The following is a 261,970-nucleotide window of genomic DNA, read 5'->3' as shown; positions in this document are numbered from 1 at the left end:
AAGTCCAAATCACTAGGGCCAGTCTCAGATGAGCCTCTGAGGTCTTTGTAGTATGGCAGCAGTGCACTAGGAAGGATGTAATCAGCAAGGAACACAGCAAGCTCTGGTGATCTTATAGAATGCCCTGAAGGAAGCCAGTGGGATTCTGGGGTTCAGGAACACATTATCCAGGAAAATATAACAGCAAAAAGAATCCTGCTCCAGTAATTCTTAAAAAGAAGCAAGGCTCTGAAATATATATATGCAGGAACCATCAGCTACCAAAAATAACTGGGGACATGGGAAGCCTTTGTTTATTTTTCAGTTTGTTTTAGTTGCCACCACCCCCAAGCACATGCAATTGCACTGTTCTTAAATCATGCTCCTGCTTGTTTCCCAAGTAAAGCCAGACGGTTCATTACTCCTATGGTAACAAGCCCTTCTCCTCCTTGGTCCCAGTACTGCCAGTTTCCCTGAGCTCCTTCATGAGCAATACAATAAAAATCAGAGGAAAAAAATATTAACAAAAAATCCTGCATGGGGTCTTCTGAGAGCACAGCAATTTCCTTGACAGAGCAATTCAAACACTGAGGCTACCCAGGCCTTCTCCAGTGTCCTGTTCAAGCCCTGTGACACGATACAAAGCTAAACTCTGTAGTCTCCTCGGCAGCTGCAGAATTCCTGTGCCAGGTTCACCTCTGCCTCTGGGCTGAGCCTGGAGCATGGAGATAACCTGGGTCACCTCAGTTCTTTCAACAGCTGAGCCTCCCAAATAGGAAACTCCCTTTTCCTGGTGACTGCCTAACCCGTGCTGGAGTAGCCCAGAACAGCACGTTCTTGAAGGTGGGAGAGGCAACAGAAAACCAAGTCAGTCTCCCCAGACAGCAGGTCCTGCTCAAGAGTTACCTCCTTGCAGGGTCAAACTGCTTTGAGATCACTTTTTTTAAGGTTGGTGCTAACTTTTACCACCAGATGACAGCTACTTCCACCATGCAGATCAGGAAATAAAGCCTTCTCTTTGCTACTTCTGACAACATAGCAGCTTATCTGAAGCCTATCTGTCAGCTCTCCTTCACTACCCAGCATGGACTGCCACCTGCAATTAGCCAGAGACATCAGCCTCCATCACCTACTTCTGAAGTATTTCTAACCTTCAGGCTGATTTGTCTCATCCTTAGGAGAAGCTCCACCCACCGAGTCTCCTAGGTCCTTCATTATCCATTGCCAGATCTCCCTAGAAACTGTTTTTGCCTTGATGTCCACAAGACACAGCAGGAGTCCCAGCACACACCAAAGCCACCATGTCCCCAGGCTGACCTCCATCTCCTCCTTTCTCAACACTCACCCTTCCCTTATGCTTAGACTGTAAAACTCCTAAAGGAAGGGACTAATAGGTACTAATGCCCCCCACCCTGATGCAGCAAGGCTGCTTCAGCACTGCCGAAAAACAGCATTATTCAAATCTTAAGTAAATAGCACCATCCTAATGAAGGTGTTTTTATCGTGCTCAGCATGTTTGCAAAGGTCTCCTCCAAGCTGGGTCAGGGCCTTCTGCAGAACCTCCAGGCACTAGGACATATCTTTGAAATATAACATGCTGATATACCAAGCACAAAATCACTTCTCCGCTCTCTTCTCCCCACAGCATCTGCTCCATACTGCATTCAAAACTGAGGCATAACAGAACTTTGCACCCAGCTACACCTCCTATTAAATAAGTGACTCATTCGCATTTTACAGGTATATTTACAGCTTTAGTAGCTAACAGCTGTATCCATGTAAAGACCCAGCGAACTGCACAAATCAAAGCAGGGGTGCCACCATCAGTCAAACCACCCCCAAGGTAGATGTTTGATTTCCACTGGGGAAAGAAATACAAACTCCCGCTCAGTGCAAGATGGATGCTTTGCCACCATTCTTTCCTTTCAAAAGGCTAGAAGCTGGTCTAATATGGAATACCCTGGCTGGCCAGATTTGCTCCTGTCCCATCCGGCATGCTTGAATCTGACCCCTGAAACAAGCCCATTCCTATTGCAAGCCAAGGCCTATTTCAGGGATGAGATCTCTCCAGCCTCAACCAGTCTAACTTGGAGACTGATGCTCTGGAGACATAGCTGGAAGGACAAAGTCAGGCTGCTAGATTGACACCCTGGGGTTTCTAGACTGCTCCAGGAGTTGAAATGCCTCCCCAAAATCAGTCAGGACAGATCAACAGCTCATCTCCTTGCTGCAGCAAAGAATTTTTGCCATGCATGCTGAAGAGATAGACCTGTTGCTGAGGTGTGGGGCAGCAACAAGAGTGATTGCATGGGCTTGGTGAGGGGGCCTGTCCAGAAAAAGCTGGGGGCCTGTCCCAGTACATCAGGACAAAGAGACCTAGCAAGGCCAGAGCCTGTTTCAAAGCCTTGATGAATATCTATCTTTGAAGAACTTCAGCCTGCTGCCTTGCAAGTGTTCAGAACAGTACCCAAGGCTCTAGCTGGACCTTCTTCACAGAATCGTTGAGGTTGGAAGGGACCTCTGCAGATCACCTAGTCCAACTCCCCTGCTCAAGCAGGGTCACCTAGAGCACCTTGCCCAGGACTGTGTCCAGATGGCATCTGAATATCACCAAGGAAGGAGACTCCACAGCCTCTCTGGGCAACCTGGTCCAGTGCTCAGTCACCCTCTCAGGAAAGCAGCTTTTCTTCATGTTCAGATGGAGCTTCCTGTGCTTCAGTTTGTGCCCGTTGCCTCTTGTCCTATCACTGGGCACCATGGAGAAGAGCCTGGCCCCCATCCTCTTGATATCTTTCCTTTAGATACTTACACACATTGATCAGATTCTTATGAGAGAGCTGCTCTGCCACTATTCTTTGCCACTAGGCAAGACAAAGATCGCCACCCCATTACCCACTTGAACCCTACATCTACCTGGTGCATGCTTGTTATTTCACATTGCTTGTGAGATGGCATATTCCCAACCAGCTTGGCAGCTCCTTGTCTGGGCCACAGCTCTTCCCTTTTGCGCTATCATAGATACATGCACTAGTGGGTTGCCCATCTTGTAAGCAGATCCAGCCCTGAGGTTTCCCGGCTCTCCCTTGTTAGGTGAGACCGCCTTTCTAGTCACAGAGTTGCTTTCTCTTGGGCACTGCTTTGCAAGGATCCCCACCTTCTGCAAGCAGTCTCTGACACCATGAGCCAGGGCAGCACATGCCTTTACGATGTTGCGGGTTCACTTTCGGCATATAGTAAATATATACATGTGTACATGTGTTTATTTTACTTTTTCTAGGCGTTTTGTCAAGGCCAATTTCCCCCTCAGGTTGCATTTGGTAATTCAGCACAGCCCTTGCTGCTAATTATTCCAAGCACAAACTCATCCTTCCGCTGCTTTTCTAACTTTGTGCCAGATCTAACTATGGAAGCCAAGCCTCAAAGACTTGCTCTAAATCCCTCCAGCACTCCCTCCCATGAACCTTATCTAGCATTATGCAAAAATGTAGCTCTTCAGCCCCCAAATTTCTTGCTGGTAAATAATCATCTCCACTGAGGGTGAACGTTAAATTACTTTGCAGCAGTGAAAGGACTGTATTGAAAAGTTTGGTTAGCAGTGCTCAGGGCCTTTTTCCTACCCATTAGCAACAGGTGGCCTTTCTTCATTAGACACAAGTGAGGTGAGTGGTTAAAGCAGTGCTCCAAGCTTTAGTACCTCTGCCATCAGCTCCTACCTCCGTTTCACAGTTCCTCTTGGACCTTGAACAAACCTCTTGATCTCAGCAAATGATTCCTAGAGGCTCAGAGGCAAGACAACAATTGCAAGCCCACAAGCTCATGATTCTGGGGACCTGACTCATGATTTTTTGTTTACAGCGCTGGCAATCCAGCAGAGGCTGCACCTTCATTACAACACTGCCCAATTCAGGTGTGATAACATATAATTTTCTTCATCTGCTCGACCTCCTTGAATTCCTGCGTGCTCTCTTATTTCTCCTCACCACCTACCTTTCAAATGCCCTTGGCTCTATCCTCATTGCAAAACCTCCTTTGGAAGAAGAGCTCTAGCCCAGAAATGAATCAGGATATTTAGCAAGAGCTTTAGGAACGTGGGATGAATTCACCCCCACAAACAGGAGAGCTGGCCTTTTCCCAGGACTCTGCAGGACTCGTTCAGGTTGCACTAATACAGCTTCCATGCAGAAAAACACTAGCCAAGTTATCAAATCATGAAAAATTACCTCATGGGATGACAGAGAATGAGCTGTTTCCCAATTCCTAGTGGCTTGTTAACCTCCTGCTATGGGAATCACTGTAGCAGGGTAGGAAAGTTTACAGTTCAGCTATGTTGTGCCTGTCAGCACTTGGTCTGAGGAACACAGAAGCATCTTAGGTGGGCCCAAGAGCCAGCTTTGTTTTTTCCACCATGTACACAGGCCATGGGGACACTTCCCATCTGAACTGATGTTCCCCCGATGGAGGGGAAATGAAGAGAGAAATGGTCTTAGGCTAGCTCAGCATTTGACTCTTTCTCACCAAGCAGCACCTGCTGCCTCCCAGACTCCCTAGGAAGCAAGGAGGGCAGCAAACACCACTGTCCGATTCAGAGGCTGCACAGAGGATGCAGACACTGTGCAGAGGATGCCACTCCTCCCCATTTACCGTGTCTCTAGCCATCAGTCAGACGCAATTTAAAAGCAGCAGCTGGAGCCAGGACACTTGGATAATTTTATTAGGCCAATTGCACTACCATTTATGTTTGCTTTGGAACCTGAGCAGGGTTTACTGTGCTTATTTCTGGAGGTGATTCTTAACAGGGCTTAGGCAGGTGTGCTGAACCAAAAGGTTTCAAATAAAGGATTCCTCCTCTCTGGCTCTTTCTGGCTCCTTTCCCACACTGTTCACACCAGGCTGCAGAACAATCCCTCAGTTCTCTAGGACCTCAAAGACCTTTCTAAATACACTTGGCTTTAGTCCAGCTCTGAACTGACAGAGAGGGAGTCTCTGCTCTTGACTGGAGAACATGCTTCCCATTAAAATCCTAATTCTCTCAACATTATTGGTTTTAGCACAGATCCTCCACATAGCTGCGCACAGAGGCGTTGGGATCACATCCACTCAAGCAGAAGGGAGAGGAAGCTAGGGACAAAGTAGAGGTTTCTATGAAGACTGGTATCCTGGAATAATTATCCTACAAAAAAGTTCCCAGTTTTCTATTGCAGATAGCAGTTCCCTTTTGTACAAGCCTATGAGCAACAAAATGATATCACATCCGCCCTCCCTCAGAAATGCAGGTTATTGGGGACTTACAGCAGCAACAGAGACAGATCACCACTGTGCCTTGAGTCTCCAAAATGATCTCGGTTCTTCTAAGACATGAGAGACCTGGTGGGTCTGTCCCCCAGACCTCTCTGGCAAAGCCCTGTTATGCAGCAGTGAGAGATGCAAAGCAGTGTTTGGTATTACAGTGTGCCAATAGCCTTATTCTTGTCCCCAAGGCTTGAAGCAGCCCAGCTGAGATATTTGTGTCCAGGTGGCCTCTAGGAGATGCCCTCACTGGCCAGAACCCATTTCTGCTGGGAGAGGAGCAACAAAACCCAAGGTGTTGCTTCCTCATGCACCTTTGGGTGCAACCATGGCATTGGGAAATGATGCAAAGAGCCATAAGCAGCAAGCCTCCTGCAGGGAAGGTGAAGCAACAAGGCTGTCAAGGCTGATGTGCTGCATCTCAAAGGATGCAGGATTCCTCTGCCAGTTCTTTGCCTCGTGCCAGGAAGCAGATACAGCATGAGGCAGGGTGAGTCTGAACAGACAACGCTGAAAATCCAAGTGCTCAGCTGTATCAGCTCTGCTCAGAGCAGGGGCAGAGATGATAGGTGTGCAAGTTGCTGGCCACCTCCGTGTTGAGAGGATGAGACTGTGACCACACAGAGCCTCTAGCTGTACCCTGTTCACTTCAGTTGCTGTAGATCAAGCTGTTTTGTTCTGGAAGTCACCAGTTCTGTACCTACACCATTAGCCAAAACAGCAGCCATCAAATTAACACATACGCACAGCTCCAGTTCCACCTTTCCGGTCCTTACCTTCCAAAGCCGCTTCCCAAGAATTATTATTTAAATTTATACCCTACTGCAGCAGCAGACAGCCAAATGGGTCAGAGCCCAGCTGTGCTGCAGAGACATGAGTAGTGCCAATTCATATTACCAGACCTGTGCATACTGGAAAACAAGACACAGCCTGAGGAGGCAGCAATTGGATCAAGATGAGGCCAAGGGAGAGGGAACTGGAAAAGAACAGGCTATAAGGAAATACTCAGCAACTCAGAAATCACCTGGTACCCAGGCAGGCAGGAACAGCAACCAGAACCTGCCCAGAATGTGAGCAAACACAGAGCCCATCAAAACATAAACACGGATGTTCCCTGCGCGGGAGAGTGTTGGGTTTCTAGGTAAAGAAACTGTGCAATACTGACAAACGGAAGGGATCCAGAGAGCCAGACACAAGAGAACGAAGGAAAATGAGAGAGGGTCTGACGGTCAGGATCTGCTTTAGATACCTAATGAACAAGAGGAAAAGGACCAGTGGTTGCTAAGGGAAATGGGACAGATGGCTGGCACAGAGAACTTACTGACTCTTGGAGACTCAAAACTCTGATTTGGGCGGGGGGGGGGGAAGGTGCATGTGAGGAGAACAGGCAAAGACAGCAGCAAAAGTAAGACCACCACCCTCGCTCCCCTCTGCCTCTAAGTGTCAGGATTGATCTTTTTTTAATGAAAAGGTCACACAAGCAGCGGGAGAGGAGATGGACTTAGCACTTTAGCTCATCAAGAATTCTACCTCCAGCCTGTTTGCCCTTCATCACACTCTCCTTTTCACAAGAGATGGATAGGGAAACCAGCAACATCCCCACCTCCCAGACCTGGCAACTGAGGAGCAGTGGGTATGCCACATGCAAATCACAGCACTGCCATGCAACAGCAGGCCCTGGGACAGTGACAGGGCAAAGTCACAGCTCCAAGAGAGAGAAAAGCCAAGGGGATGCTGGCTCTGGAGATCAGACTGTCTGTAAAATACCATAGCTCCTGGACATACTGTCTCTGAGACACATTTACACCTCTCTGACATTTAAAACCATCTGAGCCTTTTGGCTTCTGCTGCTTTCATCCCTGTGCCAGGTCTTTTCTGGCTCCAGAAGTCTCCAACTTGGTTTCCCTGCAAATGCAGCCCTCCCAACAGGTCTCAAATCTTGGTGGCAGAGCAAAGGGAAGCAGGGAGACGGCGGGAGTTTCTGCTATCATGTAATTTGCTGAGGGTGGGAAGGGTGCCAAGAGTCTGTCAAATCCTGATGGCCATAAACAAATCTCTGAAGGAGAGAGATAAAAAGGAGGGGGGGAAAACAACTTGGCAGCAAAGCAGAGCTCACAAACCAAGATATGTTCCACTGTGTAAGGCTGAACAGAGGGTCTCTGTGCTGGGGTTTGATGGATATGACATCTAACAGGCAAAGCTCTAAGTCTGGGGAACCTGTTCCCAGCTCTGCCCTGGCCTCTTCTGTCACCTTGGACGAGACCAGGCTGCCTCCTATCATAACCCCCAGAACTGGCAGTGCTGCACTGCCAGCAAGGACCTAAAAAACAGAGAAACCTGCAAATTAAGAGAGGGCCCCAGGGGCAATGAGCACTGCACCATTATCAAAACCACTGTTAGAGATGCCGCTTGGACTTGAAGTCACCCCAGAGGGTTAATGAGGACCTGCAAATCTTAGCAGTTCAGTGAGCAAGTGCCCAAATGGGATCCTTGCCAGGCACACTTGTTCTCAGCAGACCCGTGTAAGCACACATACACACACATTGAATGCTCAGGGGAGTCCTGAACAGCAGGGACAAGAGTAACCACTTTGCAGGATTGCTCTGTTCATGCTGCCAAGCAAGAGATGAATAATTTGCTCTGGCCGTCTTGGTGCTATACAGATCCAGCCACAGAGCACCTTCAGCTTTCCTCCCACACGGACCTGCAGCTGCACTAGGACCCATGCAACCAATCCAGGAATAACAGCAGACAATGCTATGGAAAACACCGTGGGATATTGTAAGGCAGCTGATGCTCAGCAGAAGGAAGACGCACCACTGACAAGGCAGGAGGTGGAACATGCCACCATCACTCTTCAGCTTTGCTCTGCCTAGTGTGAGATATCCTCGGGCCACCACGGATTAACAGGGCCTGTAGCGGGGAGGGGAAAGATGACATTAAGTGTGAGAGCCAGCTAGGAGCCGACTCACTGGGACTGTCAGTTACTGTTCAGTAACTGTTCAGTTAGCTGTGTAGGCAGCTACATCTTGGAGCTGTGCTTGAAGAAGCTGCATGTGTTGCCATCTACCATACTGGGTGCCAAACTGCCACGGCTGCTGTTGAGATGAACCCACACAAACAAACAGACGTTTAAACAAGCCAAGAAGATATATTATATCAGCATTGTTACCATGCCATGGGCTGTCCCTGGACTGGCTGCTCTCCGGCTTGTCCTGGCAATCCTGTAGGGGCAGAGCAATCATCAGCACATCTTGTCCCAGTACATCAGGGCAATGGGAGATTTGCCAGGGGCACAGCCTCCTTCCTTGAGCGCCCTTTCTTTTGCGCCTGCATAACACCAGCTTTAATTCAAGTTCAGGCCTGCAGTAGCAAATGCAGAGCCAGGCAAAGGCTTTGGGTGGCAGAGCTAGAAGAGAGAAGAGCTCTGCAGCCAGGCCAGCTGGGACTACCCTTTTCCTCTGGCCCCTAGAGAGTGGCAAGGGAGCCAGGGGAGCGAGCCCCATGTATGCAAGACTCCAACCACACCTAACTCACAGATGTCAGTCACATGAAACCTGCCAACTACAGCAAGACTGATTTACACCACTGAGGATTTGGTCTACAGACTCCCAGTTGCTTGCTGGAGGAAAATCCTCCACACAGGATCAGGGTAACACTTCCCATCCTGGTTTGGTGTCACCAGCACAGCAGAGACCTGCCTTCACAAGGCTGTGATTTCCTCCTTTCTGTCCCAGCCATGAAGAGTCAGTGCCTTGCCTGCAGGACTAGGAATTGCCCAGCACTGTGGCTAGGTGCCCACCAGCCCACATTTCCTGCTGGCTCTTGTCCAGCCAGAGGCACGTATTCAGGGATGATGCTCTCCATAAAAAGAGGGTGCCATTGAGGCTGTTTCCACCTACTCCTCCCAAAGCAGCCCCTTCAGCCCTGCCAGGTGGCCAGTGCTGCCTGCTTGGTAAGGAGGCACCTGCTTGACAAGGGAGCCTGGATGCTTCTGGAGCAGACGCTGCTCCGAGGAACTCTGCAAGGAACAAGGCCTTAGTTCAGGGCCACTGTCCTGACAGAGACTAAGAGGTAGAGCAGCAGGCAGCCCCCTAGTTGCTCACTCCTTCCAGAGCTCTCCACTGGGCTCACCGTGTCCTTCCACACACCAGGAAGGTCAAATGTTGCCTCTTGTTCAGGGGCTGCCAACTGACCAGCCAGGCCTGGCTGAGGCCAACGCAGCCTCATCTGGAGGAAGCCAGCACACAGCAACAGGTGCCTGCATAGTAAGACCCACCCCCCCACACTCACCCCTGAAACCTCAGCCCAGGGATCTGGGGCCAAGTGGATGAGATGTGCTTTTCTTGCATGCCCTCACTCCACCTCCTTCCAAGCAGGACAGCTCCGTGTGATGGGGGCGATGTTTACAGGGACCAGAAAGGCCTGCTAACTTGCGGGAAACAATGTCACTGAGAGCCACAGCCCAGCTTTTGTGCCACCAGCCACAGCCATGCTCGGCCTTCATATTGACAGTCAAAAGTACCCTGCCTCTGCCCAATTGATGATTGCTCCGGGAAGGCAGGGCTGCAACACCAGTGGAGTAGCTTGGATAAGTGCAGCACAGAGACAGAGGGTGCCAACCCCCAACCTCTCACTGGCAGGGAACTGCCTTAAAAATAAGGTCATAAGTATTTCAGAAGACCCTAGGAAAGCCCATGCATGACTGGCTGGGCATTCAAGCACGGTAGAAGTTCACTCAAGCACAGAAAGGCTCAAGTCTCTTTTCTGAATTCTTTCCCTTCACCCCATTACCACCAAGATACCAAAGACACCCACAAAAATAAGCGCAGAGTGGGCACAAAAAGGTGCTTTCCCAAGCCTTCTGCTTTCCTCCGCCCACATGTCCCAGAGCCATCCCCTGTACCCACAAGGACTTCAATGCCCTCCATCCCCTTCTGCCTGTCAAGCTCATCCCCTGCCAGCTGCCTGGGTGGTCTTTTGGGCACCTCTTCCCCACTATGCATGGCAGCAGGAAGTAAAATCCTCTCTTTCCAGGCAGAGGGGCAGGCAGTTGTGCCTTATCCATCTCTGGTGGCCGCATCCCCAGGGGCCAATAGGGACGACAGCAGGGCTGCCAGCTGTCTGGATATCAGCACAGCAACTCAGGCTGTGACTGGGCTGTCCTGCAAATGAGCCTGGCAAGACATTAAGAGCCTGATTTTCAAAATTAGGCTTATGTAATTACTCATCCAAAAACCACCACCCTCAGCTGCTCACAGTGACACCAGTTATACACCCAGCTCTGCACAGTTCTAGCTTGCTAGAACTCTAGCTTGCTGACTCGTCACCTGAATATCCTGTTGCGACAGCCGTTCACAAAAATGTGGAGCACAGCACAAGCCCTCCTGGCCTCTACCTTAATAACCAGGTACTAATGTTTGCCAAGGTCTTTTCAACAGCATAGCTTGCTGCTGTCAGCCTGGGACCCAGCACAGGCACAAGGTGATACCGCAAGGTGCTGTGAGGGCTTCTAGTCTAGCTGCTGCATCGCAGGGGGACAGCCTTGCTACACACCTCATCCCATATGACACAGGGGCACAGGCACACCGAGGACACGTGCATCCCAGGACACCCTCCCTGTGCTGCCTACCGAGGAGCTGTGCAGCAACGGGGAACCAGGCTGGGGAGAGAGAAGGGTCAGCCCCTCCTGCGATCGCTCCACTGATGTGGCCCACAGCACTGCACAGGAACCAGAGCTGTAACAGTCTCCTTGGAACAGTTTTTGCCTGGTCACCGGCCCCATTACCAGTGACACTGACTCATTCTCAGCACTCCTGCTGCCAGTCTCACTCCAGATCTTATCTACCAGTAATGTGATCACATTTCTTTGCCTCCTACCCCACCGCTCTCTCCCAGCCCCCTGGGAAGCCAGAGCTGGGAACATCACTCTTTCTGTAAGCTGGCTGCATGCACCTCCCAGCTGGAGGCTGGCCTGGGGTACCAGAGATGAGTCCCAGGGCCACACGCACTCAACGAGTCCTCTCCTCAAGTCAGAAAAGCACTCTCCTGATGGCAGGGCCACAACCTACCTGTAGAGGTAACATTGCAATAGGGCTCCAGGCAGCACAGCAGCCCTATGCCATGATTTGGTGTTTGGCCACAAAAGGCATCAGCAAACAAGAGCAAAAAAAAAAAAAAATTACACCCACCCCCAAAGAGGAGCAAGAGGAGCACACTGAATGCTCTCTCATCAGTGGGACTCCACCCCAGCACTCATCTGTACCAGGTGAGATGCTTGGTGCACACGTGGGCTAGCAAGAAAGGGCAGCTGGCTCTCTGCCATCCCTTTTATGCACCACCAGCAACAGCAGAGGGGAAAACTCTTTAGGGAAGGTTTACTGACAGTCTGTGCAGAAGTGAAATTTAGAGTGAGGAATTCCCTGTCCTGTGGCTGCCAGACATGCTGGGTTTGGGAAAGGCTACACAGCTAGCCAGTGCCACAGACAGACACCAAACATTCACATACAGCTGCTGATTGCTCTGGCCTATGTGGGGACAGTTGCAATATGCAAGGAAGCCCCAAAACCAAGGACAATTTGAGGATACCAGAGCCTGCACTAAGTGTGTGCCCATATGACCCCCCCCCCCCAATGCCCTCCATCCATTCTCTGTGTGTTTTCCCTCCCTTACCACACTGGTGTAGCATTAGCTCCCCATGTTTAGGCTTGCTCCAATCTCATTGTGATAATGGGCCCATCTGTTTTTCCTTCCCACTCAGGGGTTTATAAATCCCCTCGTCATCAGGGCAGGTTTCATTCATGGTCAACAACAAACTCCAAGCCCTTTTCGAGAGGTGTTCAAAGGCCAGGGTGAGGGCCTGGAACCTCTCTGCAGAGGGGGGGCCATGTCATCCCTGTCAGGTTGCAAACCGAGCAGCATGTCCCCTGCTCTGTGCGGAGACAGGGCTCAGCTACAGCGCTTGGAGGCTAATTTGCACGCCGCCACCCCAGCCCCGCGTAGGTGCAATGCAGAGACAGAGGCAGCTAATGAGGAAGCTCATGTAGCTGCTCACATCTGTGACCTAGATATGCCAGCACGCGCTGCTCCCCCGTTTTTCTGCCTGCGTAATCTAGAGGGCATGAGTGGGCTGAGGGCTTTCTGCAGAGGGACGGTAGGGGACAGCGCCTCTCTTTCTCCAGACTGTCCCCATGGCCCAGAGACCTTGCAGGGACCCCCCTCCCTGAGGGGATGCTCCATCCAGTGCCCGATGCTGGTGCTCTCCGCAGGGCTGGGCTTGGATGGCAGCAAAGGGGAGTACGGCAGCCCTCCCTCAACCCACCTGGGGTTGCCCCACTCCTGGCAGGGGACAAAGTTGCCTGGGATCAGCCTGGCCTTGCCTGTAGGGATGGAAGAATGCGGGAGCGGGTCTGGAGGCAGCGGCGGCAAAGGCCGAGGTGGGCTATGGTGGAATATTCCAGCGCAGCCAACCTCAGCTCCCTGTCTTTGGCTGCTGCTTTTTAAAGCACTTTTCCCTCGGGACGACACGGCTAATTTAGCCAGAGGTCAGTCTCTCTGGGTTAGGGCGGAGGAAGGATGCAAATGGGACAGCTTTCTATAAAAAGAGACTCACGGCTGTCTTTTTTGTAGCCAGGTATTGATTTTTCCTTGCGTATTTATAACTGGAGGGTACAGTGCTGGAGAGTGGCCAGCTCTGCCCACGTGGGAACCAGCTCCCCTTGCCCATGCCTGGGCACGAGCCCATGGTCAGCGCTCGTATCAGGTGGCAAGGGTGAAGAAAGGCAGCAAGGCCACGCTGCCAGATATCTGCCAACTGAACGGGCCCCCGCCTCCGTCCTCCTCCTCCTCGCTTCATTAGCCAGCCGTGCCTGAGGCAGAGCCCAGACCCTGCTCCCTCCACCAAGGCTTGCGGGGAGAAGGGTGGGCTGTAGTCAGGGCTAGGAATCACTTCAGGAGGCTCAGAGTGTTTCGGCCAGCCCCTCGGGTATTGCCGTGGGCTGAGTGAGCTCAGGCCTTGCCAGCTGGGGGAGCAGCCTTGTTTTGTGCCTCCTGCAGAGGAATGGAAACCTGCTGGGCTACAAGGGCTTCACCGTGGAAGAGCCATGGTGCTATGAGGTCTCCAACTCCTGGGCTGAGGTTTTCTTCTCAAAGAAGGATCCAGTCCACTGACCTGGGCAGGGAGGAGGACAGGCAGTGGCACAGAGCGTGCTCAGGACAGCCTGGCCAGGCCTCCACTCTACAGCGTGAGGAAAGGGGCACAGCACTCTGGAAATGCAACTGTGCACAGCCTTGAGGGTCCCAGTTACTCATGTTCCTCCTCCTCTCCCCCTCTTGTTTTGAAAAGCCTTTGCCAGCAAGAGAGAGAAAAAAAAAGAAACTGCTGCCACTAGCAGAAGGGATTTTCCACTCTCACTCCTCCTGCCTAACTCCCCACACACATATCCAACCAGGGACTATGGCCTGAAATTATATTTCATGCATTAGCTTAATGCCTTACTGGAAGCCGGCAGAAATCCTACCCTGATGACATACCACGTGGGGGGGGGGGGGGCTATTTTGGGGTGGCTGTTGGCTCCATTTAGAAAGTGGCCCTTTCTGGGCCCTTGCAGGAAGTGAACCTGGATGCAGCTATGGCCCCATCCCCAGCAGCAGGGGCAAGGCAGCTGGGAGCAGCCAGTCCTGGGGAAACTGTGCCAGTGCAAAGCTCTCCCAGGACAACCCCCAGCAGCCTCTCCACAACCTGCACTGGGACCAAACATGCAGGCAGACAGCTGCTGGGGCCTGAATGAAGGAGCAAGTGCCAGCAGCTCTGCTGCGGTGTTGTTGGGTAACCACCCTCCTTTCCCAGGACATCAGGGTGCCAAGAGTTCATCTGGACTCCCTGAAGTCTTGGAGAACAACTCATGAAGGGCTGCTAAGGGCAAAGGGAGATGCAACCCCCGGCTGCAGGAAGGGCCTGAATCAAAGCTGCCGGAGGCCGGAAAAGCACAGAGCAGACATGCCCTATTCCTGTGCCTCCGCTCTGGGCTGCTGTGGGAGATGGCTACAGAGGCTACGCTGCTTTCTGGTCCGACCCCAGACAGCTGCTGCCCCCTGCTAAGCCAGCACAGTCAGGGCGGCACGCATGGGGCTCCAGAATCGGAGCGGGGCCGGGGGGCCGGGGGGCGGGGGGGGGGGGGGAGGCACCTCCTTCCTCCTCCTTCCTCCTCCTCCCTCGTCCCTCAGCCCCCATAGCCGGGAATTCCCCGCGGAAGCCGCCAGGAGGCGCTTTCAGACCGCGCCGCCTCCCGGCGCTCCGCACCGCCGCCGGGGTGCTCCCCCGGGGCTGCGGCTGCCCGGGGCCGGCGGGTGCTGGGCTCCCGTCCCCGCCCCACGCTCCCCCCTCGGCTCCCGACGCTTCCCGCCAGAAGCCCCCGGGAAAGGTCGGACTCAGGCAAGGGCTTGCTCTCCCAGAGCCCTTCGGGAGCCTCTCGGGATTATGCAGCTTGGGGTTACATTTCCCGGGGCTGCGCCTCACCATGCTGCTCCCCTGCAGGCTCCTGTGCTGCCAGCAGGATTGCGGGGAGATGCAAGGGATCGCGGGGAAGAAACAGCGCGCGTTGGATGCACAAGCAGCCCCAGCAGAGGTCCTCGGGTCTGCGCTTGTGTCTGGTCCCACCATCACAGGGCTGGGAATACCCTGGGCATGGGGCAAGCCCAGCCCTTCACCTGGCCTCGTGGTGCTGCCAGTGGGAGATGCTGGGACCAGTGGGGCTGGAGGACGGTCCTTGCTATGCCACAAAGATGCACGCAGGTATTGGTGTTAGCTGGTGCAAGGACCTTGCCCCTGCTGTTTAAGCAAGCTATTCAGAACAGCTCGCCACCTTCTTCAATGCCTTAAGTGCGGTGCCAGCCCCAGGTGTGGAAATGTGTCCTGGATCTGCCGCAGCGTGGTCTAGCGAGCATTGCCTCCTCCTCGCTGCCAGCAAGCACCCGGCCCAGCAACTACCCATCTAAAGAGTAAGCAAGACTGCCTCCGGCTTTTGTGCCTTGCCCTAAAGAGGCTGCTGGCCCTGCAGGAGCCTGAGCTGGCCGGGTGGGACGGCCAGGGCCTGCTGTGTCTCGTGGCCCTGTGTGTGGGCACCTCATTGTGCCTGGGCTCTCCAGCGCAAAAGTGCTACTCGGCAGGCGGAGGGAACAGGGCTAATTATGGCTGTCACTGGCTTTGCCAGCTCCCCATGAGCAAGTGAGAGGCGGGTAATCTGCCCTGTGGGAGAGGAGCCTGCGCGGGGGCACAAGTCTGCCTCCCCCCGCCATGCTGCGCCTCCCTGCCTGCAGCCCCCAGCCCCTCTCGCACATCCATGCCCCTAGCTAACACCTCCAGTGCCCGCTCTGCCTGGCACAGAGAGAAGGACAGGCCCTGTCACTCATGGGATTGATTAGCAGGCAAGGGGTGGCAGCTAGAGAGCAGCTATTCCCTGCTGCGGGGACCCAGCTGGGGTGCTGGGAGCCCCTGCGGGTTCCTGGCTGCCTGTACCACACCGCTCAGCTCCTGCAAGGAGGCAGGGGTTGGAGGGACAACCGAGATGCTGCAGAGCTGGTTCCTGCTCAAGCCCGGACTCTGAGCTCTCCCAAAGGCCCACCACAGCCTTGCACCAGCATTACCAGGGGGCGCTGGGCAGCGGTGGGACCCTGCGTGTGTACACACCCAGCCCCTGCAGCTGCGGGAGGTGAATTCGCAACCTGCCTGTCAGGGAAGCGTGTCTGACATCTTCAAGGGACGTGCAATGGTTCCCAGCCCCACCGGCACGTCCTGAGGCCTCCTGCTCCTGCTGCTGTCCCCCCACCGTGCGGGGAGCACGGGACACCTGCACACCAGCTGAAGCATCACAAAGCGACATGGCAGCCCCTCTCCCAGCAGCTGGGGGTGTCTGATTTCTCCCTGGCACTGTCAATAAAGCCCTGCTAAATCCAGCACCCGGCTTTTGGGGGGTGGGAGGATTTGCGTCAGCGGGTGACACTTTTAGCCGGGGAGGGGGACTCTGGGAGGGGAAGCAGCTGCTGGCTGAGTCATGCATGGAGAGGGCTCCCCGAGGCGGCCGGGGACTGCCGGCAGCCCCGAGATGGGCCCGCAGACCCTGCCCCGGCAGCCAGGTACGTGCAGGGGAGAGGACGAGGATGGGAAGGACAGGAGCATGGGGAGCTTCTCGGAGCCTTTTGCCGAGCTCCCTGCCACCGCCAGCGGCGCTTTGCCAGCTTCTGGCTTTGAAATGGGAGCTGCCAGGCTGAAGCGGCGCGTGCCGCGGGCTGCGCCGAGCCGTCCGGCCCCCGCCTTGCTCAGCCAGCTCTGTGGCAAGCGCAGGGAGCCTCAGCAATGCGCTCCTGGCCACCCCCAACCAGGGCACCCCAGGCCGATTCCCCCCTCCGTGCCACTGAGCAGGGAGAGCGAACCCCAGCACTCGTTTCTGCTACCAATGAGGTTTGGAAGGGAGTTGATGAAAATCCTGGACATCCCAAACCATATGTTTGGTCTGATTATGCTTCGCGGAATCTCCTGGTTCAGCGTGGGGGCACAGCTCCTCGGCAGCAGTGGCCCCGAAATTACAGCTCCCTTCCCCTCCCACCCCTCCCATCCTCTTCCATTCCGTCCCATCCCCCCCCTCCATATCCCCTCCCTTCCCCTCTCCTTTCATCGCATCCCATCCCATATCCTATCCCTTCCCATCCCCTCCCATCTCATATGCTGTCCTCTCCCTTCCCATCCCCTCTCATCCCATATCACACCCCCTCCTGAGCCCTCCCCTCTGCTCCCCTCCCCTCCCTTCCCTTCCCATCCCCTTTCATCCCATATCCCCTCTCCTTCCTTTCCCTCCCATCTCATCTCATGCCATCCTCTTCCATCCCAACCCATCCCATATTCCCTTCCCTCTCCTCCCCCTTCCCCTCCTCTCCCCTCCTCTCCCCTTCCCTCCCTTCCCATCCCATGTCTCATCCCCTCCTCTCCCCTCTCATTCCATCCTGTCCCCTGCCATGTTACCCCATATCCTGTCCTATATCCCATCCCCTTCCCACCCCTCTCCCCTCATCCCATCCCTATCCCCATCCACTTCCCATCCTATTCCTTCCCTTCCCTTCCCTTCCTATCCCACCTCACATCACCTTCTTCCATCCCATCCCCTCCTATATCCCATCCCACTGCCTGCCAGGAGGGCTTTCTTCTGAGCTGGTGGAGAAAAATGGTCTCGTGGCCAACCAGTCCAGAGGGGTAGATACAAACCCCTGGTCTCTGTCCCCCAAAACGGAGAGGATTATTCTTCCTTCCCTCTCCTTTCCTAACTGTGAGTTTGGGGACAGGCTGCCTCTAATGAGGGCAAGGCACTGCAGAGCCCAATTAAATGCTGGCACTGCCCCAATACATACACATCAGAGGCCTAAAGTGCCTTCCTTAGGATGAAGTCAAGAGCTCAGAAATCAGGAAATGGCAAATAGTCATGCTGCTTTAATTCATTCCTGCTCCCTCCTCCAGTTCCTGCATATGCTTTACAATACAGCGGTTAACTGTGTGATCACATACCGTCTTCTCCTGCTGGCTTGCTGGCTTGCCTGGGATGCCGTCAAGCACGGCTGCTTCGTCCCGGCTGAGGACAGCCCGGGAGCTGCGGGGAGCGCCAGGACCTGACCCGCTGGTGTCCATCAATTTGATGGGGAAGTGGGGAGAGTCACAGACAGTGCCAGGGCGGGCGCTGCTCAGATGCTGCAAATCTGTGTTTAGGTAATTAAACGAATGGGCTGTTCTCAACACACACTACAGACTCACAAATCCGGTGGAAGTCAGCAGGTGCTCAGCGGTGCTGACAGTCAGACACTGTCCCTTAAAGCGTATTTTAGAAGTTAGGCAGTCTGCTATGGAGTGAAATGGGTGCCCGGACCCATTTGCCAGAGATGCACGAGGACAACAGATTAGTTCAGAAATGCTGGGGGCAGAAGGCACTGTGAGAGCATCTCAGCCGACTCGCACGGCGCTGGCGGTAAAGCCTCACCCCGCACTTCCTGCCGTGCGGGGAATTGGTTTTCTCTGCCATGCGAGAGCCTGTCAGGCCCGCTCACTGGTGGCCCATATGGTTCAATCCGCGCGAGGCAGCGAGGCGCAGGCGGAGCGGCAGGGACGCGGGAGCGTGCTGCGAAAGCCAAAGGAGCAGGGATGCTGGACATCTGTTAGGAGCCACGGGGACCGGCGGGGAACGAGCATAACGGTGTCACAGACCAGCTCATGATACTTGGAGCAGCAGGTTGCTGAAAGCATGCAGGGCATTAACAGCCCTAGCATCTGGCGGGAAGCGGCTCAGCCTCTGGAACTGCAGGAGCAATACCATCGCCGTGTCCCGACCACGGCTGGGGCCTCAGCGGAGAGACAGCAGCTGGGGAGCCCTCTGGGAGGGAAGGAGCTGCCAGCACCTGGCTGCCTGCGGTTCTCCTCTCACTCCCCCACGGTGAAGGCAGCATCCAGAGCAGGTATAGGGGGAGAGCCCCCTCCCTTACCTCGCGTTTGGGGCTGCCGGCAGTCCCCGGCCGCCTCGGGGAGCCCTCTCCATGCATGACTCAGCCAGCAGCTGCTTCCCCTCCCAGAGTCCCCCTCCCCGGCTAAAAGTGTCACCCGCTGACGCAAATCCTCCCACCCCCCAAAAGCCGGGTGCTGGATTTAGCAGGGCTTTATTGACAGTGCCAGGGAGAAATCAGACACCCCCAGCTGCTGGGAGAGGGGCTGCCATGTCGCTTTGTGATGCCATCCCCAGAGTAGAGGGGATGGGGAGCAAAGAGCCCCCTGCAAGGTGGGGGATGGCCTTTGGAGAAGGCCCCCGGCCCAGAGGGTGGCAGGGAGCTGTGGGACATGGTGACACATGGGGCAGGGTCCCTGCAGCTGGGCACCCCTGTTCCCTGCCAGGGCAGGACTGCAGGGCTGGAGGATGTCCACCTGGCCTTGGGCACCGGGCCAGCCCGACAAGGAGGACATGCTGCAATGAGCAAGGCACATGGGCTCTGCGAAAGCTCCTGCAGGTCTCCGTGGCAGGCAAGGGGCCCTTGGCTAACCTGGCGCTCGCTGGCTCTTTGCAGCATGCACCTGGAGGTCATCCCCACAGTGCTGCTGCCCAGCGAGCAGGCAGCCAGTGATAACGGGTTATTACAGCTGTGTGAAGTGTCCGCTTCCCTGCGATTGCGTTGATTGTAGTCATTTCCATTTAATAACTGCTAATCCCCTCATTACCAGCTATCTCTGCTCGCTAGCTGCTCAGGCATGGTGCAAAGCTGTGGTCCCATCCTCCTCTCTGCCCCAGAGGCTGCAGACAGATAACCGTCCCCAGCCCACTGCGGGGACTCTTGCCTCTGCCAGCTCAGGACATTCCCATCCTGTCCGTTCCCAAACCATATGGGTTAAGCCAGGCACAGCAGCACAAGGCTGCAGGCTATCAACGCCTCTCCTCCCCTCTGGCTTTGCCCGCAGCTATGGCCATGCTCTCCATCCACTCCAAGCCCAGGTGCCCTTGGGCTCTTTTCTATCCAGCTCCCCTCATTCCCTGTGTGCTTGCTGCAACTAGTTGGGATGCTGTTGGCAAGTCTCTGTGCTTTCAAATCCCATTGTTCCCCAGGTAGCTGGGGACAACACGAAGTTGCAGGCGTCCTGGCAGCCCCTCGACAGGCTTGCCCCACCTGCAGCCTCTCCTGGGCTGATGAGCACTCCTGGCTCCGCCACCAGTTGCTAATACATGCAGAGGCATCTTTATCTGCTTGGTAAGAGTCCAGTTTCTTAATGTCTGTGCTACGGCACTAGAGCAACTGCCTGGCTGAAATGTAGAGAGCCTCTTTGCCCTGTGCTCCCTAATCTCCTTCATCAGTGATTACATTTAAGGAGGCTATTAGACGGGTTTGGCACAACCTGTTCTTAATAAACCTGTGTTGCTTGTCAGCTATTAGAAACCTTTCTCATAAGCACTTTCATTAGTGAGTATGCTCTTCCACAGATGGTTATTTTTTGCTGGGGCTGGATGTCAAGCTAAACATCTTGGCTAATTTCCTACCTTTATCTTCCTGTACCTGGGACAGAGTGCCTTTCCTTCGCCCTCACTATTTACTGTTTCTCCCTTCCTTCCAGGGCTGTGGCTTCCTGGATATATGTTTCCCTTTTCCAGGCTGATGCTGGAGGCTTCTCCTGCCAGATCTGTTTCAAAACTTGCAGGGACTCTGATCATCCTGGACTTTGGTCCAGCATCTGCAGCAATGTTCAATTTACACACAGATTTGGTGGCACCCAGCTGCAGATGGCCACCCCTTGCAGCTCTGCTAGCCAAAGGAATTACGTGAGCCCTCCCTAGTCTGCTCCCGTGCAAAGTCAGAGAGAAGTGCTCAGGCTGCCAAAGAAGGTGCAGGCCCTGCTCTGCCTGCTCAGACGCACCAATCCCTCCTCTACCAACCCAGCCTGAGCTGCTTTTCCACTGTGGGGGTATTCTCCATGTTAGTGAGTTTTCAGTGTGCCAACAGGTAGGTTTGGAGCTCAAACTGTGAGCAGCGCCTGCTGGATGAATACTGATTGCTACAGCAGCATATGCAGACTTCAGCACAGTGGCTCTAAGCCACAGCACAGCGTGTCCAGCTGAGACTCCTCTGCTTTGCTTTTCCAAGTGTCTCACCTTGTGCAACACTCAGCTGGGCAGCCTAGTCCAGTCACTTCAGCCCTGTAAATATCCTGGGTGGTTCAGTTTCTGTCAGACATCCCACAGCTCAGGAGACGCTCTGAGGAGCCTAGGTCTTACCAAGCTCCTGTACACTGGGACTGGGCCTTCTTGCCCGCAGGCCTCTGCAGGACACCTCTGTGGTGGGGAGGACAGGCACAGAGCAGGTAGGAAGCAAAGAGGGACTGCCTCCCAGGCGGCTCGCACCTGTCTGCCTTGCAGCATTGTGAAGGCAGGCTTGTCTTGGACCTCTTCTCCCTGAGCTCCGTAGTCTTCAGTTCACTTGGGGTCCAAGGTCTCACCCAGCTTTTGCAAGTGGAAGCTGCCTGCCGTTGTAGCAAGAAGCGTCTCAGCTCTCAGACTGCCCTGGAGGAGCACTGCCCCCAGCCCCAAATCTCCCACTGTGTCACTTTGCACATGCTTGTCGCTCCAGACTTTGTAACCACCCAAGTCCCAGTGTGAAGGCTCCTCAGCCACACATGAAACGTCCTCAGCAGGAAACACAGTTTTAGGCCAAAAGCTCAGGGCTGGTTCTGCCCATCAGGCTACTGCTTTGAAAAGAGATTTCTTTGATGCTGGTGCAAAGCCGTGATGGATTGACACTGTTTGGCTGTCTCATGAGGCTCTGGGGAGAGGACTCACCCCCCTCTAAGTGTGTGCTGCTTTACCCCTGCTAGTGTTGCTGCTGGAATAAGTCTCCAAGTCCCCCGGTGTCACTTCTCCCACTCTGTGCCAGCAGCTGCCTCCTCTCTGTCCCAACAGTGTGTCCCCCCCACAATGAGGACCCATGGCTTGCAGGACCAGGGTTTTTCACACCATGGCCAGCTCCTGGAGGCTTGAGGGTGAGCTGTGAACCAGGGTGCCTGGTGCCAAGGCCATGCTGGTGCCGTGGGAGAAATGGCCGGTGACAACTGACCTACTCCTAGTGGGCTGGGCTGCAATGACTTTGGGTGGTGTCAAGGCCTTAGTAATGATAAAAGACATTATCACTCAAGTTGTGCATGCTCCAGGTGTGCGTATGTGGGAGAGAAGAGGGAGAGGTTCTGCTAGTTCAGGTGTAATAGTGATTTTTCTCTCTGGCCCTTGGAAAGGGAGGTGGAAAAACCTACAGCAGCACAACTGTCATAAAGCAAAGCAAAACTTGCGTTCTCTGCAATGGATGAGATGCCCCTGCCTGGCACAGGAAATGAGGTGATACGACATGCTCAGGCTGGACATCTTATGGGGCAAAGCAGGGGAGCTGTTCCCAAATGACCTTAACACTACCCTTGCAGTGATGCCGTGGCTGAAAACAAAAACAAGACGAAATTGCGAGTCACCCCCATCCACTGCCACTGGTTTCAATTAATCAGTGACTGCAGTCACGGCAATGATTTATTCCTAATTGTACAGTTGCTCAGCAGAACCTGACTGCCTTTACATCTACCAAAAGAAACAACAATGTGCTTTAGGAGCTCCTGATGAGACTAATAGCATACCTAATAGAGGTCACCACTCATTACGGCTCCGTGTACCACAAATGATATAAGCATCAGGATGCAAAGAGCTATTGTTTTTTGCGCGGACCAACCTCTTAGGCCCAGATTGGCCAAGTAAGAGCACTTAGGGGTCCTGTAGGAAGGGCAATGCGGTTATGGAACAGCAAGCACCACGCTCTCACCTGGCACGCCTGTACGGGCTGTGCAAGGGCAGCGTCTGCTTCCAGCAGAGACATCGACTGCAAACATCTCCCAGGGCTCATGAAAAAAAGATAACCAGGGACCAGCCCTGAAGGGCTTTGCAAGCAGCAGGAGGGAGGCCAGGGTTTCAACAGGCTCTGGGTGCACGCCAGCGGGAGGAGCAGGGCCCCAGGCTATGTAAGCTACTCGGAGGCTGAGCCCATCACAGAAGAGCAGTTTGTCCCACTGGCTCCTGGCAAGAACAGGAAAAGCCGAGAGCACAGGGCAAGGCCACTGCAGACACCTCCACGGCCACCTCCAGGAGACCCGGCACTGCCCCAGAGACTCACAGGGCCATCAGTGTCCGGACCTGATGGCAACGTCCCGGGTCCTGCCCTGCTGAGTCAGGTCAGCGGGGTGGGAGCGAGCGCTTCCTGCCATCTCATTGATCGAAACCTGACTCCTGAACCATTGCACTTATAACATGAAAGCCCTCCGTGACCGATGGCCGCATGTTTGCTGCATCACTTCTCTGTCCCCTCTAGACCCTGCCACCCTGCAGTGCTCAAGGTGGATGCAATTATTTGGGGAAGTATTAATACCAGCCAGCACCTGCGGACCAGGGGGGTGAGAGATGGTGGGTGAATGACACGTTTTTCATTTCAGGCTAAGTGCTGGAGCAATTAAGTATCCCTTTATTTAATGGCAACTAAAATATGAGAAGACACCGGCTGCGGCGAGCTCGGTGCCGGTGGGGAGGGCCTCTGTGCAAGTCCCACCAGCTGAGCAGCTGGTCCCAGGCAGGATGGGGGCAAAGTCTGACACACGACCTTCAGCCTCTGCCTCCACCTGCTGCCTCTCCCTGCTGTTGCTGCTGCCTTATGGCCACCTGGGGAGCTGGTAGCCCTCCTCCCCGTGCCAGGCATCGAGCTGCCTCCCCCCACGGCACCACATTTCCCCATGGCCGTGTCGAGGTGGTGCAGGAGGGCAGTTTCACCTCTCAGTCCCATTTGAAGCCCCTCGGCGAGCGCCAAGGAAGACAGTCATCTCCAGGCAAGTAGAGAGCGTAGCAATAAGCATTTTTACAATTGCTCCTGAAAAGACAACCAAGTGCTTGTTAACCTGGAAGCAAAGAGGTGCAAAGCCCCACTGTGCCTGGGGCTGCAAGGGAGCAGGAGCACCAAAGGGAGGAGTGGGGATGACAGGCAAATGCAGCAGGGGGTTGGCTGGGAGCAGGCATGGTTTCAGGTGCCCCCATGCACAGTTGCCTCTGCCTCTATCATCTCACTCATCCGCCCTTGCATCACATATATGTGCCCTGGCTCGAAGGGACCTGGGGGCTTTGCTTGGACATGGGGGCATAGTTTGGGGTAGGAGGGCTCCCCTGCCCCTAGCTCAGGTGCGTGGCTGGCCAAGGGGCTCGATTGGGCCATGGGAAACAGCCCCGTGACCGCCCCAGAGTGCATCTTGCTAGCCATGCCAGTGTCTCCAGCGTTCACATTATCATTCGCACTTCTGGTTGGGTTTCTTCTGTTCTTTTAATAACATTTTTCTGCCTGGGAGAGGAGAAATAATGCATTTTTACAATGGCGAGCACCAGGGCTGGAGGAACCAGGCTGAAGAGCCCCTGAGTCCTTCCTCTCTGAGCTCTTCCTTTTTGGTAATGCTGGCTCTACCTGGCTGAGCTGGGTGCCCTGGTTGTCTCGGCATTGCCCCAATCACACGTTGCGCTCCTCTTCCTAACCTTGATCCTTGTCTCCAAGTCCTTTCCCCAGACCTTCTCCCCAAGGGGTCTGCCAGGGAGGCTTGGGTCACCTCTTGGCCCTGGGTATGGGAAAAAGCCTCAGCTGAAGACAGACTGGAGGAGAGTCTTGGAAAAATGCAGAAACGGGTCTCCAAGGCAGGTCTGTGGAGGGGGCATGTGGGCCCAGCAGGCGGGGAGGCATGAGAACCACCTCCATGCATGGGGGATCGGTTGTGCCAGCTAGGACATTCCCCTTTAATGCCAGGAAGAGCCCAAACGCCTCCCTTTTGCAGCAAGGACATCAGTGCCCGCTCCGGAGGCAGGCGATGCCGAGGACCCTCTGGAGCCAGCAGCAATGCTTGGTGGGGGCCGTTCACAGCCCCAGGCCGGGAGCCCATGCCGCTCGGTCACTGCGGAGACACGGCTAAGTGCTCTGGTACAGAGCCAGTGCAATAAAGCAAACGGTGTGGTCGTGATGGGCAGCCTCCCGGCAGCCGGCCGGCTCCATACGAGAACCTCCCGGCTCACGGCACCAATGCCAAGGCTTCAGGCTATAGCTTAAGCGAGGGGGTTGTGGCATCGCTGGTGCACCTTCTTGGAGAGCAACCACACCTCGGGCCCCTGCTGCCTCCCTGGCTGGTGCCCAGGGACACACTGTCTCTTTGCACTGGCGTGGCCGGTGCAGCACAGCCCTGCGTGGAAAGCCTGCGCCTGGGCGGCGTGCAGCCGGTGAGGGCTGGCCTCGCTGCGACAGTCAGGCAAAGCAAACAGGCAGGCCCGCACTATCCCCACGGCAAACAGCACCCAATGGCAGCGGAAATCTCCCTCCGAGCCCAAAGCAGAAACCTTTGGTGATAATCAAATATGCCCAGGCAAATGCCGTGCAAAACAGCTGCGCCAAGGGAGTGGCACATGACGGATGCTCTCTCAGTAATTAAAATACGTGCCAGGGTGTTCAGCCACCACCAGCCCAATTATTCACACACCAGCCTCCAAGTGAAAAGCACACCTCATTGCCAAGGGTGGAGGCTGATGGCTGCGGCTCCCCAGGCTCCTTCTCCCACTGCTCATTTAGCTCAAGGCCAGACGATCCCCTCTGCTTGGCGTCGCCCCACATCCTGCGTGGGGCTGCAGGAGGGGCCCCACTAGCATGGCGCTGGGTGCCTGCGCTAATGCATGTGTGCGTCCAAGGAGGATAGGCAGGTCTGAAGGGTGCGTGGGGGATCACCCTCGGGTGAAACCGCGGCATTTGGGTGCCACCGGTGGTCCCAGGGCGCTCAGTGCAGAGCAGGGGCTCAGGAGGTGTTCTGGGTGACCCCGCTTGAGCAGGGGCGTTGGATTAGATGGTCTCCACAGGTCCTGTCCAACCTCAACCCTTCTGTGATTCTCTGCCATGGCGTGACGGACAAGGGACCGACTCGCCGGCAGGGATGGATACGCCACTTGTCTGCTGGGCCACTCGGGTGAGTTTCCAGCTGACCCGCCTTTGCTGGGTAAGTTGCCAGAGCTTGTGCATGAAGACAGTAGCTGTGTTTTAGTGGCACATAGCTTGATGGACTTGTCAATCAGGGCTATTCATACACCGAAATAATTCATTGAAGGGATGGGCATCCTCCTGAAGCGAATCGCTTGGCAGCTGTTTGCTTCCCTACATGCGCATGGCACATCCTGAGGGCTGGCGGCCAGGTGAGCCCACAGGGTGCATCCTTCTGGGTAGCTGGGCTGGGCTCAGGGTGCCCTCGGTCTCCTAGGACCCACGCAAACACACAAACACCCACGCGCTGAGCCGCTCATGCAAGCTCAGAGAGCTGCTAATCCCGCTTTGCTACCCGACCGGTTCTGCCCCCTGGGCAACGTTTGCACAGAAAGACAAACACGACACCGTGTCACTGGGCTGCGTGGCCACCACCGTCAGCAGATGAGGACTGGCAGGGCCGGCCCTGCGCTCTGCGCTGCTCGCAGCCCCCTCCCCCGTCCCACAGCTTGCTCAAATGCCGGCCCGCACCGCACCAGTGAGCTCCGCCGTCTGCCAAAAGGGGCCCCAACCATCCCCTCCTGCCGTCAGACCCAGCTACCAGAATGGGGAGAAATGATGGAAAGCTGGGACGCCTGGAAGAGAAGGAAAAGAATGGGAGGAATCCGAGCGCTGCATTGTTATTGCTGCTTCATTAACATTTTTATTAGCTGTAACAAGTGCCAGGTCACATTCTGCTCTTGTTAAAGTCGCAAAAGAGTTTGCTTCCTTACCCCCTATAATTACTCCCGTTAGGCTTGAAAATTTCATCATTTTAGATGAAATTTCCCCAGGCTTGGCCTCAGCCCAAAGATTAATTTGTATGAAAGGCCTGAGCAAGGTGCGGGGGGAGGGGGAAGGAAAGGTTTCTCCCCTTTTGGTATGAAGGGAGAATGAGAAATACCCATTTTCTCCCCATCGTCAAAATAAAAAAGAAAGAAGTGTAATGGCCCTTTTTTTTGAACAGTGTGAAAGGCAAAGTGGCTGGGAACTAACATTGTGATTTGGCAGGGAAATTAGCCTTTGCTGGGGAGCCACGCGCAGGCGCCTCCTGAGGAAATTCATCCTGATGTGGTCAAACTCTGGCCTTTTGGAGAGCATCTGCTGAGTGTCCCCAGCAGCCCTTCATGGGCAAGCTGTGCTGGCAGCCCACAATGAGAGCCACAAGGGTGACGTGGGCTCCGTGATGGGAAGCTCGGCGAGGAGCTGTGGTTGCCGGAGAGGTTTGCAGCTGGCATTAGGAACCAGAGCTGCTCTCCCACCACACCAATGTTGCTTTCCTTCAGACGTCCACTCCAGGGAGCACTCCAGCCCTGTGGACACGTGTCTGGTGGTGCAGCATGGGGAACGGCTGCAGGGGCGATGCTTGGGGCCTGACCCCTGCATGGCTCTGGCATCATCCCAGCCACAGGAGAAGTCCTTCACTATGCTCTGGCCCAGGGTGCAGGCAAGAGCTGCCACCGCAGCGTTTCCACCAGTGTGTCCAGGCTGCACAAGCACCAGCCACTCCAGCTCGCGGGTGCAATGTGGCACATGGAAAGATGCTCTCCGCTGGGGTTGCACCGAGCTGGCTCATGCTCCAGGCATGGTCAATGTGCCAGCTCTTCCTTCTTCCCGGGCACTTTCTAAACCCACGGAATTGCTTCCCCCGCTGACTCACCTCCCACATTGCTCCGGTTGGCTTTAGCATGGACAGGGGTTTTTCTGCCTGGGTGGTGTCCGCTCCACCCGTGTGCACGGCATGCCTGGCCCCAGCATGAGTCAGCAGCGTTTACACCCACCTGGCCCCGATGGAAGTGACGGCGAACGTGGCTGTGTGGGTGCGGGAGGTTGCGGCGCTGCTGGGATGCCTGTGCATGTGGGGAACGGGGATTTTAGAGCTTACTGAAGGGTGTGTGGGAAGCGAGTGGAGAAAAGCAGTGCGAAAGCAATGGTTTGTGCCAAGGGTTTAATGAGAAGGTTCCCACAAAGCAAAAAAAATCAAAATAAAGCTACACTGCTCCATCAGCCTGGGATGAGGCTTTGCCTGCCCCCAGCACACTGGCACGTGCAGCAGGGCAGAGGGCCGCGCTGGCTGTTCCCTCCATCGTGCACCGGGTCCTCACAGGCCCCGAGAGCCAGATGAGCCCAGAGGCACACTTGCACCACAGCCCCTCGCCGGGAGAGTTTTGCCCAGGTGCACACGCGCAGAAGTTTGCCTGCCACACTGCTGCCAGCCGGGAGCATGAGCAAACAGCGCTCCTGCTCCGCTCTGAGGTGTGCAGCTGCAGCCTGCACGCATGCACCGGCCATCCCAGCACGGACCTGGCCCAGGGTCACGCTCAGGGACCACCAAGGAGCAGGCCACTGGGGAGCTGGCCAAGTGAGTCAGGCACACGAGACCAGGCGCTTATCGCCCCGCAGGAAGAGGCAGTGCTGGTTGCATGGCTCCCTTTCTCTGGGGCAGCCACGCAAGCATACTGGCACGGATGCACCACACAGCCCAGGCTCCTGGCAGGGCCTCAGCTTGCAGAGACTGTCCACTCTTCCATGAGGCCCCCAGCTGTGTCTGTCGGGCCAGACGTGCAGTACCAGCAGGGAAACCCAGGCTTTCTGCAGGGATAGCTCCTCCAGGGCCTCAGACCTGGAGGGCTATCACAAGCCTGTCTGGAAAGCTCTGCATCTCTGTCCTTCCTGTTAAGCACCAGGGGGAACCTCTGCAGGCACCAGCTTCTTGCCCAGGAGGTTGAGGCCACATGGAGACCCACCCCCGGCGCCGGATGCAGCACACATGGTGCATGAACTTGTCTGCATGAAAGCTGGATCCCCGATCCCTAAATGTAGTCACTGCTGTTTCAGGGTGGCCTCCATTCTGCATTAAATGGTTGATACAGGAGGAATTTACTGCTTGAAATGCAGCCTGTGGCCAAGGAAAGTGTAGGATGGTGGGCTGGGGTGCAGATAATTCCAAAAGCCTCTGAATCACTATGGGGGTGGTTTTCTGGCTTCCTCCTGTCCAGGCAGGTGCCCAGGAAAACTCTAGAGAGTTTGCACACTAATCCTTTGATCTCACAAGGAGCACAAGGTTGTGCTCTGCTCCTTAGAGCTCCCACAAGACCCAGACCGCTCACGTGAGTATCCCATCTCTGTTACTCTGTGGTAGGATAAGTGTCTGACCCCACAGGACCACAGAGACATGCGTGGCCAGGTGAATGCACCAGCCTCCCTCAAGCCCTGTTGTTTGTACACCACGAGCATCCAGGTGCCACTCTGCAGAGCAGCTTTCCCATTTGTTTGTTTTTCCCCTGGATCTCTTTAGCAAATGTTAAACAGGCAGTAAAAGCAGGGACAGAAATTGCCCTTGCCTGTTGGACAAATAATGGGAGGGAGCACATGGCTCGGATCCGTTCCACAGGTGGTTATCCGAGCCGTGTTTTTCCGCCGCTCGTGGCGGCCGGCGGAGACGCGGTCCCTGCAGTGCCAGGGCAGCGGCCCACCGCGCCGCCCCTGGCACCAGGAAAACCCGGAACGGATTTGGTCCAGGGAGCAGGGCGCCTCCCCGGGCGCCGCATGCCACCGTGTGCAACCCTGTGTGTGCTACCCTGGTGTGTGTGTGTGTGCACGCAACGGGTGTATGCTACCCTGAGTATATGTGTGTGAGTGGGTGTAATCCTGTGAGTGCCACCCTCTGTGGGTGTGTTTGCATGTGCAACCCGGTGTGTGCTACCCGATGTGTGTGTGCAACCCTGCGTGTTACCACAGATGTATGCGTGGCAACCCGTGTTAAGTTACCGTGTGGGCATGCGCGGGTGCGCTGTCCCCCATGTACACTACCGTATGCGTGTGCACTATCTAAGTGTTACCGTGTCCATGTGCAGTACCCCACGTGTACCTGCGTGTGCATGCGTGCCTATGAGCTTGTGCATGCTTGTGCGTGTGTGTGTTTGCATGGGACCCCACGTGAGCTGCGACGTGTGCGTGACACCCTGCGTGTGTTACGGCGCGTGTATGTGCGTGGCAACCCCGTACGTTTGGCGTGTGTGTGTGTGTGTGTGCGCGCGCGCGCGCGCGCGCGGCGCCGCGTGTTCCCGCGCGTGTCCGTGCCGGGCTGCGCGCAGGCGAGGCTCGGAGCATCCCTTCTCGCCGCGGAGGCTGCAGTTTCCTCTCCCACCAGCAGCGAGCAGCAAGTGGATGTGCGATCGGGCGCGCGCGCACACACACACACACACAGACACACACAGACACACACACACACGCGCACAAACACACACACACACACACACACACACACACACACACACGCACACGCACGCACACCCGCCCCGCCGGCGGCAGCAGCAGCCGGTCGGCAGCTCGGGCTCCGCCGCCCCCCGCCGCATGCGGGCGGGCCCCCGCCGCCGCGCCGCCGCCGCCGCCGCCCGCCGCTGCCGCCGTCTGATGAGCCCCGGCCCCGCCGCCCCCCGCCGCCATGTACCTCCACCCGGAGGCTGCCAGCGGAGGTGAGCGCCCCTGCAGCGCCGAGCACCGGCGGAGGAGGGGGAGGGCGTGGGGTGGGGGGGGGGATGCCCACGAAGGGGCCGCCCGCAGCCCCCCGCCGGCCCCGCGGCCCCGCCGGAGTTGCCGGCCGGGAGTTACGGCAGTTTGGGGAGAAAGTCGCCGCCGCGGCTTTCAAATGAGTCACCGCCCTGCGGAAGCCGCCGGCGCCGGGGCGCCCCGCTCTTCCCAGGGCAGCGGCCGGCCCCCCGGGGGGGCCCCCGGCGCCGGCCCCGGGGCCAGCACCTGCTCCTCGGGGCAGCCCCCAGCCCCTCGGCGAGCGCCCAGCACCAGCCCCCCCCCCCCCCCGGGGCGAGCACCGGGTCCCAGGTGAGCCCGCAGCCCCGGGGAAAGCCCCCAGCTTGCAGGCGAGCATCTTTCCCCAAGCCCCGAGGCAAGCGCCGGGTCCCTGGGCAAATACCCAGCTCCCAGGAGAGCACCCAGCACGAGCACCCTGTCCCCTGGCAAGCACCCAGCCCCTGGGCAGGCACCCAGCACTAGACCCAGGGCGAGCTCCCGGCAGCCGCGAGGGCACCTGGGGGGAAGCATCCAGTGTGGACCCCAAGGAAAGCCCACGGATGTGGGTGAGCACCCAGCCCTGGGCAGAGCATCACCACCCATCTCAGCCCTTTGCTTCCGGGGCTCCCCCAAGCCCTGATCCCCCCCCCTCAACATCAGCCCACTGCACCTCTGCCCACTGAGGATGGTTTGGGAAGGTGCTTTAGCCAGTGCTGTTTTGCTGATCTCATGCTCTGAAGGCATCAGTCAGCCCTGTATCGAAGAATCTGGGATGCTGATCAGGAGGGTTTGGGGTATGCAGCAGCACAGCAGGGGCTGCCTGAGCTCGCGGCAGCCCGATCCCAGTGCCGGCGCGACGAGGAGGTGGAGGGGAAGGGATGCTGTCGGAGGCAACATGGCTCGCCGGGGCCTGGCAGCCGCTTACCTGCGGGGTCCCAGGGCCGAGGGAGCGGCTGGCGCCAGGCTCAGCAGGGAGAAGGACGGCGTGTCCTGCGGTAGCGTGGGGACGTGCCGGCAGGAGAGGTGGAGGAGCACCAGTGCTCGGAGAGCAGGCGCTGCCGACGCCAGCGTGCCCGGGGCGCTCGGCGGAGCGCGGCCTGCAGGAGCTGGCGGGCTGGGGCAGTGCTGGGGACCGCGTTACTCTGGCACCTGTTTCTGGTAGTGCTGGTGCTGCCCCGGAGTTGGCAGCTCAGGAATAGCTGCCTGTGATGGGACATTTCTCCCTCCCTGGATGCTCAGCAGTCCCTCTTGCTGCAGCGTCAGGGTAGCTGGGTCTCACACCCCTGCCGAGGTGCCCTTCCGGACAGGGAAACGCGGCACAGCCTTGCTGAGTGCCTGGCCCAAGGTCACCCAGCGGGTCCGTGGCAGAGTGGGGCCATGAGCCCGTTCCCAGCTGGCAGCATCATGGCTGGGCTGCCCTTCCTGCAGCCCGAGGGAGGTGAGCGCCTCCTGCCACAGCGCCTGAGCTTATCTCCCCTGCAAACTGTGTGCCTGCCCCCGGTTTGCCCCCCGGCCTCCACCTGGTGGTCTCCTTACCCACATGCTGCATGCTGCTGACAGCACCGTCTGTGCTCACGGCGCCTTTGCCGCTCCCCGGGCTCGCTGGCAAGGTTAAACAGCAGAGCCTGCGCCGTCCCGAGCCACTGGGTTTCAAACCAGGGGCAGATCCCTTCTCCTCTCCTTTTCCCAAACCGAACGTCCCACCAAATGGGAGTTTTCTCACGTCTCCAGTGACCTGGTTGTCATCTGTGCCATCGAGCTCAGTGCCGTCGGCAGCAGCGTGCCTTGGCAGGGTCTAGGGACGCGCGGTATGGCTGTGCTGGGCAGCTCACAGCTGGCACCAGGACGCTGCCTGCTTAATTCACCATTTCCCTTTTGTCCTTTCCTTCCGCGCTGCTGCTTCACCGAGGTGTGGCCGTGCTGTCTGCGGACGCCCCAGGCTTTCCTCCGCTGGCGAAGGCCAGGAGCAATGTCGGCGGGGGCCTTTTGTCCGACGACGTCCCCCGCGAGCTGTTGGCCCTGCTGCACTGCCCGGTGTGGGAAACGTGTCAACGTGTCCCCGGGCTACTGCGCTGGACGGGAGCTGGCGGCACCCTTGTGCCGTGCGTCCTCGCTGTCGTGCCTGCCCCACGCGTTGCTCGTGGCTGGATGCAGGGTGTGCCATGGGGCAGCCCAGGTGTCTCAGCCTGCCCCGGTCAGACCCGCAGGACAGAGCTCAGCCCCCTGCTCCCCTGCCTTGCTGGGCAGAGAAAGAGCCAGACGTTTGTCACACCAAGCCCTTGGGTGCAGCTGGGTGTTGGGGAGAGCGGGAGCCCACGCGCCTGTGATAGCCAGGTGAGGACATGGGGTGTCCTCTGGTTTTGGCAGGGGAGAGGCTCTTCCTTGGCTGGAGGAGGGAACAGCGCTGGTGGTGCTGAGCTGACGGAGAGAGGCACTTTTGAACACGGTGCTGTGCTCCTCTGCAGGCAAATCCCGGGCAAGATTTGTGCGCGATATATCCACACCCTGGTGAAAACTCACTGCCTCGTGCTTCTTGCCGACAGGAATTCCCGTGGCCCTTTGGCCAGACATAGCGCTGGCCTTGTCTGCTGCTCTTTGCGACCGTGCTGGGGACAGTGGTTGTGGCTTCTCAGGACCAGCTGCATTTCATGGCAGGGAGAAAGATATCTCATGGGGTAATTTGGGAAACTTTGTTTGCTGCCATCTGCAAAGTGCTTTATGATCCAGGGCGAAGGAGGCCTTGCAGCCCAGGGTGTAGGTTTTAGTTAATTATAGGGAATGTGAAGCCCAGCTCTGCTAGGAACGGGGAGATGTTGCAAGGGAGCGAGGCCTTGGGTGGGGAGAGATGTTTTAGCCTAGTTGAGATTGGGAGCAGACCAAGGTGCTTTGCAGAGCATCTCCCCGCAGCCGGATGCAGGCAGGGTTCGGAAGGGGGTGCCGTGGGCAGACTGTGCTGTTCGTAGCACCATTGTCTGCAGTACCCGCAGACGTGGGTCTGTGACGTGTTAGAAAACCCCTGATTGAGGGCGAAACAGAGATGGGCTTTGGAGCAGAAGGTGCCCTCCCTGTCACGGAGATGGATCTCCCCCACGCCATGCTGGCTTCTCTGGTGCCAGATCCCTCCCTCCTCTCCCGTGTGATGTGAGACCTCCCGTCCTTCCCCTTCCTCATGCCAATGCCAGCTGTCCCCTCTCCTGGGAGGCAGTTTGATCCCTGCTGCTTCATCTCCTCTGTGCAACAAGCAGGTGCTGGGGTGCTGAGCCTTGCACCTGGTCCCGCACCCGTCGGCCGCTGCCGCGCGTCCCGGCCTTCCCCTCCCTCCCAGGCTCCGTTTCTGCTGGCAGCATCCCCGCTCGCAGCCGGAGGGAGTGGAGAGCGGAGCCACCATGGCCCCTCCGGAGGTGGTGAATGAATAACCAGGCGGCTGTGTGTTTTCCCCAAGCGTTGTCTCCGGGCGGGCGGCGGGGAGCGGCGGAGAGGTCCGTGCGCCCGCGCGCGGCAGGTGTCGGGGAGGGGGGGGACGGCGATGTGGATCCCGAGGGCTGGGAGAAAAGCCGGGAGCTGGGTTAAAAATCAGATGAAACGCTGTCGGAGCCGGGTCGCACGATGCAGCCCAGGTGAATAGATAGGGAGGAAGGGGGGGACAAGCTGGGGGAAGGCAGACAAAGAGCGAAAGGCTGGCAGCTGCCGGGCAGCACGCATGGCTGTGGGCCGGGCCGCCTTGCTGGCAGCGCGGGGCTGGCATGGGGGGTTCGTCCCTTACTGTGCCATGGAGCATCCCCCTGGGGCCTCACGCCATCCCGTTGTCCCCAGGTCTGGCAGCGCCCGCGTCCTCCCAGCGCCCCGCAGCTCCGCTCCACCGCGTCCCTTGCAGCGACGGTGCGTGCAGGCGGCTAAGCCCCTCAGGCTCTTTCTCGCCCGCTCCGCCTGTCCCTCTCCTGTGTGTCCTGCCAGCTTTAGCTTTCTCTCCGCCACCTCGGCAGCAGTCCCCCTCCAACGCGCTCGGGGCTGCCACCTCCCAGAATAGCTCCAGTGCCCGCAGGGGGCCGTGCACCGGCGTGTGACACGCGTGCCCCAGGTCCCAGCGCCTGGCCTGGGGCTGGGGGGTGCAGCGGCCGGGGGCAGCAGCGATGGGGATGGGGGCTGTCGTCGGGCAGGGCGGCCAGACCCTGGGTTTGGGCCTCGGGGAGGGAGGTCTGGCCGATTTCCCCCGTGCCGAGGAGCAGGAGAGGAGCCGGAGGCGGCTTTGCGCCGCCTGATCTCGCGGCTTTTCAGCCTGCCAGGGAAGGGCGGGGGAGAGGGGAATGAAGACAGATGCAGATAATATCGCTGCCACCCCCCGGCCCCTGGGGGCTCAGCTACAATATCTATTATAGATGAATTCAGCAGGGGAAGGGCTTTCGGCGAGCAGACGGCGGGGCGGGCGCGCAGGGACTGTGTGCAAAGGCAGAGCACTAGGGAAAGCGTAGAGCGGGGCGTCTGCAGGGGGCTTGGGCTGCCCCGGGTGGGATGCGGTGCCGGTTGCCTGCGTGGGATCAGGGCCAGCTCAGGGGATGGGGGCTGCTCGGTCCCGGGCGGCTGGTCTTGGATGTCCAAGGGGCTTGTCAAGGTGCAGAAAGCTGGGCAGAAGGGCATGCTGGCGAGCTGGGTACCAGCACGGCAGGAGGGCCAGCGAGCCGGGGAGAGGGTCACCTTGGGGGGAGTTAATGAGGTCTGAAAGGGAAGCAGCCCATCTCACTGATAGAGATGAAGCTGGGGTGGTGGAGGACACCAGGGTGGCAGAGGAGGGACAGCGCAGACACCCTTCTCCCTTCGTGTGCCAGCCACTCCTGGCCTGGGGGATGCTGCTGGGAGAGCCCTGGGGCTGCAGCTTGGGGGTCCTGCATGCCCCCATTGGGAGCTGCACGTGCTCCTTCCCCTCTGGCTGGGTCCGTGGGACACCAGCGATGGCAGTGGGGGCAGGTGTCCCTGCTTGGGCCCAGCTTGGTGAAATCCCTTGGTGGCTGGGGATCAGCACCCATGGGCATGCAGGAGGATTTGCACCGGCAGTGGGTCCTCAAGGCTCTGGCCCCTGCCTGGAGCGAGAGTCCAGGCAGTGTCAGCAAGTACCGCGGAGCGGTGGCGCGAGAGCCGGCAGCGATGATCCCGCTGGGCTAGAGCAGCACCGGGAGCCAGCGCCGTGCTGGGTGCTTGCCGCTTGCGCTGGATGCCTGGCATGTGTCACTGCCGACGTGGGCAGCAGGGCTGAAGTATGTCTGCAAGCTCCTCTGTACCTTCCAGCCCTCATCTCTGCGAGCAGCGGTTTTATGAGCGCAACCCTCCCTGCTTCATCCTCAGAGCCTTCCTCTTCCTCCCACTGTCGCTCAGCTTATCCAGCTGTCACCAGGCAAGGATCTCCCAGCACTGGAGCTGCCCCTGGGTGAGATGCTTCTGCAATTGCCCCCTTCCCAGGGAAGGGGGCTTCTGGCAGGGGCTGTGTGCATGGGAGATGAGCCCCATGGTCCACGTCCACGTTTTGGGGCAGAGACAGCCTTCATGGCGTCAGGAGTTGGCTAGAGAGGGCAAAAAGGCTGCCCCAAAGCTGAGTGGGAGAAGGGCGTCAAAGACATCCCTCTTGTGAAGTATGAGGCATCAAAGGGAGCTGTTAGGAGCCAGGTTCAAAGTAAGGAAGGCGGTTCTTCATAGGATGGACAAAAACCCCATGGGACTTGCTGCAAAAGGATGGCAGGCTGCAGAAAGTCCTGTGAGTTCATGGGGTAGCAGACACTCACTGGGAAGAGAGATCCCGTGGGGACCACCGAGCAGAGAAACCACATAGTCTCAGGAAATCTTGAGCCACAGATAATCAGGGACTGGGAGAGCATTGGGGAAAGGGTCATATACACTTGCTAAATTCTTCTTCCACCACAAGTTCCTCCTCCTGGACCCTCTGGAGAGTGGAACACGTGCTGGCTGACCCTTGCCTGCGCGTGGCACAGGCCTGATGTGACTGTTGTGGAGAAGTGTCCACGTGTTCCCAGCCGTGGGAGTAGCCACACGGGGCTGCCGTGGGCGCGTGTAAATCGTGCCCTGTGGCTCTGTCCCATGCTAGGATGAGGGGAAGAGGCCAGGCAGGTTTTGTCCCAGCTCTGGGTGCTGCTGCTTGGAGAGGGGGCCCGGTAGAGGGAAAGAAGGAGCAGAGGCGCTGCACCCCTCTGCGGGCCGTGCTGCCGGGAGACCTGCGCACCCTGTGGCATCGTTGGCGTCGGGATCCAGCCCAACCGCCCTGCGCCGGCGACCATCTCCAGGACGTTGCTTGGATGTTATCTGACAGTAGGAGATATGTGACCAGGCTGGCATGCCCCAGCACATGGGGACAGGTGCGGGTGACTGCAGGTGGCTGCGCCGCGTGGGGCCGGCTGTGTGCATGCGGGTGGTGCGTCCCAAGGACCCTGATGAGTTTGCTCTGCAGCGGTGCCTGTGGCTTGCGTGCGCGCGTTGAGCTGGGCCGTGCAGCCTGGCTGAGCAGCACGTGAACGTGTTGTGCATGCAGCTTGCGCGCCGGCCGCATACCGGCACAGGGCAGCGGCGCGGCTGCGGCATGCCGGCTGGCATTTAAGGATGCAGGCTTGCTGGGAGGGCCAGGGAGGGGGGATGCTGCGGGGCAGTGCTGCCCGGTGCGGGGCTCGGTGGGCTGCAGGGGGCTGTGAGCATCCTCTCCCCATTACGGGGTCGATTTTGGGGCTGGCTGCTGAGAGCAGCAGCAGGTTGTCGAGAGGCTCTGGCTCGGCTCTGCCCGGCGGGTCGCGGTCTGGCAGGAGGTCAGGAGCGAGGACCTGAGGTCCTACATCTCCTCCTGGCGTCCCACCCCAGGTGGGTGCCGGGGGCTGGAGCCGCCACTGCTGGCTGCGTGGCTCGTCCCTGCTAGGTCCCCAGCACAGTGGGGACCGTCGCTGAGTGGGAATTTGAGAGCCCTGAGACAAAGCGACCCGGGGCAGCGCGGACAGCCAGCCAGCACTGTACGGGGGAGGCAGAGACGGACAGATTGACAGCTCCGGGGGATGGACAGATGGCTGGATGGATAAACAGATGTGTATGAGGGATGGATGGATGGATGGATGGAGAGATTGATGGATGTATTTGAGAGGGGGATGCATGGATAGACAGACAGATGCACAGATGGAGAGCAGGCGCCTGTTCCCTTCCCTCTCGCCCCGTGCACACCTGATGTGTTTGGATGCAGTGCACCTCAGGCTTTCTCTGGAGAGGGTCAACTGTTTCGTGTAATGATGTTGGCCAGGCACCCGCCAGGGTGACAGCAGCGTCACAGGGCTGCCTGGCACCATCCCCATCTCCTCCCAGGCAGGCCCCTGCTGGCTGGCCATGGCCGCCCGGCAGGGCAAGGTCGCTGCCCAGCTGCAAGCCTCGCTCCCCTGGCCGGGCCTGCAGCCAGCTCTGCCCCACGGCGCGTCAGGCCAGCTCCTCACAGCCAGCCAAATGCGCCACGGGTCGTTTCTGGAGGCAGTCGAATACCCTGCACGGGCCCGTCAGGTTTAGTGCTGAGAAAATGGCAGTGGGAAGTCAGGGAATGGGGAGATTGCATGCAGCGGCAGGATCTGAACCCAGGACTGGCCTCCCCGGCGAGGCGCGTGGCCGTGCTCTGCCTGGTGTGCCAGCTGGTGCAGGGCTGCTCCATCGGCGCCCCCGGCTCGGGGGCCACGCCGCTCCCCGCCGTGGTGTCTGGCTGTGTCCCAGCACCCGCGGCCAGGCGCCTTGTCCTCCTGCCTTTGGAGTTTCCTGTGCCGGCCCTCTCCCCGCCGCCCCTGGTTTCTCCTGCCTGCCCCCGGCTGGGGTTTGGGAGCCCTGCTCCGGGTCCTGCCGCGGCTCCCACCCGCACTGCGCTCGGCATCCCGCTCAGGAGCGAAAGCCGCACGTTCGCAGCTTTTCAGCTGCAACCTAAAAATAAGAGGTTGGGGAAATATCTAGCAAACGAGTGGGAGGAGGCGAAGAGGAGGACTTAACGGCCCGGCGCCAGGCAAACAGCATCTGGGAAGCCCCAGCATGGCAGCGCGGCCGCCGCGCTCCCCGCCGCGCGGTGCCTGCCGCCGGCGGCCTGCCCCGCGGTGCCGCAGGCGCGGCGAGCCCCGGGCAGCTCTTTCGGCTCTCTCCGGCCCCCGGCCCTGGGGAAGAGGGCTCCCCTCCGCCGGCGCGCCCGTCAGCGCCCGGCTCGGCAGCTCCGCGAGCGGTGTGGGCTGGCACGCTCCCCGCCGGCGCCGCAGCGGAAGGCGAGCTGGCACGCGGAGAAGTTTCCCTGCGTGGATCTGTAGCATCCTGGCTCGGGAGCAGCTTTGATCGCTGCTTCCAGGGAGCGCAGCAGGCGGGCTGGGTGTTTTCGGCGCAGGGTTGGGGGGAAGGCTCTGCGTGGCTTTGATCGCTCCCTGGGAGCGTTCGTGCCGGTGGGTCTGGCTGCTGGCGGCGCCGAGGCCGGGGCAGAAGGTGACGCCGGAGGGGAGCGTGTTCGCCTGGAGCCGGGGGGGCTCGGCCGCGGGCGCGCGAGCAGGGTGGGAGGGTGCGCTCGGAGGGGACGGGGCTGGAAGAGCGAGCAGCGGAGGGGCGGCCGCCCTGAGCGGACCCCTGTGCCCACCGCTGGCACCGCAGCCAGGGCCGGTCCCCCACGGCGCCTCCCCACGCTGCCGCTTGCTCCCGTGCAGCGGGATGAGTGCCTGTTGCATGCTGAAGGGTTTTCATCGGTGGGGGTTTCGCTCCATTCCCGGTGTCCTTTGCAGTGCCGGAGAGCCAAGGAGCTGCTCCTTGTAAAGCCTTTATAGACGCATGGAAACTGCCCGATACGTGGCTGCAGCCCTGGAGTATATCGGTTACAGGCTGCTTGGGTCTGAGCCGCTCGAGGACGGTTGCAGCCTCCTGGGATCCCTCCCAGCTGGGTCTAGGTTGGGCTTTTTCATGCCCTGGACCCAAAAGTAGGGCTCTAGGGACCAAGCTGAGGAGGCTTGTACAGCTGTGACTGGGAAATTTCCGCAGCGGCTCCCTGGGGGCTGTGGGGATTTGTGGTTGCCCTGTTTGCCTAGCTGAGGGGCTTGGACTGTTGCGGCCAGTCCCGGGGTCTTTGGGGGGAAGGGGGAGCTTTCCCTTGCACCCAAGTCCCGGACAGAGCCGGGGAGGGCAGGGTGTCCCTCCGGCATGGGGCAGCTGCGTGCCCAGTCCATTCACATCACTGCTCAGCCCTGGCGCTGTCCAGAGGCAGCTTGCACGGGATCACTGGCTTATGCAGTGCTCAGAAAATAGTAATCCGTGTTGGATTCCTTGGAACATCGCGGCTGCGCTTGGGTCGGGTTTGGAGAGTTTCCCTCGCTGCCGCCGTGCCTGCAAACTTGCTCTTGGAGGCAGAGGCACCCTGGCCTGCAGCCGCCAGGGATCAGTGCGAGGCGTCGCGAACCACCAATGCCGACGGAGAGGGGGTGGTGTCCCTGTCTGCCTCCCGGCCCCTTGGAGGGCCCCTCTCCCCCATCCTTGGGACCCTCTCCCCCAGCGCAGGGACCCTCTTCCTGCATCGCAGGGACCTTCTTCCCCATTGCAGGGACCCTCTCCTCCCATCACAGGGACCCTCTCTCCCGGTGCAGCCAGCTGGCTGCTGCTCATGCGGTGCCGAGCAAATCCCACATGACGAGCCGCAGCGCTAACGAGGCAGGTAATCCCATCATCAATAAGTGGCAGTAAAAATGGAGTTGTATCCCATCGATTCGCATCGAATCCTGATGCAAGAGCTGCGAGGAAGCACCATGCTGCCCTGCTCCCCACCACCACCTCCTTCCCCCTCCCTCGCCCCCGGGGCCCTGGCGATGCCCTGCCGTGCTTGGCACGGGGACGCTGCCAGGCAGGGGATGCCCAAGCTCCGGCACACGGGTTCGTGTCACCCAGCTTCGGTCACGTCACACAGCCGCCGCTAAGCCTGCTGGCAGCACGTGCGGGTCCTTGCGGGCTCCCAGCCGCTGTCTCGCCTGCACCGCATGCCTGGCTCTGTTTGCACCAGCAGATAAAAGAGATTTATGGAGAGCGCTGGGGAAGGAAAGGGGCAGCGAGGAGAGTAAACAAGCGCCGGTATTTATCATGCAATCTCGTCTCCGCGGGCCTCGTGCACACTGCCTCCTGCCAGCAGCAATTGCCAGCCGAGAGGCGAGCGCTGGCTTGCGCGGGAACTGCTGGGTACCGCTGTCTGCAGAGCCATGCTCCTGCAGGGTACAGGGCTGCCCCATCCCTCGGACCCGCCAGCCGCACTTCGTTAAGGCGAGGAGATAATTCGGTGCTGGAGCAAGGCTGCTCGTTGCCTGGGGCTGCTCAGGGCTGGGGCCAACGGAGGCGCTCAGCCCCATGCCAGAGAGCCTCAGCTCCGCTTTATAATTAACAGATGCTAATTGCCCGGAAAACAAGTCATTTAAACTGGAGCTGAAAGCAGCCGGTGGACTTTGCAGCCCAGCAGCCGGTGTTTCTCCATCAGCACTGGGGACATGGCAAGCAGGGCCAGCGCGGGCTGTGGGATGGGGTGTCCCCAGTGCAGGGCAGAAGGCTGATGCGAGCGGGGAGGGCTGAGGTGCGCACGTGCACGCCAGGGTCGGTGTGCATGCATGTACACGGGCATGCACGTGTGTGCACGTGTGTGCATGTGCCTGCTGCCGTGGACACATGTCGTAGAGCAGTTCGTCCCACTGCGCCAGGCGTTGCTCCTTGGAGAGGGCTAGTGAAGGCGGGAAGCGGCCACAAATTGGTTCAGAGAAGCGGTGCATGGTCCTGGCTGGCCCAGAGCCCTCTGGCCGGCCCCCAGGGCCTGGCTCTGTCCCAGACGCTGCAAACCACCCCGACCCCATGTGGGTGTGTGTGCGCGCACGCGCATCCGTTCATCCCACCACCCCGGCAGCTTGGCTTCTCTGCGTCAAACGCAGGATGCCCGTCAGGCTGGACACGCGTCAGCCGGTGTTGGAGACACCGAGGACATGGAGACTTGAATGTCTTCACAATGCTGCAGGAGGAGGCAAGGTTGTTTCCCATGCATGCCAGGCTGGGAAAAGCTGCTGTGGCAGCGGCCTGGTTTGCGCTGGGGATTGCCACCCCCCCACTCCCCCCCAGCGCAGCATGGCCAGGAGCAGGCATCGAGTATGGGCACAACTCTGTCTCGCCAGTTGGAGGAGCGTGCTCAGCACCGCCACATCCCTGGTGGGGCCATGGCATGCACTGGCATCCCTCTTGTCCCCCTTTGGCCCCTGCTCTGGCTCCGCCATCTGGCTAGCAGCTCGGGGGATGATGACTCCAGGGACACCCCGGTCCTCCCCGCGCCCGGAGGAGCGCTGCCATGCCCCCTGCATAGGCAGGGCTCGGGGGGGCTCTGCTCTGAGCACGCCACCAAAACGAACCGAGGGCTGTTTTCCTTTGCACTCCGCGTCGCCGAGCAGCGGCAGTCCTGGGGGGTCTGCACGGAGCAGGCTGCGTCCCTGGCGAGGGTGCCCCTCGCCGTGAGGGCTGGCGGTGCAGCCCCAGGCGCAAGAGCCCTGAGCGGGATTTCTCCCTCCTAAGCAGGGATCATCCTTCACTTGAGTCGCGCTACTCCAGTGCCTCTCTGCAGGCAGCGCACATTGCTCCTCTCTTTTTCTCGCTCTCCTTTTATTTAGCTTTTACCAGATTATGCTTAAGATGAGCTTGACCCTGAAAGGACTGAGGCGCCTCTGGAAAGTCCGGCTGAAGCCCAGCGGCGGTTGCAGCAGCCTCCGGCGCGGGGTCACGCTCACTGTATTCGTTAGCGTGCCGCTTCTGGAGTGGCTGAGCTGGCACTTTCCAGGCAGTTCCTGGAGCGAGCTGATGCCTCTCCAAGGCCGTTGCCTGTCCTGCCGGGCTGTCTCCTGCCTGGCCACCTTCTGCCCTGACCCTCCCCACAAAGCCCACCAGCACGGCTGCATCGCATCCGCGTCTCTCCCCCCTGCTGCTTATCTGCCTTTCTTTTTATAAACGTTTGAAATTAAGGGCTGGTCCCAAATTCCCTCCTAGGCAACAGTTGCTAAGTGAGCTTTATACACAGGCTCCTCGTGACGGTGCCGTCGAGCACCCCCAACGCACACCCCGCCAATCCGTTTCTGGGTTTGGGAAGAGGGAAGCACAGGCGAGCGTTTGCCCATGCGGCGCTGAGGCTGCCACTGGCGCTGGCCGGGGTCGGGGCCGGCGTCCCGGGGGGTTGGCTGGGAGCACCCAGCCCCGCTCCCTCGCGTCCCACGGCAGGCGGCGTGGCCCTGGTGCGCCCCTTTTTAAACTCCTTTTTATCGTCCGTTGTCGTCTTTGCTGCTTTTTTGGTTTTTCCCCTTTTTTTTCTGCCTCCTTTCAATTACGGGCAGTGCGCTTCCTGCGCCTGATTTATGCCCGTTCACAAAAGGGGCTGTTTCTCTGCCTGCCGAGTAGCTGGCGACGTGGAGATGAGTTACGGGGCCGGCTCGTGGCAGGGCTGGCGGCGAGAGAGCAGCTGTGGGGCCGCGGGACCAATATCCGCCCGGGCAGCTGCAGAGGAAGCAGGAGGGGTTATCTGATGCCGTGCGCCGGACGCGCCAATTAAAAGCAGGCTGCGGAGTCAGCCTCCTTGAAACAGGGACCTGCTGGGGGACATTAAAAGACGGACCATGAAAGAGGAGCACAAAAGCGATGTCGAGCACCAGCCTTTTGTGGTGGGCACGCGGAGCAGACACAGACCAGCCCCAGTGCCGGCGCTTGGGAAGACACGTGCTGCCACCCGTGCGGGGGTCTGTGGGCCGTTCCCCTCTTGCCCTGCCCCAAACTGGGGAGAAACCCTCTAGGCTCCCGCTGGTGCATCTCCAAGGTGTCCCAAGCTGGCAGCAGGATGCTCCATCCTGATCCACAGCCTCCTTGGAGGGGTGTCCAGGCATCCCACACTGGGCTTTGCACCCATGCGGCACGGTGGAGGGGTCCAGCACCCAGATTTTGGCTCAGAGGGGCAAAGGAAGGTATTTTGCCAGCCTCACCCTGGGGTCAGAGCCTAGCAGGGGCTGCTGGAGGCCTTGGGGTCCCCCAGGAGCTGCATCCTAAGTGCCACTGCAGCTCAGTGGGGAAGCGGCTCTGCAGAGAAGACCTGGGGGTCCTGGTGGACAACAAGTAAAGCATGAGCCAGCAATGTGATGTCAATGGCATCCTGGGCTGCATTAGGCAGAGCATTGCCAGCAGGTGGAGGGCGGTGCTCCTCCCCTTCTCCTCAGCCCTGGTGAGGCCACATCTGGAGTGCTGTGTCCAGTTCTGGGCTCCCCAATACAAGAGAGACATGGCACTACTGGAGTGAGTCCAGCGAAGGGCTGCTAAGATGATGAAGGGACTGGAGCACCTCTCCTCTGAGGAAAGGCTGCGAGAGCTGGGTTGGGTCTGTTCAGCCTGGAGAGGAGGAGACTGAGAGGCGATCTGATCAAAGTGTCTGAAGGGAGGGTGTCAAGAGGATAGGGCCAGACTCTTCTCAATGACACAACGAGAGGCAACGGGCACCAACTGAACCACAGGAAGCTCCACCTGAACATGAGGAGAAACTTCTTTCCTGAGAGGGTGACTGAGCACTGGAGCAGGTTGCCCGGAGAGGTTGTGGCATCTCCGTCCTTGGAGATGTTCAAACGCCGTCTGGACACAGTCCTGGGCAAGGTGCTCTAGGACCCAGCTTGCTTGGGTGCTGGGCTGGGGCATCAGCTCCTGGAGACACAAGAAGAGGGCATGTGTGGCCAGTCCCTGCTAAACTACCCCCAGGCCGCCCCAACGCACCCGTCGCCCCAGTCCCTGTGGCAGAGATGGGCACCACCAGCTGGAGGACCCCTCCGTGCCCTGGCTCCGGCCGCCCGGGCTGCTCTGACTCACTCGAGCATCTGCGCTGCCGGCAAATTTCATTACAATAACAAGGTCTGCGGGTGAATTAATTATTAACGATTATTGTTTAATATTTATACTGCAATACAGCCGTGGGCGGGCTCGCTCCAGCCTTGCTGCTCGCCGCCGGGGGTCGCGGCACGAGGGACGGCCCGGCAAGCCGAGCTGCGTCCCGGCATGTGACGCAGACCGCAGGGGCCCTGTGGAGAGCGGGGTGCCGACGGCAACCAGTTTTTGGGTTGCTCATGGAGCTGAGGAGTCGGGAGCAGTTTAGGTGGAAGAAGCCTGCCTTTGGCGCCGTGGGTTTTCCGGCCCCACAACCTTTCCCAGCACCCGCATGGGGTGATGCCAGAGCTGCTCCGAGCAGCGGAGGGCCCTCTTGCTCCAGGGCCATGAACGGGGATGCAGGGCCGGCATGCACTTTTGGGAGGAGCTGGAGGAGCTGGAGAGGATCTCGCTACCCCCTCTCGCCCTGCCAAGCTCCCACACTGCCATTCGGGGTGAATTTGCATGGTTTTGGCTAAACCGAAGAGAGGGCTGCTAAGGCAGGGATGGCTGTGGTGGGAGCGGGCTGCTGGACACAGGTCGAAAGGGCCCGGATTGGACTGGGCCAGCGTAGCGTCCCTCATGCGATGCATCAGCCGCCAGGCCTCCGCAAAGCCCCACGGCCTTGGGGCACCCCTGCGGCAGCAGAGCCAGCGGCACTGCCGGCACAGAGCGTGGGGACGCGGGGCACCGTGGGCGCAGCAGGGCAGCCTGTGTTCGCTGGCTGCTGGGTTGGGCTCTGTGCCAGGTGCTGTGTGCTCGGTGCTGGGTGCTGTGGGGTCAGGGCTGGGTGCTGCGTGCAGGGTGCCGTGGGGTCCCGCGCTCAGCCGTGGCTCCGCTCTGCTCTTCCTGCAGGCGCTCCCTCCCGCGACGTCATCCTCGTCTCCGCCATCATCACCATCAGCCTTAGCGTCACCATCGTCCTCTGTGGGATCTGCCAGTGGTGCCAGCGCAAACTGGTGAGTGTCCCCATGGGACGGGATGTGACAGGATGGAAGGGTCCCCTGTGGGGAGCGGGGGAACATCCCGCTGCGCCCCCTGCCCTGGGGCATTGCATCCATCTGCACCTGCTGCACCAGCTTCTCAGTACTGGTTCATTAAAGGGTGTTAATTAAGCAGCAGAGGCAAGTGCAGCCCTGCAATGCCCTGCAGCAGGGTGAGCGGGTGCCGAGGGTCCACACCGGGGCAGGACGGTGCATGTGGCCGGGCAGCTGGGCTCGCAGCAGGCAGAGGCAACCACCGCGCACCGTTTGTGGCACTGCCGGCTGCGGCTTTTAGTCTGCTTTTCAGGAGATGTGATAATTAAGTGTTTGCGTGAAACTGTTTGTGTGGCATGAAGGGAAGTTTCCAAAGACATATATGTCTATATTTGCGGCGAGCGGCGATGACGTGGCCCCCTGTCTGGCTACACAGCCCCTGGGCAGCCCCCATCCTGCTGCCTCCCCAGAGCATCCCAAGTGCCGGCAGCTCCCGGAGCCGCCTCGAAAGGCTTAGCTGCGATCCGGACGGCGGATCAGCATGCCGGAGGGGTAAGCACCAGGGAGGAGCAGGGCCATTTGTGCTGAAGGATGAAGTAAAAATCAGCTGTGAACACATTCAGGCTGGGAACTGGGAGACGCTTCCCGACTGAGCAGCTTCCCAGGATCTGCGGCCTGAGCCGCCAGGCTGGACACGGTCACCGCTTCCCCGGGTGATGCTCTGCTCTGCCAGGCGCCAGTGGAGCTCTTTGACAAAGCAAGGTCCTCCCTGCGGGTCAGGTGTCCCCACGCCTGCCTCCCGTGTCAGCCCGTGGCCACCCTGGGACATGCGCGTGCCAGTGATGCAGGGCATCCCTTGGCACAGCGCTGATGATGAGACAGCTCCTCGGAGAGGTTGAAGAGACTACGGGGAAGGAGAAAGGGAGGGAAAAAACTCTCTTCTGAGCAGTTTGTGCTGTAGCTGGGAAGGCCAGTTTGGGTGCTAGCCTGTGCCACCAGCTCCATGCCAGCCCTGCTTCCCTCCTACCTTAGCCTCCCTGCACCTGTGCAGAGCAGCCTCTTCTCCTAATTGTTTGCTAATTGGCATTAATTGCCTGCCCTGGAATGGAGCAGCACGTTGAACCTGCCATCGGAAATCACAACAAAGTGCCCTGATTACAAGTCCCAGTTAGGAGCAAGCACTGGCTTCATTATCGTGCAGCAATTCTCCCCTTTCAGTAGGGAAGGTGAACTCAATTAATTCAGGTACAATGAATCCTAAAATTACCTGCTCCTCCCCTGTCGTGGTGGTGATGGGGTAGCACAGGAGGCAGCTGTGTGTGGAGGCAGGTGCTCTTCCCCTGCCCTTGAAGCCACGTGGGGCACGTGCCCTACATCTGCCCTCCAACCTGTAGAGGAGCCCAGCCTGAAGGCCAGGCAAAGGGATGGTGCTTTCCCAGTGCTCTTGCCCCTTCCCGAGGACCCAGGGAAGAAGCGTCGAGAATTTTCCTGTCCTGCCCAGTGGGATGCAGCCTGGCCACCAGACAGCAGCTGCAGTGAGTGACAAACTGGCGGCTGCAAGGGCGAGGGCAAAATCTAGGTCAGCTCCAAACTTTCCTGCTGATCGAGGGCATGAGGCGTAGCCGCAGCCCACGGTGAGCAATGTCTCTGGGAAGCCAGCGTTGTTGCCACCCAGGTGTCCCCCCTGCTGGCCGTGGGGCTGGGTGCCCTCAGAGGGCTCGGAGGAGCCGAGCACAGCTCCAGCCATGACTGTGCATTTCCTCTCCCTGCAGGGTAAGCGTTACAAGACGTCCCTGGAGACGGTGGGGACCCCAGACTCCAGTCGAGGCCGCAGCGAAAAGAAAACCATCAAGTAGGTGCCAGGCTGGAGGGGAGAGGGACGGGGGGCTGTGGCTGCCTGCCCCACTGCTGCCTCAGGCCTCTTGCGCATGCCTTGTGCCTGCTGCAAGCACCTACGGGTGTCCTGCCTGCACAGGGACATGTGCTAACATACGTGGGTCTCTGATGGGGGCACCCTGTTCCCCCAGGTAGCCGGAAGGTCCCTCCTTGTGGACAGATGCAACTGTCCCCTTTGCTCAGGGCTCCCGAAGGCCTGGGAGCACTAATGTGCCCCTTGCTGCAGTTAGTCCTTCCCACTGGCATCTTCCCCCTTGCCGTCCCCTTTGCCAGGGTGGAAGTGTCCCCAGGTCCCCTCTGCCCCAGCAGCAGATGTGCTCTGGGGGGGCTGCTGCTTGGTCTGGCACCAAGACAGGGCGTCACCACTCTCTCCTGTGTCTTCCCAGTGCCTCTCCCCAGCTCGTGCGTGCTGAGCTCCCGAGGCTGCCGGGACAGAGCTGCAGGGGTGCCTCTGAGCAGGGCCTGTCTCATCCCAAGGATGAGCCAAGAGCTGGCACCACTCCCCGAGGCACGTGGGGATGGGAAGGGGGGCAGGCGACGATGCAAAGCCATGGTACTGTGGGGCTGGGCTGGGAGCGTGTATGTGGGGGTGATGTACGGAAAGCGGGGGGGTTCTGTGGGGCGAAGGAGGGCTCCAGCCCTTCCTCCCGTGCACCCTGTTGTGTGACATGCCCCTTCTACACCAAGCCACATGCTGGCCGGTGTGCCGAGTGCTGGCACCGGGGGAGCAGGGACGTGCCCACCCAAGGCACAAGCCAAGGGTGCCTGTAGCTCCAGGCACTGCAAGAGGCTCTGCACGGTGCTCCATAATGCTGGAGCTGTAGGAGGGCCTGAGTGAGGGGTGCAAGGGCCAAGTGTACACACACAGCCTGCCAGCAGCCGTTGGGAGTCCCCGAGCCGCTTGCTGCAGACACGTTTGGCTTCAAAGCCTGTGGTTTGTCGGCTCTCGGGGCGCCAGGTTGGCCACAGGGCTGCTGAAGTCAGGAGGCAACATGGATGGAGATCAGCTCCTGCTTGATCTCTCCGCGCTGTCAAGGGACCTGTTTAGAGCGGGAAGGGACTCGGCCAGAGGGCACCTCTGCCCTGGGGCAGGAGGGCTCACGCCTGCGTCGGAGCAGGCACCGGCAGGGCAGTGACCCATTTGGACACCAGAGTGGCAAGACGGGGGCTGCACATCTTGGGGCAACAGGAGCAGCACATCTGGAGCAGCCTCCTGCAAGCGTCGGAGCCCGCCGGGAGGAGCGGGGAGGAAGCAGGCCTGCCTCTGGATGCTGGATCCCGCAGGAAACAGCCCTGTGCCCGGAGGGATTAATTCGGCTGCTTGGGAAGGGCTCCCGGGGCTAGACCGTGCTGTCCGGATGAAGCTTCCTCCTGCATCGCCTTGGGTCTCAAATTGTTGCTCGACTGCCTGGTGGTAGATGCTGACCCCAGGAATCCTGCTGGAGGCGGCTCTCAGAGAGGTGACCCAAGCGTGCCTGACCCAACGCGCTCCCAAAGGCACCCTGGAGATCCCAGTGACACCAGTGCCAGCCAGCCTGGAGGGCTGGGTCCTGCCGGGCTGTTTGCATCCCATTGCAGCGTCGGCGAGGGAGGCGGATAGCCCTGGGAGGGGGCCGGGCGGGGAGGGGGGCTCGCTGCCATCTCTAACCTGTGCTCCATCCTTCTCTCCTTCCCAGCTGGCAGAGGCGCCTGCTCCTGTCTCCCCGCCGCCCTCCCCGCTCTGTTCCCCTCCGTGTGTGCGTGGTTGTGTGTGTGTACGTGTCCGAGGGCTGTGCACACGCGTGTGAGCGTGCCTGGGGCGGCCGGGCACCGCCACTTCTCTTTGCAGGAGGACTCGGCTCTGGGCCGGCGGCGCCCCGGCGGTCTCTCTGGACGGGGGAGGAGGGCTGCTGGGCGCTTGCTCCTTCCTCCCCTCGCAGGCATTCAGATTCTCTCTCTTGTTATTTCCCTTTTCTTTCCTCCTTGGTCTCCGGCCGCCGCCGTAGCGATCTAGACAGAGACTTTTGGAATAACAATGACAACACAGTGCAGCAGAAATGGAGCTCCTACCCTCCCAAGGAGTTTATTCTAAACATTTCACCCTACGCCCCGTACGGTGATCCACGGCTTTCCCTCAAGTGAGTCTCTCTTTGCCTGCTCCGGTCGCGCCTAGTGAGTCACGCGAGCAGCCCCCGCCGGGGCTGCCCCGCTCCCGGCCGTCCCCGCGCCCACCCCATGGGTGCCGAGCAACCCCATGGAGACGAGCAACCCCTCCAGGGTGCCGCCGGCGCGGTGGCCCCGCCGCCGGCCGGGGTTGCGCGTTGGGGCCCCCCCGCGCCGCCACCGTCGACTCACTAACACGGCTTTTCTCTCCCCGGCGCCTCTCCTGAGCAGCTCTCTCCACCGTTTGCCCAGGCTGGGATGAGCGAGGACCTTTTATTTACGTCCCCTCCTCCCCATACCTTGATTTTGGGGGTTTTTTGGTTGTTTTTTGGTTTGTTTTTTTTTTTCTTTTCTTTCGGTTTTGCCACCATCACGACCTCCCCACCAGGCCGAGGTGCCGCCCCGTCAAGGCCCTCTCCTTTTGCAGTGCTGACGTCTCTTTCTCTCTCTCTTTCTCTCTCTGTCTGTCTCTTGTCCGTCCGTCCGTCTGTCCGTCCGCCTCCTCCTTTGGCTCTTCCCCCCCCGCCTCGCCCCGCCATGGCTCCTCGCCACCCCCTCCGTGTCTGCCTGGGGGGTCCGGCCCGGCGGCCCGGCCCAGTGGCTCTCTGTTGTCAGGGGCCAAGCTGACGGCGTCGGCCGCGGCGGGGCTGGCAGGCGAGCGGGACGGCCGCCCCGGCGAGAAGCAGCGCCTCGGCGAGGACGGCATGAAGAGCAGCGTCTCTGCCCACAGCGAGCCCAGCATGGGGAAGGCAGGCAGAGGCCGCTGGCACACGGTGCAGAGCCACTTGGCCGCGGGGAAGCTCAGCCTCTCCAAGTGAGTGAGCACGCGTGGCCCCCGGCACGGCCCCCGCCGTGGCCACCGCGGCCCAGGAGGACTCACAGGGCTGGGGTGATGGTGACAACCGGGCCCCAGGGAGAAGAGTGGCCCGCTGGGGCTCAGCACCTCCGTGGCATCCCACAGGCTCCTCTGGTGCCTCGCTGGCTGCTCCCCCGACCCAATTCCCTGGGGGAACTTTGGGGGAAAGCCTGAGGTTTGTGAGATTTAGGGAACATGTGGAGCTTTTGTGGTTTCTGCAGGACTCATAGCTCAAGCAGGTTGGGTAAAGACCATGGACGAGATCCTCAGCTTGGGGGAATCGATGTTGTTCCGCTGAGTTAGGCGGAGTTAATTTATCCGCTGGGGCTGTGGGCTCTGTCCTGCGTTTCTGATCTCCACTCAGGTTCCCCGCGTTGAGGTGCGGTGGACTCGGTAGTTAATTGAAACACTGTGTTGCCCTATAATTCCCTGAATAGCAAGTGCGCTTCGGCATCTTATCTAGGGATCCAGCGAAGCAGTCCCTTGGAAAGGGCAGTGAGCTGTCGCACGCTGCTGCAGCGAAGCCCCGTTGTAAAAGCTTTTTCTACAGAAATGTCAAGGCAAGATCTGAAGTACCTCTCGCACCAGTCTTCTTCCAACTGTGCTATTAGAGGCAAAAAACAGCGTGAAAGGCAGGGGCTTGTCAGATAAAGCTTCCTTGTCAGATAAAGCTTCCCGGGCCCAACTTCCCTGGCTCACGTGTGTGGGGGGGTCCTACTTGGTACATCTCATGGACCTCAAAGTGCCGCCTTCCTCTCCCGCTTTCCCTCCCCAGCCTGGGCTCCCTGCTCGCAGAGGTGTCGCTCGTGTGCTCCAGCCCGGCGGGTGGGAGGTGTGCGCGAGCGAGGGGAGAGCACGAGGAGGAGAAGGAAGACTTGCGCTGAGGCTTTGCGTCAAAATGGGACGTCTCCCTCCCCTACGTCAGTAGGGATCTGAAACCTGCCGGGGGTCCGCATCGCTTCTGTGGGATGTGGGAAGCAGGGCTAAGAAAAGGCAGTCCGCAGATGCTGTGCAGACATCCGCATATGGGCAACTTGGAGCGTTTCTGCACCTTCACTTGCTGTGACTCAAAGCCAGGCTGAAATCCCCTGGGCTGCAGTGTGTGGTTTCGGGCCCCGCCAGCAGGTGCAAAGGCATCCGACTTGGAAAAGGCTCTTTCCGTTCCTAACTTGTAACGCGTTGCTGCCGAGGGGCTAAGAGCCGGACGGACGGACAGACAGACAGACGGAGCTGACGTGCTGTGCTCAGCTCGTGCAGCCCAGCTGGCCCCGGTCATGTGAATGGCGTGTTTTGGAGGGGGCTGGAGAGCAGAGTTAAGAGGACTGGGGAGACTGCCCTCAAAGCCTCCTGACTTGCAGCGTTTGTTGCCTGTGGGATCTCTTTTAGGCTTGATTTCTGCGGCTTTGGGGCTTTTCTGGTGTTCATCTTCATGCCCCGTGACCTGGTCTAGATCTGTGCCAGGGGAGCAGGTCTGAGGTACCCCTCCCCGTGCCTTTGCGCAGGGCTGTCGCACGGTGGCTTGCGGCACGGTGGTGGCGGCCGGGGCACAGGCGGTGCCGGTGGCTGGGCCAGGACAGGGTGAGCTATGGGCTGGGCACCCTAGGCTCCAGCCCAGCTCCCGCGCAGCACTGACTGCCGCTAGGAGCTCGCGTCTCCAGCTGGCTCTGGGCCGAGAGGAGCCAGATTTAGTTTCCTGTGACTGAGAGGTTGTAAATTGAACTAATTTAGGATTTGATAGAAAACCGAAACAAGGTCGGCAGCAGGCAGAGGGGAGGCGAGGGGGGGTGGCACAGCGCCTGGGCAAGGCCTCGCGTTGACCAGGGGTGCTGGCTGCGCTCGTTCACCCGATGCCTCGGGATCCCAGCCCTAGCCCAGGCCCAGGTCCGTGGGGCAGGAGGGCTCTCTGCTCCTCTGAACTTCCCTCCTTTCTCACTTTCATTCTCTCACTCTTTTTTTCTCTTTCTTCACCTTCTTTTTTTTTTTTTCCCCCTCCTTCTCCCTCTCTCTCTCTCCCTGCTGTTTGCCATGCACAACAGCACAGCTTCACCATTCGGTTTCAGCCATCATCCCGGCCTGGCCCCAGGGGCAGCACGAGGAGAGTGGGCTCGTGCTGGTGAAGGTGATTTCCCCCCCCCCCCCCCATGCTGGGCAGGGATGGTGGTCCCGGGAGGGTCCGTGACTCCAGGGTTGCAGCTACATGGCTGTCCTCATACATAGAGGACCCCCAAGAGCCTTGGACATGGGGGCTGGGCTGGACCTCCCTGGGTCTCATGGCCCAGGTGGTTGTTGGAGGAGCTTCCTAACAATGCCGTACCATGTTTGCAACATGGCCAGCTCTGCACACCCCAGCGTGGCCTGGCAGGCTCCTGGTAGTGCATTTTATCACAGGCCCCATCTTGCCACCCCCAGGGGCTGCGCTGCACCCCCAGCTGGGTTTAAGTGGTAGTGCCACACGCCAACTGGTTGTAAGCTTGCATGCTGAGCTTTGGCCACACATGTGGGACATATGGCTTGTGTCTGGCTTTGTGATTAGCCATGAGCTTTGTGGGCCATATCGAGCGACCTTCCCCCATGTGCTGCTGCACGGGTTGGTGGGGCGCTGGCCCCAGGCCCGGCTGCTCCCTCTGGGACCTGGCCTGTGCCTGTCTGGAGGTGCCGCGTGGGGCGCTTTCCCAGGGGTGCTCGTGCCTGGCTGCACAGGCCTGTCACGCATGTGCTTGGTGTGGCCGCAGGGCTAGCTGCGTGACTAGCTCTTGGTGCCGCCGCTCTCCTTGCCGTGGCCACGACCTCTCCTGCTCTCTGCACACTCCCTGCCTGCTGCCCAGGTGAAGCCTGTCCGGGGCTCTGATGTGCGGCCATGGGTTTCTTCACGCTCCCCAGGGCCTGTCCCACTGTAGCTGGAAGACTGCTGTGGCCAGGGCTGAGACCCCATCACCACCCTTGCTCCTGCAAGTGGAGGTCCGGGCTGGGAGCTTCCCACCCTAGTGGGAGCCCCGCTCTGCTTGTGGCCAGCCTCCGCCCTGTACCCTCACCACTCGGCAGCGTCTTGGCATGTGGGACCTGACTTGGCCCCCAGGGAGACCCCCACTTGCTGTCCCGCCCAGCTTGCTGCAGCCGAGGAGCCATGGGGCTTGGGCCCCCTTGCTCCAGGTCTGCAGGGAAGGCCCCATCCTGCACAGCACCCATCCCACCAGCCTCTCGCCCCCATCGGGGAACGGGGAAGGCTGAGACCCGACACCGCAGGCAATGGAGGGCTGGGCGCCAGGAAGGGAGGGACGGTGGGGGGCGGGCTGGCTGTCGGCACGTGAGAGGGAGCTGCGTGGCCACCAAGGGATTCGTCTTCACGCAGCAGCCTAGTTAGCTCTCAGACGAGGTCGGCTGGCGTACTGGGAAGGCGCCGGGTGTGCGCCAGCCGTGGGAGTGGGAGGGCGCCGAGACGGACGGGCGCAGCGGTGCCGCGGCCCCGGCCTGCCAGGATCGGACGGTGCCCGGGAGGCGCAGGCAGGGCGGACAGGCGAGATGGCTGTGGCGCAAGAGCGTCGTGCTTCTGGAGAGGCCGAGACGGGGCCGAGAGCCAGAGAGACCGATCGCTGCATCCGCTGGCCCCTGTCGGAGCGCTCCCTGCGCTGGGGCATCTTCTCTCTAACGCTCTTCTTTTCCTTCCTCCAATTTTGCCCCTTCACCTTCTTCTCCTTTCTCTCCTCTCCTTTGCCCTTCCTTTCCCTAAGTTTCGAGGACTCCACCTTGTCCACAGCCACTACCCTTGAGTATATCCCCACCTCAGCAGGCGACCCCAAATGCCAGAGGCCCCGCACGCTCATACGCCAGCAAAGTCTGCAACAGCCCCTCAGCCAGCACCAGCGGGCCAACCACAGCCAGCCCACCACCAGCCAGAGCCTGGGCCACCTCCAGGCTCACAGTGGCTCCTCCTCTGGCACTGGCAACCCCCGGGGCTACCGTGGTGGCCAGGCGCGCCAAGGCATCGCTGCTGGCTCCAAGCATCGGACGGCAGGAGGCCGGAGCCGCTCCAATCCCGGCAGCTGGGACCATGTGGTGGGGCAAATTCGGAACCGAGGCTTGGACATGAAGTCCTTTCTGTAAGTCTTCTCTTGTTTCTCTGTCCTTTGCTCTCTCCTCCTGCTGTTTGCTCTCTTGGCTAGCAGCAGCGCCCCGTGCAGTGCCATGCTGCGTGTGGCCCTTGGGAGTATGGTCATGGGAAGATCCAGATCCCCTCCGGCTCTATCACCTCCTCTCGAGCAGCTGAAGGCAGGCAGAGGGATGGGTGTCCCCCACCATCGGTGGTTTGGGAGATGTTTCGTACGCTCCCCGAGTTAGCCGGGCCACGTTTGCTTTGCATGAGAGCTTCGCTGCGAGTCACCTGCCGCATCGCTGACCAACACAGCTGCCTTTGCAGAAGGGGCTTGGTGCTCCCAGGGTCCCTTTTGGTCTATGGTGGGGTCAGGGGAGTCTCCTGGACTGCAGGACATAATATGGAGTCCTCACCCCATGGGCATAGCGGGAAAGGTCTTGCCTGACCCTCATAAAATACCGGGAGGCTCAGATCTGTCCTCAGGCTCCTTGGCTGCCTTGCTAATGTGAAAATGGCATGAATCGCAGCCTGGTAGGATGTTTGGGTTGCGCACCCAAGAAGCTGGGCCATCGTTAGGTGCTCTCCCCACAGCCTTGCCTGCAGGTGGTGAGACATTGCCCCGGGGACGAATTTTCCACCTTGTGGAGCAGCTGCCGGGCATGTGTCCCCGGGATTGTGGAAGCGATGTCCCCTGAGGAGGAGGGGGAGGCAGCCTTGCTGACAGTGCCCCTCGCGCTGGGGTGACTGTCTGTTCAGCCCCGATATCGTCTGCCTATCAGTCTCTGCTCTGCCTCTGCTGTGATCTGCAAATGCAGCTTTGTTGGAGCCGCTTGAAGCGTGTGATCTTTAATCTGTCTTAAATGTATCTCCTATCAGTGGTGGCTTTTAATCTCAAATGCTGCACATGACATTGTCACTCCTTCTTAGAGCAAGTCCTCTGCTCCCCACCCTCCATGGTGTCCTCACCCGTCCCTGCCAGCCTCCATTCACTCCGCAGGATCCCAGGAAAGGGGATGCCCCAGGTCACGGTTGCCCTCCTTGCAAAGGGGGACAGCAGGCCAGATCCCATCCTTGTGTCAGTCCGCACAGCTCCTTTGGCATCAGGGTTAAGTCAGAAAGACCAGGCCCTGGGAGATGTGAGTTTGGTTACCCGCTCTGCTACCAACTCCTCTGGGCAGCCCTGGTAAAATCATTTAATCTGCCTCCTATCTGCAGGGGCAGCCCAAATTATCCTGCACTGGAGCCTCTACCATCTTCACCCAGCAGACACAAGCCGTTGCTCCAGCCTTGCTAACCCTGGTAGCCACCTTCCTCGTTGTTGGCCGATGCGTGATTAACCACAGCCCGTTCCCAGAGTGTTCCCACCCTTTCTCCACGTGCGCATCGCTGGGGAGTCTCTGCCTCCTGGCCTCTCCCTGAGAGATGTTCATAGCAAGCTCCATTTGCTGCCTTCCTGATTTATAGATGAATCTCATTAGCTATCCTGAGGGTCATATTCCTCTCTGTTTACTCAGCATCATTACTGGTTCCAGCCTTAATTGGCAGGGGCGAGAGTATCCGCAGAGCAGGGATGTGCAGAGCAATTGTGCTGTTTCCCCATGGAGGAGTTGCTGCCATTTACCACCGTTGCTTTTCAAAGCCATTAACTTTGCTTTTGCTCTTTATTCTGTTTACCATCCTACCTCACTCCCCTGTGCTGCAATGCAAATGCAGCCACGAGCCTGGGGAGGCCGTGCTAACTGGGTGGCGTCATCTGCTAGGCGCCCCTTAGGGGAAAGACTGCGTCCCAGAGCCTCTGGAGGGTGAAAATAAGGCAGCGAATGCTCCTGGAGTGAGGAGGGAGCCAGGTGTCTTGAGCCCTGCCCCATACTCCATCCATGGGAGGAAGAGGATCAGACGCAGCCCCGGCACTTTTTATGCCCCCAAAGCAATCCCTTCACTAGCGGGCCTGGCATTTGGCCTCCAAAGGCAGGCAGCGAGGATTCATAAAGGAGAAGGGAGAGCATTTGGGAGGTGACTGTCCCTGATATGCTCGGCTCTGCTTCCCTCTAGAGCTGGGGGCAGGGAGGTGTCTCTGCCCAGGGCTTTGCTTGCTGCTGGTAGCCATCTCCGCCAGGAGTTTCTCTAGTCTCACTGTACTGGTGCCTCTGAGCCCTCTGCAGCACCTGTGGTGGGGGATCCCCGGTTCTCCTGGGTGCCATACAGCAAACCCCTGTCTGTCCATTGCTGCTGCTTCACGCTGCTCTGCCTTCACGTCTCCCAGGTCTTCCCACATCTCCTCTCAGGAGGCAGGCTCCTGTCCCTCCTCTGTTTTCATGCGGACATCATCCGTCATCGCTCGTCATGCTCCCTGCCTCTCTTGGCACCTTTTTCCCCCCTGGGTAGCACTTTGACATCTCCTCATCCCAGTGACGTCTCCAAGCAGGGCAGAGCCCACAAGTGCTGTTCCAGGGCTGAGGAACGTGGTGTGCAGCCTTTCCAAGGAGCAGGACGGCGCCTGGCTGGGTCCCAGCCTGGACTCACCTCCCGCCATGGATACCGTGGGAAGGGGAGAGGGGTGGCCACAGCCGCATGAGACCACAAAACGTTGTGGGGGCTTGCTGTGCCAGGGCCAGCAGCCTCTGGCCATGCAGCCCCGTCCGTCTTCCAACCAAGGTCAAAGAGCCCTTTGGAGTCAGCCCTCTGTTCAGCAGCAGGCACCAGCCTCCGATCAGAGCTGACACTGTGCCCAGCAGCCTGGTCCTCAGTGTGACAGGCAACACGTGTCCCCTGCTTCATCTGGCCAGCCCAGCTTGAGAGGTGAGCAGCCCCGGGCAGCTCTGGGGGCGCTGCACACTCCCAGCATGATCCAGCTGGGTCCCCGGCTCCCGAGCATCCTCTCCTTGGGGGCAGAAGAAGGAATGTGGTTGGCCTGGGCCCATAACGCTCCTTTCTGGGAGCCTCCAGCCTTTCTCCCCATCCAGCCTCCGAACCCCAATGCCTTTGTACGCTTTCCCTTTCTCTCTCTGCGGTGAGGCTTTGGTGCTGTTTCTCCTCCAGCTTCCCTGTCTGATGCTTTGTTCTCCTCTCTCTCTTTCTCTCCTGTTTTGCGTCCTCCTCCCCACATGTGGGACCACCTGGGCAGGGAAGGCCGGATGGTCGTGTTATCCCTGGTTTTGGGACTCTCAGAGCAAGATGACTTTGCCAATATCCCCGACCTGCAGCCCGCTGGGACAGAGCCGAACCAGCCGAACGCTCAGGGGGACAAGAGGTATGAGTAAGGAAGAGGGCAGTCCTGCAGGAGGAGGCGACGAGGGCCTCACCCAGGGTTGGAGGAGGAGGAGGCTGGCCTCATGGAGCGTGAAGGTTGGAGCGGCACAGGGTGGCACATCAGGCAGCCCGGGCACCGGGCACGGTGACGTTTGCAGACGCTGGCAGCTCCCCCCCACCTCCGGTGCCCACGAGGGGGAGGTGCTCCTCCCCCTGGAGTCGCTACACTGAGCGGACCCCCAACCCTTTCTGTCTCCCTCCCTGCCTTCCCGCCTTCCCTCCTTCCCTTCCCCATCCTCATCCACCTCCATCTCGTCCCGCGCTGTGTGCATGCTGGTGGGATGCGTGCTTGGGGGGCAGCTGGGCTCACGGCCTTGGCCATAGCCCATGGAGGGAGGGAGTGGGACAGGAGAGAGATCCCTGGCCTGGGAGAAGGGACAACTCGGCCACGGGCTGGCTGGTCTTGCAGGAGACTCCCAGAAGTTGCCACGTTTGCAGAGACAGCATCTCCCCCCCGCCTCGAGGGTTATTCGTGCATTGCCCCCAGGCTTTGCGCTGTGCTGCTGAAACCTGGAGCCCAGTAGAGGCCGTTTGCCGTTGCCCCTGTATGGGGCCAGGTCTCCTTCAGCCCCACAGACCTGCCCGTGGCAGCTGCTTGTCAGCCAGCTGGGTGGTGGGCAGCCGCCAAGCCCCACGGCTCGTCCTTAGGGTGCTACGAGCCCCCGGGCTGTTCTGGCCGCCGCTGTGACTTGCAACTGGGAACCCCCCACCCCGAGCAGCAGAGCGGCCGGTGCCGGCGGCAGAGCCCGGGGAGCCCAGAGCTGCTGCTGCTGTGAGAGGCTGGCGGGAGCCGAGGGGCCACGAGCCAGGGGGAAGCGGGTGTTAATCCCATCTCGAGCAGGGAGGAGGTGTGAAGCAGGCGGTCGCGGGCTCGCCGCGTGATTGGCGTGTTAATGAACTGGCACCGTTCTCGCCCGCCGGCTATTTTTACCTTTGCTCGGGTTGCGTTTTGCTCCATGTTTTAGCAGTTCCCTCCCTGGCGTCACATTGCACAGCCTGTCCCTGCTGGGAGCACGGGGAGCCTGCGGCGCAGAGTCCCGTCTGCCAGCCCAGCCGGGCCTCCCCTGCGCCCATATCTGGTCACGCAGCACCTCCCCGGCACTCAGGGAGGGACAGGGGCTGGACGGTGGTGGCTGATGGCTGCAGCCAGGCCGTACTCTCCTTCTCCTCCGCCAGCCCTGATCTCTGGTTTGAAAGACCCCATCCCCATGTGGACCCTCAGCATCTCAGTGTCCTCTCCCACCTTCCCCAGTGAAAGCTTGTCCTCATGCCTCCATCTCCCTCCCTGGTCCCCGCCACCCTGTCCCCCTCCGGCCTGGCGGGACGCAGGTGGGATTCAGCTGGTGGCGGAGGGGTGGGCTGAGCTCCAAGGACATGGGGCAGGTTTCAGCATCCTTCGCGCTCTCGCCTCCCTGCCCGGCGCTCCTGGTCACCGTGTGCTGCTCTGCCGTGAAATGTCTCCTCTGTCCCCACGTCTCTGCTTCTTCCTTGCAGCCCGGCCCCGCCGGCTCCGGCAGCTCCAGCCACGCGCCTCGTTCTGTCTGTCCTCCATCGACTAACTTCTTTCTGTCCGCTCTGCTCCTCTCCTTCCTCCCTTCCCTCCCCGCAGGCAGCGGGCTGGTGGTCCTGCGGTGGAAGACACGGCACCTCCTCTCTCTTGCTCTCTTTCTTGCTCTCTCTCCCGCTGTCCCATGACCTCTGCCGACACGCGCCATTTCCCAGGCCGCTTCGCAGACAAATCGTCGAGCGGTCCCCGCCGCTGACCGTCGTCTCCTCCGCGTTTGCTCTCACTCTGTTTCTAACCTGACTTTGCCTCTCCAGCTATCTCGGTCTCCTTCTTTATCTCTGTGCACCATCCCGCCTGCGCGGGCAAGCTGTGTGCGTGCGTGTGCGTGGGTGTGTGTGCGTGTGCACGTGTGTGGGGGCATTGCCACCGGGCCTGGCTCCTGCGAGCATCTCGCCGCGTGGGTCACCCTGCCTGTGTGCATCTTGGGGGCTCTGCGTGTGCTGCTGTCCCCATGGCGCTGAGGTTTTTGGCGCATCTCCACCCGCGTGTGCACGCATCCAGCGTGTGCGTGGCTGCAGGTGTTTTGCGCATCTCGAGCTCGCTGTGGGAGTCTCTGCGCGTCCCGTGTGTCTGGATCCGTGTGCGTGCATGTCGATCTGAGGCAGTACCCAATGCTCAGTACGGTGTGTGTTGCACCAGCAGTGCATCTGCATTGCTCTGCCATGCCATGACTTGGGGTGCATGGATCCTGTTGGTGCACCTATCTGTTGACTTATCACCGTGTCTTGGCTTGTGCGGGAATGTCAGCTTACAGCTGTCCGAGTACCAGAGTGAGTGCACATGTGAGTGTGGGCAGCTCTCCTGCATCTGTGCATTGGGTGGGGGGGGCGGAGGTGGTCCGTGCCAGCTGTGTCTGCGTGCACCACGTGTCCTCTCTGGGGTGAGTTTAGGTCTGTCTCTGCCATGGGAACCCGTGAGGGCTTTCCGCTGCCTCTCTCTCTGCTGGTGTGTGCCTGTGTGTCCCATCGTCCCCACGCCTTGTGGGAGCACGGCCCCGGTGTGTGCCTGCTCGTCTCCATCGCCGCTCTGTTACGTGGGCCAGTGTGTGTCCCCTCTCTGCCAACCCCTCTCCCGCCAGGCTGCTCCCCGCCCCCCCTCAGCACATTGCACACAGTCTTCCCGCAGTGCCGGGGCTGCTGGGCTCCCGTCCCCACTCCATGGGGCTGTGAGCCGGGGGAGCAGCCAGGACAGGCACCGTCTGCCTCTGCCAGCCCCAAGACCCGGCTCCAGCAGTGGGGTGACGCTGGGCGATGCTGGGGGCTGAAATGCATGGGAAAGGGGAGACAGCCTTGTCTCCCCTCCTCTTCCTTGGAGCAAGGAAGGAAGCAGGGAAGTGTTTTTAGCCATGCATTGAGCCACCGCTGCAGCAGGCAGCACCCAAGGATCAGGGATGGATAGGTGGATGCAGCCCAGAGCCGAGCATGGGAAAGGGTCGGTGTGTTGGTGAGCCACAGCCAGGCCGCCAAAGGAGAGCCAATGGGTCAAGGTAGCCCCGTGGCTTCCCCCAGCGTCACCTGTGAGAGCAGCAGAGCCCTGCAGCTGCAATATGGCACCACCAAGGGTGATGCGGCTGCCGGGAGGTGAGGTGGTAGGAAGTGGACATGGTTATAGGCTGCGTTGGACCTGCTGTGCTGGCATGGAGGTTTGCAGGCTGTAGCGGCTCCACTGTGAGCCAGCTGGTTGGTTTGGGGTTGTGCTGGACCTGTTGTTGGGTGCCGTCGCAGCTCCCAGCCAGCGTGCCCTGGACACTGGGCACAGCCAGGCTGGCAGATAGGCACCCAGCCGCACCTTTGGCAAAGCGAACAGCAGCGGCTGGGGAGATGCAGTCTGAAGGCCAAAGGTATAGAGGTTCCTCGGACGTGTGAAGGCTGCTCAGAGCTCTCAGCTGGGTGGGTGTGAGCCGAAGCCTCTGCTGGGCTCCAGGTGCCTGGGGGAGACCCTCACTGTCTCGCTAACTGTGCTCAGCCCCTCTCTAAGGTGCTGCATCTCTTTCCCCAGGTTACCGGCCGGTGGCAAGGCAGTAAACACAGCCCCCGTGCCTGGGCAGACGCAGCACGATGAGTCTGACCGCAAGACTGAGCCACGCTCCTCTGTCTCGGACCTCGTCAACTCCCTGACCAGTGAGATGCTCATGGTGAGTGATGTCTGGAGGCCTCGCTGCTGGTCCCAGCACAGCCAGACCACCCACGCCCCACACACCCATACAATCCCACCAACTGCCCTGGCTGTCCTGGGGAGCAGGGCAGCCTATTCCTGCTGCTTGCTTCCTTTCTGATTTGTGTTGGAGATGTTTTAGGATGACTCTGCTTTAGTGAGGAGTGGGCAGCTTCTCCCAGGGTTCTTGCTTCATCCTTGGTCATCACTGAGCCCTTCTGGGCTATGGCTCAGCGTGGAGTGGGGAGCAGGCTCTCGGAGCAGGCTGTTTTGCTTCATGGCAGGTCATTGCCATGATGATGTTCTGGGTTGCTTCAGCTCCCTGTGCCATCCTGGTTGGTTTGATGTGATAGTCTAGACTGGCAGTGCTGCTGGAGCAAGTTGTGAATCTTGGCTTCTGGGTCACTCTGGGATGCTGGTAGCGTGTTCTGAGCACCTATGCTCTGTGGGGTGGCTGCATCCTAGACTCCACCCCTGTGAGTTGGTGCCAGGATGGTTTAAGCTCTCCCTCTCTGTGCACAAGCCTAGCATCTCGCCGCACTCTCCCTCAGCTCTTCCCTGCTCCCACCCTCTGCCGCAAGAGGCTCAGCACGTTCTAGCCCCACTCTGATGAGCCCCCAGGCCCCCCCTCGCACCCAGGTGCTGCGACCAGTGTGCCCCTGGGTCGACTGAGTCCCCTGCGAGGTGACACAGCCCGTCCCCCCAGGTCGGCATGAGGGAGCCGACTCTGGAGACGTGACGGACGGGCTGTCAGCAGGAATTTGGCTAATTGGTGCTCCCAATCCCCGGGAAGCGAATGCACGGAGCAGAAGCAGGAGTCGTCTAAGGAGACGCCCATGGCAGGGAGACAGGGAGAAGCTGATCCCCTCTGACAGCTCCCCAGACAGCTGCAAGGGCCTGAGGCCATGGATCTGGAGATTAGTTATTTGTCCAAATAGAGCAAAGGGTGCAGGGCCCTGTGTCTGCTGGCAGTGGTGTGGTGAAGACATGGCCACTGCCCGCAGGCGCTGAGAGGGGGACCAGAGGGCAGCAGGAGGTGGTGGAGCCTGATGGCTCTGCTGAGGGGCTGCTTTCGCATCTGTGCAGCAGAGGAGGCCAGGAGGGCTGGGGGCAGCCCCATGGGATGCCAGCATCCCTCTCAGCAGGGGGGTTGCCGGTCCTGATGTGGGTTTCCAGCACCAGTCAGTCACTCCAGAGGTCACTCCAGAGTAGGTTGGGACGGGCTTATTTCTTCCACAGAGCAGAAAGTGAGGCATGACACTGACTGCCCTGTGGCACAGGCAGCGCAGCCCTCTGCCACGGCATGCCTTGCTGGCAGAGGAGCCACGTCTGCGATGACAGCCCTGTGCTCACAGCCCATTCTCTCCGTGCCACAGCTCTCCCCAGGCTCCGAGGACGACGAGGGACACGACAGCTCCAGCCGGGAGAACCTGGGTCGCATCCAGTTCAGCGTTGGCTACAACTTCCAGGAGTCCACCCTCACTGTCAAGATCATGAAGGCCCAGGAGCTGCCAGCCAAGGACTTCAGTGGCACAAGTGACCCCTTTGTCAAGATCTACCTGCTCCCCGACAAGAAGCACAAGCTGGAAACCAAGGTGAAGCGGAAGAACCTGAACCCGCATTGGAATGAGACCTTCCTCTTTGAAGGTAAGGGCAGGCTGAGTTGGGCTGGACTGGGCTTGTCCTCATGGCCTGGGGCAGACCCTCCACACTGCCATTTCCCCTCCCCTGGGTGCCCCCAGCCAGCCTCCACCACGCACCCTGGACTGGAGAGCCCAGCAGGGACAAAGTGATCAGGGCAGGACTGGCGCAGCCTGAGCTGCCAATGCAGTGGCCACCAGTGATGAGCAGAGTTTTCAGAGCCACAGAGGCCAGGCTGTCGCTGAAGGTGTTTGCTCTGTGTCCAGCCAGCGCTGGATGAGAGGCTCCTTCCCAACCCGGGTAGGGCCTGATGCATGCCTGAGGCCACGCAGGCACCTGCGGGAGCACATGGGTGACTTTTACTCTCTTGTGAAGCGCTAGAGCAATGGCTTGAAGCCGTGCAGCTCCTCCAAAGCATGGTGAATGCCCAGGGCCACAGTCTGTTCTTCATCCACTGTCAGACACGAACATTCCCCTCCTCAGTGCTGGAGGGAGGGGAATGCTCCCCTGGTGTTGGTGCTGGACAGCCCTATGGGCACCAGCACACACATAGGCTGCGCAGTTTGGCTGGGCTTGCTCTCCAGCCCTTTGGCAAGTTCCCTCCTCATCTTCTCTGCCTCCATCTCTGGTGCAGGTTTCCCCTATGAGAAGGTGGTGCAGCGAGTGCTGTACCTCCAGGTCCTGGACTATGACCGCTTCAGCCGTAATGACCCCATTGGGGAGGTGTCCATCCCCCTCAACAAAGTGGACCTCACCCAGATGCAGACCTTCTGGAAGGACCTGAAGCCCTGCAGCGATGGCAGCGTAAGGCCCTTGCTTGTCTGCCACAGTCTCCCAGGCCAAGGATGTGGCAGGAATTAACTATGCCTTTCATCCTACCCCACAGTCCTGGGGGACAGTCCTTGAGGAAGAAATACCCCAGGTTGCTGTGATATCCCAGCAGATATCCCTGGCCCCTGCAGAGCCAGGCCTTCTGGCCCGACCAGGGATGGGTGCTGGCAAGGGTGGCCCTGTGGGGTTCCCAGATGGGAGTGCTCTGACCAGATCCCCAGTACCCAGAGGCCTCATCAGTCCAGGAATGGGTCACTGGTGAGCTGACCTGCCTGACATGCTGTCAGCTGGCAGGAACCCCTGCAAAAGGCAGCTCTGAGGGAGCAAATCCACCTGAGCTTGGGTGACTTCACTCTGTAGAAACACATGCTGGAGCGCAAAGGGATTGCATGCTGTCCCCTAGCGTTTGCTGTCCTGTCTGTGTCAGCTGCTTGTTATCAGGACAAAGCAGGTTTCTGTTTTACTGTTTCTTGAAGGAAAAGGTTTGACTTTTAAGGGGGAGCTGGGGAGCTTGTGTTTTTCTTCCCAAATCTATAAGTTAAATAAAGGGTTTAAATATCCCAAATAGCCTGTCCGGGTACTGGGCTGTGCCCTAATGGCCTCTCCATCTCACAGGGAAGCCGAGGAGAGCTGCTCCTGTCCCTGTGCTACAACCCCTCTGCCAACTCCATCATTGTGAACATCATCAAAGCACGGAACCTCAAAGCCATGGACATCGGAGGGACATCAGGTATGAGCACCCAGTCCCCATCTCTGGGCATGGCCAGCGTCCTGCTGGCTCAGGCAGTGACTGCCCCGATGTCTCCCAGGCGGAAGGGAAGCCGTCCTGCTCACTTGCACATTGCAGGAATCAAGGAAGGGCCTAGCTGAAGTCCTAAGAGCAGTGTACTGTCCCCCCAGACCCCTACGTGAAGGTGTGGCTGATGTACAAAGACAAGCGGGTGGAGAAGAAGAAGACAGTAGTCATGAAGCGGTGCCTGAACCCCGTCTTCAATGAGTCCTTCGCCTTCGACATCCCCACTGAGCGGCTGCGTGAGACGACCATCGTCATCACCGTCATGGACAAGGACAGGCTGAGCCGGAATGATGTCATCGGCAAGGTGGGTCCTGCTGTCACACGGGCCAGGGCTTGTCCTCCTGCGCGCAGGGTGAGGGCACAGGCAAGGGGGCCATGGAGGGGAGGCAGGAGCTGATGGCCCAGCTGCCACCGAAGCCAGACACCAGGAAGGCAGGAGAGACTGCAGCTGGCTGCCACCCGAGTTCTCACGTTGGGGGTGCAGGGAACGGGCTTTGAAACATGATAGTTGTTTGCAGCGGGGTTGTTAGTACAAGCTAGAGAGAGGCCCGCTGCCCTCCCTGCACGCCACGTACAGCACAGGTCCACGGTAGCATTGCTGCTGGCTGCAGAGCCTTGTCTCCCCTGCCAAGCAGCACCGACTCAGGCCACAGGCACCTGATTCCTTCCGCGCATGCCCACATCTCATGCCATTCCTCTACCAAAGCACCTCGGCTTCACACCATGACCACAGGCCATGCGCCTCTGCCACGCTCCAGAGCACACGCCACAGACATGGGCAGCGGCCCTCAGCCGGACCTGCCACTGCCAATGGACACAGGTATTGCAGTGCCACCAGCATATGGTGGGATGGGAGGTCTGAGCCTGGTGCAACACGATGGTTATAGTGACCTAATTTGCCAAGCATCTTTTTCTCAACCTCTCTGCACCTGGGCACACTCAGCATCAGTTTGGCTGTTCATCCACGTGGTCTCCAAGCAGGGATTGCATGGACAGCAGGACTCAGCACACTGCAGTCTTCCTGCAGGCTGCAGAGAAATCTCACAGGTCCAGAGAGACAACACCAGGCACCACCAGCTCAGCATAGAAGTCCAAGCCCCTAGGCAATATGTATCCTGCCAAGGGGCAGCATCTGGGGAACATCCAAGACCATACATTGACCTGAAGAGTGCAGCCATCTCTGTTGGATACAACTGGTGCTGTCTCTGTGGGCTCAGCATCACCTGAGTGAGGCAGCGTGGTCTGGAGTGCATCTGCCAAGAGGAAGAAAAAGAGCAACAGATAGTTCCTGTGTCTTCCCAGCACTATTTCTGCATGGCCTTTCCCCATGCTGACCCTTGCTTGGAGTCTGGATGGGGATTTAAAGTGCCACTCATGCTAATCTAGGTGTTCTTCCAACTTTCTCATGGCCATCACTGCAGGATTTCGGACCCAAGTGTTGGGTTAGGAGCTGCATTGGATTTTGCTAGCAGTCTGGCTGAGAGAGGAGCTCTCACTCCGTGGTGAAGTCTGGAGCAATTGTTTCTCAGCCAAGAAGCAGAAGGAATTGTCATGCTGGTGCTCTGGACGAAGGTTTCTGCAAAGGACCGAGGCTGCAGGTAGCAGCTGCAAGCCTGGGCAGGCATTAGAGTCTCCACTGCTGTGCTCTGTCCCCATCCCACTTCTCTGGAGAAGGCAAGCTAGAGAGGAAGATGGAGCCCATATGGATCTCTTTTTGATTGGACTTTCTCTTCCATATCTGGCCCAGGCTGAGACTCTTCTGAGACCCCTACCACCAGCTGTGATGTCTGGAGTGAGGACTGATTCATCAGAAGTGAGACTGAGGCCACCAACCAAATCTCTGGTGGGAGTTAGCTGCCATTCCTGGCCAGACGAGGGCTGGTTCAAATCCTGGTGGAGACAGGCCGTGGAGCTTGTTAGCACAAATAACAGTTTGTCAGCCAGCTGGCAAAAGTGAGCTGAGAAGTGTCAGGAGCCAGCAACAAACTTCAGCCCCTCCATTTCCTGACAGCAGTGCGAGCGGGGTGAGGGGCTGCACGCCCACCTGAGAGGAATGGCCCCAGCTCACCTGGGCCAGTGGGGCACCCAGCACCACCTGACCAAAGCAAACCCAGCCGGGATCCAAGGCTGAACCCGTGCTGGTGTTGCGCTCTTCTTGTGCTTCAGCCCCTCCGATTAGTTTCTGGCTGGAAATGATGCCGGAGGTGCCGCGCACCTCCCTCCGCCCAGTCTCCCCGCAGCATGCTTCACACCGCTCTACAGCACAACCTGCTCCAGGGTGAACTTGGATCTGATGACAGTCTATTTATAGCGAGGCAAAAATCAAAGCCCCAGATTGCTTCCTTAGGCTGCGGCTCCAGGTGGAGCGCCAGATCCCCCGCTGCAGCAGCACCAGCCCCAGGTGTGGGGCTGCATGGTGGGCACGCTGGAACCTGGGCACTCGCGTGCCTGAGTAAAGAGCTTGCAAGGCTGGTTGCTGCAGGTTTGTCCTTTTAGGGGGTGACAGAGCTCCCCACGAGCCACGTGCAGCAGAGCCTCGTGGTTGCAGCATCCAGCGAGCAGGGACCTGCGGCCAGGCCCAGGCAGTGTGGGTGCTGCTGCGGCACCGTGTCTCAGCCCCACAGCTCCCAGCGAGGGCCCCGGCCCCGTTCTCAGTGGTGACAGGATTACTTGGTGTGTCCCAGTAACAATAACAACAGAAAAATTAATCCGCTCTCAATTTGATTTACGTTAAATCCATACAGCTCTCCACTCATTATGGTAACGATGATAAACGAGTGCAGTAATCTCCGTTATTACTGCTCACCGCAGAGAGTCAATTATTCCCAAATGCAGCGTTGTAATAAAGCAAACATGTACATTGAATTAAACCCAGGAGGCAGCCAGAGCGTTTCGGCACAGACGAGGTGAGGGCGCGGGTTAGGGGCAGAGGTCCTGGCTCTGCCATGGGCGCAGCCCCAGAGGGGACATCGCCGGGGGGACCGCAGGGCTGAGCCAGCCCAGGCAGTCGCCACCAGGAGGTATTTCTAGCACCAAGCTGAGCATGACACCGTGGCTGCGAGGACAGACGGACAGCGTCTGTGCTGCCTTGGCTTTGCATTAACCCTGTTGGCAGCGACGCAGCGACAGAGCAGAGCGCCGCTGCGAACGGCTGAGTGCGGCAAGCGGGAAGGAGAGGAGAGTGCCCTTCACGGGCCCGGCCACGGTGCCGTGGCTGGCAACGTGCTAATAATTTTTGATTGACTAATTACCAGCGTTGTGCAAGCTCAGATCAGGCGCCACAATCCCCTTAGCTGAAGCGGCAGCCGCGGGCTCCATTAGCTGCCTCGGTGACACACGTCTCGGCTGTCAGCCGTGGAGAAGGTTGACACACACACACACATTTGCCGCGTCGCCGTATGGAAAATCAATGGATAAAAATAACCTGCCCTGCGTTGGAGAGGGCTGCGCCTCGTGGCTCATTCGGATGCCACCGACGGCCGCGCTGGGATGAAGCTGTCTGCAAATGGGACGGGGGCCAGCAGAAGGGGCAAAGCAGAGGCTGCTGCTTCCCCGGGGGGGAGGGGGGGGCCGAGGGGCAAAACAGCTGGGTGCAAAACAGGGAGGAAAGAGGTACCGGGTAAACGCCAGCGGCCGAGGTGTACGGATGGCTGCCGACCTGTGAGAGCCCAAAGCCGGCCCTGAGCGATGCTGCGGGAGCATCTCGGGGCGCTGCTTTGGGAGAGGCGTGGGGAGGGACGGGGTGGTCGCGGGGGACCCATGCTGCAGGTCCCACGGGCTGTGTGTGTCGTTCCCCCCCCCCCACAGATCTACCTTTCGTGGAAGAGCGGCCCCGGCGAGGTGAAGCACTGGAAGGACATGATCGCCCGCCCGCGGCAGGCGGTGGCACAGTGGCACCAGCTGAAGGCCTGAGCGCCGGCGCCTGAGCACTGCCCGGCCCCGGCCACGCGCCCCCGGGCTCTGTGGGGCTGCTGGTGCGGGCGAGGAGCCGAGGGGCCGACGGGACATGGCGGCCCTGTGGTCGGAGGGGACCCAGAGGCGCCCAGGACCATGGGGCGGGGGAGGGGCTGCGACGAAACGGCACTTGGGGACGTGGTGCAAGAAGGAATGACGCCCCCCCCACCAGTGTCCCCCCCGTCCCCTTCTCCAAGTGCTTCCAGCCACCACGCACCCCCCCCCCGCTGGGAGCCCCTCTGCCCCCGCGGTCCCTTCCTGCATGAGAGGGGACACCCCCGCCGTCCCCATCCCCTTCCCCCTCAATAAAACCTCTCCGAGCCACCGGCGTCACCCCAGCGGGGCAGCCGGAGCCTGCGTCCTGCCTCCGGGGGGGTGCTGGCAGCAGTCCCCCCTGCCCTGCCTCCCCCCGTCCCCCCCAGGTCCCCATGGCTGGGCAGGACGAGCCGGCCAGCCGTGCCCTGGCCGTACGGTGGCTCCTGGGATCAGAAGCCATGACACACAGTGCGTTAGCCAAAGCGGGCTCGTTTATTTATTTCGTTCGGTTGGTTTTGTTGCTTTACTTCTCTCCTTGGGCTCAGCGAGAGCGGGACTTCAGGAGCCTCGTCCCTGCCTGGCCGGCAGTAGGGAGCGAGCTGCGGCCGGCCCCAGGCCAGGGACCCCGCAGGACCCATGCACGCCTCCGGGGATGCCGCTACGCCTGCCGCGTCCTGCACCCTCCACAGCCTCCGGAGCCAAGGCTGGAGGGGGCGAGCCAGCAGTTGTCCGTTATCCCCACCCTGAGCACCTTCCCGGCCGAGCTGGGCAAGGGCTGAGCCCTGAGCCGGGCAGCGGTACAGCAGCCCCTGCCTGGCTGGCCGGAGGGCCACCGTGCTGGGGTCCGGGTGCTGTTGGAGGAAGGGGATGGCTGAAGTACCATTACCTATGTCCCAGGCAGATGCCACCCTCACTCCCACGATGCCAGTCCCAAAGCTGTACTCCCCCCTGCCCCGTTCAGCTCCCACCCAAATTCGCGTGCCAGACCCCTGGGGCAGCTGGGCGGTGGACGCCAGGACAGCAGCTCCCCCTGAGACGGGGTCGGACTGGCCGCGGGAGCTGAGCACGCACCGGGGACAGGGCCTGGGAAGTGACGGATGGGGCTACCTGGCGGTGGGATGGCCCTGCAGGGCAGGCAGTGCTTAGTGGGTCCTCCACTCGTGGACTGATGGGGTCAGCGGTGACTCCCCACCGTGGATGCAGGGCCAGGATCAGCCTGACCACTGTGTCGGGAGTTGGCTGGTGGTGGAGCGTGTCCAGCAGGACCACAGCAGCGTTGGATATGACACATACCTGCCGGGACCCATCCCCGTCCCCAGCAGGTGACATCACCAAGCCTCTTGGTTTCCACCATGATGATCCATTGCTCCACCAGGACTGGCAGCAGGCAAGAAGGATGTTGCTGATGGAGGCTGCAGATGCTGGCCAGCACACGTATTCCCATGCAGCCCTGGCAGGGTGACATGGAGAACCCTGTATCCGGTTCAGCTGAGCTCCTTGAGGCTGGATGCCGCTGGTGAAGGGGCACCCGTTAGACCTTGGCCTTGAGGATGGAGGCATGTCAAGGGGGGGCGTCTGCCGAGCCCTCTCCAGGGGCCTCTGGAGGAGGGGAGGCAAGAGGCAGGCAAGGGTGCTACGACCTCAGCAGCAATCTCAGGTAGGGCCCTGCGTGGGCATGGACACCTCTGCGCCGTCACAGATGCCAGGACACCCGGAGCAAGCCTGAAGCTGGCTGCGTCCCTGCAGGAGCGAAGCCCTTGCTTGGTGGTGCTCCCCCATCACTAGTCTTCCTGCTCTGCTGGGTCTCACCGGCAGCAGCGAGCCCCCCGAGCCCCCCGTGCGCCAGCTCCTGCTGGACCCCTGCCCACCTGCTGGGGCTGGAGGTTGGATGCTGGCGGAGCCAAGGCCCCGGCTAGCCACACCGCACTGCCGGTCGCGGGCCATCCCGCAGCTTGGAGCAAGCCATCGGCGCCCGATCTGGGCTGCTCTTCCCACTGGCCTGGGCCAGGGAAGGCCCCGGCGGGCCGCAAGGACCGCCGCTCTCGCCGGCCCGGCCGGACGATGGGCCGGACAGGCCGTGTACAGTCGTGAGCCCACTTTTTTTTAGAGCGTTAAGAGTCTTTTATCTTGTCGATGTCGTCCCTGTGTTCTGGTGTTTTCTAGCCCGTGTACAGGCACCTAGTGCTCTTTGTGATAGGCACGTTTTTACAAGCATCATGATAGCTCTCGTCGGGGCTAACGGGCCGGGCTGGGGGCCTGGCTGGGGCCCTGCCCAGCCTGGCTGGGAGGCCCAGCCTGGCTGGGCCTCCCCGCCTGCTCTGCTGCGCCGTTTCTTCCTGCCCCGGGAGCAGCTGTGCAGGCTTTATTTATTGCTGGTGGGGCAAGCAGGGACATGCTGCACCAAATCCGCCCCCCCCCCCCAAAAAAAATGGGAACGGAGCAGCCATTTCAGCCTCCCAGCTGCACCCTGGTGAACTAACCCGGGCAGGGCGACGGCGCCTTTTATTTGCGCGTCCGGCCCCGGCAGCCCCTGCGAGTCGGCACGGAGACATCCCTGAGGACCGACCGCCTGGTTGCACAGCACCGGCCGCGGCTCTGGGTGCCCCCCCAACGCAAGGGCCACGTCACCCCCGCGAAGAGCACCGGCTCCTGCCTGGGGTTGGGAGGAGGTGAGCGGCCCGGGCTGGGCGAACTGCTGGCACCGCGACCGTCCCCGGGGCCGTCTGTGCAGCTGGGGAGGGCTCAGTGGCCGCACAAGTCCCTCTTTAGACAGTTTCGGTCAACCTGGAGAGAAGTAATAATACCTGCTACTACAGTAATAATAATGCTTTTAGGGACATTTGTATTTTTATCATATTCTCTCTTTTTTAACGGAAAAGAAGAGGTTTATGACGCCAGGGAAGGGGCCATCAGCTGGGCGGGCACAGGCTCGTGCGCCAAACCACAGTGCAGCATCCTCGGGTCCCGGCGTCCTGCCGGGCAGGGGGCTGCTCGGAGCAGGCCCCGCGCTCCTGCCGTGGGACACGCCGGCGGTGGCGGGAGCCCTGGCGCCCGGGGTTTGGGGTGCCCCTGCCACACCACCCCCGGGCACCCCGTTCCCGTGGGAACAGTTGTCTTTTCTACGGCTGGCTTCCCGGGAGGTGCGTGTTCATTTTTAACTCTAGAGATCTTAGCCGTATCTTGTTCAGGTATCTCTCTCTCTCTCTCTCTCTCTCTTTTCTTCATGTGACGGTAACATCCAACTGGTGTACAAAACATGGGAAAAACAGGAAAAAGAAAAAAAAAAAAAAAAGACAAAAGCCCGGACTGAGCGGTGGACGGCGGGTGGCTGGAGCGAAGGGCTGCTCGCACGAGACGTCCGACGTGACGGGGCCGATGTATTTTGTAACAAAAAATCGAGAACCCCCCCCCCACACACACACACACTCACATTGCGCTTGCGAGATGCTGGAGGGTGGAGGATCAACCCAGCGCATCTCCGGCCCAGCTGCGGCAGAGGTTGCGGGGGGGGAGGTTTCTTTGCATAATCCTATTTTTGGGGAGCGGGGCCCCTCGTTTTCTGGAGGCAGCCCCTGTTCTCAGTAATAAAGGACAGTCAGCATCTCCTGGCGTGCCGTGTCTCTGGGGCTGGGGACTGGCTGCTGGGGTGCTCCCTAACCGTCGGCACCACAGCAGGGGCTCCCCAGGGTGGGGAGGTGGGTCGGAGTGTCACTTGCATGCAACCAAGCATCCTCCCGGCAATGAGCATCCTCCCCCCCCAGCACTGAGCATCCCTCAATATTGAGCATCCCCTCAGCACCAAGCAGCCCCCTGGCGCCAAGCAGCCCTCAGCACTGAGTATCCCACAATACTGAGCATCCCCCAGCACCAAGGACCCCCCCCCCCCGCGGCACTGAACACCCTCCCAGCACTGAGCACCCCCCCAGCACTGAGCACCCTCCCCCAGCACCGAGCAGGGATCTGCAGGCCTGGGGCGAGTATGCTCGGCGTTAAGCAGGGGTGAAGCCGAGTCTGGGCTCAGCCAGCGGGAGGAAGGGCTCTAAGGGAGGGGCAGGGAGATGAAGCCTCCCTCTCCCTCAGCATCACCTGGAGCCCCACACCCGCTGCAAAGCCAGGAGCCGTCCTCAGCATCCATCCAACGGTGCAGGGCTGGGCCTGCTAATGAAGCCTGTTAGCGAGGGTTTAAGAGCAGCAGTAACCCTGGCACAGGGCTTTTCTATAAGGTGAGGTTGATGCCAGTGGTGGTTGCAGGGGTTGCGCTGCCCCGGCCAGCACCTCGGCAGCGTGCTGAGCAGGGCTCGGGGTCCCCAAGCTTTGCAGAATGATGTCCCATGCAGTGACAGGCATGTCCAGCCTTCTCCAACCTTGGGGGACACAGGGGGCCAGAGGGCGGCAGTGGCCGTGCCGGAGGGGCTGGAGCCACATCCCAGCCGGGCATGGATGCACTCATGGGTTGGGATGGAGGGTCCCTCCCCCTGTGGGGTTTTCCTCTGCTCCGGTATGTTGAAGTGCCAGGTATGGAGGTACCACGCACAGACGGTGCCCAAGAGCCGCTCAGCAACGCTTCCCGGCTGCCCTCGCTCCCTGCGAGCTCAGCCCCCAGGTGTGCTGAGCGGCCCAGCCTCAGCAGTTCTCATATTGAGCGCTGTGTTTGAGTTAAACCCGGCCACAAACCACCTGAAGGAAGAAGGTCCCTCACGGGGCGGACGCTGGAGCCGTGGTCCAGGGCCAACGCTCTGCCGAAGGAGAGCGCCTGCTTGCAACCACCACTGCTGCAAGAGGAGGGGGTGCGCAGGCTGGCCGGGAAGCCTGGCGTGCTGGCAGGGATTGCAGAGGCTCAGGTTGCGCTAGTAAATAATTCAGCGAACATAGGTCTTTAATAAGTAAAAGAAACTCCAAACGCAGGGAGCAGAGTGAAACCTTGCGTTGGAGGTGTCGTCTTCCCCCAGCCTGGGGTCCTCACTGCTGTTAGGGGTGAACGTTACACCCGAGCCCGTTTGCATCTCTGAGCGTGGAGGGAAAAAGAAGTATGTCCAGGCTTTTGCAGCAATCCTGTTGCATTAAGCCTGTCCGAGCAGCCCCAATCCCCCGAGCCCGTCCCTTTGTGCATGCAGTCAGCGGGAGCAGATGGAAATAGCAGCATGCTCCCAGCTGCGGTGAAGACACAAACTGTTGTATGCGGGCCTCTGCGAGTGGGCAGAGAGAGAGAGATATATATAGCCAGACACACGTATGGATGATGCACTGCATGCACACCTCGCAGGCTGCTCCCAGCATCCCCATTACACCCGCGCGTAGCAGAAGCGCGTAACGTTTGCACCAACCGCAGCGGGTCAGCGCCTAGCCCCAGCCCTGCTGCTATGGGGCTGTTTCCTCAACACCCCCGTCGCCGTATCCACGCATCAAACGCTACACCCGGACCCTTGCCCACCTTCCTCCCAAGCACGCACGCAATGCCCCCCTGCCTGCCCACCAGAGCCGACCGGAAACGGGCATCGGGCAGCCCCAAAGCTGAGCGGAGGGAGGCTGACGGCCAGAGCACCTCGGCCGCTCCGGCTCCCTGCCGGCTCCATGGGCTGCTGGCCCGGAGCAGAGCCAAATAACAGGGTGGAGAGCAGAGACCACATCCCAGGGCCACGGAGAGAAACTTCCTTCTGGGGCGAGGGGGACAAGAGGATGGAGCAAAAAGCGCCGAGGGGGAGTGATGGAGAGCGGGAGCACCATTCGGAGCCGGGCCGAAGAGAAAGGAGTCCCTCGAATGTTAAAAATAATGCAAGCGCCCGTGAGGCTGGTTCTCCCGCCCCAGGAAACATCGCTCTGTTTACAACACTTTCAAAATAACCCACCCTTTCCCGCAGCAGCCTCCCTGAAAACTGACCCCCATCGCCTCTTTCTCTCACACCAGATTTCCTCAGGTTTGTGCTTTTTATTGCTAGGATTCGGTACATGCCTAGCTCGAGGAGGGGGAGAGGGACAGCGAGGCTGCAGATGAGCCCTGGAGCAGAGGAGGCGGAAAGCGCGACGCTGACGTCCTGCTGCCCCGCAGCATGCCATCCCGGTGGCCCAGTCCATACCAGCTTCTGCTTCTGTGCCCATTTACGGGATGGGAAAGTCGAAGCAGCCTGCAAGGCAGTTCCCGGGGCTCCTCTTCCCACCGCACGCAGAGCCGAGGCAGCCCTGCCTAGGCTCGGCGCCGGACACCATGTGCACACGTAAGGTTTTTCCATCAGCTTCTTCTCCAACCTGAGAGGTGGAAAGAGGAGCTCGGGGAGATTCCTCTCCAAGTGCAGTGGCGGGATGGGAACCCTGGGGACAAGAGGAGGTTTATTCCCAAACCTGGCTGCTCTTCAGGGCACAGGGTCCACACTTTAAAAAAACGCAAACAGCTCTGCTTCTCCCCGCCTTGCCCCACAGCGGTGGGGCCATCGGCCAGGAGCAAAGGTCCCCTGTGGAGGCCGGGCGGCAGCAGGCGGTGGGAAACTCCCCTCTTTTCACAGCGCCGCGTCTCCCGCTGGTGACCATCCTGCCGAAGCAAAGGCCCCCGTGGGGCCACCCGTCACCGTGACCCGAGACTCGCAGATGCAGGCGGCGGCCATCCTCGCTGTCCACAGCCCTGGTGGGAGATGCCGGCCCCGGGACCCCTGGCCCGGACTTCTCGTCGGCCCCGCCGGGAGCTGGTGGCGCCAGCTGCCCCGCGGCTCACGTCCCCGGCGGAGAGCAGGCGGGAGAGCTGCCCTGCGGCAGCGGGGAGCTGGCGGCGGCCGGCGGCGGCACCTCGGTGGCGGTGGCGCCCTCCTCCTCCTCCACCTCCTGCTGCTGGTGGGCCTGGAGGCGCTGGCAGCGGGCCTCCATGAGCTCGCGGGCGCCGTCGCCCACGAGGCGGACAGCGGGGCCGGTGCGGGGCGGCGCCCGGGCCGGGTTGCGGTCGTAGCAGAGCAGGCGCAGGCCGCGCAGCGGCGTCAGGTCGGGGAAGCGGGCGATGCGGTTGCGGTCGAGGTCGAGCACGCGCAGCTGGGCCATGCGCAGCAGGGCCGGGGGGAAGGCCTCGAAGCGGTTGCCGTAGAGCCAGAGGCCACGCAGGCCGGCCATGTGGGGCAGAGCGGCGGGCAGGCGGGCCAGGCGGTTGTCGCCCAGCTGCAGGCTGCGCAGGCCGGCCAGGCGCAGCAGGGCGCGGGGGAAGCGGGCCACGACGTTGCCCTCCAGCCAGAGGCTGCGCAGGCTCTGCAGCTGGGCGAAGGCGGGCGGCAGCCCCCGCAGCCCGTTGCGGCCCAGGTAGAGGTGGACCAGGCGGGGTAGGTGGCACAGCGCCTCGGGCACCTCCAGCAGCTCGTTGCCGTCCAGGGCCAAGGTGCGGAGGTGGCGCAGGGCCGCCAGCTCGGCCGGTACCTCCCGCAGCCCCACGCCGCTGATGTAGAGCTTCTGCAGGCCGCGCAGGGCGCACACGGCTGCCGGCACCCGCCGCAGCGCCCGGCCGCTCAGCTCCAGGCACCGCTCGCCGCCGCACAGCTGCTCCGCCGCCCCCGACGGCAGCCGCTCCGCCCGCCCCGCCGACCCGCCGCTGCCCATGCTCAGCGCCCGCCGCCGCCGCCGCCGCCCGTCGCCACGGCAACCCCCCACGCCGCGCCGCCGCCAATGAGCGCTGGGCCGGCGGGGCGGGGGGGCGGGGCTTCCTCACCAGAGGGGGGGCGGCCAACACGCCCCCCACTGCTGGGGAAGCCACGCCCCCAAATGCCACCCCCCCCCCCACAAGCCCTCCGCAGCCTCCGCTATGGAGCTCCGTCCCGCCCCCCGGGGAAGTCCCGCCCCTCGGTGGCCACGCCCCTCCCTCCGGAAGACCCCCCCCCCCCTCCCCGAGCGCGCCCAGCCCGGGGCTCGCCCGCGCGGCGCCTGCACGGGGGCGAAGCGGGTCGAGCCCCGGGTTCGCTCCGGCCTGCAGGACGGGCCGCTGCCGGGAGCTTTGCTCCTTCCTCCCCCGCTTCTGCGGGCGCTGCAGCCCCGGCTGCTTCTTCCCTGCTTCAGTTAAGCTGTGTCATCCGAAAGCCAAGCGCCGCAAAGTCGGGCTCGTACAGCCCTCCAGCGGATGCCACCCAAACGGCACCCTCCAAAGGGCACCCACCGCCGGCACCGGCGCGCCTCGTGAAACGTTCCCGTGGGAGGCGACCGGGCGCCCCAGAGCGAAACGCCAGCCGGGGCCGGCGCCGCCACCAGCGCTGGGCTGGCTGCCCAAGAGCAGCGGCCAGGCCCGGCCCCGCACAGCCAAGGAGGAGCTGGGGGGCGACCCCTGTGAGCCAGGGCTGGCCGGGGTCGGGGCGCACCGAGGACACCGAGAGGAAGGTCGTTATCCCGCTGGGTGAGACCGTGAGCATCTGCAAAGCGCCCCGTGCCCCAGCACGGCCCCGCGGGGGGTCCTGGAGAGGTCCGTAGCATAGAAACGCGAGAGGTCCTCGCTGCCCCCTGCACTTGCCTTCGCAGAGGGGAGCCAGCACTAGCACCAGGTGCTCCACGGTGAGTGGTGAGGAGCCCTGGGGCTGAGACTACAGTGGGAGCGCAGCTCAGCACAGGCATGGATGGACAGACGGGCTGCCTTGCCCCATGCTCCAGCCATGCCCTGACCCAGCACCATCAGAGCAGGCCTGCATGGCATCTGCAGGACCAGGGCTGCCTGGGGGAGGACATGGCAGCCCAGTGCCCTCCCTACCTGCCCTGAGGACCCGGAGACGGCGGTGGCCAGCAGACAACCATGGAGGAAAGCGCAGACTGGGATGGCAATGCGGCAACCAGCGCACAGTGATGCACAGGGCCATGCTTGCTGGACAGGGACTGTCTCCACGGCCTGGGTCTGCTAGCCCAGCTGGGACAACCCACAAAGTGTTCATGTGTCCACAAAGTGGGACACCAGCACCAGACCCTACGGCCAGTACAGAATCAAGGACGCTGAGCAGAGACCTCACTGGAGAGGGCCCACGCACAGGCCTGGGTGATTAGGAAAGCTTGCGAGGAGGTACAGGAGACACCTCCCTCTGGGTCAGCACTGCCAGGCGATGCTCCATGTGAGAGCCATTCACCACCAGCAGTAGAAGAAACTGCCAGAGCATCTCTGTGGCAGAGGGCAGCAGAAGACCGATTATCTGGGGCTATTTGCTGCCCCTGTTCACTACATCCCATAGATCTGCAGTTACATCCTCAAGATGGTTGCGTGGAGGTGTTTTTCGCACTCTTCCTGCTGGTTCTCTGAGGACTGAGAACCCCGACCATGCTGACAGCACAGGCTGGGTGCGCACTCCCCTTCCTCCCCAGCAAAGGGCACTGCGCTCAGCTACAGCTGCCTCAGGAGAAGCTGGGGGAGTGGAAAAGGAAGAGGCCAAGGCTGGCAGCAGTCCAGGAGCTGCCACCTTCCCCGAGGACATGCCACAGGCTCACAACCAGCAGCTCCAGCAGACAGCTCTATGCTGGGGCAGGGCTGCACAGCTGGGACGCGCACCAGTCCCCTTGACCTCATACTGGGGTCAAGGCGAGGGTCTGCTGGGTCATCTGGCCAGCACAGGTTTTGCCTCACCTCACTTCCAACTTCCTGCTGAGGGCTCACCTCCCCAAGACCCCTAGAGGAGGGTTTAGAAGGAACGGCCAAGGGACTGTAATTGTCACAGCCAGCGGTGAGCTGGCATCTGCTGCAGCAAACTCATGAACTGCTACTGCGTCCTCCAAGTCCTCATTCCCAGTGCCAGCAGAAAGCAGACGCCTCCCCGCACAACAGAGCAGGATGGGAGCAGCCTGGCCAGAAAGCACAAGCACTGGGACTAGCAGCCATAGCTTTATTTGCTGTGCCCTGAGAGTCCAAGAGAGCAGCCACCGCCAGAGGAGAAGGGCCACAGGGGAGGGCAGCACAGCAGCACTGAGGTTGCCACAGAGACCCTGGTGGCCCTGCACAGCTCCAAGAGATGAGGAGGCAGAAGGCAGCCCTGCCATCAGCGGGGTGACTCAAAGAGATACTCCAGATCTGGCTGCCGCAGCCTCTGCTCCCTGTTCTTGTTCTTGGCAAACTCCTTCAGCATGGCCATGACGTCGTTCTCAAACACAGCTGGCGTGGGTTTCGCTTCTGCAGTAAAAAAAGGGGCAGCACGACAATGGTTGGCTCTACCCTCTCCCAAAGCATTCAGCATGACGCCAGCCATGCCAAGCCCAATGTTTTGCACCCCAGAGCGATCCTGGCCTCGTCTCTTGCCCTGAACCTCAAATCAGGGCAGGAGATTGCAGTCAGAGCCAGGAGGGCAACAGACGGCTGCACTGTACCTATTGCCCAGTAGTAAATGTCCCAGTCATTGCTGGGCTCATTGATGAGCCGGTCATAGAGGTTCAGCTGCCGTTCACTCATGCGATTCAGGTTCTCCTTTGCAAAGAGGCTGGAGGAGAGAAGATATATGAACATGAGCAAGGGTGACTGCAGGAAGAGCCGGGCTGGCACGCTGATCCTGACACTGCCTGGTGCCCAGCTCTCTAAATGCTGCAAGAAGACATAGAGGAGCTGAATCCAAGGTGACCTGTCTTCTGCCTTAAGTCCTAGCCTGCTCTCCAGCCATTAACCACTTCTTTAGTCCTGCAGTCCAAGAGGCCTTAGCCCTGCTGAACTGGCTAATGAACTTCACTAAACCCCTGCTGGAACCCAGAAGCTTTCAGCGGTGCTCACTTTCTGTGAGGTTCTGAGCTCAAAGAGCTACCTCCAGCCTCGGAGAGCACGGGAAAAAATTCCTTTTATCACTGCCTTCAATCTCACACTGCTCCTTTGGTACTCGTGACACAGAAGGCGAGACACTCCCCTCCCCTGCCCTATTCCTATATCCCAGATCTAGCATACATCCTTCCCAAAGGAATTTGACTCGATCTACCGCTAGGAGGAGCTTCCTCTAGACATCTCCTGCCTCAGGCGGCCTCTAGTTCTGTCCCATCCTACCCTGCAGCAGTGCTAATCACTGCACCGCAGACCTGTACAGGTGATGCTCTCACAGCGGTTCACCTGACTGCTCACAAGCAGAGCCTCAGATACTTGCTTTCCATCCCCTTAGCAATGTTGCATCTCATTAGGTTTTAGATTATGGCTGTGCACTAGTGCACCTCCAGCTCTTCCCTGTTAATTAAAAACCTGTAACTTCTTTAGGGAGCTGAACTATACGGCAGCTACCTCTTGGCCAGCCTTTCTCACTTCCTCCCTGATCTCTCTGGTGTGGCTAGTGTTGGCACTGTCTCTTCTGCAAACTATGCTCCATCCCTGCCTACTCCCATCTGCAGCGGACAAACGAGCACTGTCAGGGCATAGCAACCCAGACGTCCTGACGCAGGGGAGGCAGATGAAGCTGCAAGAGGCTTGCTGAAAAGCTGGGAGGGAACGGGGCTCAGGGCGTGCGTGCTGCAGCTCCGGTGGGAGGACAAGCACCCGGCACCTCACCTGAGCAGAATGCAGTTCTCCAGCATGCCCCTCTTCCTGCTCTCATACAGCAGTCGGGCTCGCTTGGTCTCCAGCGGCTCATCGGGGCGCTCCTGCCAGGGTGGTAAGGGGATCTCTAGGATGTCCTTCCCCGAGTCCGTGGGGGAGTCTCCGCGATAGCCGCACTGCACAGACACGTGCCCCAAAACAGGCCGGCAGAGCACCCGTCCGGACAGCGAGCAGAGCTGCTGGAGGGGACACAGACAGCGCAAGCGTCATACCCTGACGTGCAGCAGACTTCAGGCCTGTCTGCCCTCATGCAGTGGAGTCAGGGAGACTCCCCAGCCCAGACAAGGCCCCCCCAGGACCTGCTGCCCCCTCAGCCCAGGCACGGCACCCCCAGGCCCCCCAGGCCAGACACGGCCCCCCCAAGCCCTGCTGCCCCCCCAACCCAGACACAGCTCCCCAGGCCCTGCTGCCCCCCCCAGCCCAGACACGGCTCCCCAGGCCCTGCTGTCCCCCCCCCCAGCGCTGACAAAGCCCCCCCAGACCCTCCAGCCCAGACACAGCTCCTCAGACCCTGCTGTCCCCCCCCAACCCAGGCACAGCCCCCCGGGCCCTGCTGCCCCCCCAGCCCAGACACGGCCCCCCGGGCCCTGCTGTCCCCCCCCAGCCCAGACACGGCCCCCCGGGCCCTGCTGTCCCCCCCCAGCCCAGACACGGCCCCCCGGGCCCTGCTGTCCCCCCCCAACCCAGACACGGCCCCCCGGGCCCTGCTGCCCCCCCCCAGCCCAGACACAGCTCCTCAGACCCTGCTGCCCCCCCCAGCCCAGACAAGGCCCCCCCCCAGGCCCCCCAGCCCAGACACAGCTCCTCAGACCCTGCTGCCCCCCGCAGCCCAGACACGGCCCCCCCAGGCCCCCCAGCCCAGACATGGCTCCTCAGACCCTGCTGCCCCCCGCAGCCCAGACACGGCCCCCCGGGCCCCCCAGCCCAGACACAGCTCCTCAGACCCTGCTGCCCCCCCAGCCCAGACACAGCCCCCCCAGGCCCCCCAGCCCAGACACGGCTCCTCAGACCCTGCTGCCCCCCCAGCCCAGACACAGCCCCCCAGGCCCCCCAGCCCAGACATGGCTCCTCAGACCCTGCTGCCCCCCCAGCCCAGACACGGCCCCCCCAGGCCCCCCAGCCCAGACACGGCTCCTCAGACCCTGCTGCCCCCCCCAGCCCAGACACAGCCCCCCCAGGCCCCCCCAGCCCAGACACGGCTCCTCAGACCCTGCTGCCCCCTCAGCCCAGACACAGCCCCCCAGGCCCTGCTGTCCCCCCCCCAGCCCAGACACGGCCCCCCGGGCCCTGCTGTCGCCCCCCAGCCCAGACACGGCCCCCCGGGCCCTGCTGCCCCCCCCAGCCCAGACAAGGCCCCCCCCCAGGCCCCCCAGCCCAGACACAGCTCCTCAGACCCTGCTGCCCCCCGCAGCCCAGACACGGCCCCCCCAGGCCCCCCAGCCCAGACATGGCTCCTCAGACCCTGCTGCCCCCCTCAGCCCAGACACGGCCCCCCCAGGCCCCCCAGCCCAGACACAGCTCCTCAGACCTTGCTGCCCCCCCAGCCCAGACACAGCCCCCCCAGGCCCCCCAGCCCAGACACAGCTCCTCAGACCCTGCTGCCCCCCCAGCCCAGACACAGCCCCCCAGGCCCCCCAGCCCAGACATGGCTCCTCAGACCCTGCTGCCCCCCCAGCCCAGACACGGCCCCCCGGGCCCTGCTGTCCCCCCCCCAACCCAGACACGGCCCCCCGGGCCCTGCTGTCCCCCCCCAACCCAGACACGGCCCCCCGGGCCCTGCTGCCCCCCCCAGCCCAGACACAGCTCCTCAGACCCTGCTGCCCCCCCCAGCCCAGACAAGGCCCCCCCCCAGGCCCCCCAGCCCAGACACAGCTCCTCAGACCCTGCTGCCCCCCGCAGCCCAGACACGGCCCCTCAGACCTTGCTGCCCCCCCAGCCCAGACACAGCCCCCCCAGGCCCCCCAGCCCAGACACGGCTCCTCAGACCCTGTTGCCCCCCCAGCCCAGACACGGCCCCCCAGGCCCCCCAGCCCAGACATGGCTCCTCAGACCCTGCTGCCCCCCCAGCCCAGACACGGCCCCCCCAGGCCCCCCAGCCCAGACACGGCTCCTCAGACCCTGCTGCCCCCCCCAGCCCAGACACAGCCCCCCCAGGCCCCCCAGCCCAGACACGGCTCCTCAGACCCTGCTGCCCCCTCAGCCCAGACACAGCCCCCCAGGCCCTGCTGTCCCCCCCCCAGCCCAGACATGGCCCCCCGGGCCCTGCTGTCCCCCCCCAGCCCAGACACGGCCCCCCGGGCCCTGCTGTCCCCCCCCAACCCAGACACGGCCCCCCGGGCCCTGCTGCCCCCCCCAGCCCAGACACAGCTCCTCAGACCCTGCTGCCCCCCTCAGCCCAGACACGGCCCCCCCAGGCCCCCCAGCCCAGACACGGCTCCTCAGACCCTGCTGCCCCCTCAGCCCAGACACAGCCCCCCAGGCCCTGCTGTCCCCCCCCCAGCCCAGACACGGCCCCCCCAGGCCCCCCAGCCCAGACACGGCTCCTCAGACCCTGCTGCCCCCCCAGCCCAGACACGGCCCCCCCAGGTTCCCCAGGCCCTGCTGGCCCCGGACCCTCCTCGATCCCTCTGGCTCCATCCCTCTCAGCTGCCCCCCAGCTGCTCCCACAAGGTCACCGCCCCTCACCTCCCAAGCCCAGCCCAGCCCTGCCCCAGGCCACCCCCAGGTCACCGTCACCCTGGCCACGGCCATGGCTCTCAGCATCCCGCCTGGCCGCCGCCGCCCCGCGGAGCCGCTCTGCGAAGCGGGGCAGCCCAGCTCTATGGCCCGGCGGCGCGCGTCGACGCGAGCTACGGGGGGGGGCGGCCGGGCGGGAGGGCCGGAAGGGGCGGGGCCGCCGCCGGAAGGGGCGGGGCGGCGGCGGTGGCGCGGCGGCGGCGGCGGCGGCGGCGGCGGCGGCGGAGGCAGTGGCAGTGGCAGTGGTGAGCGCGGGCGGCGCGCGCGCGCGCTGGGGCCTGCTCGCCAGGCGGGGCCGCGCGCGGTAACGGGCGGGGCGGGGCGGGGCCGCGTCAGGGCCGAGGCGGGGGGGGGCCCGGCCGCCGCCGCCGCCGCCGCCGCCGCCGCCGCCGGGGACGGGAGGGGAGGTAGGGCGCGACCGGCCGCTTCCTTCCCCTCCCCCCGCCGTTGGGGCAGGGGCGGGGCGGGGGGCCGGGGGGCGGTAGCGCTGTCCCGGGGCGGTTTGAGGACTGCTCCCCGGGGGGTGTTTCGGGGGAGCGGGTCACTGTCCGCCGGGACGGGGTTAGTCCGGGGCCGGGAGGAGGTGGTGGCCCCCTCCCTCCCCCGGGGGGGGGGGGTGCTGTCCGCGGAGAGGGGTCCGGGCTGGGGGGCGGGCGTTGGGTGCCCCCACCGGGGGGGGTACGATCCGCTTCCCGGGGATGGGTCCAGAGCGGGGGTTTTGGGGGGGGATTATTGGGGATGTAGGGTGGGGGGGCTGGTGTGCTTATCACTCTCGGTGTTGAAACAAGGGGGGGGTGAGATGGCCCCAGGGGACGAATCTGGGCTTGGGGGAGGGGGTCACGCTGCCCTCAGGATGAAGGAAATAGGGTGATGTTGCCCCCGGGGCTTGGTCTTGATTTGGGGGATTGGGGTGACGTTGGCCCCAGGGACTGGATCTTGGCTAGGGGGTTGGGATGAGCTGGCCCCCCAGGGGCGACCCGTGGCTAGGGGGTGTGCTGTCCCCGGGCACGGGCTTCTCTAGGAGAGGAGGAGTTGGTGTTGGCCCTGGGCACGGCGCGGCTGGTGCCTGCCGGGAGAAAAAGCCTAAAACCCTATTGGTAGTGGCGGTGGGGCAAGGGGATGCGGGGGGGGGGGGGCGCGCAGGAGGTTTCCAGCGCTAAGGTGATCCCCCTCCCCTCCGTCGCCCGCTGCAGTGCACCTTTGGTCTTCCTGCCTCGCCCCGGTCCCCTCCTGGGTTCTCGGTCCTGTCTCTGGAAATATGTCCGAGGGAGTGGATCTGATTGATATCTACGCCGACGAAGAGTTCAATCAGGTGAGCGGGGCACCAGGCCATGGCGCCGCCCCGTGCTGGGACCACTGTGGTGGGGGGGGGGAGAGGGAGGGCGGGCAGCTGCTTGAGCAGCTCACCCTTTTTTGGGGGGAAGAGCACGTTAACCAGAGTTGGCCAGCTCACTGGCAAGACGCTTAAAGCGGTTGGTGTTAGTGTGTGTGTACTTATTGAGCACAGGCAGAAGAAGTGGCTTGTGTGGGAGGAATACAGTGGGACAGCATTGAAGAGTCCCTCTGGGAAACTAAGGACTGGGACTGTCATCAAATCACGGCAGCTGTGATTTTGAGCCATGAATAAAATGTGGTTTCTATAGGTTTTGCAGGGGATTCAATACATGGATGGTTACAAAATATTCAGGCAGTTGGGAGGGTTGAGAAGGAGGCAGGGTTTCCACCAAAACATTTACCGAGCTGTTGGTGACTGGGGATCAAAGTGGATAGTCGTGACCTGCTGTGGCTGGAGAAATAAGACGTCTAGACTAGAAGAGAGCTGCACCGAATATCTGTGAGAGGACTGCGTAGCAAGGGAGTTTGAAAGCACTGAACCTTGCGGGCCTGCAGATGTGCATGCTGGGTGGTGAGCTCTCTGGGGAAGCGCTGCGTGGAGACCTGCACGGTAACTCAAGATGGTCGGAGAGCTGCTGGTTGCAGGTCATCTGCCTCAGGTGCCGGGGGCCGAGACTGCCAGAGACCTGCCGAAAGAAATGGTGGAGAATGTGTGTGCGCAGCCTCTAGAGAAGCAGATTTTAGAGAGTTCAGAGATCTGGACAACTGAGGAGAGTGGGTGTGCCTGCACATCTTGGAAGATTGAAAACTGCCATGGAAAGACCATGGAGGAAAGTTGGTCCTTACTGGATGGCAAGCTGCAAGAACTAGAAGCAAAGCACAAGAAGGAATTGCCAGTTGGCTAGAGCTCCCAGAGGGCTGAAGAGGAGTCGAGGGCAATAAATCCTTTGTTCTGAAAGGCGGGAGGTTATCAAGAGAGAATATGCCTTAAGTTAAACATTCAGGGAAAAGTGAAACATCAGAAAAGCGTGTTAATTGCCTCAGAGATGAGAGAGAACTGAGAGATGCTTTCAGCTGTCTGGGAAGAAGCAGGAGTTCCCCACTGAAAGCAATTACATTAGAGAAGGGCAAAGTCAAATCTGGTCCTAACGTTGCCAGAATAATGGAAATCTCACTGCAAAAGTGAGTTGCAAAATAAATACGCAGTGTTTGCGCTGCCTATAGCTGCAGGCTGCCCTGCACAAGTATCCTCAAGCTCTGAAATACTTCTCCCTTCAGACCTGGGTGGTTCTGCAAAACTCTTCGAAGTCAGATCCCCCATGTGTTACACAATCTAAGACTACAATGCGACCGGATTGAACTATTTTGGGTTAGAAATAGTCTTAATTTGCATGTTGCCTTGCAAAAAGCTTTTAACAGTCAGAATCAGGAAAGTATACCTGGACTTGGGAGGCAGAAGGTAGAGTTAAACAGTTGAAGGAATAAAGATGGAAGGTCTGGAAAAAGGAAACATGTGGAGGTTGCTGGGCTGGAATTTAGAAATACATTAAACGCAAAATAACCAGCAACCATCATTTATGACAATTACCTTAAATGCCAAAGGAAAACAGTGAAAGAGCTGGAGGAAAATAAATAATATATCTTCATCTGCAGAAGGAGAAATGTGGCGTCGGCAGGTGTGATCTGGAAAGTCTCTGAACGTCTTGGAGGGTAACTGATGAAGAGCAAACAGGTGGGAGGGCTTAAAAGGAAAATTACTGTCACACTGCTGGTTTTCCACTTAGATGGTCAAATGCTGCCTGTCCTGCCTGTGCATTCAGGCTGGCTTGGCAGAGAAGGCTCATGTGCTGGAAGGCGTGAAGAAGGAAGGGTGATAAGCGCAGTGGATTGAGTTGAGGGGGATATGTCTGCTGAGAAGCTGAGAGGATCTTTTGACGGGTCTGGTCTTGTCTTGGTCAAGTCTTAACTTCTTTACTCCGTGAAGATTTCTAAGCAGTGTTGAGAAGAAGGACAGAGCAGCAGGCAGAGCAAGCTTGACTGTGTACAACACAGCAGGAAATAATGTGGAAAGATTTAACTGGTGAATTTGGGGGACAGGACACAGAAGATCTTTGACAGAGCCAAATAGATAGAGGGCTCTTAAAGCTGGAAGTGGTTATCAAGGCCCATCAACTCCAGCATCTAGCATGCCTCAAGCTGTAAGGCATCAGGTGCGGAGGCAGGAAGAAACCCAGGGAGGTACCTATGTGCACCGGTGGGTGCTATAGCCGGGGGTCCTATAAGCTGCAGCACATGGGATCAAAGTGCTTTGGGAAGGCACCACTTCTGCCCTGCGATTCCCGTGGCACACCAGAAATTCAAGCGTGGTTCCCAAGTCCGTAGCACATGATAATTAAAGCTGAAAGTGCACCATTTAATCCGTGTGCACCTTGCAAAGTGCTGAATGAGGATTCAGAGCAAGTGATGTGTTCACCGAGTTGGGTTTTGAATTGCAGGGAAGATGTTAGCTAGCAGGTAGATAGGTAATGCAGAAAGCATCTTGCTGCCATGCGTTTCAAGTGATGGTCTGCAAATTCGGTGCTGCAGTAGATGATGGGGCAGAAACCAGCAAAATGGACTGTGAGTACTTCTACATCATCTTCCCATGAGGGTGCTGGTTTTTAAAGCATAGGGTCAAAAATGAACAGAGCCTGGAGGATCTCTGGAAACTTATAAACTGAAACAGCAGCTAAGTGGCATAACTGAAGGCTTCCAAATGCTTTCTGTTCTAGTCCTATATTTTCGTTCTCCTCAAGTTTTTGAAACTTACCTTTCAGGCTGAAATTTTCCAGTCTTGGGCCTTGTCCAAAGGCAACTGGTAGGGGTAGGAGTGTGGGAGGCACATTAAGCAAACAGTTGAGCTGTTTTGAGAATGAGTACAAAAATACTTCTCCCTGTTGAAATTCTTGTAACCTTTTATCAGCTCCGCAGCTGAAATAGCTGAATGCAAAAAGTTAAAATGTGACTTGGAAATGACTGTTGCTGTCAAGAAGGGGCTTGAGGATGTCTGGGAAAAAATAATTTCCTTTACTGTGTCTGTGACCCTTTGGAAGTTGTGTGCTGAGCGCCATTTCTCTTCTCTCCCATGCACTCATGAAGTGATGTGTTGTACGTGTGTAATTCCCCGACCTTCAGACCGTAGGGGATTTAACTACCTCATGATCTCTCTAGTAGAAGATGTCATCTACGCTGCCTTGAACGTCTTAAACATAGAGTGGATGTGTTGTCCTTGCGTGTCAACTGCAAATTTCTAAAGACCCTGCTGAAAATGATATCTTCTGCAAAGCACCCGCTGGATGGAGGTAGCTCATGTGATGCTGAAGGGCAGTCAAAAAGGCTTCCCTGGGAGCTCTGGGGAAGTGAGTGCTTTCAGAAGGTTCTGGCAAAGCTCTTCTGTGTTGTCTGCAGAAGACCAACTAAGGAATGTGCTTACCTGGGTGATTGGTGTCCTTCATCCAGAATTACACAGGCCTCATATTTCCCTGGCCCTCCGTTGAAGACCTGGATCATTTAGGTTTCCCAGGTTACTGGGGCAGGGTCTCTGTTCTTTGTACTGGATCAGGCCCATGCCTCGCTCCTCTGGGACGAATACTAATCTAGTAATTCATCGTATGAAATGATAGGCCGTGTATGTTGAATTTGTGTAAGCAATTAGTATGAAAATACATAGTAAACACGGCACTCACTGTATGCTCCAGATTAAATATAGCCTAGAATAGGAGTGGGAATTGGAAGGCAGATCTAGGACACTTGAGTTTGCAGCTAAGAAGCTGCCTTGTTGGCTGGTTCATTTTGTGAAAGGCTGCACTGCTGAGGAGAGTAAAGAGTATGTGTATAAACGTGTGTGTAAGGACATTGTATACAACTCTTACCCTGAAGAGAGCTCAGCTGGCCTAAAAAGGAATGGGATTGTGATCGCACTGAAAATAAATGAGGCTATGCCCATGTTTCTGAGGTGACAGGAAAGCTTGACTGGTAGGGTTTGAGGATGGATGCATAACTCCCAAGTTGGACTTGTAAAGTATGTGCCTGCCAAGGAGCGAAAAGTTCGTCTAGGGCATTTGACCTGCAGAGGTGTTTTCCACCATTGAACTTTTGCCCTCGTGCGTTTATAAAAGGTAAGGTTTTTCCTGGTTGCCATTTAGAGTAGCAAGTTGAGTCTTGCCCTATTGCTCAGAACAGCTCACATCCTGATGTGCGAGTCCTCCGTTCCGTTGGGGGGTGTGGCATGTGATGGAGCTAAACAGAGGAGGCGGTGGAATAGAGCAAAATGCTTGTAGCTGAAGTTGGAGGGAGAAAATCGAGCAAGATCTTTGAAAGTCAGTACAGATTGCCAGTGATGCAAAGCCACAGTGAGGCTTTGTATTTTGGAATATTCCTCTCTTTTTCCACCTTCTTACATGTAAAAATACTCATGGATTATGTCAAGCACTGCAAAGCAGAGCCCATTGCTGCTTCTTTGGGATAATCCCGCTTCTCTCCTTGCTGGGGAAAGGAGACTTTGATCCCGTTGTTGTGGGACTTGTGTTAACACTCAGCCAGTTGGAGAGCCAGGCAGCTGGACTTGGATGAAGAGAGACAGCACGAGAGAGCTGCTAACTCAGCACAAATGCAAATGAAAGGGATTTCCGCGTCAGCCGGGAGGAAGAGCAAACGCTATAGTAGATAGTAGATTCCACAAGTGAGGGGTTGTCATAAGCCTGGGGCACTGTGTGTTTTTGCAGGGCAGTGGAGCAGCAGGGAAAAGCAGTTCAGTGCTGAGCGGCATTTATTGGGCCAGAGAGGAAGCGGATGGAGTTGCCTCTGAAATAACGAAGTGCTGAAAGAGGATGCACTGTCAAAAAAAAGGCAGTGTTCAGAGGAGGACCGAGGGGAGGGGCCAGGGCTCTGGACAAGAGGAATTTGCTTGTGAAAGATAAAAGGAGATGGATTTGTTTGCTGTAGCTTCATTCATAGCAGTGGTTTACCACCTTCTACTAACTGTAAGTAGGCCTGAGACAAATGAATTCAGTCCTAAAAGGAGGAACTGGGCTATGCTGAATGTGGGCCTGGTGTGCTGAGGCTTTTAGAAGGAAGGTATCCATGGTCGCATGCAGTACTCGTCCCTTTGGTTTAAATGGGGACGGGAGCAGATTCAGGAGCACCCAAGCTGAGGAGTGAATGAAAACATGTCACAATCGAAGCTTTGACAGCTGGTGAAACACACACAGAATTGGGACGACCGTACGCTGTGAAGGGGCGGCTTCCTAACCTAATGCACAGTTACTCTGTGGCCCCTGACAGTGAAGGGCAGCCTGCAGCAAAACAGCATTTGAGATTATTTTTAAGTGTTTCCTGTGTTATTTGGTGTAAAATGCAAGTTAACTGTTGGTGCTGTGTCAAGGCTCCCTGTGGGCACCTGTAGGGTCAGGACGTATGGCTGGAGTGACCCTACCCTCCTGCCTTTCACGTGTCCCGAGCTGCTACAGCATCTCTCTGTGGGAGCATCTCAGCCCAGTGCACTTTAGGAGATGAACTTTCAGGGTGTTGAGCACCGTATGCTGAGCTGCCCTGTTGGCCTCAGTAAGTCCAGCCAAATTCTCTTCTGCCCTTGGTGGTGGCTCTTGCTGTTTTGTATGGATGCTGTTTCATGGATTCATGAGGCGACTGTCCTTCCCGTCCTGTCCCTGACCCCTGCACGTGTCCTGTGCTCACAGGAACAAACCAGTGTTTTCTCCTCTGCATGTTGTGGAACCCCCGAGGCTGAGCAGGTTAATTCTGCACCCTGTCTTGGTGGTGGCCCTGGGCATGGCTGGAGCCTTCTGGATGTGCAACCCCAGGAGGGGCCAGAGAGTTGCATTCCACAAGGTGTTCAGTGCCCTGGGGTGTGTTGGAGGACTTCAGCAGAGCAGAATGGGGTATATCTCTGGAGCCCCTAATGTGCTCTTAACAGCCCAGTGATCCCTTTCTGAGTGGCAGTTTCACCCCCAGGATCTCCCTTTTGTAGAGATGCTGACAGTTTCTTCTCTCCCAGGACTCTGAGTTCAGTAATGCCGACCAGATGGACCTGTATGATGACGTGCTAGCAGCCAGCTCGCAGCCCTCCGAAAGCCGCTCCAGCAGCTCAGAGGCACCTCCGGAGATCCGTCAGGAGCCATCCCCCAAGCCCAACAATAAATCTCCTGCCATCCTGTATACCTACAGCGGACTGCGCAACAAGAGGGCTGCCGTCTATGTGGGCAGCTTCTCCTGGGTGAGTGGGATGGTGGCTTGGAACTCCCTTGCTGCCTGCCTGTGCTTTGCTGCGGAGGGTGCCTTCAGACCACCTCCACAGGCGGTTCAGGTCTCCTGTGGTGCATACAGAGATGAGGTTCTTCCAGAGAAACCCCTGTTCTCTTGATGGGGACTTCAGGGCTCCTTGGAGGTCCTGTTTCTTCTCAGCCCACACTGACCCAGCGCCCCGAGCTGGGTCATGAGTTGGGCTTGACCTTGTGATCCTAAGGGAAAAGGGATTCAAAGCCCTGTGAGGCCTCAGATTGAGTCTGGCACAAGTGGCCGGTGGCTGTGATCTGATCGCTCTGGGCTGCCTTTGTAACCTTGCAGGGCTCTAGCGTCTCCCTTGCACTGGCTGCTGCACCAGCCTGGCTATCCCTTGGCGTTTCTGCTGGGGATGCGTGGTCAAGTCCCTTTCTCTGCCCTGGGCTGGTTACTCTGTTTTTGAATATGGGGACAGTTCTGGGAAAGTTCTATCTTGTGCTATGGACAGAGACCTCTCATAGTCGCGGCTGGGGCCTGCTTCAGATTCCAGGCTGATCTTGACTTCCCTGTAAGGGCTTTGTGGCCTCTAAGAGCACCTGTGCTCAAGTCCGCTGTCTAGCTGTCCGAGTGCTGAGACTGGCCCCAGCTGGGGTGGGGAGGGGGGTGCCAAGGCCCAGCGAAGGGCTGTGTGAGCTGACGCTGGCCTCTCCTCTGTTCCCCTCAGTGGACGACTGACCAGCAGCTGATCCAGACCATCCGTTCGGTGGGTGTCTACGATGTAGTGGAGCTGAAATTTGCAGAGAACCGAGCCAATGGCCAGTCCAAAGGGTGAGAGCTGAGGGGAACATGGAGGAAGTGGAGAGCCAGGCCCTCGTAGCCATGTCCAGTGCTTTGGGTGAAGGCCTGGGGGAGTGAGGAGGCAGGCAGTGCTTTTCCTGGCTGGTGCGGGTGATGCCAGAGGTGGGATGGTGAAGCAGAGACCCCCACAGGATTTGTGCAAGCTATGCAAGTGCCTGAAAAGTGAGGAGGGAACTGTCAGGAGACTTGTAAATGCCAGGCTGGGTTCAGCTGCCAGGAAAGGCAGCAGGAGGTGGTGGTGGATGCTCCCTGCCAGTGGGGCACAACAAGGACAGGCAGAGACTTTAGGATTTGATAAGGGATCATGTGGGTGGCTGAACTGCTCAAAGCCTGCTGTTGTCTGCTCACCGCTGGCCTTTCTTGCAGGTACGCAGAGGTGGTAGTCGCCTCTGAGAACTCGGTCCACAAGCTGCTGGAGCTGCTTCCTGGCAAAGTCCTGAATGGGGACAAGGTGGAGGTGAGGCTGGCAACACGGCAGAACCTGTCACAGTTTGAGGCGCAGGCTCGCAAACGTAAGTGATGTGAAGGCACGCCACGGGTGGGGAGGGACCTCTGCGCTGTGCGGCCAGCTCCCGTGGGCCCTGGAGATCCCGAGCAGAGCTATCAGGCCGAATCCACTGAGACCTTGGGGTGGGGGGACACTACCAGGAGTCTCTGTGGGTTATTTCCTATTGCTGCTGAGTCTGATTAGATCCTGACCCGAGTCTTTATGATCCCCTTTTAGGTGCTCACACACTGCGAAGATCCCTCGTAGCCTCCTCCTCCTCCTCTCCAAACTGAATGGGCTTAAGCTCTTCAGCCTATCAACATAGCTAAGACCCTCCATATCTATTAATAGCTCTTCTCTGGATCTCCTCCAGAATTTGTCCATCCCTGTGGAGGTAAGGTGCCCAACACTGGACGCAGTATTCCAGCTGGGGCCTGGCCGTGGGCTTTCTACAGTGGCAATAGGTGGTCCTTGCCTCACTTCGCAGTGATGTGACACTCCAGCCCCATGCTGGGGGGCTCTGTGGAGCTGGAGAGACTATCTTATCAGGAATGTGTATGAGGAGGTCTTGGCCAGCTGTGGTCATTGTAGATCCCATGGCCCATTTCATTAAAGGAAAGCCCTTCTTTCTAAATGCCCTGGCCAAGCTTCAGTGGGGTAGCTGTCCTTCATGCCCTCCCTTTCAGCTCCAGCTAGGCACCGAGTCCTCCAGCGCATGCATTGATCCGCTGCTTAGCAGCGTCGTGTGCTGTAAGACCTTGCTGTTGCTGTGTTTCAGTGGAGCAGGGGATGTTCCCCCTTTCCTGCCCCTCACCCTGCAGGATGTGGGGAGGCCAAGGTTTGGTCTGCCCGAAGGGACCTTGCCTTCGGCACGGCTGAGCTCGCGCAAACCCTTGCCACAGACTCGGCAGCCCTGTCTGCCTGGCGGGAGCACAGGTGCCTGAATGTTTGTCTGGTGCTCTGCTTGGCTCTGCACGTGTCCCTACTACACGTGCCAGGACAGGCCCGATCAGAGAGGCAAGGCCTAGCTGGGAGCCACCAGCTTTCCCGAGGTGCTCAGGCAGGGGAAATGCCCTCCCTTATACCTCTCCTGGCTTACCCTCAAAGCCTCTTTTGGACACAGCAGGGGGCTTCTATCAGTCTCTTTGAGTACAGAGAGGCATTGAGTTTTCCTTCCTCCAGAAGCTGCAGCACTGTTGGCACTTGGGTTCTGTCCCCTTGTGCTCCTTCATGCTCAGGCCTTTTTGAACCAACTCCCGTGAGCGGGTCGCAGGCTCTCTGGGTCGTTTGATATCTTCTGGGACTCGGGCTTCGGGCCACAGGACGCAGAGACTTCTCCACTGGGATCTCTCGCCACTTCTTGTGGCTTTTTGGCTTCTGTCCGTGTAACTCACTCTGCAACTACTGCAGAGTCCTGCTGGCCAGGAGCGAGCGTCACTGGGACGCCGTGCAGGTGACCGTATCTTTGCTGGAGAGCATGTGGAAGAGCATGCTTGAGGCATACGGAAGCGGAGGCTACGTTTGGCTGGCTGGATCTTTCTTTGGGCACCTTGAGCTCTGCTGAGATCGGACCTAGTGCGTGCGGGCTGTGGGTTCCGTTCGCTGTGGGTGGGGAAGAAGAGGAGGTCTCCAAGGCCTGCAGACCCTCCTCACTCTGCCTGGGTGCTCATGGCTCTTTCTCTCTCCTGTGCCGCTTGCAGGCGTGCCGCCGAGGGCCCACTCCCGGGACTCTGTGGACTCGGTGGATGGTCGCGCCACGCCAACGGAGAATGCCCTGCCGCCCACGCGCATGGAGAAACCCCCGTCTGTCCTGCCTTTCTTCAACCGCCCCCCAGCTGCCCTGCCCCTCATGGGGCTGCCCCCACCGCCAATGCCGCCCCCTCCACCCCTCTCCTCTGGCTTTGGCGTCCCCCCGCCTCCGCCCGGCATCCACTATCAGCATCTCATGCCCCCACCACCTCGACTGCCCCCCCACTTGGCCGTGCCCCCACCAGGGGCTGTTCCCCCTGCCCTGCACCTCAACCCCGCCTTCTTCCCCCCACCCAATGCAGCCCTGGGTCCTCCACCAGATACCTACGGCAAGGCCATGGCCCCCTACAACCACAGCAGGTGAGCTGGGCGTGGAGGGAAGCTGTGTCGCTGCCTGGGAGCAGCTGGGGGGCACTGGGTACCTGGGTGCTGGCAGGAGGAGGGCTGTGCTGCCCTGCACGCTGACTCACCCCCCACCCCCAATGTGTGCCGTGTTTTGTGCAGCCGAGAGCTTGGCCCACCACCTCCCCCCGTGAGCGAGGTGGAGTTTGAGGAGATCATGAACAGGAACCGGGCAATTTCCAGCAGTGCCATTTCTAAGGCAGTGTCCGGAGCCAGTGCAGGTACCAGCCATTGCTTCCCTGATGCCCTCTGCGCTGCCCTCCTGGCTAATCTGCATCCCTCAGACCTCCTCTGTCTCCCCAGGCGATTACAGTGACGCCATCGAGACCCTTCTCACGGCCATTGCCGTCATCAAGCAGTCCCGTGTTGCGAACGATGAGCGGTGCCGCGTCCTCCTCTCTTCCCTCAAAGACTGTCTGCATGGGATCGAAGCCAAGTCTTACAGCACAGGCGCCAGCAGCAGCTCCTCCAGGTACCATGTCCTCAGGTGACCGGGGGAGCCGGGGCAGGGCTCTGGGACTTGGAGCCGTTTGGAGATGACTGAATTGTACCTTGGCTTGGGGCTTTGGTCTCAGTCTGTCGTCTGATAGAGGATGGGTGAAGGGCACGGTTCACCTGGCAGTCCTGTCCCCTCCATCCCTGGGGTGTGGGAGGGGCGGGCAGCGAGATCCTGCCTGGAAGGGCCTGAAAGCTTTCCTTCTGTTCTCCAGGAAAAGACACCGATCTCGGGAGCGCTCTCCCAGCCGGTCCCGCGAGAGCAGCCGGCGGCACCGGGACCTGCTCCACAGTGAGGATCGGCACGAGGACTATTTCCAGGAGCGGAATCGGGAGCACGATCGACATCGGGACAGGGACAGAGAGCGGGACCGGCACCACTGAGACAGGTGAGCTGGCACTGGGATGTTTACCCACCTGTGCCGCACGCTCTGGCTGCTGGCCTGGGGACACCCCTGAGGCAAACACTGGCCACCAAGCGCTATTGGTTTCATGCCCGAGACACCAGCTTCCCTTCCCTATGGACCAGCTGGGGAATGGCAAGGGGGTGTGGGATCTCCAGCGTTCCCTGCCTGGCTGTACCGAACTAGCAGGAAGGGTGTTAGAGGGGCAAGGTGACGGGGAAAGACTTTGCTTCCAGCTGGGCACAGCAGTGCGGGGCTGGGGCTGCCTGGTGCTGCTCTCACTGTTCCTCTCCTCTGTCCCTACAGGAGTTTGGCAGTAAGTGGTTTTTAATGGACTCGTATCTCCTCACCTCGACCAGGACTACACAACTGATGCCGCTCCACCCCCACCCCTTCCCTGCCACCCCCAGCTCTCTCCGGGCGCCCAAGGAAAGCCAGGCTGTGCCCCCAATGGGACTTGCGTTGACACCTCGTGGCCTTGGGGCCTGAGCCCTTGCCCGCCCTCACTGCTGCTTCTGCTTCCTGGGGAGAGGCTGGAAGCCGTGGAGCCAGGGAACGCCTGTGCCTCGGCCACTGGGCCCAGCTACCACTCTACTCCATGGATACTCGGACCCAAAGAGAAATGGTGCTTTTTTTCCATGGAGGGAGGTTTGTGAGCCCTTTCCTCCCTATTGCCCTCCTGGGGTGGTTGGAAGGGGACGGATCCCCCCTATATGTGCTCAGTGCGGGGGCGTGGGGCGCGCAGCTCCTGACCCGATGTCTCGGCTAGGCGCGCTGGAAGCAGCATGGGGTCTTCTGCTGCGCACCATCTTCTCACCTTGCCAGGGCAGGCTTCTGTCTTCATCGCCCCAGCAGTCCCATCGCGGGCTGCTCCAGCCTGCAGGACACCGCTCCGTACTCACGCTTTCCTTTCCTCTGAAGGAGAGAGCATGCAGTTGATGCCCTCTGCTCCCTGCTGCCTTCCTCGCCCTCTCCGGTCTGCCTGGCTGCTCTGGGCAGCGTGCTTGGAGAATCCCGTCCCCTACGGGGGCTGGAGCTGGGCCGGGGCTTACCGCCTCCTTTTGCCCTCCCTCCCCTGCCGGCTCACAGCCGCTGGCTCACACAACAGCTCTGGCTCTTGGGCACCCAGCAGAGGCCTCCCTGCAGAGCCTTCCTTGTTTTAGAGGAAGCGATGGAGGCAGAGCCCCAACAAGCTGGTGCCAGGGTGGGCTGGAGCTGCCTGCCTGCCCAGCTGGCCTCAGGGGGCTGCGTGTCCCTCCTGGGTGGTAGTGGGTGCTGGCTGGTGCCTGGGACTGTCCCTTTCCCATCTCCAGTTCTGCGTTCTCCCACTGCCCTTTGGTAACCAGGGGAAGGAAAGCTCCACACCCGATGCGGCACAGCTGATCTGTGCACGATGGCACCCTGGCTCTGCCCAACGGTCGCAAGCTGGGTAGGGGGTGGCAGGGAGCCATGTTCCCCTTGCCGGGGGTGTTTCGGGGCCTGGGTGGTGCTTGAGGGGGCTGGGCCGAGCAGCACGCAGATGGCAGTGGCGCAGAACTGCAGTTCTGAGCTGGGGCAGAAGTCTCCATGGCACTGCGCCCTTCCAGCAGCAGTGCTTGGGCCACAGAGGCAGCGTGACCCTCAGCACACGGCACTTGCGCCAGCACGCGTCCCCTCCAGCGGAGCCTGTGTGCCGGGCTCCAGGCCTGAGGGCAACGGCTTTGAAGGAGTGGCTAAGAGGGTGGGGGCGAGCCAAGGACACAGGGTGACTTCCAGGGCAGGGTGCCCAGCCCACAGGGCTGCTGGCTGGGTGGCATCTTCCTCTGAACTGTGGCTGGACGTGAAGAAACCTGGCTCTGGAGGTCTTTTTAAAGAGAAATCACCAAAAAAAAAAAAAAATGTATAAAGTACCATGAGGCGCCGGCTAAGAGGGTGAGTGCCAGGGGAGCACACAGCGGGAGAGTTGTTTTTTACTTAATAACACAAATTTTTAGTTTCTTTCTGAATAGTGGGGAAAAGTGCAGAGCAAACCCCGATTAACCACCCAGCGAGGCGCTGCCCCTCCTGCTCGCAGTGACTAGATTTGTTTGTCTTTCTGATAGGTTGGAAATTGTGTAATAAACTTGATGACATTGTCAATCTTTTATATGGTGCTATATGGCTCCTCTTCTGGGTTTCCTTTGTAACAAGTTCTAATAATAGAGGGGGTGTTTTATGGACCCTGTGCAGTGCAAGGCTGCAGGGGAGGGAAGGGCAGCTTGGGAGACTCCCTCGGGTGCTCTGTGCACACAGGTGGGTGCTGGTGGCAGGCTCAGAGATTTTTGGGGGGGGCGGGGGTGAGCACAGCTCCCTGCTAATGCAGGCCCTGGCACAGCCTTCCCCAGGCCTGGCTTATTTGTGCAGCTGAGGACCAGAATGACTCATACTGCTGCTTCCTGGCAAGTGGCGAGAGCGGAGCAGGGCTCTTGGAGCTGCCGGTGCCAGCGACGGAGGCAGATGCGCTGGGGCTACCAGAAGGGCAGGCAGAGCGGTACCTGGCCTCCACCGGTACCTGACCTCTAACATGCGTGAGGGCTTCCTGCACTGGTTCTGCCGGCATGTGGCCACGCAGGCAAGTGCAGCCCCTCTGCCCCCTGCGCTGGCTCCAAACAGCCCTGGGGGAAGCTACATGCCCAGGCACCAGGTAAAAATAAATATTTATTGGAAAATAGTAAATTATTCTGAGGTTGCAGTAGAAAAAGTAATTCTCCGTATCTCCAACTGACCTGCGTGTCACAAGCCCAGGGGTCCGGATCCTGCTACGTGGAGCTGGAGTCCCAGACGGCAGCAGGGCGGGTGCTGCCCAGCGAGTTACTTGCACGTGTTGCAGGCAGAGTAGAGGGGAACGCGCAGGGTGGAGGCTGCCCTGCCCCGCAGCTGCCCGTTGGCACAGGCTGAGCCACAGACACCCGCCGACGCCAACGTGCGCTCGGCCCAGCGCCCCGACCGCGCCGGAGCGGGGCCAGCCCGGCAGCACATCTCTGTCCCTCCCACCACGGCCAGCTGGGGGTAGGGTGTGGGCTGGACGACGGAGCTGTCAGCATGGCTGCGGGCTTCCTGCCGTCCCTTGTACCTGTGCCGCTCGGGAATGGCATCGTACCGTGTTGCGCTGGCCCTCAGTACGAATCCGTGCTGCAGAGAAGGGGAGATGGGGCTGGGTCAGCAGGCAGCAGCAGGCCCCCAGGCTAGGGCGGGGGCTGCACCCCACAGCTCGCCCTGCCTGGTTCCCACCGTGCCGGGCTGGGGGGCAGGTTATTTCCTTCCTTGCACCACGTGGCCAGGCTTCCAGCTGCAGCACTACCTGGAGAAGGAGGCCAGCGTGAGGATGCCCAGCAGCAGCTCTGCAGCATAGAAGACCAGGAGGATGGCGTTGAGGATGGCTTCCAGGCGCAGGGCGTAGGTCTGGAGCAGCAGGTAGTAGGCCGCCATCGTGGCCGCCGGGAAGGTCAGGGCCAAGCTGATGGAGAGCGGCACCTTCCGCTGGCACAGGTTGCCCTTTGAGCCTGCACAGCGCAACGTTACTGTGGCCTCACCTCTACCTCATGCAGCACAAGGGTACTGAGGCTCCCAGCGGGGTCCATGCTCATCTGTGGCCAGGACCCCGCCGTGGGGGACACAGCAAATGGTTCTGCTGCAGCCCCAGCACTTCCTGCTGGGGTCCTGAGCAAACACCAGCCACCGTGGGCTTGGGCCCTGGAGGTGTGCAAGGCTGGAGCGCCCCAGCCGCCCATGCCAGGCCCCCACCGCCTGCTTACCCCAGGACTTACCAAAGAAGATGCGGGTGACCTCAGTGCCCAGGTAGAGGAAGAGCATGACCACATCCAGCGCCAGGTTGGCGGAGGGGTAGGGCAACAGCAGCACTGCGGGCACAGCCACCGCCGCCCTCAGGGCTGGCACGGCCGCGGGTGGGCCGCCACCGCCCTCGGGGACGGAGGGGGGGGCCGGGGGGGCGGGGAGGGGGCCGGGCTCACCCTTGTAGACGAAGATGAAGGCCTCCAGGAGGAAGTAAGTGGCGCAGTACCAGCCGTTGAGGAAGAGCAGGATCTGCAGCGGCACCGAGGAGCGCTGCCGGCCTGCGAGCAGACGCCGGCCGTCGGCGGGGGCGGCCCGGCCCGCTGCCCCCGGCTCTCGCCGCCCCCCGGCTCCCCCAGCCCCGCTGCCCCCGGCTCCCGCCGCCGCCTCCCGCCTCCCCCAGCCCCGCTGTCCCCGGCTCCCGCCGCACCCACCGGCGCCCGGGCCCAGCCCGGCCCCGCACTCACTCCTGGGCGCCATCTTCCATCTCCATGGAGACCGCCACAGCCGCCCTCACTCCCGGGAGCGCTCGGAGGGGCATGCGCCAGGCCGCTCTCGCCGCCCCCTCTATGGCCGGGGAGGACTGGGGGACCTCCGAGACGCCGGTTCGCGGCCCCGGCCCGGCGGGCTCGCCGCGGCGCCGGCGGCTGCTCGCGGCAGAGAACCAGGAGCCGCGGCCCCGCTCCAGCGCTCCCTCTGTTCAAGCGCTTCCTACCGAAGTCCAAAGACTGGCAGGGAAACTGTGCTTTCACGGGTGAGCTGCTGGCTCCCATGTTCCCCCTGGCCACCCAGAGCCACTGCCCTTCTCGTATGTCCTGCAGCCCTTGTCCCCAACCGGGACACGGGGAACCTGCTCTTCCGCTCCCCCTCTTTCACATCTCACCAGCTCTCACCTATGCACTGCATGAACGATCCTCCTCCCTCTGCCCAACGCAGCTCGGGGATAAACCCATGCCACCCAGAGCCCCCACTGCTTCTACCTCAGTCTGAGCATCCCCAGTTGGGACCAGTGGCCTGCATGACACTGAGAGGTGATGCAAGGTGAAAACAGTCCCAGTTTTGTGACTGAAAACACACTGCCTAGCTAGCTAGGGCCTGCTAATGAGTAAATAACATTATTGGTTCAGTTCTCTCCAGAACAGTCACTCAAGGAAGCTTGCTGTCAACACGGCATCGCAGTCCAAGAAAAGAGCAGGAGCGGCCTGGGGGTGCCCGCAGCACACAGACACACGACAGCCGCTGGAAAACACAGCCAATTTATTTCTTTATAATTTACAAAAACTAAGTCCCAGCAGGGGATGTAATGCCGGGATAGAGCCCTCCTGCTGCACGGCTGGGCCCGCAGCGTGCATCCTGCAGCTCCTGCTGCTGCCGGAGCATGAGCCACACTGGAGCAGGTGGAAGGATGGGTCCCCAGAAGGAGGAAGAGAAGGAAGAGGAGGAATGTGTCTGGACTGGAGTCATAGGGCCTGGACAAGCCCTCTGGCCTCTTGGCTCCATCCCTGGCAAGGCAGCGGCTGGGCCCACAGACGAGGAGGAATGGAAGGAACCCCAGGAGAGCTGGCATGGGCAAACGCTGATCCTGCGTGCAAGGGCGCTGCTCACCCCGGGAGCTGCCTGCGCATGCTGAGATGAGGCAACAGGCAGCCGAAAGCCTGAGCAGAGCTGTCAGCCACGGAGCTGAGCAAACTCCTTGCGCAGCCACAGCGAGTCCTGATAGAAGAGGGGGTCGCCCAGGTGCACCGCGGTTCTCTTGTAGAAGTAGCAGTAAAGCACAGCCGCTGGTGGAGAGAGGGAGGTGAGGGCCAGGCGGGCAGGAACATCCACCCCCACCTCCCTCCCTGAGGAGTTACGTCACACACGCTCCCAGAGGCGGTCCAGGGGCCTCCGCTGATGGTACAGGACCCCCACAACCACCCTGACATGGATGCCAGGGCTGCTGTGGGCTGTCCCAGCATGGCCAGTGAGGCAGGCAGCACCCTGAGAAGGTGAGCCCTTACCCAATCTCTGGAAGACAAAAAGCGTCTGCAGGCCTTCGGTCCACACGAAACGGCTGGATTCTCTCCACCGCAGGTTCTGAGGCAGACAGACAAATGTGTGGGGCGTCAGGGCCAAGAAATAACCCTTGCATTACTGCTTGGGGACGGGGAGAGTTCAGCACCCTGCACCTTTAGCTCCCCCAGCACGGTGCCCTGGGAACGCCAGCAGGAGAAGGCTGTCCCTGCACCCTACGGACCGTGGCTGCCTTGAGGCTCTCCCCACCAGGGGAGAACGAGATCCTTCTCTGCCTGGGCAAGAACCCGTGGGCACGGTGGCTGACTCCGAGAGACAGCGTGCAGCCGGGAGCAGCGCCCTACCCCAAAGGTTAAGCAGCTCAAGGGATTTAGACAGCGAGCCAGGACCTATTCTAGCTTCAGACTTCAGATCCCAGGAAATCCCTGTCAATCCCCTGCCCGGGTGGTGTGTGGGCAGCGCAAGCCCGGCTGCACACTCGGGCAGCTCCCACCCCTTGAGCGCTTACTATCCTCGGCACCATAGCGCTCTGGTAGCGGGGTGGGGGTGGCACCCTCGGAGCTGGGGCACTGTCCCTGCCCCACGCCCAGAATAGCTGGGGCTACGCAGGGGGGTACTCAGGGGCCAGGTGGGGTTGTGGGTTGCTACTTTTGGGGTCTGGTGCCTGGGGCAGAGGACAAGGGAGCGCTAAGGCCAGGGACAGAAGGGAAAGATGCTTCTCAGATGAGCAGGGAACCCTTACAGCTTGCTGAGCTGTCTGATGCCAGCGGATGGGGGGCTGCAGCCAGCCTCTGAGCGCTGGCATTTGCTGGAGATTAATCCCAGGTAATACAAGGTGCTGCTGTCACGGCCTTCAGGCTGGGGATTACCCAGAGCAGTGTGTGCCAGCGCAGCGCCAGAGCCAGGGGGCTTTCCATGGGGAAAGAGGATTGTCCAGCAGGTCAACCAGGGAGGGGGCTGGGATGTGGCAGCTCCCTTCCAGTCAGGGCAAGTACTGAGCAGACTGTGAGGCCAGTCCCTGCTTCTCATAGCTCAGTGCCTGCCTCTCAAATGACCTCTCTTTGCCTCCTGGGCTGAGCACGGCCCAGGAACATCTGCTGCGTCACTGCTGCAGCCTACAAGCCCAAAAACCGTGGCCGGGGCACATGCGCAATTGCAGGGGGACAAGGAGCAGTGAGGAGGGGGAGTCATGCCAGAGGCTGAGAGAAGACCTCTCCCATCTCTACAGCTAAATTCCCCACTGCTCCTGCCTTCACTGCCCTCTTGGGAGCAGAGAGCTTTCCTGGACACACTCACCCACCTACTGAAAAGCTGCTCACACAGGCAGGCTAAGTCTTCCCCAAATCCCCCGGGGGAGCAGCTGTTTCCAAACTGTGCAGGACAAAAGGTGCAGGGGGAGATTCTGGCCCTCCACTGATGCCCAGCATGTGGGAGAGGGGCTGAGGGGAGCCAGGGGTTGTGGCCAGCAAAGCAAGGGGACCAGTGCCCTGTCTGCATGTCCTCTGGGGAAAGTTGGCAGCCCAGGACCCCTCTCAGCCTACCATGACCCAGACATGGAAAGAGATGCTGAGTGCCAGGTAGGCCGCTGACAGGAGGATGGTCCCCTTGAACTTGTGAAAGAGGAGGTTGACCAGACCGGCCTGGAAGACGAAGGTGTTGAAGAACATGAGAAAGATGATGATGACGTTGAAGAGGATGGCAATGTCCTGGATACTGCAGGAGGAGAGAGAGGTTGTAAGCACCCTTGTGGTACGGGAGACCCCAGCCCTCCTGTCCCCCGCTCACACCTCTAGGTCTGCCTGGCACTCACATGAAGAGGACAAGTTGGACAGCAGGAGCTGTGCGGAGCAGCTCAGAGAAGGAGTTGACAAACAGGTCGTAGAAAAGCAGCAGAAACTGCAGGAACAGCACCAGGCTGTAATTACTGGTCTGGAGCATCTTCCTTTCCCAGGGGCACAAGCCCTCAGCCCCGGCATCCCAAGTGACAAGGCCAGCTCATGCTCTGGAGCCGAGGGGCTCAGCGTCACCTCTCGTACCACAGCCTTTCCCTACAGCCAGCACCTGGGGCCTGGAAGGGGAGCAGAGGGTATAGCTCAGCAGGGCCAGACACAAACGCCACAACTGACACAGAATCCAACTCTTCCTGATCCCCACAGTGAGAAAATCCAGAGTAAATCCAAAAAGGAGCCTGCTGGTTTCTGTGCTTCTGCAGCCAGGCCCAGCTCAGGGAACAACCTGCCTGGCTCCTCTTATGTTGCACATATGTAGCAATGAGACTGCCAGTTCTCTACCCCAAGCAGCGAGGCCTGCAGGTTCCTATGCAGAGCCATCCTCCTGCCTTTATTCTGCAAGCTGGGGCTCTTATGAATAAGCTGTCTCCCCCCTTTTGTCTCTCACCGTGCAGCAGACTCAGATTGAATCTCTCTCTCGCACTCTTAAGCCTTACAGCAGCCCCTAACCTGAGGGAACAGATGGAAAGAAATTCAGGGATGAGGAAGATGCATGAGTCCCGGGGCAGAGACAGGAGGACAGTCCAGGCAGGTTGCTTACACTTGTCAAGGTGGACAAGTGAGTGGAAGCCACACGCCAAAGCTGCACACCAGCTCATGGGCAGGCCTGGGCAGGCCGTGCTATGGGAGCAGGTTTGGGCATGCTGCGACGCAGCATCGCTCTCCTTTGCCCCGCTCCTGGACCCTGCACCCAGTCTGAGGTGGCTGGTCAGAAAGGACACGCCAAACAGCAGGGCTGACTGGGGCTGAGCAAGGAGACACAGCCCTCCTGCACGGCTTTCCCATCGCTGACAGCCAGGCCAGGGCCTGCACTGCTCTGAGAAAGCAGCACGTTGTCCCCAAGGAGCACAGGTAAGGCAGATGCCTGGCTGCCATGCAGGGGTTATCCCCCTCTCCCCAAGGCAGCCCTCTGACCCCCTCCAAGCCCAGGGCTCCCCCAGCGGCCCCTCGTCACCACCACACAGCCCTCTGACCCCCTCCAAGCCCAGGGCTCCCCCAGCGGCCCCTCGTCGCCCCCACGCAGCCCTCTGACCCCCTCCAAGCCCAGGGCTCTCCCGGCGGCCCCTCGTCACCACCACACAGCCTCCTGCCACCCTCCAAGCCCAGGGCTCCCCCGGCGGCCCCTCGTCGCCCCCACGCAGCCCTCTGACCCCCTCCAAGCCCAGGGCTCCCCCGGCGGCCCCTCGTCGCCCCCACACAGCCTCCTGCCACCCTCCAAGCCCAGGGCTCCCCCGGCGGCCCCTCGTCGCCCCCACGCAGCCCTCTGACCCCCTCCAAGCCCAGGGCTCCCCCGGCGGCCCCTCGTCACCACCACACAGCCTCCTGCCACCCTCCAAGCCCAGGGCTCCCCCGGCGGCCCCTCGTCGCCCCCCTGTCCCCTCAATGCCTAGGCAGGCCGCGCTGCCCCCAGGCCTCCTGCCCCCAGGCCCACTCCCCGCGGGTCTCCCCGAACCCCTGCTCGCCTGCGCAGCCGCCCCGGGCAGGGGCAGAGGCAGGCCGCAGTGCCCCGGGCCGCCGGTGCCGACGGTATCCTCGCCCCCCGCCCCCCGGTGGCTCTGCGAGCAGCCGAGCGCCCACCTGCGGCCGCCATCTTCCATCTCCATGGAAACGGCCCAGCCACTGAGGCGGCGGCGGAAGCGAGCGGATAGAGGAAGGGTGCGGAGGCCGCTCTAGCCACGGATTGCCGCGCGCTCTCTGGCGGGGGGCGGCTGGCCCGGGGCGGCACAGAGACGAGCGACTAGAGCGGCCGCGCGCGCCGCCGGGGGCGGTGGCCCGGCATGCCCCGCGCCGGCCTGAGGTAGGGGGGCCGCGGCGCCGGCCCGCCAGGGCCTGGGACTGGGGCTGCCGCGGCCCCCTCTCGGGTTTAGGGGGAGCCGTGGGGCCAGACCCCGTGTTTCGGGGGGGGAGGCGTGGGGCCAGGCCCCTTGGCGCTGGCCTGGCGGTTTGGAGGACACGGCCTTTGTCGTTCCCCCTTTCCCGGGCCGCCGGGGCAGGGCCGAGTGCACGCAGATACGGCCTCCCCCCCCTCCCCCCGGAGCACAGGCGTCCCCTGGTTTGGCTCCTGGGTGTGCTGGGACTGAGCTCACGTCCCCGGGGAGCATGGGCCTGGTGGCGCTGTGGGGAGATGGGGGGGGGGTCTCTCCCCCCTGAGAGCCCCTGTGCCGCCCGTGCTGCAGGCTCTGGGGCACTGAGCGCTCCTCCTCGCTTGGCTTTTGGTTACGCTCGGAGCCCCCTGCGCCCAGCTCCTTCCTCTTGGCATCCAGGGCCGTCTGGCCACCTGGTGTTGTGTGGCTAGTGTGGTGCAAGTAGCACTGCTGTGAGTTTTGCAAGCCCTCAGGGCGGGAGCGAGCGGCTGAGCTCGTGACCCCCCTGCGCTGTGTGGGTGCTGCGTGAAGGCGGTGGAGCCTGCTCCCAGCACGCTGCCCAGCCATGCGGAGCCTCGCGTCCCCCCCGGGACTGGTGGAGCTGGCCGGGGCCAGCCCCAGGCAGGCCTGTCGCAGCGTGCGTGAGCATCTCTCCCCCCCCCGCCACAGGAGTGGGCACGGGGCTGTCCCCCACGCCCGGACAGGGCAGAACTCTTTATTTCTGGAGGCAGATGCAAAACACTATGCAAATGAGCACAGCTCTGTCCCTGTCAGCCGCCTGCCTGCCCTGCGCAGTCCTGCGGTCCCAGAGAGAGCCGTGGCCCACGGGCTGAGGGAAGCACCCCGACGGCAGGGCCGTGGGGCTCTGTGGGTGACGCTGGCGGGGTCCCTGACCCCGGCGGAGCAGGTGGGGTGAGGGCTGGCATGGCGGGAGGGGGCAGGGGGTGCCAGGAGCAGGTGGAGGCTGCTTGAGCACGCAGCCCTGGTGTTGGAAGTGGGGCGCAAGCGCATGGGGCTGACAGAGTGCAGGTGGGTGCAGCAGGTGCGGGGGCCAGGGGAGCACGGGCACATGTGAAAGGGATGGAAGGGGAGCCAGGGCGCAGATGCCGCAGGGTGCTGCTGTGGGTGCCATAGAGGGCATAGAGGGAAGCGCTGGGGTTGCAGGAGGGACCCGGATGCCCTGCTGCCCTAGTGAGGCCCTGGCCACTGAGCTGCTGGGCTGCACGTCAGTGCGGCATGGCAGAGCGCTGCCTGGCGGTCCTGGCTCTGCGAGAGCAGGTGTCACTCTGGGCTCGTCCCCAGCTGAACAGCTTCGGATCCCTGGCATCGTCCCCCAGCCTGGTCAGCGGTGGGGCTCGTCGCCACCCCTTCTTCGCAGCCTCCTCTCTGGGAACAGCACTAGAGCAGCCAGTTCCTCTTTCGGTCTGGCTCCTCCCCGGTGGGTGCCTATCAGCAGGAGAAAGCCAGCGCGGGGGCACAGCCCCAGCGGAGGCTCAGTGGGTGCCGTGCTCTCCACAGGTGCCGTCGCCCCGGAGCAGAGATGGTGGAGCTGCCCTTCCTGCCCTTCTGCGCCCTGCTTGGTGCCCTGGGGGTCGTGTGCGTGGCCTTTGTCAGCGCCTGGTGCCAGCAGTGGCGCGGCGGCTTCGCCTGGGATGGCAGTGCTCAGATGTTTAACTGGCACCCCGTGCTGATGGTGACAGGCATGGTGGTGCTGTACGGCGCAGGTGAGCAGGTTGGCGTGGGCAGGGCCAGGCCGCGGCCCCCGCTGGCCCCACCTGACCTCTTGCGCCCGCAGTGGCCCTGGTGTACCGCCTGCCCCTCTCCTGGAGTGGCCCCAAGCTCCCCTGGAAGGTGCTGCACAGCGCTCTGGCCCTGGTGGCCTTTGGCCTCACCGTCCTGGGGCTGGTGGCCGTCTTCAACTTCCACAACGCCCGCGGGACACCCAACATGTACTCGCTTCACAGCTGGCTGGGGCTGGCCACCGTGCTGCTCTTCTCCTGCCAGGTGGGTGCCACGCCAGCTCCCCGTGCCCTGGCTCCCGTGCCACCTGCACTGACCCCCGCCTCCCATTCCCACAGTGGCTCGCCGGCTTCACCTCCTTCCTGCTGCCCTGGGCCCCTGCCTGGCTCCGCGCCCTCTACAAGCCTGTCCACGTTTTCTTTGGCTCCACCATCCTCATGCTGGCCATGGCTTCGTGCGTGTCAGGCATCAACGAGAAGCTCTTCTTCAGCCTGTGAGTGTCACCGCTTGGGACGTGGCTGGGACAGGTGGTGGTGGGAGGGCATGTGGGGCCCTCTGGACCAGGTTAGGGGGAAAGCCTTGCAAGAGCAGAGGCCAAGGGGGGTTTAAGTCGTTCATCATCTCTCAATGCCAGCAGAAGTGGCACCAAGTGACACTAGGCAGTGGCAGGGGCAGACTAAGGGAAGTGATTTCCCCCCTTAGCATGGGGTTAACCTGCAGAACCCCCTGCTGCAGGTTCGCCAGGGTGGGTGATGGTTTCTGTGGGTTTAGGTGGAGCCTGGATACATCTGGGAAGGCTCTTGGTAGCTCTTAAAACCCCTGGACACCACCTCTGGCCTGGGCTGTACCAGGGCTGCCATGTACACCCACCCACCTCCCTAGGAGCCTGCTGTTGGCTGCTCCCTGCAGGGGCACCCAGAGAAGGCTGGGTGTTCAGCAGGGGCCAGGGGACTTATGGTCACAGGGAGGGCCTGGAGCAGCCTTACTGGCCATCAGGGCAGCAGGGTTGTTCCTGTCACGGCATGAGAAGCCACTGGATTGTACCCAAGGGTGGCATGTGGCGGGGTTGGGCTGCCCCGGGCGAGGTGAGCGTTGTCCCTCTCTTCCAAAGGAAGAACGGGACAACGGCGTATGCCTACCTGCCCCCTGAGGCTGTCTTTGCCAACACGCTGGGCCTCCTGATCTTGCTCTTCGGGGTGCTAGTGCTGTGGGCCCTGGCCAGGCCAGGCTGGAAGCGCCCGGAGCCGGACTCGGTGGACACTCGCCAGGTACTGTCTCTGCAGCGCTGCTGGCCAGGTTCGCGTTGGATGCAGGATGCTGCACAGCACGGGGCTTAGGGCGGCTTTGGAGAGCTGAGCTCTGGGACATGCATCCCATCGCAGCCTCAGCAGGGTGGGATGGTGGGGTCCTGCCAGGGTGAGCGGGGCACCAGGGCGGAGGTGCCAAGCTCATGGATGCTCTCCCCACAGCCCCTGCTCAGCGCTGAGCGCTGACACTGTGCTCCCGAGACTGCCAGCCCCGAGCTCTCCGCTCCCTTCGCTGCTCTGCTCGCCGTGCTGGCCCCACTCTCGGCCTATCGCCTTCCCCTCGCCAGAGGCTCCCACTGCTTGTGCTGGGGCTGCCTGGCCCTCCTGCCCCTGGGAGGAAGGGGGTCAGCTCCCTCGTGGCAGAGACGTCGCTGTGCAGGGCGGGCCGCACCAGCAGGACAGACCCGGGCCGCATCCTTTGCCTCCCCTGTGGACAGGCCTCAGCCTCTTGCCAGCCTCAGGGACGGCTCCCAGGCTGTGCAGGGTGAGGAGTACCGTGACAGGCATGGAGCCAGCTGCAGCGTGACTGTTCCTGCCGCTCCCTCCTCGTCTTTGCTCAGCCTGCCGAGCTGGCTGCCGCGGGGCCTGGCTGACCCCGGAGCCTGGGCCTCGGCCCGTGTCAGGCTGATTGCCCCTGAGCAGGCCCGTGGAGCCTGGTCTGGGCTCCGCGCTGCCAGCCCTCCTCAGCGGGATGGCAGGACACCACGTCTGCAGAGCCAGACCTGTCAGAGCCGCGTCATGTTAGGAGCCCCCAAGGGAGCGTTCCCATGAAACGTGCAGCACCTCATGGGCTCCTCCGTCTGCTCAGTGCGTGTCTGCGATGCAGGGTGCCCGGCTCAGGGCAACGGGGATGGAGGGGTGCAGGTCCCAGCCCACTGCCACAGCTCTCGTGCCACGCCTTGTCAGGCTGCTTGCATCTCCCCAGCCAGTGGCTCCTTGACCCTTCCTTATCTGCCCCACAGGGGCGGGCAGTGGGAGCAGCCCCGCATGTAGTGGTGGAAGGGTAATAAACCACTGGCTTCTGCAACGCACCTGCCATCGTATCCTTTGGCACCGCCGGGGCGCGAGGGCGGGAGAGATGGGTGCCTGGAGAGCGGGTCCTGGTGCTGCACTGCCACTCTGGGGCCAGTGCCAGGGCAGGGAACTGGGGCAGAACTGAGCAGCTCTAGCTGAGCCAAGCTCTGAGGCCTGGCTGCCATGTTCCCCAGCAGACACGTCCCCTCTGTGGGGGGATGCCTCTTCTCCGCACTGGCCCTCGTGCTCGTACCGGCCCTCCCCTCTGCTGCTGATAGCTGGAGCTCCCCCAGCATCGGTGACTCAGGCAGGCCACGTCTCTGCGCTTGCCCGCAGGCTCTTGTGACCAGTGTGGCCCCTCTCCATGTGACTCCCCCAACCCTCCCCGCTGTGGGACCTGCCCAGACTGGCCTGGGGCAGGCCCCAGCATAAGCCAACAGTTCTGGGCTCTGCCCCTGCCCTGGTTCCCATTTTTCCCTCTTCCAGAACCTCCTCCAGGCCTTGTGTCTGGGGCCACGTGGGCTCTGTGGTTTCCTTTCCCAAGCACCCAACCAGGCACCGTGGACGGTCCAGCAGCTTCCTTCCTCTCCCCAGCACTGTCACGCTCATGCTGGAGTGTGGAGCTGACTGGATCCCCTGGTCCTATCCCCCTCCCCAAGAGGCCTGGTCCATCCCTGCCAGCTTGGATCCCCCCCAGTCCCATCCTCCTCCTTGTGGGGACAGATGCTCTGAGCCAGGTTAGGGGGACCACAAAGGTTTATTAGGGATGGGTGGGGAGTGTTTTCTGAACTCCTGCCAGCCCAGAGCCCTGGGGCACAGGAGAGGCTGCCAGACAAGGGGATCAGCAGTGAGGGCCACCTCTCAGCTTTGCAGCCCCTCCAGCACGGCCCGCAGCACGGCCGCCGCCGCCACCGCCCCAGGGTCTGGCTGCAGGAGCTGGGCTGAGCTAATGTAACTGGCTCTGCCAGCACCAGCTTCCATGTGCCTGGTCGCCTCCGCTGCAGCCTCCGCGCTCTGCCAAGGAGATGGGGCCCGTTCAGGACACAGGTGGACATCTGGCATACTGCCAGGCCAGCCCCAGGCCCCACACTGCCCCTGCTCCCCTGCCCGGTGCTTCCCAGCCTGGATCTACTGTGCATCGTGACAGCCTGGCATGGCAATTCCTACACTTTCCTTTGCCACCTCTGGGCCTCGCCAGCCTGGTTTGCCTTTGGGCTGCTCTCCTCTGGGCTTCCCCATGCCCATCCGGGGCTCCTTTCTTCCCTCATACCTGCACAGCCGTAGCCAGCACTTGCAGTAGCTTGGCGCCAGGGGTGCGCAGGGCTTGCAGGACCTCCCTGGCGGCGCACAACGAGTCCAGCTGGGAAACAAGGGAAGATGGCTGAGAAGCAGGGCCACAGGCAGGCCTGGTGGCCTCCTCAGCTCAGGGCAGGGGGGTGACTATGCCCTGCATGCCTGGGGATGGCAGTGCTCACCATGGTCCTGTCCCCTGGAGCAGCTCCTCCATACCTGCACAGAGCGCAGAGAGGTTGGCAGGGCAAGGGCAGAGTCCCGCAGAGGGGCCGGGGTCCCGCAGCCTGTGCCCCCACCACTCACCGCTGCATGGCTTCGATGCCGGCGTCCATGGCATCAGCCCAGGCTGGGAGGTCGCTACGGTTGTGCAGGGGTTGGGCAGCTGCCGTCAGGAAGAGCCCATAGAGCTGTGGGGACACCAGCCCCATCAGTGCCCATGGTGGGAACGATGGCCCGGGTCCGGTGAGGATGACAGGCCTGGCCCAGCCCCACTGCTCCCCCCCCAACAGCAGCCCTTCACTCACCACCCCAGAGGAGCCACCCATCTCCTCCAACAGCAGGTCTGCCAGTGCGGAGAGGAGCTGGGCCGGGGCTGCCGGTGGGGGCCGGGCATGCACCCACTCCTGGATGGCTGTAGGGACACGGTGGGGAGATGACTGGGGCCAAGACGGTTCTCTTGGACCTGCTGGGAAGCCTGTCTCCCCTAGGGGCAGCTGGAGGCCCCCCAACTCCTCTAGGGATAGTCAGGGACCCTGCACTGCCCCAGGGGCAGTTAGGGATCCCTGCTCCTCCTGTGGGAAATCAGGGACTCCCCATCACCCCTGAGAGCAGCACCACTGGGAGCAGGGCAGGGTGCAGGGACACTTTGGGACCCCTCCTCCCAGGGAAGGGATGGTTGGGGGGACCCTGTCCGCCAGGAAGGGACGGTTTAGGGGGAGGCCCTGCTTCCCAGCTGGAAAGAACAACTAGGGGGTCCCTATTGCCAGAAAGGGTTGTCTTGGGGGAGACCCTGCTCCCTGGGAGGGGGTGGCTGGGGGAACCCTCTCCCCAGGTGTCCCTGGGCCGGGGCACAGGTGTCGGTACCCACCTCGGGCAGCCCGGGCGTGCGTGTGGCCGCAGTCCCCGTCACCCGCAGCACGGTCCAGCTCATTGAGCTTGTCTTCCATGGCAAGCAGGGTGCTGCACACGTGCTCCAGGACCAGCTGTGCCCGCTGCCCGCCAGGCCCTGCAGAGAGCAAACGTTGAGTCTGCGCCTCTGTGGCCCAGCACACAACACACCTCCCCACCAGCAGTGCCCAGCAGCCCAGGAAACCTGCCTGCCCTCATCCCCAGGAAGAGATGGTGATACTAAGGCACAGGAAGGTGACAGCTTCCAGGGGTCACAGCACAGAGGGGCTTCCCCACTTTGCCCTGCAGGGCCATGGCAGATAGCAGTCCTGGGGCTGTCCATACCCGTGCTGGTTGCAGGCTGCACTGTCTGCAGTTCCTCCTTTGGCGCTGGCACCTCCTCTCTCCGGCTTGTTGCAGGTGCTGCAGCCAGGCTGGGCCAAGCCATGGCTGTGGTCTTGGCATCTAGAGCAGCAAAGGGTGAAACAGGTGAGTGCCAGCTGTGCAGAACCCTGCTGGCTCCTCGCCGTCTCCTCCTGGCAGTGCTGCCCATGCTGGCAACCAGGCACTGGTCCCATGTGCCCACCAGGTCTCCTGAGACACCCTCTTGTCCCCGTGCCTAGGGGGAGCCCTGGTCCACATGTCCCTGTCCTGTACCCACATCCCTGCCTATGAACACTCACCGATTAGCCCCAGGAGCTCGTCATCCACTAGCATGAGGGTGAGCGAGACACCGGCCATCTCCAGTGCTGTCATGAAGGAGCCCACCAAGGCCCTGGCGATGTGGATGCCTCGGCTCTCTGCGGGCACAAGGTGGCCATGAGCAGTCTGGGGGAGGTCCCTGGGAGCAGAGGAGTCAGGCAGAGCCAGGGAACGATGCTCTGGGACCCCCTGCTTCCCCATCTGTCTCCTGACTGCTCAGCAGCACTCACCCAGGCCACGTACGGCTGCGCCGGCCACAATGCCCAGCTCCAGGTAGGACAGGCCACCCAGGTTGTTCACCACCAGCACCACAGAGCTGCCTGGAAGGCGGGGAGTGCAGTGAGCCCCAGGCCTCATGCCTGAGCAGAGGCCAAGCCGTGGAGGGCCGGGGGTACTCACCGGGGCTCAGAGACAGGTGGGAGGCGTTGGAAGGGTCCGTCATGTGTGTCAGCATGGTCTCCACAGCCTCGTCTGCCGACACCACCTGGGGAGAGCAGAGGGCTGTGAGCGGAGGGTGGAGGAGCACAAGGGGAGGGGAGGTGCGATGGGACCCTGCTTACCTTCATCCTGCGCACACCCGCTTCGCCATGGATCCCTGCAAAGACAGGGTAGCGTCACCCCACACCTGGTTGCAGCTGCCTCATACCCTCGGGCACCTCTCAGGCCAGCTGATGCCTGCCCTGTGTTCCCAAGGCCAGATTGCCTGGTGGCACCCATGTGGGCTTGCTCAGCCCCTGGCCATGGGGCAACAGCCAGGCACGGAGAGACGTACTGCGAGCCACATAGGCCTGGGTACAGAAGGGGACAAGCGGCACTTCCTTACCCAGTCCCAGCTCCATCTCATCGTGAGCCAGCTGGAAGGTGGGCTTGGATCCAGGGACGCTGCAAGGGGACAGGCTGAGGCCCAGGGTACCTGCATGGGGAGAGAAGAAAGAAGGGATTAAGCATGCTGGTTCCTCAGAGCACTGGTGGGAGATGGACAGCCTGGCAGGGGCCACAGGAGGGCTGCCAGGGCCTGCCCTGCCCCAGCCACGCTGCAGGCACATGGGCCACATGCAGGGCAACCCTGTGCTGGGCCAAAGTCCGCTCTGAGCTGGTGTTTCTTATCTGCCCCGTGGCTACAAACTGCCACTGAGGAGGGAGAGGGAGAGAGGAGGCTGCAGAGTTCCTCTGCCCTTGCAGAGCTGGGGCAGGATGGGGCCGGGGGAAAGGCAGGTCCCAGATATACCAGCATCCTGCTCTGAGGAACATCAGCCCTGGGGCTCCCTGCAGGCCCACAGGGCTTGGGAAGCCAGCGACGGCTGACAGCGCGGGGCTTGAGAGTTGTGCCGAGAGACAAGGTCCCACACATACCCATAGCTTTGGCAGCTGCCGACACTGTCTTTACGATCTCACTCAAGCTCGCTCCCGCCTCGGCCAAGGCCCCAGCCACCTGCAAAGAGCAGTGCTGCATAAGGGCTCTGGTTGCCATGCCTGCCGGCACACCGCACCTGGCACCCCCTCTTGAAAACCTGCAGCCCCAGAGGGATGCAACGAGGCTCACAGCACCACCAGGACCTGACAGACCTAGGCCATACCCCAGCACCTCCACCCGCCAGCTGTGGATCTCCAGTCCCCCGGAGGGGCCAGCACATGGCTCTGTGTCACAGTTTGGGGAAAGGGGGGCACTGTGGAGCTACTCACCTTGTGTATGAGCACCGTGCCACACAGCCCGCGGCGCCCTGCCTTCTTCTGGGTGGTGAAGGCGCTGTCATCCCCCACAACTACCATCTGCACATCGGCCCCCTCCGCCCGTGCCCGCTCCAGTGCCAGCCCGAAGTTCAGCTGGTCCCCAGTGTAGTTTTTCACGATCAAGAGGGTCCCCGCTGGGGAGGGAAGGGGTGCAGAGGTGAAGCTGTGGTGGCAGGCCCCCTCCCACCACACCACGCAGCCCGCCATGCCACCGAACCTGCGCCAGCCTGCATCACTGCCCGGATTGCTGCCAGGATGCTGCCCACAGCGGGAGAAGTGAAGACAGCGCCGGCCACCACTCCAGTCAGCATGCCTTTCCCGATGTACCCTGGGGAGCGGGACAGAGGGGTGCTTGGGGCAGGGCGCAGCTGGAGTGCGCAAGACAATGAGCCCCTGGGCGACACCACGGCCACTCACCAGCATGTGCGGGCTCGTGGCCAGAGCCCCCTCCGGAGAGCAGAGCCACGCGGCCCCGGATGCCCTCCAGGTCGGCTCGCAGGGCCACCCGGTGCCCCTGCAAGAGCCGGATGCCAGGGTTGCAGGCGACCAGCCCCGCCAGGGCATCATCCGCACAGCTAGCCACTGAGTTCACCAGCTTTTTGGAGACCTGTGCAACAGAGAGAAGAGGCAGTCATGGGCAACGGCACAGGGTGTTGGTGGTCAGAGCGCTGCAGGGCATACGGACGAGAAGGGGCTCCTCCAGCCCTCAGGGGGCTGGACCCCAACCCACCCAGGCCAGAGAAGGGCTGGCAGACAGAGCAGGGTGGAAACCATGCCTTTTTAGGATGGGGCCACATTGTACCAGCTGTGGCCCTCCTCCTCCAGGCCTGGCTCCTGGCACCGGCACCCAGCCATGCAGGGAGGAAGGTCTCTGCAGCATGGCACGGGCAGGGGGCTTTCCTCAGCCCTGGCCCCGGTGCACCCCTGGGCCTGGTCCGGCAGCGCTGGGGTGACAGGGAGGCTGCTGCGCTGGGCCCAGACGGCCGCACCAGCTTCGCCCCCTGCTCCCCGGGCTCACCTCCATGCGGGCCCGGCCGTGCTAGGCTCCGCTGAGCGGCTCCTGGGAGGACAGACTCAGACCCCTCTGGCTGTGCCACGCTGCGGAGGTGACAGGGAGACGCAGCGCCGGGCGCAGAGCGAAGCCTCTTGGGCTCTGCCTGCTGCCCCGGGGCGCTGCAGAGGCAAATCCCCCGCGCAGACTTCAGCCCGAGTCCAAACTCTGCTGGGAGACTCGAGGGGGAGAAGGGGCAGGGAAGGGCAAGGTCCACCCGCAGGGGCAAGGACAACCCCCTGGCCCAGCTCAGGGCAGGCAGACGGATCCCTCCGCACTGGCCTTGCCCAAGGAGAGACCCGAAAACCCTGCCCAGCGCCAGCAGGGATGTGACAGGGGCACAGGCAGAGGCCCCTGCCCACGGAGGGGACACGGGTGGCTCCGTGGGGTGCAGCGCCAGGGCCGGCAGAAGTGGGGGGGGGGGGCTGGGACAAGGTGGGGAGGCGCCTGCTGGAAGGCAGAGAGCTTGGCTCAGTGCCCCCCAAAACAGCAGGGTCCTCCCCAAGGGGGGGGGGTCTGCAGAGCACAGCCCCACAGCGGGGATGCCCCTGCTGGGGAAGGGGGGGGCCGCAGCCCCACAGCGGGGATGCCCTCGGGGGGGAAGGGGGGGGCCGCAGCCCCACAGCGGGGATGCCCTCGGGGGGGAAGGGGGGGGCCGCAGCCCCACAGCGGGGATGCCCTCGGGGGGGAAGGGGGGGGCCGCAGCCCCACAGCGGGGATGCCCCCGCTGGGGAAGGGCGGGGGCCGCAGCCCCACAGCGGGGATGCCCCCGTTGGAGAAGGGGGGGGCCGCAGCCCCACAGCGGGGATGCCCCCGCTGGGGAAGGCGGGGGCCGCAGCCCCACAGCGGGGATGCCCTCGGGGGGAGACCCCCCCGACCCCTCCCAAGCGCCCCCTTCCCCCGGGCAGCGCACCCCGCCGGGCGCCTCCCGCCTCTCTGCACACCTCCCACTCTTCTGCTCCGCCGGGGTCCTCCGCGCCGCGCAGAGCGGACGCGTGCAGTTTCCCCGCCTCCCCCCCCCCGCTTCCCTTTCCGGTGACGTCACGGGGCGCTCGGCGGGCCTTCTCCGGCGCGCAGGCGCGCGGGCGCCTCCCTGGCCGCGCGGCGCGACGGCGTCCTGCGTGTGGCTGGTGCGGGCGGAAGAGGCGGCGGCGGCGGCGAGGGCTGGTGAAGCCCCGCTCTCGGTGTCTGCCGCGCCCGGCATCGGCCCTCCCCGCCCTCCCGTACCATCCCCTCGCCGCCGCCGCCATGTCCTACAATTACGTCGTGACGGCGCAGAAGCCGACGGCGGTGAACGGCTGCGTCACCGGTACCGGCCGCGGCGGGTCCTCTCCCCCCTCTAACGGTCACGGCGGCGCCGCGCGCGCTGGGGGGAGGCGGGGGGCTGGGGGCCTGGAGGAGCCGAGGGGCGCCGGGGAGGGGCGGGGGGCACCTTGGGGGGATCTGTGGGGCATCGGAGGAGCTGGGGGGGCACTTAGGGGGTCTGGTGGGTGCCGGAGGCTCTGGGGGGGGGGGCGTTAGGGGTCCTATGGGGCGCTGTGTGGCACCAGGGAGGTGCTTTGGGGAATCGGGGGGCTGGGGGGATGTCTTGAGGTTTCGGGTGGGCTTGGAGGTGCCTTGAGGTTGTTGGGGTGCCAGCAGGGTCGCAAGGGGGCATGGGGCGCCAAGCAGTCTGGGGGAGGTTCTTGCAGGGTGCTGAGGGAGCTGGGGCTGCTTTGTAGTTCCTGGGGGTGCTGGGGAGGGCTGGGGGGCAGCAGGGATGCTGTGGGGATCCTGGAGGAGGGGAGCAGGGCTGTCATGAAGTTGCTAGGGGGTCCCAGGGTGGCTCGAGAGGCTTTGTTATTTTCTGGGCGCCTGGAGGTGCCTTGAGGTTCTTGGGATGCCATGAGGGGAGCTGGGGGTGTGCCTTGAGGTTTCTGAGAGTGCTGGGAGGTTCCTGGGATTGCCAGAAGCTCCCCGGGGGTGCTGTGGGACACTGAGGGGCTGGGGATAACTTGAGATTCTTGGGGTGTTGAAGATTCCCACAGGGTGCTGAGGGGTACCAGAGGGGTGCCTTGAAGTTTCTGGGGGAGGGGCTTTGGGGCCCAGGGGTGAAGTAAGGTCCCTGGGGGTTTTGCAGGGCAGTAGGGAGCCTGAGGTGCTGCAGGAGTTTGAGGGGGTGCTGCGAGGCAGGTGGTGGTGATATCTGTGTGCGTTTTATCACCCGACTGCACGGTGCTTTGGGGGTGTCGCAGTGTACCCCGACGGGGCTGCAGTGGAAGGGACTGTACGAGGTCGCTTGGGGAAGGCTGAAGAGCTGGCATGCCGAGGGAGTGGTTGCTGAGTGGGCCAGGCGGTGCGTGGGCGTGCAGAAAGGGGTGCCAGGGTTTCCTGGGCACCGCGGTGGGCAGAGAGGTGTGTGAGTGCTGAAAGTGTCGCCAGGCGCTGTGGAGAGGCTGCTGCTCCCTGTGAGGGATGTGCAGGCAGACAGTGGGAGCAGGGGACATAGGTAGGATTCCCCTGGTGCTGGTGGCCTGGTGCAGGCTGCTTGGTTAAAGCACTGTCAGGTGCCGCTTCATTGCTTTTTTTGCAGCTGAACAATGATTTCTTCTCTCTGTTTCTCAGGGCACTTCACCTCTGCAGAGGATCTAAATCTGCTGATTGCCAAGAACACTCGGCTTGAGATCTATGTGGTCACAGCAGAGGGGCTGCGGCCTGTCAAGGAGGTGGGCATGTATGGCAAGACTGCTGTCATGGAGCTGTTCCGCCCAAAGGTGAGAGCGGTACAAGGGGATGGGGCTGCCCATGAGCTGAGGAGAGCGGATGTAGGATGCCCTGAGGGTCAAGGGTGAGTTTTCTCTCTGTGAAAACTTCCTGAAAGCATATCACTGTTCTGCTTTTCTAGGGTGAGAGCAAGGATTTATTGTTCATCCTGACAGCCAAGTATAATGCATGTATCCTTGAGTACAAACAGAATGGGGACAGCATTGATATTATCACCCGTGCCCATGGAAACGTGCAGGTGAGTGAAGTAGCAGCACCTGGTCAAGTCCTGGAAGGTGTGAATTCCCTTCCTTGGGGCTGGTTTTACTTTGCCGTTGACATTGGTGAGTCTAGATGATAGAATTTATGATTGTTTCCCTACAGCTGGCTCTGATATGGTTCCCCTGCTGCTATTACTATTTCTAAAGGTTTTTGCCTCCAGTGAGTCAGTCTTGAGCTCAGGGACTCACTGAGGACACAGCTATGAGTGTGTTCTTGGAGAAGTTTGTGGAGTAATGTGGTTGCTTTGATGTGGTCCTTTTGTAAAGAGAATTAGTCCTCAAAATTCAATACAGGGTAGAATTTTCCCTGGAAAATGACTCTTGTCATACCTCGGGACAGATCTCTACATGCTGCACACCAAAAGCATTAGTGCTGACGTTACTTTTACCATCATAACTGTACAACATAACGATTGTAGATATGCTCTATTCTATTTTATGCAGCTTAAAATCTTGTCTTTTCAGCAGGTCAGAAATTCGCATGCCTCTTTGGCTTTTTGTTAGTCATTAGCCAAATGTTTTCCATCAGCTGTCAAGCCAAAATATCTTCCATCTGTTTTCAGATGTTGAGCTTCCATTGATTTATTGTTTGTGGAATTGAGGCACAGGGTTAGGGGCCAGGAAGAGTAGGTGGGCATATCCTGTCAGTAATGTGTCAGTGTGTTTTGGGGAAAAATGCTTCATCTTCCTGTGCCTTGGCCTTGCCTTGTGACGTATGGAGATGCTGATATCAGCCCCCGTCATGTAAAGCTGAGGGATCTGCGGAGGCTGATAACAGCGCTTGACTTCTGAAGAGTGTTTTTCAGTCATAGATATCAAAACACTTTATAGCAAGGGAAAGCGTCGCTTTCCCTCAGTGATAGAAAAGCTGAGGTGCAGGACAGCAATGTGACTTACGTGAGGTCATTCAGTAGAGAGCTGAGATTAGAAAGCCAATTGCAGGGTCTTGTCCTGGCGTGCCTAGTTCCAGGAGTCCTAGAAGAGAGAAAGCCAGGTGTCCGTGCTGCAGGAGTGGCTGTGATTATGATTAGCTGTCTGCTTTCAAGCTTTACCAGGTTCTCTGGTGGAAAGGACCTGCTCTTTTAGACTAGGGAGATGCTGTAATCTCCTTTGGCTTGCCAGACAATATTTTAAATTTTGTTAGATGACGTGCAGGGAGTACTTCCTCAACTATGGGACAGTAACTTTTGTACCTAGTGTTCTTCTTGGGTCCTACGTGTGGATCTTTTTCTAATGTTGATCGCTCTCTCTCCCATCTCCATGGCTGTGCTCAGGATCGTATTGGGCGTCCCTCGGAGACAGGTATAATTGGCATCATTGACCCAGAGTGCCGGATGATTGGCCTGCGGCTCTATGATGGCCTCTTCAAGGTCATTCCTCTGGACCGGGAGAACAAGGAGTTAAAGGCTTTTAACATCCGCCTGGAAGAGCTCCAAGTCATCGATGTGAAATTTCTCTATGGCTGTCAGGCTCCGACCATCTGCTTCGTCTACCAGGTACCCTGTTCTTGATTGGTAACTCAGGCAGAGAATGTTGGAAATTGCTGGACTGATGTGCCGTGAGTCAAGGTCTCTAAAGGTCTTCTAGGAGGATTGAACAGTTAGTGTTGTGGTCCAGTTGGCAGAGCAAAAGACGGAGAATCCTGACTCCTGCAGATTCATCTTGTATCTGAGGAAAACCCAAGTTCCTCTCTGATGTTTTTTTTTTTTTCCGTTCCTGGGAGATAGGAAGAAACGCTCTCCAGCAGGAGAGCTGTGTAGCTGATGCTTCTGATGGGACTGTTTCTTATTATTGATTCTTCTGTATCTGTTTTCGAAGTCTGTTAGGGACGTTTTTGAGAGAGGTGGGAGCTGTTGAAACCACTGTTACTATCGAATTCACATGCACAGTATAACTAGGAGTTGGAAGGGCAGTCCAGCTCCCCTGCATCAAGGCAGTGCTCTTCCCTTGCCCCAGTAGTTAGCTGGCACTCTCACTTATCATTTGAACAAATCAGGAAGTTACAGCATGCTCTTTTCAGCCTTGCTGGTAAACTTTCCTAGCTGTCAAGTCCTGCCCACTTCATAGAGACCTGTGCAGATTTAACGCTACAGACAAAAAAGGAAGATAGCAGGGAGGGGGTTAATTAAGAAACACTACCTGAAAAAGCGAAAGTCTTTCGGCTATTGCTAATACGTAGGAGCAAGCACTATTTTCTTTCAAAATGTGCTGCCGCTCTTTTTTTTATTTAGGAGAGAAGGGACTCATCCTTTCTGTGACAAAGAGTGGAGTCTCACTTAGAGGGCCTTTGTTATACATAATTCCAGAATAGTTGGCAGTCTTATTTCTGCCTGAATGTGGATTGTTTCTCCATGCAGCCACACTGACTTTGAAACCTAGCATCAGAAGACTCTCAGTCAGTATTTGGTCTGTAGAAATATGTAGTAAAGCGGCTGGTGATACTGTTTCAGGTTTTGACTCGCTTCATGTCATTTCAACAAAGCTGGGAAGCCCAGCAGTGGTGTTTACTGCTCTGTAAAGTGCTGAGTGTTCCTGTGAGTTTGGTTAGTTACAGCTGCTGTTGTGTAGCAGGGAAACTGAGTTAGAGATCTGGCCAAATTCTTAAACTCAGTGTCAGTTTGGGCAGGAGTGCCAAGTTTTCCACTCAGTCCTCAAGAGCACTGTAAACAAGGAACTTCATCTCATGTATTCGGTGAGTAAAATGGTATTATCTTGAGGGATCTGATATTTTCATGTTACAGATTAATCCGTAATGGCCCGTTTATTATAAACAGGCATAGTGAGAGTAAGGAGTGAATTAATGGTTTTCTCCATGTTAACAGACTTCATACAAATTTTACCCTTGCAGCGAGAACAAGATGCAGGTTCTGTCTGACTCATTAGGTCTTACATAAAACACCGGATTTGTTTTGGTCCCTGTGTGTCTGACTTGCATGTGTGTGTGGAGAAGGGAAAGTTTCCAAGCTTCTTCTCTATATCTAATTCTTTTTCAATGTATTAATCATGATCACAGGATTTGGACTGAGTAGCAGTGAATGTCTGAGGTGTTTTTTTGAATTTTTGAAACCAGAGGAAGATACCACAAATATGAAGAAGTTCATAAAAAAAGATTTGCGAAATGCTGTTGTGTGGAATAAAAAGGTCTAGAAATGCCAAAGTTGCATTAATTACTCCTTTGGCATTCTAAAGCTGCATTTCGACTTTAAAACAGACTAGAAGTGCTATCTTTGTCCTAATTCCTCTTCTCTCTACCCCCCGTGTATCTCTCTCTCCTCTTTTCTTTTAGCTTTCCCTTCTCTGTTAGCTATTACTGCACTTTGCTTCCCTCATTGCTGCACCGCTAGCTTTCTCCAGCATGTGGACCCTGCGCTGTAGCATCCTCAGTGAGGGTGTTTGCTAAGCTGCAGAGTTTCTGAGTGTAAACCGGGAGGTGCTCAGCTTTCCTTTGAGTGTTTGTTTAAAAAGCTGGCAGCTACAGGGAGGAAGAAAGATTTAATCTGGAAAATGGTGATACATAACAAATCAAAAGATGGAAAGCACTTTCTAAGTAGTTCTGTGAGCAACATGACTAAGGAAACCTAGTTCCCTGTGGCTTAGAGACTGTTTTAGCTTATTAGACATGAAATAGGCCAGTGGGTTCCAATCAGTGCTTTGTCTGTGTTTTGGACAACACTTGTACATCTTTTACCGGATTCTCAACTGTCTGTTAGCGTAGACAACCTTTACCATGGTGGGACACTGATTTGGGTGCCTCTCCTCCACCCACCACTTATTTCTGTGAAGCCTCTATGGACTTATTACATCTGAGACCTCGGGCTAAAAAGCCTGAGTAGAATCAAATTGGGAGCTCAGCTGCACTAGCACCTGCACCCTTGCAGTTGAACTGAATTCTAAAATTCCTTACTGGAGCTGGTGATAGTGGTGATTTTATACAGTGGCACTCATACCTGGATTTGTGGAGAGCTATGTGTCAGATAAATATGAGTCCCAGAAAATCCATTGTGGGTATAAAAACATGGAAATTATTTTAGGTGTTTTTTGGCGCACACACCTGTGTAAAGGGCGTTCTATGTATGGATAAAATTAGGGAGAATGCATTCATTAGTGTTTGTATGTGTAGACAAGCATACAGTTTGAGGGAGTCTGAAGAAGTGAGTAGGATGGAAAACCTCAGCAGCTCTCTGGTCACTAGGCGATAGTGTTATTGCAGGAGATGAGACGTCATGTCCTTGCTTTGCGATTGCTAGTCAGTTAGGCCTCCAGAGTCTCTTTATTGCTGTGCGCACGCGGCTCTCGTCAGGTTCACGCTCTTGTTTGTGTGAGCTTATTGCATTGTTATTTGTGTTTTCTCTTTAAGGACCCTCAGGGTCGCCACGTCAAGACATATGAGGTGTCCCTGCGAGAAAAGGAGTTTAACAAAGGTCCTTGGAAACAGGAGAACGTAGAGGCTGAAGCCTCCATGGTCATTGCAGGTTGGTCCCTCTTTGTAGAAAATCTTCCCTCCTGTTTCTTCCTTGAGGGATAATGCCTCAGTCTTGTTGCATGGGTTCTCTAATAAGACATTTATCTTTTCCCCTGCACAGTGCCGGAACCTTTTGGAGGAGCGATCATCATTGGGCAGGAGTCCATCACCTATCACAATGGAGACAAATATCTAGCTATAGCTCCACCTATCATCAAGGTGAGTGAGCACTGGCCTCTAGAAACGTGTCCTATGTAATTCCTCCATTCCCAGTGCGTCTCTGAGTACTGGAAGGGTATCAGGCCACTTGTATTCTGGAATTTAAACTGCTCTTGTCCTCAAGCGTAGTCTAATAGGGCCACTTACTCCCATGGAACAGCCCAGAGTGGTGAATGGGTGTCTTCTACAATGCCTGGTCTGTATTTTGGGGGACTGAGGGGTATATGTGATCCTTTTATTGATGGCAGCGTATGCTTGCACTGCAGTATGTGGCTGAGGACGTGCCCTGCTGTCTGTGGAGCACTTGGAGATAATGCAGTAAAGGTGTAATCTTGGTTGGGCCCCAGAGAAAGGCAATTAGGAGGCAATGAGTGTTTTGGGCATTGGTCCAGGCCAGAGCAGGGTTGCAGTTCAGACGGCGAAAGGTGTGAAGGAGCCCTTTGGCAATCGAATACACTGATGTATGATTGGAGCACTTGTTCAAAGGAAAAAAGACTTACAGCGTTTGTGGTAGAAGTTGAGCCTGTGATTTTTGTCAGAGGGATGGGCCAATTCCCATATTTGAATGGTACAGGAAGCACACATGGCATTGCCGTTTGTGAAATAGTCTGAAAGAGGACCTGAGCTATGATCAAAAGATCCTATTCAGCTGGAAATGCTGACAAACTAGAAAAGAGCTCTAGATCTCAAGTAAAGAAATACCAATATTGCCTGCTCAGACCGCTACTGGGGCTCTGTACTGGAGAGTTTGTTGCATTGGAGCAGACTGAACAAGTTGTCTGTGCTTTGCTGACATACAGATCTGGGCCTTGGCCTGCAAACCGAGCGTGGGCACGTCTGTACTCCAAGCCAATGGGATGTTCGAGTACGATAAAGATCTGCAAGATCAGGATTTCTAAGCGAAAGCCAAATATGTTGACAGGAGGCCAGGCAGTGTCCACCGCACAGAACAAAACATCTGTAGAGCTTGTGTCCGGAAAAGAAACAGGCTTGGGGCTCTGTAGGTCCCAAACAGCATCCGTGCTGTTCGTTTGTGGAAAACCAGCATTAGAAAACTAGGCTTTCTGATGGCACCTTTCCTGTGCTGTGAACAAGCTAGCAATGTTTTGCCTAGTAATGTGAAGTGGTTTCTAGTTACTGGAAGTGAGGCAGTTTGACCACAGATTCTAGTTGTGTTCACTGATATGGTTTATTGAGGGAAGAATCCAGCCATCTCCATCTGAGCAGGAAGGCTGCCTTGGCATGGAACTATGCTGTGGGTATAGCTAGCAGCTGGTGCATTGTGGATGTAGTTGTTTTCTTCTGGTGTGTACAGAGGTAGTCCTTGCTAGACATACGTTTGTGGTTGATTTGATGGGTTCCTAACAATACCTTTTTCCCTTCTCCTCGGAGCGCAGCAAAGTACAATTGTGTGCCACAATCGTGTGGATCCCAATGGGTCCCGATACTTGCTGGGGGACATGGAGGGACGTCTCTTCATGCTGCTCCTGGAGAAGGAGGAACAGATGGATGGCACTGTCACTTTGAAGGACCTGCGAGTGGAACTGCTTGGAGAGGTAGCACTCTTCTCCTTGCTGCCTTATCACGCGTGCTGTGCCTGCCTCTTTGTTGAGGGGCTCAGAGGCTCCTCAAGCTCGAAATGCTCCATGGAGGGTTGAGTGACAAGAATGGCGTTCTCTTTTGGAGATCCCTGGGGGTGGGATAATGTTTCACTCCTCATAGCTGTCACATCTCTGAGCTCTGAAGTTTCAGTTGGGCTAAGGAAATCCCTGTTTGCGCACTTGAATGTGTCTGCCATCTTCCTGGGTTTTTGTTGTGTCTGGTGCTTGCACTCCATCCCTGGAAGAAGTCTGGACTCTGTGTGGATTCTGTAAGGGGATTAAATTCCCCTCTTGTCCCCAGGGGCTTCCTGTTGGGCTACAGTTCAGAAGTGGTGCTTGGGAGGCATGGCAGGGTCCTTTTCATGCTAGCTGCCTCATCTGCGTCTTCTCAATTCCCAGACATCTATTGCAGAGTGCTTGACCTACCTGGACAACGGTGTTGTGTTTGTTGGCTCTCGGCTTGGGGATTCCCAGCTTGTGAAGGTAAGCGGCAGCCTTCTCCTGGCTTAGTTGCATGTTCGGACAGGGTTTTGTACATCTTTACTTTCACCTGGGGTCTGAGAGGTGTACTTAGATGCTGAGAAACTTTCTTTTCTTTCCCTATACCCTTTGCCACTTGCTTCCCCTTTCTTTTTGGAAACCTGTAATTGTGTTTATTCATAGCTCAACGTGGACAGCAATGAACAGGGCTCCTACGTAGTGGCTATGGAGACCTTCACCAACCTTGGTCCCATCGTCGACATGTGTGTGGTAGACCTGGAAAGACAAGGCCAAGGGCAGGTAATGTTGGTTCTGCCTTACCTTTCTTTGGTGTTGGGGAGGTCTGGGCCAGCCAAGTGTATGCAGTACGGTGTCTGTGGAAGGAAGAAACTATGATCTGTTCATCAGAGCAGCTCGAAGTCTTATCCAGATGCAGGGGAGGCTTTGAGGTCTTCCACTGAAGAGTGGTATGAGCGGAAAGGCTGCTTTTTGGAGATCCTTGTTCACAAGGAAGGGTCTGTCCTCCTGGGAATGGGGAAGGATCAGCTGCCAAATAATCTCCTCTGAGAAGTAGAGAAGATGGAGGTCCCGTCTTCCACTGAGCCTCACTACGAGGAGGCGTGAGAAAGCTTCCCAGCTATGGTTGGTAAAGGGCATCTACTTTTCCTCCAGCTGGTCACGTGCTCGGGTGCGTTTAAAGAGGGTTCGCTGCGGATCATCCGGAATGGCATTGGGATTCATGAGCATGCCAGCATTGACTTGCCAGGAATTAAAGGTATGTGGGCTGCTCTGCATTTCAGTGCTGTCAAATACAACCTGCAGCCTGAGAGGGCATGGTTGGCGGCAGAGGACTTGCCACCCACCAGCTTTTGGAATATTCCCTGTGAGCAAATACGGCCTTTCTCATTGTTGCAGGCCTGTGGCCCCTGAGGTCAGACTCTCATCGTGAGACAGACAATACATTGGTGCTGTCCTTTGTTGGCCAGACCAGGTGAGATGGGCTTAAAGCTGAGCCAGGCTCAGGGCTGCAGGTATGAGTGTGATATAATAGAATAACCCTTTCCCTTTCAGGGTTCTTATGTTAAATGGAGAGGAAGTGGAAGAGACAGAGCTGACAGGGTTTGTGGATGATCAGCAGACTTTCTTTTGTGGCAATGTGGCCCATCAGCAATTGATCCAGGTAATGCCCGTGCTGGAGGAGCAGGGAGAGAGATTTCTCATGTGGTGATTCCATAGCCCTTTTTGACTGTGGGGGTAACCTAGGTCTGTGTTGCTCATCAGGGGGCAGGATCTGCAGTGCTTCCCTGTCAGAAGGGTGCTGTTGTTCTGGCTCTGAGGAAAGGCGTGTTCTCTCTTTCCAGATTACCTCTGCCTCTGTGAGACTGGTCAGTCAGGAGCCCAAAGCCCTGGTGAGTGAGTGGAAAGAGCCCAATGGGAAGAACATCAGTGTGGCTTCCTGCAATAGTAACCAGGTGGTGGTGGCTGTGGGACGAGCCCTGTATTACCTGGAGATTAGACCCCAAGAGCTCAGGCAGATCAGGTGGGTATGAGTCTCTCCTCCTGCCCTGAGGTGTCAAAGCCTCTGCTGTCTCTCTTTGGGCTCCAAATTGATACCTTTGCTTCCTCCTTCCTGCCAGCTGCACAGAAATGGAGCATGAAGTTGCCTGCCTGGACATCACCCCTTTGGGAGACACTAATGGCATGTCCCTGCTGTGTGCTATTGGGCTCTGGACTGATATCTCCGCCCGCATCCTAAAGCTGCCTTCGTTTGAACTGCTGCACAAAGAGATGCTGGGAGGAGGTAGGGCTCTCCTGGGGCTGCTGGGTGGTTGCTGGGTGGTGGCAGTGGTGACCTGATTCAGCCATGAGTGACATCAGCCTTCTCTTCTACTGCTCTCTGCAGAAATCATCCCTCGTTCCATCCTGATGACGACCTTTGAGAGCAGCCATTATCTTCTGTGTGCCCTGGGGGATGGGGCTCTCTTCTACTTTGGGCTCAGCCTTGAGACAGGTGACTACTGGGCCCACACCAAGTGGGGCTGTTGGGGAAGGAGGCTGGACTCATGCCCTCTTACTTCCTTGTTGTTCTTTTCCCTTCCTTCTGGAAATCTTTCTTTTCCCATGAGTTCTGAAAAGCCTTCTCTCCCACCCTGATGGAGTTGTGCTCAGATGGAACTGAGCACAGGGGTACGGTCATTTGGTGGATCCTTTCTCTAGGGGACCATATGGAGAAAGAAGCTATCTCACAGGGGGTTGATGCTTACATCTAGCCCTTTGCTGCCCTTTGCTGGCAGCAGGATGCATTTACTCATGCCCTGGTAGCTTCCAGCGCTGGTGCTCTTTCTCTGCAGGTTTGCTAAGTGACCGGAAGAAGGTAACCCTTGGAACGCAGCCAACTGTCCTGAGGACTTTTCGCTCTTTGTCCACGACCAATGTGTTTGCCTGCTCTGACCGCCCCACCGTGATCTACAGCAGTAACCACAAGCTGGTGTTCTCCAATGTCAACCTTAAGGAGGTGAACTACATGTGTCCCCTCAACTCGGATGGGTATCCTGACAGGTGAGCCTGCACTTTGCCTTTTATGACCTGGCTGGGGGAGATTTGGACTTTGCGCTGGCACAGGCTCGGTGAAGGGTGGCATGTGGACAGTGATTTACCCTGCTACCTGCTCAGCCCAGCAGGCCCATTTTAACATGTCCAGAGGAGCTGTACACCCAGTGCTGGCCCTCAGCTGTGTGAAATGGGAGGGAGAGCCTTCTTCATAAATATGCTCACAGAATACAGTGATCCAGGCCCTAGATTCTCCCAGGGTACTGATCAGTTCTTTGTGCTGCTTGGTGGGTCTCATATGAGAAGACAGTTGCACGTGTTCCTGTGCCGTAAACGCCTGTTCTCCTCCTCTGCGCGTTGGTAACCCTCAAAGCTGTGCTAATCTAGCTACCCTGTTTGCATCCTTGCAACTTGGAAGGGGGATCCTGGACTCAGTGGTTGTGGGAGGGGAAAGAGGGAGGTTCTTCTCTGTGTCACCTGCTTTACAAGCCCCGTTGCTCATAGTTTACCTCCTGTACAGCCTGGCATTGGCCAATAACAGCACCCTGACAATCGGCACGATTGATGAGATCCAGAAGCTGCACATCCGCACAGTTCCCCTCTATGAATCGCCCAGGTGAGCAGCAGCAGGGAGTCTGGCTTGCAGGCCCATGCTGTAGTGCATGGGAAGAGGTTGGAGGGAGACTTCCCCAAGGGCAGAGGTGAGCTTTGCAGTCAGCATTCCTGTTGTGAACTTAGTACACTGACTGAATTTGTGGCTAGCCCTAAGAGAGCAGTCTGGGGAAGTGAGTGGCTCTATCCCTGTTATCCCCTGAGCCTCAATGCTCTCCCTGGAGTGGCCTGTCCTGATTCTCCTCACACAGCTCTGTTTGTCTTGCAGGAAGATCTGCTACCAAGAGGTATCGCAGTGTTTCGGTGTGCTCTCGAGTCGTATTGAGGTGCAGGATGCCAGTGGAGGTACCACTGCGCTCAGACCCAGTGCCAGCACGCAGGTGAGAGGGAGCTGCTAGATCGTGCTTGAGCTCTGGGCTGTGGTGCGAGATCTCCTCAAGCCAAACGGTGATGCAGATTTTCCTTGGCAATCTTCTCTTCCAAAGCTCTGAATACATGCTCTCCCTTTGGCAGCCTGGGAGGAGATGGGGTGGTAAGATCTTTCTGTAGAGGTGGTACGATCACTCCGTGCGGCGCTCTAGCAGGCTCAGCATGCTCGCTGTTCTTTCTTATCACCTTTGTTTCTTTGGGTACACCCCTTCAGTCTCCTGTACAGGCTTTTGTTCAGTCTCAAGTTATTTCCTTTTCTCAGGGACACAGGCACAAGTCCCCTCCAGGCAGTAGCTGTGGTGGAAGCCTCAACACTGCATCAACTCTTTTGTTGCTCAGCAGCGCTACCTCCTGAAACAAAGGCTGGGATTTGGTACCTCTTCCTTCAGACTTCTCTGCTGTGCGTGTCATACAACGCTACGGATGCAGGGAGTGTCTGTCCTTACTCAGGCCCAAGGAGCTCCTTGCTCTGCCTTCTCTCCTGTTCATCCTTCTGTTCCCCTGTTGTCTCAACCTGTGTGGAGTAATGTGCGGACGTGCTAAATGGTGTGAGGATGCAACCGATCTTTTTGTGTCCTAGGCCCTGTCCAGCAGCGTGAGCACCAGCAAGCTGTTCTCCAGCAGCACAGCACCGCATGAGACATCCTTTGGAGAGGAGGTGGAGGTGCACAACTTGCTGATTATAGATCAGCACACCTTTGAAGGTACCAGCCTCAAATGCTGTGCTTGCACCCTTGTCCAATTTTCTCCAGAGCAAGCCCATCAGCTTGTGGCCCGAGACGTGTGATCTTGCGCAGTTCCTTCAGTCAAAGCATTTTTCCTGAAGGAATGGCAGTCTTAGGGATGAGGAAGGGCACAAGTTTAAGGCACAGTGGTTTATTTTATCTGATGGCATAAGGTGTGTGGGGGGTGGAGTAGATGAGAGGATCTCCAGGCAGCCGCTGACTCTGCAGCTTGGACAGGTCTTTAAGCTTTTAGCTGTCCCTAGGCAGGCTGCTCTGCCCGCACACGGAGGTGCTGGGACCCAGTTGTTTCTACCTTTCTTTCTTTGCAGTGCTTCATGCTCACCAATTTCTGCAAAATGAATATGCCCTTAGCCTGGTCTCCTGCAAGCTTGGCAAGGATCCAAACACTTACTTCATTGTGGGCACTGCCATGGTGTATCCTGAGGAGGCAGAGCCCAAACAGGGCCGCATTGTTGTCTTCCACTATTCTGACGGTAAGAGCAAGGTGTTCTAGCCTGGCTAAGCCCCGCTGCTCAAGGGATACTGGAGTTGAGTTCCTCAGGCCTGAGAGCGCTCACAAATCTCAGTAGCAGGCTGGGACTTTTTTTCCTGAGGGGCCTGCTGTCAGCTGCCCATAGACGGGATCTGTAGAGGCTTTCATTCTGTTGCGGGCCTAGCCATCACAGCACGTTTCTATTTTTTCCCCATCTCCCAGAGAAGCCCAGGAATCACAGAATGGTTGAGGTTGGAAGGGACCTCTGGAGATCATCTAGTACAACCCCCCTGTGCTCAAGCTGGGTCACTGAGAGCACATTACCCAGGATTGTGTCCAGACGGCTTTTGAATATATCCAGAGAGGGACACTACAGCCTCTCTGGGCAACCTGTTCCAGTGCTCAGTCACCCTCAGAGTAGAGAATTTTTTCCTCGTGTTCAGACGGAACTTCCTGGGTTTCAGTTGGTGCCCATTGCCTCTCGTCCTATCGCTGGGCACCGCGGAGAGGAGTCTGGCCCCATCCTCTTGACACCTTCCCTTTAGGTACTTGTACACATTGATCAGATCCCCAACGGATCTCAGGAATCCCTCACGAGAACTGGATTCTGGAATTTGCTTTCTGTGTTTCTGCCCCTGCTCTCATATCATTCCTGCGTTACTTGCACATAGGTCCTCTGAGAAGCGGACACTTTCTAGGGAGAGCAGTTTTGTGTAGAGCAGCTTGTCTGAGAACTCACTGGGCTTGCTACCCTGGGAGTGCAGGGCAAGTAACTGGACAGTCTGTTGGTGTATTTCAGGGAAACTGCAGAGCCTGGCAGAGAAGGAGGTGAAAGGGGCTGTGTATTCCATGGTGGAGTTCAATGGGAAGCTGTTAGCCAGCATCAACAGCACGGTAGGGCTCTTGTAAGACCTTAAATTGCTTTAGCAGTGTATATTTCAGAGCTGGAGACTGTTGCAGCTGTGAGAATGTCAGCAGGGTCCCTGGTCTCTGGGGAGTGTGATCTAACTGGTGTGCATGTGTCTGTGTTTGCTCAGAGCCGTGTCTCTTGCTTCAGGTGCGCCTGTATGAGTGGACAGCTGAGAAGGAGCTGCGCACAGAGTGCAACCATTACAATAACATCATGGCACTCTACTTGAAGACCAAGGGAGACTTCATCCTTGTAGGAGATCTGATGCGGTCTGTCCTGCTCCTTGCATACAAGCCCATGGAAGGAAACTTTGAGGAGGTACCAATGCTCTTTGGATAGTCTTGGTCGAAAGGGTGCTGGGAGCCTGCACTCCCTATTCCAAGAGGCTCTGGGCAGGGGAAATTGTTTAAGGTAGCCTGGCTCACCCTGCCTTGCTGCCCCTTTGAAGACAAGCAAGGAGGTAGGGCTGTGTGAACAGGATTACATAGACATGGTTCTAAACAGATCCCTGTGGCTCCTGCAGAGTTCCCTGGGCTGTTGGGGAACTGGGCTGTATGGCAGCAGCCTTAAGAGCAGACTTTGGAGGCACGCGTGGTGCCTGCTGGGACCAGGGAGTTGCCATCTGGACTGCCAGCTGTGCAGCTGGGATAGCTTAATAAGATTGTGGCTGCAACTCTGCCAGCAAAGACAGCATAGCTGGGGAATGTACCAGGCACCAGGACTGTCTGTGCACTGAAATTGTTAGAATAGTTCTGGGCATGACTTTGGCACAGGTTGGTCTGTGCTCTCCCAGGGAACGCCTTGGCATCATCTGAGTGCTACTCAAGCAGCAGTCTCTCCAGAAGTCAGTTTGTGCCTTTCACTCAGCTGCTTCATCTAGCTGAGAGGGACAGACTGGGTCTCACCTTGCTCCCAAATGTTGGTGCTGTGTGGGATGAGGGTGTTGGATAATTGGGCAGGGCCATGTGTGCGCCCTGCCTCTTCTTGGTAGAGGTAGGATGTATCTTGTCCCCTTTGGGGATGTATCCATAGGTAGGATATATCTTGTCCCCTTTCAGATTGCCCGGGACTTCAATCCCAACTGGATGAGTGCTGTAGAGATCTTGGACGATGACAACTTCTTGGGAGCAGAGAACGCCTTTAACCTGTTTGTATGCCAGAAAGACAGGTGAGCTGGCTGTAAGGGGTTATGGCAATGTGTGATAGAAGGGACAGGGTGATAGGGCCTTCTGGTCTCCGTGTTACAGCTGCAGAGGTGTGTATGTCGGGGTGGGCAGGAGGGAAAGCATGCTTGGCTCTGAGGAGCAGCAAGATGGGAGCGGGGAAGCTTGCCTCTCCCCTGGCACAGACTGAGCAGGGTGCTCTGGATTTCAGTGCTGCCACAACCGATGAGGAGCGCCAGCACTTGCAAGAAGTGGGGCTGTCCCATCTGGGAGAATTTGTCAACGTTTTCTGCCACGGGTCTCTGGTCATGCAGAACCTGGGTGAGACGTCTACACCGACACAGGGCTCAGTTCTCTTTGGCACAGTCAACGGCATGATTGGTAAGGGTCAGGGTGCCTCAGACCTAGTGGGGAGGGTAACAGGTCCCCTTCCCTACTGCTGAGACCTGGGCTGGGTTTGGATCCTGTCTCCATTCTTCTCTGTTCCTCAATCTCGTAACAGTCTGTGATGTGGCACAGGCCTTTCCAGAGAGCATGCTGGTGGTGTGCCATGAGGGATCACAGATGAGGAATTGCGCAGTACCCCTGCCTCTGCTGCATCTGCCCTTTTGAATGCAGAAATGCTTTCATATTCTTGCTCCCCTTGAAAAGCTACTTCTCTCTCTGGAGAACTTCCAGGAAAGGACATTGCTCTTCCTTTCCCTGAGACTTCTTGTCCCAGCCCCCTCCCAGGCACCACCTTCCAGTGCAGCTCAAGTCTCAGCAGCCCGCTTATCAGTGCCTGCTGGGAGCTGCAGCAGTGTGGCTTTAGGGTCCCTAGGATGAGCCCTGACCCTTTGTCACCATCTTGCCCTTTGCAGGACTGGTAACCTCGCTGTCGGAAAGCTGGTACAACCTCCTGCTGGACATGCAGAACAGGCTCAACAAAGTCATCAAGAGTGTGGGCAAGATCGAGCACTCTTTATATCCTTCTGTGGTTCAGCCAGGAGCCCGCGCTAGTGAATGCTGGGAGGCTGGCTTGTGAATCGGACCTGAGCCAGGAGCAGAGTGGGGCTGTGTTTGGAGCAGGTTTCTCTCTGCTCCGTTGGGGACATCCTGGGGTGAATGCACATCAGCTGGAGAGGGAGATATTTTTTTGCTGCACGATCAGGGCTTTGTGCTTATCCTTGAGGGAAGGTGTCTGTCGTAGAGAGGTATAGCTTAACAGGTTTGAGGGTAAAGCTGGCTTTGTGGTGCTGCAGCTCTTCTTTGGGTGCCTGTCAGTCACAGGAGCTGATTGTGCTTAAGTTTATACATGGAAGTAAGATCAAGTCCCCAACACCTTACTGGGTGCATAAAATAGCCTGATAAAACATAACACAAATTCTGTGATCCTGTTTGATGCAGCACTGTCTGTGTCTTGGGCAGCTGCTGCGTATGCCCAGTGGGGCTTTTTTTGGACCTAGTCTGAGGCTGGCGTTACTCTACATGGGTTTAGCTCCTTGACTCTGGCACCTGGAGATCATTTCACACTGAACGCAAGACAGAACCAGCTACAGGGTTCATTGATGGTGACTTAATTGAAAGTTTCTTGGACATCAGCAGGCCCAAGATGCAGGAGGTGGTGGCAAACTTGCAGGTGAGTTGTGTATGGGCTGGGATACAGGCTTGAGCCCTTCCAAGTTAGCAGCAGAGAACCTGCTCAGAAATCCCAGCTCTAGTAAATCCTAAATGTGTGTCCTACCATGAGGCGATGGTTTGGGAGTGTTCCTCTTCCCACTGCACCTCCTGATGTCCCCATGCTCTGATGCCTTTTCTCTTGTTGCAGATCGATGATGGCAGCGGCATGAAGAGGGAGGCCACCGTAGATGACCTGATAAAGATTGTGGAGGAGCTGACCCGGATCCATTAGCAGGATTCAGGGTCATTCCCTAGCACCTTCCACCGTGTAGAGCAAGGGAGTCTTTTTTTCCCACCTGCAGCTGGGAGACCCCTGGCCAGCTGTACTAAACACCTGAGGCGGTGGTCCTTGCCCAAGGGGAGGTGGGGGAAGGAGTCTCTGAATGGGAGCCAGCTTGCTAGAGATTTGGGGGGGGGAGGGGAGGAGGTTGTTGATGGTCGGGCACCATGTCATTGCCTGCTGGGATTCACTTATCCTGCGGACCTCAGCTGCTGACCCAGAACTGGTCCTCACTGGTTGCTCTTGTTGGGTAACTGGTTGCACTTGGCTGATGAGGTGCCCTTGCCTGGATTCACTCTTCACTGTTGTCTTTAGTTTTGTTTTGTTTTGTTTTTTTTTGGCTTTCTGTTTCATTTTCGATTCTTTTTGATTTGTTGTGTTTTTTGGAAGTGGAATCAAAGCTGCCTCTGTGGTGCAGGTGAGGGCCAGAAGGAGTCATCTCTGGGGTTGGGACGGGTGGGACGGCCGGGGAGGATGCCTCTACATCTAGGTAACAAAGCTGAGAAGGCAGAGCGTGCTTCTCTCTCTCTCTGCAGGATTTGTGCCTCGCTCAGGGAAGGAAGCTCTGGAAAGCAAAATCAGTTGCTGGTTTCTGAGTTTTACCAAATAAAGTAGTCCAAGAGGAAAGGTCTGTCTCCTGGCATTGTGCTCCTCGTTTTGTCTGCAGATGTGATACTTGTTCTTTGTGCTGCCTTTGTGGAGCTGTGTCCCTGATCTGCTCGAGGGAGCCCTCCTTTCCAAGCCAATGTTGTTTCCTGTAGGAATTTCTGATGTTGAAACATTTTCCCCAGTTTGGTTTTGGTGGGAGCAGTTTGGGAGCTGTAGATCTGACAGGAGATCAGCAGATGGGCAGACTGAACCATCAGGTGCTGAGGGGAGCATATGTATTTTCCAGATGCTTTTTATGGCTTTTCTTTGACTTGAAAGAAATTTTAATTTCACCTCTTGGTGTTGCCTAGTGCAGACTGGTTTGGCAGCAGTGTTGCTGAGTGTCCCTCATAAAGTAAGGGGGGGATTTGCGTTTCAGAGCAAGGAATCCAGATGAATCGTTGACTATGTTGATCCTTTTGGAAGAATCAGATTTCTTTGCTGGTTGTTTCTCCCTTATAGCCATCTCTGGAGCAGTGCTTCTCAGCTGCTTGTGGGACCAACTTTCTTGCGTGGTGGCACTTGTGCCAAGGTAGGAGAGGAGAAGGTATAGTGACACAGCAGTGCTCGTATACTTCCCAAATCCTTGGGAACAAGGAGGTGCACGTTCTGTTCTGTTTTACAAAGATTCTTTACAAACACACTCAATGAGCAGAGAGATGTAATGAGGTCTGCTTTGTGTGCTAGTGGTTTAACACTTGCTGTTGAAGACAAGGTTATCACAGGGACTATTTTAAAGAGAGTTTCTGGATTTTTACAGACGTAACAGTCTGTTCCTAGAGCTCTCCCAGGCTGCTGCGATTGTGTGTGGCCACCTTGCCTGTAGGTGAGTACGCTGTCCAGGACAGGATTCCTGTGTTTCCCAAATGCCCAGAGGGCAGCCCATCCGGCTCAGATGCTCTGCCAGCAGTCCCTTGTCCGGTGGGCGGGTTATAAATAGCCCTGGAGTTAGGAACCACAGGAATGGCAAGAGTGGGACAGACTCTGGCTCCATTCAGTCTGGTGTCCTGGCCCTGGCAGTGGTCAGAGTCAGCAGCTAAAGGGATGGGAGCCAGAAACCCCTTCACTAATTTGACCCTAGCCCTTCCCACCATTTCCTTGCAAGCCTCAGGCCTGCTCCAGCTTTTAGCATGTGTTCCTACGCAGCCGAGGGGTCAGGGCTCCACGATAGGGGCTTGCTTTCAGCCTCTTCTTGTTGCCACATCTTCCTCCTGTTGCAGCTGCTCCTTCCTGGTGTTCTCACTTCATGCGATCATGAACTGAATCTAGCTGTGCAGCTGATGGAAAGCCTTGCCCTCTTTGCCTCTCTGCCTTCTGATCTGGGAGGAAAGTGAGACCAGATCACCCTCTGTCTGTTTTCCCACAGGTAGGTCTAACACAAGAGATGCTTGTCGCTTTAGACTTGCAGAGTCTTTTGCTTGTGCTGAGATTGCCTGGATGCAGCTGACAGTTGAGGCTGGCAGATGCAGGGTCTCAGGCTGGTCCCACTCGAACATCAATTAATAGTCATGATGTTGAATTCTGCTTCTGGTGACTTGTAGCTCAAGGGCCTGGACCACTGCTCCTTGCAACAATGGATTGCGCTGAGGGTACATCTGGCTCTGCAGGCTATGGCAGGGTAATGGGAGAGCTGTTCACTCCTGCTGGGCCTCAGTTCTCCGTGTGTAGAGTATGGATTAATAATTACCCCTGTGGTCCCCCTCCATTTGTCTATTTACACTGTAAATTGTCCAAGTTGTGGACTGCCTCTTGCTGTGGACATAGGCTGCCCTGGCTCACTGTTATTCTGATCACTGTTGGGTTGTTGCCAAAATGCATACAAGGGTGACAGCAGAGTCCCCAAGGCCAATTACCCTTTTCACATGGTGTTTTCTGCAACTTGGTTTATGCTGGGCCCCTGGCTGTAGCTAGTCTCCCTGCCTGAGCTGGCCCGGATCATCCCTGCTCACTGGCTCACCAAGTATGCAAGGCTGATCTTTAACCCTCTGGGTTAAAAATGTCAGTGAGCTCCACTGTTCCTGACATGCTCTTGGCACAGCCTGGGCTGCCTGGAGGAGCAGAGGAGAATTCCCTATCACTGCCCTGCTGGAGTCCAGGTGAGGAAGCTGTGGCTTTGGCAGCAGGCACAAAGGGTGCTCTGGCAGATTGAAGTCCACAGATCCTGGGCTCTCTCTTTGCCAGATCCTGCCACGTGAGGCCGTGTGCTGTTACTGCTCTGGGAGCTGCTAGCTGCCTTCCTGAGTGACCTGACCCCAAAGTAGCTGACTTCGTGGCCAGGTCAAGTGAGGTCAGCAGGCACCAAGAGGGAGCATGGTTAGGTGGCTGGTGAGATGGGCCAGGTTTTCCTTCCCTGCGTGGTTGCTGCATCTCTGAGCTTTTCAGCCCAGCACCAAAAATTTGGCAAAGGCACAGGAATCCTCTCAGCACAGCCAGCCACCTGGTCCCTGCGGTGTCCCTGGGAGGTGTATAACAGCGTAAGTTTTCCCCAAAGTCTTCCCTTTCTGCAAGAGTGCCATTTAAAATAGCCTGTGCCTGTCTGTGGAGGAGAGCAGGTGAAGAGGTGGATGGCATTTCTGAAACGTGAGCTTGTGTTGAAAGCTTTGTCAGGCTCCCACCAACGAATCTTAACTGTTGGGCAAGCCCTGGTTTCTTTGAGGAATTTGTATAGAGAAGGCTATATTTGGACATGTCTCTGCTTGGAGAGACTGTTTAGGATTAGAAGTGGACTGTGACCATTTGCAACAAGTCTGGATTTTGTGCTCATGCTCTCTGCAAGCAGGCAGGTTCTTGTTAGCTCTGGGGTTTGCTCCCTGCATTCAGCTTCGGAGAGCGACTCAGTTCCTCAGCCCTCATTCCGAGTCTGGTCCTTTTCCGTCAGCATTCGCCACGCATCCGAAAGCAGAGGGTCCCCTGGGAAACAAAACAGCCTCCATCACCCCTGGCAGACCTGCCTGCGGAGGGCAGCGGGGCCTGAATTTACCCATCTCCTGCACACGTTGTTCTCACTGAGCAAAATGGCATTGCGGGTGGTAATGTGATGCTTGTAACCCTACGTTAGTGGGTTTTCAACAGCACTGATGTGCCAGCAGCACGGAGGGGCCCTGGCTCTTCCTGGGCAGAGAGAGCCCACATCTCTGGCTCTGCAGGGCTAGTGCCTCACTTGTCTCCTGTCTTTGGTTTGGACCGGCAGCTCTGGCGATGCCTGTGGCCCTGGAAAATGGTCTTGCTCCCTGCCAGCCTCTGGCTACTGGTACATGGGAAGCGTTGACGCTGATTCACCTCCTGCTGCGGGTTAAAAATCCTGCTGAGCTGCTGGCCAGGGCAGGGCTGTGTGTTTATCCTGTGCCACTGGCCACCCTCCAGCTGCACTAGTGCAACCGCCTGCCTGTGCTCTCTGCGTGCGGTGAGTTGGCAGCGAGAGCCTCTGGTCACCGTCACACGAGGGTTGGGGAAGGGGCTGCCTTGCTCCACGCCAGCGGTGGCTGCGTTTCAGGGGCTGGGCACAGAGCCCTGTGCTGCTGGAGCCGGCATGGTCCCCCCCCCGCCCTTCCCACCGCACCCTGTAAATGTCAGCCGCTATTTATAAGCATGCGCAGGATGACCTGCTCCACATGCGCAGGAAGGGAGGCCACCTCGAGGTGCTGCTGGGCGCTTTGTGCGGGGTGGTGCAGTGAGGTCCTTGCCTGACGGCAGGGGAGAGGGGAGAAGGCTCCTGCTGGGGACCATGCTGAGGTTTGCTAGGCAATCCCAACCTTTGAGGTGTAGTTTATGGGGGAAGATCTCCCAGGCGGGTGCAGATCTGCAGGCAGAGGGTGGCTGCTCCCTGTCTCCACCAATGCTGCAGGTATTTACCATGCCTCCCTGCACTAAAATACGGGCCAGCAGCACGAGCCCTTTGCTCCCTGATATAAATCATTACCTATCTGTGACCTTGGCTTCAGCCCCCGTCCTGCGGAGGGCTGAGGGGAGAGAGGTGAGGGGCAGAGAGTTAGGCTCCTGCACCTTGGAGCAGGGTGCTGCTGTGCTCCAAGTGCCCCCGTAGCACCCTGCGCCTCTGCGGCGCAGAGCTCCCATGCCCTTCTCCCCGCCGGCATCACCCCCAGCTGGCGGTGACGGACTGGGGTGCGCTGGAGCCTCGCTGCGCCCTTCCCGGCCGGCCCAGCTCCACTTTGGCCCCTTTATCTGCTGCATACTCCTCTTTGGTGGGTCCCTGTGCAGGGCTGGGAAAGCGGCCCAGTGCCGCCAGGAGGAGGAGGAGGAGGAGGGGTGGGGAGAGGCCGGGCCGGAGCTTTGCCAGATGTGGGAAAGGAGAGAAGGGGGATGTTTTTGCTGTTTTCCCCCGCAAACTCTTGCGAACAACAGGGCTGCTGTGTTGGGGATCCTCCCTCTCCCCGTGCCGCTGGGGGTGGATAGACCCGACACGCGCGTTGGCGTACGGCATTTGCGGCGAGGGCAGAGTCGCTCGCCTGCGCCGACCCGGGATGCCCCGCGCATGGCCGCGCTCGCAGGCAAAGCGAGGCTTTGCTCGAGCATCTCCGCGAGCCCCCGCGTGCGGCGTGCCCGCTGTTGCCCGCGCCGCTGGGCTCCTCCAGTCCCGCGGGCTGGCGCGGGGGACGCCCGCCGGGGTGGGTGGAGAGTTGGGTCCCGGCGGCTTCCCCCGGCAGCGCTCCCCGGCCCCCTTCGCTGCTCTCGCCTCCCTCCACCCCCCGCATTGTTCCCGGCCCCGGCAGGCAGGAGGAGGAGCAGGGCCAAGGGCCAGCATGCGGTAGGCGCCCGTGCCGCCAAGGCAGGAGGAAGGCAGGCAGGAAGGCAGGCGCTGGGAGCGTGCCGTGGGCTGGAGCCGCCTGTCATGTTGGTCGAGCTGCTCTTCCAGGCTGCCTGTGTGTCCCTGTTCCTCCCAGGCGGCCAGGGCAGGGTTTACCCCGGGAGGAAGAAGCCGGCCAGCTTTGCTGTGGAGAGGTAGCCGGGTCCCCCCTTCCCTTCTCCCTCTCCCAGCTGCACCTGGGGAGCGCCACCGGCGGTGTGCCGCGCCGTGCTGCTGAATCGAGCTTCGGCTCCCTCCGTCCACCCCCTCAGCCGCCTGGAGCCGGGGGCTGCCCTCCTGTCCAGAGGGGCTCCGGGGCGTGCGCCCCTCCGTCTGGCCGGGGGTGGCCGTGGCAAGCGGAGCGCGACCCTCGCAGCCTTGCTGCTCCTTGCGTCAGGAACGCTTCTCTGATGTCGCCGCGTGCTTCGGGGTAGGGGCTAGTTGGGGTTCGAGCCCTCTCTGTCTGCCCCTCCTTGTTTTGGGGCCCCGTAGGGCACCGTGACGGTCTGGTTCGCCCCGCACCTGCCTGCCTAGCGCGTCCCCAGCGCGCGCTGCTGCACGGGATGGGGAGGCCTGGGCCGCGTCCAGGGGCGCCTGCTCCTGCTGCGTTCCCCTGCCCCCTGGCCCTCGTGGCCGTCCCTGGGTCCGAGGGGTCTCTGCTGCCTGAAGGTGCCCGGGAGCTCCAGCACGCCGACCTTTGGTCTCTGCCGTGCGGCTGCTGGGACGACGAGGCAGGACCAGGACGGGAGACCGGGGCGCTCGGGGCAGGGTGGCCTCAGCCTTTCCTCCCTCGCTCAGGCGCCGCGTGGGGCCGCACATCTGCTTCTCGGGCTTCGGCAGCGGATGTTGCCCCGGGTGGATGCTGTCGCCAGGCAGCGGGCAGTGCACTCTGCGTGAGTACGGGTGCCCCGGCACCTCGCGGCGCGCCCTGGGGTGGGAGGGCGGGTGGGGGTCCCTTCGTCCCCTCACTGCTGCCTGTCCTGGCTCTTCGCAGCGCTCTGCTCCTTCGGCTGCGGCAGCGGCTTGTGCATCGCCCCCAACCTCTGCTCTTGCCCGGATGGAGAGCAGGGCATCACGTGCCCAGGTACCGGCCTGCCCCCGGCTCCGTGGTGGCGGTGAGAGCCTGGCCTCCTAGCTCCTGTCCTGGCATGGGGGAAAGGGGTGTTTCTGGCAGGGCACGTTGCTCCTTATCTCTCCCCGTTGGGACAGCGGCTCTCCCTGCCAGGGAGAGGTGGCTGGAGGGTGGTCTGAGGATGCTCTTGGAGCAGGCAGGGCGAGAGCACGGCCCCAGAGCGGCATGCGTGCGTGGGGGTGTCGGGAAAGCGGGGATGGAGGCCTGCCTTGGGGGAGCTGTGGCTTTTTGGTACCTGGGCTCGGCTCTGTGTCCGGTGTTATAGCCGAGCCAGGCCAGGGAGGGACCGCAGCTGGGGCTGAAAGAGCCCAAACCCAGCACCTCTCCTGTGCAATGGGTGTCGGGGCCAGGGACGGTCAGAGCGGTCTCCTGCAGACCCCTTGGTTGCGTTTCAGAGCCACCTGGCACCTGCGGGGAGTACGGCTGCGACCTCTCCTGCAACCACGGCGGGTGCCAAGAGGTGGCCCGTGTCTGCCCCCTCGGCTTCTCCATGGTGGAGACAGCCAACGGAGTCCGCTGTACTGGTGAGCGGCACGGGGTCCTCGGTGGGGCGGGGGTACCCAGCGGTGTCCCCCTCCCTCCAGCTCTTCCCTGTCACCCCCAGACATTGACGAGTGCCTGAGCGCTGCCTGCGAAGGACTCTGCGTCAACACCGAGGGTGGCTTCGTCTGCGAGTGCGGCCCTGGCATGCAGCTCTCCGCTGACCGCCACAGCTGCCAGGGTGAGCAGGGGGCCGGGCCGGGCCACGGGGGGCACTGGGGCTTCCTGACCCTCAGCCTCTGCCTTGCAGATACGGACGAGTGCCTGGCAACGCCGTGCCAGCATCGCTGCAAGAACAGCGTTGGCAGCTACCGCTGCTCCTGCCGGCCTGGCTACCACCTCCACGGCAACAGGCACTCCTGCGTGGGTGAGTACAGGCGTGCGGTCCTCCATCCATCCGTCTGTCCAGGACCCTCATCTCCCTCCCATCGGCCGTGCCATGAAGTGCCTGGTGGAGCGAGGCAGGCGTCGTGCCCGTTGCACGGTGGTGGTGTCTCATCCTCGTCCTTGCGCAAGCTGTGCCGGGCTCCCCCGTGGGTGCATGGGCAGCAGACCCAAGGCGTTTCCTGGGGTGAAGCACCTTTCGCCCTACCTGCCCTGGCACGGACATGTCCCCGTGTCTCCTAGATGTCAACGAGTGCCGGCGGCCAGGAGAGAGACGGGCCTGCCAGCACGCCTGCCACAACACGCCGGGCAGCTATCTGTGCTCCTGCCGCCCCGGGTACCGTCTTAGTGGGGACAGGGTGTCCTGCGAAGGTAACCAGCTCTTCTTCTGTGCCAGGGCTGGGGAGCAGAGTGGGCTCTGCAGTCCTGGCTGCCTCTGAAGTGACAACTCTATTCTTCCTTCCTAGGCTTCCCCAAATCCATCCTGGCCCCATCCCCTATCCTGCAGTCCCTGCAGCACCCACCCACTCTCCTCCTGCTCCCTCCTGGCCCGGGGGGACCCCTCCCGGTCCCTAGGGGCTCCCCCTCTCCCTACCTCCCAGCCCCAGCTCCAGGCACCCAAACCCCTTCCTTGCCTGCTGCCCCCTCGTCCCCAGCCGCTGTGCTGTTGCTGCGTACAGAGGGAGCTCCTGGCACCTCTGCGCCGCCGCCGCCGCCTGCTCTGCCATCCCCCCGCTGCTGGTACCGGGGAGCCCCCCGGGAGCACGGCACCCGCTGGACGGAGCCAGGCTGCCTGAGCTGTGCCTGCCAAGTAAGCGCCTCAGCCGCCCTGCCTCGTCGCCTCACCACGTCAGCTGGCCTCGCGGCTAAACCACCGGGTGCTGTTGCAGGAAGGACGAGTGCTCTGCACGTCTGTGAGCTGCCCCGTGGCCTGCTCCCACCCGCTGCCTGCCCCGGATGGGGGGTGCTGCCCCAGCTGCACAGGTGAGCCGCATCCCCATGTCCCCCCGTGCCCTGCTGCAGCACCCCGTAACCTGCTCCCGGGCCTCGCTTCCAGGCTGTCTGCACGACGGGGTGGCCCGGGCCGAGGGCGATGTCTTCTCCCTGCCAGATGGGAACTGCACCGTCTGCGTATGCCTGGTGAGTCTGCACCAGCTGCACAGGGATCCCCAAGCACCTGTGCTACGGGCAAGGCTGCGCAGGCCCTGGCGCTGGGAATGGCCTCCCTCGTCCTCGCTGACACCCCCCAACTCTCCTGGTTTTGACCTTAGGCCCTTCAAGCTATTTGTGGACCTGGGCTGGACCAGGCTGGGCTGCGGGGGTTTGTCCTGTGTCCAGCTTGTACCACCTCTGGGGTGATGGGCTAGGACATGGGGGATGCTGGGGCAGACCACCTCCCTGACGTAGCGTGGTTCTCCTGTCATGGGAATGGGGCACGTTGCCAGTCTGCTTGGCCCCGTGGCCGTGAAGTAATGGCCCTGGCTGCTGCGCTGTCTCCTCCTCAGGCTGGCAACGTCTCCTGCATCTCCCCCGAGTGCCCTCCAGGTCCCTGCTCCAGCGCCTCGACAGCCGACTGCTGCTCCTGCCAGCCAGGTGGGTCCTGCCACCCCCCAGCACCTACCCTCCCCGGGCACGTGCGGGGTGGAAGGCAAGCCCAGGAGACACAGCTCTCCTGAGAACGGGGTTTTGGCAAGGCGGGATCTGTGCTTTGCTCTCTGCCCCTGGCTGATCCCAGCCCTGGTCTTGCCGCCTCTCCTCCTCAGCAAAATGCAACTTTCATGGCCGCACATATGTACATGGAGCCCGGTTCAGCCTGGATGGGGATGACTGCACCACCTGTATCTGCCGGGTAGGTTCCTGTACCCAGCAGCATGGGTGCCCTGGGCAGGGGACGTGGGTCTGGTAGTCTCCCAGGGGTGCTCCTGGACACAGGGCTTCCTGCCTTCCCCCACCATGCTGCTGTGGGGATCTGGCCCATCTCTGGGTCCTGCAGAGCAGACAGGCCCTGACCCCGGAGCAAAAGCCCTGGACACAGGGCTCAGCTGCCCTGCAGGGTCAGCAGGTGACATGTCCTCGTCTCCTCAGAGTGGTGAGGTGGAGTGCTCCTTCACCCCATGCCCTGCGCTGGACTGCCCTCAGCAGGAGTGGCACCTGGGCCCTGGGCAGTGCTGCTTCACCTGCCGGGACCCCCCGCCCCCCTCAGGTGAGCTGGCGTTTCGGGGACCTGGGGGACACCTGGGGGCTTGTCTGAGTCTGGGGAGAGCAGAATGTGGGGGTTGCATGGGGACAGGCAGGGTATTTGGGGGAAATGTGGGGTTTAGAGGCAGTGAGTGGGGAGCTGGCACCAGATGGGAGATGTGTGTGCAATCACTGCGCTGCCCACGTGCATCCGGCACAAGCCAGATAGGATGTGTGTGTGTTTGTGGGCCTGGCAGTTAAGTGTACATCAGCAAGGTGCAGGGCTCCGTGTGATCTTGCACGTGTTCTGGCTCTGCTCTGCCCCATCTCAGCTCTGCCATGCCTCTCTCCCCACTAGGTTGCTATGTGGATGACAACGGGGTCGAGTTTCCTGTCGGACAGATCTGGTCTCCGGGCGATCCCTGTGAGTTATGCATCTGCCAGGTGAATGAGAACCTGCTCTGCTTCACTCCTCCTACCTGCCCCTGCCCCACATCCAGCTCCTGGTGCCAGTCCCCGTCCTGTGCTGCCCCTGTGGCTCCCTGGCTCTGTATGGCATGGGGAGGCCACAGGGGCAGGGTCTGAGAAGGAAAGAGCGATTGTTTCGATACCAAAGCAAAGCACCTCTCTGGCTGCTTCCTCTCTTGAACCTGCTTCCTCTGGCCTTCCTCCTGTCTGGGTTCCCAGGACACACAGCCCTTCTCTTGGGATCCCTGGGGTGCTCATTGCCAGTAGCCTGGTCGTTCCCTGCTCCCTGTGGCAGTTACACGGACAAAGCGTATGCCTCATTGCAGAGTGGCTTTCCCAGCCCAGCAGCTTCCATCGTAACCGCTGGCTGGTGTTAGTGGGTCACCGCCAACACGTAGCTCGTCCAGACTTCCCCTGCGTGGTTCCAGGGAGCTCCCTGCCTTTGTGGGCCTTAAACACCTCAGCTTTGGGCAGCATCTCCATCTTTCTCCTGGAAGGATCCAGGCAGAGGTGGCTGTACTTGACGCTGAGGTGCAGCCAGCTCTGGGGTGGAGCAGAGCAGGGGCAGGACAGATGGCACTGACGCTGGCCCTAGGCTTCTGTCAAGTGCGTCTCTCTTGCAGGCAGATGGCTCAGTGAGCTGCAAGCGGACGGACTGCGTGGAGACATGTCCCTACCCCATCCAGATCCCCGGGCAGTGCTGTCCTGACTGCTCAGCAGGTGACAGGGCCTGAGGGAGCTGGCGGGTGTGTGTTGGAGAGGTGCCAGCCACATGCCCCCATCCCTTCTCTGAGTACCTACCACCAGCCTGGGGCAGGTTTGGAGCCAGTGAGCCTGTACTTCAGTGGAGGGGGTCTCCAGCAGGCCTGGGTCCCTGCTGAACAGCCTAGGGAGCGTAACCTCACCCTCTCCTCCCCACAGGCTGCACCTACATGGGAAGGATCTTTTACAACAATGAGACATTCCCATCTGTCCTGGACCCCTGTCTAAGCTGCATCTGCCTGGTGAGGGCTCCTTCCAGGGGCAGATTCCCCCAACAGCAGCCAAAATGTCAGCGGTGGCTGGGTTTTGCGGGTGTTTCCTGGACGCATGGGGCTCAGCTCTGGCCTGTGTTCTCGGGGGAGCCTGGCCTACTGTAGTATGAAAGTGTAGGGCAACAGTGTCTATGCATCAGCATGCAAATTGTCTCTTGATTTCTGCAGCAGTGTCAGGAGGTGAAAGCCTTTCAGATCTCATCCTTTTGGCTGAGCCCCAGTTTTTTTCCTCCGTTGCAGGAAAAAACTTAAGTGTTTTGGGGTTAGTCCCTTCTCCCCTGCCTGGGACCCCCAGCCTGCCCTGGTCTTGCTAACACAGAGCCTTTGCACATGTCTCTCCCGTGTCTTGCAGCTGGGCTCAGTGGCTTGCTCACCTGTGGACTGTGCCATCTTCTGCACGTACCCGTTCCACCCAGAAGGGGAGTGTTGCCCTGTCTGTAACGGTAAGAGAGCAACTGCCATGAGTCACCCCAGGCCACGTGCAATTGCTGGGCCCCATCTCCCCGTCCATCAAGGTGGTGGGGCTCTCCTGGAGCTACTTGAGATGAGCCAAGGAGGCTGGTGCAGGAACCCGGCAGCAGCAGGAGGAGGGTGCTCAGCACCCGCTGCAGTGCTGCCTGGCACACAGGCGGTCGCTCAGCTGCTGTGAAAGTCGCTCTTCGCCCCACTCTCTGCAGACTGCAACTACGAGGGCAGGAAAGTGATGAACGGCCAGACGTTCAGCCCTGAGGGTGAGCCATGTACCCGCTGCACGTGCCAGGTGAGTGGGGGCTGCTGGGTGTGGAGAGCTGCAGGCCTGGAGCCCTGAGGTGGGAGCGGGGTTTTGTTGCTGCTAGCTGTCTCCAGCTCCAGGCTTGGGCTCTATGAGCTGGAGTGACCCAGAGGCCCTCCCTGCCATGGTGGGGCTGTGCCAGGCACTGTGGCAGAGGGGAGTGTGGGGTGGGGGCTGACAGAGCCATCTCACCCATGCTTTTGCCCCTCGCTCTCAGCTCGGGGAGGTGAGCTGCGAGAAGAGGCTGTGTCCCCAGTCCTGCGCAGAGCCCACCATGCTCCCAGCTGCCTGCTGCCCGGCCTGCCACGGTAATGGGGATGCCCAGGGTGCTGGGACAGGGTCCAACTTGGCTGTGAAACCACTGTGGCCTTGCTGTCACGATGCTCTGAGAGAGACGGGTGCTGTGGTGCTATGCGTGACCTGACCATGCTGGCTGCACCCCAGGGCAGCTTGGTGCCCAGCTGTGCTGGGGCTTGATGCTGGATGCAGCTGCACCCCTCTGGCCCCAGTGTAGGCCGTGAGTGGGGTCTGGGGGGGAGGAGGTGAGGTGCTAATCCAAGGCATCTCTCTCCATTAGCAGCAGATTCCCGGGTCCTGCTGCAGAGCAGTGACCCTTCCCCATCCCATGATGACTCGCCTGCCAGCACCCCACGTCCCAGCCTTCCACCATCCACTGCCTCTCCGCGCCGCCTGGCCCAGCTTCTGCTCCGCGCTAGCCTGCCTCCTCTGGATGCTCAGCCCCCTGACGCAGCAGCCCCCAGCCCCTCTCCGGGCAGCGCAGTGGCTGGGGCGTCTCATCTGCTGGGGCCAAGCCCCCCAGAGCGCCATGGGGGGCCCTTGGCAGCCGTTCTGCCCACTCCTCTCCCTGGTCCCACTGGCTTCTTTGGCACTGCGGCTGCCATGGGCAGCCCCAGCTCAAGCCCTGAGGCTCAGGGACCTCCTGAGGATGTGGACCCCTCAGCTGTGCTGCCATCCAGCATGGAGCACCCCCGGGGCCACACGGCTCCCTAGAGCACTGGGTGCTGTGTGTGCCTGGTGCAATGTGAGGAGGAGGAGGCCTGCAGGACCAGCAGGCCTGGCCTGACAGACCCCTGTGGGGTGGGTGGCTGGGGATGGGGCATTGAGGCATGTGGGTCTCCACACTTAATACACAGGGAGGGTGAGGGTCCTTGCTCTCTACTCGCCTGTGCTGGGCTTTGCCCCTCTTCCTGGGGCAGAGGGTGCGTGGACCCCGGGTACCGTGGTCTCCTGGCTCCTCACTGTGTCAACACGCAGGGGGCCGGGGCATGGGACTGGCTGTGAACAGTCTCCCTGGCTGGGGCAGTGCAGGATGTGGAGGGGGGAGAGGCCTCTGGCTGGGGGCAATGCTAAGCTGGGTGCACCCTACCAGCCCCTGGCTGCTGCAGACTGGCGCCATGATCCCCCAGGTCCTCAGTGGCCACCCTCGCCCCCTGTCGTGAACAGGGGGCAGGCTGGCCTTCCTCCCGCAATGGCCGAGCATGGCCCTGGGCCCTGGCTCCCCTTGCAGCATCAATAAAGTTGCCCTGGTATTTATGCCCTGCGTTCCCTGCTCCTGCCTGTGCTCAGCACTCAGCCCAGTGCCGCAGGCTCCTTCAGATGGGCTTGCTCGGTGGGGGAGGTTTTGGCTGTGGGTTGTGTGCCCATGCCTGCCCTTGGACAGGTGGGGTCTCACATGGGACTGGCACCCTGCTTTTCCCCTCAAGGTGGCAGGGCTTCAGCCAGAGGGATAAGGGCTTGGGTGGAAGCGGAGCTGGGAGGGTCAGGGAGATGCTTTGCCAGACGGTGAGCCAATGCAGGGTCCAAGGGCTGGGTTACGATTGGGGTGGGATGGCTCACGGACCTGCCCTTGCTCCCCAGTCCCAGCGAGGCCAGCGCAAGGACTAGGGTCAGCAGCCCTTTATTGTGCCACGGTGGCAGGTTCACACTGCGGGCGCCAGCCCCACCATGTTGTTGGCCCTGTCGAAGACGCTGTAGTAGTGGCGCAGGAAGATGTCCCCGAGGATCCAGAGCTCACCTGCTGCTGTGTGGAAGTCGAAGACCCCGAAGCCACTCAAGCAGGAGCCGTCCTGTAGCTAGTGGGGACAGGAGGCAGCGGTGAGCGCCGGCGAGCCCTCATCACCAGCCAACGTGCACTCCGCTGGGGAGGACAGTGCATCTGTCCTCCTGGAGCAGTTTCTGTCTGTCATCCCCTACACAGCGGCTCTCCGGGCTCTCCCGGAGCTGTTTGCCTCCTCCGTCTAGCCATGCCTGACACATGTACCTACCTGGCGGATGTAGGCTTGGGGCGGCAGTGGGAACTGGGCGCCGTTGATGATGAAGATGATGTCAGGCAGGCGGCTGATGAAGCTGCAGCTCACCATGGACTGTGGGGTTGGGGGGAAGTGACAGCTGTGCTTCAGGTTTGACCTTTCCCATGGGAAGCACATGCCCAGCCTCGAGCAAAGCCAGGATGCTTGATTCCTTGCTCCTCCCACCAACTCTTCTTCCCGTCCCGCCCTGTCCCCTCATGCTAACCAAGCCATTGCTGGCCTGTGCAGCACCAATTTCATATTGGATGTTGTTGATGCCGGCAGCAGGTCCAGCCACCAGTGAGGTGCCGCTGTCCACGATGCTCTGGCAGCCGTAAGGGCAGGCGATGGGGCGGCCGTACATGGTGATGCTGGGGAGACAGGGGCAGCCCATAAGACGGGCATCCTGGCAGGGATGTGGTGGCACAGGGAGATGGAGGGATGGGCACTACCTGTCCACTTTGATTTGCCAGTAGGTTTCTGCGGACAGGGGGATCCAGCTGAGGTTTCCGGTGAAGTAAGTGTCGTCGATGCCACCAAACATCACAAAGCTGCCATTCTTCCCGTCGCTGGAGAGGGGTGATAGGGGAGTCAGTGAGGGCTAGGGCAACAACGGGGGATGTTCTGCTGGCTGACATGAAGCTAGGACACTGCTCTTCGCCGGGGACTCCTGATGCCTTGTCTCCTGGTGGAAATTACCAGGAGGCGAGGGAGAGCAGTGGTGCCTGCTGTGGTGCCTGCTGTGTCCCCTTGGACCTGGCTGCTACTCCTCTTCTGCACAAGAGAACACTGTGTGCAGAGTGGGTATGTGGGCTCCGATTGGAGAGACCTGCTGTGGGGAGTCTAGCAAAGCATGAGTTCAAACCTGCTTTGGGAATGAAGTTGTCTTGAAGCTGAGCTCTGCCCTTCAGTAATGTTACTTCCAGATGTTTGTTTGATCCCTTGCGCAGAATGCTAGCTTTGCTGCACGCCAGCAACGACTGCATTTCCAGCCTCGCTGGGCCTGGTGGCTGTGCAACGTGCCTCAAGAGATGCCCGGATCCAGCTTAGACTTACGGAGTCAGGTAGATGGAGAAAAGATCCTGGGACACCAGGCCTTGGCTCATCATGTTGTCAAAAATGGGGGTGGCTCTGGAGGAAGAGATGCTGGGGAAGGCCAGCCCCAGGAAGCCGTCAAAAGGTGCATAGTAGAGGAAGGAGCTGGGCTCAGTCTTGCTTAGCCCAAAGATCTGATTGGGCACCTGGATGCCCCCAACCTGTGGGGGAGACCGGGAAGGATGAGGCACATGTCCTGGGTTACACTGCCCCATCCGCAGGTGGCTGGGGAGGACGGGGAGAGACCCAGATAGCATCAGTGTAACTCCCCTCCTCACTCTGCCCTGGCTTTGTCCCCCTACCATTGCCTTTTCCCCCACTCCTGCAGCCAGCACAGCTTGCCTTTTCCATCCTCCTCACCTGGACGGTGTCATAGGCCAGGTAGCCCGTCATGCTGCCAGTGCCGTACCAGGTGGAAACGGTGGCAGTAGTGCCGCGATAGGTGAAGGACAGCGCTGGGTTGTAGCGCCGGTGATCAGCTATTACGGCAGAGAAGCGGAGTGAAAAAACGGAGCTGGTGGCAAGCACAGCGCAGTGCAGCTGTTGCAGCCACTGCTTCTGGCATCCCCCAGAGCTGACTGGGGTGATTTAGCACCCCTCTTTAGGGCAGAAGAGCAGAGGCAGCCACATCTGGGCTGAGAGATGGGTTGGTGCCGGGGGGGGGGGGTACCATCCCACTGGATTTGCGTCCCGCAACGCTTACCGCAGGCATCGCTGAAGCAGTATACCGAGGGCACCCACAGGTTGGCGGAGCCAGTATCGAAGAGGACGGCAAACTCCTGGGCCGGGGTGCCAATGGAGATGGTTCCCACATACTCCAGCTGCCAAACCACAGCAGAGGGTCTTAGATACCCACCCTGCAGTGCGCATCTAGCATGCCTAAAGCACCCATGCACGTAGTTCCCCTGCACGGCATTGCCCACCGCCGCTCCCAGCACCAGCTGAAGGCCATCACATCCCCCGGGTCTTCCCTCACTCACATCCATGTAGTTTGTCAGGAACTCGGTGGTGGCTGCAGTGGGGAAGTACTTGGCAGCCAGAGAGGGGGGATGTTTGCTCATGAAGTCCTCCAGCAAGCCGTGGTCCATGAGGGTTTGTCTCAAGGGCTTCCTTTTCCTCAGGCTCACCCTAAGAGAGAAGGCTGCAGTTAAAGATGGGGGCAGAGAAGGGTTTCCAGGCGGCAAGAACTGGCTTTTCATTGCTTCTGGTCAGGACTTTTCAGGGGGTTGATTGCAGGCGATGTGCAAATTCCTGGAAGAAGCTTGCTTATAAGGCACCGAGGCTGGATGGTTCCCCAGAAGAAGGTCTCCCAGACCTTTTTTTTGCCCAGGAAAATGACAAAAAGCCAGATCTGTGCCTCCAAGAAGCCACTGCTTGGGTTTAGCCCGGTGCTTTCCAGTGAGGAAGGTGGTGATAACGACTAAGCGATAGCCCAACCCTGCATACGGTGCAATCCACCTCCAGCATGCTGGGATGGCAGCTGCCACTAGCTGTAGGGGGCAAGCACTGCCTTCCCCAGCCCAAAGCACAGGCTGCATCCCGGGTCCTACGCTTGGGGTGCAGCAGAGCTGGCCGTGGGGCTCCACCCCAAGTCCCCCATGAGGACCTGTGTCCCATGTGGTGCCTTCCCACCCTACTCACTTGGTCACCAGGCCCTGAGCAACAGCCACCAGCCCCATGAGCCAGAGCCACTTCATGGCGAAGCCTCGCGCTGATGTGCGGGGATGGAGCATGACGGTGGCCCTGGGGCACTGGCCCTTATGTAGGGGCCATGTCGAGGTGTTCCTGGCCCTGGGAGCCCGGATAAGGAGTGCCGGTCGCCCCGATAAGGGCTGCCTGAGTGCCCCAGCTCAGCCCGGGCAGCTGGAGGCCCCAGCCTGAAGTTGGCACAAGTGCCGGGGCTGTTTGCACACCCGTGGGAGGCACAGGGGCTGGCTGGGCACACGGGCTCCCTTGGTCAGGGGCACTATCCAGCTGTTCCCACCCCAGCTGCAGGGATGGAGCAGGTCTCCCTGTGGGGTGGGCGTAGGGGCTCGGGACGTTGAGCTGCAGGAGAGGTCCCCAGGCGCAATGTGCTGGTGGGCTCCTACATCTTAGGGTGCCCAGGGCTGGCTTTGGGATGAAGTGGCAAGAAGCTGGTGACAGGCTGCCACAAGGCCGCCCAGGAGCTGGTGGGGGGCTGAGAGCTCAATGGGCCATGCTGGCCCTGGGGGTCGGAGCTGGCCTCAGCCCTGCCATGCCACATGGTCCCAGAGGGGACCCTTGTCTGCAGTGGCGGGTGGTGCACTTTGTGAGCCACAGACCTGTGTGCCAGGAACAAACACAGCACTAGGTGAGCCCTATCAGCTCGGCGACAACATTTGCTTTGCACGGGGCTCTATCAGGCCCGATAAGCAAGCGGTGAGCAGCTGGGAGCGCCGTTGGCCAAAGGCAGCGACTGCCCTAACAAAGAGGCCTGTATTGCATGGGCTGAGTGTGTGGTGGGGTGGGCGCAAAACCTTATCTGGGACAACTCCTGCATGGCTCAGGGCAACCCTCAGCGCCGGCTGAAGGACTCTTCGTCCTGGTGTCTGCCCCATGCAGCAGCAGCAACCCGGCTAGGGCCGCAGTGCTGGAGAGCTGCCTTGGGCATCCCACAAGGGGCTGCGAGGACCGTCCTGGCAGGCAGCACTAACTGCCGGGGTCTCCAGTCCCGCTCCCTGCTCTGCCCTGGGGAGGCCTCTTGCAGGCAGCCAGTTGCTCTGAGGGGCCCCATCCCTAGCAAAGTTCCTGGAGCTGGCAGCTCTTGACCCGTCAACCCTTGTTCTCATCAAGGAGTTAGCATCTCCCAGTCCCTGTTGCCACCGTGCTGGGATGGTCCCCTGGGAGCAGGAGGGCCACCCTTGCCTGCTTACCTGCTCTCCCCCAGCCCCTTGGTGATGGTTTCTGCACCTCGTGGAAACAGTTTGGCAAGAGGGAAGACCAGAGCTGCCATCTACGGGCAAGCGGGTCTGGCCAGCCAGCGTGTCAGTCCGGATTGAGGCCAGGGATGGCAGGCTGCTGGCTTCAGGCCAAGAGCAGTCTCATGCTGTGGCCTGAGCCCTATCTAGCCTTTGCAGTGGGAGCCCGCAGGGGCTGATCTGGGAACCCAGCTCTGCTCTGGGTGCAGCACCATCCAGCTGAGCAGTGCAGTGTGGCTGGCAGTCTAGAGGGTGTCCGGGAAAAACAATTGAGCATCCCCTCTTCTCCTCCTTCCCCCATGCCCAGGGTGCCTCGTGCTGTGCCGAGCAGGGGACACGGTGTTGTACACGACCAGCATGTGTGCCGCAGAGATGTCGCATGGCTCGGGGTGATCTCCTGAGCCGTGGGGCTATTTGTCAGGACAGTTGAGCTCCTCGTTCTGGGGGGGTGTCTGCACCAAATTCGCTCATGGTGAAGTTCTTGGATACCTTTATTGCCCTGTTTCTGACAAGATGAGCGTGGCAATGTCCCCCCCCCCCCCCCCCCCCCAGCCCGGGCATGCTCAAGGGAGTGGGATGCTCCATGCGGATGCATGTCCTAGCCTGCAGGTGTTGGCCCACCAAGTTGTTGACCCTGTCAAAGATGCTGTAGTACGGGTGCAGGAAGATGTCCCCAAGGACCCAGAGCTCACTGGCTGCAGAGAGGCAAGTTGATGCCCATGAAGCCGAGGATGCAGGTGCCCTGGATGCTGAAGCTCCCCGGGTACCACAGGGAGCACAAGTGGGGCAGGGGCTCAGGCGTGGCAGATGGCACCAGCGGGCTCCCAGCCTCGCAGGGCTCCCTGCACACCTCCAGCTCTCATGGGCATCTCAGCATTTCCTGGCCACCGTGAGGAGGGCGTGTTACCTGTGCACGGGGATCTGCTAGGAGTTCTCCTGCAAGAGGGGGATCCAGTGGAGGCTCCCAGAGAGATAATCCATGTCAACGTCCCCAACCAGCATGAAGTTTCTGGTCTCGTTGCTGGGGAAGGCAAACACACTCTCTCTGCTACAGTCCACAGTTGGGGGCTGCTGGTGGCAGGGCACCAGGCTAGGAAACTTCCCTTTGCCCTGCCGCGCTGTTGGGATAACCCTGCTTTGCTCCAGACTGGCTCCCGCAGTGGGAAACACGATCTGGAGACCAACTCGCTGGATTTGAGGTACTGCAGCAGGACATGCTGCAGAGACCTCCCTCCACCCAAAGCAAAGCCTGGCTGGTGTTCCTCTGGCACTGCTTCATCCTTGCATCTCTGGCAGCTGAGACCCAGCAGACTCAATACTCACATCCAGGTTGTTCACCAGGGGCTGTGTGTGAGCCCCGTTGCAGGGGGACAGGTACATCTTCAAGAAGTCCTCCAGCAAGCCGCAGTCCACCAGTGTCTGCAGCAGGGGTGATCGTCTCTGCAGCAGCACCCAAGACCCTCAGACCCCGGGGGTGAGGAGCTGCCTGGCACCCCCCCCCCCCAACCAAGGCTGCCACAGGAGGCTGAGGCTCAGGGATGTCACTAGGGTGAGCACCCAGCCCAGCTTCCCCCTTACACTGCTGCAAACAGCCCCCCCACACACACTTTATCCCCATGCCATGATTTAATATCTGCAAATGGGACTTGCAGCCCTCTTCCCGGCTGCAGCCAGCCCCAGGCTGTGTCTGAGCCTCCCCAGGGGGCAGCGTGAGAGCCTGGTGCTGGGACTCTCTGCTTTCTCTCTTTTATATGCTCAGTGTAACCCTGATAAGAAAGGCAAACCTCTCCAGGTGGGCTGGTATGGGGAAGGGTTCCTGGAAGGATTTCCGTTGCTGCTGCCAAGGCCAGGACGGCAGAGGGGGCTGCTGGGGATGATATCAGCCTCTTTGGCCAAAAAAAGCCAGCGTGAGCTCCCAAGACTGTCAGGCACAGCCCATTTTCCTAGCCCGTCCAGTCTGGGCTTGCAGCACGCATCTCCCGGGGTGCCAGGCACCGCTGTCCCCAGCATCCGGCAGCCCCCGGCAGCAGCACTGCCACAGGATCCCACTAGACAAGGAGGTCATTGCGAGGGCCATGACGTTTGCTCCCGTCAGCTGTGCTAGCATCATCTGTCCTGGCCTGGGGTGGGGGGGGGGCGGAGGTGTGCAAGGGGCACAGGGAGACAAGAGACAAGGATGAGGTTTGGGATGGAGGTAGAAATGCAGGATGCAGGCACCATTGCTGGGGCCAAAAGCGGCTCCAGGATTGGGATAACCCTGCTACATGCTTGCTATGCTCTCGAGGGCTGAGGCATTGAGTCATGCTTGGGCATGCAAATCAAAATACACACGGGGTCCCTCTATGAGATAAGCACTGCCTTAAGAGACACCCCAGCCATCCCGGGCATTGGTCAGAATCTGGCTCAGGCAGTTCAGCAGTGAGATCTCCAATGCCTGTCATGAGATGTCTTTGTGAGTCCCTATCTGGTCCTGAGAGGGGAGTTTGAGGATGGAGAAACCTGTAGCAAAATCAATCCCTTGGAAAGGAGATGCTGTGACAGGCCTGTTTCCTCCTGAACCCCGAGGGTGAGGCAGGAGGGAGTGAGGGTGGGTGAATTCAGGGCCATTTGGAAGGGAAGGAGCAAAGGAAATGTCTGGCTCTCCTGGGCTGGAGCAGAAGGGGAAAAGAAGGCATAAAAGACTTCTGTGCCCTGGAGACTTTCTAGAGATGTCAATAGCTCTCTGCTCTTTCCTCTTCCAGCATTTTGGGCACTCACCAGCTTACCAGCTCCCTTAGGATGGCTGAAAGGCACAGGGCTGGGGGCTGCCCCAATGCCTGACTGCTCTGGTGCATCGAGGTACCTGCTGGCATCAAGGGTGGGATGGACAAGGCGCCTGCTGGTGGTGCCTGACCCTGTCTGTCTGTGCTGGGGGGAATGTGATGTTATCCTGACCTAGTCATATCACATTTTAATGGCCGTTGCCAGGCAGAGCAAGGCCACAGGGAGTGTCTGAGCTCTTATGGTTTCTTGCGGATGCTTGTTTGTTTTATTTGCTTCCTGCCTGTCACATTGAGGAGATGTGGCCCATGGAGCCCTGGAGCCAGGCTGCAGAGTGGCGTGGGGTAGGTGAAGCCCAAGGGCTGGGATTTGCTGTCCCTTGTTTTGGCTCTGATGATTTCTACTCCCCAGATCACTTGTACCTTGATGCATCCCCTGCAGCTCTACCATCTCTGCATGCCATGAGCCCCCCACCCCACCCTCCCAGGCTCCATGTGCTGCCCAGGTGACCTGCTATGTCCAAGGGTAGCCTCAACCCTTCATCCTTCCCCCTTTGACCAAGGCTATGGGCCTGCCGTTCAGCTGGGGTAATGCAACCAGTATTTTTCCCCACTGAGACAGTCATGTGGGCACCCTGTGGGCTGCACCCCCTGCACGAAAGCTCTGTGGCCCTGTGTTAAGATCAGTCGAAGGATAAGTTGGCAGCATCAGTATCGGGGCAGACTGAGCCCATCCTTCAAAGGGACACACGAAACACCAGTGCTTTTGCATTGCTTTATTCTGTATGATAACTGCCACAGGAGGGGATGGTAGCACTGGGCCAGGACCAGCCTAGCTCTCCCTCTGAGACAGTTTGCAGATGTATGTGGTGCTGGCGTGCTCAAGACAGGGGGGACAGGCCTACCCTGTTGTTGGCCCTGTCAAAGACCACATAGTACTCATGGATGAAGACGTCCCCGAGGATCCAGAGGTAACCAGACTCAGTGGGGAGGTTCATCGCTTCGAAGGCAAGGCTGCAGGACCCATCGCTCTGCAGTCAAGAACATGGACCCCAGTGGTTATTGGTGTTTTAATCGCCCTAGCCCTCGAGGTGAGCTGAGGGGTGAGAGGGGCTGGGCAGTTCTGCAGGTAACTGAGTTACGCAGAGATGGTAACCCTAAATGTGGAGATTCAGGGCTACGGTGGGGTGAAGACATCTAACTCAGCTTTCCTCAGAGGACTGAAAGATTATTCACCCCGCTCAGAGCCCCACCTGGCTTGGCTGCAGGGTGCAGGGGGCCACATGCCCCAACCCCCTTCCCATGCAGGATGCTCACCTGCAAGATGTAGCTGCTGGGAGGCACAGAGAAGGCTTGGCCATTGAGGTTGAAGACTATATCGGACAAGCTGCTGATGCTGTCGCAACTGATCTGTGGGGAAAGACGAGCAGGCAGGGATCAGTGGCTGTGCAGGCAGGCAAGGAGCTGGCACAGAGCTCCCTGGAAGAGATGGGGACCGGCGCACCATGGAGCTGCCCCAGGGATTTAACTCTGCACTTCTGCCCTGGAGAGGGGCTTTCAGCTCTGAGCAGCAGCAGCTGGCTCAGTCTCCAGACTGGATCTGGCCTTTAGAGGGAGACAGAGCCCCTGACTTTGCTCTGGTAGCTGTGCATGGGGCATGAACCCTCCCCAGGACACAACCAGGCTGGGCCTTCAGCATGAGCTGTGCAGGACTAGGGGTTTCCCAAAGCCCTGCCTGCTTCCCCTGCTCCCCTGGGGTCTCACCTCGCCGTTGGAGTTGGCACCAAGGGCAGACTGGATGTTAGCAACAGCGGTGCTGGGGGCAGCCAGCAGAGAAGTGCCAGTGTCAATGATGGCCTGGCAGCTGGATGCACAGGCAAGGATCTCCCCGCTCATGGAGACGCTGGAGCAGAGAGACAGGAGTGAGGTTCTTGGTGCTGTGAGCAACCGAGCAGCAAAAGGCTGTGTTCCCTACTCGCCAGCCATGGCTCGAGCAGGGCATCAGAGTGTCGTGGGCTCCACGAGCTGTGTCTCCCTTGGTCCCATGGCCATTGCCCTCATGCCTGCCTGTCCCTCTCCCAGCCCTGGTGCAATGGGGTTACCTATCCATGGTGATCTGCCAGTAGCTTTCAGCAGAGAGAGGGATCCAGGTGAGGCCTCCAGAGGTGTAAGAGTAGTCAATGCCGCCAAACATGACAAAGCTGCCGCTCTCATCATCGCTGTGGAAGGGAAGAAGAATCAGGTGCCTGGCCAGAGCAGTTGTTACAAGGGACCGTGGCAAATGAATTGTGTGAAGCTGTGACCAGACATGGTGGGCTACCACATCGCACAGAGCAAGGTGCAGAAGTGCTTCATGCAAAGCATGGGCTTGGGTCTTGGGCACAACTGGGGACCATTCAGTGTGAGAGGACTAGGAAACCCTCTGCAAGGGCTGGGCCATCTCAAGCCCTAACTTACTTGCTCAGATAGACAGAGAAGAGGTCCTGGGACACCAGGTCTTGGCTCATCATGTTGTCAAAGACAGGGGTGGCTCCAGAGGAAGCGATGCTGGGATAAGCCAGGCCCAGGATGCCATCAAAGGGGCAGTAGTAGAAGAAATCGCCAGGCTCAGTCTCACTCAACCCAAAGATCTGGTTGCTGATGCTGATGCTCCCAACCTGGTCAGAGAGACAGGGAGAAGGAGAGGTGCCTCAGTTTGCCCTGGAAGTGCCTGATATCTCCTCTGTTGCGAGGCAAGGAGCTGAGGTGTCTCTGTCTTACGTCAACAGTGTCATAGCCAAGGATGCCGGTCATGCTGCCGGTGCCATACTGGATGGAGAGGCTGTCGTTGGTGCCCTCAAAGGTGGAGGAGTCTGCTGGGTTGAAGCGGTTGTGGTTGGCTATGGACAGAGGAGAGAGAGACAGTCATTATCTGGCCATTTCTTGGACATGGGATCCAAGGATAAGGCAATGCTGCTGCATGGCGCCGCAAGAGATGCTGCGCTGCACTACGAGGCTGAGCTGGGGTGCCTGGTGGGGGGCCTCTCTGCAGCCTCCAGTGGCTGCTGGACACGTACTGCAGGCCTCGCTGGAGCAGTACACTGAGGGCACCCACAGGTTGGAGGAGCCGGTGTCAAAGAGGACGGTGAACTCCTGGGCCGGAGTGCCGATGGAGATGGTGCCGAAGTACTCCGTCTGTCAAAGCAGGACAGGTAAGGACTTAGTGAGCAGGTGGGATGCACAGCCTGTGCCAGCCCGCAGGCTGCCACCTGCCTGCCATACTCACATCCATGTAGTTCTCCAGGGGCTCGGAGGAGACTGTGCCGGCCAGAGAGGGGAAGTATTTGGAAGCCAAGTTGTAAGGGTTGTGCTTCAGGTAGTGCTCCAGCAAGCCATGTTCCTTCAGGGCCTTCCGCAGGGACTTGCCTTTCCTCAGAGAGATCCTGCATGGCCAGGAGGGAGAGAGGAACTTCTCAGGAACGAAGAGCAACCACCAGCCCTGGGCTGGAAGGCAGCGTGGTCCCGCGCTCCTGAGGCAAGAATGGCCCCCCAGGACTGTGCGCTCCCCCCCCCACCCCCCGGGAGCAGTGGGTCCGAGCTGTGCGATCACCTTGTGCGAGTCCTGGGACACGTCTCTTACAGCAGGCCCCGAAATGCATGGTGTGGGACCCAGGGGGCCACCCCTGCCTTGGGGAGCCAGGGCCATTGCAGTGGCTCAGAGGACGCATCAAGCAGACAAGAGAGCCTGGGCACTGGGGCGCTCAGGATGCCCCTGATGCAGCATGGGAAGCAGTGCTCAGCACCCCCTGCAAGCCACACCCGATACTCACTTGGACACATGGCACTGGGAGAGAGCCACCAAGCTGAGAAGCAGGAGCAGCTTCATCATGTCTCCTTACACTCAATTGCCAGTGCAAGGAATGGAGCAATGCCCACGTCCCACTCCTTATATACTCAGCGCACCAAGCCGCTCTTATTTGGCCAGCATCCCTGATAAGAAAAGCAAACCACTCCGGTGGGAGTTATCACAATGTCCTTAAAGGTGATGTGAAGGAAAATCAAGATAACAGATTTCCATCTTCACCGGGCTCGCGCTAGAGAAATGCCTAGCAAGGGATTAGGGATGCTCCTGACAGCCTCAGCTTGGAAAAGTAATGGCTTCAAGTTGCTTCAGGTTGTGACGGGGAGGGTCTTGAGGGAGCAGGGCAGGATACAGAGGCTTTTGGCAGGCTGGTGCATGCTACTGTCCTTATAGGATTGTAACGCACGGGAGCAGTCAGCATGGGCAAGGACTCCTCTGCCAAGCACTGCATCCCTAACAATCCCTTCTGCAGAGCCAGCGAGCGTTGTCCACAGCCCAGGGGAGCAGGTACTGTGAGGCCGGGTGCTTGCCAGTTTTGATGCTGCTACATAGGGAAGGGAGGGCAGAGGATTAATGGTGACTGGGGACAGTGCGGGAGGCAGCCTTTAAGGGCCACTGCTGGGGATGAGCGGTGGGGCCCGCATCCACCCAACTTGCCTCGGGCAAAGAGGGCCAGTGTAACTCGGAGGGGGTGGGGAGAGAGAAAGGAAATGTCACTTGTTTCCCAGGAGGAGCCAGTTACTGGGACCTTTGGGTTCAACCCTCCAGGCCTGGATGTACAGAAGACTTGTTTGTGCCGCCACTGGACTACCTCTGATGTTATGCAAATCAACAGCATACCTGCGTATGAGGAAAGGCAGGGTAAATCACATGCGATTAGATAACAGCATTTATTTTGCAATTGGCTCTAACTTTCCAGGGATAACCACCCCCATTGCAGAGGATGACGTTTTTTATGGGCTTGGGAGGTTTTCCTGAGGTCAGGAAAAAGGGTGGGGGTGAGGGGCTGATCTGGATTGTCCTTGCCACTCTTCAAAGAGCAAAGCATCGGTTGGCAGAAGTTTATCACTGTGGCACTTGCACAGAGCTGTAGGGCTGGCACAGAAATACCCAGCTCTTTACGATATCCTGGTATCTCACAGCCCTTTGCCATTAGACCTGATCATCAGCAATATTTGCTCCTGTGCTGGGTCCTCTAGCACAAAGATAAAGATGTCCCAGTCTGCAGGGAATGGGATAATTCCGGATGGGATGCCAGGAATATAGCACAAGCTGCGATTGTCCCTGCTAACCTCCCTGCTGCTCTGGACAGGCAGACCCCTTTGGACTCATTCTTCAGCTTCTTTTGCAGGACACTGACCTGGGATGGTTTAGGCAACTGGTGGGACTGGTCCCAGCCAGGTGCAGGCATGTCCATGCACTGCAACACACAGGAGGACAGGGAAAGCCAGGGACTAAAAAAAGAGGCATCTACTTCCACCTTACATGCAGCACTGCCAGGCAGGAGATCTTGGCTTGTCCCCAAAATAGAAGGGGACAGTCTGGACCTGGCAACAAGTTACAGCCTCAAAACCCAGTATGGAGCCCTGGCATCATGTTCCTCAGTGGCCTTGTGCAGCCAAGCCACGTGCCTGTGTCCTAGAAGTAGCCATAAATTACAGAGAAAATCTCAGATTAGACAACAGCATTTACTTTTCATTTAGTTCTATTACACTCCTGGCCCTATGTAAGTAAGGCAACACATCTTGACGAATATTAGCTAAGATAAGGAATAACCCTAACAAAAGATCTGGTTTGGAGCAAATATGTCCTTGCTGCATTAAAAAGTTTATTCATGGACGTTTATCAGGTCAGAGCCTAGGTAGACATGCAGCTGGGCTGGTAAGCTACCTTAGCCAGCTGTCCTGACACCCCTCAGGGGAAGGCATTAGCTTTGCCTGGGAGGAATTAAATTTCTTTTCCCCAACGTGCTGGATGTTGTCCACACACAGAGGAAAAGACTGTTGCTGCTGTGCAAAGCCTCTTCCACTGCAATGGCCGAGACAGGCAAAGAGGGTTTTACCACTTTCTGCTCCACAGTGACAGCTGGGGCAGAGCCAAGCAGTGATTTGCCCAGTGTCCTCCAAATACTAGGAACAGGTGTTGCAAATCCTGTTTGTATATAGGGGAGATTCACAGGCCTCATTCACCTATTTTCCTAGCTCTTGTTTGACTAGCTTGTGTTGAGGGATGCGCCAAAAAATTGAGCTGTAGGAAGTCCTTCACAAAGCCCTCTCACACCTAACCCCTGGTGGAAGGGAAGGGCTATACCATGTGCAGAGCAGTGCTTGTGCGTTGCTCCTTGTGTTGCTACAGAGCGCTGCCTTTCCAAAGCAGCACTAAGGCATGTGAGCTTTCCACAGGGCTCTGTCAGGGTAAGATTTAGAGAACTGTTGAAGTTCAGACTTTTTCCACCCTTCCACTCTCCAAGGACTGAGACCCAGGTACTCCACCAGGGAGGCAATTCAGAAGCTGCTGCCTATAAGGCTTGGCAAACAAATATTTCTTGCTGTTGTAGCTAGCACTGTAGGAGGTCTAAAGGAACTGGAGTAGGATGCAATTTGTCTGCTTTTAGTGCTGGTGGTGGTAGTTGTAGCTCTGTGGTGTCTGTAACCAATGGGCAAGTGTTAGGCACTGCTCCTGCTTCAAAGGGTTTAAGACTGCATGGGGGAAGAAGGGCCTGCTGGCCCTGGAAGATGGACCTGAAACCTTCTGTGAGTTGGAAACACGTGTAATGCAGCCACACAGCACAGAACAGAACAGAAGGTAAATGGTGAAGGTGGACTAGGAGTGAGGTGGCTGAGGAGCTGATGTGCTCTGTGGCAGTGATGGCGGGGAGCAAGGCCATAAATGGCCACTGCAATTTCTAGGGGTAGAAAGGGAAGGAGATTTTGGTTGCTTTCCCGAACAGGCCCTGCAGTCAAATTCATGTTCCCATACCCTGGATGCTCGGGGAGCCATTCGCGCAGGGTCCTGGCCTGTCCATCGTCACTTCCTTGTTGAAGGCTTGCTGTTACCTGAGAACCAGTAAATCCAGAGAGCTGCCCCAGGAGCAGGTCCTGCGCCTGGAATAACAAGGGAAGCCACGAGCTTGCATAACAGTTACAGTCAGCCTTGTTCTTGTGTACTCCAGGTTTGCTGGAGATATGCAGCCACGAGGTGAAGGACACAGAGGTCTTCCTTATGAGGTAGGGAACAATATTATCTAAGGTAAGGAACAGACCAACAAAGGGGTCTGGAAGCGGGTAGTCTTGTCCTTGCCACATTGCATATGATAATATTTCTGTTACTGGCAGTTTATCTCACAGCTCCTATATAAAGCTGTGGAGTTGGAGTTGATCTGGAGAAAAGTCCGATATCCTGATAACCTCCAGGTATTCGTGGTGCAACATGCATTTTGGAAGAGTTTATTTTCCATTTCCTGTTCCAGGTCTTTCAAGCAGTGGTGGGGGAGTAGCAAAGCGGATCAGATGTAAAGAGGGAGATTTAAATAACTTGGTACCAGCAGCACCCTCAGTCTTCAGCCGCAGCTCCTTTGTCTGTTTTGGCCCTGCTGTCTAATTCGGAGGCACATATGTCCTGCAATTTGACATGTGGCCCTTAAGAGGGGAGGGCACAGTCCTGCCTTTAGTCTATTACTATAATTTGTGCTTTGAATTCTTCGCTTACTGAGCTGGGCTTGAGGAATATCAAGCATGCAGGGATCCTGCAGGGCACAGCTACTGACTTGCAGCAAAGGTTCAACAAGGGACCTGTGCTCTAGCAGGTTCAGGGAGAGAAAATGGTGATGTTTGCATGTATTTTCATCCCTTTTCACTTAGCCAGTATCTGGGAGAAAACTGCTTGGGAACGCTAGAACTAATATGCAAAACCTTCCAGCTCACATGCCCAATGGGGGCAATTTGGCTTCATATGAAATGAATGGCTACTGCATAGGCCTCAATTCCAGATCCTCCTGGAGTGGGGCTTCATATTCCAAATTAATGAGAAATAGTACAAATAGTGCCTCTATCTGAGCAAAAAGGCCAAAAATCAAATGGGTTGAGAGACTGACTTCAGTATCCTTCCCTGGTTAGGGCTGGCCCTTTTGGTTTAGAGAGCTAGCAGGCTAAGCGGAGGAGAAAGGAGGACTTCTCTTAGATATCTCCCAGCAGCACTGAATTCATGAAAGCAGTAGTCTTTTCTCCTTTTTTCAGTTTCCCACATCTCATTGCCCTGTCTGTTGAGGCTGCAGGTCTTCAGTAAATTTGTGAAGTGTGCAAGCTCATCTGTACCTTACACTGTTGACTTAGTTTAAAATATGACTACTCTCGGGGTTAGTGCTGGGAAGTCCATTCCTGTTAAGTGTTACCTCTTAGTCTGTTCCACGCATCTTAGGTTTCAGTGAAGCAACAAGTTTTCTCAGATGAATAGGTTGTTTTTTTTCCCCCTCAGCTTTGTGCACATCAGTAAACATGTCACTTCATAGTCTGTACTCTGTCAGCTGAGGCAATGGCCCTGCAAGACTGATAACCAGACAGGCATCATTGCTCTGCGTCTACCAGTAGCATGTTCTTGCAAAGGTAGTAATCCTTTACATCTCAGAAAATGTTTTTGAGCTGAACACAGATTTCTGCCATACTCCTGCAAGTCTCTCCTGCCTCTGATACTTAAAGCAGTTTGCAACTGCTCCTTGCTTCATTGATGGCTACTGAAATTACAGTAAGCATTATTAGCTTACTAGGAACTAGTGATGCAAACAGTCAGCTCTGCAGCCTGACCTAGTTTATGCTTTATTTTTATGACACAGACTCCTGCAAGTTCTGCCCACTGGTCCACTGCATTTCTGTCAAATACTTTAGATTGTCTCCGTATCGCTCCCAGGATGGGACTCAATATAATATTAGTTCAAACACTGCTACAGGAATTTTGTCTATTTGTGGGAGAGACATTTGCCCCGATGTTTGTTTTGCGCCACCCCCAAATGCTTCTTTCTGCACTGAAATTCATCCTGTATTTCAAGTGCTAAATTCCTCTTTCTCAGCCAAAAGTTAATGAATTGTGCTTCACTCACTAAAGCTTGAACTTGCTGTCACATGGCAGTTTCATCTCATCTTCCCTGCTTTTGGTGGGAAGCCACTCTTGCAGGGAGTCTTCTCCTGAAAATGACCCACTGTTGGAAAACAGTCATTAAACATGGTGTTCAAGCGATATTCATGTGTGTCACCAGAGAATGGAAATATTTTTTAGATTCGTTTTCTATAAATTTCAAGACTAAGATTTGCATTCCTGTCCTCTGCTTTTTGCATTCTTTGCATTCTGCATGAAGGGATATAAAGTTTATTTTTTCACTGCCCTTGTTTTCTTATGAACATTAAAAGTTATCATTTTCAGTTCCTGTAAACTGGAATTTAGTTTTAAGTTACTTTAAGTAAATAGCTCTTCAAAGACTTTTTTTTTTAAAACCCAATCAGCACATTCAGAAATAAAATTGCTCAGGAAAGCATTCATCTGAGAACAGAATTCAGGAGACTAAATCAGTACTTTCTTATACGACAGCCTTTTTTCTGGGCAAACAGTAAGTGTTGGCTGATCACTATCATTTCATTTCAACAAACTGAGAAAGCCTAAAGTTCCAGATTTGTATTTTAGAGAAATGAATACATTCTGTAACTCAGCCCATCCCCATCAGTGATCAGAATTGTTTCTGGCAACTAAAGCGCCACAGTATACAAATAAACATAACATTTTGGATTGCATGCATGCTTTTTCCTGGCCTGTAGGTAGCAATGTTTACCGGGTGTCAGAGAACTTACTTTATTGCACGAATCAGAGCCTCTTCCCTAAACAACTTTTCACAGGCTGAGACCTTTGCATCGCGCAGGTCCTGGTCACTAAAAGTCTGTTGTAACAACAGCTGAAAGCCTATTCCCTTTGCAGTTGTTTTTTTCTTTTTTTTGCTGTACCATAAAAAAGTTATGTCCTGTGTTTACATGCTGATGTGAAACGCCCTGTTCTGAACACTCGCATTTTATCCCAGATTCAGCCTTGCCCTGTACCATAACATGAAATAAAGACTTGAAGCAATTTTGAAAGCTTTCTTTTATTCATATTGTAGACCCATTATTACATAAAACTGTGGCTGAAACAGAATTACACATGCAAAGTCATAATTACTGAGAACCAGAATTTCCTTTTCTTGACAGGAAGAAATCACTTGTCAAAATAAGGGAAGTTTTGGAACGAGCTCATTCTTTACCAATAGATAGCAGCACCAGGAGCCAATGAAAGAATTTCTGTGTTCAGGAATCATTGATTTTTGACGTATCATTGTACAAAGAGTCAAGGAGCTGTGGAATTCAATGTGAGAAAAATCTCAGAATAATTTTCAAGCAGTACTAAGAAATCTAAGAACAGGAGAAATGTGTGAGAACTAAAAAGAATCGCCTTTAAGATGCAAAATGACTTTCAAATAGTGGTATGAAGATGCTTTCTCTGACATGAAAACTATAGAATAACTCACTAGTTCTCTTTGATGCATACAGAAGAGAAGCAATATGGCCCCAAGCAAGCTGGGATTTGCTAGGGAAGCAACCTCCCCTAGCACAGGTGCCAGACTGCAGAGATAGGTTTAGTAAGAAGTGTGGCATCCAGTCGAGGAGCTGCAGTAAGAACAGCTTGTGTGGTAGTCGTTCATGCAGGAAGAGAGGGTTTGATTGTACTGTTAGTTTTGGACATAACGAAGGAATCTTTGTTCCAAGTACAAGATTGTGTGAATGCAGTCAGGAATGAGCCCGTTTCCCCGTGGGGTGACTATATCAGATTTAAGTGTAGCAGGGGCTCCAGAGAAGTAGGGATGGCACCCCATGCCAATCCCGTGGGGCTATCAGTGTGTTCATCGCACAGGGGCCAGGCCTACTTGGTTGTTGGCTCTGTCAAAAACACTGTAGTACTGGCAGAGGAAGACTTCACCAAGGATCCAGAGTTCTCCAGACTGGGCAGGGATGATGGTGCCTTCAAAACCACTCTTGCAATAGTCTTGATGCACCTGAAAATTCTTAGTGTGAATACTGAACTTAAATTCCAGTGATTTAGCTGAGTTACTGCATTCTGGAAGCACTGCAGGACTACTTTTAATGTGCATTAAAATCTTGAATACCCATCTTTAAGAAATATGAAGATGGACCAGGCCTTAGATGAGACACCCCCTTGAAACACATGTGCTGACTACAGAGAAGTTTTAACAGCAAGTCAGCCAGTCACCTGCTCAGGGTACTGTGCGTCGGCTAGATAAAGAAGTTGGAGCACTTAATTGGCATAGTTGTTCCCTTCAGTCTTGAGGGCTAATTCCGTTGGGAAGGATTTTGCTGTTAGTTTGGCTGCAGAAATATATGGGCTTACTCTTTGCCTTTCCTCAGCTGCAAGGTGCTAGTGGCTCATGCCAAAGGCTAGTGCTGTCCCCTCTAGAGTTAAGGGTTCTTTTCCTCTGAAGAACTCACTTTTTGCTTTTATCCTCCAATACACGTACACTGCAATGAGATGGCTTAACCTAACCTCCTGGTAGGGCAGCTGGATTTCCCTATTCCACTGAATTTCCCTGTCCTGGTGACAGCCTGTTGATGTTTGATGCCACTGAGGTGTCTGCCTCTCTTTTCCCCAGTCCTTTTCACATAGGCTCCCCTTAATCTTGGTTATTGCTTTTGGAGTCCTCTGGGGAGATCCTTAGGCCCCTTCAGTTTAGAGGCAAACACAGTTTGACCATCCATCACCTATGCCCTTCCAAGCCTTGTGCCGTGAGATGGGAGAGGAAAGTAAGCAGTGCAAACAGTGAGGTGGCTTCCGGTGCTAGTCCTCCAAACCAGCCCCCAAGGTCACTTTCTGGGCAGGCACTCACCTGATGGATGTAAGCCTTGGCAGGCACGGGGAACTTGATACCATTGATAACGAAGACAATGTCAGGCAAGCAGTTCTTGGCACTGCAGGTGACCACATACTGTAAGGGAAAATGAAATAAGCAGGGGGGAAAATTAAGCGTACCTCAGACAATCTTTCCAGAGGATCATGTGAAGAGAGGCAAGCTGCTTGTGGAGTGGCCAATAATTTTTACACAGCGAGATGTTTTCAGGAACTAAATGTGGCAGCTTCAGATTTGAAAGCAGCTTTTTTGGCTCAGACACCTAGTGGTGATTGGAGACTTGAAACATCAGGGGAACTGGGGAATCATCCTGTTGACCTGTACTCAGGACCACTGCAATCTGTGGTTATGCACTCACAGAATCAGAGACTTGGGAATCTGCTCTGGTCCCAGTCAGATCTGTGCAGTGCACAACTCAGTTCCCATCCACCCCTCCTTCCTGCTCTTACCTCACCATTGGAGTCCTCGCTGGCACCAATGCTGTGATGGATGACAGTGATGGAATCAAGGGGCCCAGCCAGCAGAGAGGTACCAGTGTCGATCATAGCTTGGCAACCCCTTGGGCAAGCAATGACCTGGCCATTCATGGTGATGCTAAAAAATGAAGTCCCAGAACACTTTGATCTCATTTGATCTCACTTACTACCTAAATCCCAATGAGTGTCTTACTGAAGTCAGATGGGGAAAATTTCACCTGGCTGCCAAAGATGTATCTATTGCTCCTGTAACCCACTGTAAATGTATCAGTATGTGCTGTTAACTTCCAGCTGGTGCAGATACTTGTACAAGTGTGTTGCTCTGTGGAGGTGAGTGCGTCACAGCAAGCTCCTCTTGTGGAAAAGTTGTGAACCACTGACCCAATATTCCAGCAGGTGAACCTTTGCCTATGTTTTGTGCAAGGTGTTTGCATGGCTCCCTCTCCTGTCTCTATATCGTGCATTTTCTAAGCTGAATTTCCTTTGTTTGCTCTAGATATCTCACTTCTGCCTCTCTGTGCCTAAAGCTTCAAGTTGTACAGGGAAGCGCAGAACTTACCTGTCCATAGAGATTTGCCAGTAAGTTTCAGCGGACAGAGGGATCCAGTTGAGTCTTCCAGAGAAGCAGGAATCGTCAATGCCTCCAAACGTCACAAAACTCCTTGTCTTGTTCTCACTAGAGAAGAGAGAGGGGACAGCAGAGAGATGTTGAGTGAATGGTAAAAGAGTAGATAATAATTGCATAAAACATTGCAAAAAGACTGCAAGTGGGGAACTCTGAGGTAGCTCGGAAGTATGGTTTTTCACAGCAGTCCTAAAACTGTTGTCATCTATTTCAGGAAGCAGAACACGATGGTGGGACTCAGTGCTGCTCTAAGTTGAAATCAGTTTAAACTTTCCATGACACTTCAACTCTATAAACCTGATTCTCCCCAAATTTTCCAAATGTGGTTCTTATGCCACTGTTCATGATGCTCCCAAAAATGCATGGTTTGTGACTAGCCTTGAACATCTCCCATTTTCCACCCAAGGATTGCCTGGAGTTCGGGAATTCTGCTGGAGACCTCTCTGGGAACAACTGCTGAGAGACATGGTATACAGGTATGAGAGACAGGTATACAGGTATGCATCTTGTCACAGACCAAGGGGATCTTCCAGCCCCAACTTACGAGCTGAGGTAAAATGAGAAGACAGCCTGAGATATCAAACCACGATTCATCATGTTGTCAAAGACAGGGATGGCTGTAGACGCAGCAATGCTGGGGAAGGCCAGGCCCAGGATACCATCAAAAGGAGCATAATAGAAAAAGGAACCAGGCTCGTGCTCACTCAGGCCAATGGTCTGGTTGCTGACCTGGATGCTTCCAACCTTGTTAGAGAAATGGAGGGAATGAGACACGCTGCATTCTGGAAAAATCTGTCCTTTCCTACCAAAGGGAGCGGGGAATCCTCTGGAATATTCCAGAAGTGTGCTACCTTCTCTGTTCCTCACATGAGAACCCTGAGATAGCTCACAATTGAGCTGTGACGAGCACAAAATACAAAGCTCAACTACATCCCACCTTTGCAAAGGATGCTGCTGAGGAAAGGCCAGGGGAACAGTCACTGCCTACAGCAAGCGGCTGGGGCACCTGCTTGGCACGAGGGTAGACTGAGTGCAGGCAGCTGGGAGGGCTGAATCGCTCAGGCCAGTTGGTGAAGGTTGTTGGCTGTCTTAGCTCTGCTTGGCGGCAGAGGGCACCAAACAACACAGAGAATCTCTGCACGTTCTCCAAAAACAGGTAAGACTAACTGAAGGGATGAATTGGGACACTTCAGGTTTCTTCACTTCAGGTTTGCTTGTTACTGATGCAATTATGGCTGGGTTAATGTCTGTTATTTTAATTTCTGTTGAATAACGTTTGATTTGACTCCCTGCGTATAGAAACCTTTCCTGGGCTCAGAATGAGGCTGGGCTACTCAGAAGGTTTAAATGGCTCATATGTAACACTAAAAGAAAGCACCTGGCAACTTCAGAAGGTATCCTTGCTAGATAGGGTCCAGTTTGTCTACTGTCACCTAACTTTGGCAGTAGAGGGAACATTTTATTAATGTTTCCACTAACAGTAACTTGGGAACAACTTCGACTTGAATTCATTCCATTTAAAAGCAGCTTGCAGGCTGCATAGTATCTGTGCTGCTCCCACTAGCCATAGCATGTGGTGTTTCTTGTCTAGCTGACAGGACAAAAAGGGCAGATGAGATGCATGAGAGCCCGGGAGCACTGAGAACCCAGGAAGGGGCAGAGGGTATTCTCAGGTGGGGATACAGGAAAAGCTGTGCTTACTGCAGTTGGAAATGTAGCATACAACTCTGGAGAAGAATCCTCTACTAATGGAAAACCTTTTCCCAGCTCTGACCTGTCTTTACACCCCCTCATACCTTCCCTTTTCCACTCTAGGTACCAGGACCTTTTCATGTGACTCACATGCACAGTTTCATTGGCCAAGACTCCAGTCATGCTGCCAGTGCCATAGTAGATAGAGACAGGCTGGTTGATGGCTCGGTAGGTGGAAGATTGCTGGGGACTGAAGTGGTTGTGGTTGACTGCAATTGCGGAAGAGTTGGATTGTCACAACCTTGACCCTCCGTGAAGACAAAGGTCAAGGCTTAGACATTGCTGCAGCTGGCAGGACTGGTGCATTTATGGAACATTTTATGCTCTGATACTGCCCAAGACCGGCAGGAATTCACATGTGAATACTGGAGATGAACTGGAGGTAACTCATTTAGGAGGATTCCCTGACCCCTCCAGGTCATGAACATAGATAGGAGGATGGGAACCTCCAAAAGCTGATTTGAATGGGCTGTATTCCTCTGGGCAATGCACACTTGTGCCAGAGGGAAGAAGCTCTTCTGCTCCCTCTACAGCATGGATTTGAGATGCCATTTCCATTCCAGACTGCTGGGACCCACCGCTGTATGTGGTTGCCATACAAAACTGGTAATCTAGCAGCATTTGGACAAAACCATGCCTCAGGCTGTTTCCACCCGCCATTTAGCAGAGTTTAGCATATGGCCAAAGCTCCAAGTTACCAAATGGACCATGTGCTCTAATGGTCTGACGTCCTGTCTCCTCCTCACCACATTGCCATCTAGGCAGGCCATAGGATTGTCTCAGGGTGTCTGATCCCTCAGAAGGGAAGCATCTCCTATAACTTTCACCCTTGCTGTCCTTAGATGCTTTCTACAATGCCTGGAAAAGCACTGCCAACAATTTTGTTTCACGAACTGGAAGTTTGTGCTTGATCCTTTATCTGCTCTTAGCTCTCCCAGGGGAGAGACAAGTCAGACCTCACCTCAGAGGAAGTGTAATCACAGCCGAGGACAGTCCCTGTCACTGAAAATCACAGTACCGTACTTTCAACTGAGAGCATCTCTGTCCAAGAGGCTCTGCTACCAGGCTTATGTGAACACCATGAACTCCCCTCCCAGACACTCAAGCATGGTGACATAGTATTATTAAGAAACAACGCCAGGTACAGCTGGTAGAAATCCACTCACCACCAGTGTGCGAAGACTGCCATCACTTACCACAGGCCTCGCTGGAGCAGTTCACTGAGGGCACCCACAGGTTGGAGGAACCGGTGTCAAAGAGCACAAGGAACTCTTGGGGTGGGGATCCAATGGAGATGGAGCCGATAAACTCAATCTGTCAGTGGGAAAGAGGAAGGTTTCAAAGGGAACAAACCTTTGCCATGTGGAGGCAGTGCCTTCAGGAAAATGAAAAGCCTTCTGTGGGAGAGCTTCTCCCATTACATTTCATCAAGTGCACATCTGGGGTTTGGGTTCTGCACATAGGGACAAGACAGGCAGCAGCAAGTAGAAACATTTTGGGGGGGGAAGAAGATTGCAGCCTCTGCAGGGCAGCAGGAAGGAGATGTAAGCAAAAGATGTGCCACATTGAAGAATGGAGAGAACTGTGCTGTTTCACAGAGAAGCCAGAGTCAGTTGCCCAGGAGATAGATAAGATCTTCAGGATAAAAAATGGGAGTAGAACTTTTCATATAAGGAGAAAAATAATTAAAACATATTTTCCTTGTTTTTAGGGGCTGCTGCTAGGACTCCTAACTGTTCCCTAAAACAAGCAGAGCTGTGTGCTTCAAAAATACCCTCCCGACACACTTACATCCATGTAGTTTTCCAGGGGGTCAGTGGCAATCCTGTTGGTAAGGTTGAAGAACTTGGAACCCACATTTGAAGGCAATTTTTTGGGGAAGTCCTCCAGCAAACCCAGTTCCTTAAGTCTGCACCTCAGGGTCTTCACTTTCTTCAGTGGGATCCTAACCAACAAGAGGTGTGACAGAGCCAAATAGCACATGAAGAAGAGGTTAGCCTTGGGTTTAGATAAGTCCATGCACATCGCATGTTGATACTGCTGTCTTTTATCATAAACCTTATCAGATATGGGGACCTAGGCGCTCAAATTCTGCTTGGAAGTTGGTAGATTTAAGATATATAATCCCTTACATCATTTTGAAGTTGTATTTCAAAACGTGACTATTATGACAGAGTATCTAGCACACCCAGTGGGCCGGACATTAGCCACATGCACATTGGAAGACTTTTTGCTGTGCAGAGCCCCTTCCACTGCAAAGGATGGGACAGGCCAAGAGGATTCTCCTAACCCTCCTGCTCCACAGTGAGAGCTAGGTCAGTTTCTTGTCCATGTTCACATCAAGGGCCGATTTCATCTAACTAAAAAGATGTATTATGTACCTGCATGAGCTAAGCACTGCTTAGCTTCTGCTGTAAATAATGGAGAGAAAAGAATTCTTTTTGGGCATGGCTCACTAGCCTATTTTAGACAGGTATTTAAGAATAAAATATTTGTGCCTCTGTTTGTGGGAGAATCAGGGACTGCAAACCTGACCTGCTGAGTATTAATCTAGCACCTGAACTGCTGCACCTTTTCCTTGGTATTTGTACTGCTGTGGAAAAATAACAGGGAACTTCCTCCCTGCTGCCCTTCTATAACATAAGGTAGAAAGACCACATACTGTGAATCGTCACGGAGAATCCCCCTCCCTGTTGCCACAGGGAAGCTGCGTTCTTCCACCTGAAGCAATGTGCTCCCCTAGCACTCACCTGACCACGCTCTGCGAGAGCACCACCAAGCTCAGGAGCAGGGGCAGCTTCATGATGTGTCCTTATGTCCAGGAAGGGGAAGGAAGGGAATGCTGCCTACGGAGCAACACGTTGGTGCTGCTGTTTGCTCATATGCAAAGTTTCTATATCTACATAGCAGCGCTGATAAGAAATGCAGGCTTTTCTGTCAAACATCTTAAAGGAAGTATTTGGGAAAAAAATGTTCTTTCTCACTTTGGCAAGGACTAACACCTTTACAACCAGATCTCTTCCAGTGGGAAGGAGAGAGTGTTAGGAGACAGAACTTGCTTAAAACAAAGTGTTTCCAGTCATTTTATTTCAAATTAATGGTGCTAATAAATAGAGAAATGGATATATCCTTCCATGTGAACCAGAAAACACCAGTTTTTCAAATGTTTGATTGCTGGAGTAACACTTGAGTGTTTGCATGGAGTACTTTTCCATTCTAGCTGCTTCTTCATTCATTGTGAAGAACAAATTTGAACACAACTTTGCTGTTGTGTTCTGCTCAATCCTTTGATGCAAATTGTTAATGAAATGTGCTTCAGTCTTTCCATGGTCATAGAAACTGCTTCTCAAATGAGCCTTGAAAATACCCATCTCTCTTTGGAAAGTCAAGTCCATTTCTTGCAATAACACTATTTTGACCTGGTTATCAGCAACGATACAAACAAATCAGTCTTTGATTAGACCATATGGTACCTGTCTGCGTTCATATGACTCATACTATACAATAGTCAATGGTTCTCACGTGGTGCTTGTTTCTTGTAGAGAAGAGAGGTGCTTTTCCTAAGAGATATGTGCCTCGATCCCAGAACTTTTGAATGACCTTGACGAGCACTTTGCATTCTCCTTCACGTTCCTCAGTGCTCCTGAGCCTGCTTCACCTAGCAACACGGAGGTTGTTCCCATCCTAAGATTGCCGTTAGCACTGCTTGCTTACACAATACAGAAGTATGAGCAGAAAACTGCAGGACAATAGAGGATCTAGACTCTGGCTCACAGCTTTGTTTCACGCTGCCCAGGAATTTTCCTGTATTTCATGCAAGGAAGACCTAACACACGTATTCAAGAGAGATTCAATTTTATTTCTGTGGTTCCAGCAATGTCACCTGAAATAATGTTGTTATATGAATTTTTGACGCATTGCAGAGGTCTGTAGGTACTGCCTCTATTTCAGGCCCCAGCTAAGCAGTCTACATTTTTTTTAATCACACCTCTGCTCCTCTGTTCTCTCTTCTGTTCCACTTCTATCAACTTTTATCCCCTATCTCCAGTTCTGCTATCCTTTACTCCCACTTACCTCTCCATGCTCACCTTGGCTCCCCCCCCTTTACTTGGGAGGCAAATCTTATTTAATTTTCACTTCTCATAGGGCTGGACTTAATAGGAATATAGCAAGAGAATTCAGGTTACTTGAAATGACAAGTATTTGACTGCTTGGAACACTAGCAGCTATTCAGAGCAAGATGACCTGCAGAGAATAACGCAGCTTCAAAGTGGATCTCCTTGCTCGTAGACCTCCTTTCTAGAATATAAACTGCAAAAGAAGGCTGGCTACATGGAAGATCCAGGTTGAGAGGCCTTGGTGAGATGGAGACAAAGACAAGAAAGAGTCATCTGTACTGCTTCAACTCCAACCACAAATCTAGCAGCAGCTCAAACCTGCTACTCCTGAATTTGAACCAGTTGCCTACTCTGTACACATCCTAAGATGTGTTAAAAGCCCTTTTAACTCTGTTGCAAAGATTAATCTTTGCTTATGGCTCTGCAGTCTTTCTCTTTTCCAAATGAGTTTGACAGGTTAAAAAAAAGGTCAGTAACAACAGCTGATACACAGAGCAGAGCTGATACAGAGACTTCTGTGATTGCACGCACAGGAGAGTCACAGAGCTGCTGTTATCACTCCAAAATCCAATGCCCCCCCCATACAGATCCACACGTACATGTGCAGTCAGCCACGAGAAAAAGAACCTTGCGCTTCATGACAGCTGCCTTTCTGGGCTGATATACGAAGCTGACAAAACTGTAATGCGCAGTACCCAGGCGCTTGCAATGGTATTCACTGCAATCCACTGCTTACATTTTGAGGCAGCCCGTTTTTATGAATCAGCTGTCACCTAGAGCAGTCATGACAGGGTCGAAAGGCACTGAGGGCGCCCTCGAGCGCAGGCAATTTTAAGGAGAGCAGCTGAGGGAACGGGTGCGAGGCCCTGCCTCAAGCCGGGGCCAGCAGCGCGGGAGCCAGCGGGGCGCAGCCCGGACGGGAACCCCAGGCGGTCCCGAAGCCACTCCCTGAGCCATGAGGGAGGCCTCCCCTCCCTCGCAGCCAGCCGCCGAGACCGCGAAGGCAGCGAGACAACGCAACGCCGCCATCAGCTCCCCCTCTCCGAGCCCGTACAAAATGGCGCCGGCGCGCGGCGCACTCCCCGCCGGCCGGCGGGCTGGATGTACCACCCTCGTCCTCCGGGGGGGGGGGGGGAGGCGGTCCCCCCCTCCGCCCGGGCGCAGTGGTGCCGCCCACTTCCGCTGCCGGACCGGAACGCGGAAGCGTGTGGCCGAGGGAGGCGGGGGGGAAAGGGGGGGCGCCTGGCTCTCGGAGGTGAGTCCCGGCGCCGGGGGCGGGGGGGGGGTTTACTGGCTCCGTTACCGTTTCGTGCCTCCCCCCGCCCCGGTTTTCGCGCGCCGAGTCTCGCGAGAGGAGGCGGGGCTCGCGCGCCGTGCCGCCCCCCCCCTTCCCCGCGCGGGGCGCGTGCCGCGGCTGCCCCCAACGGTCGCGGCCGCCCCCAACGGCCGCCGACGTCGGGCGTTTCTTGCCCTAACCAGGGGGCTGCGCCGGTCCGCGGCGGCCGTGCCCGGCGGTGCCCCCGGCGTTTCTGAGCCGAGGGATCCGGTCCGCGCTGCTGCCCCAAGTCCGAGACCGGTGGGAGCTAGGAAGTACTGTCTCTCAGAGAGGCGAGGCCTCGCTTGTCACCTTACCGGTCGGGCCGTAGCGCTGTGTGCAACGCTAGCTCCTGCTGCCCACGGAAGCCAGGAGAGCCCCTGCCTCCTGCGGTGCCGTGCTGCGCACGCAGCCGTGGCCAGCTCTCTGTGCCAACCTTCCTTTGTGCCATTCAGAATCTGCCCACCTACCATTTGCCACGTCTCGGTCTGTTACCACCGCAGAGGATAAGGTTGCCGTTTGCCACTCTTCCTACTTTTCCTGTCTTACACTTTGTGAGCCCTCTTGATAGAATCGCACCCCCTCCACGTAATCTTATTTCTGATTGCAGAGTGATGACATTGCATGTATATGCATGTATGTGGTGGGGGAGCCAGTTTCCCAGCCTGGTTTTACGTGGTTATTCGTTAGATGTGTTTGACCGGATCCTGAGTGAAGAGGCTTTGTAATCCTGAACGTGAGCTTGACGCTCTGTGTTACTTGTAGAGACTGATGCAACACTTACAGAACGATATCTTTGAGATGTTTCATTTGGACCAAAGGTAGAAGAGCCAAGAGCAGTTAGGACAACGGAGGAGTCCCTGTCAGCAGTCCATTTGGTATGCCTCTTTCCCTCTTGCAGGAGAGCACTGCTCCTTTGTTTCTTTCCTGTTTTCTGTTGAATTCAGCTGTATCACACCCCACATCTTTCCTAGAACCCGTGATATGAATGTTTAATATTTGCTAACTGTTGCAAGGCAGTCAGAAGGTATTGGGAATAAATCACGGACAGTAGTGCAGCAAATCTGTTATTTCACTGATTCTAATATTATTGTACTGGTTTTCAAAATTGTGAGTATTGAATCAAGTTCACGGTGTAGTAAGTATTCAATAATAGCATTATGCATAAGGACACTACCAACAAGCAAGAGAGGTGATGGCACCATGTAGCTAAAAAGAAAATACATAAAATGAGACAGGAATTGAGGAATTGGAGAGTTAGAAATACAGGAAGACCCATGTGACAAAGGTGATCACATCAGTGTTTGTGATTCCTAAGCATGGATGGATATAAACAGATCTGGGAGATTTGTTTAGCAGAACACAAATATTGGATGGGATGGTGCAAAAAAGCCAGCTGGAGTTTGAGAATTTGACAATCAGGGTGATGTCGTCCTAGCATAAAGTGGATGTGAGTAGGTGTTTCCTTGACAAAAATGTCTGGCACACACAAGTAGTCCTTGCAAGTACTGGGTGAAAAGGAAAAAATAAGTTACCAAAGAAGAAGTGATTAGAGATGTTGTGTTTTTCTTCTCGCTCTGCCCTCAGTCTCGCTGCTTCTTTAGAGCATGGAACTTCTCTAGCATAGTTGTTTGGAGTAGTTTAGCAAGTCTATTTTTTAATCTGTAATACGATTAGTATCTATTGACTAATACATACTTGACTTTAGAAAACCTAGTCTTTATTTGCCTTCCTTTCCCCATCTAAGGAGTTTGCAGCTCCTCTGGCAGGATGGATACGCTGAAGAACCGGACGGTGGAGGAGCTCCAGGAGCTGCAAGACAATGCTGAGGAGATTGAGCGCCTGGCTTTGGAGTCGAGGGAGGTATGGATTAACTTTGCTGCAAGGGCAAGGAAGGGCTGGACTTGGTTAGGATGTGCGGCCCCTCACTGGCTCTTGGACCTCCTTTCTCAGGTTCAGGAGCTGCAGCTGGAAAGGGAGATGGCTCTTGCCGCTAACCGGAGCTTGGCCGAGCAGAACCTGAAGTTCCAGGTACCACTGGAAACTGGGCGCACTGACCTCTCCAACAAATATGAGGAGCTGCAGAAGCTAGCTGAGCGGTGTAAAGAGCAAAAGGCAAAACTGGGTGAGTGTTTCGAAACCTTGCGCTCTTTCCTGTGAAGGCATGTAGGCTATAGTTAGTGCAATGTCCTTCTTTCTTGTACTGAGCAGATTGAGAAGCTCTTTAGATAAGCAGGGTGGTGGCAGAAAGGACCCTATTGTATGTAAAATCTTTTTTCTCCCGTTTCCTAGTCAGACTCTGTTGGACAGATTAAGGATGCTGTCTCAGCATACAACTCTTCCAGCGCAGCTATGGTTAAAGTTCTTTCCTCTTCAGATTTTCTTCTCACATCAACATTTTCCAAGGTAGGAAGGCTTCTCCTGTGAGAGTGAGGAGGGGAACAGAGATGTGACAGAGAAGAAGATAGCTCCTACTGCTTTATCTGTTGTATGTCTCACATTGCAAAGCAGAGCTGTGGAACAGATGACTAGTGCAGGCTCTGCATGACAGGGATATGTGCTAATGATTTTGCCTCGTTTTATGCTTCACTTTTTGCTCTGCTCCTACCTCTCTTTCCGCAGAGAAATTTTCAGCAGCGTTGCATCCTCAGACCTTGTTGGATCTTCTGCAGGTGGAAAGTCAGAAAATTGAAGAAGAGTCTGAGGTGAGCTTTAGATTTAAATCCATCAGTAATTCAAGTGATTAGTCGTTGAAGATTTACAGTTATGCTCCCAAGCCTAATCCCTTAAATCAAGGATTATCTCTTTGTAGTTTGACATAGTTGCTGAAAAAAAATGGGTTGTCCTTTCTTTGCTCTTCTGTGGTACAGCAGTCCTCTACACGTCTCCGACAGAGACATAAATCCTAAACTAGGTTTGGGGAAGAAGCGTGGAGGGAAACAGCACTGACGCCAAAGCTGTTTTATGTTCCAGAATATGGCTGAGAAGTTCCTGGAGGGTGAGGTACCCCTGGAGACATTTCTCGAGCAGTTTTCCGTTATGAGGAAGTTATCCCACTTGCGCCGGGTTAGAGTTGAAAAGCTTCAGGAGATACTGAGGAAGTCAGAAGTGTCGCAGGAGCCCAGCAGAGACTCTCAGCAGCATCTACCTCCTCACGTACCTGGGCCTGCAGAGCAGCAGAAGCCACAGTCCTTCCCGTCTGGGGCACCTTCCTTCCCTTTGCCCTACAGTCCAGCTCCAAGCATGCCAGTGGGCCCCACAGCCCATGGAGCTCTCCCTCCTGCTCCTTTCTCTGGAGCCCCTGTCACCGTGGGACACGTCGCTTCCTCTCAGCCCAGCACACAGCCCACATTTCCCTATAACCCTCCTCCAGGTCCTGGATACCCACCAGCGCAGGCCAGTGACCCAACACCGGGGTATCCCAAGCCTCTGACCGGAGGCTCGTCTTCAGCACCAGGCTACTCTTGGTCTCCGTCCAGAGGCCCACCTCCTGCCCCATCCTTTCCTGGCTCACACCCTTCCTCTACTCCACCCCCGAGACCGGGGTACCCTCCATACTTCCCTCCTGGGGCAGGGAGGCCTCAGTGCCCGTACCCAACCCAGCCCCCCCTCCCTAGTTTCCCAGTCCCCCCACAGCCTCCCTATCCCTCTGGTCTACCCCCTCCCTTTGTGTACCCCCCGCCTCCAAACCCTCAGCGCCCTGCTTGGCCTGGCTACTAAATCAAGACTCCTGGGGAGTATGCTCTGCTGCTCCCTCCTTTTCGTGGACTGAGGAAGAAGAAAGAGCCGAGAGCATTGCTCTTAGGCCCGTCCATGTGTTAGTATTATATAGGAAAAGAGGCATGGCTCTGATGTGAGGCAGACAGCAGAGGCACCAGGGGTCAGTGAGGCTGATGCTATCTCCATGGGCTGCACCTTTTTAGGTTGGTTGTGATGATTGCTTGTTGGCTGAAGTGGCCACTTACAAGTCAGTTAGTCCCGTCTCTGAGATAAAATACAAGTAGTCAGCTAGATTCTCAACTGAGATACATGGGAATGACATGCACTGATCACATCAGCTGAGAACCTGACTCCTCTGTGTGTGTCTGCATGGGTGAGCGAGAGAGACTCTTCTTTGTATGCGTGTAGTTTTCTCTCTCTCTCTAACATATGTAGTATAATAATTCTAAGCTTTTTCACAGGTGTTCAAAAGACACAGTGGGAATCTTCTGACAGTATTTCTAATACTAAATGCTCATTGCTTCCCTAGGGCCTTCTTGGAAATGAGAAACAGAGCCAGCCAGACTGGCAATCGATTCATAATGTGTCTTTGCAGGGAGAAGCAGCTAGCTAGCCTGTTGGGATGGGCCAAGCCTTGAGGCGTGTCAGGGTTCTTTATGCTGGTGCAGAATAACTTGTAAACCAGCTCTGCTCAAGCCTTTCCCAGCTGACTGTGAGGTCAGGCTTTCCTCACAGCTGCCTCCATTTGCCCAGTGAGTACCATTCTAGTCCAAAGCAGAGGTGGTTCCCGACTCCACTGAGTTCAGGTATTCCCAGCTCACCAGTGAGGCTCTTTACCACTCCGTCTTGTCCAGCATAGGAGCTGTTCCCCACCTGTGCTGGTTGTGCACTATCTCACTGAAGCACCAAGGCTCTGGTAACTCCCTGGAGTTCAACACCTGAATATTACATGTGTTTTTGAAGTAAACTGGGTTGGCATGATGTCTTGGGAGCTGCTGTTACTTTAGGGGTAAGGAGGCATGTGTCTTGGAACACGGGAAGCTGGGGAAGAGTGGGGATCAGTACCTGCCATCCGGCTCTTCACAGCTGGCCTCCAGTACGGTTCTGTGAAACACAGGGGCCTCAACAGCCTACCACATCGTCTGCCTCTCTCCTCAAGTGCCCTGGGGGAAAGGAGGGTTTATTCTGGATGTTAAGGGCTCCAGCGTTCCTCACTGTCTCCCTTCGCTCCTCAGGAAACACTAGATAACAGAGTGAATGACAAGTTGTTAATGGAAATGGGATTAGCTTTGCTCAGCACTTTATGCTCCGAATTCTGCTTGTATCCCCCTAAGTTATTTATAAGGAAAGATAACTAATGGACTAGATCAGGATGAATGCCTTTGGGATTTGATGGAAACAATTCCATATCTGTGGTTAATTACAATAATAAAACTTGATGAATTGCATGCGGGGTCATGGCAGTGATTGTTTTGGGAAATGACGTGGCATCTGGTTGATATTGTCTATTGATCTTTTTATGCCCTTTTGGTGTCCTTAGACCAACTTCCTCTTGATGTTGTCAATAAAACCTTTCACCCTCTTGCAGGACTACCTTCTTTCTGAGCCATCTTGCTCTCTTGTTTTCATCTTTCCTAACAGGCCTGTTTGGGCAGTGCTCTTCTCCATCAGCCGATCTCTTCCCTCCTCTAGCACTATCTCTTATGCATCCCGTGGGCTGTCATTTTCTGTTCCCCGTTTTCCTTCACTAGTTGGGAAGTTGGTGCTCTAAGGAACGGCATTTGTAGTGTTGGAAGGAAGAGAACAAGACATAATTACTAGAAAAACAATTTTATTACAACAGTCATTGCTTATTAAATATCTCAGGTTTGTTTTCAGTATTTTTATCCTTCCCGTTCTCCTCGTGTGTCTGTGCTGTTTTATATGTCTGCACAAACCTCACACTCTCCCATATGCATTCACTCAAGCCCCACTCACATGTGCATGCAGGCAGTATCCCAAGCTAACCACTCTCCTTCAAACATCTAGACTTCTATCGAGTGGCAAACGCAGCCAAGCTTGCGTCTTCACAGCTCACTAAGTGACTCAGAGGACGAGGATATGGCAGTTCTTTTCATGGAGTTCATCCCCGTGGTATCTGAGAGCTCTGTAGGCAGCAGCAGATTTTGCTTTCAGCCTGGCCCCACCAGGGTGAGGAGTGTGGTTATCCTAGTTTAGAGCGACAGAGAAGCAGGCAACCCCGTCCCAAACTACTGTGAACGTTGTGGCTCTGTTCTCTGTGCAGACACAGGGCCTGCTGCTACCTGTGGGCCTTTAAGGCTCAGGTGAATAGCTTAAAAAAACCCCACCTTGTACACTCTCAGGTGGGAGACCTATAAAGAAGAGGGTAAGTGAGATGAAGCTTTCTCGGAAAGGTGCTCAGATACCAGGGTGATAGCAGAGCGCCAAAGCCAAGCTAGATTAGGTCAGAGCTGAGAGATTTGCAATCAGTGCTTGTCGCAAGCAGATACTGATCTTCGATGCCTCGAGTTTGGGCAGTCCAGAATGAAGCGCTCAGGTTTGACGTTCAGCTGCAAGGAGCACCAGCAGGTTTAGCTCTGACTTTAGTGGGGGCTCTGAGAACACCACACGGCTGGAAATCAGACCGGGGAGGTCTCCAGCTTGCAGAGGTATTCCCCAGTCTCCCTCCCTGGAAGCAGGATGAGAGCCATTACATCTCTGTAGGGGAACACAGAAAGGCTTTCTTCCAAGGTGATCAGTGCAGAATTCTCAGGTATTTGTCTTCTCTTTTGTCAGTTTTATTATTTTTTTTTTTTCCTGTATGTTGAATCCCACCTCTGTCTGCAGGTCAAGAAAATGACTGATGTAGAAAACAAGACTCATGTTTGCTAAAGTTTAAGAAGCCACAGACAGGCTAATTCAGCAGGTGCTCAATTTAGCTGTCATGCACATGAATGTCCTGTGATAGCTTTGAGTGAGGAGATAACAGGACAGGAGAAGATGGCTCAGGCCAGGAAGAAAAGGGAGCCCGAGATGGTCTTACCTCTTGCAGGGAAGTCACACTCTCCGGGCAGAGTGCAAGTCGTAGTCGCTATCGGAGGAATTGTCTGGAGGGTTGGAAGATCGGGACGCACCTTCCAGAGCTGTGAAGGGAATAAACTATGGCGTGCTCCATATCTCCCTGAGTCGGCAAGGAGAGGTGGAAGGGCTGGGAAGCAGTCTTCCAGCCCCAGAGCAGCCTATCACCCAGCATCAACAACAGCGACGACTGCATCTCACTATGACGTGGCTTTCCCTCAAACGCCACCAGTCTGGTTCTTCCCCGCTGACGTGGGCAGGAAGGGCGCACAGAGAAGTCATTCCCTTGCATTCTCCTCACGATGCCTTACCTGGATAAGCTGACAGGTAGGGGTTCTTCTTGGGAGGCTGTGCATAGTCATTGTCCTCCCCCTGTGCCCTCGGCCCCTCAGCCCGCGGCCTCAGGTTGACGGTGCTGCTGCGGTGGAACGAAACTGGAACGGACGGCAGGAGGGAGCGAGCGTTAAGGACTGAGGAGGTGGCTCTCGGTGCCAACTGCTTCAGCAGAAGGTTGAGTCCTCCCATCCTCTCTCCTGTGAGGCAGGGCACCAAGTGGCCCGTGGCCACGGTCTCTGCTTGCACCCAAGGAGGGAGGCCTCCAGGCAAGCTAGCGGTGCGGAGGGGCTGAGTAAGAGTGGGACAGGGTGCGCGTGAGGCTCAGCCCTCTCTGCTGAGTCACTAGGGCGCCGGTGAGTCAGAGCAGTGGTGGGCGGCAGGAAGCCAGAGCAGTGGATTGGCGCGGAGGCCCCTTGCACCACAGCCCTGCTGCCTGTGTTGTGGTCTGGGGGCAGCTCAGTGAGAGCGACCTCTGAGCGAGTCCCGAAACCCGAGTCCCATGGCTGGGAGCGGGGGCCGGCTTTCAGAGGATGCACGGGGATTAGGGAGAGGTGCAGGGAGGGACCGCTGCCACCCACCTCCCCTCCTTGCCCACCCACGTGTGCTCCTCACCGTTTTGGTTGAGTCCCGTGGGGCCAATCCACTGACGCTGCTTCTTCTTGGAGACTGGAAGGGAAAGAAGGGGAGGGCGGTGTGATAGGACCTATCGGATCTCCCCCAGGAACTGCCTGATCCCTCTGCCAGAAGTGGGCTGCGTCTCCTTTGACCGCTTTCTACCCCGTGGCTGCTGCCCGTGGGCCCCATATGCCATGCCAAATAATCTGCTGCACCCAGTAAGCCCTCTGCCACGCGGTGAGGTGGATGCTAGGCATGGCTTGTGAAACACAGTCCGCCTGCTCTTTTGTGTCTGCTCCGCATTTAATCCTCCCCCAGCGTGCAAAATGCACAGCACCATCTGATCCGAGAGGCTTTCTGTGTCAGCGCCGCACGGGTCAGACACAGGGAGACAATGGGAAAAAGGGATTTGTGCCCCCGAATACCAGGGCGGGGATGGTCCCACTGGAAGCACCCAGCCCCAGCTGCGGAGAGGCCGGCCAGAGCAAAGCACTTATGCATCTCCTCAGGTGTCAGGGTGGATGCAAGGTGGAGGTGCTGTGGAAACCAGCATGTCCAGCTTAGAGCTTGTCACTTACTTTTCTTCATCAGTCTCTTGTAGGCAGGGGGTCCGCAGATGAGCAGGAGGATGCCAAAGAGAATCAGGGCCAAGAAGATGCTCACAATGGTGCCGGCTCCCAGGCTGGCTGGACGCGGCTTGGAGTCCTGGCCTGGAGAGAAGATGGATGGATGTCATGAGCCGCCGGCATTGCTGTCTCCTGGACCTGTGGCAGCCCAGCCACCCCTTCTGGGACCGCAGCAGGCAATGGAGGCTGTCTGGGCAAGGATATTCCTGCGCTGTGCCTGCCAGTGCCATCCCTGATCTGCAGCCCCAGAGTCACCTCCTCCACCAGCCCACAGACATTTGCAAGGGTAAATCCTGGCTCCGCAAACATGACACGATCGCACTCTTGCTTACACACAATCCTGGTACGGGAGCAGGTCCGGAGCCCTCTGTGGCTGGCAGGGCAGAGGTGGAGGTCACGAGCGGTGCAGGTGATGCCCATCGTTGGGGGGTCCTCGAGCATGGTGCTGGAGGAGAGGTTCCCGCACCGCAGCTCCTGGCATACCTGCTTGCCCCGCTCGGCCCGCTGCCTGGGCTCGTCGCACAACACCTGCCACCGGTCCCCGTGAAACACCTCAATGTACCCCTCGCAGGTGGTCAGGCCTCCCACCAGCCTCCGCATGGCCCGGGGCTGGGAGCCTGCAGGACAGAGGCAGAGCAGGGTCAGGGCGGCTGCGCGGGACAGGAAAACGAAGCAGGGCACGGGCTCAGCGTCCCGCCTGCACGCACTCCCCAGGAGCGAGTACTTTGCTTTGCCCTTGCACAGCAAGGGTGCTGTGCTCTGCCGCTGCACCTCATATCCGCTGGCATGTGCCGAGTTTCAGGGTGCTAGCGCTGCATTTGCTCTGCACTCTGCTCTTTCCCATGCTTTCCTATTTGTGCACCGCAGCGCTGCTTTGTTTGAAACCCAGAGCTGCAATGGCATGGGGCTTCCAGGAACTGAGCGTGATATGGAGATTTCCTGTTTTGTCTTTGTACAAGAAAGAAAAAGTGCAGGAGTGGGTGGATGCCTGGGGCATGGGGCGAAGGGGGTGCGTGGGGCAGCCATGGGCACTCCTGCCCCATGGGCAGCACAGGTCCAGGAGGAGCCGCAGAGCCATGGGGGACCGTCGGGTGGAGGGGTCCGATAGGAGACGCGGGAAGGGATTATATCCCTACTTATGCAGGGCTTTGGCTGCCTGGCCTGCAGCCGGCTGGAAGCAGGGGGTCCAGTTTCGCAAGCACCTGGTCCTTCTGTCTCCACCAGATGCCCAAATTAGGACTGGCACTGCAGGAGAGGAATAACACCCTGAATGCTGACCCTGTGCTCCCCCAGCCCCTCACCATGCCTGCCTTCACCTCACACTGTCCAGCTCATGGGCATGGGACTAGTGAGCTGGTCCAAGGGAGGACACACAACCGGGGTGGCCCCGTGCCGGGGACAAGCTGTCTCACCGGAGCAGATGACGAAGGCAGGCACTTTCCCCCGACTGTCACTTGTTCGATTGAAGCAGTCCAGGACTGAGTAGCTCTCGCAGGGCCCCACCATCTCCCATTGTACCGGTAAGTGGCTCCCCGCCTCCGGCGCTGTGATGTAGTTGCCGATGAGGCTGCCGCAATGCACTTCCTCGCAGATTCGGGTGGCTAGGTCGGGCCAGGCGCCCGCGCTGACCCCCACGGCGCCCCACAGCCCCTGCATGTACAGCTCCACGAACCCTGAGCAGCTGAAGTTCCCATCCACCAGCCTAAGCCTAGCAGCACCTGGCAAGAGGACACAGAGAGCGCGGCTCGTTACCGACCAGGATGTCACTTATGAACCTTATTTGGCAAAAAGTTGCCAGATGCTGTATTGCACAGGGAGCAGATCCCTCCTTTGCCTATTAATTGAAGAGGTGATCTCTCCATCTGCGCGTGCAACTCTCCTTGTAGTATGAGGCACATCCCCAGGGTATCTCACTCTTTGTGTCTACCACCCGTCCCTCTGCTACGTGTGCAGCATCTGGGCCACCCCGCTTGCTGTGGCTGCCAAGCCATGGAGCCGCTGGCCCACATGCTGTCATGAAGCCGATAATCGTCCCCCGCACCTGCACGGTCCAGACCTGCCCTTCAGCACACCGGAGAGAGGGGACAACCCACCAACTGTCCCCTTGCCCCATATGCCTATCAAGGGGACAACACTGACATAGCAATCACCTCCTGATCCTGCTGTGCACTAGCGGGTGAGACTTAATTGCACCATTAACACTGCAAACACCATTAATGAGGCCCAGGGATCTCACTGAAATACTCATGTCTCGCGGGTTGCATTGGCATGTTTGCTTCCCGTTTCGCAGCGGGGCTCATTGCTGCACTGCGGCTGATGGACACCTTTCACTGTGCCATGGTCAGAGCAGCCAGTGGTGGAGCTGGGCAGGGACAGGCTCTTACCAGTAGGCTCTGGCGTGGTGGTCTCAGGTGCCGGCCGGGGCTCGGTGGTGGTTTCGGCCGGCTCTGAAACAACAAGGGAAGCACCAGTTGGGGCTGGCCAGGCCGGGGGGCTGCAGGGGTGGCTGGGACAGGGGCGGGTGGCCAGGCTCACCACTGCAGGCCAGGGTGACGTAGTCCGTGCAGTTGGCCAGTATCCAGGTGCACCCCACCAGCGGAGCTGCTTTCCCTCCACACTGGGACGGCTTCATGCAAGGCATCTTCGCGTGGGAGAAGATGAGCTGGAAGGCCTCAGCAGTGGGGGGCCCGCAGCCCAGCTGCTTGCAGACAGCAGCAGCAACTCTGTTCGCTCCGTCCCAGGACACTCTACTCCACTGGCCGTGCTTCTTCACCTCCAGCACCCCTGAGCACCGGCAGCCTGTGCCAGCAAGCTGCAAAACAGGCTCTGCGGGGAAAGCGTAGGGATTAGGGGCTTTCTTCCTCTCCCCGCAAGCTATCGGCATGTTTTCCACTGTGTGATGGTGCTGGGGTGCCCATCGGCACGCGGGAACCTGGCAGTACCATTGCAGCCGGCAGGACTAGCTTTTGGGAAGCCCTGGGCTGCTCATTCTCCTACTGCAAGGAGATATGCCCAGCTCCTGGGCACTGGCACGCTCTGAAACGGCAGTGAGGTCTGCTCATGAAATGGGGCAGGAAGGAAAAGGCACCAGTTGGGGAAGTGCACAGAGAGGTGCAGGTGTGAGCGCAGGTTGAGGTGCATGTGCTGTGCTGGTGAGCCCCCATCCACAGGACCTGCGCATGGGCTCCGGGCTCCAGGAGGGATGGCCCCCTGTCAACACTCACCTTCGAGGCTCGGGGCGACTTCTCCACAGCTAGAGAGGGCTGCAAAGGAGAGAGATGTGAGTTGTGTTCCTGCCCCCCGGCCGCGACGGGGGCCACGCAGCCTGATGGCACCTCTGTCATGGGAAGCGTCCCGTGCAAAGGGACACACAAATGCAAAGAAACTCCCCCAGACCATGCAGAGTGCCCTTAGCCTTTTGACAGTGTTACCCCCCTAGCGGCACTTACCTAAAGGGATTTGAGGGTCCTGCTCATATTAAATATACAGCCTTAAAGCCCTCCAAGTGCCTACTTGCTGGCTGGATCCTTGCTGAGATGAACAAAGCAGCCCCCAGAGCCAAGCTCCCAGTGAGCAACATGTGCTGGGGAGAGCAAGTTGGAGACCCCAGCGCACCCACGCAGGCTCCCCGTGGCCCAAAACCTGTGTTGGGAGCCGTCATGCTGGGCAGCCATGGCCAGAGCTGGTGCGCGGAGCCCCACCACATCTCCAGGGGTTGGGAGCACCAGTGTCTCCAGGCTCCTGGCTGTTACAGGCTATTTCTGCACAAGGTTTACCAATTCCTGCAAAATCTCCTTGGCGCTCTGCATGATGCTTGGGTGCCGCATCGGTCATCAGAGAAAACTGGCGTCTTTGCTGCTACCGTCAGCCCAGACCCCAAGTCTCTGATTCAGTTAACATGCTGGGGTTTCTGCATTATGCACCCCCCTTCTTCCCTCCTAATGCCATTTTCCTTGGTAATAAAAGAGTATTTTCTGGCTTTCATGGGGAATCTGCTCTCACCCCTCCTCCTCACACCTTTAATTAAAAAAATAAAAATGAACGACCTCATGCAGCCTGGCCATACTGCTTCCCGCCAGGCCAACTGCACAGAAGACCTGTCCTGCGGCACTAAGTGCCGCGGAGGCCCAGCTTCCAGTGCACGCCAGGCAGGACTGAGCACCCACAGATACCTTTGCCTGTGGCTATTGCTGCTTATTTCAGCCAGGCAGGTTTCAGCACCTGTGCTGGCAATCATTTTTGTTTTTAATTTGGGTTGCCTGCCTAGTGCTCTCCATCACTGCTTGGGGCTGGTGGCTCCGGAAAAGGAGGTGGGGTGGCCCCCGTGAGCAAAGACCCCCCCCAGGCTCTGGCGGTGAGTGATGCCAGCACAGGGGAACATTTGTGCTGGGAGAAATGCAGGATGGCTGGAGCAGCTCCGAGGAGGCGGCTGGGTGCCCCGTGCTGCCAGGCCCGTTACTCACTCAGGAGCTGCTCCAGGAGACATTGATGCACGAGCTGTGTCTGCAGACGGAGGGCTGAAGACCCCCCGATCGTCTGGGTGATAATGTAACGCTGGGGTGGTGACAACCGTCCTGGGGACCAGGAGACCCCAGGGGTTTTGGGGGGCAGCACCCACGTGGCCCTGGCCGCGGCATGCCTGCCTGGGCTCGTGCTTGCTTCGCTCCCCAGGCTGCAGCTGGGCAGCAGCCCCATGCCTTCATGCTGTTTTTTGATTCAAAGGCCCTTTGTCCTTGCCCTTCTTTCAAAAGCCATCCCAAACCTCTCGTGCTCAGAGGGGTTTTGCGGAGAGTGGGTGTGTGGAGTCTCTGCCCCCCCCCCCCCCAGCTTCCCTGGAAAAAGCACTTGGGCACAGACCAAGTACAGCCCTCAGTGCCAGAGCTGGACCTTGCCATGGCACTGAGCCCAAGCACTGCCTGCCCTGCAGGACCCTGGCACGACCCGCCAGCCCCCAAAGGGATGACCCCCCACCCAGGGTACTCACCCCATGTCCCCACAGCGAGCAACAACCCCAGCACGGGACGCTGGGCTGCCATCAGGACAGCTGGCTGCCTCCTCCACCCCGGCGCTGGCGGCTGAGCGGGCGGGTGCTTGGGGTGCTGACGCCTCTGCTACCCAGCTCGGGGAAGGGTGATGGGGGGGGGGGCCTGGGAGGAAAAAGCTGTTTTTCCTCCCTCTGTGGTTTTCTGCGTCACATCTTGCTCTTTTGAAGTCTGAACCCGTCAGCTTCCTTGCCAGATCCTGCAGAATATGTGAAAGAGTGATGAGGACAGAGAAACCTGGAGGCCATCCTGTTCCCATCCCCATCCCTAAGCCTCATCTCCATCCCATCCCATTTCCACCTCCATCCCCATTCCCATCTCCATCCTCATCTCCATCTCCATCTCCGTTTCCATCCCCGTCCCCGTCCCCGTCCCCATCCCCATCCCCATCCCCATCCCTATTCCCATCCCCATCCTCATCTCCATCCCCATCTCCATTTCCATCCCCGTCCCCATCCCCATTCCCATCCCCATTCCCATCTCCATCCTCATCCCCACCTCCATCCCCATCCCCACCTCCATCCCCATCCCCATGCCTATCCCTACCTCCATCCCCATTCCCATCTCCATCCTCATCCCCATCCCCATCTCCATCCGTGTCCTGTGACACTCTGCCTGTCTCGCTGGGTGAGACTGGCTGGGGGAACCTGGCACTGGGACCCTCCCGGACTGGGGTTGCACTGAGCCAGGGGGAACACTGGGGGGGGGGGTTCAGGATGGTCAGATTAGGCAGCAGGCTGCCTTCACTGGAAGGTAATCCCAAATCCAGCAGCAGGTCCCTCGGCTGTGGGTGTCGGTGAACTATTTCAGTGCAGGACCATGCTGCCAGCAGAGCCGACACTGGATTTCAGGGGGGAAAACCAGTGATTGCTACTAAACTCAATGCCCCTGGCCTTGAGGGTCTGTCTGGGCTGGGATCCCACCTGGAGATACGTGTAGTGGCTCTTACGTAACACCAGTAACACAGAAATAGCCTCCCTTACTTCAGCAACAACTTCCCCTTGCCCTCGCCAGCTTTCTTTTTCTCTCCCCTTCTATATTTACTCCCTTATCACCGCCTGCGGTCGCCAGTCGAGATGAGCAACTTTGCTGCTCTGGCGCAGGAAACCTGCAGCACCTGGCGCTGCAACAAACCTCCGGACCTGCACGCAGGCAGCCCGGGCTGGCTGGGCACAGGTGCGTGGCCCCCCCCAGCCACCAGCCCCGCTGGCAGCACCCAAAGCACCCCAACGCCAGCCCATTGCGTTTGCCCCTCAGCCAGTGACGGGTAGTCCTGCCCCTGTGATGTGCTGCGATGGGCTAGTGGGACATTCAACCCGGTCCCGCTTCTCCCTGCTAACCCCAGGAAGCTGCAGAGCCCTGCGAAGGCACATGGGGTGTGACAGGGATGGAGAGGCGAGGGAGAGGCGGCGATCGACTGTGCCCTAATTAATCCTTCCAAATCCAGGTCACGCATGCTAATGAAGGTGGCTGTTTTGCATTGACCTGGTGATGTTTCCACGAAGGGGAGAGTGTCTCATGTGTGAGCCTGGATGCCAGCCTGTGTTTGCTCTGCCTGAGGGGCTGGTCGATGTGCTTAGCAAGAGCAGTCCCGCTCCTCACACCCTCTCTGGTCCCTCACTGTAAGGCAAAGGATCTCTAAGCCTGAGGTTTTTTGGTGGTAGTTGGACCCCTCGCTGGCTGCCGGGTCTTTGCATTGACTGTTTTCAGCCCTGATGGGCAAATCCTGCTTGTGCAGCTTAGGGGGTGTTAGGAAGATGAGGCCAAAATCACAGCGGCTGAAAGCATCTTCCAGTCTTGGTTATCATTTCTAATATTATTCATGGGTGGAAGCGGGCAAAGGCCAGGTTTCTGAAAATTATTTTTTCTATTTTCTAGCTGGAAAGGAATTTAAAACAAGCGTGGAAGGAGCTTTTCCTCCCTGTTTCGCACCCCTCCTGTTTTTCTCCCCTCTGCTGCAGAATAATGGCAAAGGGGCAAACGCATGCTGCTATCCCACAGGGCTTTTTCCATGTTGACCACCGGCTTTTAACACCAGAGTAAAACAAACATTTTTTTGGCTTGATGAAAAATAACAATTCCTGCAAAATTTTCCCTCCAGAAAACACCGATCCTTTCCCCCCATGGCCTCTGTACTGGGAAATGCCCTGATGTCTGCCCCGGCTGCACTCCCGTGTGATTTTAGCCTTTCTGATCCCTGTTTTCAGTCAGCTTTTATCACCCGTGAAACACAGGCAGCCTCCTGGAAAGAGCCGGCACTGGTAGCGCTGCTGGCGGCTGAGCGGCGGGTCCGTAAGTCTCTGGGCTAAACACTTGCTCTTTTGTAAATATTCATGCTGGAGCGCTTCCCCGTTTACGCGTTTGGTTACACTTTGCAGCAAGGCACATGAATAGTTTATGGCAGCCCTGCTCAATTATTCATGGGTGTATCACAGCACGGAGGAGCGTGGGCTCCAGGGTGGTTAGCAGCATTTCATCCCTTGTTACCCAGAGGCTCGAAAGCAGCCCCGCCGCGAGCACGTTTGCACAGAAAGCGTGTTTTGATCTGCTGCATGGTGCCGGTTTGCTGCAGTTGCACTGTGCTGCAAAGCACGTGCTCGGGGCGTGTTTCAAGCGATACCACGAGCTTTACCCGGGGCGCTGGGTTTGTTGCAGGCTCACGCTGGAACGATTCGGGTTGGACGGCGCTGGACCCGCTGGATGAGCGGACGTGCATGGGACGCAGAGCTGGCGGGAGCAGCGGTGCCTCCTCTCACCTGGGCCGGCAGCCTCCAGCAGCTGCAGCCGGACTGGGAAATCCCTGCTGAGCCGAGCCTGTCACATGAGATGAACGTCCAGGCCAGTCACGCCAGTAACTCCGCCAGCCTGCAGCAGGGAGGGCCAACCCTGAGAATCCCAAACCTCACCCCAGTCACCCCCAGGGTGCCTAAATCCCATGGGATGCGCGCAGTGCAGGTGGCCAGGTCTCCCCTTGGAGAGGCGTTTGGACCCGGAGGCCGGAGCTGCTCCAAGACACCACAGGCAGCGCTCGCCTGGCGGCTCGGCTCGAGCACCCCTGCAAACTGCCTGTGATGCACGTCAACCCGGCCTTTACGCTAGGCGCGAGAGGAGGGCATCATCCATGCGTTGTGACAGGCGATGATGATTATAAAATCTTTCCAGAGGGGTCGGGGCAGGGGGGGAGTGGTTGGATTTACTAATGCACTCCCTGCCTGTGAGAAGCAGCCGTTTAATATGTAGGAGCTGCCTTCAGTGTAAATAGGAACCAGCTTATTAGCTGTTACCGCGACATTATTATCCTAATGATCACGGAGGTGATTTTTCTTAGCGCCTGCCACCGACCCAAGAGCAAGTTAATAATTCCGTCGCTGGCAGAAACAGCATTTTGCAGCAGCTGTCGAATAAATGTTTGGCCCTGATGTACCTCTCTCGCGGCTGGAGATGACACCTCTGCCCCTTTGCCCCGAAGCCCGGGTGGGACCCGGGGATCCCCAAGGTGAGCAGAGCTCCCCGATGCTCCGCGCCGAGGATGCCGTCGGTGGGACTGCGCTGGGGATGGGGGCAGCGCGTCCGCTCCTCAGACATGCTGGGGCCAACGTGGTGCCAAAAAAAACGCCCTTGGCAAACGCACGGGGGATTTCGACAACTTCTTCCCAGCCTCGGTGTCCCCCATTCCAGGGTCTCACGAGCTTGGTCGGGCTCCGATGCGTTAGCAACACGTCTGCCCCGCCAGCCCTGGCCAATGCCCCCGGCCCCTTTGCCCTCACAGCCAGCCAGCCATTTCCTCACGCTCGCCTCTTTTGTCTTCTCTCCCCTTTGTCTGGGAGCTGCGCGCTGCTTTGTTGCTATTTCTGTGCTTCCTCCATTCTTGCGGTGAGCAGCGCGGCCCTTTTGTTCTCGGGCTGCTGGGGCCGCTCGGCTCAGTAAACAGCTGAAGGATGTGGCAGGGGGCAAATTTTCCACTGAGGCAGGTTTGAACCTGTGGCTGCGAGGTAGGTCCCGGCAGCCCCCAGCCCGGGTGCCTGCGGGCCCACCAGCACCGCCTTGCGATGAGCAGGGGTTTGGCGGGAGGAAGTTGTCCTCTCAGGAGGGAAATGGAAACCCGCAGATGGGCTGATAGGAGCCAAGGCAGTGAGATACACATCGGGGTTAGGTTTTCCAGTGGAAAGAGCCACGTGGGGCACAACGGCGCCACGTGCTTTGCTGCGTGGCAAAGCGCTGCGGGCATCTAGATGTAGGAGGGGTCCACCAGCCACAACAGCTGGGCATGTGTGGTCCTCAGTCCCCACAGGTGATTGCTGGGTGCTGCATTCAGTGAGGGATTTGGGGCGGCTGGGCTGGATACGGTCACGGAGTCCACTAGTGACCCACTGCCCTCAGTTCTACCCAGCTTTGGGTGACATTGCTTCAGCCAGGCTTGGGCTCCTCCTCAGACTCAGCCCAGGACAGGGGCCACGGGGTTGGAGGAGACAGGACGGGATGGGATCCTGGGTCTGGAGCGACACAGCTATGCCATCGACTGGAACCCCCGGCACCAACATCCCTCAAACATCCTGGTGAGGGCTTATGGGCCCGTGTGTCCCCAGGAGTGGGGCCTGGGATGTGGAGAACTGTGGCCTGGCAGGGGACAGGAAAGCCCAGGGTGGGCTCTGGCTCCGCCACTGCAGAGCCACTGGGGTCAGGGATGGTTAGGGGACTGCCACCCCAATCCCTGCCACCCCACGTGCCTGTGAGCCAATATCCCTGCCATCCTGCATCCCTGCCACCCCACATCCCTGCCATCCCTCATCCCTGTGACCTGCATCCCCTCCCTGCTGCGGCAGGCTAGGGAACAGGAGGTCTAGCTCTTCCTACCATGCCCATGCCCAGCTTGGGGAGCTGCCTGCCTTGGGCACCTGGCCCTGGGCAGGGGAAACCACATCCTCCAGCAGCCATGCAGTGGTGCAGGGCAGGGAGAAAGCACCCTTCCCCCAAACTGCAGCCCTGACCTCATCACCTGCCTCCAAGAGCTCTTGGAGAAGATGCTGCTCAAGGAGGAGAAGGTGCCAGGTACCTGGCATGTGCCTGCAGCTGGGCTCCCTGCTGGGACTTGCAGCGCTCAGCCCTGGCTCAGGGCAGGCTGTGTGACCGGTGCATTGGTAATGCTGCTCTCTGGGTCCCATCCTCTGGGCATGGGACTGAAGGAAGGCGTCTAGAGAACCAGCCTTGCTGTGGGAATAGTGACTAACCATCCCAGCCACCCATGGCCACGGGACACTGTGACCTGCTTCAGCCACCCACTGGGAAAAGCTTTTAATTGCAGCATGGAAGCTGGCACAGCCCCCAGGGCTCGCCTGCTCCAAGCATCCCCGTCCTATCCAAGCATGCTGTTGGGCCTGGTGACCACACTGCCTCCCCTCCAACATGGAGGAGCCATCCGGAGAAGATACCCAGAGGAGATGGCCACAGCAAGATGCCAAGTGATCCCACCCAGGAGGCTGTGCCCTCCTTTGCCGTCCATGCAGCCGACTCAGCCCCCCACTGCAGTGCACCCCCACCCACTGCCCGGCTGCTCCACAGTACTGCCGGCATTTGCAAGCAGGTCAGGTCCAAGGGACTGGGGGATTTCTGGGGGATGTGCTAGTTCTTCCTGGGGCAAGTCAGTGGCTGTGTCTGTCTGTCCAGGCATTGGCCTGGACTAGGGCTTTCTTCTTCGGGTGCTGGGCCTGTGGTGTTGGAGCAGCCGAGACCACTTTCCTTGCGCTGGGCAGGCGGAGGGCAGCAGGCAGCCCAGAGATGGCCAGTTGCAAGTCTCAGTAGGCAGAGGCCTGGATGTCATCATAGTCACTGCCCTCGGAGGTATCAGAGTCTTGTTCATATACCCCTGCGGGGCAGGAAGGAGGTGGCCAGCCTGCAACGAAGAGCCAGTCAGGCAGGGAAAGGCAGAGAGTCAGGGCTGCAGGAGGAGCCTCTATGCCAGATGCTGCGGGACCAGAGGTGCCCTGCAGCCCTCCTCCTGTCTCCTCTGCCAGCACGGCATTCTCACCAGGGCACGCAGACGGGTCCCTGGCTGGCTCTGTACCCTGCACGTTCTCGTACCACTCCCCCGAGGAGGTGCTGGAGCTCTCAGCAGGATTAGGCTCTGCGGGAGACATGGGCACCCAGGGGTGGGAGAGCGTTGGGACAGGGACGGGCATGTGAGGTGTTCCTGGAGGAGCTGGGGAAATTAGAGTCTTTTACTGGCCTCTTCCATCCCTGTTCCCATCCCCTGTGGTCTTACCATTGCCTAGGGTCTCCCCACCCCTTTCCTCCTCCCTGGGGTGTCGCCATCCCTACTCCCATCCCCTGGGGTCTCACCATTCCCTTTCCCTTGGTTGAGGCTGTCCCCCTTCCTGCGCCCATCCCCTGATGTCTCACCATCCCCTGGGGTCTCACCATCCCGCTTCTCCTCCCTGGGGCTGTCCCCATCCCCATCCCCATCCCCAGGGCCTCGCAGCCCCTTTGCCTGTGTGTCGGTGTGGGCCGGCGCGTGGTTCACCTGCGCAGGGGTATTCGGTGCTGCCATGCACAGGGGTTGCTGCATGCAGGTGGGTGCTGTCAGCCGGGGGCTGCGGGCAGGCCCAGGGGTATGGGGGGACCACGTTGTCGTTGCAGTAGGGCTCCGCAGAGGCAGATGAGCTGGAGGAGCTGCTTGCCCTGTTGCAGGGCTGGGGGGGCAGCAGGGCTGTCTCTGCACGGCACAGGGATCGCGTCAGCCGCTGGGCCACCGCTTGCCCAGCACTGTGCCCGCTGTGCACGATGGGCAGGGGGACGGTGCTGCAAGACAGAGGAGCAGCCTCACCAAGCAGGCCCCCTCTCCCTAGGACAACTCCAGGGCCCTTCGTACCCTCTGCAGTGAACGTCCCGGCCTGGCTCGGTATCAGTGAGACTGACTGCTCCCCTGGCTGGCGTCGCAGGGAGTCTGGGGAAGAGAGGAGGAATGGCACATCAGCCCTGGCATGGGGGGCAGGTGGGCATTGCCCAAAGAAGGGCTGGATGGGGGCATCACCACGCCGTGGGGCCGGCAGCCTGGGGTCCCTGGGGTGCTGAGGGGGACGCTCACTGTAGAAGGTGGAGAGGGCCACAGGCGGCTTGCTGCTGAAGTCATAGTGTTCGTAGTCGGAGTCGGAGTCAGAGTCGGAGTCGGATTCCTTGGCTGCCTGAGTGGCTGTGACTGGCGGGTCTGTGGGGTGAGACCGGACCGGTCGGGCCATCACCAGACAGGCTGTCCTGCCCCATGGCCCTCGAGCCATGGGGCCAGCTCCCCACCGCTGCTGGGGGAGGATGCTCATCCAAGAGGAGCCCTGCAGCTCATGGCAGGGCTGTCCTGTGCCGGCCGCAAGGGCAAGGGACAGGCTGGGACTGGGCTCTGTCCTTGTGCCTCCTGGGGACAGGAGGCAGAGGGGCAACCTGTCAGACCTACCTTGTCCTTTGCGGAGGCTAGGGGGCATGTCCCTGTAGTCATTGGAGACTCCGGAGGGCACATCGAGTCCCTGGGCACTGTGAGTCACCAGGACTGGCCCAGCTAGTGAGGAAGAGGACACGGTGTGGGCTGCAAGGACAGAGAGGGGGTCCCTTCTCAACTGGCCTTGGCTCTCAGTCAGCCCATCTCCCACAGCTGAGGCGAGCCTGGGATGACCCTGACTAGGCCCACAGCATCACCTCCTTTGTGGGCAGACCCCCCTGTACACACCCCCGGGGGCTCCTTACCATTCATCTTCCTCATCCTCAGCAGTGTGATGATGAAAGCCAGAGTGGTAAGCAGGAGCAGTGCTCCCAGAACCAGGCACAGGATGAAGAGCGGCATGTGCAGCGGGATCTGGGCCCTCTCACTTGAGGAGTCCCCAGCTGGAACAGGGGTGCAGGTGGTGAGACAGAGAACAGACACAGCTCTTGACACCTGGAACTCCCCTTCCCCTCCCTGCCCTCCCCCAGGCTTAGCAGTGATGTGGACGAGCTGGATGCTTGCTGCCTGTGGGCTGGTGCCACTTCACTTCTCCAGGCAGAGATCGCCACGGCCCCCCCAGACCCAGGCCACGGCTGAGGCTCCGCAGCTGGGAAAGCAGGGACAGGGCTGCCTCTGCCCTGCATACTCACTGCTCAGGTATGTCGCGCTGCTTGGTTTTGGCGTTTCCACTGGGGCTGGCGTCTGCAAGCCCTGGGAGCCTGGAAGGGCCATGGAGAGGAGAGGAGGCAGGAATTAGCTGGGGCAGAAAAGGCAGGGTTGCAACTTAGTTGTATGGGGGATCCTCAACCAAAACATGTGCTCAGCCTCCAGGCTAGTGCTCGGCCTCGCGGCCAGCCAAGGCTGCCTTGGAACAGGGAGGTGGCCAGTCCTCAGGGGCAGTGTTGCCTGCCAGGCATAGCTGGAGCGGGGGGTAAGCTGGATGTGACTCCAGCTCCTGCCTATTTCCCCTCCCTGGGGCTGTCACATACCATTGCAGATCACACCGGCTGCCCGGGACTGGTGGCAGGGAGCTGACTTGTTGTAGGTCCACTTGCAGTGGGCCAGTGATGGCTGTGGGCTCGTGCACTCGTAGAGCATCTTGCCGGGCAGTGTGTGGTTGAAGGAGGGCCGCTCGACGGGAGGCCCGCAGCCCAGCATGTGGCACAGCACACTGGCCTCTGTCTCATACCATGTGCTGTCGCACACCGTGCTCCACGTGCCCCTGAAGAAGACCTCGACCCGGCCAGCACAGCCATCTCGGCCCCCAGAGAGCTGCCACTGCTGGTGCTCTGCAGGGGAGAGAGCAGAGCTCGGGGACCAGCAGGAACATGCCTGCCTGCATCCCACACAGATGAACACTGAGGGCCTCCTGCCAGGGGGATTTACCCCTTCTCAGAGGAGACCAAACCCTGCTGGGTCTCTCCTGGGCAGGGTGTTGTCCCTGCGGCACACAGAGATGCGGGAGAGGGGTGATCCAGCGGACAGACAGTGACCGGCACAAGGGACCCACCTGAGCACACCACGCCAGCATCCTCCTTGTGGCTGCAGTCGTGCTTCTGGGTGGCAGGGCAGTCCCACAGATGGTCTTCATGCCCCTCGCAGCTCACATCGTCCCGGAGGATGAGCCCGCTGCCCCGGCCAAAGGAGGCATTGTCCCGTGCGTGCAGGGCCCAGCCGCACCGCAGTTGCCGGCACACCACGTTGGCGTCGGTGAGGTCCCAGGCGTCATCGCACACTGTGCCCCATTCACCCGCCTGCTCCATCTCCACCCGGCCCTCGCAGCGGCTCCTCCCACCAGCCAGCTGCAGTCTGTGGGGACCTAGCAGGGATGTCCAGCTTGCACTAGTCCTGGGACCAACTCGCAGGAGAGGCTGGGCGGATGGGGCAGAGTCCCGCCTCTGGGGCACTGCTCTTACCTGTGCAGGTGACCTTAGCCAGCCCTGCTCTGCAGCAGTGGGGCATGGTGGCCAGCTTCAGTAGGCAGGGCCCCCTCTCCCAGCTGCTGCAGTTGGCCGTGACAGCCACACAGACGTTGCGAGCAGAAGGGATGTCTCCATCGCCAAAGGGAGCCAGCACCACAGTGGGAGCATCTGCTGCACCAGACTCCTCTGCATCTCCGCAATGCAGGCGCTTGCAGAGAGCATGAGATGCAGCGATGCTCCAGGACTCCCGGCACACTGGTGTCCACCGCCCATGGTGCAGGACCTGCACTGTTCCCCCACAGGGACTACTGCCATTTGCCAGGCGGAGTGCAGCCATGCCAAGGACACCTGCATGAACCATGGCCAAGTATGAGGATGCATGAAGGTTTTCTCCTCCACTACGTAGTGATGCCTCCAGCCCACCCATCTGCAAGGGGCTAGGGACCTGCAAGCCCTCCCACCTATATGCTTCCTTCCTTCTGCGCTAAAACATGGTCACACATGCTTGGACATCCCCCAGGCTGGCCTGTGAGAGGAGCCCCGGAAATGCAGGCTGCTCTGTTTTGTGGGCATTGACCTGCTCCCCCCAGGGGAGGCAGTCACTGAGCAGGGATTTTCCTTGCCCCTCCTGCTCTCACCTGGCTCCACAGAGGCATTTCCAGTGATGCTGCTCTCTGGGCTGGCAGGAGGCCCTGTTGGCTTCACTTGGGCTGGAACAAGAAAGGAGCAGTCATGGCATGAAGTGAGATTTTCCAGGGATGAGAGCCTGCCAGGAGCCTCTGTCCCCATCCTCTTGCTCGTTCTCCTCACCAGGATGTGCAACAAGGCACGAGGCAATCACCAAAACATTCAGTGGTGCTGTATTAGTGCCCAGGAGGAGTTGGATCAGAGGAAATCCCCCTCCTGCCTGCAGCTGAGGCAGAAGGTATGGTGCTATGATGGCTGCAGGATGAATGGATGCACTGATGGACATATGCATGTCTAGAGTGAAGCTGAGAGCTGGCAACTGGAGTGATGGAGGCAAAAACAGTAGCTAGGTCAGTGGATATCTGGAGCCAACGTGAGAGCTCGTGTAAGTGCTGGCCCCACAGAATTGCACCTGCTTGTCCCACATGGGAATTTGACCCTACACATGGGCCAAGCTTGCCCCCATCACAAGGCCAAGATCCAGTCTGACTTGTTTACTGACACAGACTGTCTCCCTTTGCTCACCCGGAGCTCCATCTGTGCAAAGTCCTTGCCAAGAGAAGAGCTGGATCCTTAGCTTTTGATACCCCGGCCAGCTATACTAGTTACACTGGTTCACCTCTGTTGAGAAACTAGCTTGGGAGGACCAATTAAGACATTTGTTGGAGGCGCCTGCAGTTTTCATTCCCTCTCACTCACTCCCGCACAGCCTTAGCCCTGTGGGCAGTGGGAGAAGATCCCCACTGAACCCCAGCTTCTATGTCTGCCAGATCTGGCTGCCAGCCCTGGGACCCAGCCGGGAACAGGGAGAGATTTGGGAGCAGAGAGTAGCCCAGCAGCAAAGCCCTCCTCTGTGCATGCAGTCAGGCCTCCGCAGGTGGCATCACGTGGACAGGAACCAAAGCGCATAGCTGAAAATCCCTCTCAGCAGTTATTCGCTATGTCTTCAGCCCTGCTGCACCACATTACCCCAAAGAGCACCACTACCCAACTTTGGTTATGTAAAAAACCTTCCACCATGCAACAACAGGGCTATCTTGCAGATTTCCACCACCACTTCCTTTTCCCTAGGGGGTCTGAGCGATCTCCTTGCCCCTCTCTGTTCCCTTTTTCTGCAGTGTTTCTTCCAGCCCTCTGAATTTGAAAAACTTGGAAAACAAAGCCAAAGGGAAGCATTTGGACTGCTGAATAGTTTTGGGAAGGCAAAGCACCTAAGGTTTTTGGAGGGAGAAAAGCAAAACCACCTTTTTGGCTCTGCTCTAGTTCTCACGGTAAGGCTCGGAGATGCTGCAAGCAGCAGACGGCATGGCTGCTGCAACTGCAGGAGGCAAAGCAGGTGGCTGTCTCACCGCTCCCATACGGGCTGCTGAGTTTGCTCTCTTGCTCGCAGATGGCAAGACAGAGGGACGCAGACCTGTCAGCATGCCGGTGTGCAAATAGCCCAACCGTGTCGGCGCCTTGCCACGGCCACTCACGCATGGGGGCTGCGGTGCAGGCAGGAGGAGAGACAGGATCTCACTTCCCGCCTGCTCTGGCACGTCATTCAGGAGTGTTGCTACAGCATGGCTGGAAACTCCCCCCCCACACACACACACTTGCAAACAAGCCTGACTTACTCAAAAACAGATTTTTAAATCGACAGCAGCAACAACCTGGCCCAACCAAACATTAAAAGCAGTGAGTCAGGCCTCACCTCAAATCATGAAACCAGGTTAAAAGAGGTTTTAGAAGATAGTTCTTTTGATTTGATTTCTGGTCTACAGCTCAAAAAGATGAATTCAGGGCCCTTCTCAAACTTTACTGAGAGCTGGGAGATTTTTTTCAACGAGGAGCCCATGAAATACCATGACTCCAGGGGCAGGTGCTTCCCAGTGAAGGAAGATGCCTCACCAGTTACCACCGCAGGGCAGTACCTGTGCCAGGCCAGTCTCCCTTCCTGCTCATGGAAATAGCTCATCCGAGGTGTCACTTAGGACCTGCTGCCTCGGGCACCTGCCTGGAGTTGCTGCCTACCCCAAGAGGCCAAGGCACCACAAAGGTGGAGGTCGCCCTGGCCAGGCTGGTGGGTCTCACGTGCTGCTCTGCTGCTTCTACTTGGTTCCTGCACACGCGGCCCTGCAGAGCCCAAAGTGCCTGCAAAAGGGAGCGCTGCCACTTTGCCAGGACAAGGCTAGCACCTGGAAAGAGGCTGCTGAAAGAAGGAAAGTCTGTCAGGAGACAGAGCTAGCTTGTGGAGGTGGCTCTTGATAAATGCTGGCCTGAGAAGGGAGAACTGTAGGGTAGGACAGCAGCTCCAGGGACCTAGGAAAGGGGAAAAGCCACCACCAACAGTGGGGTTAACCTGTTGCTCACGCTCATGTAATTTCCTGTCACCACAGAAACTCATCCCAGGAACTCATGATGCTCACAGAAATCCTCCATTAGCGGCTTCTGCTATGACTGCCACTGAGTCCAGGGCAGAAACCCAGCTCTGAGGAAAGGCACAGAAAAAGTCGCATCTCTGAACCTGGTCCCCCTGTGCCTCACACAGTGGGACATGCCCCTGCAGCTGCCAGCTTCATCCTCCATACACCCTCCGAGCCCCACGGATGCGCCCAGCTCCCATGCGGGGACAAGCGGACCCAGCGCTGGCAGCGACACGGTGCAGGCATGCGCATCGCAGCCCACAAGCCCAGCCGGAAGGCGACACTGAGCCAGGGAGATAGCACACAAAATGGCAAGCCCTGGGCTACCTCAAAATGGTGGCCCCGCAGCGAGCGCCACCGGGAAACACCGCGGCAAGCTCCTGAGCTGGTCTCCCAGGCCGTGCCACACGAGTCTTTTGCACCCCTAAATCTGAATCCCGGGGTTCGTGCATTGGCCCTTCGGGGGGCTAAAAAGGTCTCTAAACGCAGGATGGGGGAGACATGCTTGGAGGGCCAAGTCCTGGAGCAGAAAGACAGGTTTCAGCAGATCCGTTTGTAGGATGGAGGGAAGTGGAATCTCACTTTGAATGTAGAAATATTGGGAAACTGTTCACAGATGGGAAAATCCAGTAGCAAAGTAGCATCACGAGCCTCGGCTGTCTCCACTTGCCAGCACGCTGCGCTGCCAGCCTGAGCAGCACCCTCTCTGCCACCACAAATGGAAAGCATTTGGCATTCCCATCTCCCAAACCTGCCTGGTTTTCATGCCGAAGGCTCCTTTGCGGGGAGACGCTGTTAGCACCCGAAACATGGCCTCCCCGCTGCCAGGACGAGGCTCAGCGCTCTTCCCTGCTCTGCTCAACCCAGGGCTTAGCATAAGGCTCTTCCGCCTGTCCCCAGACCCCAGCGAGCTGATTCCACATCTGAATAGATGTCACTGTCACAGCGGTTTAGTTTTAGATGAAACACTTTCATCTCTCCCCGCTGGCAGGTTGCGCCCCAAGGGCACGGTATCATTTCAGTCGCGTCTCTCTGATTCTATCCTCCTTGTCTTGCTGTCCTTACTCTCTCCCTTCCCTTTAATTTAACCGACATCAACAGCCCATTTCAGCAAGGGCTTTAGCAGGGAGCTGACAGCCCTGCTGAGCTGCTCGCTGGGCTCTGATGTTTATCAGAGAAAACACAGAAAAATTACATGGCCTGAATCTGCTGTTCAGCTCCTCCTGGGCAGAGGATGCATGCTGAAGGATGAAGCTAGGTGTCTTTGCTGTGATTGCAGTTGAGATCATGTGATTATTTATTCCCCTAATAGCAAAGGGTGTGATGCAGGGTTCCTTACTCAGCCCCTGGAAATGGCTTCACTGGGGAGCGGGGACAGCTCTTCTTCCTACAGCCTCAGCCAGGCCAGCGCACCCAAAACAAATAGCTGGAGCAGAACTGGGACCGCAGATGGACCTGGGGCCAGAGACAGACCTGGCACTGTTCCCTTCCCTGCTGAAGGCCTCAGCTGGGGTTCACCTCACCTCACATGGCTGAGGTGCTCCACCACAGAGCTGCTCAAGGTGACCATGCTGTGGTGAGCTGGGTCCTGTCCTCACACCCCTTTCACCAGTGCAGCTGCAAACAGAGCTGAGCCCAACCAGCCAGGCAGGACCAGCCATTTCACGTTTGGCCACATGAATCATCTGCTTTGCCTCAATGGCTCCCCAGCGTACGGCGGAAACTGCTAGTGCTTGGCCGCCTCTGAGGGAGGCACATCAAGATGCATGAGGTCACTTAAAAAATTCCGTGGTAAACTGGTTGAATGAAGAGAAGTGTTGTGTATCCAGTGCCCTGTACTTCATATACCACTTGTCTTTCTGCTCTGCGCTCAGATTGTGCCAAATAGCTTTGAGCTACTGATCCATGAGAGGCTCCCGGCTGCAGTGCACAGTACAGTGCCAAGACTGGAGGTGCAGATCAAGGGGAAGAGGACTCCCTGCCGCTCTCAAACCCCTTGCTAGTCACTACCTGATGTCGACATGCAAGATCCCAGCAACCACACGCATCTCCTGTAGCACACGAAATCCTCCCCAAAGACACCACGCACCACGACACTGTTTGACCCTGAGTTAGCCCCTTACGTTTCAAAGTATGCCAGAGGCGATCCATCAAAATAAGCACTGCTACTGCAAAAACAAAGTTGCTGTTGTTGAGGCCATCACATGCATCTTAATGATGAAATTTATTTTCTCCTTGCTTTAAATAATAGCCAGCTAAAATGGACTGTATGGAAACAGAAGATGCTATGCACTATGGAGAAAATACCTGAAAGGGTCACGGGCTGTGGGGGTTAGCAGCCTCAGGCTACGCTCTACAGTGCTTATAAATCCTACTTGCACTTCTGTCCATCAATTACTACATGATATATCAATTCATTTAACCTACTTGTGTGGAGTTTGCATCAGGACGCCTTTGTTTGGGGCAGACATCCCAGGCTGCTGGGATAGAATAGGCTTCACAAAAAACAAATAAGGTCAGTACTTTTTCCTGTGAAATAAAATCTCATAAAAAATAAGATTGCCTGTAGACTATTGGGAAGGATCCTTTGCTGGTCATTTGGGTAAGACCCAACATCCACAGTTTGCTGATCAATTCACTGGAGAATTTATTGATGATATTTCAAGACCTGATTCTAGCAACGGTTCGTCTGGCTGCTACTTTTTCCCTGGCTGCTGCTTTTTCCCTGGCTGCTACTTTTTTGCCTGAATGGTCTCCGACTTCTTATTAAAAAAAAGATAAGAGACAGAGACGAAAAAATGGACCCCAAAAAGGCACCTGGGAAGCGTGATGGGCTTGCAAAGCAGTATGAGCACAGAATCAGGGCAGGCACAGCAGGAAAGAGTCACCTCATGAGGTCCTGCTGCTTGTGGGAGCCTCAGGGACTGGCCACAGATAGAGGGAAGACAGTAGGCTGGAGAAACCTTTACTCTCACCCAATATGGCCATTCTTCCATTCCTAAGCTGGGATTCTTTAGCACAGGCAAAAGGCAGTTATTTACAGCCCTGAACAGGTCCAGCCCTGCTGAGTGACTTGCCCCAGCCCCAGAAAAATGTTTGGTCTTGAGCACTGGGAGAAAAGATGGAGTGCTGGTCTCCCTCCTTGCAGATCCTGCCAATGGCAGGGGCATGAGGAGAGCCAGGGCTGAAGTCCTGGTGATTTCCTAGGATGCAGAAGCTTGTTCTCCTCGGAAAGCAGACTGAGACTGCACACAACACTCCCAAAGGCCACTTTGGCAGCCCTCCTCCCCTCCCCTGTTCCTCCCCGACCATTAAAGTGGTGCCAATAGAAGTCAAACTATTGTGCCTCAAATCACATCCAGGTCAGCGCGAGCAAGGAGGAAACCAGAAGAAGAACAACAAAGAAGCAAAGAGGAGCCATTATGCAGAAACAAGAGAGAGATGACAATAATTCATTAATTGATCAGTAACAACAGCAGCCACAGAGTTAGCAGTTGTTTCTGTCAGCCATTTTGGGTGTGAGAACACCTTGAACCCCACACATCCGAGAGGAGGAGATGGCACCGTCCCAAGAAAACTTTCTGCTCAGATGCAGTGACTGACAAAATGATCAGCTATGACGGGAGCTGGAGAAAAGGCACCAAAAGCCTAGTACCAGCAATGCACAACATGGTGGGAATGTGGGTCCCAGAGAAATTGGCTTGTCCATTCACTCGGCAGAAAGCAGCACTGGGAGGAGGTTTCTTCATGTGCTGGGGGCCCACCGGGTCGGGAGGTGTCAGGGACTGCCCTTGAGTCTGGTTATTAATAAGAGCAATAATCTACTTCTTGGGGCTAATTTCAGATCAGTGCTCAATACAGATGATGTGATCCATCTGCTGGGGACCTTCATTTCCCCCGCAGTGCAGACTTACAGAGGATTTAGGCTAGGTGCCTAAAATTCAGTGAGGGCCATATCTATGTTAAGTGCTTAAGTTAAGCTGGTCCCGGGCCAATAACAATAACAATACTGGGTGTCCAGGGCTGACATTAGCAAAGTGCTCTGCCTCACTTTGTGCCTGCAGGAGGGCTTGGCTGTTCACTATGGCCTCCCCTCGATCCAGAGGCTGTGTGTGAGGACATCGGTATGGGGGAAAAAGCAAGGAGAGCTTCCCCAAGCCCATTGATTCGGGGGCAAATTCCTGTTCCTTTGGCCTTGCGTAGCTGTCTACAGGAAGGCTCTGCTGCTCTGTCCAGATCTGCCACAGGGAAAAGGAAGGGCCACTCAAGGGGGAAATTTCCCTTGAAAGTTATCTTGGGGAGCAAATGAGCAGCTGTATGCTCTCTTCTTAGAGCAGGTCTCTGGCCATCTGTGCTCTGCTGTCACCCTTCTTCCCATACTGATCCCCTGCGACGTGGCTCTGCAGTTAGCCCCATCACCTCCCATCCTGTGTCCTGTGTCCTGCTGGGGATCCTTTCTCCATCCCAGCTCTGCCTCCAGGTTTGAGGCTGGGCTAGGAAGGAGAGCAAGGGGACTTCCTTTTGGGGACCAATTGCCTTCTTGGGTGGTGTTTTGGGGCATCTTGGCCTGGTCATCCCCTCAGGCGGTAAGGGAGATGGGTTCACACGCAGTAGGCAATGGTCAAAAGGGCTGCCTCTACGGAGTAGAGGGCTTGGTCTGTCCTCCACAAGGCAGGGAAGGTGTGAGAGCTGGTAGATGGGACAGTTCCTCTCGGGGACCTTCAGATTTGTCCCTTGTGCCCTTACCTCATGATGGCTGTTTGGAAGTATGCTTAAGAGGTATTTGGGGGAGACTGAGCGCATAGGAAAAGCCTCCATCTCCCACCTTGAGAATATGACCCTTAGTGCATAACCCATCCTGCGAGTCCTTTTATAATCCCCAAACTCAATAGTACCCAAACAGGTCCCTTTGCTTATTCCAATCAAGAGGTAAGAAGGCGAAAGAAGGCAGGGTGGAGGTCACCCCAGTCCCATGCCAGGTGGAAAAGAGGCTCGTTTCCAGAGCTGTCTACATGGCACTCTTGCTCACAACTGAATTTGAACAAATGCTAATAAGATCCACTCTGCCTGCACAAACAACTTCAAGACGGCTGCAAGCGCCTACCCCTGGGGAAGGACTGACCCAGAGCGGGGTGAGGTGGAAGGTGCCCATTTCCAAAGACAGAAGAGCCATTACCTTAGCCTGAATCTCACGGTATGAGTGTTTGCACCTGGCGGTCCTCTCATGAAGAAATGTGAGGGAAGCAAAGGAGGGCGAGAGGGAGTGATGAAGATGACATACCTTGTCCAGGCGCTGCCAAGGAGAGAGCCGCCAAGAGTGTGTAGAGCATCTCCATCCTTCTCACAGGCTGCTGAGTGGTCCCATCGTGGGCTTCAGACAGTCCTGTCCTCCCACCACCTTTCTCAGTTGCTTGGAGGCATGGTTTTGCTGCAGCCCTGTGCGCACTCTCTCTCTCTGCCTCTCTCTCCTTTTCCGTCTTGTGGTTGAGGTCTCCAGGAAGCCAGCTCAGCATCTTGGGGGTGGAGGGAGGGGAGAAAGTGAGCAGAACGGAGCAACTGCCAGAGTGGCTTCATCCTGCAAAGTGCAGCAAACAAATGAGCCATTTGTCAGGAGGAAATAGCACCCCTGAGCAGGGAAAGGGATTAGATCAAGGTGGGCTTCGCTCAGGTACCATGCCACACATCTGCTGCGTCCCTGCAAGTCACAGCACCGCCTTGGGGAGCCACGAGGACCTTGTGGTCCCACAGCTGGTGGTACCCAGCTGCAAGGGCATGTGCCTTGCTGGGGCCAGGATTTGTGTCTCCTGGTGTCCCACCATGTCCAGAACTGGGGCCTACCTGGGGGGTGGGGGGGGGGGGTCTCCCTGCAGCTCAGGGCCCTGCCTGAGCGTTGGGACCTTTACAGGGCGATGGAGGCAGCGGGTGTTGGCGCAGAGGGCCCCAGGGCAGCCCTGGCGGCTCCGCAGCCACCAGGGAAGGGAGCCCCCAGGGAGCCATCCCACTGCTCAGCTCCCTCCATCCCCTGCCACCTTCAGGGCAGTCGCCCGGCCCGGGGAGCATCCACATGGCGGGTGCCTGCCAGCGCAGCCCTGCTGCCCTCTGGAGGCCGGGCCCGCCCCAAGGCCGGGGTGCCCCTCTCTGCCCTAAGATGTGGGGGGTTCCCCCGGGGGGGGATCCCCGGCCATGGCGACCCAGGGTCTGAGTTTTGGGCTGTGGCGGGCTCTAATAGGGTGTCTCTGGCTCTTTCTCCCCCTCACTCCCTCCTTTCCTCAGCCAACCTTTTTCTTTGAAACCTATCATCTTCAAGCTCGCGGCCGAGCCTCATGGACGTCGCCAGAGAGCTGGAGGCAAACCCTGAGCGCGTGATCCCGCAGGCCCGCCTCCTTGGGAAAGGGGGCTGCCAAACACACGCGTGTCACCTCGCAAGCTGGGGGATTTGTGAGTGCGTGGTGGGAGGTCAGCGATGGTTCGGCGCAAGGTTCACACAGCCCAGCTTCGCTCAGCCCTGGCGGCTCCGGCCATCTCGGGCGGACACACGACAATGCCCCCTCCCCCCCCCCACGCCCCAGGACGGCACGAGCCCGCAGCCCGGGGCTCCGACTCTCCCACCGCCCAAGGAGAGCACAGCTCCGGAGAGGGGGTTTCGATGCCGCAGGTGCCCTGGATTGAGGGGGCCCGAATGCCCTGGCAGAGCCATGCGGGAAGGCCCTCCCGGGAGCGGTGGGGGAGAGCAAAGCCCCAGCCCCGGGCAGAGAGCCGGGGGTGGGGGGGGAAACTGAGGCTGGGAGGGCGACGGCCCTGTGAAAGGAGAAGCTGTGCCAGCTCACGGGGCTGAGGAGTTTCACTTCTGAGCCACTGGTCGTCATATGATGTCTCTATTCATCGGAGAAATGGGGAAGTGGGAGCCGGGGAGGGGAGGGGACAGGGGATGGAGAGGGAAGAGGCAGGAGAAAAACCCACCCAGCGAGGAGGAGAGCCTGGGGCAGAGACTGAGAGGGGAAAGCCGGGAGAGGAAGGGGCCCCCGGCAGAGGCACGAGCGGGAGACGCGGTCATCCTGCCCGGACGCGGCAGTGAAGAGGAGCGCAGCTGGCCCCAGGGGCTGGGGAGGGGACAGACGGCTGCCGCCACGGTGAGCGGAGGCAGGGCATGGCCCTGGCAGGAGGCCGCGGGGAGCGGAGACCCTTGCTGGTGGCCAGCAGGGCCCGGGACAGGCCACCCCTCAAGGGCCGCTGGGCAGCATGCGCAGCCGTGCTAGTGGTGGAGTGCCTGGAGCGGGCGGCCTTCTTCGGCATTGTCGCCAACTTGGTGCTCTACCTCAACAGCAGCACCTTCAACTGGGGCGGGACCCAGGCGTCCCGCGCCTCCCTGCTCTTCCTGGGGGCATCCTACCTGCTCTCGCCCATCGGCGGCTGGCTGGCGGATGTCTACCTGGGCCGCTACGGCACTGTGGCCCTGAGCTTCTTGCTGTACCTCCTGGCAGCTTGCCTGCTGCCCACCATGGCCTCACTTGATGGGCGCCTCTCCCTGTGTGGGCAGATGTCCTCCTACTCCATCCAAAATTGCTCCGTGAATGACACTGGGATGTGCCCAGGGCAGCCCCAGTACCAGTACTGTGCCCCCGTGGTCTACTCTGGCCTCCTGCTCTTGGCTCTGGGTGTCAGCTCTGTCAGGGCCAACCTCACCTCTTTCGGCGCTGACCAGGTAAGTGGGCCTTTCTGCCATGTCCTCCTCCCTCTGGCCTCCTCCCTCTGGCCATGCCTCTGGCCTCCAGCTCTGGGTACTTGTGCTGATGTGCAATGGACCTGCCAGTTTCTGTTTCTCTACTGCAAAGCCAAGGGGATAGTCTCCTCACAACCCAGGAAGAAAGGCTATGGGGAGGATCAGACATGCTGGTTCCCAGGATGGTTTTGTCCCCATAGATCACCTGCAAATTCTTCCAGGCCCTTTGTGGGAGCCCTGCTGGGGGAAGTGGGGCACTGGAAGGAGTGGAAAGCTGGAAGGTGAGGGGTGAAGAGAAGCAGGAGGTGGTGAGAGGGGGCTGTGGAGGAGGGTTGGGGCATGGCAGAGATGGGGGGGGGTGGTAGGACAGGGGATGAGATGGAAACCCTGGGTTCAGGGCTGAGGTTTGTCTCTGCTCAGGCACCGCCAGTGCTGAGCTGGTTTATGGGGCTCATTCCTCCACATTGCCTTCCCTTGCTCTGGCAGGTGACTGACCGGGGTGAGGACACCACACGGCGCTTCTTCAACTGGTTCTACTGGAGCATCAACATCGGGGCTGTCTTCTCCCTCCTGGTGGTGGCCTTCGTCCAGCAGAACATCAGCTTTCTGGCCGGCTACCTTATCCCTGTTGCCTGCCTGGCCTTGGCCCTCCTCATCTTCCTCCTGGCCACCCCCACCTTTGTTACCAAGCCCCCCACGGGCAGCCAAGTCTCTATCATGATCAAACTGGCCTTGCAAAGCTGCGGCTGCACCTGGCTGGGGGGCACCAGGACCAGGTGAGACAGGGTTGGGGGATCTGCTGAGAGCTGAGACATCCCATGCCTGGCCCTTCTTATGCTGTCCTTCTCTCCTAGGCTGAGCACTCGCTGGTCACAGGCTGGGGCCAGGGAGCCTTTCCCCAACAGCAGACCACAGCCCGGGGCTCCAACACATGAGGAGGACCTTGCCAACTTCCAGGTGATGGCCAAGATCCTGCCCATGATGCTGACTTTAATCCCTTACTGGATGGTCTACTTCCAGGTGAGGTGTGATGGGGGACCTCTATGCCAGGCAGTTGGGAAGGCTAGGCAAGGGCCAAGATGGGTCCAAAATCCTAGCCCTGGCCAGTCTCCTCTGCAGAGGGGCCTTCTGGAGACGCTGAGTTCCCCCAGACAAGTAGGGTGATAGCTATGAGAAGGATGGGCCCAGGGACAGGTTTAATAGCAGGACTGCTCTGCAGGCAGGACCTTGGTGGATAGGCAGTACTCAGCAATCACTCAAGGGAAACAGCCTGCAGGGAGTGGAGGGAGTGGAGGACCAGGGTGCTCATGGGTATCTTGGGGCACGAGGAACGTGGTAGTCCCAAGACACGAGTTTGGGCTGGGAGCCCATGCCACATGCCACCTAATGCCCGGAGCTGTACATTCAGCTCTGCTGGAGGCTTTTAGAGTTCCTGTTTTTTCAAGCAGCTTTGGAGCAGTTTAAGAAGAAGATGCTTCACACTGACTGGAGGAAAGACTGGGAGCAGACAGGATGGTGGGTCTGTTCAGGAGCTGGCTTTTCTCCCCTCGCCACTGAGTCAACAGAGCAAACTTCATTGTGTCTTTTAGATGCAGTCGACCTATTACCTGCAGGGCCTGCACCTCCACATCCCTAGCATCTTCCAGCATGGCCAGACCCATGCCAGCACCACCCACAACTACATGGTGAGGGATGGGGCTGGGAGCTTGCAGACACGCTGGGTGAGGGCCAGGTCAGGAGCCAGGGGCATCCCCAGGCATGCTGAGCTCCTTCCTGAGAACAACTGCTGGATCTCCACCTGTGTCTACCTGCAGTTCCCAGATGCCTGGCTCCTGCTGGCCAATGTAGTGGTCTTACTGGCTTTGGTGCCACTGAAAGACCGTGTCATTGACCCCTTCCTGGTGAGGCGGAAGCTGCTGCCATCAGCGCTCAAGCGGATGTCCCTGGGCATGTTCTTTGGCCTCGCCTCCATCCTCACAGCAGGTAAGGTCCCAGCCTGATCACCCTCGGGTGGAAGCCTGTAACAGGCAGGTGCTCCATCTGTCCTCACCACCTATCTCCCTCAGGTGTCCTGGAGAGGGAGCGGCTGCAGTATGTGCATCGCAACCAGACTGTCTCACAGCGCATTGGCAAGGACAGTTACCTGGCCGCCTCGCTGCCTATCTGGTGGCAGATCCCCCAGTACCTGCTCATCGGCATCAGTGAGCTGTTTGCCAGCATCCCGGGTAAGTGGTGCCCTCCCGTCCTTGCCCCGCACAGCCCCAGGGCACCCGTCTGTGTGCACCCCGCCAAGCAGCAACTTGCACTCTGCAGACTTCAGCAGCGGCAAGGTTGTTTGGTGGGCAGATGGCAGACCCCATCGAAGGATTCAAGGCCTTGCCCTGCCATCAGTACCATGTGCTCTGTCTGCTTTCTCGCAGGCCTTGAGTTTGCCTACTCTGAGGCCCCCAAGTCCATGAAAGGAGCCATCATGGGTCTCTTCTTCTTCATCTCTGGGGTGGGCTCGCTCCTGGGCTCTGGACTTTTGACCCTCCTCTCACTGCCTTCCCATGGGTGGATGCACTGCCCAGAGGACTATGGTGAGCACAGGCTGGGAGCCCTGCTGGCTAGCAGGAGGTGACATGGCCCCGTGAGCCAGGGGAACAGTGGCACCGGGGTGGGGGTTCTAGGTTGGGTCTCACGTTCTGCATACCCTTGTAAGGCCATTTTTCCTGTGCATTTAAGCCACCTTTGTGGCCAGCAGAGTGGGGATGGGGTGCAGAGCAGCACAGGGGTGTCCATAGGGCTCCCCTGGGCTCTGACTGTCCTCCTGCTCGCAGGGAATATTAACAACTGCCGCATGGACTATTACTTCTTCCTGCTGGCGGGCATCCAGTCAGTCACCTGCCTCCTCTTTGCTTGGATCTCCATGCACTATGAAAAACAGCCACGGCAGCCCAGCACTTGCCACCATTGCATGGAGCAGGAGGAAGACTGACACCATGAGAGGTGACCCAGGCCTTGTCCCCATTCCCACATCAATTCAGAGACAGGATGCTGGCCTCAGTCCCACCAGGACAGGTGGAACACGTCCTGGTGACAGCCAGAGCTGTGACAAAGACCCCTGCTCACTCCCTTTCTGCAGCCCTAGGACCCTACTCTCCCTGGGTTTCCGGGGAGCAGCAGGGATGGCTCACAGCCTGCTGTGAGAGGGAACCAGACGTACGGTTGGGATGATTTACTGCATCCCTGCTTGGTGATGCAGCCCTGAGCTGGTCCAGCCTGAGGAGAGCCTGCAAGGAACAGGGTGATGAGGAAGGCTGGGGCAGGGGAGCTTTCCCTTGTGTTCTCCTGGCATGATCCTGCTAGGGATATCTGTGGGAAACTGGGGATATCTCAGGACCACCGGAACAAGTTGGAAGGGGTCCGAGAGAGAGAGAAATCCATACGGCATCCCTGAATAAAGGGACTGGTGTGGACATGTACCCCTAAACCTGCTGGATTTCACCAGTAAACCTTCCTGCGGGACTATGTGGTAGGGGAGATGGTTCACCAGAGTTCAGGTAGGTGGAAGAGGGGTGTCTGAGGTGTTTGTGGGCCTGTTGCTCCAGCTGGAGGGGCCTGCCTGTGGCAGGCACCAGGCAAGACCAGGGATGTTCCTGGTCCTATGTGAGTTAGGTCTGGATGGGCCAAGGAAGAGGAAGGTAGGCGTCCATTCTGTATGGCATGATGGGGAGGGGAGGGACTCCCTTCCCCACATGGCCACAACCTCCTGGGGTGCCCATTTCCTCGCCAGGCAGAGCAGAGCAGAGCAGCGCAGCCAGACTTGTCCGTGTGCCAACCAGGCCATCGCGCCAAGGTCACCCTGGCTGTGCCAGAGCCAGGAACGGAGCCCAAAGCCCTTCCCGTGACCAGCTCTGCCTTCCTCTCCCTCCCACGCTAAGCCCAATGCAAACAGCCCACCCCAGGCCCCACAGCCCCTTCAATAGCCCCACAGAGCCTCAGCAGGCTGGGCTGTGCCTGGCAGAGCCAGCCCTCCCCTCGGAGCCTGTATCACTCCCGGTCGCAGCCCCTCCTTGCATCCTCTGCTGTCGGTTCAAGCCCTCCGAGAGCCACCTGCCTGCTCCTTCCTCCACCACGGACCCAGCATGGCTCTTGCAGGCACTCCCTGATGTACTTCCCTGCCATGGCTCTGCTCCTTCAGCTCGTCTGGGGCTTGTTTGGGCAGCTTCTCCATGGTGAAAAGGCCCTTTCAGGTGGAGGAATTGCATCTTTATCCCCCCCCCTCCACCCCCGCATGCCAGCCACGGCGAGATGGGGGCTGTGGCAGGAGGTGGCCTTGCAGACACCCAGCTCTCCGGTCCCCTTCCCTTCCCAGCAGGAACAGACACGCCATGGCACAGGGAGGAGGGGACGGGTCAGCTTTTTTAAATATTTTATTTTTGTAACAATGTCAGAATTAAAAATCTTCCATAAATAACAGACCCCTCGTGGCAGCCCCTTCCCACAATGCTACAGGTATAAAATGCCAATCATACAAAATGGATGCATGGCCAGGGTGAAGGTGGGGACGGGCTCGCACCCCCAACCCCCTCCTTGCTGCGGGGGGACAGGGCTGGGGATGAGGCAGGGGGACACAGGACGGTCCCCGGGATCAGATCACAGGACTCATCATCACTATGAACACGACATCGCAATGAGACCCAAAGCAGTAAGAGGACCGAGGCTTCCTCCGCGCAATTCCCCCTCCCGGGGCAGCTTCCAGTGACGACAATACCCTCCAAGGCCAAGGCGACCAGCAGGACACCTGGGTGCATGGCTGCGGTGGTGAACCTCCTGGCGAAGTGGGCCTGGGGAGCTGCCGTGGACCACAGGGAGAGGAGCAGACGCTCTGAGATGGGAGGCAACGGCTGTGCGAGCTGGTCCCTAATGGCGATGCCTCTCCCATAGAGCCGCAGGCATCTGGGGCCAGTCTCTCCAGCGACCCTGGTGGTGCAGGGCTTCAGCCACCATGCTGGCCGGGGAGCGGATGGGGATGGGTCCTCCAGAGCGGCACGGCCTGCCGCAAGCAGAGGAAGTGGGGCAGGTACACCTCCCCCTGGAGAGTGGCAGGGAGGTGTGGGGAGGAGGAGGTTGGTCCCTTACTGGTTTGCCCGGCTTGGCGCCGGCTGGGGGGCTGGGGACAGCCCCTCCAGGTCAGGAGCTGCCCCGGATCCTCTCCATGTAGCTCCTGAGCTCCTCGGGGTCCCGGAGCCCCATGTCCTCGCACACCCAGCGGATGTCGTCCTCGCTGGCCACCAGGATGGACTGGACGTTGGGGGCGGGCAGGGGGGGCTCCTCGGGCGCCCGTGGGGGCGCGAAGGTGACGAACTCCACGCGCTTCCTCCGGCCGCCCCCTGGCGCGCCCCCCTCCTTGCGGGGCAGGGCAGCCCCAGGCGTCGGGGTGCCCAGGAGCGGGCTGCCACCGGGCTCGCCTGCATCAGGACCAGGCGCTGGCGCGGCGTCCGGGGGCACCCCACAGCAGCACTGCCCGCCCTCGGCACCAGCCTGGGGACCTGCGGCTGGCTGGGCACCGGGCTCCGGCTGCCGGCGGTCCAGCTGCCGGCTCAGCTCCTCCTGGTCGGTGCCCAGCCAAACCCAGTTGTGGGGCTGCGGGGCGGAGGGGGCCGCGCCAGTATCCGGCGGCTCCTTGTGCTGGTACCGCAGGACGAAGAAGACGCAGTTGATGAGGAAGATGAAGATGGCCAGGCAGAAGACGCCGAGCAGGACGTACATGCCGATCTCCAGGTCGGTCACCCGCTCGGGGGCCTTTACCATCTCATCCTCTTCCTCTTCCTCCCTACCGGTGCGACTGTGACCATAGCCATCCTCCTCCTCCTCCTCCTCCGAGGAAGACCCCAGCCCCTGGAGCTTGGTGGAGGCTGGTCCCACGCCGGCAGGCTCCCTCCTCCGCGGCTCGCTCGCTGCAGCCGTCACCGCCTCCCCAGACATGGCGCCCTCGGCCCGTGGGAAGGGTGAGCTGGGCCGGGGGCGGCCGCCACGGTGTTTGGGGCTGCCGGGGGTGGGCGCGCGCCAGCCGGGGCCCACCTCAAGCCAGGCGGTGCCGGTAGCCAGTGGGGCAGCCCGGTGCCGGCTCTTGCGGCAGGCATCAGGGGCGTGCAGGCTGAGCTGGAGCAGCGCCCCGCGCCCCGGCCCCTCGGCCACCAGCAGTGGGCGCGAGGGGGTGGCCCTGGGTGGGCGCACCGAGGCCACGGCGGGGTCTAGTGAGGCCACGGCCAGCGCCGCCTCCTGCCACCCGTACAGCTCCAGCGGGGCCAGCGTGTGGTCGGAGAAGGCCAGCCAGACCGAGAGCGTCGCCTCCTGCCAGGGACACAAGGCGGGCTGGCACCGGGAAGCAAGGGGACCGTCCCCCCCAGCGTCCCAGCCAGGGTCCCCATGGGAGATGCTCGGTGCTGCCCCTCCCGTCCCCCTCACCTGTTTGGGGGAGCGCAGAGCAGCCGTCCCTTGGCACGTGGCCATGATGATGTCGGGGCGCCCCGGCTCAGCCGTCACCGTCAGGGACAGCCCTGACACCACCTGGGCCCGCAGCTCCGTCACCGTCACCTTCTCCTCTGACACCACCAGCATCTGCTCTCCCAGGATGGAGTCCGAGATGGGCGAGCGGACCTGCGGGCACAGGGACGCCAGGCTGAGGGACACGTCCCTTCCTGCCACTCCTCCTCGTGCCTCCCCCGGCCTGTCCTCCCTCTCCCCAGCCCCTCCAACTCCCAGATACCCTCCCACCCTGGTATCCCCCAACCTCCTCCTGCCCCCATCACCCTCTTCCCAGCCCCCCGATACCCTCCCACCCTGGTATCCCCCACACCTCCTCCTGCCCCCATCACCCTCTTCCCAGCCCCCAGATACTCCTCCTACCTTGGTATCCCCACACTTCCTCCCACCCCCCCCATTTCCCTCTTCCCAGCTCCTCCACCCCCAGCTTCCCTCCCACCTCCTCCCATCCCCCATCTCCCTCTCCCCAGCTCCTGCATTTCCCCCTCCCCAAACCCGAGCCCCACATCCCTACCTCCACGGAGGTCACTCCAGGCTCCCGACCGACCACCACAGCCCCCCCTTCCAGCGAGGCCACACGGGGGTCCAGCACCCTGGCATGGGCGGCCACCAGGTGGGAGACGTCGAGGAGCCATTCGGCACCCGGCAGGTAGGTGAGGTGGCGCCCGCCGTCGAGCGGGTGGGCCACGAAGTGCGCCAGGAACCGCACCGCCGTGCGCTGGTACTGGGGCCGGCAGCCCCGGGCGCGCCGCTCGGCCTCCTCCCCGGGCTCCTCCGCCTCGGCGTGGATGCTGGGGAGGGGGCAGCGGGGGACACACGCGTCACGAGCCTGGCAGGGCTCAGCAGGGAAGGGGTGCATCATGAGCACGGCGGGACTCAGCAGGGAAGGGGCGCGTGTCATGAGCGCAGCGGGGCTCAGCGGGGCAGCGGTGCCTGGCGTGAGTGCCACGGGGCTCAGCCAGGCAAACGCCCCGGGCTTAGCCCGCACCTCTTCCCATCTCAGAGGCCTCGTCGGCCGCCATGGCCGGCTCACCTGTCGGCAGAGCCGGCGGGCAGGCGCCAGCCCCGCACTTGCTCCAGCGTGGTGTCGCGCAGGTCGACGCGGAGGGGCAGCAGCGGCGCCCAGACGGTGAAGAGCAGCGAGGCGTGGAAACGCCGGAACCAGAAGTCCACCCGGGCCCCGCGGGCGCCCCGGCTCTCCTTGCCCGCCACGAACACGGCGTCACAGGCGTCGGCCACCTGGTGGGGGACACGGACAGGGGCAGGGGGCAGCGGCGGGCCGGCGGGGCGGGGGCCCCGGGGGCGCCCCGCTCACCTGCAGCACCTGCTTGTCGGCCGACTCGCAACCCAGCTGCTCGGTGACCTCGGCCACGCCACCCCCGGCCTCCACGGCCACCAGCTTCACCGGCACGGCCCGCGGGACGCCCGTCAGCGGCGCCGTGTTGACGATCTCCAGCTCCTGCGGGGCAGAGAGGGGCCGAGGTTGCGGCCGGGCGGGGGGCGGGCCGGGGGCCCGGGGCCGGCGGACACCCACCTGCGCCAGCGGGACGAGGGCGCGGACGTCCCGCTCCGACACCTGGATCTCCCACACCATCTTGTCCTTCTGAGCCTCGGGGTCCTGGCCGGGGTACTCCACCTGCCAGGTGACGGGCCGCGCCGCCGCCAGCCCCCCGGTGCCGTTCTCCACCGCCAGGTCCAGGTGCAGCAGCTCGGCCCCCTCGGCCACCCTGCGCCGCCGCGCGTGGGTGGGGGCCACCCCAGCCACCCTCCCGTTGGCCCCGCCGCCCCACCACCTCCCGGCCAACGGGACCTCGCCTCCGCCGCGATTGGCTGGCGCCCGGGGAGGGGGGGGCAGGGAATAGGGGGCGCCACCTCGCCTGGTGGTGTGCAACGTGATTGGCTGGTGGCTGGGTAAATTGGAGGGGGGGGGCGTGACTCTGCTGGCTTCCTCCCTCAATTCTGATTGGCCGAAACCTGGGCGATTTGGCGTGAGGGCTCTAGCACGTCGACGCGCCTTCCGATTGGCCCCGACCCGGCTTCTTGGCCAAGCCCCTCCCACGTGGGGCTGATTCTGATTGGAGGGGACGGGGCGCCACGCCCTCCTCTTCCCGCTCCCCGATTGGCGGGCGCCCGGGTGAATCCCCCACCCCCCTCCCGGCCCCGGGGTGGGGGGGGGTGGCCGGCGCGGTGCCCCACCTGGCGGGCGCGCGGCCCCCGGCGCCGCGGCGGCGGCAGGTCACCACGGCGGTGGAGTGCTTGGCGCCCCGGGCCCGCTCCAGCTGGGCGGCCCAGGCGGCGGGGGCCGCGGGCCGGGCCGCCACCACCTGCAGCCCCTTCTTCGCCTTCACCCTGCGAGCGCAGCCGGCCAGCGCCGCGCGTCACCCCGGGGGCGACGTGCGGCGCCCGCGTCCGTCCGTCCGTCCATCCTCCCCCAACCCAGTCGGGGTCTCACCGCAGCGTGAGCTGGTCGGCGGTGAAGTTGTGCCGCAGGACGAGGGTGGCGGTGAAGAGCTGCCCCGGGCGCAGGGCGGCCTCGGGCACGCGGAGCAGCACCTTGTCGTCCAGCCGCACCTCCTGCCGCCGCGCCGGCTCGGCTGCCCGCAGCTCCAGCCGGCCGGCGCGCCGCAGCCCCTCCAGCCGCCCCCCGGCCTCCTCGCACTCGCCCGGCCCCACCGCGCCGTAGTGGAGCTCCGCCGGCTCGGGGGGCTCGGAGAACCAGGGCCGGGGGATCTCCAGCTCCACCACGCAGACGCCCAGCGGTGCCTGCAAGGGCGAGCGGGGCTGAGCATCGCCCGCCGCGGCTCCTGGCCCCGGACGGCGGCTCCCGGCCCCCCGGCACCCACCTGCAAGCGGCAGGTCCCGTGGGTGGTCCGGCCCCGGTGCTGCGCCTGGAGGGCGACGCAGGGCAGCTCCCGCCCCCGCGGCAGCCAGTCGGGGCCTTGGAGATGGAAGAGGACGCGGGCGAAGGGCTGGGCGGGCGACGCCGCGCTCTCGACGGGCACGGCGCGGATGGACCAGCCCGCCACGACGTCCTGCCGGTGGGGGCTCTGCGCCGGCGCTGCCTGCGAGGACGTGGCGGGGGTTCTGCCTGGGGGTCCCGGCTCACCCCACGCCCTCGGGGTCCGGCCCGGCGTCGCGGTTACCTGGTGGGCGCCGAAGGGCGCGTAGGTGGCCCGGACGAGGGGCTGCGCCGCAGCGCCGCGCCGCAGCAGCAGGTAGGTCTCCGAGCGGGCCCGCAGCGAGGTGTTCGCCGGCAGGTCCCGGTCCGCCCGCTGCAGTCGGTAGTACTCGGGCACGTCAAGCACCTCCAGGTCCGCCGGCAGGTAGAGCGGGTCAGGGGGGTCTGAGTCGCTGCTTGCTGCGGGGACAGAGGAAGCATCCCTGCAGCACCCAGCTCTTTCTGGCAGGGTCTCCTTGCCCAGCTGCCCCCGTCCAGCTCACGTCCCCCCAGAGCCACATCCCCCCCCGCCAGAGGTGGGGCAATAGGAGGGCACCAAGAGGCTACATTTTTTTCCCCGCGTGGACCAGTTTTTCCTGCCAAGCCGCTAGGCAGCCCTGCGCACATGTAAAACACGCAGCTCCTGCCCTTGCTTGGCGATTTCTGGGGCTGGGGCAGGACCAGGCGCAAGGCAAGGCTGCAGGTTGCAGTCCACTGGGACGGGTGAGGGAAGGGACCTGCTGGCACCCATCGCTGGCATGCCCAGAGGAGGGAGAGGGATGGAGGGAACCAGGCCCTACAGGGTCGGGTCCAGGCACAGGGCAACCAGATCCCAATGGTTCCTGAGTGTACCAGGCAGATCCCATCCAGATCCCAGCGATTCCCATGGGCACAGGGCAGATCCCACGTGGACTGCAGGCAAAGGGCTTCCCCTGCGTACGGGGGCAAACCTGGTCTGAATCACGGGTTCCCTGTCTGTGGGAGGGGGCAGCTCCCCACCAGATCACAAAGGATCCTGTGTGCATGCAGAGGGAAGGAGGAGGTCCAAGCCAGATCACAGGGGATCCAGCGTGCATGGGGGGGGGGGAGGGGGGCAGATTCAAGCTGGATCACAAGTTCCTGTGTGCATGGGGAGAACAGATCCTACGCAGATCACAAAGGTTCCCATGCACACAGAGGCAGATCCCACACAGATCACGGGGGCTCCTGCGCACACCAGAAAGATCTCGTGCAGTCAGAGAGATTCCCATGCGCACTGAAGGGAGAGAACAGATCCTCTTTGGATCGCAGGAGATCCTGTGTGCATGGGGAGAAGCAGAGCAGATCCCCTCTGGGTCACAGGGGATCCCATGTGTATGGGAGGGAGGGTAGATCCCCCCCAGATATCAGGGGAAGCCATGTGCACAGGTGGGAGGGCAGAACCCCTCCAGATCACAAGGAAATCCATGTGCATGGTGTGGAGGAGAGCAGATCTCTTCCCGATCACAGGGGAAGAGATCTCTTGGGGACCCCTGAGATCTCACAGATCTCTTCCCGTCTGCATAGAGTGGCAGGGAGAACAGATCCCTCCAGGGCTGCAGGGGATCCCGTGCGCGTGGGAGAGGGGGCAGATCTCCCCCGGGATCGCGGGGGGGATCCCGTGCGCGTGGGAGAGGGGGACTCGACCCCCCCCCCGGATCGCGGCGGCTCCTCTGCGCAGGGGTGCGGATCCCCCGCGATCGCGGCGCTCCCGTGGCCTCGGGGGGCCCGGCCGCCCCCGCATCGCCGCGGAGCGCGGGGCTGCCGGCAGCGGCGGCGGTGCCGGTGCCGGCCCGCACTCACCTGCGGCGGCGAGGAGGGCGGCGGCCAGCAGCGCCAGGCGGGCCGCGGGGGCCGGGACCGGGGCCGGGGCGGGTGGCGGGGCCATGGCCGCGGCGGGCTCCGCGGCGCGTCCGTGCGAGCGGCGCCGCCGCCGCTCCGGGCCCTCCGCCTCCGCCTCCGCGCAGACAATGGGGCCGGGGCGGGACCGGCGCCGGCGCCGCCTCCGCTGCCGGGTCCTAAACACCCGCGGCCGGTGGCCGCTGCCCCGCGCCGAGCACCCTTCCCCGCGGTGCGCAGCGCCGGACACCCCTCCCCGGGGACGGGCAGCAGCGAGCACCCCTCCCCGGGATGTGCAGTGCCGGGCACCCCTCCCCGGGGACGGGCAGCGCCGAGCACCCCTCCCCGGGACGGGCAGCGCCGGGCACCCCTCCCCGGGATGTGCAGCGCCGAGCACCCCTCCCCGGGGACGGGCAGCGCCGAGCACCCCTCCCTGACACGGGCAGCGCCGGGCACCCCTCCCCGGGGACGGGCAGCGCCGAGCACCCCTCCCTGAGACGGGCAGCGCCGAGCACCCCTCCCTGGAACGGGCAGCGCCGAGCACCCCTCCCCGGGGACGGACAGAGCCGAGCACCCCTCCCCGGGGAGGGGCAGCACCGAGCACCCCTCCCTGGAACGGGCAGCGCCGGGCACCCCTCCCAGGGAACGGACAGAGCCGAGCACCCCTCCCCGGGGACGGGCAGCACCGAGCACCCTTCCCTGACACGGGCAGCGCCGGGCACCCCTCCCCGGGATGTGCAGCGCCGAGCACCCCTCCCCGGGGACGGGCAGCGCCGAGCACCCCTCCCTGAGACGGGCAGCGCCGAGCACCCCTCCCTGACACGGGCAGCGCCGGGCACCCCTCCCTGAGACGGGCAGCGCCGGACACCCCTCCCCGGGATGTGCAGCGCCGGGCACCCCTCCCTGACACGGGCAGCGCCGAGCACCCCTCCCCGGGGACGGGCAGCGCCGAGCACCCCTCCCTGAGACGGGCAGCGCCGAGCACCCCTCCCTGACACGGGCAGCGCCGGGCACCCCTCCCTGAGACGGGCAGCGCCGGACACCCCTCCCCGGGATGTGCAGCGCCGGGCACCCCTCCCTGACACGGGCAGCGCCGAGCACCCCTCCCCGGGGACGGGCAGCGCCGAGCACCCCTCCCTGAGACGGGCAGCGCCGAGCACCCCTCCCCGGGATGTGCAGCGCCGGGCACCCCTCCCTGAGACGGGCAGCGCCGAGCACCCCTCCCCGGGACGGGCAGAGCCGAGCACCCCTCCCTGAGACGGGCAGCCCCGGGCACCCCTCCCCGGGACGGGCAGCGCCGAGCACCCCTCCCTGAGACGGGCAGCCCCGGGCACCCCTCCCTGAGACGGGCAGCGCCGAGCACCCCTCCCCGGGGACGGGCAGAGCCGAGCACCCCTCCCCGGGGACGGGCAGCACCGAGCACCCCTCCCTGAGACGGGCAGCGCCGGGCACCCCTCCCCGGGATGTGCAGCGCCGGACACCCCTCCCCGGGATGTGCAGTGCCGGGCACCCCTCCCCGGGGACGGGCAGCGCCGAGCACCCCTCCCCGGGACGGGCAGCGCCGGGCACCCCTCCCCGGGACGGGCAGCGCCGAGCACCCCTCCCCGGGACGGGCAGCGCCGGATACCCCTCCCCGGGATGTGCAGCGCCGAGCACCCCTCCCCGGGGACGGGCAGCGCCGAGCACCCCTCCCTGAGACGGGCAGCGCCGAGCACCCCTCCCCGGGACGGGCAGCGCCGAGCACCCCTCCCCGGGGACGGGCAGCGCCGAGCACCCCTCCCTGGAACAGGCAGCGCCGAGCACCCCTCCCCAGGGACGGACAGAGCCGAGCACCCCTCCCCGGGGACGGGCAGCACCGAGCACCCCTCCCTGAGACGGGCAGCGCCGAGCACCCCTCCCCGGGATGTGCAGCGCCGAGCACCCCTCCCCGGGGACGGGCAGCGCCGAGCACCCCTCCCTGACACGGGCAGCGCCGGGCACCCCTCCCCGGGGACGGGCAGCGCCGGGCACCCCTCCCCGGGACGGGCAGCGCCGGGCACCCCTCCCCGGGATGTGCAGCGCCGGACACCCCTCCCCGGGGACGGGCAGCGCCGAGCACCCCTCCCCGGGATGTGCAGCGCTGAGCACCCCTCCCCGGGGACGGGCAGCGCCGAGCACCCCTCCCTGAGACGGGCAGCGCCGAGCACCCCTCCCCGGGATGTGCAGCGCCGAGCACCCCTCCCCAGGGACGGACAGAGCCGAGCACCCCTCCCTGGGGACGGGCAGCACCGAGCACCCCTCCCTGAGACGGGCAGCGCCGGGCACCCCTCCCTGACACGGGCAGCGCCGAGCACCCCTCCCTGGGGACGGGCAGCGCCGAGCACCCCTCCCTGAGACGGGCAGCGCCGAGCACCCCTCCCCGGGATGTGCAGCGCCGAGCACCCCTCCCCGGGGACGGGCAGCGCCGAGCACCCCTCCCTGACACGGGCAGCGCCGGGCACCCCTCCCCGGGGACGGGCAGCGCCGGGCACCCCTCCCCGGGACGGGCAGCGCCGGGCACCCCTCCCCGGGATGTGCAGCGCTGAGCACCCCTCCCCGGGGACGGGCAGCGCCGAGCACCCCTCCCTGAGACGGGCAGCGCCGAGCACCCCTCCCCGGGGACGGGCAGAGCCGAGCACCCCTCCCTGAGACGGGCAGCGCCGAGCACCCCTCCCCGGGGACGGGCAGCACCGAGCACCCCTCCCTGGGGACGGGCAGCACCGAGCACCCCTCCCTGGAACGGGCAGCGCCGAGCACCCCTCCCCGGGGACGGGCAGCACCGAGCACCCCTCCCCGGGGACGGGCAGCACCGAGCACCCCTCCCCGGGATGTGCAGCGCCGGACACCCCTCCCCGGGATGTGCAGCGCCGGACACCCCTCCCTGGGGACGGGCAGCGCCGAGCACCCCTCCCCGGGACGGGCAGCGCCGAGCACCCCTCCCTGAGACGGGCAGCGCCGGGCACCCCTCCCCGGGATGTGCAGCGCCGGACACCCCTCCCCGGGATGTGCAGTGCCGGGCACCCCTCCCCGGGGACGGGCAGCGCCGAGCACCCCTCCCCGGGACGGGCAGCGCCGGGCACCCCTCCCCGGGACGGGCAGCGCCGAGCACCCCTCCCCGGGATGTGCAGCGCCGAGCACCCCTCCCCGGGGACGGGCAGCGCCGAGCACCCCTCCCTGAGACGGGCAGCGCCGAGCACCCCTCCCCGGGACGGGCAGCGCCGAGCACCCCTCCCCGGGGACGGGCAGCGCCGAGCACCCCTCCCTGGAACAGGCAGCGCCGAGCACCCCTCCCCAGGGACGGACAGAGCCGAGCACCCCTCCCCGGGGACGGGCAGCACCGAGCACCCCTCCCTGAGACGGGCAGCGCCGGGCACCCCTCCCCGGGATGTGCAGCGCCGGACACCCCTCCCTGGGGACGGGCAGCGCCGAGCACCCCTCCCCGGGATGTGCAGCGCTGAGCACCCCTCCCCGGGGACGGGCAGCGCCGAGCACCCCTCCCTGAGACGGGCAGCGCCGAGCACCCCTCCCCGGGATGTGCAGCGCCGAGCACCCCTCCCCAGGGACGGACAGAGCCGAGCACCCCTCCCTGGGGACGGGCAGCACCGAGCACCCCTCCCTGAGACGGGCAGCGCCGGGCACCCCTCCCTGACACGGGCAGCGCCGAGCACCCCTCCCCGGGGACGGGCAGCGCCGAGCACCCCTCCCTGAGACGGGCAGCGCCGAGCACCCCTCCCCGGGATGTGCAGCGCCGAGCACCCCTCCCCGGGGACGGGCAGCGCCGAGCACCCCTCCCTGGAACAGGCAGCGCCGAGCACCCCTCCCCAGGGACGGACAGAGCCGAGCACCCCTCCCCGGGGACGGGCAGCACCGAGCACCCCTCCCTGAGACGGGCAGCGCCGGGCACCCCTCCCCGGGATGTGCAGCGCCGGACACCCCTCCCCGGGGACGGGCAGCGCCGAGCACCCCTCCCCGGGATGTGCAGCGCCGAGCACCCCTCCCTGGAACAGGCAGCGCCGAGCACCCCTCCCTGAGACGGGCAGCGCCGAGCACCCCTCCCCGGGACGGGCAGCGCCGAGCACCCCTCCCTGAGACGGGCAGCGCCGAGCACCCCTCCCCGGGATGTGCAGCGCCGAGCACCCCTCCCCGGGGACGGGCAGCGCCGAGCACCCCTCCCTGAGACGGGCAGCGCCGAGCACCCCTCCCCGGGGACGGGCAGCGCCGAGCACCCCTCCCTGGAACAGGCAGCGCCGAGCACCCCTCCCCAGGGACGGACAGAGCCGAGCACCCCTCCCCGGGGACGGGCAGCACCGAGCACCCCTCCCTGAGACGGGCAGCGCCGAGCACCCCTCCCTGGAACAGGCAGCGCCGAGCACCCCTCCCCAGGGACGGACAGAGCCGAGCACCCCTCCCTGGGGACGGGCAGCACCGAGCACCCCTCCCTGACACGGGCAGCGCCGGGCACCCCTCCCCGGGATGTTCAGCGCCGGACACCCCTCCCCGGGATGTGCAGCGCCGGGCACCCCTCCCCGGGACGGGCAGCACCGGACACCCCTCTCCGGGGACGGGCAACGCTGAGCACCCCTCCCTGAGACGGGCAGCGCTGAGCATATTGGAGACATCCGTCACCAGGGCTGGAGCTAGCATCCAGACCAGTGTCCATTCTTTGCCCTCCACCCTGATCCTGGTGCCACTGGGAGGGACTAGGAGGACACTGGGCGAGCCTGGGGGGATAGAGTCAGACAGAGTCAAGCAGCCAGCCAGACCAGCACCAGCCAGGTGCCGGTGGTGGGGAAGGCTGGAGGAGGATGGGAAGGGGGAAGGGGACAGATCCCGGCACGCCTAACCTCCCTCCTCTCCTCCAGCCTCAGCAAACAGATGGAGACAGACATGTGCGCGGCCCGGCGTGTTGCAGCCTGTTATGGGCCCCAGGCGCCCTTCGCCTGCCCCAGAAACACAAGACCCACACCCAGCACGCCTGCCCTGACCTGCGTCCCCCAACCAGGGGCAGAGCAGGTCTCAGGGATGCCACTGAAGCCCCACTTAGGTCTCCAAGGGTTTGGGGTCAGGAACAGACCGTCCCTTTGTGCGTGGTGGGGAAACAGCCTGGCGCAACGGGGACAGAGCCCAGCTGGCGTCCCCCACCCCACAGAGGGACCCACCAGACTGGGACACAGCACAGCCAGGGGCCCCAGGTGGCAAGCACAGAGCCGGCCACTTAGGAGATGTTAATCCCCTTTCCACGCTGCGCGGCAGCGCCAGGGCTCGCTGCCCCAAAAAAACCAGTCAGCCAGCGGGAGGGACAGCTGGGACAGCACCCCGGCTCGAGCCGCCGACTCAGAGCCCTGCTCCTGTGACATCCCAGCCCCGGGGCGGCCTCACAGGATGCCCACGCCGCTCCCCACGCAGGGCGGCCGGCCACAGTCTTTTCTTTGCCGCTTCTCTGCTGGCACAGGAAAATGAACTCCCCAGCCCAGCCAGGCGGTGATTAAATAGTGTTTATTTGGTACCACGTATCAAAACAGTTTAAAAAGCAGCTTAAAAAACAAGAACCGACAAAGTAGGGTTTTGGCAGCTGTCCCCTAGAAAAGGTGCACGGCAGCAGTTTGGCACCCACCACGCACAATCGCAAGCCCCACTTTTGGGGAAGGGAGAGAAATCGCTGCTGCTCTCCCCAAAGGGAGGTCCGTGGCTGGAGACCCCCCCTTCCGAGAGACACTCAGAGGAGCGGAGCAGGTTCCCAGCTGGCTAAGCCGGATCCTCTCCCTCCTGCCTAGCCACGTCCGTACCCGCACATGGGACAGATGGACACAACGGCTTTGTGCTTGGCATGGGCAGATGCATGGCACTGCTGCCAGGCCAGGCAAACGCACCACGGATTAAAACGCTTTCCCCTTGCTCTCCTCTTTGGTGGGGCTGGGTTTGGAGATGGGGAGCGAAGGGAGTCGCTAGAGCCAAGGCCCCCCATCTCCCTCCGTGGGTGCAGGCTGTGTAAGGCACCGCTGGCTAGAACTAAGGCACTGCAGCGCGTGTGCAGGGAACAGGTCCCCAGCGCCGTGGGTGCTGCATGGAGCAGGCGCCCTGTTCCCCTCGCTGGGACCCAGGGCTCTTGGGCTGGAGTTCCTCCTGGGCTGGCTTAAACATGCCTACCGGGAGAACTGGGGGGGAGCGGGTGGTGGAAACAGGAAGGGAGGTGCACCAAGTGGGGGGACCCGGTGGGGAGGGCAGAGGTGGGGTGCAGGGGTGCAGCAGGGGGGACGCATGCTGGGAGTGCCGGTACGGGGAGCGGGCCGGGGCCAGGCTGCCGGGGTGCACTGGAGACAGCGCACCAGGAGCAGACCATGCGCCGGGGTCTGCTGGCGCCGGCTCACTCCTCCTCCCGGTTCCGGGGGCCTCCCCACTTCTGCCGCCGCCGCAGCTCCTCCACCTTCCACTCGAGGCTGCGCACGGTGGCCTCCAGCTCGGCACCAGGGCCGCGTGCCCCCGCCAGGCGCCCCAGCAGGGCGTAGAGCACCCAGAGCCCCAGCAGCAGCCCCGCCTGCACCGTTGGGTTCTCCTGGGAGGCCACGATGTAGATGAAGGCCCGCAAGAAGCAGCACAGCTTCACCCACCACAGCGCGTACTCCAGGAGGTCCAGCACCAGCCCCAGCAGCCGTGACAGCAGCCAGCAGCTCACCAGCATGGCCAGGCCCCACAGCAGCAGCTTCTGCACCTCGCTGGGGCCCAGCCTCACAGTCTGGACCAGGAGGTCCCCTGGAAAGAAGAGCATCAGAGCTAGCTTGGCCATGACCCTCCCGGCAAGGGACGAGACTCTCCTTGCCCGCAAGAGGCTGGGAGGGGTGTCCCTGTCCCTCACCTAATTGTCCTCGGGAGCAAATCCAGGGCAGTGTTCCCTGGAGCCTCCACTTCTACCAGTGAAGGGAGGCCATGGGCTCCACCAAAGCAGCCCCACAGACTGTTCTCTCTGGGCCTCAGTTCCCCCTCCCATGCTTTGCCTGGCCTGCACTCAGGGCAGGGCTGGAGTCAGGGGACCCCAGGGAACGCAGCGGCAGCGCTGGCTCACCGTTCAGGCCAAAAACAGTCAGGATTTCTCCCAGGATCTTGCAGAGAGTAGTCAGAGCCATGGAGATGCCCGAGGACACGGTCCAGAGCACAGCGGAGAGGCTCTGTGAGGAACAGGGAGAGACAAAGCTGCTCAGCATCGTGGGCTGGGAGAGACAATGCACCAGGGGAAGGGAAAAAAGCTTTGCTGCCTCTCCCAGGAGGGACGAGCAGGTACCAGCAGGGCTCACTTCCCTGCTGCTTGAGGCCGGATGGCTCAGTGGGTGGATTGGCAAGGGACGGCTCCCACCACAGCTGTGACAGCTCTGGTGTCCAGGCAGAACAGATCTTCCTATAAGAAGATCTGAGCCCCCTGGGTTTCCCTGCCCCCCAGGGTGAAAGGTAGAGGGGCCCCCAAATCCCTCTCTGGGATGCAGGCTCCCACATCCTCTGCAGGGCTTTGCGGGAGCCAGCAGGAACGTGGGCACCCTGCTTGCCCCTGCCCCTGCCCCACTGGCGGCCGGACAGAGCGCCTCACCTCCGCCACCAGCTGCAGGGGCTCGCGGCCCACCAGGGTCTCCAGGGTCTCCCTCGCCGCTCGGCCCAGCCGCGAGAGGAAGTCTTCGGTGACTTCGGTGTCCTGCCTCCGAAAGCCTTCCTGCCCATCCTCCATCCTGCCCGCTGCCACCCCGAGAAAGGTGGCCCCCAGGATCAGAGCCAGCACAGCCCAGAGCAGGAGCCAGCGCCCCGGATCGCTCCCCATCTTCGGTCTTGTGTCCAGCCCAGGAACCTCTGTGGGGGAGAGAGAGAGCCCGAGTAGGCGCAAGGCTGGACAGGGCAGGGGCCCTGCTGCCCCCGCGCTGGCGCAGGCACTAACCAGCTGACACCTTCCCCGCAGTGCCAAGGCCACCTCGGCTGTCAGTCAAGCCTCAGCCCTGGCCTCAGCCCAGCAGCTTCCTCAGCACACCCAAATTGCTCCCAGCACCGGGGCTTGGCAGCGGCTGCCAGTGCCTGGCCAGCGGGGCCCCGCGCCAAGGCTGGAGGTGTCACTGCCCCCGGCCAGCGCGAGCGTCCCGCGGGGAGGCAGAGCCCTCGTCCCCAGAGCTGCCGAGGGGCTGGGTCGAGCGGGGCGCCGGGCGCCTGCTGCTGAGCGAACCCCGGCTCGGCCGGCTGGGGGGCTATCTTTAGCAAGCCGTCACTGGTGGGCCCCAGGCCACGTCAGCGGGATGCCAGGGCCGGCCGTGCCCAAGGGCAGCTGAGCCTTGGCGGGCAGCTGGGGGCTGTGCGGGGGGCCCTGCCGGGTGGCCGAGCCGGGCGCCCAACACCCATTCCCGCCCCCGGAGGGACAGCTGCGCCAGGGGCCAAGGGGCACTGTCTCCACGACCGCCAGCCCCTCCAGGACACCCTGCACCCCCAGCACCCAATTCTACCCCAGCTCTTTCCGCAGCCAGGTACCCTATCCTGCCCCGGCCCTTCCTGCCACGTCCACCTGGGCTTCCCAGTCCTCCTTGGCCCCCGAGGTACCTCATCGTTACGGGGTGCCCCATCTCTCCGCATCTACAGAGACCACACTTCCTGGGGTATCTCTGTCTGGCTCCTGGGTGCTTCCATTTCTCCCCATCCCCTAGGTGCCTCCAATCGCACAGGACCCTGGTTCCCAGGTTCTCCAGCTCGCCCACCCCCCAGCACCCCACCCTCGCCCCTTCCCGTCTCTCCCACCCCCAGCCCCCCACCCTCACCCCTTCCCATCTCTCCCACCCCCAGCACCCCACCCTCGCCCCTTCCCGTCTCTCCCACCCCCAGCACCCCATCCTCACCCCTTCCCGTCTCTCCCACCCCCAGCACCCCACCCTCACCCCTTCCCGTCTCTCCCACCCCCAGCACCCCACCCTCACCCCTTCCCGTCTCTCCCACCCCCCGCACCCCATCCTCACCCCTTCCCATCTCTCCCACCCCCCGCACCCCATCCTCACCCCTTCCCATCTCCCCCCCCCGTTCCCCCCCCGGTCCCTCCCGATCTCCCCCAGGGACCCACCTCCCGGGAACCCCACGCCCCTGCTATCCCCTATCTCCCCGGCCCCCCCACCCGCCTCGGTGCCGCCCCCCGGGGGGCCCCCCGCCCCCTCCCCTCCCCTCCCCTCCCCTCTCCCACCACCCGGCCGGCAGGGGGCGGCGCTCACCGCCGCCGCCGCGCGGGGGCGCCGCAGGGCCGCGCCGGGGCTCCGCGCGCGCGCCCAGCCTCGGTTCGGAGCCGCCCGCGACGCGGGGCACGCCGGGAGCCGTAGTCCAGGGGCCGTGCACCCCGCGGCATTCTGGGCGCTGGTCGCCATGGCAACGCAGCCCTCGCCGGCGCCTGTTGGGCGCGCCGTGGACGGGGGGGCGGGGGGGGGGAGCCGTCGCCGTGCCTGCCCCCGGTGCACGCCGGGAGGCGCCGTTCCCGCGCGGGAAGGGGCGGGCGGAAGCGGCGGGGCGGCCTTCGCCCCCCCGGCGCGAGGCACGCCGGGAGCAGTTCCGTTTCCGGCGGCGGGGCCCCGCGTGAGCGCCTCGGACCGTCGCTGCGGCCGCGCGCGCCGGACCCGGACCCGGAGGCGGCGGCGGGGCGGCCCCGGGGCCCGCCATGGCCCTCATCTGCTCCAGTGAGTGCGCGGCCGCGGGCCGGGCCGCAGGCGGCCGCGGGCCAGGCTCCGGGGCGGCGTTTCGTGCCCGTGCCCGTGCCCGGCCGGCCCCGCTTGGCGGGGCTTGTGTCGCCGTGAGGAGCCTCTTCTGCCCCCTCCGCCGCGCTCGCTGTCGCGGCCGGGGGGTGCGGAGCAGGGCGCGAAGGGCCTCGACTCTCCCCTCAGCTCTCACCTGCCGGCGGTGCTCCGCGAAAGCAGGGCCGTTACCCCAAGGATGCGGCAGCACGGAGAAAGGGTTCTATCAGCCGGTGCAGCTACCCGCAGCTAGCAGCTGCCTCTCCGATCCGCCAGCTGAGAGGAGAAACCTGCTGCTGACGCCTTGTCTGAGCAGGCAGCACAAGCAGGGAGCGCTGGGGGCCTGAGCCACACTCGCGTAGTAGTATAGAAAGATTTCGGAAAGCTTGCTAATAGCTGCCTTTTGAGGCGCTGACCTGGGTGCGCTTGGCCTCTGGGCCTTCACTGGCTTGGCTGATGGGGAGGGGAGCGATAGATGTTTTGCTAGTGTGGCATAGAGGTGGCAACATACGTCTTAGAAGGAGGTCTGGTCTGCCTCTCGTATCAAGGGCATGTTGCACAGTGTAGTTGTATTCTTGGGGAGGACTTCAGTTTTTTGGGTAGCCCTTTTTCTCGCTTGTGAGAGGCAACAGGCCAGCAGGGACTGCCAGCACTTGAGCCATGTCAGGACCTAATCTTATGCTATGCAGTGGTGCTGTAATTTGTGCAATCTTCCTTCCTTTCTTCATACAGTTTCTAACGAGGTGCCTGAGCACCCCTGCGTGTCACCAGTCTCCAACCATGTCTATGAGCGCAGGCTGATCGAGAAGTACATTGCAGAGAATGGGACCGACCCTGTAAACAACCAGCCTCTCTCGGAGGAGCAGCTCATAGATATCAAAGGTAAGAAGGGCATGTGCCAGGAGCAGAGGCGCCCAGAGCCTGAGTACCTGTGCTTTGCAATGCCTGTACTGCTTCTCTCTGGGGAAGCACAGGGGTCTCGGCTGCATCAAGATTGGGGGCACAGGACAGAGATGCACAAGCCATTTTAGGCATAGGCAGGTAGATTTATGAACGTGGATAATGCTGCCAGAGAAAGGACTTGGAGAAGCAGCAGCAGAGTAGAGTCAGTGCAGCAGTGATGTGCAACTGAAAAAATCTGTGATCTGCAGAGGTGGGATGTGCACAGCTGGGGTTTTAGGTATCTTGTGTTGCTGTGCTGTGGGCTGTGCCCAGGGCAGACTGCCAGATAAACTGGACCAGTGGCTGTATCTATTCTGGCAGCAGCTCTAAGTCATCAGGAGAAAGTGCTGGGACCCTGAGAAAAGATTTCCCAAGGGACTGGTCAGTCACTGATGCAGTCAGAAAGCTGAGCTGAAAGGATGGATTGCTAGAAGATGTAAACAGAAAGGAGTGTGTGTGTGTATGAAGGGACTGGCAGGAAACAGGTTTTTTAGGTGATGCTGAGGACACAGTTGACCCCAGAGACTGATATGTTCACACTATCTCCTTGACAGTCGCCCACCCAATCCGACCCAAGCCGCCATCTGCTACTAGCATACCAGCCATCCTGAAAGCCCTCCAGGATGAGTGGGTAAGTGCTGGCCCCTAGCTGGGTTGGGGCTGAGAATGGAGCGGAGTACCAGTGCTGGCCCCTTCGGGGAGAAAGGGCTATCTGCACTGGGGCTAATGTGTTCCCCTGCCTGTCTGGCTCTTCCTTGTCCTGCCAGGATGCTGTCATGCTGCATAGCTTCACCCTCCGTCAGCAGCTGCAGACTACACGCCAGGAGCTGTCCCACGCACTCTACCAGCACGATGCTGCCTGCCGTGTCATTGCTCGGCTCACCAAGGAGGTCACCGCGGCCAGAGAAGGTGACGTGGAGTTGTGTGGGGGCTATGTACCTCTGGATAATGTCCTGGGTCTCGGGGAGAGTGGGCTGGGGAGCAGAGGGCACTGTGTGGCCCTGGAGCAGGTGGGCTCAATAGAGATCGCTGGGCTGGACACCATCTCCTTTTGCCTTCAAGTGGCCTGTCTAACTTATAGGCTTTCTCTGCCTCTGCAGCCTTGGCAACTCTGAAACCCCAGGCTGGCCTCATCGTGCCCCAGACGGTGCCATCCTCCCAGCCAAATGTGGCAGTGAGTTGAGACTGCATATCTCTGCATGTTTGCCCTTTGTTTCCTTTCTGGATGTAACCAGCCCCCTTCTGTCTTGTACAGGGTGCTGGGGAGGCCATGGATCTGGGAGAGCTTGCGGGCATGACCCCCGAGATCATTCAGAAGGTAAAGGATCTTCCACTTGTGCTGCCATGGCCTTTGGCAGCTGCTGTTCTCCAGTTTCCCACTGTGAGAGCTGAGTCAGTGTGTTACCAACCTTCTCTTGTTTTGCAGCTTCAAGACAAGGCTACGGTGCTGACCACGGAGCGTAAGAAGGTGAGTGGCTGCATCTTGCTCTGGGGGATGGAGCTGAGTGGCTTTGGGTGATGTGAAACAAGGTGCTGTGGAAATCAGGATGTGAAATGCCCCTGAGGGAGGCCATTATTTGCCTCCATGCTATTTCTCTTCTGCAGAGAGGGAAGACGGTTCCAGAGGAGCTGGTGAAGCCAGAGGAGCTCAGCAAGTACCGGCAGGTGGCTTCGCACGTGGTGAGTGCCATGGCATGAGACAAGGGCTTGAAAACTTAGCCCTGCCAGCTGGGCATCCAGGCATCTCCTTTGCTGCTTTGCAGCTTAATGAGCAACAGATTTGCTGCTGGGCAACGCAGGGAGAGGGTCATGGCGTTCTGTGCCACAGCCGGTCAGGGGTAGGGGCGTGTGCTGGAATAGATGTGGCACAGATTCCCACTGTTGGAAGGAAACATTCTGGGTTCCCCTCAAGAGCCTCTCAATTCCCTTTGGGGCTTTTTCTTGCTTGTAGCATTAATCTGATGACCTTTTACTTTGTGCAGGGGCTGCACAGTGCCAGCATCCCAGGGATCCTTGCCCTGGACCTCTGTCCTTCCGACACCAACAAGATCCTCACTGGTAAGGGAGTCGTCCCCACTTGCGGGGGGCTGGCTGCTGTTAGCAAAGAGCTGCGGCTGCCTTGGTGCAGGTCCCTTTCTCTGTGCTTCCAGGGGGTGGGTGTGTGGCAAGGGGCATAAGAAATTCTCTCAACTCAGTGCAAAGCGTCTCAGGACAACGTGATCCTGAGGAAAGATGGGCGGACTTGGACTTGGCTAGCCACAGACTCCCGTCTCTTACAAGTCTCCACTTTATTTTGCAGGGGGGGCTGATAAAAACGTTATTGTCTTTGACAAGACTTCGGAGCAGATCCTTGCAACGCTCAAGGGACACTCTAAGAAGGTTACCAGTGTTGTGTTCCACCCATCTCAGGTGCGATCATGCCCATGTTTGGCCTCTTTCCTCATAGCCAAATGACTCCAGATCAGACATCCTGGACCCATCTCCTGGTGGTCTGTTCTAGGGGGTGAGGGGTCTTCATCTCAGGCAGACTGGTGATGGGCCAGTTCTTGTCCATAGGAAACTCTTAGGTGGAGAGGTGAAAGTCTTTTGACCGTATGCCTTTGGCATTAACCTCCCTGCCTCGTCCCTGTCTAGGACTTGGTGTTCTCAGCTTCTCCTGATGCTACTATCCGGATCTGGTCTGTGCCCAATGCTTCCTGTGTGCAAGTTGTCCGTGCCCATGAGGGCTCTGTGACAGGGCTGAGTCTCCATGCAACAGGTGACTACCTCCTCAGTTCTTCTGATGACCAGGTGAGACCGAGCACAGAGAGTACAGACACCCCCTCACCCCTCGTCTCTGGGTACTCAATGCCCTGTTTATCTCTTCCAGTACTGGGCTTTCTCGGATATCCAGACAGGCCGTATCCTCACCAAGGTGACGGATGAGAGCTCTGGCTGTGGTAAGGCTTGTGGCTGGGTATCTCTATCCCTAGGGGCTGTTGTGAGTTTTTGGAGAAGGGATTTTTCTGCCCACAGGTCCCTGGGTTTCCAGGACCCTGTAAAAGCTTGTGGGGGGGCCTGGTAACAAGGTGAGAAGGTGTTCCAGGATAGACTCTCCCCAGCGCTCTGAATTTCTCCCTGTGTTTCTGCAGCTCTCACTTGTGCCCAATTCCATCCAGACGGGCTCATTTTTGGAACAGGGACAATGGACTCCCAGATCAAGATCTGGGATCTGAAGGTAAGGGTAGCTCCGGGCAGGCAAGAGGGTTTGGGGAGGTGCAAGGGGACACAGCTGGTGTATTGGTCTGTTCAGTTCAGTGCCCAGCATAGTGCTCAGTCGAAGGCACGAAGCCTATGTCTGCTGAAGCGAGAGTCTGGGGGGAGGCTTTGGGGATCTCTTCTGCCATTTTCTCCAAAAACATAACACTTCAGCTCAAGAGTTGCCTCTTTTCTGGTGCTTTAGCTGGCAATCGTGATCTTGTGACGAGGTGTTTGCTGTGTCCCTAAGAGAGCTACTGGGGAGCAGGAGTGTTTGCAGGCAGGCTGTCTGGCTCTGCTGTGGGATGAGTAACTCTGAAGCAGATTGATAACAGATTGGCATAGACTGTCTGCTTGGCTGAGCTATATGGACAGAGCTCAGCAGTTACCGGGTTCTGCTCTGTCATGTCCCTGGAGCTGATGTGAAGAGTAGGAGTTCGGGTGCTGCATGGGGTGACGGTGCCCCATGGCTTTCCTCACCCCCACTTCTCTGGGCACATGCAGATTTTTGCCATCCCGCCCGTTTGGGGGCTGTTGTGCTTACCTGCACTTTGTCTGCCAAACTGCTGCCCAGACCCCAACCCAAGGTGCCCTGGGAGGGCTGAGGATGCTGGATTCAGCATTTCCCTATGAGCCACCAGCGTTTGATTGTCTTGTTCCCAGGAACGTACCAATGTGGCCAACTTCCCAGGGCACTCGGGCCCCATCACTAGCATTGCCTTCTCCGAGAATGGCTACTATCTTGCCACGGCTGCAGACGACTCCTCTGTCAAGCTCTGGGACTTGCGTAAGCTCAAGAACTTCAAGACATTGCAGCTGGACAATAACTTTGAGGTGTGTGACCCTTCCCTGTGATCACCTGCCTGGGCAGGCTCGCAGGTTCCTGTCTCCATATCCACTTTCCCAGCCCTGTGCTGACTGTGCTCCTCCGCTCTGGGGGAGCCTGATGCAGAGGTGCCAGTTGTGGTGGGTTCCCTCTATGGGTGTTGGCACTGAGAGGAGTTGCTGCCTCCCTGGCACCCAATGGCCAGTTTGGAGCCTCTTCTCCCTCTCCTCTGCAGGTGAAGTCTCTCATTTTTGACCAGAGCGGTACCTACCTGGCCCTGGGAGGGACAGATGTTCAGATCTACATCTGCAAGCAGTGGACAGAAATCCTCCACTTCACAGGTGAGGGGTTCTAGCTGGTAGAGGCTTTGGGAGGAGGCAGACTGGGGGAAGGTTGGAGGGGAGGCATTCAGGTGCCCTCCTTGGGGAGAGGAATTCTTCTGATTCTGATGTACATGGCGCTGCAGACATACCTGTGGGGTGCAAAGTGATAGCATCTCCATCAGTGTCTCTGCCAGTGGTTACCCTGGGTGCAGGGGAGAATGTGCGGGCACTCCCTTGGCTGTGCAGTGTGAACTCTCAGGATCTTGAGAACGGGCCAAGTTTGGAGATGATCTTTTTCTGCCCTTAGTGCTGCGAGTCAGTGACCCTCAGCATAGAAAGAGCATGTAGCAGAGGCTAATTCCTTTAAAGCCCAATGCTTTGCTCTGTCCAAGCTCCTCTAGTCATGCCATAACCACATGCTGCTTTCCTTCCCCAGAACACAGCGGCCTCACCACAGGAGTGGCTTTTGGCCACCACGCCAAGTTCATCGCCTCAACGGGCATGGACCGGAGCCTGAAGTTCTACAGTCTGTAACCCCAGATGTGGGGTCAAGGGGGTCTCATGCTGCAGTGTTGGGGTTTGGGGAGGGATGGAGGGAGTATTGGGGTGGGGGGGGGCTATGTGGGAGGGGAGGGAGGCAAGCGTGTTTCATTGCTTCTCTAGGCTTCCTTGCTCTAGCTGTTGGCAGAAGGGAAGCTACCAGGATGTCGCCTTCTCTGTGCTTTATGGATTTGTTTTGTTTTTCTCCTTTTCTGGTTTCGTGTTTGTCTTTCTGGCTTTAGATTCTTTTCTGTGATTGTCACTGAGTCAACAAAAGGCTCCAACCCTTTGCTGGTGGGTGTTAGTGACTGAGAGACCTTAGTGGGAATGTGCGTAAGAAGGGAGGGGGGGGAGGGAGAACGTGCAGGTTTTGTAAGCAGTTATCTAGTTTCATTATGGAAATAAAGAACTATTCATCTTACCTGGTATGTGCACAACTTGCTGTCATCCAGGTGCCCAGGAGGGGGTTGAAAGGACCAGCCAGCTGCATCTGCAGTGCTCCTGGCACTGGGTAACACTGTTGGCAGTCAGAGCGCCCTGTTTGCCCTGGGATGTGCTCCCCACCACTGGTGCATAGAAGCCATTAATGGGGATGTGTCTTCCCTGCTTTGGTGGAACAGCTGCTCTTATCCTGACCTGCTGTAGCTTTGACTGTGAGCATAAAGATGTGTTTCTTTCTCAGGACCCTCCTCTGGTGAGCTAGGCAATGCTCACAGCCCTGTTCCCTCGTGACTTTTCACATCCAGGCCGTGGAGGTATCTAGTCCTGTGTGATAAGGAAGGGTCCGGTGAAAATCTGGGTATATTGGAGCAGGGGCAAACCTGGGGCTGCCTGGAGCCAGGCAAGGCCCGATGTTTTCAAAGGACCCCTATCAAACAGCTGCTCCTCTCCCTGCAGTTTTTGTAGCAGATCCTGGGGCATAATTTGGCCTTGTTTTTTCCACCAGATACTGGAGGAGCAGAAGGGGTAGATCTATTTTGCCTTACTTTAGACACCCTGGCTCTTGCTTTGTGATTGCTTGAGGAAAAAGGACTTCTCCAGGTGCAGTTCCCCCATTCTTGTGGATGTCTGTTTGAAGGTGAGATAGGCTGTGCCCTCATGGGGGTCTCTTGCACCCACCTCTGTACATGTCTCTGTTGGATGAGCGCCACTGAAGAGCTGAGATGCTGGACTGGCGCTTTCCATCCTCCACAGACGCTTATGTCTGAGGCAGCCAGAGAGGTAAGAGAAACAAGTTAATATACTGCACTGAGTTCTGTGGGAGTGAAACCTTTAATGGGGTCTCCACAAGCTGGGCAGGCTAGGCTCTGTCCCTGGCCTCCTCCCTTCCAGCTAGAAATGGCTGTGATCCATCTCCCACCTCTGGGATGGAGACAGGAGGGGATCACTGTAGATCTCTGCTCCACTGTCAATGCAACGAGGCTCAAGGTCCAGCCCTGCAGCAGCCACCAGCTCTCCCTGGTTACCTAGGAAGTCCAGGAGATTGGCAGAAGCGGGGTGTGCAGTCTCTGATTTGACTTCCAGCATTATGAGGCCACAGAATTTCTGCCAGGAACCTTTGTGAGGGGCTAAAGCATCTTTCTGCAATCCCTTTTAATTCTGCCATGATGACCCCTGGGGGACTGAATGTACAGTGGGAAGGGATGCAGGGAAGCTCACCCAGCTCTTAAAGCTCACCTTCACTTCCTGGCACTGGGCCATCCACACTATCAGTGTGAACTGATCCGTCTGTCCCTGCATTCCCTTCCCTCCTTCTGGCACCCCCAGGCGTGCTATTTGCTGTCCAAGAGGGCCGAGGGCTCTGTATTGATGAGCAGCGGCTTGGCAGGAGGGCAGAGCGCTGCCGGATCCCAGATGCATGGCCATGGCAAGTTAGGGCTGGCGGGGATCGCTGCCCTGCCTGCAGCAGATGTTTGGGCAGGCTAGAGACTGGGGGCAGGCCAGAGACTGAGAGCAGGCCAGGCAGAGGCACTGCCTGAGCAGCAGAGCCAGGGTACCAGGGATTTCTGCAGCATCTTGAGGGCTGAGGTGGACAGGGACAGAGGAGACTGGATTTAGCCCTTTGCAGTCTAGCCAAGGCTTGGGTGAGGGTTTAGAGAAGGGAAAGGTGCTATGTTTGCTGTCCCGTTGCCCATGGCTTTGATAAGTGGCTGGTGCAGGCAGGACAGGTACCAGTAAGAGTAAATTTGTGCCTGGTTCTTGGGGCCGGGCAGGAGGAGAATATCCCATGTGGGTCCTGTGCCAGGAGCTGGCCTGGGCTTACAGATGCTTCAGTTTTTCCCTTTTCTAAGTTAGCCCACCCTTAGCATGGCTAAACATTGAGCCTGGTCCCATGCATCCTGCTGCCCTTGCATGGGGAGAAACCAGGGCTTCTAGACCACCCCGTGGCACTTGTGTATGCTCTAACTTCAAACAGCCCCTCTTTATTCCGTGCCTTGAGGTATGCAGATGTTTCCTTTGGGCATGCATGGGAGGAGCTACATGGACAGCAAACACACACTGATTAGATGCATTTCTCCTTTAAATCAACATGAGGGCTTATGTGACGGAGGCAGTGGAAAAGACAAGAATGTGATGGACCAGAGAGAAGTGCTAGATGGAGAGGGAGACATCACAGCCACCAGCCAGAGGGGTAAAAGAAGATTGTGTGATTGTCTGTAACACGTAAGGGAAGCTCAGAGGAGGATGTGGGTGCCACCCACAGACAAAACGCCACCAAAGCCTCTAGCCTGAGCCACAATATTTACTGTTTTTTTTTTTTTTTCCCTCCTTCCTGTCCTGCACGTTTGCCATGAAGGAGAGTAGAGCCAGATGTCCGATCAGGTCCATCCTGGAAGCAAGGGCTGTGGAGGAGGAAGATGTGAACCAATGCTACCTGGGGCAAAGGGGCAGGTGGTAGGGAGGGCAGTAAGAGCAGAGATGAAAATTGTACATTTTCAGCTCTCGCCTGAGGTCTGCTTGACCATAGCAGGAAAACTCACCCTACACCCTTGAACTCAGCCTTTCTGCACCTTGGGGTTCTCTTGGAAGACTATGCGTCCTTGAGAAATGACTGTGTCAACAGGATCTGGTGTCATCTTGTCACCCAGAGACCGGCGGGCTCCTGTGGAGGGACACCAGGGGTTGGCATGGAAGAGGGTTGCTGGTTATTAGCAGAACATGGAGGTGTGCAGCAGGTAGCCAGAGGTCCCACAACGGCTAGCATGCCATTACCAAACAGGCTGTCAAACCCTCTCATCAAACCTGTGACAGCCAAACAGGCTGTCAAACCTGTGATGGGCCAGCCTGTGGGCATGCGCTGAGGTCATGCAGGAGCACATGTTGTACATTGCTGGCAGGGCAGCATCTATCTTGGCAGCTGGGTGCTACTAAGAAAGCCCTCCCAGTGTATTTGGTTGAATGCATGCAGACTTACTTGATGGCACTCCCAGCTGGCAGGAGGGCCGGCAGGGCTCTGGCTGCGAGAGGTGACACACAGAGGCACTGCAGAAGATGTACACCTGAAAGCCATGCATTTGCACAGTATTAGCATCTGGCATGCTGGTGGGACGAGGAGCCAGCAGACAGGAAGCCCAGCCCTTTGGCCTCATGAGAAACAGCTCCTGGCCCTTCACCTAAAGGAAACCCTATAATACAATGTAGATTCTTTGCTTGCTTTGTAGGGCCACGGTCAGAGAGCAGAGGAGAGACTACTTAGCACATGGCAAAGATGCCTGTGCCAGCACATCATAAGCCAGGGATCTTTTACTGGGTGGGAAACCACAGGATTTGCTCAGCAGAAGTACCAGGGGTGTGTTTAGGATGTTGAGAGGGGAATGGCTGATATTAGAAGTTGGATGGTGGATGCTCCCAAAACTTTGAAGGACAAACCCTGGGGAGCTGTATTCACCAAGTGTCCTGGAAGGAGCCTATTTCTTGGGTGTTGAGCCACTCTAGACGTGGCAGAGCACGTGTGGTTTTGCAGGTATCTTGCCATGGGCAGGCAGGGAGGAGCCCAGCACTCAGGTGGGACTGCTGGAGAGCTCCGAGGTCTGTGGCCAAGTCACAGGGCTAATGCTGCAGGGCAAAAGTCACAGGGCCTTGTGCACTGCATCTGAGTGCTTGTAGCTGAGTCTCTCTGAGAGCTGAGACCAAACCATGTTTCACTCTGCAGGGCTGAATGGAGAAGTCCCCCTGCCATGGCATACGTCCACCCCCTCCTCACCTCTCCTTCAAGCACAACCATGGAGGGAGAATCCACAAAGGTGAATGTAGAGACGACAAAGCGTTGGTAGTGGCTCGGAAAGGGCAGCTGCGGTGAGGCTGGTCCCACGGGCACAAGCTGGGTCCTGTAGTTGTCCCCCACGAATGGACACCTGAGTGCACAAGAGGGACCCTTGGTCACTGCTGATGGTGCCCCTCCACCTTGCCGTCCTTCCGTTCCCAGCCTGCCTCCTGCTCACCCATCCACCAGGATGGGCCACTGGGGCTCTGCCGTGGCGCTGGTGCTGGGGGCTGCCCAGCACTGGTGTAGGACCAGGACGAGGTTGGGATCTGTCTTCTGCAGGAGGCGAACCTCCACGTAGATGGGGTCCCTCAGTACCTTCACAAGGGGGTAGTCACTGTCCTCATGGTAGGTGCTGTAGCTCTCATCTGCGGGTGAAGAGGGAGAAGCTGAGCTAGCTGTGGCCCTGTGGGGGCATCGTGGGGCTGGCAGGTGGGCTGCTCACCAGTAGCAATGCGTAGCTGGAGCCGGAGAGGCCCTGGCTCAGTCAGGGGTGCAGCTGTGGGGGGCACGGCAACCTCAACGCGAACTAGCAGGAGGTCGCTGGCATTGTAGATGCAGCGAGCATGGAGGCTGTGTGGGAAAGAGCAGGGTGAAAACATGAAAGCCCATTTTAGAGGAGTCACAGGCTATATCTAGACAGCTCTGTGACTTAGAGCCAGCAACTTTATTAGTTCTCTCCCTAAGCAGGGGCCAGCTCTTGTTGCGAAAGGAGAGCTGGGCACCACCAGAGCACAACCGTATTCTCAGCCCTTGGTATTTACATCAATGCCCAGTTCTGGCACCCAAACGCTTGACAGGAGCCAGGAAGAGGGGGAGCTGTTTGGACTCCTCATGTCAGGAAGAGGCTAAGCAGGATAGGTTTTGCTAAGGGGGAAATGCAAGCTCCCAGGTCCCTTTGGCAGGGAGAGCTGATGTCCTTCACAGCCAGAAGGCAGCTCAGCCCCCCCTTTCCCTCCCTTTACATGTAAACGCTGTCCCGTGTGATGGAGCCATGTGGTCCTGACTGCACATCGATGGTAGAGATCAGTTGGTTCTCGTAAATCAGCCGGTCCTCGATCACCTGGGGTGAATACACATCCAGGGCCAGCTTTCCCTCTTGAGGCCCATGGGCAGAGCTGCTAGGGGAACCAGGGGGCCATGTCCTTACCTGGACGGTGGTACCGCACTGAGTGACGGGGAAGCGGAACATCACGAATGCCTCTGTCACCTTGATGGGGTCACAGTTGGCCTCGGCATTGGCCAGCCGCACGCTGTCCAGGTTGTAGGGCTGGGTGGAGAGGCCCCGGGGCACCACGATGATGAAGTGCCCATCCAGCAGGCACTGGACAGTGGCTGCAACACAAGGAAATGGGTGCTCAGCAAACACAAGTTTTAAAAAGAGTCCAGGTCCTGACAGGCTAAAAGCATAGCTCCTGTGTTGTGACAGGTTTAGGGCTATGGGAGCAGTGCTTTTTACAATGCCCCCTGCCTTTAGCTGGCTCTCCAAGAAGGTGCAGGCCTCCCATAGATCCCAGTTGGCTGACTCTCTCTCTGGAGCCCTGGGCTGGAGGCTCTGGCAAACAGCACCAGTTCCAGCCGCCATAGGGACCTTCAGGCCTCCTTCTCCACACCAGTGGGTAGTGGTGAAGCCCATCCGAGATGGAGACATCTCCACAGACCACGTTGAGCCCTGTGAGCCTCTTACCTGTGTTGCCGTAATAACAGGGAGCGATGCGGTCCATGTCATCGTAGCAGCATCCTGCCTGCAGACAGGCCTCGCGGCCCTGTGGGGCCACACAGGGGATCTTCCCCGCAGCCACGTGGCACTGCTCCCGTGTTAGCTGGGCACCTGGGGCAGCAGAGGGGTGAGGACAGGTGCTTCAACGAGCATCCCGGCAGCCTCCCTGAGCATTCTCTCAGGGCCGCGACCGCTGGCCCTGCTCCAGGGGCAGAGAAGACCCTGCACCATGCCGCTCCCCTCCTCCCCTTCCTGTTGGCAGGGCTGTGAATACCTGCCCCTGCAGAGGGGTAGAAGAGAGCCGTGGGGCGCAGAAGGCCGGGCTGGGGGTGAAGCCCAGGGCGCAGCAAACCAGGCTGGGCTTGGGGCTGAAATCCTGGGCGCACTAGACCTGGCTGGGTTTGAGGCTGAAGTGCAGGCCGTGCTAGACCTGGTCGGGATTGGGGGTGAAGCCCAGGGCGCACTAGACTCGGTCGGGGTTGGCCAGGACGTACTAGTCCAGCTTGGGCCTGGACACCTGAGTGCACCAGACCTGGCTGGGACTGGGGCTGAAAGCCAGGATGAGCTAGACCAGTTTGGGTCTGGACACCAGAGTGTATTAAACCAGCTTGAGAGTGGGTCTGAAGGCCAGGGCGAACTAAGCCTGATTGGGTTTGGGGCTGAATGCCAGGGCGAACTAAGCCTGTCAGAGTCTGAGCACCAGGGTGTATTAGGCCAGGTTGGGTCTGGGGCTGTAGTGCAGGGTGAACAAGGCCAGGCTGGGACTGGGGCTGTAGTCCAGGGTGAACGAGGCCAGGTTGGGATTGGGGCTGAAATCCTGGGCGAACAAGGCCAGGTTGGGTCTGAACCCCAGGGCGAACAAGGCCCGCTTGGGTCTGAGCCCCAGGATGCAGCAGGCCAGGCTGGGCTGGAGGCTGGATGCCAGGGCGTATTAAGCCTGGCTGGGGCTGAGCAAGGGGGCGAACCAGGCCTGGCTGGGACTGGGGCTGAAGCCCAGGACGAGCCTGTCCATGCTGAGTCTGAATGCCGGGGTGCACTAGGCCAGGCTGGGCTTGGGGTTGAACTCCTGGGCGTACTATCCCTGACTGGGTCTGAACTCCTGGGCGAACCAGGCTGGGTTGGGGTTGGCGCTGAAGTCCAGGATGTACCAGGCCCGGCTGGGGCTGAGCCACGGAGTGGACCTGGTCCGAATGGGTTTGGAGTGGGAGCTGGTGCCCAGGAAGAGCTAAAGCGGACTGAGACACATGGTGCAGGAGGCCAGGCTGGGGCTGGGGTAAGGGGACAAGAACGCCAGCCTGGGTCTGGCGAATGCCGTTCCCTCGGTGCTCAGTGCGCATGTTCCCGTCCATGAGGACATCGTAGTCAGCCGGCTGCGGGCAGGTCATGTTGACTTCATAGGAGGCAGCAATGACCCCGCTGATCAGCACTTCCTCCATCCGGACCCTCAGGACATAGCGGTCTTCCTGCAACAAGGCAAAAGGGATGGTCACCTCCAGCACCTGCTGGCAGCTGGGCATAAGACATATGGGACGGGACCCTCACCTTTACCAGGACGTGGCAGCCCTCATAGCCGGAGGAGAAGATCACCCCTCCATCTGCTCCAGTGTTGAGCCAGTGGAGGCAGATGGAGCAGTTGGCCACTTCGAAGAGGGTGCCGAACTCGTCTGCAGAGACGGCGTGCATGCACCAAGTGAGGCAGGGGTGTGGTGATGCAGGATGTGTAGGCAAAGTGCTCTGGGGTGCAAGCAGCAGCTGCATGCCATCAGCCCCGTGGTGCACCAGGCAGGGCTGGCCCCCATCAGTGGCTCTTGCCTGCCCGCATGGTGTGCAGTAGACCCAAACTCAGTCCCGGCAGCCTGGCATTGTGTCAAGATGTTTCCCAGGGATGTAGCTGCAAGATATCCACCCCCTCCACACACCCACTTTCAGCAGCACAATCCCAGAGAGGTCCCATGCCAGAAACTCATTCAAGCAGTTGCCTCACCCCAGTGGCGCTGAGGGTCTCCCTGGGCACAGGTGCTGCAGGGGATGAAACCTCAGCTCGGGGCGTGAAGGCACTCAGGTTTCAGGGTAACAGCCAGGTGATCATCATACAGTAACCTGGAGGGATCCCCTGGAGGAGAGCCAGGTGAGCGCACACTCATGTCCCCACCACTTACCCAAGACTTTGAAGCGGACGGTCCGGCCCCGGGTAGGATACACCAGGAGCTGCATGCTATAGTCCCCACAGTCGTAGCGGTACTGCAGGAGTGAGAAAGCGATGCCTGGCCCCAGGGACAAGAGGAGCAGCAGGGCCACAAGGTAGCAGCTCCATCTCCAGCCCATGGCAGCAGTGACAGGCTCTCTCAGTGGGACAGCAATTTATACCTGCTGGGCCGGGAAGTGGGGGGTGATCAGATGACCTGAGGGACCGTGCTTGGGACAGTTCCTCCTGCCCTGCAGAGGCAGGACAAGCAGAGCAAAATGCTCCTCGTGTCAGAGATCATGGCTCCTGCACCATGAACGACCTCACTGCCCCAGCCCCGTTCCCCACGGTAGCCGTCTCCCACCCGTGTCAGAGTTACAGGGGAGGAAGCGAAAGCTGTTCAAAGACACAGTTTGCCCTGAGGTGGTGGTGAGGCGAGAGAAACTGTTCCTGCAAATGGGGAATTGAGACTGCTTGCCTGCTCTCCTGGCCAACTGAGCTGGACCAAGCAAATTAACTAATGTGGCCACACGCAGACAGAAAGGAGACCTTGGGGCGGGGAGGAGGCAAGTGGGAGGAGAGGGCTGGTGGGCTCCCAGGTCTCGCTTTCCGCACAGCACCAGCGCTTCGGCATAAGCCGGGGTGGGGGGGAGAGCAGCGATGTCTCCTGGCTCCCCGTCAGATGCACCATAGCTGGCTCACCCACAGGATCAGGAGCCTAATTAGGGCACAGCAGGTGCAGTCTAGGGGTGCAGCTGGTCGTAATGTCGAGATCGCTGCCAGCCTGTAGCAGCACAGCACACGCAGCGCCCAAGGTTCAGCGGAAAGGGAGTTGGGCAGGTGGCTCCAAATCACCTTGCAAGCAAACTTGGGTCCCTGCATGCCCTCCTGCCCCATGCCTGCGGCTCTGCCTCTGCCCTGCTTACAGCCGCCCTGGAGGGAAGCGAAAGTCATTCGAAGAAACAGTTTGTCCTGCAGCAGCAAGGAGTCGGGAAAAACTGTTCTTGCAACTGGGGAAGTGAGATTGCTGCTCTGAGCATGGCTCAGGGCCAGGGCTTCCCAGGCGCCTTGGCTGTGGCCTTGCCTTTTTCTGTCCTGTGCTGCTCCCCCGTAGTGCCCTCTGCAGAACTCTCAGCCTAAGGGTGCTTGCTGCAGGACTGCTACAAGAGCTAGGGCTGCTTCAGGTGTCCTGTGTAGGGGCCAGGATCGGATGCCTGCACTAATGGTAACAACATCATTAAGCTCTCATTTGCTCAGAGAAGGTACAAAAAAATTGAGGCTTGGAATTCCTAAAGAAAGGAAAATTGGAGGTAAGTAAGTAAGTGATGGATAAGCCAAAAAAGCAGAGCCAGAGATACGTTTACCCTGAGCTCTGGAGCTGACATCCTGCTGTGTGATATGAGCACGGTCAAGGGCAGAGCCCCCACAGACCAAATTCATGCCGACTCACACCGTGATGAAGAGGAAGAACCTTGGTCATCTCAAATTGCTGCTGACTGCAGCATTTTGTGGGTTCCCGCTGCCTTTTTTTTTTCCTCGGCCTCAGTCCAAGTTTCCCTTCTGGGTCTCATCTTGCCACAGATCAAACTGACTCAGCTCTCCCCCCCCCCCCCCCAAACCTCACACCTCCCAAAAGAAAATATTTGGAGGCATTTAAAATCTTGCCTTGGAGGGGCTGCTGTCCTTCAACCTAAGCAGCCAACAGAGCTGGTGCAGCCATACAACAACCCCTATTTCCTCACCAGCAGGAAGAGCTAAGAATAGTTGAGGCCAAGAGGATGTTAGAAGTTGACCAGAAAGGGTAATAGAAGCTATCCCCTGCACTAGCCTGATTTGCGGAGTCTTTGCGTTCCCCTGGAGACACTATGGGAGCAGGCAGGTCACTCCTCTGTACCTAAAGGTAGATGCCTAGTGCATCAGAGACATTCCCACAGGGCTGGAAACTATGACATGGCCTGCAGATCTGGAGACCAGCTGGGGCGTGATGCATAAGCTTAGACCTTCTCCTGCACAGAAGATTAGGCAGAAATCAAACATTTTTAGGACTTGATAAACAGCTCAAGGCATCTCTGAGAGGACTCATGCCCATCTCCACGGCAACAGAGGCCAGCAAGGCTCTTTAGGAAGTTCCTCAGGAGATGACAAGGTCATGCTGAGGCCAGTGCTGGCTGCGCAATACATGGGAATGAATAATCTTGTGAAGCCCAAGAGCAAAAGATGATCAGCAGAGACAAGGCAGTAATGTGGAGAACACAGGAACCATGAGGACCAACATATTGCCCAGCTGAGAGCTCCTGCAGGGTGAGACCTGAATGCTCAGGCTCAGCTGTCAGACTGGGGCGGGCTCAGGCTGCCCATTCCTGGGCTTTGCCAGCCTCAGCTTTGGTGCAGGGGAGGATCCTGCCCACCCAAACGCAGACGGACACTTGCACAAGAGGTCGTGCTGTCCAAGCATCCCACCTCTGTGCCTGGCTTAGCTGGACTCCAGGTCTTCCCCCGTATTTTGAGAGATGCTGCTTTCCTCCACACACTCAACAGGCTGTGACTGGCTGTCAGCAGGGTCTGAGATGGAGATAGACAAGCACATTGCTTTGCTAGGAGCTGGGCAGGACGTGGTTGTGATCCAGGCTGCAGGACATGCTTCAGAGCAGCACCGAGCTATCACCCTTCCCTTCCCCCCAGTATCCCTTTGCTGTTGTAGTGTGCTCTCAGTGCAATCCAGAGCTTATTTTCCTGTTTTACAGCTACCTGCCTTGCAGGGCTTGCAAGGCAGGTGAACAGGATCTTCCACAAAGCAGACTCAGAGCAAAGAGGAAGACCACCATCAGCAGGCACAGCATAGCTTGAAGCACAGGAGACAGGTCTAGCCCGACAACATGGTCTGGTGAGGAGAAGGCCAGCAAGTTAAGGCTGGTTTCTGGATGGCCCAAATGCAAGCAGACAGCAGTGATTCAGGCCTGCCTTACTTTGAAATAACTTTCTTACTCAGGAGTTGGGCAGAGCAGCAATATCTCTGGTTATACACACTGAGAAAATGCTGCTCTGAGCAGCATGCAACATTTTAGTACCCTGCAGAATTTCAGAGATGCCACTGCTTCACTCTTGCCCTTCTCCAACCAGCTCTGCAGCATCCACTAAGCTCTGTAGAGATGTGGTTTTGTTTAAGAGCCAACATATATGTGGCATGAATTGAGTGCAAGAGGAGCCTGTGTCATGCAGATTAGAGGTGCTGGTGAAACCCTCCCTGCCAAGCAGCCTCCCAAATTCACTTCCAGAAGTCAGTTGGCACAGAGACCAGCAGGACTCCAGCAGGGACAAGTGACAGATGTACATGTTGCAGAAGATGGATACGTGAAACCCAAGTGCAAGGACAACATCAGTGACTGGCCCGTAACGGTCAAGCCCACCTTGACCTGCAGGCTTACTGTCCACGTACTTCTGGCCCATCAGCTTCTACCATTTCTCCTGCAGCAATAGGATGGACATGGCCTTCTCTTTGCTTCCCTCGCTCCATTCCAGTTGGTGGGAGGGAGCGGGGAGCCAACAGTCCTCACAACTCAGGGAAGGAGGTAGACTCCAAGCAACACATTTTGGAGCCCTAAGCTACAGTACCTTGAGACTGACCCTGGAATCCAGAGGTAGAAGCATCTCCAGCTCCTTGGCTTGCTGGAAGTTGTGTTGCTCACTGAGGTTTCTGCTCGTGCACCCAGGAGGACCAGGGCTCCATTCAGGCGAGCAGAGCAGCCACGACCTCTTGATCCACTCTCTCCTAGTGGGAGGGGACAAGGACAAGGGTGGCCAGATGTGGCTGCAGATGAAGAAATTCCTGTGCTCCTTACAGCATCTACCCCAGCTCCTGTGAGGTTTGACAGCTTAAGAACAACTCCTCGCAAGCCAGGTTGCCTGCAGGTCACTGCCAGGCAGGAGGGACATTAGCCTCCTCATGTCCCCTTCTTCCTGGGAAGTTTTGGCCGTTTCTTACTGCTCTGCCAAGGACACCCTCTGGAGGCAGACTCCAGAAAGACAAAGGTGGAAATGATGGGGGAATGGCAGCTTGGGCTAGGCCAGGCTAAAGGGCACCAGCTGGGTTCTTTATTTGTCACCTGAGAAGGGACATCTGAGGATAAAGACAAGAGACAAAGGAAAAGCTGTCCACCTGCCCACTGGAGAGAGGGAATGGGAGCACTGTTCTCCCTGTCTTCCTCACCCATCCACCAAGATGGGCCCCTGGGGCTCTGCAAAGGGCAGGCCCAGCACTGGTGCAGGACTAGAGCCAGGCTGAGGCATGGGAACCTCCATGTAAACTGGGTCCCTGAGTACCTTCACCAGGCAGTATTCACCATCCCCATAGTAGCGCTTGCCTGTGGGACACAGGGAAAAGCTGCAGTGACGATGGCTGTGTCAGAGATAGGTCCATGCAGAGATCCTCCTACCCTTAGCAAGGATCGACTCAAGTCAGAGGGGTCCAACACAGGCAACCGGAGCCGATATGGGATTCAGGAGAACCTGAGCATGGAGGTGCAGACATTGCTGGGGCTGTAATTGCAGCAGGCACAGAGGCTGTGCAGGATGGAGGGTCTAGGAACAAGACTCCGTTGATTTGAATATGAGCGTGCAACCATCCTGCTCCTGGTCACAAGCTCATCAGCTCTGAGAGCAGCCAGACTGGTCTTGACTAGCCCTTGGATTCAGGGCTTCCCTGTCCCTACCAAATGCATTTTGGCCTCTCCACTGATGGGAACCTCCTGCCAGCCCACGGCAAGCTGGATTGTTAATAGCTCAAAGATTTAAGGGAAAAGCACCATGGAAAAGGATAAAATCCTACAGTAAAAAAAAAAAACAAAAAACAGAGTATTAACAAAAGAAGGCATCTCAGCAGCACTCTGCTCCAGGGAGCCCTGGAGGCCGGCCCTTCCCACCCAACCAGCTGTTGGAGGCTCATGAGGTTCCTAATCAGGATGGCAACCAGACTTGTCCTGGTAGCTCATTAACTTCTGCTATCTTTTGTGCCCTAGCAATGATTGCTTTGTACTTGTCAGCTGCAAATATCCTGCTTGCAGAGCCTGTGCACACCTGAAGAAACCAGCAGTACCAACTCCCAGCCCTACCTGTGTAGTAGCAAAAGGCTGGAAGCGCAGGATTTTACCAGGTTCCCAGAGGGATGCAGGAAGGCAAGTGCCCAATTTAGGGTTGTCTCCGATGCTCATGGGGACATTTACTGCTGGGTAGGGTAGAAAAACAGCTCCCGCACCTGGAAAGCCACTCACCAAGGTGAACGTTTTACCCTAGAGAACAAAGACGTTTGTCTCAAAGCCCTAGCTCCTGGGATCAGGCAGTCATTTGGGATCATTTGCTCTCTTAGTGGGGAAAAGGGTTATTTCTTAACCTCTCTGATGGCAAGGAGCATGTGGAAAGCAGGAACTCGGAGACACCAAACCCTGCAGACTAGCAGAGAGACTGTGCAATTCAAGGAAAAGAACCATGTTTTTTTTTTTAAGCTAGTCTGTGTTTTTTGAGGGGCACCTTTCTATTTTGCAGGATTGGGGTTGGTTATTTAGACTGAGGATTTGCCACGGGATTCAGGACCTGGTGGCCTCTTCAGGATCTACTAGACTTGCCTCAGCACCAGGTCCGGAGATCATCCCGGAGAAGCAGGATGGTAGTAAAACCTGGAGTGAGCAAAAAGCAGCACCTTCGCTTTGCCTTTTGCTCTTTTTATTTCCTTTCTGCCTATATGGGAAGTCCCATTATGCAGCTGCAGGTGGGGAGGTAATGGATCCTTGTTCCAGGCTGTCATGGGGCATTGGGCTGTAAATAGGGAGTGCTGGCATTAGTAGATGTTTTTTTTCTCACTCTGAATCAGGCATCGCTGTGCCAGTTTTTCCTCTGCCAGGCTGAAAAGGAGTTTGTAACCAGAGCACACACAGCTGGGGGCTGCTTTTGCTAAAGTAACTGGGATTTTGAGCTTTTTCCAGGGGGGGGGGGGGGGGGGAACTGAAAAAAAAAGTCACATTAAATCCAGGTGTGGGGCCTGCAAACCCAGAGAGGGCAGGAAAGAAAGGAGAGCTCACCAAAGCCTCCCCAGAGCCAGAGGTCCAGAGGGTGCCAGCCCCCCCCCCCCCACTGAAAATAGGACCTCAGGAGACACATAGGGCTGGAGATGATGGCATCAGGGAGGAGGAAAAAGTCTAGGATTTCTCATTAGCCTGATTAAAATCTTCACATGGTCACCAAAGCATTGTTATCAGCACAGTTACCATGATCCTAGCGCTATATGCTCAGCCTATATTCACTATATACAACGTGCATACACAAGCTATTGCATTGTCCAGGGGTGGCCATCCTCAGGTCAGGGACACACGGATGCAGTCGTGGGGCTGCTTGTACCGGGGTGTATCCTGGAGTGTGTTTAAATACAAGCAGGAAAGGGGCTTTGCTTGCTTCCCAGCCCCTTTGTAAACTGCTGGGCCAGATCAGGGACCACTCTCATTCCAGTTAGGATTTGCTACCAGATTTCTGGTTTTCCAGAGAGCCCTGCTTGCCACAAAACCAGGCCACACAGTAAGGACCAGCCTGCCCAGGGTCCAGGAAGCCCAGGTGGGGTCACAGCACAGCCTGAGTGGGGACAGGGACAGCTCAGGAGAGGGTAGTGGGGCTGGAGGAGGTGGCTGAGGGTGCTGGGTGGGGATGCACCCCCTTCAGGACACCCCAGCTGTGGCAGAGGCAGGGTGACAGACAGTACCTGGGGCACCGTGACAGGTGCTGCAGCAATGGGGACATCAGGGCGCAGCCTGCAAAAAACCATGTTCCTGCCTGGGTGCTTTCCAGTCCTCCAGCTCCTCAGCGCCCAGACCCTGCCCACGAGGCTGGTGCCTCCCCTCCCGGGAACACAGGCTAAACCCACACCGGCACTGGCCGTGGTCTCGCACTTTATTGGCACCCACTCCTCCTGGTCCCCTTCTCCCCCATGGACCCCCTGCTGCTGTCACAGCTGACAGCTGGCCATAGGGCCCAGGTGCAGCTCCAGAAAGCTGATGATCTCCTGCCAGGAGTGCTCCTGGGCCCTGGCGTGGGGCTGGGGCTCACCCCCCCACATCACTGGCATGGGGCTGCCTCGGATGGCTGAGATGCTGCAGAGCGGCGAGCCGGGTGGCTCGATGAGGTGTCCAGCCCCAGGGTAGGAGAGCAGGCGGTAGCTGTCCTTCTGCATCCGCGCCATGGCCAGTTCGGCAAAGAGCTTGCTGTTGAAGTTGCGGTCGGCCTCCCCCACTACAAAGAGCACCTTGCCCTGGACCTTCTCCACGGGGATGGCAGAGCCACTGTGAGCGGGGTCCCGGGGGTCCCCGAAGACGCTAGCATTGTCCAAGGCCCCCAGCTCAGTAAGCACCAGGCGCTCAGGGTAGTAGGGGATGGGGGGGATGCGGAGGCCCTTGTAGAGCAGTGGGGTTCCATGGAGGGAGGCTGTGCCGTTGATCCACACTGTGGCCACCACTTGCGGGAGGAAGCTGGCCATTGCCAGGGCCACCTCTGCCCCTTTAGAGACGCCGATGACACCCAGGCTAGGGCCTCGCACCTGCAGTGGGCACCAGAGCCAGATGACCCTGCTCACCAGGACTCCCCACACACCAGGACCTCCCCACTCAGTGGGACCTTCCTGGACCAGGGTGCTGGGGTCCCCCATGGCACAGCAGTACTCACCTTGGGGTGCCGGAGGAGCAGGTCAGCTGCCTCCTCGAAGTACTCCAGGTCCAGCTCAGCCAGCATGCGGGGCAGGTCATCATAGGCAAAGAAGGCCAGGGCCAGCACCACAAAGCCCCGGCTGGCCAGCAGCCCAGCTCGAAACTCAATGAGGCCCCCCGCACCCCCAAACATGTCGATCACTCCTGGGAAGGGCCCGGGTCCTGTGGGCAGTGAGAGACATCTGTTGCCACCAGGGATACCGGTCCCAGCCCAGAAACCCTCATTGCCATCCCAGCGGCCAAAACTCAGCCCCGGGGTCTTGAGGATTTTCCTGGGGAGGGGACCCATGGAAAACCATCAAACCTCAGATATGCTCAAACCCATTTCCAGGCTGTAAAACATGGAGTGGGATGGTGGAGACCCATGGATCCCACTGGGTGCAACGGTGGCTCCTGGGGAAGCACAGCTGGGGATGGGGAGCCCCCCAACTCCTGGTGCTCACCTGGTGGCAGGAAGAGGGCCCCACGGACCCTGCCCTCACGGATGGGGACACGCTGCACACCCGGGCCCACATACCACCGCTCGGCAGTGCAGGTGGCCAGCGGCTGGTCCTCGGGCCCCGTCACCAGGTGGAAGGCATCGAAGACCTCAAGGCAGACGCGGAAAGGGCTGCCCACCACATCCCGCTTGACCAGGCGCTGGAAGAGGGTGTCAGGACGCAGGAACCAGAAGAGCCCCATGGGCCAGACGCCAGTGAAGTCACCTCCCAGGGCGGCGTGGCGTTCAGCATCCACCTCGCCATCCCTGTCAGCACGGTAGAAGGCACGCGCCTGGAAGCGGACACCACGCTCGTCTGTCAGCGAGGCCAGCAGAGTGACCAGCTGGGAGGGGGCCAGCCCCCGCACGTGCACCCGCACCGGCCGGTCAGCCAGCGAGGACAGGGGCGTCACCGTCAGCTCCACCATGGCTGGCCTAGGGGACGGAGGTGCTGTGCGTCACACTGCTGCGCCGGCCCTGGGGCAGTTGCAGGCGGTGCTGGTTGCGCCCACGCAGCCCCAGCCTGGCTTCTGCAGCCCTGACGCCACGGGAAGAGACTGCAAGCCCCCCCCCCCCTTACCTGGCCTGGATGAAGGCTGGTCTGCGGCTCTCGGCTTCGGAGGGAGTAGGCAGGAGGCAGGGCTCGTCCTCCCCCACCCTCGCCCTTTATCCAGGCCTCCTCCGCCAAGGCAATCATTAATCAGGGAAGCAATGGGAGCCAAGCATGCAACCTCCCGCCCGCACGGTTGATGACCTGGGCCAGGCCCAGGGCTGCCCCATGGCTGCACCCCACAGCTCCCAGCAGACCATTCCACCCCTTCCAACCACCTTGCTCCCATCCATGACACGGCAGAAAAATAAATCAAGGGCCCAGGGCTGCCCTGGGCCCAGGAAATCCCCTAATCCCCATCCAACCGGTAGCTTTGCCCAGCCCATTGGGGTCCCCTGCACCCCACGATGCTGCTGGCAGCCCAGGAGAGCAGGCAGCCGTTCAGTAATCCACCCCCAGCTCCGCTCCGTCTCAGAACGGCACGCAGCTATCTTACCGGGCCTGGCTGGCTGACAGCTCCAGGAAGAAGCTCCCAGCCCTGGGCACCACCCTCTTTGCCTTCTGTGCCAGGGAGCCTTACAGCAATCAAGGTGTTGCCTCCCTCTCCAGCCTCATGTTTATCCCCACCACCCTTCTGCTCCTTGGAAGCCAGCTATGCCCCAGCCCAGGGCTCTCCTGTGGCCCCTGCCACCGCACAGGTCTGGCTCACACTAGGCTGAAGACAGAGCTGTTAATGTCCAGCTGCCATCAACAAAACAAGGCATTTATGGGGGGGTGGGGGGGAGGGAAGAAACCCACAAACGTGCAAGAGATGCGTGGATTTCCAACCCCAAGCCCCTTTCTTTCACCTGTCTCCTACCCACCATCTCCCAACCCAAGCTCCAACCCCCATCCTGCCCTGCAGAGATGCTCCAGCTCCCCCCAGCACTCCCAGGAGAAATACAACAGGAGTCTGATGTGAACTGTACTTTCCCCTTCCATGAGGTCTGTACCACAGCAAGGATAAACCCACTTCCCACTTCCACCCCACACAACCAGCTCCAGCAGGGCAAGACTCCTCCTTAACAAAGGCCTTGGTGCTCGGCATCCCCAGGAAGATCTCCAGTCCAGAGATCACTCAGTCCCCAGCAGAGTGAAGGCCCTGAGCAGCAGCTTGTCCTGGAGATGCCAGACTCCCCCCACCCCAAGCCCTTAGAGGCGAGTTCAAATCCCTTCACACGCCCTTTTTAAAAGGCAAGACAGATTTGGGCAGCAGAAGCAGTTCTCATTCCAGTGAGAGACAAGATCCGGCCCTGTCCCAGGCTGTCAGCAACACCCCGACTTTGCAGGGAAGGAAGGATCCGGCAGCCTGTTCTGATGGTCACTCCACTGTGTAACCCAGCTCTCCATCTGATGCCGAGGGCCCGGGCAGCATCTCCTGCCCACAGAGCCAAGGAAACATCCCTGGAGCTCCAGAGAGGAGCAAGATTTGCAGAAACCCCAGCTGCCTGGGCCTGGCAGAGCAGCAGGCTGGCTGAAGCCAGGACAGTGTGTCGGTCCTGCAGCCCAGCACCCTCTCCCCAGCCCAGCACCCTCTCCTCAGGCATCAGTCTCATTCTGCTGCCGCTTTGCGCTGCACGGGCGCCTTTTGGAGCAGAGTCAGCGTGTCCCGCTTCTCTACCCGCCGCAGCTGTTTCTTTTTCGCCCGCTTGAGCTTCAGCGGGTTCCGGATCTGGTGGGGGGAAAAAAAAAAGGCAGCTTTCAGGCCCGACACAGAGACCACACTGGGGAGAGCCAGGCCAGGCAGGCCCAACAGGGCTTCCACCCTCACGTTACCCACCCCAGCAGCACGGCCAGCACAACCCAAGCCGAGCTGGAGATATCCAGCAGGAACTAGGCCCCTCTGTACAGGGCTGCAGGACAGCAGCCTACCAACCAGCCAAGCAGCTGCAAGAGGGTTTTCTTCCTCCCATGGCCAAAGACAGGACCTAGCAAAGACCAAAGCCTGTGCACAGAACCATCTGGGTTTGTCCTTTCCCCATCCTTCCCAATGCTGCTCAAAGCATGTCAAAGCCCCCAGGAAAAGGGGACAAAGCGAGGAGAAGGCAGCTTGGAATAAACCAAAGCCCAATGCTTGGATCTCAAGGCAGCCAGGTCTGCAATGGTGTTAATGCCCTGGGCGCCTAGGAGGTGCTCGAGAGTGCAACTCACCACTTGGACGATCTCTGCTTTTCGTTCGTTCTCCAGGCGCCGTTTCAGGTTCTCCTCCCGCCTCCGCTTCTTTTCCTGCGGGAACAGCATGAAACGTTTGCTGTAAGTCTTCTCCTTTGGGCTGGGGACACGGCAGAGGAGGAAGGGCAAATCCAGGCAAAGGGAGGGAGACACCCCACCACCCACATCAGTTGGGAGAGCTATCAGCAAACTCTGCCACCTTCCCTCAGACTCAAGAGCTCCATCTTTCTGACCTACGGATAAACAGGGATCAAGAGCAAGGGAACAACTTCACAACATCCATCTCCGCTGACCTGGCCAGGACAGTCTCCGCTTACTATTTTACTCCTGCCTGTAGCGCAGCTACTGGAGAGGACAACAGACACCACCTAAACCAGCACTGACTTGTGATGCAGAGCCACAACCCCTTTACACCAACCTCAGGACCATGGTGCTGATGAAGGGCTCCACCCTCCTCTCCTCCTGCCATTTCCCTTGTGCCAGCCATGTCCGTGCCATGGGACAAGTCAGATCTGCTCACTACAAGCCCGAGGAGATGAGTTTCCAGCCAGAAGCAACTCCCTCATGGCCACATGACTGTTCAAGCCAAGATGACTAACAAAGCAGGGACACCAGCACGGCAAAGGCTGGACCCTTCCTTTTGGCAGCAAACGTGTAGACTCTCTTGGATACACCAGTCCGAGGGCTGCAGGGCTAGAACAGCACCTGCCACGCACAAAATCTGCCAGCACAAAATCAAGCTATCAGCACTTTTCCACATGACACTTGAACTGGCCCATATGAGCTTATTTCAAGTCAGTGACATGCAGCATGTGACCGCCTGGATGTGGCATAACAACAGGGAATTCACTCTTGCCTGGCCACAGTCCAGGAGAACGGCTGCTGGAAAGAGCTGGGTTTGTGCAAGCTGCCGGGAGCACGCTCTGCACATGGAGCATGCTCTGCCACTATAAGCCCATGGCCCCAAAGCCTTGGGTGTGGGCAAAGGTACGCAGTTAGGTAATGGGGAGAGGTGAGAAATCTCTAGTCATGGCCTGGCTCTGCAAAACGGCACAAACCTCCTGCTGGCAAAGAGACCAAGCAGCTCTGTCTGAGGTCTGGGACAGCAAAGGCCCCAGCAAACCCTCCCCATAGGGTGCCAGGATCCCCACAGCCCCAGAGAGAGAGCTGGGCACAGGCAGAGCTGCTGCCCTGCACAAGTGGCTGGGTGATGCTGCCTCAGTTGCCCACAGGGTCCTGTGCCCTGAGAGCTTGGCTCCTGCGCTCCCTAGCAGGCACTAAGGCCCAGATGCCTGTTACCTCTCGCTCCCTCTGCTTTCCCTCCTGCAGCTGCCGCGCCAGGTCCTTGACAAGCTTCCTCTCGTGCCGCTCCTTCATCTTCTGCTCCCAGGAGGTGCGAAGGGGCTTGTCCTGGATCATGTGCGAGAACCTAGGCAGAGAGAGAGAGGCCGTGTCAGCCACTGAGGAAGTGACCACTTCACTCCCCGCAGCTGAGAGAGACCCACAGCAGCCTTGCTCCCTCCAAAAATTCCTTGGGTCAGGATCTCTGCAAGACTTCACCCAGCTCAGGGCATCCCCCAGCAGCTTTCCCTCCCCTCCAGATCCTCCCAAAGCCTCTGCCCAGCTCAGGAGTCCCCCTCAGCCACCCCCACGGCTAAACCCTTCCCCCCTCCAACAAGCAGCCCCATCCCACCCAAGCCTCTCCCCAGCTCAGGACCTCACTGTACCCCAGAGCCCCCCCGGGTCAACTCACCCCCAAACCAGCCTCTACCCCCTCAAACCAGCCCCTCCCCAAGCCTCCTCCCAACTGACGATGCCCCCCAGAGCCTCCCCGAGACGATGCACCCCCAAACTGACCCCCACCCCCTCAACCCAGCTCTCCCTCCAGCCTCCCCCCAACTCGGTGACCCCCACAGCAGCCTAGGTCCCCCCCCCCAGCCCCACCTCTTCTTCCCGGGGTCCTTCCACACCCGCCCCGACTTGGGCCTGCCCCGGGGGATCGCCGTCGCCTCCTTCCGCCCCTTGGCTGCTCTCCGCGCCGGCCGGGCCGGGGCCGGGGCCGCGGCCGCCCCCGGTGCCTCCCCGGGGCCGGGCCCCCCCTCAGCAACCCCGGGGCCCGGTGGCTGCTCCCCGGCTGCTCCCGGCCCCGTCTTCGGTCCCGCCGCCGCCATCATCGCCCCCCGCCGCCGCCCCATGGCCGTGTAGCCGGCGCCCGCCGATGACGTCCCCAGGGCGCCGCACATGCTCAGAGCTCAACCCGACCGCCATATTTATGCCGGGCGGAGCGGGCGCCATGTTTGTGCCGGGCCCGGTGACCTTTGACCCGTTGCCATGGCGCCCCGCGGCCGCCGCGAAGCCCTCGGTGGCCTCCCGCCGCCTCCCGGTGCCGCGGAGCCGGCGGGGCCCGGGAGCCCCCAGAGACGCCCACGAGGCCAGCTGCGGGGAGCTGTTTATTGCGGACACTGTGTGGGACAAGAGCTGAGAGCCACGGTGTCCCCTCTGCCCCCCGGCCCCCAGCCGCCTCCCGGTGCCGCTGCAGCCGCTTCTGTGGCCCCAAGATGCTGGCGTGGCGGGGGGACGATGGGGGTGGGTAGCCACGTCCCTGTTGGCCTGGCGGGGAAGGACACCGGCTCTGCCGTCCTTACAACACCTGGAAAATAAGGGGAAGCAGAAATGGCACTTTGGGACTCGTTGGGATCACGCAGAAGAGTCCCCATGAGCATGTCAGCTTCCATTGACCTTGTCGATGGTATCTTCTCAGAGTAGGAAAGGGGGGAAGATATCTGGCCCTGCTTCCACTGAAGTGCCCTAGCCGACTTCTCCCTTACTGCAGAGGGAGCTGGGCTGGGGACTCTGCTGCCAGGGCAATGGGGTTGTTACCAGTCCCAGGGAAGCCTCACAACCACGTGCACTCCTCGACGAGGGTCCATCCTTACCACGCGCCTGTAGTTGTGCTGCTTGATGGCACCATAACCAAACGTCAGGGCTGCTACCGCTGTGCAGAACTCCAGGAGGCAAAAGATGACGAACACCAAGTTCAAGCCATTGCTCAGGGTCTGCAGGGAGGAAAGCAAAATGGCCCTGCAGGCCTCACTTGCTGGCCACTGGAGTCATCTGCATCCCTTGTGCAGCAGCAACCCCATCCCCCTGTCCTTCTGCCTATGCAACCACGGGAGGCTGAGACCCATGGGGCATTTTGACAGCAGTTCCTTTGCTGTCCTGGGCTAGGCAAGTGACGGCAAAAAGACCGCAGGTGGTGGCTGGCTTGAGGGGGAACTGGGAACCTGTACCTTTCTGTCAATGTTGAAGCACCTTTCTTCTCTCAGCTGGTGAGGCCAGTTGTGCTCGCACCCGGGAAGGCTTGCAGTAATAGTCTTGGCATGGACAATGGTGGCCACCAGGGTGCTCAGAATGATCCCAGCGCTGAAGATGCAGCAGATCTTCACCTGTTGTGGTCGCCTCACGTCAGCCGTCAGCAGCACTCCATCCCTACTGCTCCCGCCAAGAGCGAAGCAGCAGTACAGATCACAGCAAGAAGCCCTAGCTGCTTACAGAGAGCTCAGAAACCCCGGTGATACAGTGACACAGAGCTAGGATGAGGACACTTGGTGCTTTTTATTTGAGCTGTCTGAGCAGGGGGGCCTCAGAGAGGTTGGGTGATTTGACTAAGGTTGAGAAGAGGGGATTTACTCCAGAGCTGCCAAGCTGCATGGAGCCAATAAAGCTCCTTATGGCAGGGTTAGATCTGATCTGCAGTCAGGGTGGAGCCACTTAGCCTCCTGGGGAAGCCACCTAGGGGCAGATGGTCTCTGTGACATTTTTTCTCCCCATCATCTGCTAGTGACTCCACTGGGTTCTAAACGTTTCATAGAGGCCCTGAAGCTTGAGGTGTTGGCCACCCTCAGTTGTCAATGGGAAGAGAACTGGGCACCTCCAGAGAGCAAGCCTGGTCTTAGGTGCTTCATGCTAGGCCCGGAAGAGACATAGGATGAATCCAGGCTGCAGAGAGGTCCCATGAGCCACCAGGAGGGGCAGAAGCCACAGAAGCATGCCATGAGCTCTCTGTTCCTCCCCCTGCCTGGCCTTGACTGAACCTGCTCAGCAACCCTCTTACCAGCAGGATGTTCTCTCTTTTTCCACTTTCCACCAGCAGAGACCCTGTGACCAGGAGCTGCTCCAAAAACAGAGATGGGAGAGTCAGCAGCAGGATTCCTCCTGCTCCCTGTTACATGTCGCGCACATCCTATAGCCCCTTGAATGACACACCAGGAGCGTTTGGGTCTGCAATCACAAACTCCCCCAGTCCCAGAAGAGGAGACAGCCAGAAGATATGGGCATAAAAGGAGATCCTAGTAATGAGGGAATTTAATGCGAGCAGTAGATCCACTGAGATCACCCTGTTCTCGACTGGCAGTAGGGAGGTGGAGCCCAGGCATGTCCCTGCTTACCAGGAGCCCAAGCCAGAAGAGGACCCCACTGGCCACAGTGATGGAAGGGATCTCATGCTCTACCACGGTCAGAATGATCCCACAGCAGAAGTGTATGATTCCAGTGACAATGTGGATGGCCTGGGGAGGGAGAGATGGGAGAGAGGTTCCCAGTCACTCTTGGCCCAAAGCACTGCATGCCAAGTTACCATGGCCATTAACAAAATCACACCCCATCCTTGCTGTTGCTAGCATCACAACATGTCCTTGCCGCACGCAGTGGTGCTGAGAAAGAAGCCCAGGCTAGCTGAGTGCTCAGCTGGCACTCAGCATGACTATATGAGCTGACCATGCAGACAAAGAAACGCAGTCAAATTCAAACACCACCTCCCCCAGGCAGAGCAAGTCCTTGCTCGTACAACCCTGCCAGCGCATCCCTGCCTTGTGACACTCGGGGCCAGTCCCATCTTTCCCCGCAGCTTGTCCCAGGCAGGGAGGCCTGCAGCAACCCGTATCCTCTGTGCGCTCGCCTGGGGCGCTGCACTCTCACCCCCAGTGCCTTGGGCTGAGCCCTTCTGAAGCTGTGGACTTGGAAGGACGAGGTGGCAGGTGCAGTTGGCCTGGAGCTGGAGGCCTGCTGGGCTGCTGGGGAGTCTGTGGCTGGGATGACCTCCGTGATGATCCTCACACTACCAGAGTCCGTCACTGTGGCTGCCATCGCCTGTGGGCAGAGCGGGGCTGGGGAAGAGGAGCACGCGAAGAGCAGGCCGTGGGGAGAGCACCCGGAGCACCCACTGTGCCAGGGAGGCAACAGAGGAGCTGAAGGTCAGCGAGGACGGGACTAGGCCAGCTCCCACCCTCCTCTTTGGAGCAGCACATGGGACATTGCCATGGGAGGCATTGACATCCTCTTGCACTGACACAAGGATGTCACACATGCCATTCTGCTCCCCACACCTTGCCCCTGGCCTGGGTACCTCCTTCAGCCTTGGCTTGCCCTCGTCTTCCTGCACACTGCCAGGCGTTAGCGGGTCCTTGTGGTCCCTTCACTGCCCGTCTCCCCCTTGGAAGAAGTGGTCAGGGTCCAATCGGCTGGAACGGCCCAGACCTGCCGGGAACATGGTCCTGCTGCCCTTTGCTCCCCGCAGGAAGTTTATTCATGGAAATCTCAGCAGGTCCCTCTTGCTCAACAAGCATGATCCTGGCTGCTTTGCCAACAGAGGGGAGAGATGCTGGCAAAAACCACGCATGTTTTCATCTGTGTTTGCATGAAGGAGAGGTTAAACCCTGGGGCACATGCATGGGGTGGGAGAACAGGACAGGGAGAGGGGCTAGCTTTGCAAGCTGGCGGTGGGCACCCTCTCCAAGGCCTTTGCTGCAGCCTGGGGAAGGAGCTGGACACTTGTCCCTTGGGATGCTCTGAGGAGGAGATCCCCCTGCCCAGGCTTGGGCCCATCCTGCCTTCCACCCCCAGCTGCGAGCATTTGGTTTCATGTCGGCCATGGGGGCCACCCTAGATCCTCCCCTCAGCTGCTCCAAGAGCACCAATGGAGGGGAGAGCTCCAGGCTCCCCTTGCCTACTCTTACTTCAGCCCCCAGGGATGACTGGGAGGCGACAGTTGTGCCGGTAAAAACTTGGGAGAAAAAGGCAGTTCAGGTTTGCACATGGGATCTGAGATGCCAGATGGCTAGTTGAGGAGGCTTTGTGGCTCCCGAGCCCAGAGTGTAGCCCCTGCGCTGGCAACAGGCCCAGGAGACAGGGTTTTCCTGCACTACCTCTGGCCTGGTAGGACCTGGACTAGCATCAGATGGGATCAGCTTGTGTGGAGCAGCTCTCATTCAAACTATCAAACCATCTTCACTGTCAGCACAGGCTGACTGCATCCAAACTGCCACCTGGGCAAGGTCCTCAAGTCGTGCTGGTGCTTGGACTCTGCATGGGAATTGCTTGCAACGCCACTAAACAACATCATGGGCTGGGCAGTCGTGTTTGAACAGTGAGGCATTCATGTATCACCTGGAAAGGGGAGGTGTAAACCTCTGTATCTCCAAGCACTGTGTATCTCAGCCCAGGTCCCTTCAGAGCCTTGCACCTCCCTTTCCAAGCCGGCTCAGGATGGGGACCTTGGCTCAAAAACAAATGGGAGAGGAAGCTTTGTGGTGCTCCCAGGTGTCTTTGGGGTTGACAGAGCCACGTGCAATAGCAGCACAGGGAGGAGTCAGAGATGTGCTGAGAGCATCTTTGAGGTGGTATAGGGCAGAGTGGACTGCCGGAAACGAGGGAGTCACTAAGTGCTCAGAGAAGGGTGCTCAACAGTTAGCTTTGCAATTAACCAAGCGCCAGCCCTGGCAGAGTCCTAACAAGGCACTTGGAGACTCATTTGCCCACTCTGGGATTGCAGAAATATGTAACACTGGCAGTTGCCCATCCCAAGCATCTGGCTTGCAGAGCCCTGAGCAGCTTCTTACAACAATTAAGAGCCTCCCAGTCCTGGCAGAGTTTCTCTTACAGGAAAGAGAGTAGTGAAATGAGGTTTAGCACAAAGCTTATAAGCATTGTCAGTCTATAAAGTTCCTAACAAAGCTCCTTTGTTGCCTTTTAATTTTAGTCAGGTTTCTCCTTCCTGACAAAGTCCAATGCTCAATACTGTGGATCCATCTCTGCTGATGACAGCTAACCGCCCCACAAATGAGCCTGAGGTGTGGGCGGCCGAGCAGTGGTGATGCAGACACTGCCAGACAGTTCCCAGCGTGGGACCCAGCGGGAGCCTGCTGGTGCAGGGGTCTCTGACCACTCGTCCTCCCAAAGCGAAAAGAGATGCGATTCTTTCCAATAGGAAATTAGAGTTCAGCCTGGGAACGGAGCCACCACACATGGTGAAAAGCTCACGAGACACAAACTTTGAGGCCCTCTTCCTCCCTCCTCAGACCACTGTCTTCCAGGTCTGCCAGAAAACAGCTATTTCCTTTGGGGCCATCATCCCCATCTGCTCGCTAGGACGGCTGGGATCCTTCGTGCTGGCCTGCGAGGACCTCCCAGGTTTCTTTGACAAGCGCTGGCAAATCACTGCTTGTTTGACAGGCCCAGGATAGACGTGAGCAGCAGATGGGCCCAGTGGTGCTGCTGGGGTGTCTGTCTGTACAAAGCCTGCTGGATGCTGGCCCCAGTCCCATCCTGTCCTCGGCTCCTCTTGTGCTTAGAAGGTAAAACCCAGCCACAGCACCTCCACTGGGTCAGCTCCCCAGCACCAAGGCACTGTAGAGGGCTTCGGCTTTAGGACTGCGCAGAGCAACAAAGCTTCCCGTGCCCAAGGTGGCTGCTATGCTGGAGAAGCAATGGGATGAGGTTTGACTTGATCTCTACCTGGGAGACCTGAGGTGGAAGTTGGTTTGAGGAACAGATGGGAGGGAGCAGGGTGTTGGCAGACATGGCTCTGGGACCCTGCTTGGATTTTTTCTTCTTTAGAGGCTGGCAGTTTCTGACCACATCCACAAGAGCTATTTCCATGGTAAGGCAGGAATATTTAAACACAATGCTCTGATATCTCTGAGTGGAGTTGCTAGCTTGTCTCAGGGAGCTTAAGGCTGGCTTCACATCACATGAGCATCATGAGTGTTGAACATGAGCATGAACACGAGCATCAG

At 58.8% G+C, this 261,970-nt stretch overlaps 24 protein-coding genes across 82 annotated transcripts; 8 read left to right on the top strand and 16 right to left on the bottom strand.

Moving 5' to 3' along the window:
* The first annotated feature begins 30,252 nt into the window (after window positions 1-30,252).
* SYT7 (synaptotagmin 7) lies at window positions 30,253-72,198 on the top strand. Of its 5 annotated transcripts, none has more exons than XR_011141224.1 (14): window positions 30,253-30,362; window positions 45,202-45,305; window positions 47,096-47,175; window positions 49,205-49,336; window positions 49,960-50,175; window positions 53,946-54,314; window positions 57,432-57,557; window positions 61,182-61,317; window positions 62,714-62,984; window positions 63,613-63,782; window positions 64,425-64,539; window positions 64,710-64,909; window positions 68,413-71,264; window positions 71,475-72,198. XR_011141224.1 is itself a non-coding variant. In XM_068944251.1 (13 exons), the coding sequence occupies exons 1-13, from the start codon at window positions 30,332-30,334 to the stop codon at window positions 68,515-68,517; spliced, it is 2,055 nt and encodes a 684-aa protein (XP_068800352.1). In that variant the 5' UTR covers window positions 30,253-30,331; the 3' UTR covers window positions 68,518-72,198. The 5 variants fall into 5 exon arrangements, 3 of the variants coding, with proteins under 3 accessions (XP_068800352.1, XP_068800353.1, XP_068800354.1); XR_011141225.1 differs by having other exon boundaries at window positions 71,865-71,936; XM_068944251.1 differs by having other exon boundaries at window positions 68,413-72,198.
* A 2,220-nt stretch (window positions 72,199-74,418) lies between these two features.
* LRRC10B (leucine rich repeat containing 10B) lies at window positions 74,419-76,161 on the bottom strand. Its single transcript, XM_068944047.1, has one exon. The coding sequence runs from the start codon at window positions 76,159-76,161 to the stop codon at window positions 75,295-75,297; it is 867 nt and encodes a 288-aa protein (XP_068800148.1). The 3' UTR covers window positions 74,419-75,294.
* A 2,232-nt stretch (window positions 76,162-78,393) lies between these two features.
* SDHAF2 (succinate dehydrogenase complex assembly factor 2) lies at window positions 78,394-82,987 on the bottom strand. Of its 4 annotated transcripts, none has more exons than XM_068944244.1 (4): window positions 82,820-82,987; window positions 80,036-80,262; window positions 78,886-78,995; window positions 78,394-78,691 (listed from the first exon to the last, which is right to left on the bottom strand). In XM_068944244.1, the coding sequence occupies exons 1-4, from the start codon at window positions 82,844-82,846 to the stop codon at window positions 78,561-78,563; spliced, it is 495 nt and encodes a 164-aa protein (XP_068800345.1). In that variant the 5' UTR covers window positions 82,847-82,987; the 3' UTR covers window positions 78,394-78,560. The 4 variants fall into 4 exon arrangements, with proteins under 4 accessions (XP_068800345.1, XP_068800343.1, XP_068800344.1 ...); XM_068944242.1 differs by having other exon boundaries at window positions 82,814-82,985; XM_068944243.1 differs by having other exon boundaries at window positions 80,036-80,259; window positions 82,814-82,983.
* A 20-nt stretch (window positions 82,988-83,007) lies between these two features.
* On the top strand, window positions 83,008-96,950 carry CPSF7 (cleavage and polyadenylation specific factor 7). Of its 2 annotated transcripts, none has more exons than XM_068944241.1 (10): window positions 83,008-83,064; window positions 84,013-84,131; window positions 90,207-90,425; window positions 91,155-91,258; window positions 91,655-91,800; window positions 93,476-93,884; window positions 94,029-94,147; window positions 94,230-94,398; window positions 94,637-94,810; window positions 95,132-96,950. In XM_068944241.1, exons 2-9 carry the CDS (start codon window positions 84,078-84,080, stop codon window positions 94,803-94,805), a joined length of 1,389 nt encoding a protein of 462 aa, XP_068800342.1. In that variant the 5' UTR covers window positions 83,008-83,064; window positions 84,013-84,077; the 3' UTR covers window positions 94,806-94,810; window positions 95,132-96,950. The 2 variants fall into 2 exon arrangements, with proteins under 2 accessions (XP_068800342.1, XP_068800341.1); XM_068944240.1 differs by lacking the exon at window positions 83,008-83,064 and adding an exon at window positions 83,193-83,226.
* A 538-nt stretch (window positions 96,951-97,488) lies between these two features.
* Window positions 97,489-99,212, bottom strand: TMEM216 (transmembrane protein 216). Of its 4 annotated transcripts, none has more exons than XM_068944248.1 (5): window positions 99,103-99,212; window positions 98,815-98,916; window positions 98,611-98,703; window positions 98,145-98,346; window positions 97,489-97,975 (listed from the first exon to the last, which is right to left on the bottom strand). In XM_068944248.1, the coding sequence occupies exons 1-5, from the start codon at window positions 99,113-99,115 to the stop codon at window positions 97,960-97,962; spliced, it is 426 nt and encodes a 141-aa protein (XP_068800349.1). In that variant the 5' UTR covers window positions 99,116-99,212; the 3' UTR covers window positions 97,489-97,959. The 4 variants fall into 4 exon arrangements, with proteins under 4 accessions (XP_068800349.1, XP_068800350.1, XP_068800347.1 ...); XM_068944249.1 differs by having other exon boundaries at window positions 98,815-98,887; window positions 99,103-99,150; XM_068944246.1 differs by having other exon boundaries at window positions 99,070-99,135.
* A 663-nt stretch (window positions 99,213-99,875) lies between these two features.
* TMEM138 (transmembrane protein 138) lies at window positions 99,876-104,373 on the bottom strand. 2 transcript variants are annotated; one of them, XM_068944238.1, is made up of 6 exons: window positions 104,236-104,320; window positions 103,046-103,107; window positions 102,459-102,716; window positions 102,190-102,361; window positions 100,636-100,711; window positions 99,876-100,416 (listed from the first exon to the last, which is right to left on the bottom strand). In XM_068944238.1, exons 3-6 carry the CDS (start codon window positions 102,584-102,586, stop codon window positions 100,304-100,306), a joined length of 489 nt encoding a protein of 162 aa, XP_068800339.1. In that variant the 5' UTR covers window positions 102,587-102,716; window positions 103,046-103,107; window positions 104,236-104,320; the 3' UTR covers window positions 99,876-100,303. The 2 variants fall into 2 exon arrangements, with proteins under 2 accessions (XP_068800339.1, XP_068800340.1); XM_068944239.1 differs by lacking the exon at window positions 103,046-103,107 and having other exon boundaries at window positions 104,236-104,373.
* Window positions 104,316-108,600, top strand: CYB561A3 (cytochrome b561 family member A3). Of its 9 annotated transcripts, none has more exons than XM_068944236.1 (7): window positions 104,316-104,455; window positions 105,825-105,960; window positions 106,041-106,246; window positions 106,318-106,526; window positions 106,601-106,755; window positions 107,466-107,530; window positions 107,732-108,600. In XM_068944236.1, the coding sequence occupies exons 3-7, from the start codon at window positions 106,063-106,065 to the stop codon at window positions 107,746-107,748; spliced, it is 630 nt and encodes a 209-aa protein (XP_068800337.1). In that variant the 5' UTR covers window positions 104,316-104,455; window positions 105,825-105,960; window positions 106,041-106,062; the 3' UTR covers window positions 107,749-108,600. The 9 variants fall into 9 exon arrangements, with proteins under 9 accessions (XP_068800337.1, XP_068800335.1, XP_068800332.1 ...); XM_068944234.1 differs by having other exon boundaries at window positions 107,374-107,530; XM_068944231.1 differs by lacking the exon at window positions 107,466-107,530.
* Window positions 108,601-109,321: 721 nt separating this feature from the next.
* TKFC (triokinase and FMN cyclase) lies at window positions 109,322-115,717 on the bottom strand. 7 transcript variants are annotated; one of them, XM_068944224.1, is made up of 18 exons: window positions 115,412-115,535; window positions 114,435-114,646; window positions 113,834-114,023; window positions 113,634-113,744; window positions 113,369-113,550; window positions 113,039-113,117; window positions 112,509-112,598; window positions 112,246-112,280; window positions 112,085-112,169; window positions 111,916-112,005; window positions 111,667-111,783; window positions 111,329-111,448; window positions 110,964-111,101; window positions 110,401-110,507; window positions 110,180-110,283; window positions 110,059-110,092; window positions 109,854-109,943; window positions 109,322-109,597 (listed from the first exon to the last, which is right to left on the bottom strand). In XM_068944224.1, exons 2-18 carry the CDS (start codon window positions 114,438-114,440, stop codon window positions 109,445-109,447), a joined length of 1,731 nt encoding a protein of 576 aa, XP_068800325.1. In that variant the 5' UTR covers window positions 114,441-114,646; window positions 115,412-115,535; the 3' UTR covers window positions 109,322-109,444. The 7 variants fall into 7 exon arrangements, 6 of the variants coding, with proteins under 6 accessions (XP_068800325.1, XP_068800327.1, XP_068800328.1 ...); XM_068944226.1 differs by having other exon boundaries at window positions 114,435-114,635; window positions 115,412-115,495; XM_068944227.1 differs by having other exon boundaries at window positions 114,435-114,589; window positions 115,412-115,495.
* Window positions 115,644-133,700, top strand: DDB1 (damage specific DNA binding protein 1). Of its 2 annotated transcripts, XM_068944209.1 has the most exons (28): window positions 115,644-115,776; window positions 117,072-117,220; window positions 117,352-117,468; window positions 118,765-118,986; window positions 121,848-121,962; window positions 122,074-122,171; window positions 123,569-123,727; window positions 124,172-124,255; window positions 124,436-124,552; window positions 124,925-125,027; window positions 125,168-125,243; window positions 125,324-125,432; window positions 125,614-125,792; window positions 125,890-126,053; window positions 126,156-126,263; window positions 126,604-126,811; window positions 127,323-127,418; window positions 127,683-127,794; window positions 128,424-128,547; window positions 128,898-129,062; window positions 129,861-129,955; window positions 130,119-130,289; window positions 131,030-131,139; window positions 131,346-131,515; window positions 131,995-132,097; window positions 132,629-132,752; window positions 132,942-133,036; window positions 133,610-133,700. In XM_068944209.1, the coding sequence occupies exons 1-27, from the start codon at window positions 115,716-115,718 to the stop codon at window positions 133,023-133,025; spliced, it is 3,423 nt and encodes a 1,140-aa protein (XP_068800310.1). In that variant the 5' UTR covers window positions 115,644-115,715; the 3' UTR covers window positions 133,026-133,036; window positions 133,610-133,700. The 2 variants fall into 2 exon arrangements, with proteins under 2 accessions (XP_068800310.1, XP_068800309.1); XM_068944208.1 differs by lacking the exon at window positions 132,942-133,036 and having other exon boundaries at window positions 132,629-132,779.
* Window positions 133,701-134,943: 1,243 nt separating this feature from the next.
* VWCE (von Willebrand factor C and EGF domains) lies at window positions 134,944-146,587 on the top strand. 14 transcript variants are annotated; one of them, XM_068944218.1, is made up of 21 exons: window positions 138,516-138,680; window positions 138,798-138,955; window positions 139,324-139,418; window positions 139,520-139,609; window positions 140,053-140,181; window positions 140,262-140,378; window positions 140,448-140,564; window positions 140,825-140,953; window positions 141,049-141,392; window positions 141,472-141,565; window positions 141,639-141,721; window positions 142,087-142,174; window positions 142,345-142,430; window positions 142,667-142,784; window positions 143,118-143,183; window positions 143,855-143,947; window positions 144,149-144,231; window positions 144,614-144,704; window positions 144,939-145,021; window positions 145,251-145,341; window positions 145,611-146,587. In XM_068944218.1, exons 2-21 carry the CDS (start codon window positions 138,936-138,938, stop codon window positions 146,042-146,044), a joined length of 2,451 nt encoding a protein of 816 aa, XP_068800319.1. In that variant the 5' UTR covers window positions 138,516-138,680; window positions 138,798-138,935; the 3' UTR covers window positions 146,045-146,587. The 14 variants fall into 14 exon arrangements, 11 of the variants coding, with proteins under 11 accessions (XP_068800321.1, XP_068800320.1, XP_068800317.1 ...); XM_068944221.1 differs by having other exon boundaries at window positions 138,555-138,680; window positions 143,118-143,203; window positions 143,851-143,947; XM_068944220.1 differs by lacking the exons at window positions 138,516-138,680; window positions 138,798-138,955 and adding an exon at window positions 134,944-135,087 and having other exon boundaries at window positions 143,118-143,203; window positions 143,851-143,947; window positions 145,614-146,587.
* A 384-nt stretch (window positions 146,588-146,971) lies between these two features.
* On the bottom strand, window positions 146,972-150,186 carry LOC104140263 (pepsin A-like). The gene is made up of 9 exons (XM_009668943.2): window positions 150,079-150,186; window positions 149,418-149,565; window positions 149,141-149,258; window positions 148,798-148,916; window positions 148,399-148,598; window positions 147,795-147,911; window positions 147,569-147,713; window positions 147,319-147,417; window positions 146,972-147,126 (listed from the first exon to the last, which is right to left on the bottom strand). Exons 1-9 carry the CDS (start codon window positions 150,168-150,170, stop codon window positions 146,974-146,976), a joined length of 1,191 nt encoding a protein of 396 aa, XP_009667238.2. The 5' UTR covers window positions 150,171-150,186; the 3' UTR covers window positions 146,972-146,973.
* Window positions 150,187-154,896: 4,710 nt separating this feature from the next.
* Window positions 154,897-158,036, bottom strand: LOC104140197 (pepsin A). Its single transcript, XM_009668827.2, has 9 exons — window positions 157,945-158,036; window positions 157,401-157,557; window positions 157,192-157,309; window positions 156,896-157,014; window positions 156,593-156,792; window positions 156,238-156,354; window positions 155,900-156,038; window positions 155,453-155,545; window positions 154,897-155,166 (listed from the first exon to the last, which is right to left on the bottom strand). Exons 1-9 carry the CDS (start codon window positions 158,001-158,003, stop codon window positions 155,017-155,019), a joined length of 1,152 nt encoding a protein of 383 aa, XP_009667122.1. The 5' UTR covers window positions 158,004-158,036; the 3' UTR covers window positions 154,897-155,016.
* A 6,060-nt stretch (window positions 158,037-164,096) lies between these two features.
* LOC104140039 (pepsin A-like) lies at window positions 164,097-171,640 on the bottom strand. Its single transcript, XM_068944200.1, has 9 exons — window positions 171,513-171,640; window positions 170,554-170,707; window positions 169,959-170,076; window positions 168,853-168,971; window positions 167,555-167,754; window positions 166,945-167,061; window positions 166,359-166,503; window positions 165,889-165,987; window positions 164,097-165,042 (listed from the first exon to the last, which is right to left on the bottom strand). The coding sequence occupies exons 1-9, from the start codon at window positions 171,563-171,565 to the stop codon at window positions 164,890-164,892; spliced, it is 1,158 nt and encodes a 385-aa protein (XP_068800301.1). The 5' UTR covers window positions 171,566-171,640; the 3' UTR covers window positions 164,097-164,889.
* Window positions 171,641-174,109: 2,469 nt separating this feature from the next.
* Window positions 174,110-179,363, top strand: VPS37C (VPS37C subunit of ESCRT-I). 5 transcript variants are annotated; one of them, XM_068944206.1, is made up of 7 exons: window positions 174,110-174,135; window positions 174,961-175,073; window positions 175,943-176,058; window positions 176,149-176,320; window positions 176,492-176,601; window positions 176,818-176,900; window positions 177,169-179,363. In XM_068944206.1, the coding sequence occupies exons 3-7, from the start codon at window positions 175,966-175,968 to the stop codon at window positions 177,236-177,238; spliced, it is 528 nt and encodes a 175-aa protein (XP_068800307.1). In that variant the 5' UTR covers window positions 174,110-174,135; window positions 174,961-175,073; window positions 175,943-175,965; the 3' UTR covers window positions 177,239-179,363. The 5 variants fall into 5 exon arrangements, with proteins under 5 accessions (XP_068800307.1, XP_068800306.1, XP_068800302.1 ...); XM_068944205.1 differs by having other exon boundaries at window positions 177,066-179,363; XM_068944201.1 differs by lacking the exon at window positions 176,492-176,601.
* Window positions 179,364-179,729: 366 nt separating this feature from the next.
* Window positions 179,730-187,706, bottom strand: CD5 (CD5 molecule). Of its 4 annotated transcripts, none has more exons than XM_068944196.1 (11): window positions 187,555-187,706; window positions 185,795-185,833; window positions 185,106-185,396; window positions 184,955-185,017; window positions 183,983-184,288; window positions 182,903-183,187; window positions 182,523-182,654; window positions 181,942-181,995; window positions 181,305-181,427; window positions 180,959-181,058; window positions 179,730-180,633 (listed from the first exon to the last, which is right to left on the bottom strand). In XM_068944196.1, the coding sequence occupies exons 1-10, from the start codon at window positions 187,604-187,606 to the stop codon at window positions 180,973-180,975; spliced, it is 1,431 nt and encodes a 476-aa protein (XP_068800297.1). In that variant the 5' UTR covers window positions 187,607-187,706; the 3' UTR covers window positions 179,730-180,633; window positions 180,959-180,972. The 4 variants fall into 4 exon arrangements, with proteins under 4 accessions (XP_068800297.1, XP_068800298.1, XP_068800299.1 ...); XM_068944197.1 differs by having other exon boundaries at window positions 179,730-180,604; XM_068944198.1 differs by having other exon boundaries at window positions 179,730-180,061.
* A 2,654-nt stretch (window positions 187,707-190,360) lies between these two features.
* Window positions 190,361-205,649, bottom strand: CD6 (CD6 molecule). Of its 6 annotated transcripts, XR_011141219.1 has the most exons (14): window positions 205,373-205,640; window positions 197,638-197,709; window positions 196,994-197,347; window positions 196,588-196,896; window positions 196,067-196,366; window positions 195,728-195,796; window positions 195,341-195,478; window positions 195,054-195,182; window positions 194,694-194,813; window positions 194,478-194,552; window positions 194,130-194,321; window positions 193,638-193,808; window positions 191,037-193,502; window positions 190,361-190,477 (listed from the first exon to the last, which is right to left on the bottom strand). XR_011141219.1 is itself a non-coding variant. In XM_068944192.1 (13 exons), exons 1-13 carry the CDS (start codon window positions 205,602-205,604, stop codon window positions 193,405-193,407), a joined length of 2,232 nt encoding a protein of 743 aa, XP_068800293.1. In that variant the 5' UTR covers window positions 205,605-205,646; the 3' UTR covers window positions 192,883-193,404. The 6 variants fall into 6 exon arrangements, 5 of the variants coding, with proteins under 5 accessions (XP_068800293.1, XP_068800296.1, XP_068800292.1 ...); XM_068944192.1 differs by lacking the exon at window positions 190,361-190,477 and having other exon boundaries at window positions 192,883-193,502; window positions 195,054-195,155; window positions 205,373-205,646; XM_068944191.1 differs by lacking the exon at window positions 190,361-190,477 and having other exon boundaries at window positions 192,884-193,502; window positions 205,373-205,587.
* Window positions 205,650-207,026: 1,377 nt separating this feature from the next.
* On the top strand, window positions 207,027-212,272 carry SLC15A3 (solute carrier family 15 member 3). Of its 2 annotated transcripts, XM_009670484.2 has the most exons (8): window positions 207,029-207,793; window positions 208,298-208,587; window positions 208,666-208,831; window positions 209,401-209,496; window positions 209,626-209,794; window positions 209,878-210,036; window positions 210,232-210,390; window positions 210,631-212,272. In XM_009670484.2, the coding sequence occupies exons 1-8, from the start codon at window positions 207,239-207,241 to the stop codon at window positions 210,786-210,788; spliced, it is 1,752 nt and encodes a 583-aa protein (XP_009668779.2). In that variant the 5' UTR covers window positions 207,029-207,238; the 3' UTR covers window positions 210,789-212,272. The 2 variants fall into 2 exon arrangements, with proteins under 2 accessions (XP_068800291.1, XP_009668779.2); XM_068944190.1 differs by lacking the exon at window positions 210,232-210,390 and having other exon boundaries at window positions 207,027-207,793.
* Window positions 212,209-219,190, bottom strand: TMEM132A (transmembrane protein 132A). Of its 3 annotated transcripts, none has more exons than XR_011141217.1 (12): window positions 219,102-219,190; window positions 217,486-217,700; window positions 217,186-217,404; window positions 216,795-217,105; window positions 216,539-216,691; window positions 215,877-216,069; window positions 215,658-215,801; window positions 215,376-215,581; window positions 214,857-215,133; window positions 214,265-214,456; window positions 212,936-214,150; window positions 212,209-212,849 (listed from the first exon to the last, which is right to left on the bottom strand). XR_011141217.1 is itself a non-coding variant. In XM_068944189.1 (11 exons), exons 1-11 carry the CDS (start codon window positions 219,184-219,186, stop codon window positions 212,987-212,989), a joined length of 3,159 nt encoding a protein of 1,052 aa, XP_068800290.1. In that variant the 5' UTR covers window positions 219,187-219,190; the 3' UTR covers window positions 212,209-212,986. The 3 variants fall into 3 exon arrangements, 1 of the variants encoding a protein (XP_068800290.1); XR_011141218.1 differs by having other exon boundaries at window positions 212,209-212,776; XM_068944189.1 differs by having other exon boundaries at window positions 212,209-214,150.
* A 5,446-nt stretch (window positions 219,191-224,636) lies between these two features.
* On the bottom strand, window positions 224,637-228,296 carry TMEM109 (transmembrane protein 109). Its single transcript, XM_068944187.1, has 4 exons — window positions 228,229-228,296; window positions 226,732-226,985; window positions 226,216-226,318; window positions 224,637-225,905 (listed from the first exon to the last, which is right to left on the bottom strand). Exons 2-4 carry the CDS (start codon window positions 226,954-226,956, stop codon window positions 225,520-225,522), a joined length of 714 nt encoding a protein of 237 aa, XP_068800288.1. The 5' UTR covers window positions 226,957-226,985; window positions 228,229-228,296; the 3' UTR covers window positions 224,637-225,519.
* A 394-nt stretch (window positions 228,297-228,690) lies between these two features.
* Window positions 228,691-235,172, top strand: PRPF19 (pre-mRNA processing factor 19). Its single transcript, XM_068944185.1, has 16 exons — window positions 228,691-228,829; window positions 229,616-229,765; window positions 230,380-230,456; window positions 230,593-230,734; window positions 230,926-230,999; window positions 231,081-231,143; window positions 231,252-231,293; window positions 231,431-231,505; window positions 231,808-231,883; window positions 232,125-232,234; window positions 232,460-232,615; window positions 232,695-232,764; window positions 232,957-233,042; window positions 233,726-233,896; window positions 234,124-234,229; window positions 234,648-235,172. Exons 1-16 carry the CDS (start codon window positions 228,811-228,813, stop codon window positions 234,743-234,745), a joined length of 1,515 nt encoding a protein of 504 aa, XP_068800286.1. The 5' UTR covers window positions 228,691-228,810; the 3' UTR covers window positions 234,746-235,172.
* A 2,302-nt stretch (window positions 235,173-237,474) lies between these two features.
* ZP1 (zona pellucida glycoprotein 1) lies at window positions 237,475-243,164 on the bottom strand. Its single transcript, XM_009685755.2, has 12 exons — window positions 242,895-243,164; window positions 242,278-242,399; window positions 241,010-242,198; window positions 240,703-240,846; window positions 240,166-240,350; window positions 239,981-240,078; window positions 239,461-239,588; window positions 239,194-239,383; window positions 238,956-239,106; window positions 238,167-238,251; window positions 237,733-237,854; window positions 237,475-237,594 (listed from the first exon to the last, which is right to left on the bottom strand). Exons 1-11 carry the CDS (start codon window positions 243,058-243,060, stop codon window positions 237,748-237,750), a joined length of 2,565 nt encoding a protein of 854 aa, XP_009684050.1. The 5' UTR covers window positions 243,061-243,164; the 3' UTR covers window positions 237,475-237,594; window positions 237,733-237,747.
* A 6,668-nt stretch (window positions 243,165-249,832) lies between these two features.
* BAAT (bile acid-CoA:amino acid N-acyltransferase) lies at window positions 249,833-251,842 on the bottom strand. 2 transcript variants are annotated; one of them, XM_068944186.1, is made up of 4 exons: window positions 251,718-251,842; window positions 251,103-251,572; window positions 250,619-250,821; window positions 249,833-250,493 (listed from the first exon to the last, which is right to left on the bottom strand). In XM_068944186.1, the coding sequence occupies exons 2-4, from the start codon at window positions 251,563-251,565 to the stop codon at window positions 249,906-249,908; spliced, it is 1,254 nt and encodes a 417-aa protein (XP_068800287.1). In that variant the 5' UTR covers window positions 251,566-251,572; window positions 251,718-251,842; the 3' UTR covers window positions 249,833-249,905. The 2 variants fall into 2 exon arrangements, with proteins under 2 accessions (XP_068800287.1, XP_009684049.2); XM_009685754.2 differs by lacking the exon at window positions 251,718-251,842 and having other exon boundaries at window positions 251,103-251,699.
* Window positions 251,843-252,424: 582 nt separating this feature from the next.
* Window positions 252,425-256,131, bottom strand: CCDC86 (coiled-coil domain containing 86). Its single transcript, XM_068944188.1, has 4 exons — window positions 255,843-256,131; window positions 255,198-255,327; window positions 253,878-253,952; window positions 252,425-253,398 (listed from the first exon to the last, which is right to left on the bottom strand). Exons 1-4 carry the CDS (start codon window positions 256,091-256,093, stop codon window positions 253,279-253,281), a joined length of 576 nt encoding a protein of 191 aa, XP_068800289.1. The 5' UTR covers window positions 256,094-256,131; the 3' UTR covers window positions 252,425-253,278.
* Window positions 256,132-256,329: 198 nt separating this feature from the next.
* On the bottom strand, window positions 256,330-259,498 carry LOC104151144 (membrane-spanning 4-domains subfamily A member 15-like). Of its 3 annotated transcripts, none has more exons than XM_068944182.1 (7): window positions 259,303-259,498; window positions 258,876-259,046; window positions 258,347-258,466; window positions 258,013-258,069; window positions 257,189-257,344; window positions 256,835-256,954; window positions 256,330-256,548 (listed from the first exon to the last, which is right to left on the bottom strand). In XM_068944182.1, the coding sequence occupies exons 2-7, from the start codon at window positions 259,041-259,043 to the stop codon at window positions 256,540-256,542; spliced, it is 630 nt and encodes a 209-aa protein (XP_068800283.1). In that variant the 5' UTR covers window positions 259,044-259,046; window positions 259,303-259,498; the 3' UTR covers window positions 256,330-256,539. The 3 variants fall into 3 exon arrangements, with proteins under 3 accessions (XP_068800283.1, XP_068800284.1, XP_009684047.1); XM_068944183.1 differs by having other exon boundaries at window positions 258,876-259,119; window positions 259,303-259,429; XM_009685752.2 differs by having other exon boundaries at window positions 256,332-256,548; window positions 258,876-259,063; window positions 259,303-259,458.
* Between the last annotated feature and the right edge of the window lie 2,472 nt (window positions 259,499-261,970).

This window comes from Struthio camelus, chromosome 5 (genome assembly GCF_040807025.1).
Source record: "Struthio camelus isolate bStrCam1 chromosome 5, bStrCam1.hap1, whole genome shotgun sequence".
Classification (NCBI taxonomy): domain Eukaryota; kingdom Metazoa; phylum Chordata; class Aves; order Struthioniformes; family Struthionidae; genus Struthio; species Struthio camelus.
Note: the sequence above shows the minus strand (reverse complement) of the source record. Positions and strands in the feature narration are given on the sequence as shown.

Bases quoted from the DNA above. Each gene is read 5' to 3' on its own strand.
- TMEM109 (XM_068944187.1), bottom strand. From the start codon at position 226,956: ATGGGGAGCGATCCGGGGCGCTGGCTCCTGCTCTGGGCTGTGCTGGCT. The intron at 226,319-226,731 runs GTGAGGCGCTCT...TGTTCCTCACAG, and splicing joins CCCTGCAGCTGGTGGCGGAG to AGCCTCTCCGCTGTGCTCTG. The intron at 225,906-226,215 runs GTGAGCCAGCGC...TCTTCTTTCCAG, and splicing joins GACTGTTTTTGGCCTGAACG to GGGACCTCCTGGTCCAGACT.
- CPSF7 (XM_068944241.1), top strand. From the start codon at position 84,078: ATGTCCGAGGGAGTGGATCTGATTGATATCTACGCCGACGAAGAGTTC. The intron at 91,801-93,475 runs GTAAGTGATGTG...TGCCGCTTGCAG, and splicing joins TGAGGCGCAGGCTCGCAAAC to GCGTGCCGCCGAGGGCCCAC. The intron at 94,148-94,229 runs GTACCAGCCATT...CTGTCTCCCCAG, and splicing joins AGTGTCCGGAGCCAGTGCAG to GCGATTACAGTGACGCCATC.
- CD5 (XM_068944196.1), bottom strand. From the start codon at position 187,606: ATGGCAGCCCAGCGTCCCGTGCTGGGGTTGTTGCTCGCTGTGGGGACA. The intron at 185,018-185,105 runs GTGAGCCTGGCC...TTGTTGTTTCAG, and splicing joins CGTCACCCTGGCCTGCAGTG to AGCCGGCCGAAACCACCACC. The intron at 181,428-181,941 runs GTGAGGAGCACA...CGTCCGTTCCAG, and splicing joins CACGGGACTCAACCAAAACG to TTTCGTTCCACCGCAGCAGC.
- CYB561A3 (XM_068944229.1), top strand. From the start codon at position 104,436: ATGCCCCGCGCCGGCCTGAG. The intron at 106,247-106,317 runs GTGAGCAGGTTG...TTGCGCCCGCAG, and splicing joins GGTGGTGCTGTACGGCGCAG to TGGCCCTGGTGTACCGCCTG. The intron at 106,527-106,600 runs GTGGGTGCCACG...CCATTCCCACAG, and splicing joins TGCTGCTCTTCTCCTGCCAG to TGGCTCGCCGGCTTCACCTC.
- VWCE (XM_068944210.1), top strand. From the start codon at position 138,214: ATGGCCGCGCTCGCAGGCAAAGCGAGGCTTTGCTCGAGCATCTCCGCG. The intron at 142,785-143,117 runs GTGAGCTGGCGT...TCTCCCCACTAG, and splicing joins GGACCCCCCGCCCCCCTCAG to GTTGCTATGTGGATGACAAC. The intron at 143,204-143,850 runs GTGAATGAGAAC...TCTCTCTTGCAG, and splicing joins GTGAGTTATGCATCTGCCAG to GCAGATGGCTCAGTGAGCTG.
- LOC104140263 (XM_009668943.2), bottom strand. From the start codon at position 150,170: ATGCTCCATCCCCGCACATCAGCGCGAGGCTTCGCCATGAAGTGGCTC. The intron at 148,917-149,140 runs GTAAGCGTTGCG...CTGCCGTAATAG, and splicing joins CTGCTTCAGCGATGCCTGCG to CTGATCACCGGCGCTACAAC. The intron at 147,714-147,794 runs GTAGTGCCCATC...CTGTCTCCCCAG, and splicing joins TGGCAAATCAAAGTGGACAG to CATCACCATGTACGGCCGCC.
- LOC104140197 (XM_009668827.2), bottom strand. From the start codon at position 158,003: ATGATGAAGCTGCTCCTGCTTCTCAGCTTGGTGGCTCTCTCCCAGTGC. The intron at 157,015-157,191 runs GTACGTGTCCAG...CTCTGTCCATAG, and splicing joins CTGCTCCAGCGAGGCCTGCA to CCAACCACAACCGCTTCAAC. The intron at 155,546-155,899 runs GTGAGACCCCAG...CTTTCCCCACAG, and splicing joins GTGCCAACTCCAACGGCGAG to ATCAGTTGCGACAGCATCAG.
- LRRC10B (XM_068944047.1), bottom strand. From the start codon at position 76,161: ATGGGCAGCGGCGGGTCGGCGGGGCGGGCGGAGCGGCTGCCGTCGGGG.
- SYT7 (XM_068944251.1), top strand. From the start codon at position 30,332: ATGTACCTCCACCCGGAGGCTGCCAGCGGAG. The intron at 50,176-53,945 runs GTGAGTGAGCAC...CCTTTCCCTAAG, and splicing joins GGGAAGCTCAGCCTCTCCAA to TTTCGAGGACTCCACCTTGT. The intron at 64,540-64,709 runs GTATGAGCACCC...CTGTCCCCCCAG, and splicing joins GGACATCGGAGGGACATCAG to ACCCCTACGTGAAGGTGTGG.
- CCDC86 (XM_068944188.1), bottom strand. From the start codon at position 256,093: ATGGGGCGGCGGCGGGGGGCGATGATGGCGGCGGCGGGACCGAAGACG. The intron at 255,328-255,842 runs GTGGGGCTGGGG...CTCTCTGCCTAG, and splicing joins AAGGACCCCGGGAAGAAGAG to GTTCTCGCACATGATCCAGG. The intron at 253,399-253,877 runs GTGAGTTGCACT...TCCCCCCACCAG, and splicing joins AAGCAGAGATCGTCCAAGTG to ATCCGGAACCCGCTGAAGCT.
- TMEM216 (XM_068944246.1), bottom strand. From the start codon at position 99,115: ATGGCGCCCAGGAGTGAGTGCGGGGCCGGGCTGGGCCCGGGCGCCG. The intron at 98,917-99,069 runs GTGGGTGCGGCG...GTCTGCTCGCAG, and splicing joins CGGGCTGGGCCCGGGCGCCG to GCCGGCAGCGCTCCTCGGTG. The intron at 98,347-98,610 runs GTAAGTCCTGGG...TGCGCTGTGCAG, and splicing joins GGTCACCCGCATCTTCTTTG to GCTCAAAGGGCAACCTGTGC.
- LOC104151144 (XM_068944182.1), bottom strand. From the start codon at position 259,043: ATGGCAGCCACAGTGACGGACTCTGGTAGTGTGAGGATCATCACGGAG. The intron at 258,070-258,346 runs GTAAGCAGGGAC...TTTTTGGAGCAG, and splicing joins TCTTCTGGCTTGGGCTCCTG to CTCCTGGTCACAGGGTCTCT. The intron at 256,955-257,188 runs GTACAGGTTCCC...TCCTCCCTGCAG, and splicing joins GCTTCAACATTGACAGAAAG to ACCCTGAGCAATGGCTTGAA.
- SLC15A3 (XM_009670484.2), top strand. From the start codon at position 207,239: ATGGCCCTGGCAGGAGGCCGCGGGGAGCGGAGACCCTTGCTGGTGGCC. The intron at 210,037-210,231 runs GTAAGTGGTGCC...GCTTTCTCGCAG, and splicing joins GCTGTTTGCCAGCATCCCGG to GCCTTGAGTTTGCCTACTCT. The intron at 210,391-210,630 runs GTGAGCACAGGC...TCCTGCTCGCAG, and splicing joins GCACTGCCCAGAGGACTATG to GGAATATTAACAACTGCCGC.
- LOC104140039 (XM_068944200.1), bottom strand. From the start codon at position 171,565: ATGAAGCTGCCCCTGCTCCTGAGCTTGGTGGTGCTCTCGCAGAGCGTG. The intron at 166,504-166,944 runs GTAAGTTCTGCG...TTCATTTTTTAG, and splicing joins TGGCAAATCTCTATGGACAG to CATCACCATGAATGGCCAGG. The intron at 165,988-166,358 runs GTAAGAGCAGGA...TTTCCCTTACAG, and splicing joins GCGAGGACTCCAATGGTGAG to TATGTGGTCACCTGCAGTGC.
- TKFC (XM_068944223.1), bottom strand. From the start codon at position 115,717: ATGGCGGCGGCGGCGAGGGGATGGTACGGGAGGGCGGGGAGGGCCGAT. The intron at 113,551-113,633 runs GTTCGGTGGCAT...TTCCCTCCCCAG, and splicing joins AGTGATGCAGGCTGGCGCAG to CGGGGACCCTCTTGATCGTG. The intron at 113,118-113,368 runs GTGAGTAGCTCC...TGCTCTTTGCAG, and splicing joins GCACGGTGCTCATACACAAG to GTGGCTGGGGCCTTGGCCGA.
- VPS37C (XM_068944201.1), top strand. From the start codon at position 175,966: ATGGATACGCTGAAGAACCGGACGGTGGAGGAGCTCCAGGAGCTGCAA. The intron at 176,321-176,817 runs GTGAGTGTTTCG...CTCTTTCCGCAG, and splicing joins AGAGCAAAAGGCAAAACTGG to AGAAATTTTCAGCAGCGTTG. The intron at 176,901-177,168 runs GTGAGCTTTAGA...TTTATGTTCCAG, and splicing joins AAATTGAAGAAGAGTCTGAG to AATATGGCTGAGAAGTTCCT.
- DDB1 (XM_068944208.1), top strand. From the start codon at position 115,716: ATGTCCTACAATTACGTCGTGACGGCGCAGAAGCCGACGGCGGTGAAC. The intron at 123,728-124,171 runs GTAGCACTCTTC...CTCAATTCCCAG, and splicing joins GAGTGGAACTGCTTGGAGAG to ACATCTATTGCAGAGTGCTT. The intron at 125,028-125,167 runs GTATGTGGGCTG...TCATTGTTGCAG, and splicing joins TGACTTGCCAGGAATTAAAG to GCCTGTGGCCCCTGAGGTCA.
- TMEM132A (XM_068944189.1), bottom strand. From the start codon at position 219,186: ATGGCCCCGCCACCCGCCCCGGCCCCGGTCCCGGCCCCCGCGGCCCGC. The intron at 215,802-215,876 runs GTGGGTGTCCGC...TCTGCCCCGCAG, and splicing joins CCCTCGTCCCGCTGGCGCAG to GAGCTGGAGATCGTCAACAC. The intron at 214,457-214,856 runs GTAGGGATGTGG...CTGTGCCCGCAG, and splicing joins CTGGAGTGACCTCCGTGGAG to GTCCGCTCGCCCATCTCGGA.
- CD6 (XM_068944192.1), bottom strand. From the start codon at position 205,604: ATGCTGAGCTGGCTTCCTGGAGACCTCAACCACAAGACGGAAAAGGAG. The intron at 195,479-195,727 runs GTGAGTATGCAG...CCCCTGTTCCAG, and splicing joins CAGCGCGACATACCTGAGCA to CTGGGGACTCCTCAAGTGAG. The intron at 193,809-194,129 runs GTGAACCACGCG...TAATTTCCCCAG, and splicing joins CACCGAATACCCCTGCGCAG to CTCCTCCAGGAACACCTCAC.
- ZP1 (XM_009685755.2), bottom strand. From the start codon at position 243,060: ATGGGCTGGAGATGGAGCTGCTACCTTGTGGCCCTGCTGCTCCTCTTG. The intron at 240,351-240,702 runs GTAAGAGGCTCA...CTTGTGTTGCAG, and splicing joins CTGTTATTACGGCAACACAG to CCACTGTCCAGTGCCTGCTG. The intron at 239,107-239,193 runs GTGAGCAGGAGG...TTGTGCACTCAG, and splicing joins TGGCCCATCCTGGTGGATGG to GTGTCCATTCGTGGGGGACA.
- SDHAF2 (XM_068944242.1), bottom strand. From the start codon at position 82,846: ATGCTGAGAGCCATGGCCGTGGCCAGGGTGACG. The intron at 78,996-80,035 runs GTGAGGTGCCGG...TCTCTCCTCCAG, and splicing joins GAGAACTGCATTCTGCTCAG to CCTCTTTGCAAAGGAGAACC. The intron at 78,692-78,885 runs GTACAGTGCAGC...TTTTTACTGCAG, and splicing joins CATTTACTACTGGGCAATAG to AAGCGAAACCCACGCCAGCT.
- BAAT (XM_068944186.1), bottom strand. From the start codon at position 251,565: ATGGTGGAGCTGACGGTGACGCCCCTGTCCTCGCTGGCTGACCGGCCG. The intron at 250,822-251,102 runs GTGAGCACCAGG...CACTGCCCACAG, and splicing joins GGCCCTCTTCCTGCCACCAG to GACCCGGGCCCTTCCCAGGA. The intron at 250,494-250,618 runs GTGAGTACTGCT...TGCCCACTGCAG, and splicing joins TGCTCCTCCGGCACCCCAAG to GTGCGAGGCCCTAGCCTGGG.
- TMEM138 (XM_068944239.1), bottom strand. From the start codon at position 102,586: ATGCTCCAGACCAGTAATTACAGCCTGGTGCTGTTCCTGCAGTTTCTG. The intron at 102,362-102,458 runs GTGAGTGCCAGG...CTCCTCCTGCAG, and splicing joins GTCCAACTTGTCCTCTTCAT to TATCCAGGACATTGCCATCC. The intron at 100,712-102,189 runs GTAGGCTGAGAG...TGTCTGCCTCAG, and splicing joins CTTTCCATGTCTGGGTCATG to AACCTGCGGTGGAGAGAATC.
- PRPF19 (XM_068944185.1), top strand. The intron at 229,766-230,379 runs GTAAGAAGGGCA...TCTCCTTGACAG, and splicing joins GCAGCTCATAGATATCAAAG to TCGCCCACCCAATCCGACCC. The intron at 231,506-231,807 runs GTGAGTGCCATG...TACTTTGTGCAG, and splicing joins GGCAGGTGGCTTCGCACGTG to GGGCTGCACAGTGCCAGCAT.